Below are 203,399 nucleotides of genomic sequence, written 5' to 3'. Positions count from 1 at the left end.
CCCCGTGAATAAGTCATGAGGCCCAAGGAGAGCCCACAGCAGGTACAAAGGAGGCAGCGGGGGAGAGGGAGCCAGAGATCGGGGCCGGGGGCAGGAAAAGGGCTGGGATAGAGCCCCGAGGGCCTGCTCAGGGGCCGGTGGGGAGAAAGGAGCGGGAGGCCTCTGGACACGCGTGGGCTTCAATCCACCAGAACGTGTGGGCTGGAGTGCAAGGAGAGGCGGGTCCCAGGAGGGGCCTGGGAGTGGGCACGCTGAGCCAGTGAGGGCCAGGAAGGGGCCGCTGGCACAATGATGCCCCAGAAGAAAAAGAGGAGGAAGAAAGACATTGATTTCCTAGCCCTGTATGAGCAGGAGCTGCTGAACTACGCCTCAGGAGACGACGAGGAGGAGCTGGAGCACGAGTACTACAAGGCCAAAGGTCTGCCGGGTCCTGGCTGTGGGGTGGGGGGCCCGGGCAGGGGCAGAGGGGCCCATCCGATCCTACCCCTCGCTTTGAGAGAGTTTAAGGTTCTGACTCGACCCCTTTCCTGCGGACTATCCTGTTGGGTCTGTACTGCACCCTCTGGGTGCACGAGGGCCCCACTGTACTGAGGGCCACAGAGTCGCAGTGGCACAGAACAGATGAACAGAAGTGCCCACCCTCTCCAGCTCCTGTACCTCCAGCCTGCTCTCCGTGGGGCGACCTGCATGAGGCTGTGAAGGGCCTGTGGAAGGAGACCTGGGCGCTCATCACGTGCTCAGCAGGGGCTTGGGGCTGCTGCCCGCTGTGGCCGACAGAGAGGGGTCCCTGGGACTTTGAGAGGCAATGCTGTGGTCCACTCAGGGAGGGCAGTCGGTGCTTTGGACCCACGGCCCTGGTCTTTTAGTCTTCCTGTCCTCTGGGGTACATGGCAGCTGCTTGGAAATACTCTACCTTCATGTCAAGTAAACCAGAGGAAGGCTGAACTAGGGACCCAGGAGCCAGTTTTGGCTCAAAGGGGGCTTTTGCTTGCTTTGGTTGGTTTTTTGTTTTTTTGCTTTGCTTTTATAATTTAAAAAAAACGTTTGACTGTGACGCCTATTAGGCAGTGGATTTATCACTCACGTGTGTGCGTTTGCTCAGGCATTGTCTGACTTTTTGCAACCCCATGGTCTGTAGCTTGCCAGGCTCCTCTGTCCATGGAATGTTCTAGGCAAGAATGTTGGAGTGGGTTCTGTTTCCTTCTCCAGGAGGTATTCCCGACCCGGGGATTGAATCCACATCTCTTGCACCTCCTGCACTGGCAAGCGGGTTTTTTTTTTTTTTTTTTTACCATTGTGCCACCAGGATTTCATGCATCAGTGCTGCCTACCTGATCTCTGAAGACATTGAGTTCTCAGTGCTCCCTCTAAACTGTCTCACTACCCTCTGTAAGCACCAGATTCACCCATTCACTCACCAAAGAAGTACTGAATGCGTGTTTTGTGCCCGCCATTGCCTTCTGCTCCTCCTTAACCCCCGTCCGTGGGGAGTTCCTGGATTATGCCCCATCCGTAGGACTTGTTCCCCGGCCAGGTCTGGCCTCTGTGCGGGTGGGGCCCTCCTTTATTTGTCCTGACCCCACCCCACTCCCAGCGCAGACCCAAGCTCAGAGAAGGAGGTCACCGCCGTGGCACCGTGAAGGCTGTGGCTCTCCTGGGGCCCCTTTCCCGGCTCCATGTGCCAGGCATCTCCTGGGGTGGAGGCGTGGGTTGTGGGGAGGGACAGGGGGCCTAGAATGAGTGAAGTGTTGCCACCTTTTCTCAGGATGTGTGGTCCAGTGGCAGGGAGGGGCATTGAGGCTAGGTGTTAGGGCAGCACTCTTGATAAGTACTCTCAGCTTTGGGGTGATTCACCCTGGCCAGCGCGACTGCTGGTGAGAACATTCGAGAACCTTTCTCAGCTGCCACAATGTCCACTTCTGTTCATGGGCTCTGCCTGCCTCAGTGTGACTCACAGCGTCCCTCTTTATCCTTCTCAAAGCATTTTCACTTCCATTCTCACTTTCAATCCTCAGGATCCCCGAGTACAGTCCAGGCAGGTGTGATTAAGTCTCAGGTTAAGGACAGAGGTTCCAAGAACTGAAGTGACTTCAGCAAGGTCACAGGCAGGAAAGACAAGAGCTTCAACCGTTCCCAAGACAAGTTCCCACTTCCGGTCAGGATACTGTTCAATAGAATCATGGATTTAAAGCATCAGGCACCACGCTGAGCACTTTACTCAGGTGGGTTGGTTTCATCTTCACAACAGCTCAACGATGTGGGTTGGATTCCCCAAAATCTTCTTTCTCAGATGCGTCAAGTGAGGCACCAGGAAGCTAGATAATGAGCTTAAGATCACAAGTCTATTAAGTAGCAGAGTTAGGATTTGAATCTCGCTGGTTTGGCTGGTCCTTGCCCTTGTACTGCCCCATCTGGACTGTGCTAAAAACAGCTGGAGACGAGCAAGCCGAGGTGAGTGTCCCTGTGACGTTCCTAAGAGACAGGACCGACTGACTCTGCAGTCAGCTGCAGGGTGGGATGATAAATGTGGATGGTTCTGACCGCAGTCACATTCTGAGCTTTGCCTTCACTGTCACGGTTACCCTCTCAGCTTTCTAACAATGTGTCACCTACACCCTTTGAGCACTGGGTTCTTCCATTACGTGGAGAATCTTGCTGAGTGTGATGGGGAAGAAGAATAGGGAGGAGGAGAAAGGCCTAGGTTTCCTTCTCTGCTCCTCGGGTTGCCTCCAGGCTACACTGGAGTTCATCAACAACCAGAGGAAGGTGAGCAGCTCTCTTGATGTTCTGAGGGTACACGTTGAGCCTGGTGCATTGGTCTACCCCCTGACCTACATAGGGCCCATGAGGACAAGAGAGTGACTCCTCCAGAATCCGCGTTTCAAAGAGACCTCAGAGGCTGTCTTGCCCAAGCTGCCAGCCCTGGGGCCCTTTTTCTCTCCTGTGTCTCAGACAGGGGCTGCCCAGCATCTGTGGGGATACAGTTTCCCAAGGCAGCCTTCTTGGGGGATGTTGTTAATGAAAATGGTGATAGTCATGTTGAAGACGATATTGACGTTGATGATCACAACGATGGAGATGATGATGGTGGTGATGATGGTAACAGTTTATCACTTATGGAATCCTTATCTTTCATCCAACTGAGGGGAGTATCTGTGAGATAAATTCCCGAAAGTGGAAATAGGCTAGGTCAATGAGTATGAAAGTTGAAGACTGTTTGATTTGGTTTAATCCTTATAATCATCCTACAGAGAAGAAATTATCTCTACTTCAGCGATGAGGAAAGTGAAGCTCAGTAAGAAATTTGCTTGAAATCATAGAGGCAGTGATGGTAGAACTGAGCTTACATACTGGTCAATTTATTTCGTAGTCCACATTCATTTCATTGATTGTTTCGTTCATCCGTCTTTCCATTCATTCATCCGTGTAATTATTTATTGAGCGTCTTCCATTTGCCATGCTCTGTGCTAGGAGAAGCCTTGTTGCTGTTAACGGTTCTTCTTTGTGCTGATCAGGGGATTTTACTGTTTGGGATCCTTCCTCTGGACAAAACAGAATTTTGTTTTCTTCCATGAGATATTTGTCTTCTCTAAGACAGTTCTTCAGCTGTTTGAAAAACTTTTAAATTAAAATTTTTAAATCGAGGAAACATACACACACATTTGGGCTTCCCAGATGGCTCAGTGTCAATGGTAAAGAATCTGTTTGCCAGTGCGGGAGCCTCAGGAGATGCGAGTTCAATCTCTGAGTCAGGAAGATTCCCTGGAGAAGGAAGTAGCAACCCACTCCAGTATTCTTTGCCTGGAAAATCCCATGGACAGAGGAGCCTGGGAAGCTATAATCCCTAGGGTTGCGAAGAGTTGGACGTGGCTGAGCACGCATAGAATATTATATATATATATATATATATATATATATAGCACAAAACTCATAAAGGTACAGCATGTTGAATTATTACAAATGTGCATGCTTGTGTAACCACCATTGAGGAAAGGACATGGAACATTTCTAACCTCCAGAAAGTTCCTTCACTATCTTTCTCAGAGGTAATAGCCCTCCTAATTCTATCACCATACTTTTGTTTTTTGCTCTTAAACTCCATATACATGGAATTATATAGCACATTTTTATGTGTCTAGCTTCTCTTTCACTCAACATTATATCCAAGAGATTTACCTATGTTGTGACTTGTTACATAGTTTGTTCATTTTTATTATTTGTGTATTATTGCATTTTATAAATATATCACCCTTTGTTTAACCATTCTATTGTTGATGGACTTTGGCGTTGTTTCAGTTATTATGGATAAACAGGCTACAGATCTTGTACATCTCTTTAGATGAACACATGCACTCATTTCTCTTGGATTTATAACTGGAAGTAGAATCACTAAGTCATAAGGCGGGCTTATGTTTAGTTACCAGGGCTTGTACCAATTTACACTCTCAGCAGCAATGTATGGGGCTTCCCTGGTGGCCTAGCAGTACAGAATCGCTTGCAATGCAGGAGATCGCCTGCAACGCAGTAGACCCAGTTTCGATTCCTGGGTCAGGAAGATGTGCTGAAACAGCAGCCCACTCCAGTATTCTTGCCTGGAAAATCCCATGGACAGAGGAGCCTGGCGGGCTCCAGTCCATGGGGTTGCAAGAGTTGGACACGACTTAGTGACTAAACCACCACTACCACCAGTAATTTATGAGAGTGCCAATGGCTCCACATTCTTGAAAATACTGAGTATTTGTCCACCCTTTTAATTTTAGGCATTCTGGTGCATATATGATAGTGTCTCATTGTATTTTAATTTGCATTTCCCTTATGAATAATGACGTTGAGTCTTTTTCCATTTGGATATCCTCATTTATGACATGCCTATTTAAGTATTTTGCCCATTTTTCAACTTTATTGAGACATAATTAACAATAAAATGAATCTACTTTACATGTGTTGTTTGATGCATATTGACAAATGTATACATCCCTGAAACCGACTCAATGGACATGAGTTTGAGTGAACTCCGGGAGTTGATGATGGACAGGGAGGCCTGGCGTGCTGTGATTCATGGGGTCGCAAAGAGTCGGACACGACTGAGTGACTGAACTGAACTGAACCTCTTGCAACATTCATACACAGAGTATTTAAATTATCCCGCAAAAGTTCCATGTGACCCTTCCCAGGCAAGTCCCCCTAACTTCAACCCTAGACAACCAAGGTCTGCTTTCTGTTAGAAGAGATTAGAGTTCGCATAACTGGCATTACTTCTTGTGTAGTAATTTTTATCTGATTTCCTTTGCTCAGTGTTATGTGCTTGGGATTCGTTGGCGCTGCATATGTCAGTTGTTCATTTCTTTTTATTTCTAGCACGTAGTAGGAGTCCACTGAGGAGATATACCACCTTTTAAAAGTCCATTCACTTTTTGATGCATTTAGGTTGTTTCTAGTTTAGGGTTATTATGTATATAGTTGCTGTGAACATTTGTGTGCAGGTCTTTGTATGGCTGTGTTCTTATTTCTCTTGGGTAAATATCTAAAAGTTGAATTTCTGGGTCTTCTGGTAAGTGTAGGTTTACGTTTAAAACAAACTGTTGCCCATTAGAACAATCGTGTGGCCTTTCTTTTTCTTATTAATTTGTGTAATTCTTTACATCTTCTGAACATCTGTTCTTTGTTGGCTACAAGTAGACTTCAGAGATATTGTGGATTTGATTTCAGAGCCCAGCAATGAAGCAAATATCACAATAAAACAAGTCACACCAAGTTTTTGGTTTCCCGGTGCCTATAAGTTACGTTTACCACCATATAGTCTGTTAAGTGTACAATAGCGTTATGTCTAAAAAAAGTGCACATACCTTAGTTTAGAAATACATTTTGCTAAAAAAATTGCTAGCCATCATCTGAGTCTTTGGCAAGTCATAATCTTTTTGCAACAGTAACATCAGAGATTACTGATCAGAGATTATCATAACAAATATAATAATAATGAAAAACGTTTGAAATATTTTGAGAATTACAAAAATATGACACAGAGACAAGAGTGAGCAAATGCTGTTGGAAAAATGGTGCCATCAGACTTGCTTGACACAAGGTTGCCACAAACCTTCCATTTGTAAGAAACAAAATATCTGTAAAGCACAATAAAGCAAATTATGATAAAAACAAGGTATTATGGGGGTATGCCTGTGTGTGAATTCCAAATATCTTCTAGACTATGGCTTGCCTTTTCATCTTCATGATGGCTTAATTTTTTGTTTTAAAAATTTTTATTTGTGTATTTATTTATTTTGGGCTGTGCTCCTTTCTCTAAACCAGGCAGCTAGAGACCGTTATGTCTTCTCTCATGTGGTGTGGTTCTAGAATTTCCACTGTGCTCCTCATTTTCCTATTGACTCAGTTTGAAAACATCCTTGCATAAGTGAAAACCATGTGGGCAACACTTCAGGTCCTGGAGTTATCTCGGGGAGGGGTCCAGGAGCCGTTTGCAGATCAGAAATCCCTGTGGTGTAGACTGTGAAGAGTGAAGGCTTTGGTTACCAGAAGAGACAGGGAGTCACACAAATGTACTACTTCCTTTCTCCTCCTCACGGGGACTTTCATCAGAACCAGGGGATCAGAAGAAACCGCATCAGCAGCAAAGAGAACAAGCTTGAAGGGCACAAAGAGAGGAGACATCAGTGCCTCTGCCTAAAGGGACTCATTGGCAATTCTGCATCCCCCATCCCTAGGATGGGTTAGCCTAAGATCGCCATGGCAATGCCCAGGAGGTCACAGGAAGTGAGGCCTGCGAGGCAGCCTTGTGCAGAGGGCAGAGAGGAAGGTGAGAAGCAGGGGCAGGCTCTGAAGAAGATCCTGTCTAGGAGGTCATCCATGTACTGTCCTGGAAAGACCACAGATGGGCGTTGGGAGCCTGGGGCTGGGCTCTGGTGTTGGCATTGTGTAGTGTGTGACCTGGGCTTGTCCCTTTGCCTGCAGGTTCCTCGCCTGTAAAATGAGCATGCAGCATTAAGTGGGAGACTGTGGTCTCATGGCAGGACTTGATGTGGGTCTGATCCTGACTTAGAGTCTTGGGGGTTGCAGCAAGCGTTCCAAGAGTCCTCTGTGCTGGGTATCCCCGGTGGAGTCAGCAGGAGCCAGGTTTCTCTGAGCCCACGTAGGATTCAGAGTTCTCTTCTGAGCCTGCCCCCAACTTCTCCTTTCCTCCTCCAGTGTATGAGGTGGTCACAGCCACGGGGGACGTTCGTGGTGCAGGGACAGACGCCAATGTCTTCATCACCATTTTTGGAGAGAACGGGCTCTCTCCCAAGCTCCATCTCACCAGCAAGTGAGTCCTGACTCAGCCTTGGGGGGTCCCGGGTTGGTACTGGGGGTTCATGCAGTCCTGGAGCCCATGAGGGAAGACACCTGTGTCCACAGGTATATGAAGTGGCCCGGGCCTTGCTAATGACAGGCCACGTGCCAGCCAGGTCTCAACCAGTGAAGCTTCTCTGTTGATTTTTGTGTGTATAGTCATGCTTACTTTGGATCCCAGAATTCCAAGTATTCATATCAGCTGTCCTTTGATGTGGGAGAATAAATACTCAGGATCAAGAAACAAGGTCTAGGCCCAGCTTTACCATTTAATTGCCATATAACATTGGCCAAATATCTTTGCACCCAAAGCCTTGACTTCCTCATATCATCCGGAAGTGATAATCACCTTTTACCAAACTCATAGGACTTTTCGGAAGAGAAGAGAAGGTCATGCATGATCTTAAATGCTCTGCACCTATGTCTCACCCAGGACCAATATTATACCAAACCTACTTGCCCACTAACGCACACTCAAGTCAGTGCGTGTGTTTGTATAAATGCGTGTGTGTGTGTGTGTGAGTGTGCTTGTGTCCTCCATGTCACTGTGGCCCACTGAGAGCAGAGGCTGCTTCCCTCCTCCCCCCACACCACGCAGGGGCACACAGGGTTACTACACACGGAAACACTAAAGTGGAATCATGGAATTCCAGAGATGGCCAGGGCCTTACCTGGGCAACTGGTTTTCACCCTGTGCTAAGTGGAGCAGGGTATTGGTGAGCTGGTTTGGGGCTCCCAATACCCTATCCTCCCTTTCTTTGGAGCAGCTTGGCCTATGCTTGTCTTATCTGCTGAGTTTCTCAGTTAGATTCTATTTGCACCAAGGATGCTATAGCCAAGAAAGATTTGAAAATCACTAAATCTGTTCCAACCTGCTCTTGGGAAATCTGGGGTCTAGAAGAGAGAGGTGAGCAGCTCTGGATCATAAGCTTTTGATGGTAAAGCTGGTCCTCGAACCCCAGGGTCCTGATGCAGACGTTCCCTTGAGTACATGACCCCGTGGCCCTGGAGGGTGTGCGGGAGTCTCCCCCCGCAGTCCTCCAGGCGCTCCAGTGTGTGATCTCTGGGCTTCATGGCTCCACACCTCCAGGTGTGGTGCGGGGAGCGATAGAAGGGTGGGGTCCACAGGCCTGGAGATCCATAGACTCTGTACTTAGCAGACTGACCAGGTCCAGCAGAACGTGTTCGCCCTGAAAGCTGACCTGGGTGTGAATGTGACTGTGTTGAGGCAGGCATAACGTCCTATTTTGTCCATTTCCGCAGAACAGGGTAGCCGCCTCCTTGTACTGCTTGCCCTGCTGAGTGGCTCGCTTGTGGAAGCCCTTTGCTCCAGTGCTGTGGGCACGGTAAAGAGAATACATGAAAATTCCATCCTTTTCGCCATGTGTCCTCCCAGACCGCAGCCCTCTAGGGAGAAGCTGCTGGACCTCGGGGAGTGGGCTAGCTTGGCTTCTAGAGTCCCCAGCCTGTCTTTTTCCAAACAAAGAGAATCAGCCCCCTTTTGCGGTGGTTCCTCACCACCTTTCCTCCTCTCCTGCTTCTGCATCCTTAGACTCTCCCCTCTCACCTTTTTCCTTGTCAAAATGCCCTCTCAGGAAGGTCCCTGGAGTCAGCTTTTATAGCCCTGTGTGAAGGTTCATCACTGAGCCCCCTCTCCCTGGGAACCTGAGTTCCAGCCTTCCTTTTCAGTGGGGAAGACAGACCGCGTCATGGGAGAGGGTCTCAGGCAGCACCAAGCCGGCAGGGTCAGCCGGTCTCCAGGCAGTGCTGAAACTGCAGGAAGGCAGCCAGCTTTTCTGGGATAGCCCTGCACATAGGCGTCAACATCCCCCCATTACTCCGAGGGTCTGCTGATGGGGGGCTCTCCTGTGTCTGTGTCCTGACTCTGGCTGGGCATTGGGGGGCAGAGATTAGACCAGGACCCCAATCCGGCTGGGACAGAGGGTTCTTCAGGAGCTCATGGGAAGTGGGTGGTTTCTGGGATGCAGGCACGTTATGCAGCATAAGCTGTTTGTCCTTGGAGAGACTAGAGAGGTGACGCCTAGAGGGATGCTAGCTGGAACCAGAGGATGATGGGAGATCTGCCTTGTACCTCCAGCATCTACCGCAGTTCTTTGCAAAGAGAGCTCCCTCAATGATTTGGTATCAGTGTGGCTAGATCAGGACTTTACAGGGAAGGACATGCAATCTGGACCTCGAGGGGTGAAAAGGACTCTGATAAGAAAGGATCAGAAAGAGGGTACTTTAGACGCGGGGGGACAGCTTGCAGAAGTACGGAGGCCACAAGAAGCACTGCAGGCCATTGGGGCTGCATGGAGGGGCGGAGAACACGGAGCTAGGAAAGGCGGGGGAGGACCAGACGGGAGAAGGCCTGGCTTGAAAGTCAGTTAGTGGAGATCTGCCGTACTCTGCAGCCAAGGGCGAATCTGACCATAGTGAGCAGGATAAACGGGGAAGTAGGAGACTAGAGCCTGGCTGCTTTGCAAGGCTGCTTTCAGAGTTCGCAAAACCTGAAAACCTGTCTGCACAGAAAATTGCAAAGACACAGTCCTCACCATCCGAAACCCTTCTGATTCAAGATTGAGAGCTCAAGTCCGGGTGGGAGCGTTGCTTTCTGAGGAAGCCCAGGTTGCCATGTGACCCAGATGCAGGTGGCTGCAGAGGTCACAAGACCTGAGAGGTTTAGATGCAGCTAAGTGCTGCCCGGCTCAGCCCTCCCCTTCCACCATCCCTAGGGTCTGGATCAGTATGCCTGCTGGTCTCCAAACGCTCTCCTCTCAGTGTCCAGTGCTATTCTCTCGTCTCCTCGCCGTGTCACCCCAGACCCATATCCACACCCATCTGTCACCTGGAACTGAGCTCTTTCTCCTTGTTTTACACCCACAAGCACACACACATACGTGCACTCCTATGCACGTGCCCACATACAGACAAAGTACAAGGCTTCCCTGATAGCTCAGTTGGTTAAAGATCTGCCTGCAGCGCAGGAGACCCTGGTTCAATTCCTGGGTCAGGAAGACCCCCTGGAGAAAGGAAAGGCTACCCACTCCAGTATTCTGGCCTGGAGAATTCCATGGACTGTATAGTCCATGGGGTCACAAAGAGTCGGACACAACTGAGCCACTTTCACTTCACTTCACTTCATTTCACAAGGCATCTTGGGGTGCATCAGACTTCACTGATAGCTCAGGGCATGAGAGTTCACATGGAGGCAACGTAAACAACTTAAAACAGAGGGTTAGACAGACCGTCCCCCCAGTTTTAAAATTAAGCCACCATCCTTCCTGGAATTTCTCCGCGAACCCTTTCTCTGCAGCCTCTGGCCGCATCTCTCACCCTGCCTGTTTCTCCCTCATGCTCTTTTCTCTCTCCTCAATTCTGCTCTTTCCTGCGGCTTTTCTCTTCTGCCCCAGGCCTTACCTTCTACTCTCTTGTGGCTTATCAGGATTTTTTCATCTCCAGTACAAAGTCATTCCTGAGGCAAGAAGAACCTTGCTGCCTGATGTTAACGTGCTAATTATTCTCATCCTCATGGTCTGGGGTCTAAATTCCTCGGCACACATCAGACCCTCTCTTAGTCAGCCAAGAGTGTGACACGCTCACTTCAATTCCCCTACTAGCTGATCTCTGCCCCGCCCTCCACACCAGTAAAGTGACGGCAGCTCTGGATCCCAGAGGAAGCCCCATTCTCTGTTACTCAGGACCACCCCCCAGCACTGGATCCCATGTTCAGGATATGGCAAAAGGATGGAAATCTCATGTATCTTCTGGAACACGGTTCTCTTGTTGAGAATTCACCACCCAAGAGTGTGGGTGAATCCTGGCATCTTAGCCTGCCTGGCAGTTAGCTAAAATGCCCTGTGCGCGCCTGACAAGGGTGGGTTCCCTGCAGAACAGCAGGCGCAGGTGGGGGGCTGTGTTGGGATTCATTTGAGGATTGACCAGCAGCCGTGGAGAACATGCCATCTCCCGCAAGGAAATGTTTCTGATGTTTCCTTTGACCAGGGGCCCTCTATCCTTTGCTGTTTCCCCTTCACCTTCAGTCAGATTTCTGACTTACTGGAAGCGGGGGATTTGGAGTCTGACCCTGAGTGGGTTGGGGTAGGGGCTCATTTGGAATTGTCCTGGCCCCTCCCTGAGAGGAGGGAGTCCATGTGGCCCAGTCTCTACAGCCCTCTGAACAGAGACCCCGTCAATACAGAAGGCCTTGCTCTTTTTCTTTTCTCCTTGGCTGCACTGTGTGGCTTGAAAAATCTTAGTTCCCTAACTAGGGATTGAATCCAGGCCCCACCTTGCAGTGGAAGTGCAGAGTCCCAACTGCTGAACAGCCAGGGAATTCCCCAGAAGGCCTTGCTCTTGTCTGCCAGGACGCTGGTCTCCGTTCTGTAAACACTGTGGGTGATGTCTCACATCCCACCATGCCCTGGATGCTCCACTATGGTCCGGAGATAGCGAAGAGTGCGCCCTCTGCCCACCCCGGCAGATCTTTCTCTCCTTGTTTCCCTTCTTCTATCTTGGTTTTAAATTTTGTCTTTTGAGCGACTGTAAAACAACATGGAGAAGGACAAACAGGAAAAGTACAAACACGCTGGAAAGTACGGATCCACCTTCCACCTGGTTGTATGCACAGGCCCTTTCTGAAGACGCAGAGCTCTCTGTGCTGGATGCAGCTGTTGGAGCCGGAACACTTGTGAGAAGCACCCCGGAAAGCCAGCCGCTTTCTTTCCAAATCACCTTCCTCTTCCCCTACTAATCCGCACTGGTTGTTCCCCAAATTTTAGCAGATGACACTCGGCGATCTTCAAATTCATTCTAAAGAATTTACCACGGGCAGCTGCAGGCTGGATGGAGTGGGGCTGCTAAAATAGGGACTGTGCTTTTTTCATAATTGTGAAAAAAAAAAAAAAAAAAAGACATGCTCCCTTCAGGAAACCGAAAAAAATACAGACAAGATTAAGTAACCAACACGTCATAACAGTCTTATCATGCAATGTTTTTGGATAAATCCTCCCCCTCTATTGTTTTTAAATTAACTTGGTGTTCCTTATGTATTGATTGTTCTGTTTGTACATTTTATTTTTAACCTGTTCTTCCTTCTATGCCCATTTCATAAACCTGTTTCTGTTTCATTAAATATTTTTCACAATAGAATTTTTGATGGCTGCCTAAATTCCATCATATAGCTTCCCAGGGTGACTGTTTCATGGGATATTTATATGATGTAGAGACTGCTGTCTATTCAAAAAATCAATTTCCTTGTCTCGTATACTGAAACAGAAAATACCTCTTATTTCCTTGTTTTTCATTCACACAGTCCTGATGCCCAGAATCAATGTTCACAGAATGCGGGTGGTGTTGCTATTCACCCTTGGAGGTGAGATTCTAACAGGTTCAAGCTGCCAGCCTGGGGGCGAACCATTTCACTCCAGCACAAGCCAAAAGTTCCCACCTCTCTCTCCTCCTCCAGCCCTGTGCCCAGAGTACACCCCTGGGGCTCTTCCCCCTGACAAAGTGACCTCGGTGTACATTTTCACATGATTCTGTGAGCTTTGCACTGCTTTAGGAGGGCCCTGGGCCCCGTGTCTCACAATGTGCCCACCGTAAGGAAGTTTCTCCCCAGACCAGACTGTTTGCCAACCGGGTCTGTGTACAGAACCAGAGCTTCTGTGTCTCTAGAATCTTAAAAGCCTTTGGTTACTGAGAGAGTCTGAGCCTTGTTGCCTTGGGGAGAAGGCCCTTCACCTCCCTTTTTATTTTGAAACAGGTGATGCCCAATAAAAAGGCACATCTTCTTTATTTTTCTTTTCCTGTGGGCTGTGTGCTGCTGCCGAGAGCCCTGGCTGGGAGCACTGAGGGAGGCCTTCACCATGGGGGCAGGAAGAGCTGCGAGCAGGCCTGGACTCAAACAGAGGGAGTCCTGGCCCACACAGAAGACAGAGCAGATGTCCACGTGAGATTCCAGCTTCGACTCCTGGAGGACTCAGTTCTCTAGCCTTCCTGTATCTAAGCTGATGGATGCTAGGATGCTCCCAAGTCTGGACTTGTTTGGGCACCTCATTGAGAAACATCTCAGGTGTACTTGCTTCTGTTTGCACCATCTGTGGGATGCCAAATATGCATTCCTTCCCTGATTGCTGGTTTGGGTTGAGTGTTTCCTTTCTTGTTGGAATGGCAGGACTGTGGACCACCACCCAAGGTTTGCATCCACTTGGGGCTGCCTTTGCAACTCTTTCAGCAAGAGCAAGGCAGGTGGGGAAGAGAGGCCAGGAGGCCTGCAGATCCAAGAGCACCATGGCATTATCACACCTTCCTTCCTCCTCCACTCTCCCAACCCAGAGCAACCACAGACGATTGGATCATGACTTTGGAGAGCCAGGTTCTGGCCCCAGCTCTACTACCAATCAGCAATTTACTTGTTTGTAAAATGGGGCTAATGTTGCTCACCATACTTGCCTCACTGACACGCAGCAAAGATCCCACGAGAATCAGGGTGTGAAAGCAAGGAATGCATACTAGCCATCCTTGCCTTCCACCTCTCCAAACCATGTCAGAAAGGAATCGACTGCCAGTAGCACTTCCTGGAGTGGGACGGTGGAGGAAGTAGGATTTGCCAGCCCTTGGCTCTCCTCCTGGGCCTCTGAGCCAAGTGTTGATCTGTGTTAACTGTGTACACCATTGCAGGAGTGAATCTGCCTTTGAGAAAGCCAACGTTGATGTGTTCCGAGTAAGAACCAACAATGTGGGCCTCATCTACAAAATCAGGTGAGAGTTTGGCCTCTGACAGGGCGGGGAGAGATGAAGGCAAGTAGAATAGGAACTGCATTCATTATTGACACTTGGGTGTTGACTGCTTTCCTGGTGTCATCTGAGCAGTGACCAAAGGTGACCACATCTTCCCCTCCCACCCTGAGTCATGGTGCTGTAAACCTGCCCACTAGAGATTCACTTCTTTGGGTTATGACAACTTGAGACAATTTTTCACACACTTGGGGGAAATAAGCTCTGAGAAATCCTAGCACAGTGGTTAGCAGACTCTGCATCCAGATTGCCTTGGTTCAAATTTCTGCCCTGCCATTGACCAGCTGTGAAACTTCAGGGAGATTCCCTCTCCAAGCTTCAGTTTCCTCATCTATAATAATGGTGCCCAGCTCCTAGGGCACCATTAGGGTTAGTGAGGACTCAAGAGTCAGTGTTTAGAACAATAACTGGCACACAGTAAGCACGCAGTGAGTGTTAGCAATGCCAGGTCATATTGCAGGGTGCCTTTTGACGGAGATCTCCCCTGACTTTGTTCTCTGGGGGAATTTTTATGAATGTGTGAGGAGGGATAAGTCTGCCAGCCTGGTTGCTGAGCAAGGGCTTCAGTTGTTCCTATTTACCCCCCCTCCACCTCCTACCCATCCCCAATCAAGTTCATGCCCATCTGTCAGCATGTCAAGATCACCTGTGGTCTGACTGTGCCCAGACTAGAGGGCCTGGACAGGAGTGAAATGCTGCCTCCAATCACTCCTTGTTTTTCTTCTTCCCACTGGGAAATATAGGGCCGTGAACTCTTTTTACTGGGAAAATAAGGGATGTATAATAGGCTCTGGCACTGGTTGTGTCAGGAGAAGGGGGTTATGAGCAGGAAAGGGGCTCTTAAGGGGGAAGGCTGGGAAGAGAGTGTCAGTGTGTGGGAAAGACAGCCCCTAAGCTGAAGTCCTACTGTGTGCTGGGCTCCGTGCCAGATAGAGGCATGCATTCTGTGTGTATCGTGTGTGTTAGGGGCTTTCCAGGTGGCACTAGTGGTAAAGAACCCACCTGCCAATGTAGGAGACACGGGAGACACAGGTTTGATCCCTGGGTCAGGTAGATCCCCTGGAGGAGGGCATGGCAACCCAGTCCAATATTCTTGCCTGGAGAGTCCCATGGACAAGGGAACCTGGCAGACTACAGTCCATGGGGTCGCAAAGAGTCAGACACGATTTAGTGCCTGAGCGCGCACACACACACACACACACACACACACACCATCTGTTGGGGGTGTGTGCTGTCTTGAGCTGTGGTTGTCCTGTTAAGATCTGCAAGTGTAAGGCCTCACTATAAAGGAATACTTGGTACAAAGTGAGGTCACCCAGGGATCAAGTTCTGGGAAAGAAACTCGGCCTCAAAGGGGAAAACTAGCCTGCCAAGGATGGAGAGGACTGCAGGAAGCGGAAGATGATCGGGGCGGGATTTTGAACATTCTGGGTCTCTACAGGAGCCCCTGGCCCCACGCAGTACTGATCACTTAAAACACGGCTAGCCCAAACCAGATGTAAAAGCAGGTGCAAATACACTTCAGATCTTTGAAAAACTAGCGCAAGATAAAGAATGTAAGATATCTCATTAATAAATGTTGACATGGTTACCCACTGAAATGATAAATAGATTAAATGAAATATATTATTAAAATTAATTTCACCTCCCCTTTGTTTTCAGTGTGGCTACTAAAAAATCTAAATTACCTATCTGGCTTGCACATGAAGCTCATGTGATGTTTCTATGGGGCAACACCAGTCTATGTGGCCATGCGGGCTCTTCTGGGTGGTAGGACTGAGTAGCTGAGTGAAGGGTATGTTTTGGGAGTCACAGTAAGAGGGAAAGCTCCAGACAGTCCTTCTGCAAGCCTTGGTGATCCTCAGTTTTCCATGGAAGGCAATATTTCCTTATGGGCAATGTAGCAATCCACATTCGTTAATAAGCACATCCACCTTGCAAGGAATCCCCATTTTTCAGATGAGGAAACTGAAGCCTCAGAGATGAAGAAATAACAGAATCAGGACGGTTGAGCCTCTGTTTTGAGAAAACATTGCAGGTATTTCAGTATGGAAGGGGCATTGTCTCTGTCTTACCAGTGATGGTGTGGGTGTCCACCTCTGGCCCAGGGTCGAGCATGACAACACAGGCTTGAACGCCAGCTGGTACCTGGACCGTGTGATTGTGACCGACATGAAGCGGCCTCACCTCCGTTACTACTTCAACTGCAACAACTGGCTGAGCAAAGTGGAGGGCGATCGCCAGTGGTGCCGTGACCTGCTGGCCAGCTTCAACCCCATGGACATGCCTCGAGGTCAGTGTCCAGAGGCTGACTTGCCTGCCATCCCTCCCTGCCTGTGCTGGGCTCGCCCAGGCTTCTGCCTTGCTCTGGGTGGCCCCACCGCTCGTTGCCACCTCTCCAGGGTCTTTTTGTTGACTAGGACACTGGTGAGGCCCCAGCACTTCCTTGTGACCTTTTCAAGAGCAAGTTCTGGGGGCTCACAGAAGCGGAAGATGCAGGAGGCCCTGAAAGCGTGGTGGAGGAACAGGCACAGCCCTGAGCATACCCTGTGTTTTTTTGGTCTTAGTGGTTTGTTTAGTCGCTAAGATGTGTCTGACTTTTGCAACCCTATGGACTGTAGCCTGCTAGGCTCCTCTGTCCATGGGATTTCCCAGGCAAGAATACTGGAGTGGGTTGCCATTTCCTCCTCCAGGGGATCTTCCCGACCCAGGAATCAAACCCAGGTCTCCTGCACTGCAGGCAGGTTCTTTACCGACTCAGCTGTGATCAGCTCCTACCTATGGAAAGTTCCCTCTGAGTTCAAAAGCAACTCTCCCTGGCTTCCTAGTCCATCGTTTTTCTTCTGACACTTGAGGAAGGTGAGTTCCAGCCAGGGCAGGATGGATTGGATCACAGCCTGCCGCTTCCAGAGTTCCCCAACTCCTTCTGGTTTTATGAGGAGTGAAGCAACTTATGTCAAATGCATTTCTGGCCCAAAGAGTTAATTCAGTCATTTTAACTCTGCAGGAACAATGGGAGGCAGGGAAACAAAGCATGTAAAAACACATCTGTATTCTCTATCCTATTTTATCACCCCTTTGTCTCTTAAAATCCTGACCCACCCTCACCCCATCATTGATACATATATGTCCTCATTTCCAAAAATGGAGATCTCACATGTGGGTACCATCATCTAATATCCTGCCTACATAGAGCCAAGGGCCATCAGAGGGAAGAGGAACTTGGTGGCCAAGGAAAAAGAAGTGACTTTCCCACGGTCACTCAGTAGAACAGCAGAAGGCTCACACACTCCTCCCTCCAGCATGTCCCCAGTGGTTTCCAAGTGCCACTGGCTCTTGCAACTCACCTGGGCACATAAACATATTTGTTATTCTAATGATGATCTCCCAGCTCCCAGCCAACCTTGAAAATTTGCCCTATTCCTGTGTAGTTCTCATCATAGTAACTTGCAACTTCTTTGATTCTTTTTTTAAAAAAAAGATAAGTTATCCATCTTTTATTACAAAATAAAAATTTGATCATTGCAGAAAAATTAGAAAATACAGACATACGAAAATAAAAAAAAAAAAGAATACCTTTAATTCCATCACCTGGAGAAATATCTGGTCTTACATTTAGATCTTTAATCCATTTTGAGTTAATTTTTGTGTATGGTGTTAGGGAGTGTTCTAGTTTCATTCTTTTACAAGTGGTTGACCAGTTTTCCCAGCACCACTTGTTAAAGAGATTGTCTTTTCTCCATTGAATATTCTTGCCTGCCTTGTCAAAGATAAGGTGTCCATAGGTGCATGAATTTATCTCTGGGCTTTCTATTTTGTTCCATTGATCTATATTTCTGTCTTTATGCCAGTACCATACTGTCTTGATGACTGTGGGTTTGTAGTAGAGTCTGAAGTCCGGCAGGTTGATTCCCCCAGTTCCATTCTTCTTTCTCAAGATTGCTTTGGCTATGCGAGGTTTTTTGTATTTCCATACAAATTGTGAAATTATTTGTCCTAGCTCTCTGTTTTCATCTGGAGAAATATCACTGGTGACATTTTCGAGCACTTATTTCTGGTCTTTTTCGTGTATATAGTTTGAGAGGATGTGCTGGTACAACATCCCTTGTTTTAGAGCATGTTTATTTCTAAGTCATTAAATGTCACTCAACATCCCTACTTAGAGAAGGCAACGGCAACCCACTCCAGTACTCTTGCCTGGAAAATCCCAAGGACGGAGGAGTCTGGTAGGCTGCAGTCCATGGGATTGCTAAGAGTCGGATACGACTGAGCGACTTCACTTTCACTTTTAACTTTCATGCATTGGAGAAGGAAATGGCAACCCACTCCAGTGTTCTTGCCTGGAGAATCCCAAGGTCTGGGGAGTCTGGTGGGCTGCCGTCTATAGGGTCGCACAGAGTCGGACACGACTGAAGCAACTTAGCAGCAGCAGCAGCAGCAACATCCCTGCTTATAGTGGCTGTGTAGCATTTTGGTGTAGGGAGGAACATACCATCATTTATTCATTGGATACTTTATAGTTGGATATTTATGTTGTCTTCCCCCTCTAGATTTTTTGTTATTATAAAGAGTATATCTAAGTCTTGCCCCAGATAAATTATTCTTTCCCTAAGATCATTTCCTAAGTGGAATTTCTAGGTCAAATAGAGTATACATGGTGAAGACTTCTGATGGGCATTCCTAAAGTGTCCTACAAAGGGCCCGTCAGTGTGCAGTCATACCAGCTGTGAAGAGCACCCACTTCACTTGTCCCTGCCAACAGCGGAAAGTATTGATTAATTTCCCAGTTGAATAGGAAAAAGGGTTTTTCAATGTTCTCTCTTTGGTTAATGGTGGGGTTGAATATTTTCAAATGTTTTATTGGTCATTTGGATTGTGTGTGTTTATGCATGTAAATTGTCTACCTCATGGTCCCTGTGACTTTCTTTTTGATTGAGGTGAATTTCCCCAATTCTCCTATAGACTTAAAGCACTTAAACTCATGATCCAGTGTCATTATCAGGATCAGTTCAATTCAGTTTAGTTCAGTCGCTCAGTCATGTCTGACTCTTTGCGACCCCATGAATTGCAGCACGCCAGGCCTCCCTGTCCATCACCAACTCCCGGAGTTCACTCAAACTCATGTCCATCAAGTCGGTGATGCCATCCAGCCATCGCATCCTCTGATGTCCCCTTCTCCTCCCGCCCCCAATCCCTCCCAGCATCAGAGTCTTTTCCAATGAGTCAACTCTTTGCATGAGGTGGCCAAAGTATTAGAGTTTCAGCTTTAGCATCAGTCCTTCCAATAAACACCCAAAACTGATCTCCTTTAGAATGGACTGGTTGGATTATCAGGACCAGTCCTTAGCAAATTGTCAAGCTTGCCATCTTTCTTTTTTGTTCTCTTAAGTTTCCCCTTTCTTGGCCTTTCCCTTCTTTTAGCTCATGCTCCACCTTCTGCTCTGGTCACATAAAAATATAGTACTCCGCTGTTAGGTGAAGAGCTTCTGAAAATCACCGTTGAGAAAGAATGAATAAACTCAGTGATTCCTCAGCTTTCCATGAGAATGGTCCAGGGTAGCGTTTCCTTAAAGTTTCTGAGTTAGGTTGCTTGACTGGGCCCTCTGTCCTTATATGGGCTGGAGGGCATTGTGTTTTTTAGTATTTCCAGGCTAGATTCTGGGGGAGGGAATGAAAAACATGATCCTCAAATATTCAAGGGACTGCATTGGTAAACAAAAGGTTAAGTTTCTTTTATTTTCACCTGGGATTATATTAATTTGGTGTTTGGAGGTCTTTGATCATCAAAATGGGGAAGATATTTATTTCTTCATTCATGCAGTTTGACAGGTAAAAATCTTTAAAAACATAGGATGTTGGGTATAAAAGAGGGGAGAGAAGAAAGGGGACATTTCCCGTGTATAATCCAAGCCCCTATCCCTGTTCCTCTCTCTCCATCCCCTTCTGTCCATTTTTTAAAAATTATTTTAAAATTTATTTTTAATTGGAGGATAATTGCTTTACAGTGTTGCATTGGTTTCTGCCATACAACAATGTGAATCTGCCATAAGTATACATATATCCCCTCCCTCCTACCCACCAACCCACTCCTCTGGATTGTCACAAAGTCCCTGGCTGAGCTTCCTGTGTTGTACAACAGCTATGCAGCTATCTATTTTACAAATGGTAAAATATATGTTTCAATGCTACTCTCTCAATTTGTCCCACCCTCTCCTTTCCCTGCTGTGTCCACAGGTCTATTCTCTACGTCTGCATCTCTACTCCTGCCCTGCAAATAGGTTCATCAGTACTATTTTTCTAGATTTCATATTTATTCATTAATATATGATACTTGCTTTTCTCTTTCTGATTTACTTCACTCTGTGTTGTAACAGGCTCTAGGTTCACCCACCTCAGTTCAGCGGACTCACATTCATTACTTTTTATGACTGAGTATTATTCCATCGTACGTATGTACCACAAGTTCTTTATCCATTCATCTGTCAGTGGACATCTAGGTTGCTTCCATGTTCTGGCTGTTATAAGTAGTACTGCAATAAACGTTGGGATACATGTGTCTTTTTGTATGATGTTTTCAGGGTCTATGCACAGTAGTGGGATTGCTAAGTCATATGGTAGTTTCAGTCCTAGTTTTTTAGGGAATCACCATACTGTTTCTCTATAGCGGCTTTATCAGTTTACATTCTCACCAATAATGCAAGAGGATTTCCTTTTCTCCACATCCTCTCCAGCACTTATTGTTGGTAGATTTTTTGATGAAAGCCATTCTGAGTGGTGTGAGATGATACCTCATTGTAGTTTTCATTTGCATTTCTCTTATAATGAGTGACATTGAGCATCTTTTCATGTGTTTATTGGCCGTCTGTGTAATTTCTTTGGACAAATGTCAGTTTAGGTCTTCTGCTCATTTTTTTGGTTGGGTTGCTTGTTTTTCTGATATTGAGCTGCATGAGCTGCTTGTATATTTCAGAGATTAATTCTTTGTCAGTTGCTTCATTTGCAATTATTTTCTACCATTCTGAGAGTTGTATTTTCATCTTGTTTGTAGCTTCTTTTTGCTCTGCAAAAAGCTTTAAATTTAATTATGTACCATTTGTGTATATTTCCATTACTCTAGGAGGTGGGTCAAAGAGGATCTTACTGAGATTTTTATCAAAGTATTCTGCTTATTTTTAAAAAATGTTTTTAAAGTTTATTTTTAATTGAAGGATAATATTGTGTTGATTTCTGCCATGCATCAACATGAATCAGCCTTAGGTATATCTATGTCCCCTCCCTCCTACCTCCCACCCCATCCCACCCCTCTAGGCTGTCACAGAGCCAAAGTTTGAGTTCCCCGAGCCATAGAGCAAATTCCCACTGGCTCTCTGTTTACATACGGTAGTGTGTGTTTCCATGCTGCTCTCTCTATTCGTCCCACCCTCTCGTTCCCCCCGCCTTGTGTCCACAGGTCTGTTCTCTATGTGTCTGTCTCCATCGCTGCCCCACAAATATGTTCATCAGCACCATCTTTCTAGATTCCATATATATATGCGTTAATTTGGTTTTCTCTTTCCGACTTACTTCACTCTGTATAAGAGGCTCTAGGTTCATCCACCTCATTAGAACTGACTCAATGCATTTCTGTTTACGGCTGAGTAATATTCCATTGTGTATATGTACCACAGCTTCTTTATCCATTCATCTGTCGATGGACATCTAGGTTGCGTCCATGTCTTAGCTATTTTAAATAGTGCTGCAATGAACATTTGGGTACATGTGTCTTTTTCAAGTATGGTTTTCTCAGGGTATATCCCTGTAGAGGGATTGTTGAATCATTCAGTTTTATTCATGGTTTGTTAAGGAATCTCCATACCTGTCTTCCATAGTGGCTGTATCCATTTACATTCCCAACAACAGTGCAAGAGGATTCCCTTTTCTTCACACTCTCTCCAGCATTTATTGTTTGTAGATTTTTTTTTTGATGATGCCCATTCTGACTGTTGTGAGTTGATATTTCATTGTAGTTTTGATTTGTATTTCTCTAATAAATAGCATGTTGAGCATCTTTTCATATGTTTATTAGCCATCTATATGTCTTTGGAGAAATGTCTGTTTAGGTCTTCTGCCCATGTTTTGATTGGGTTGTTTGTTTTAGTGGTATTGAGTTGTGTGAGCCACTTGTATATTTTGGAAATTAATTCTTTGTTATTTCATTTGCCATTATTTCCTCCCATTCTGAATCTTGTTTTTTCATCTTGTTTATAGTTTCCTTTGCTGTGCAAAAGCTTTTAAGTTTAATTAGGTCCTACTTGTTTATTTTTGTTTTTATTTTCTTTACTCTAGGAGATGGGTCATAAAGGATTTATGTCACTAGAGTATTCTGCCTATGTTTTCCTCTAAGAGTTTTGTAGTTTCTGGATTACACTTAGGTCTTTAATCCATTTTGAGTTTATCTTTTTGTATGGCATTAGGAAATGCTCTAATTTCATTCTTTTACTTGTAGTTGTCCAGTTTTCTAAGCACAGATTATTGAAGAAGCTATCTTTTCTCCATTGTATATTCTTACCTCCTTTGTCAAAGATAAGGTGCCCATAAGATGAGGAATGTGGGTTTATCTCTGGGTTTTCTATCTTGTTCCATTGATCTATATTTCTGTTTTTGTGCCAATGCCATACTGTCTTGATGACTGTAGCTTTGTAGTCTGAAATCAGGATGGTTGATTGCTCTAGCTTCATTTTCTTTCTCAAGATTGCTTTGGCTATTCAGGGTCTTTTGTGTTTCCATACAAATTGTAGAATTTTTTGTTCTAGTTCTATGAAAAATGCCATTGGTAATTTGATAGGGATTGCATTGAATCTGTAGATTACTTTGGGTAGTATAGTCATTTTGACAAGATTGATTCTTCCAGTCTAAGAACTGGAGAAGGAAATGGCAACCCACTCCAGTATTCTTGTCTGGAGAATCCTGTGGACAGAGGAGCCTGGTGGGCTGGCGTCTATGGGGTCGCACAGAGTTGGATACGACTGAAGCGACTTAGCAGCAGCAACCCAAGAACATGTTATATCTCTCCGTTTGTGTCGTTTTTTATTTCTTTGATCATTGTCTTCTACTTTTCTGCATACAGGTCTTTCGTCTCCTTAAGTAAGCTTATTCCTAGGTATTTTTATTCATTTTGTTGCAATGGTGAATGGGATTGTTTCCTTAATTTCTCTTTCTGAGTTTTCATTGTTAGTATATAAGAATGCAAGGGATTTCTGTGTATTAATTTTGCATCCTTCGACTTTACTAAATTCATTGATTAGCTCTAGGAATTTTCTGTTGGTATCTTTAGGATTTTTCTATGTATAGTATGATGTCATTTGCAAACAGTGAGAATTCTACTACTTATTTTCCAACCTGGATTCCTTTTGTTTCTTTTTCTTCTCTGATGTCCATGGACTTCCAAAACTATGTTAAATAACAGTGCTTTGCTTATTTTAAAATCAGGTTGTTTGCTTGTTGTGGAGTTGTAAGAGTTTATCCAGAATATATTTCTAAATATAAACCCTTAATCAGACTTGATTTACAAATATTTTCTCCATTCCATGAGCTGCTTTTTGTGCTGTTTGTGTCTGCTGGTGCACAAACTTTTTCAATTTTATAAAGTCTAGGTCAACTCCAGTGTTCTTGCCCGGAGAATCCCAGGAATGGGGGAGCCTGGTGGGCTGCCGTCTTTGGGGTCACACAGAGTCGGACACGACTGAAGTGACTTATCAGTGACTTAGCAGTTCAATTTTATGAAGTCTAGTTTTCCTTTTGTCATTTATGCTTTTGTGTCACAGCCAGTCATTGCCAAATCCTATGTCATGAAGCTTTTGTTCCATGTTTTCTTCTAAGAATGCTCTATCTTTAGCTTTTACATTTTTGTTGTTGATTCATTTTGAATTAACTTTTGTATATGGGGAAAGGTAAGGGTCCAGTTTCATTCTTTTGCACACGGATATTCAGTTTTTTCAGCACTATTTGTGGAAAAGACTGTGCTTTTCCCCACTGAATGGTCTTAGCACCCTTGTTGAGGATCAGTTGACCATACATACAGAGGTTTGTTTCTGGGCTCTCTGTTCTGTTGGTCTAAATGTCTCTCCTTACGTCAGTATCACATCGTTTTGATTACTGTAATTTTGCAGAAGTTTTGAAATCAGGATGTGTAGACCTCCAACTTTGTTCTTCTTTTTAAAGATTGTTTGGGCTATTCAGGGTCCCTTGATATCCTGCTTTTTTCAATGCAGCTTAAATTCTCATTAACAGTTTTTAACAGTGACACTGTGCCATACTGACTTTGCTGTCAAAGGGCTTTTATTCACTTAGAAAAAAATACAAATAGTTTCTCTCAACCCCAAGTCCTCAGTCCCTGCCCAGGACTCCAAGGCTGCTGGGGAAACCTCACAGATTCTCCTGACTCATCCCCCACGTGAGTCAGCAGGTGTGGGTGTCCCAGTCTTGGCTGGCTCTCCACCACATCTCAACAAAATGATCCAGGCAGACATTGCACCTCCTAATTAAGCATCTCAGTCATACAGACAGCCTGAATAGGGAGTTAGCAGCCATCTCTATGCTCATTTCCTTCCTGGAATGGGTGTCAAGGGTCCTGGCACCTTCTGGGGCCTGGGGAAGGTTGACAGCCACTTTTTCAGTATATATGTGTTGATTATCCCTGGAAACACAGTCTTGACTATCAAATTGCTCTAGAAATTTGGCAAATTTTCCCTCCTGCCATCTGCCTTTTTGCATCCCCGCCTCATTGCCATGGACACCCGACTCACTTCCTGGAGGATTTCTTTCATCCTGTCTATAATGGCTCACCCTCTTGACACCCAGAACCCAGAGGAGACATTGACATTTACAACTGATGAAAGCCCTTGGCCAGGATCTGAGTACAGTCTTCCAGGCTTTGAACCAAAGCATCATCATTAAAAACTAACAACTGCCGTCAGTGATGCCCTCTGAGCTACTGTTAGATTCTCCAGGTCGAGGTAAAGACACGGTCTTTTCCCGCATGGTGCTCACAGTCCTGCGGAGGACAGAGATTGCCATAGTGTAAGTTCCCACAAAGAGGGTGAAGGGCACAGTGGTCCAGAACTCCAGTCTCAAGTCACAGAGTTCTAGGTTCAAATCCCAACAGTGTTACCTACTAGCTATGAACAAAATCCTGCGGCAGCCTGTGTCTTCGTGTGTTCACACTTTACAATCAGAATCTTAAGAGGAGAGTGAAAAGGTTGGCTTGAAGCTCAACATTCAGAAAACAAAGATCATGGCATCTGGTCCCATCACTTCATGGGAAATAGATGGAAAAACAGTGGAAACAGTGTCAGACTTTGTTTTTTTGGGCTCCAAAATCACTGCAGATGCTGATTGCAGCCATGAAATTAAAAGACGCTTGCTCCTTGGAAGGAAAGTTATGACCAACCTTGATAGTATATTAAAAAGCAGAGACATTACTTTGCCAACCAAGGTCCGTCTAGTCAAGGCAATGGTTTTTCCCGTGGTCATGTATGGATGTGAGAGTTGGACTGTGAAGAAGGCTGATCGCCGAAGAATCGATGCTTTTGAACTGTGGTGTTGGAGAAGACTCTTGAGAGTCCCTTATACTGCAAGGAGATCCAACCAGTCCATTCTAAAGGAGATCAATCCTGGATGTTCATTGGAGGGACTGATGCTAAAGCTGAAACTGCAATACTTTGGCCACCTCATGCGACGAGTTGACTCACTGGAAAAGACTCTGATGCTGGGAAAGGTTGGGGGCGGGAGGAGAAGGGGAAGACCGAGAATGAGATGGCTGGATGGCATCACCGACTCTGTGGGCATGAGTTTGAGTGTACTCCGGGAGTTGGTGATGGACAGGGAGGCCTGGCATGCTGTGATTCATGGGGTCGCGGAGAGTCGGACACGACTGAGCGACTGAACTGAACTGAACTGAACTGAGGAGGGAAGTTCTATTATCTGCAAAGAAGGTGGAGCTGAGCATCCATGACCTTGAATAGCCCCCTCCTCTGTTTCTTGGTCTCAGACTAGAAGCTTCCCTTTCTCAACCTGCTTGCTCAGACTGTGTTGGCTCTAGTGTCTGGCAGGCAGTGCTCTGAAAGCTGTTCTCCCCGGTGCTAATAAATCATGAGGAGGTTTCAAGGGACCCACGCGAAATGGGGATGAAGCCTGAGGGACAGGATGAGATATCCTCTCCCCACCTGCTCCACAGTCTGGGGCGGAAGCCAGACAGTGTACAGCAGTTTCTAGGGTTCAGTCTGCACCCATCTACCCCAACAAGGACCCAACAGGACTGCTTTCCCCGGAGCCCCAGTGTCTGCCTGGGATGAAGGTGGGAGGTTCTCCTTGCTTCCAGACTGCTGTCTCAAGTTGGTTAGACAGAAAATTAAACATATACCAGGGTCAGAGAAAATGTTAGAGCCCCCACCTCTACCTGCTCATTGCTCTTCTACCTTCTCTTTCAGTGTTCTCCAGGCCACCTAAGCACCGTTGCATCTAAAGCCCCAGCCTCTCCGGAAAGGATTACCTGCTCCCTTGCCTTGGGTTTTTCTCTCCCTGTCAACTCTGGAGAAATTGAAGTCTGTACCTTTCACTGTAGTGCAATGATTCTCAGTGGGGTCCCGGCACTCCATCAGCAGATAGGGGATGATTGCCTGGAGAATCCCATGGATGGAGCAGCCTGGTAGGCTGCAGTCCGTGGGGTTGGCTAAGGGTTGGACACGACTGAGCGACTTCACTTTCACTTTCACTTTTCACTTTCACACATTGGAGAAGGAAAAGGCAGCCCACTCCAGTGTTCTTGCCTGGAGAGTCCCAGGGAAGGGGGAGCCTGGTGGGCTTCCGTCTATGGGGTCACACAGACTCGGACACGACTGAAGTGACTTAGCAGCAGCAGCAGGGAATCCTATGGGCTTCCCAGGTGGCTCAGTGGTAAAGAATCTGCCTGCCAAGCAGGAGATCTGGGTTTGATCCCTAGGTCTGAAAGATCCCCTGGAGAAGAAATGGCAACCTACTCCACTAGTCTTGCCTGGGAAATCCCATGGACACAGGAGCCTGGTGGGCTACAGTCCAAAGGGCTGCAAAAGAGTTGGACACAACTTAGTGACTAAACAATAACAGCAAACAATCTTATGGGGAGAGAGGAAGGAACTTCTACCTCTTCCCAGAGATTCAGATACGTCCTGGCCAAATAGCAGAATGATCCACCATGGCTACTGGGGCTGGGGTGTAGCCCTTGGATACATGGCTGATACATGCCTCTTTGGACTCCAAGCACTTAATATGTGTCAATCTGGTCTCTCCAGCTCAGCTTGGGTTTCTCTGAGGGTAGCACTTTCACTTGTGCCTGCACACTTGGTCCTGGGACTTCAGGGCCTGAGTGAAGATCAGTAGGACACGGGCTCATGTGTGCAGACACATGCATTCGTGAAGACCAGCAGCAGAGACGGGTGCAAAGAGCTCTACTGGGGGGCAGAGAGCTGGCTGCCAGGCTTGCCCTCAGTAACATGGACCTGGGCAAGTTACTTGCCCTCTGGGCTGCCTGCTCATCAAAGGTCCCCTGTGATTCTGGCTTCTTCTGCTTCCTCTGCTAGCTCTGGCTTTACTCTGCTAGCTAAGCGTCTCTCAGCTCCCTCAAATGGCTCCAGGTGTCTGTCCACCCACCCGCCAACCTTGATGTCATTTTCGGTGTGACACTCATGGGGCACAGTGCCCAAATGCAGTTGATAAACACACTGCAGTTACACAGGCTGAGAACACAAGGCTACCCATGCTTTTCTGGCCCCAGGGAGGCTCAGGGTGCATCCCCGAGGCTGGAGCTGAGATGGGGGCGCACTGAAAGATCGAGGGTGGGGACAGAGGTGGTCAAAGCAGGACATGATGGAGTAGAGTTGGACTGACACAGTGCTGGGTCTTGAAGGAGCGTGGGCTGAGGGCTGTCACCAGTAGGGAAGCGCGGGTATGACCTGTTTAGAGCAGACGTAGCTTTCTCACTGCCAATATGATGTCATTTCCTGCCTTCTGGCCAAGCAATTGTCCTCATCCCGGTGCCAACCCACAAATCCTCCCACCTTGCAAAGCACCGAGTTGATCACATGGCTTAAATCAGTACCAAGCCCACATCACATTAGAAGAGCCTGCCAGCTTGGCAGTGAGACAAGCCTCTGAAGCCAGGATCTGAGTTCCAGCTGGCCTGGGGGCTGCATACACCCTGGGGCTGGTACAGCCCAGGCCCAACAACGTTATCATGGTTTCAGATCCAGGCCTCACTGATAGCTGACAGAACCCCTGCCTTCAGAAGGGCCCACCCTTGCTCCCAGCTGGGACCGGTTCATTAGGGACAAGCCTTCTTCTAAGGACCTTTTAGTCTTTGGTGGAATAATAATAAATATGACTTGCAACCGGTTCTAAGTTGTGCTCCAAAGAGATTGAGAGGCTGGTTGTTAGAGGAAAGGGAGCCCACAAGGAGGAACGACAGCTTGGGCAGGTGGGCTGGAGCAGGCAAGAGACGACAGAGAGGATAGAAGACAGTCTCCAGTTTCCAGTCTGGAGCAAGGACTGGCTTTTTTCCCCCCTATACCAAATGGCAAGGGCAGTGCTGGGAGCCCAAAGCTGCCCAGAGCTGGGGACTCAGTAGAAATGGTGCTGTGTTTGTCTGGCACAATCACTGTTTCCACTCCTGGTTATTTCATCAGGTTAGATCATGCTTGTGCTCAGTCATGTCTGACTCTTTGTGACCCTCTGGTACTACAGCCCTTCAGGCTTTTCTGTCCATGGGATTTTTCAGGCCAAAATACTGGAGTGGGTGGCCATTTCCTCCTCTAGGGGATCTTCCTGACCCAGGGATCAAGCCCATGTCTCTTGTGTCTCCTGCATTGCAGGCAGATTCTTTACCTGCTGAGCCATCGGGAAAGCCCATTTCATCAGGTAATGGGTTGTCATTTCCAGCTCATGCTGGGCTTCACAGTAATTGTCACACAGCTCCAGATGCACACCTGGTCTTGGCAAGACAGCGTGGGGCCCAGTGCCCAGGGCGCCTTTGAGGAAGGGACGGGATGGAAAAGGGATCATGATTAGCATTTAGGGGCATATGGTGGTCATGCTGACCCGCAGTGGATTCCAGACCAGCCGAGAACCACACGGTGCAGGGACAAATGCAAGCAGCCTGGGTGATTGACGCAAAACACACCCATCACGAGAGCTCTGCCAGTAAACCCCAGGCCCCAACCTCCTCCCAGATTCTGGTGGATGGTTTCATACAGTAGTCAAATCATTAATGTTAACATACAGCTCTCTGGATCGGAAAGCATACGGGGCTGTGCACCCTGAGTTCTCACTCTGGCTCTGCCCTCAACAGTCATGGGACTTGGGCCACAGTTCATTTCCTTTCCTTACTGGGGGCACTAGGTGGCCTCTTGGGTTTTTTTAGGACTGTTGCCGTTTAGCTGCTAACTTGTGTCCGACTCTTTTGCGACCCCATGGACTGTGGCCCACCAGGTTTCTCTGTCCATTGCCATTTCCCAGGCAAGAATACTGGAGTGGGTTGAGACCCCATGGACTATAGCCTGCCATTTCCTCCTCCATGGGGTCTTCCAGACCCAGGGATTGAACCTGCATCTCCTGCTTGGCAGGTGGATTCTTTACCACTGAGCCACCTGGGAAGCGCCTTTTCAGAACTAGAGGAGAGTTTCACTTCATAACCCAACAGAGACAGTGGCCCAGGGCTAGCCCTCCTCTACGGCAGCAGAAGGGGATTGACTTTTGGCCCCTCCCTTCTGCGGCGGATACTTCTTCCCCGCTTCATGTCCCTCCCCTGACCTTCTGTTCTGCCATGCTGGTCTCCCCATTACAAACGCTATCTCTGGACTTCCACTCTCTGTGGTCAAACCTGGCTCTGCCTCTCTACCAATTAAGCATGAACAGATGCCTTAAGCTCTGTACCTCTATTTCCTTTCCTGTAAAATGGGGATAATGTGAGTTCCCACTTCAGGAAGTGGTTGAGCTAGTTAATTGGGGGAATGAACATTAAACGACTTAGGGCAGCGAGTGAGTGAGTGCCCAGCTCTTTGTGACCCCATGGACTGTAACTAGCCAGGCTCCTCTGGTCCATGGAATTCTCCAGGCAAGAAGACTGGAGTGGGTTGCATTTCCTTCTCCATGCAGTACAGAACATAGAATAAATGCTCAGTCAACCAGGCAAGCCTGGCTGTTGCTATTGTTACAGAGACGTTTCTCCCCCTGCGTCTTCCTCCATGTCTAGGCTTGTTCTGACTCTGAGATGCACAGACTCAAGATTCTGGCCTCTCAAGCTCAGAAAGGACTTTGGAGCCAAGAAGTGCCTGAATCCCCTCTAGAATCCGACAGGCTCATCTAGACTGCTGTGTATAGGCTCATGACCTCGACCACAGCTGAAACCTGCAGGGAGCTCTGCTCTTCCCAACCCCCTTCCCTCTCCCTGAGCATCCCCCTTAACCCAGCTCAGGTGTTACTCAGGGTCCCCTAGCCCTATTTGCTGGGGCTGCAGCATGGGAGTCATGGTTCCTTGAAACCCTATGGAGGTGATCCTGGGCCCTGAGACTCACAGCTCTGAGGGCTTCCGGGGTGGGGAGGGCAGGGCCAGCCCCGCAGCCCTCTCCTCCTCTGAACTTCACAGCAGCTTCCCACCCACCCCATCTGCTGCCTCCTAGCATTGCAGAAAATCATCTCCGGAAAGAGTGGGAAGAAGAGAACTGCTTTGAATGAGGCCCCAGTGAAGAGTCTCAGATAATTTGGGGGCCAAAAAGGACCTTATCTACCCTCCTCTGTATTATAGAGAGGAAAACGGAAGCCCAGGGAAGCTGAGCCACCTGCTCGTGGTCATACAGATCCCGGGGGGCAGGATGCCAGCTCATCTCCTCCAGCTCAGTGATTCAGTGGGCAGTGGAAATGTATTGGGAAGCTTCTCTGCACCAGATCCTGGACTCAGGGTAAATATGTAAGGGCTTTTCTCTAGGACCTTAGAGTCTAGAGGGTGGAGAGTCAGGCCAATAAATAATCACAGTACAAAGAGATAGAATGTTCTAGGGTGGGGGATGCCCCAGAACCAAGGAAACATCGAGAAAGGGGGAACCAGGAGGGTTCATAGAGGAGGTGATGATATTCAAGCTGTGACTTCATGGGTAAGAAAGAATTCGCCAGACTTTCAAACAGAATGAGGGCACTTTAGGAGCTGATGGGTCCTAATGGCACAGTGTCTCATTCACAAAGCTGAGGGCAGACCCTCAAATTCACAGCTTCACTGTGGCCTCAGTTTCCCGGGGACCACTGCCAGCCACACTCTCTTTCAGCCAAGCAGGCCGAACCTTTGGGGGAATGCATAGAATTGTATATTTGCCCCATGCTTGGTTATTTTGATTCTCAAATAGCTGTTTGTAATAACCTTTGTAATTTGGAAACTATACTTTTTGGAGCCACACCCTGTATATGTGAACTTACGATATTTATTGCCTGGGCCATGATCCTGGTCTGGCTGTCCATTTCAGCCACCATGGTTTCCTGCTGGGTCCCTGCCGAGAGATCCAAGTGCTTTTGGTTCCTTTTCTATTATAGGTTATTACAAAATATTGAATATAGCTTCCTGTGCTATATAGTAGGTTTTTGTTTTCTATCTATTTTATGCATACAGTAGTGTGTTCATCTGCTAATCCCAAATTCCAAATTTATCTCTCCTCCCCTTCCCCTTTGGTAACCATGTGTTTGTTTTCTGTGTCTGTAAATCCATTTCTGTTTTTTAATTAAGTTCATTTGTATCATTTTTTCAGATTCTACATATAAGTGATATCACATGATATTTGTCTTTCTCTGTCTGACTTCACTTAACATGATACCCTCCAGGTTAATCCATGCTGCTGCAAATGGCATTATTTCATTCTTTTTATCGGGCTGAGTAAAATTTCATTTTAGATATATACCACATCTTTATTATCCAGTCATCTGTTGATGGATATTAAGGTTGCTTCTACGTCTTGGCTACTGCCAATAGTGCTGCTATGAACATTGGGGGGCATGTATCTTTTCAAATTAGAGTTTACATATTTTCTGAATATATACCCAGGAGTGAGATTGCTGGATCATATGGTAACACTATTTTTGGCGTTTTTAAGGAAACTCCATACTGTTTTCCATAGTGGCTATTCCAATTTACCTTCCCATCAGTAGTGCAAGAGGCTCCCTTCTCTACACACACTCTCCAGCATTTGTGATTTGTAGACTTTTTTGATGGGACTTCCCAGGTGGCACTAGTGGGAAAGAATCCACCTGCAATGCAGGAGCCAAAGGAGAAGCGGGTTCGATCCCTGGGTCGGGAAGATCCCCTGGAGGAGGACATGGCAGCCCACTTCAGTATTCTTGCCTGGAGGATCCCAGGGACAGAGGAGCCTGGTGGGCTACAAGTCCATGGGACTGCAAGGAGTCAGACATGACTGAAGTGACTTAGCACGCACACTTGGACTTTTTGATGATGACCATTTTGACTGGAATGAGGTGATACCTCATTGTAGCTCTGACTGCACTTCTTCAATAATCAGCAATGTTGAGCATCTTTCATGTGCCTACTGACTTCATGTGCCTGCATGTCTTCTTTGGAGAAATGTCTGTTTAGGTCATCTGCCCACTTTTTGACTGAGTTCTTCGTCTGTATGTATGTATGGGCTTCCACTGTAGCTCAGTCGGTAAAGAATCTGCCTGTAGTGCAGGAGATCCAGGTTCGATTCCTGGGTTGGGAAGACCACCTGGACAAGGAAATGGCAACCCACTCCAGAGTTCTTGCCTGGATAATTGCATGGACAGAGGAGCCTGGCCGGCTACAGTCCATGGAGTCACAAGAGTCAGACACGACTTAACAACTAAATCATCATATATATGTATGTGTGTTTGTGTGTGTGTGTGTGTATGTATATATATTGAGCTATATAAGCTGTTTGTATGTTTTGGAAATATATTCCCATTTTGAGGATGAAGGAAACAGAGGCACAAAGAGGTTAGGCAAGTTGCTTATAAAGTGATGGAGCCAAAAATGAACCCAGATGGCCTTGAACTCAATCACTGCATAGGACAGCCTTAGCAACACCTCTGTTAACATTTTAGTGAATTCTGTTTCTATTCTTTTTTTGTGCATGAATGTATTAAAGACTATATATTGATGAAAATGGTATTGTATTTTGGTCAAATTTATAACCTGTTTTTTTTTTTTTCAGTTAATAGCATTGGCTAATATTCTAAATCATTATTTTTAGTGGCTGTATGGTATTCCAAGAATGGATGAATACTATAATTCACCCCCCAACAATCCGTTGTTTTGGATGTTTTTAGGTTGTTCTCAATTTCTCATTATTACCAACAGTTCTGTGATAGTCATCTTTTTAGGTGGTCTATGAACACAAGGATTTCCTAGCATTAACTAGTTGCTACACACAAGGATGGAGTTGTCGGTCCAGGGGGTTGCAGAACAATAAGTCTTTGACACACAATCCTCATCTCCAGCAGCACCTGAGGAGTGTTGGCTTCCCAGCCCTGTGGGGGATAAACTCTGGCGGTGGAGTGGAACCTGGGTTGGAAAGAGAAGAAATGGAGCAACACTTGCTGAGTGCGCAGGTAGAAGGGAAGGACCTTCTGCAGACAGCCGGAGAGCGGGGCTGAGGCTGTGGAAGTAGCTCTGTGGGGCTTGGCAATGAGGGAGGTGAGCATTCAGAGCAGCAAACCCTTCTCTACACCATACTGTTAAAAACACCCCATAGCATTTAGGCTGACATCACAGTTTCTTAGCAAATATATAGGGTGTATATTTACTTGGGGAGGATGAAAAGAGCAGAGCGTTATTTCTTGATTACCACCCAGGAGTGACTATTGGTGACTGAGTGATAGTTCAGTGTCGGTGTGTAACCAGGCTCAGCTGGGTTCAGCCCACGGCCTGTGTTCCAGCATGTGGGGAGTGCCGACAGTGATACAGACCCCAGAAGGTCTGGAGTGCAGAACTGAGGGCTCGGAGATTGGGGCCCTTGGGAGAGTCTGGGGCTTAAGCTAGGCTGGGCAGGGTGGGTGGAATGACAGCTAAGAGACAGCCTTCTTGTCCAGGTCCCTTGAGTCCACATCTGGGCTTTAGTCCTGTCCGACTGTGAAAGCTTGATTAAGTATCTCAGCCTCCTGCTTCCACTGATCACCTCATCAGTGAATGGTGACAATACCCATTGTGAGGATTACCCGAGATAGTAGGTGTGCTGGCCCATGCTAGGTTCTCAGCAAGCCCTTGAGGCTCTTATTTCTTGATTAGTGGGTGTGTCTGCGAGGGCAGAGAGGTTCAGGGCTCTCTATAGAAAGCAGAGATATTCCAGTCCTGATTGAAGAATAGGGTGAATCTGGGTGAGAAATTTGGTCCTCTGGACCCGAGGGAAGAAAGAGGAAACTGTCTGGGGTCAGGAAGGGGGAAGGAGAACTCGAGTCCATGGGTTTGGGAGGCCATCCACTGGTCAGTGGCCATGACCCAGTGCGGAGCCTTGCTGCCCATCCTCGGGTTCTGTGGACTCCGACCTCCCCACACCATGCAGGCTTGAGTAGTTAGGGGTGTTCCCTGGAGAGGGGAGAATGTTCTTTCTCGGCTCCCACCGCCAGGGCAGCTTCCCCCAACCCCTGCCATCTTTGGCTCCCACACAGCCCCTGTGAGATCTCACTTCTGTGTCTTGGCATCCTGGCTCTGGGTGAGCGGAAGTGCTGGGCGTCAGGGTGTGAGGCTGGCAGATGCGGTTGGGGGTGAATCATCCCCCTTCCAACTCTCCTCCCCAGTCTCACCTGTGGGAACAAATAAAGCCACGTTCTAATTAGACAGAATCTGGGGATGGGCGAAAGCTCCCTTCCCTCAGCTCATCCTCAGCTCATTCATGATTCTCTGCTTCTTGAGAAAGCCTGGACCACGTGAGCTTCTCCGAGCCTCGGGGCACGTGGGCGTGGGATGGTCTCTTCCTTGGCAAACGGGACAGAGGCTTTGTTACGGGGTCTTTTGCTAGGCTTCTGTTGTTGGGCACATGAGGAGCAGCTTCATCCGCTCAGCTGCGCACCCGGCACCCGGATGTGGGGCTTCCGGCCCCCTCAGGGCTGTGCCTCCTCCTCCTGCCGCCCAGGATTGCTCTCGGGAGATGTGTCCTGTCGCTGCTGTGTGCCGACTGTTCCAGACGGCACGCCTGGGAGGCTGCGGGGGCGGCTGGCGCGCCCGGCTGTGCAGGAGGCAGCTGGGGCCTGCCAGTGCCTGTCTTTTCTGGAAGCCCACGCAGGCAGCTACCGGCTGGTCTGCAGGGCACATATTTCCTGTTTGGAAGGAGCAGCCTTGTGCCTCTGCCAGGAGGGGGTGCAGAGGGGAAAAAGGGCAAAGGCCAGGCTGGACTTGTGTGTCCCCTGGGCAGGCAGGGCAGGGCAGGAAGGTCACAGACGATCTTACGATGTGACCTTGAGGCAGCCATCTGTCTTTTAAGCTACAAATAAAATTCTCTGTGCCAGACCCCAGCTCAATGTGGTTGGGCTTTGGAAGGCACCATGGGATCAGCACCTTGATCTGTAGCTATGGTGTATTGTTCAGGTCAATGTTTCAATTAGTCTGTTCTCTTTAAGCTCACGCTGACCTTTGGTGGAAAGAGGCTACTACCTGGTTTCAGGTGTGCAGGCTGTAGATGGCTCCATTGCGACTGTGTAAGGAGATTCCTTTCACAGCACAGGGACTGTAGGTTTATGCATTTATTATGACAGTTATCCAACAGATGGCAGTCAAGTGTCTTGAGGGAGGGCTCCCTTTATCTCATTGGCACTCAGGCACTGTGTGGGCTAATGGTAACCCTGCTGAAAGGTCAGAGAGAAATAGTTCTAGGGAGAATTTTATAACAGATAATATGCCAAACAGGTAACCACAGGCCAACTCCAGGGCTGGGGCGGGCCATCTCTAGTCCCCATCTCTCCCACGCTTGCTCAGGAAGAGTGATGAACTCAGCTTGCCAGCTCCTCCTCCAACTTGACCTTCCCCTTTCTTCCCATCTCTGCTCCTTGTCCATTCACAACCAGGCAATGAGCTGAAAGGCACGAGGCCTAAGTTTGCAGAACTGGACCTGCCATCGTCCCCACCTTCAGGAATCTCCAGATTAGACTAGCCCCTCTTCGCAACTGGACTCAACGGAGTGGCAGCTTCAGCCCAGTCACACAGCACTGTAAGGGGCAGGGAAAACGGAGCACCGTTCATGGTCCTTTCACTCCCCACCCCGACAGAGAAAGGGCAGTCATTCCCCTGTCTTCAAAGCCCTAAGCTGTTTAGCTAGCGGTGGAAGTGAAAGTCAAGTCTCTCAGTCGTGTCTAACTCTTTTCGACCCCATGGACTGTAGCCTTCCAGGCTCCTCCATCCATGGAATTTTCTGGGCAAGAGTACTGGAGTGGGCTACCATTTCCTTCTCCAGGGGATCTTCCCCGCCCAGGGATCGAACCCAGGTCTCCCACATTGCAAGCAGACGCTTTTACCATCTGAGCCACCAGGGAAGCTAGCGGTGAGGATTCACTCTGACCAAACTGTAAGTAACTGACTCTCCTGTACCACGTAGCACTGCTCCCATCCGGGCCCCAGAGAGCAGAGTGGTCTGCAGTCCTCTGTCCAGAAACACACAGGATGTTGCACAAGGCAACGTAGCGCAGGGAATGGCCACACCTGGCCTGTCACCTGTCTTTGTGTGCGCTGAGAGCCTAGAAAGGCATTTACATATTTGGGTGATTGAGAGGAAATCAAAACAAGAAGAGTATTCCATGACACAGGAAAGTTCTGCCAAGTTCAAGTGTCCATGTCCATAAATAAAGTTTCCTTGGAATGCAGCTGGGCCCATTTGCTTATGGAGCATTTACATAGGACTGTGGGCCGCTGCTTGGTGCTACAGCAGCAGAGCTGAGGAATTGCAGCAGAGACCAAGAGGCCTGCAAGGCCGAGGATATTTAATACCAGGCACTCACAGAAAAACGTGGCCAGCCCCTAGTCAAAAGCATGAGAGCCCATGAAGTGTTCTGGAAGCAGTCCTGGATTTGGAGACAAGAGACCTGGTTTGAGCCTTGCTGACAACATGTAGCAGCTGTGTATCCTTGCTCTCTGAGCCTCAATTTCCTCATCGGTCGGGGGGGAATGTCCTCACTACCTGCCCACCTCATGTGGCCCTTGCGTGGATCACAAGGACAGGCAAGTGACTTGTGAATCGCAAGGCCTGTGTGAATGGTTAGCATTATTTGCCCAAGAAGGTGGGTCGTTCTGGCCCCTTCTTTCCACTTTCTTCTCATTGTCTTTCTCCGGCAGTCTTGCTCCCTTGGCATCTGGGACGGGGGTTTTTATTGGCTCTTCCCCTTTCCCTTTGGCTGAAACACCCACCTGTGACCAGAATGGAAAGTCTGTGCTTGTTGAAACTCTGATTGCAGGAAGTTAGGGGGCTCTCATGCGATCACTTAAGAGGAAGCCTTGCTGTACCGCGCTGGCCATTTGCCAACTGTGAGGGGATGAAGCCCTGCTTTTATACTTTTATCACAACTCAGGATGGATGCTGGACCCTGGGCTTTGCTTGGAAAATGGCTAATCAGATACTATGGGGTTCTGCCTGAAGAGGAAATATGGGGAAAATAGAACAGTAATAAAATAAACTTCATTGTCTGTCTATGGGGCCTTTAAAGAATGGATTTAAAAGGCAGTTCTTGGCCCCTCCTCAGTGTGATCAAAGGTCATAGGCTCTCCATTCAGCCAGCTACATGGGGGCCCAGGGCCTGTCCTGCTGCAGAAAGTCCCACAGAGTTTAGGACAGTTTAGCTTTGTTTCGAAATTGACTTCCCCCTGCATCCTGTTCACCTGGCTTCCTGACCCCTGGGCATCGGCCACTGGCCTCCTCACCTGGAAAGGCCTGGAAGCGTTCTCTGGCCTATTGGTCCCTGACCTTTGGGCTATCAGCCCTGTTCCTTCACTTTGGCCTTGGTTCTCTGCTTCCCTGGGCTTTCCCAGGAGTAGGATGTGTGTTTTCTAAGCCCCTGGTGGGCCCCTGCTTCCCCGCCTCAGCTTTGTGGCCCTGGTTACCTTTCCCACCCTCTGCGCTGCCTCCCTGTTCTCCTGGCCTCCCTCCACAGTCGGCAGGGCTGCCACTCCCGGTCAAGCATCACGGACTTGCAGAGCAGAGAGGACGCCGGCGATCTCTCATCCCTCACCGCCGCCATTTTCTCCAGTGTCCCTGACGTACTCAGTGAGACTCTCCTTTGCCCAGCACTGTGCTAGGGGCTGTGAGATGTCTCCCCACCTATGTGCTTGGCACACAGCGAGCGTGTAGGTGTCTCTGCAGATGGGAACTCACTTCCCCCAAGGGTATCCCAGTCCTTGTTGAAGAGCCCTAGATACTAGAAAACGTTTCTTTTGGTGACCTACAATATCCCTCTTTATACTTCATCCCACTAACTCAAATTCTGCCTCTGGAATGACTCAGGTGTCTGTACTCCTTCAACAAACGTCCCCTAGTCCCCTCGTCCTTTCGCCTGCTTCACTGTGCCCAGTTCCCTTTGGGGTCCTGTTGCCCCTCTAATGCTCAGCAGAGGCCTTCAGAGCCTCTCTCTGTCCCCATGCCATCTTGGTACCACCAGCCCGGCAGACGGGTCTTGTCTCTTTGAGAGCCCTGACTGCACCTGAGAAAGGAAGTGAACCGAAGCCAGTGGCTCTCAGAGGCCCAACCAGCCAGAGGAGGAAAGAACCACCCCTGAGGGAGGCCTCTGGCCCTGGAGGATGGCCAAGAGCAGGATCCACTGATGACCCACGTGATGAAGGGTCCCTGGAAGGCAGCCATGTTAACAGGCTCCCCAGGGAGCCCAAATGTGGCCCAAGTTTCAAGTCGCTGAGCCAGGGTTTGCCTGTCTGAACGCTTCTGAAGGCCTGGCTCTGTGTTCCGTCTCAGAAGTATCTTTGTGGTGAAGCAAGAGGGGGTGGGAATCTGAGAACAACTGTCCTCCTGGAGCCTACATCTGGGGATGAAGATTGGAGAGTCTTCTCTCTCTTGGATGAATTTCACTAAGTAGAGACTGAGGACAAAAAGAGAAGACATTGCTCCCTCTGATCTCAAGGTCCTCAGCCGGTCAAAGGTCAGCCTTCAGGACTATGTGGGTGGGGAGTCCTCCACGGATCCCCTGTGGAATTCTGCACTGTGCCATCTTTAGAGGGCAGCCTTTTGCTGCTGGATAGGCCTCAAGATGCGAAGGGAGAAAAGTGGTTTTGTTCTCACCTCCACACCGCAGTCCTCTGCCCTGAGCAACTTCACCAGACTTTGAGATTTAGGAAATTCAATTAGCTTTTCAATATGCTCAGTGAGACTCTCATATGTGCCCAGCACTGTGCTGGGAGCGGTGAGAAAAGCCATATGAGACAAGGAAGTCCTGCTCCCAGTCCTCTTTTAAGCTCTTGAGGAACTCAGAAGTCTCACCGGCAGGAAACAGCAAACAGAACACGGAGGAGATGATGAATCTGGGAAATCGTTGACACGGACTGCATGGCAGTGCCAAGGAGCAAGGGAGAAAGACCTCTGGGGCCTGAGACACTGAGGAAAGGTCTCGGGAGGAGGCAGGCAGAGGGGCTAGGATTTGGGCCTCACTTAAATACCTTTTATTGGCTTCATATACTAGGCGTGTTCATGTGTATGTGCTAAGTTGCTTCAGTAACGTCTGACTCTTTGCAACCCTTTGGACTGTAGCCTGCCAGGCTCCTCTGTCCATGGGAATTTTCCAGGCAAGAATACTGGAGTGGGTTGCTGTGCCCTCCTTCAGGGGATCTTCCCAACCCAGGGATCGAACCCATGTCTCTTATGTATGTCTCCTGCATTGACAGGTGGGTTCTTTATACTAGTGCCAACTGGGAAGCCCATATATTGGGCATAAGACATCTAAAAAAAGATTCTGGAACATAAAAAATAGAAAGCTATGGCAGCAAGGGGAAAGATAAGGAAAAGTTGCTCAGCCCTTAGAATTGTTGGCCCACAAAGAAAATCTAGAGGAATCTCCCTTTTGCAGCACATAGCAACTCCTGGCTTTTGCTCCCCACTCTAAGGCAAGATCTGGTTGGGAAGATTTGGGCCTGGCATGCTGTGATTTCATGGGGTCGCAAAGAGTCGGATACGACTGTGCGAATGAACTGAACTGAACATGTAGTCAAGTTTACATTGAACGCCACCCCCTCTTGAGGCCATGGCCAAAACTGAAGCATTTTGGGGTTACAGAGAATGGATTTCTATTCATAAATGGAACAAAGATACAGGAAGCAGATATAGGTCTTTAAATGAAGTAACATCAGAATGTGTATTTGCTGGCTCTTATTGGTTCTTCTGGTCTTTGCATTGATTATGGCCTTGACAATTTATATATAAATTTGGTTTTTATTTGCATAATCAGTTTTCTCCAATGAATTTTTATAATGTGACGTGGTGTAAAGAACAGATTGGCAAAAATAGCGAAGAGGCAGTGGGCCCAGCTGGAATCATTTCAGTATCCAGGGGAGATACGCTGGTGGGCTGGTTGCATTTGGGTTGATTCATGCATCCCAAGGCAACAAGTCAGTAGATGAAAACAGAAGTCCCCTCTACCTCTGATTTGTGCTCTGCATGCACAAATCAGCAATGTTCAGCAATGACCTCTTGAAACCAAGTCAGGTGACTTGAGTCTTGCTCAGTTATTGACAGTAACGGCGACAATTCATGTGCTGCTGTAAGAAGGGTGGGTGGTGTGGTAGCTACTTTGAGGCCTCTGTTCTTCTCTCTTCAGGACCTGAATGAGCTGACACTTTCTCTATCTTCATTTCCAGGTAACAAGTATGAAGTCAAAGTGTACACTGGTGATGTCATTGGTGCAGGGACTGATGCTGACGTTTTCATCAATATCTTTGGAGAGTATGGAGACACAGGTAATAGATTTAAACTCTTCTCAAGCCATTCCCAGAACTCCTTAAGTGGGCTGTTTCCCACCCTCCTGGCAGAGGAAGGCAGTTCCAGGCTCCTCCGGGCTCTTCTCTTGAGTCTCTCTCTTCTTCTTGTGATGTGCTTTGTCATGGCCTTCCTCGGGAAGCATGGTGCCCATTGGGTCATTTATATGTATGATGTGTTCTCAGAATAAGTTGTGCTTGGCTTTTGAATTGATTTTAAATCATCCTGCATCCTAGAATAGACCCAAGCTCCACGTTTCCAGGGGATTCATTCTCACTTACTCTATCTCCCTAAGCTCCACGCCCATCTTGAATTATATTTTGGGATGTGACTGGGCATGGCCTGACTCACTGCAGCAGTTTGGGGCAGACAAGAATGGGGCAGGGGGATAAATCGCTCTTGGCCTCATAGGTGGACCAGGAACTGAGGGCACAGACCCAGCTGTAGATGTTGGAAGGAGGTTCAGGCCAGTAGAACTACTGAGACAGGTGGTTTGCTCCTGCTTCTGCCAATTTAAAGGGATACTACAGGAGTCAGAGAAGCTTCAGAGACACAAATTTTGGACATAATCTATTAAATAATTTAAAATGCATTGCTGGAATTAAAAGAAAAAAAGAGAAATCTCCCGGTGTCAGAAATGAGAGAATTTAAAACCAAAGTATTAGCTATGCACTGATGCTCTGAATCTTGGAAGAAGGAAACCTTCATGTTCAACAATCTATAGGATGAGTTTCCATACACATTTGGGGTCAGAAAATGATACTTTGGCTCTGTATGAGGCAAAATATGCAAAAAAGGCAGGATCCCTAGAAGTTCACAGGAATACCTTCAGTGAAAAAATAGACTAGGAAAAAAAATTGCTCCTTAGTAGAGTAAACTTATCTCTAAGAACTCTAGATTAAAAAAAAACAGTTACTGGGGAACTGATACTTTAGGCTTATATACGTATGGGCTTGAGGTGTCATTTTACACTGCACATGTGATTTGGGAACCCTGCCCCTCAGGTACAGAAAATTTGTTCCATGCCAGTGGTTTAGTTGCTAAGTCCTGGCCGACTCTTACAATCCCATTGACTGTAGACTGCATCTCTTGCGTTGGCAGGCAGATTCTTTACACTGAGCCACATGGGAAGCCCCCTATGACAAATATAGGAAGCAGAAATACAGGAACTGAAAATACAGTTACTAAATAGAAACATTTAGTGGATGGGTTAAACAACACAATTAGAAATTGTTGAATAGATAATTAGTGAACTGTAGAAAAATATAAACAAAATATACAGATGTGGCAGAGACATAAAGGGTTGAAAAATACCAGTAAGAGGTCGTGAGATGTGGAGAAGGGAATACACCCTGATATGTTGCACAGGAGTTTTGGAAACAGAATACACAGAATAGGCGAGAGGGAATATTTGAGGAGATAGTGGCTGATCACATTTTTTTTCAGAATTAAGCAAAGATATGAATCTTCAGATTAAAGTAACAAAAGACGTTGACCAGAATAAACAAGAACAGATCTTCATTTAGATACATTGTGGTGACACCAAAGGCCACGAGAAAGATCTTAAAAGTAACCAGATTTGGTGGATTATCTTCTATAGAAACAATTAGATTGATAGCAAATTCTTATCAGCAGCCTATAGAGGATATAAGTTCATGGGGTAATATTTTCAATACTCTGGGAATTCCCTGGGTTCCAGTAGTTAGGACTCCATGCCCTTACTGATGAGGGCCTGGGTTCAATCCCTGGTCAGGGAACTAAGATTCCACAATCCCACAAGCTGTATGGTGTTGCCAAACTTAGAATTCTATACTCAACTATTCCAGAATGAGGGCAAAATTAATGGATTTCCAAGCAAACAAAGAGAAGTAAGACTTCCCACTCAAAGACACATGCTTAAACATGAGTTTTTCATTGACTCATGCTTAAACTCCTGAAGAATATACTTTAAGAAAAAGAAAATTGTACCCAGAAGAAATGTGCGCGATCCAAGAAATAAAAGTGAGCCAAAAAATGATAATTATGTAACAAATTTAAGGAAGCATTAACTGTACAAAATGATAATAATAATTATTATCAAGATATGAGAAAGTATGGACCCTAAACACTAAAACAAAATGATATTTGAGAAAGAAAGGAGATAATAAGAATTAAAACATAACTTGGTTGCAGTCCATTAGCTGACCCCAGAGAATAATTAACTTTAGACTTTGATACATCAAGTATGCGATTAAAATTGTAAAAGTAAGCACCCCAAAGAGAAATGCATAAGTTCTAAACCAGGAGAGGAAATGAAAGGGGATAAAGACTCAATCAATCCAATAGAAGTCAGGAAATGAAGAAAGAAAAAGCATGTTAATAGCGAAAAGTAAGATAAATGTGTAAATAATACAGTAAATAGAAGTAAACTAAACTAAATTCATCCACTAAAGAATACATGTTCTCATAGTAAATTAAAAGAAATAAAATCCAGCTTAAATATATGATACGTAAATTTCTGAGAGTATATAAAATGAAATTAAGTATACCAGGAACATATTGTCTATAGGAAAGAAGCTGGTGTAATTATATTACTATCCATCAAATTAAACTTTCAGACAAAACACTCATTAGAAATAAGTATCAAAATGACAAAAAGAGCAATTAACCTGGAAGATAAGATAATTCTGAACTTGTATAGATTTAGCAACATATTTTCAATACATGTGAAGCAAAAAGTAATAAAATTCCTAGAGAAACTTGACAAATACATAATCATAGTGGAAGATTTTAATGCAACATTCTCAGTAATTGATAAGTCAAATAGATAAAAATTTAGTATGGTTGCAGATTTTAACAATGGTTAATAACCTTGGTCTAATGGAAGTATGTAGATTCATAAATCCAGTGGGTAGAGAATACACATTCTTTTCAATCACATAATGACAAATGCAAATGAATCAATAACATAGAGACAACATTCTTTGATCATAAATCAATAAAATTAGAAGAAACTCCAACCTTTTACCCCATTTAGAAACAAAATTTAATTTTCAAAAAAATGATCATTGTATAAAATCCAGGAGAATTTTAAAAAATCATTAGAACCATGAGAAAGTTGAATAAAGGTGCTAGATATGATTACTACAAAAATATTAATAAAACAGTAAGCAAACATATTATTTAAAAATATATGATTTATACTAGCAATTTGGTATCTAAGAAAAACTCTGGAAAAAATTAAAGTTTCTACTTAAGAACATGCAAAAATACCTAAAAAATGGAAAAATATATTATGCTCATGAAAAGGCTTAAACTCAGTAAGAAGTCCAAATTTCTCAAGTTATCCTATAAATGCAACGCAGTTTCAGTCAACTTCCCAAAAGGCAATATTCCACAGCTTAAGTTGCTATTAAATTCATGTCCACACAGGGCTAAGTATCGCCAGGACAATTTTGAATAATGAAAATAATATTGACAATATTAATAATATGAGGATATTTACCCTCCAAATACTAAAATATTCAAATCTCCAAGAACTACAATAGTGTGATATGTATAGAAGGATAAACAAATAAACCGATAGAATAAAGAGTCTGGAAACACACAGAGAGTGGCATCATGAATCTGAGCAGAAAGAATGAAATATTCAATTACTGGTGTTAAAACAGTTGTCTAACCATATGAGAAAAGATGAAAGTCAATCTTTTTACCTTTCACCACACACAAAAATAAGTTCCAGATAGGCTAGAGAGTTAAATGTGAAAAAGCAAACTACGACTTTTCAGAAGATACTTTAAGAGTGTGTCTTTTAAAAATCTCAGTTTAGGATAGAGTTTCTTGAGCAATTCACTAAAAGCACAAACAACAAAGGGAAATGTTGATGAAGTCCATTAAAACAAGAAAAAGTCTGTATGAAAAAAGGGAAGGCAAAGACAATAGACAAAAGGAAAGACCATAGAGAAAGGAAAGACAGTAGAAAAATACAATAAAGTATATGAACAGAAAAATTATGGACAAGCAAAGCCTGAACGACCAATGCATATATGAACCAGTCTCAAAATATATGTATATATATGAACAACTCTCAGTCTTTTCAAATAGTCAAAGGAATGCAAATTAAAGTCATAATAAGACACCATTGTACACACATGAAACAAAAGTTTAAATACATGTGTTAACAATAATTATGGGGAATGGGAACCCTCAAGGGCTGCTGGTGACAGTTGATGTAGTACAACCATCTCTGAAGGTGATTTCGCAATTGCTAATACACGGAAGATGAGCACATCTCAATATCCAGAAACTCTGTAGGTGTCCTGTCAGATCAGTTCTTACAAATGTACGGCAGAAAGTACTAGAGAGCCCATTTCAGTGCTGTTTACAACAGCACTCAAATAGAAGCAACCCAAATGTGAAAGAATGAGCACATAATCGTGTTTTCTTCACCCAATGACTGTTATACAGCAGTTGGATGAATTCAGTTACTAGCATCAACAGAATAATCTCAAAGGAGTGATATTAACTTAAGAAAAGTCAGTTGCACAAGGGTGTGTTGCTCAGTAAGAATCCCAGCCCCTAACATGACACCTACCTGCCACACTCTGGGCACTGCCCTAAGGGCTTTGCACACATTCCTTCCGTTAATCCTCAAAACAGCTCCTATGAGGTAGAGTCCTTATCATTCCCACAGTACAGACAAGGAACTTAAGACAGAACGATGTTCACCATTATGTTATTTACGTAAAATTCTAAAACATGCAAAAATAGTACGTGTTCTTTATGGATATATACATGCACAAACAAAAATTCATGAAAATAATGGATGCCAGTTGATGATACTGTTTGCTTGTGGCAGGGTGTGGTAGGTGAAGGGAAGGACTATGAGGCTTTAGACCTACCTGTTATGTTTAATTTCCTTTAAAAAAAGAGAAAGGCCTAAGTTAATTACAGAAAATGTTAATATCTGTTGCACCTCTTATTTCTGAGTAGGGGGTACGTGGATGTCTAATATTTTCTATATGTGTGAGTTGTGGCAATCTAAAATTTAGAAATATTTAAGGAATTGACTTTTAGAAAAGAAAGAAAACAGGATGGATAAGCAAAAATCTGGTGCTTATATGGGCTTGTAAGGGTTAACATGACTGGTAGACTTGGGAAGGTGATCATGGAAAACTAAAAACTAGAAGGAACAGGTTAGCTCAAGCCCTAACTATGTGCTTAATACCTGTGTGAATTTTGTCAAGTTGTTTCACTTCTCCAAGTCTCAGTTTCATCATCTGCAAGACAAAGTTAATAATACTTCCCTCTTAGATTGTGACAAGGGAGCAAGTGAGGGGGAAAAAATGTTAAACATGCAGCAGAGTCTGGTGATAGTTATCATAGCCCTTTTCCAGGGGAGGCAAGCCTAAGGCAGCCTGCTGGCTGATGTCAGGGTCCCAGCCACAGCCTATAGACCAATGACCACGGTCGTGCTCCTTGTTCAGGAAAAGCAGCTTTTCCTTCTTCAGGTAAAGCAAGGCAGGGCCTCAGGTCCAGGGACTGGGGTGCAGATGGGTTTGCTAGGGTGGGGACCCTGGGCTAAGGCAGAACTCAGAAACCCAGTTATGGGTCCTGGGCACAGGTCGCACACAAAGTGAGCCTCGGCCTTAACTGGCAGCTGGAGGGATTTAAGAAGCCTATAGGTCTTGGGGTGAAGCTACCCTTTTAAAAAAATTAATAAACTGTATTCTTTAGAGTAGTTTTAGGTTCACAGCCAAACCGAGTGGAAGTACAGAGTGTGTCCACATACCGCCTGTCCCCACCCACAGCCTCCCACATGGTGACTTTTGAGACCATTCTGCAGTGGGCGGCCCATTAAAGTTTGGAGCCGATTCTCTCTCCTCCTCTGGTCTCCTTTGTATGAATAAATTTCTTGTGTGTCTGTGCATACAGGTGAGCGTAGGCTGGAGAATGAAAAGGACAACTTTGAAAAGGGGGCTGAAGACAAGTTCATGTTGGATGCCCCCGACCTGGGGCAGCTCATGAAGATCAATGTTGGCCACAACAACAAGGGGGCGTCTGCGGGCTGGTTCCTGTCCAAGGTGGGTTCAACTGCCTGTCTGTGGTCCCTCGGCCTAGGAAGGGGGAGTTCTGGCTCCTCAGAGGCTGTATTTCAGACCTAGATTCCCTCTTTAGGTCCATCAGCCTCCACCCTTCTACCTAAGCCCCTGGTCAGCCATGCTGCTCTCCCCACAGCCTCCCAGGCTTTGCCTGTGTTATCTATCGCCTTCCCAGAAGGACCGCTTCTCTCATCTGCACCCATCCAGGGTCTTCCCTCCTGCAGGGCTCTGTCACTAAGCCTTCCCTGACTCTGGCCACCAGAACCTCTCCCTCCCATGAGTGTCTGTAACCCTGCTGGCTTGTAGCGTTCAGTTCAGTTCAGTTCTGTTCAGTTCAGTTCAGTCCAGTCGCTCAGTCGTGTCCGACTCTCCGCGACCCCATGAATCACAGCACGCCAGGCCTCCCTGTCCATCACCAACTCCCGGAGTTCACTCAAACTCATGTCCACAGAGTCGGTGATGCCATCCAGCCATCTCATTCTCGGTCGTCCCCTTCTCCTCCCACCCCCAACCTTTCCCAGCATCAGAGTCTTTTCCAGTGAGTCAACTCGTCGCATGAGGTGGCCAAAGTATTGCAGTTTCAGCTTTAGCATCAGTCCCTCCAATGAACATCCAGGATTGATCTCCTTTAGAATGGACTGGTTGGATCTCCTTGCAGTATAAGGGACTCTCAAGAGTCTTCTCCAACACCACAGTTCAAAAGCATCGATTCTTCGGCGATCAGCTTTCTTCACAGTCCAACTCTCACATCCATACATGACCACGGGAAAAACCATTGCCTTGACTAGATGGACCTTTGTTGGCAAAGTAATGTCTCTGCTTTTTAATATACTATCAAGGTTGGTCATAACTTTCCTTCCAAGGAGCAAGCGTCTTTTAATTTCATGGCTGCAATCAGCATCTGCAGTGATTTCACCTTAATCATAAGCTACCTTGTGACTTATCTTGGGTCATTGCTTTGTACCTCAAACTTCTGGATCTCAGGTCCTCAAAATTTCACCTATCCAGGACAAAGTTAAGAGTTAAGAAGAAAGCAAAAAGGCTTCTGAGAAGCTGAGATATATCTGGCTCAAAAAGTTCATGAGAAGAGCTTATGCCCCAGGTACAACATTGCCCTGCCCTGATTTTGAAGGCAAGACCCCTCAGATTCTCACTCAGTCTAATGCTTGCTTACAATCCCTTCTAGCAAACTGCTACCCATAATTTTAAACCTATATAGCAGAAAATTAGAGGTAAAAAGAGACACTGAAATTGGTGGGGTTATTGAGAACTGTAATGGAGAGTCAGAGAAGACAGAAAAATCAAAAGAATATTGAACGATCGTGGAAGTCTGAGGCCATTTAGAAAATGGGCTACCAGCCTTTGTGTGTGTTTTCCTTAGTCATGAGGCTACCCACATCTTTTAGCTCATCACAGAATGAAAGGAAAAAATGGATGTGTAACATATTTTGAAAAGGTCTTACTGCTTAAAAACATAACACCCTTGGATTTATAATAATCTGACTACTGAGAATGAGGCTGTCTGATGGTTGGGGTTTTGTTACTCCTTAATTTCGTATACCATGCTGTGTCAGTTAGGAACGTGCTTGACTTCTAAGATCAGAAATTGAGGTGCAATCAAGGGCTTATTTTTCTCATCTCACATGAAATCCAGATGTGGCCAGCTCAGGGCTGGTGCAGCAGCTTTCTGAGACCTGCTCTCTCGCTGAGTCACCATCCTCAGCAGTGGCTTTCATCCTCCAACTTGTCTCATGATCACATGTTGGCTGTTGAACCTCTAGGCAGGAAAAAGAGAAGACCAAAGGGGAAGGACCTTCTTTTGTGGCATGCCTTGCCTTGTTTTGAGAGAAACATAACCCTCTTAGGAACCTCCGCCTGTGTCATGGGGCCACCCTAGCTGTACTGGAAATTAGGACTTCAAGTAGGTTTTCCAGCCTTTATGGTAGAAGTAGGCTAAGAAGGTGATTGGAAAGGGTGTTGAGTAAGAATCCTTGAGTGTCTGCTACATGTCTCTCCATAACTAGCCTGAAAGTTCCTTGAAGGTACCTCCCCAGCTCTTGGCATGGGACAAGGTGCTGAATCAGCAAAGCAAGGAATGGCCGAGTTTCTTTTGGAAAGAGGGGGCTTCCTGGCTGTAAGAGCAGCCAGCCTGATGCTGAATAGGGTTCCCGGAGGTTGAGTGGAGCTGCTGCTTGGATTGGAGAAGAAACGCGGCAGGAGTCCAGAATCTAGAGAGCCACTGTCCAGGCAGAAGTGTGTCTTCAGCACAGAGTGCTTTATGACCTCAGCCATAATGGGGCACAGAGATACCTTGAAGTCCAGTCCCTTCATCCTGGGAAAGAAGATTGTCAAAGTGAAAACGCAGGAGTAGCTGCGGGAGCCGCAAAGTGCACCCAAGGGCCTGAGGGTGACCTTGACATAGCCGTTGCAGCTGTACCTCGTGAGGTCAGGATCCTTCTTGGTCACCTGGACCCTCACCCCTTGTGCTTTCTGAAGCTTTGTGAAGGAGGTGGTTCACACACTGAAACATGTCCTTTTGTCATCTTCATGCTCAAAGGAAAGGGCAACTTGGCAAGGTGTGAGATATAGGGTAAGAACACTTTTCCTTTCAAACGCTGAAAAATCTTGTTCCTTTACCTTTTGAAATCTGATATGAAAGTCACACAGACTTTTGTTTCTTTCTGGACAGCCTCTTTTGTGGGGTTTTTGTTTCAGCTAGGGTGTTTGTCGGATTTTTACTTTTTATTTATAATTTAAAAGTCTTGCCAGATAATGTCTAAGAGTAAGATCTTTGTTAGTTCTTTCCTTTCCCTTCACCCCCTCTCCCTTCCCAGTTCTTCCTTCCCTCCTTCCTTTGTTTTTAAAAGAAAAGTCACTCAGTTGTATCTGACTCTTTGGGACCCCATGGACTGTAGCCTGCCAGGCTTCTCTGTCCATGGCATTTCCCAGGCAAGAATACTGGAGTGTGTTGTTATTTCCTTCTCCAGGGGATCTTCCTGACCCAGGGATCGAACTTGGGTCTCCCGCATTGCAGGCAGACTCTTTATTGTCTGAGGCACCAGGGAATCTTTTTTTTTAACTTCTCTGTAACATGATGAGTCTTTTCTATGATGCCTAGGATATTTTTTGTTTGTTTTGTTTATAGCTCAGAAAAGAGATCTAGTAAATATTAGTATATTTACTAGAGATCAGAAAATATACTAGATTCTTGCTTGGATAGCTTTATTCTGATCTTTTCTTCAGGAAACAATTATCCATTTACTGGATCTCCACTCTCTGTTTTCAAAAGCTCTTAGCTTCCCTTTTGTTCTTTTCATCTCTATTTTCTTTGCACTCCAAAGAACTTGTCAAATTCCCTCCCACCTTATTGACTTGCTTTTTCATACCACCAGTTCCATTTCTTTCTCCTATTAATATGCATTTTAATTCTGAATGTTTATTCAAATTATTTTTTCTTCTCACAAAAGTAATATGTATATTCATTGTAAAAAGTTTAGGAAATACAAATAAGCAAAAATAAAATAGTCTGAACCACCATAATTTCACCACCCAAAGGTAACCAATGTTCATGTTTTCATACATATCCTCCAGGCATTTTTCTGTGAATTAATACACATATGTCATTTAAAATAATGGGGTCATAATAAGCACAATGTCTTACAAACTGCTTTGTCTTCATTTTCAAGTGTAATATACATATTTCCTCATGCTATCTAAATAGAATAATATTGATATTTCACAATGCAGTTTTTAATGACTATAATACTTCACTGCCCAGATATTCCATGAAGTATTAAACCAATTCCTCTTTGTTGAACATTTCAATCTTCTTCCTCAAACTTATTGAGGAAATAAACTGTGCTATGACAGACATTCTCATAGCTTATCTGCATACACATTTATGATTACCTCCTACAATTAATTCCTAGGAGATACTTCAAGGTCATGCAGAATTGTAAGAACACTGATGAATTTGCTGCTGCAGTTTTGCTTCCCTTGATATGTTTCCTCATGTGATCTGGTTCTCTTTTCATATCGTCTTACTGTCTTTTTGCTGCAGCCCCTCCTATCCTTGAAGATGTCCACTCCTGTTTCATAAAGACTGCATTTTGTTGCATTCTATTAAGCAAATCAGTTTCTTGTAGGGCTTCCCTGGTGGCTCAGATGGTAATGAATCTGCCTGCAATGCGGGAGAGCTGAGTTTGATCCCTGGCTTGGGAAGATCCCCTGGAGGAGGGCATGGCAACTCACTCCAGTACTCTTGCCCAGAGAATCCCATGGACAGAGGAGCCTGGTAGGCTGCAGTCCACGGGGTCGCGAACAGGCACAACTGCGCGATTAAGCACAGTTTCTTGTCCTTTTCTGATCCTTTACCCTTTATTCAGCCCTTTTCAGATTTCTGCTCCTCTTCATCCTTCAGAATGATTTTCCCTCTTCCCTCTCTCCTTCCTTCCTTCGCTTCGTTTTTTCTTCTTTCTGTTTGCTACTCAGACACTGTTTTAAACCAGAAGCCAAGCAGGCTACTTTCAGTGTGAGATAGGTTTTTCTCTTTGGGGCCAGTATTATGTGTAGGGGTGAGTTCAGGGCCTGGCAGGCAGGTGCCCACGGGGAGTGTGCCTCCAAACGTTCACTGGCTTCTGAAGAACTCCCAACAGTCTGTTCCTTTACCTTAAGCCAAACCGAAATACTCCTTGGGATAAGACATAAAAATAATTCTAGTATTTTGTAGGTCAGAGCACCTGGATTTACTCGGTATTTTCTTGAAGGAGGAATCCTGGTGAGGAAGGAAAAAGAGGATTTTAGGTCCCAGGCAGAGTGAGTGCAACCTGAAAACCAGAGGCTACCTCTCGTCACTGTGAGTACACAGTGCGTAGCCAGCCCTAGCCTCCTGCCTCCCCCACCTGGGTCTCCGTGCTGCCCTTCCTCATCTCACCTCCACAGAGACACCAATTAAAGTGCCATTAGATTGTCTGCATTTCCACATTCGACAATTGTACCGCAAGTGCTATCATCCTAGAAGTGGCCTGGTTGGTTGCCTTGGACACCACATGACAAGCACTCCTTTGGTATTTCTGCGTGGGGGCTTGGAGGGGTAAATCTGACAGCCTTCCTAGGTCGCCTCCCTCCTCTTCTTCGTTAGTCAGTTGTCCATGTGTGTTCCTCAGCCCCCTGTTCTTCATTCCTTCCCTGAGGCTGGCATCTCCCTCCCACAGGCTTTGCACATGGCTTGGGTCCCCACGTCTGCTTAGTCCAACAGTTGTGACTAACTCAGATGATCAGTTCAGCTCAACCACCGGCTCCAAAGAACAAGAGTCACCAGATGGAACAACACACTGCCAGTGGGCCTTGCCTGTGGCCCATCTGCTTCAGGAGAGGATCTGCCCGAGGTCCTATAGCTCTTTGGGGCAGGGATGGGACCTGTCCCCAGTCCTCTGGACTCTAAGTCTGGATTCTCTCCACTGTGCCATGCATTATAAAATCCAGAATTGGGTAGGTCCCCTGCCAGATGCCTTAGGGAGCTTAAGTTCAACCAGTACCCCTGGCTCTGACAGGAAGTGGGGACAGAGACTCATGGAGCAGATTTCAGGGACCTCAAGAAACTCAACGTGGCTTCATGTCACCATTTTATAGTCAACATTCAACAAACATTTACTGGGTAACTATTACATCCTAGGCCCCATGTTATGAACGACTGTTACGATGGACATGGTTCTGCCTCTAAAAGAGAGAAGACAGGTTCGTGAATACTTACAGTAAGGTAGGTTATTTACTGTAAGGCAGGTTACTTACTGTAACTTTATATACCAAAACTTTAGGGAAGTCCAGCTTTCAGTGAACGAACATCCTGTCCTAAGGGTCCTACAACTGTTGATCAATCCAAATGTCCTGGTTTATAAATCAGAAAACAGAATCACCCCAACTTTAATACAAAGCTGGATGAGACAAGTATCTTTCATGAGATACAAACAAATGTTGGGGTGAGCAGTGCCTGACTGGGCATCAGAGGAGGCTCCAGGGAGGGTCTGTTGGAGCTGGGCCATGAACACGGGCAGGGCTTTGCCAGGGAGGGCAGGGAGGAGGAGGACAGATGAGGGGCAGCTGGAAGGTGGCACCGGAATACCGAATGACTCAGGGCCAGGGCACAGGGCTCAGAGAACTGAGGAGGCCCATCAGGGGGTCACTGAGGGCAGGACCACTGCGGGCCTGCTCACAAGAAGCCACTGAAGGTCTTTACTGAACGAGGCAGCCTGGGGCAGTAACGAAGGTGTGGGTACGCGGACGGGCTCAGAAGAGAGGGATGAACTGTAGAGGGCGGGGTGAGAGCACCGGGGGTGACTCCATCCAAGTGCTGTCACCTGCAGTGCCTCCTATTTGTGGCATGTTGCCTAGCAGCTGGCACAGTATTTCAGTGTGATGAGAGGGGCACAGAGCACGGGGGCAGCAGGAGGCCACCAACCCCTCTTCCTTTGCTGAGCTTCAGTCTCCCTCGTAGACTGGTTCCCGCTCTCTTCCATGAGCCCAGGTCTCCCCCACTAACCCCTGGAAGCTGAGATTTATTTCCAAGTGGGTTTGTAAGCTCCAAAGTCTTCATCTTTTTTTTTTTTTTTTCCTGTGTCAAAACTTACCTGTCCCTTGCCCTATGATCTAAGAACTAGAGATGTAAACCACAGTTCAGTAGTGGTTCTTGGGGAGTTCTCTGGTGGCCCAGTGGTTAAGAATCTGCCTTGAAATGGACAGGATGCAGGTTTGATCCCTGTTTGGGGAACGAAGATCCCATATACCTTGGGGAAACTGAGCCTATGTGCTCCAGAGGCTCCACGCCACGACTAGAGAGTCCATGTGTGGAAATGAAGATCTCAAGTGCTGCAGCTAAGACGCAGTGCAACCAAAAAGAAAACATAGTGGTTCTTGGAATGTGGCAAGGCTGCTTATGAGTCAAGAAAGGGCCACTTTGACTGGATAACAGACACGCATTTTCAAAGGGAAGATTGGAAACATGGGTAGGTCTTGCATCATTTTCTGCTTCTTGACTGGTGCAGAGAAGGAACGCTGTGGATCACCCAGCCTGTCTGTATCTCAGGCACCTTGGCATGTGGGTGGGAAGGAGAAGACCCTTCAGTCTCCCTGGCTTGCCTTGCGTGTGGAGATTTTGTCTCTTCTGCCCGAAACGGGCCTCTTCTCCCTCCAGACTATGTCAGGTTGGTGGAAGTTATTCCTTATTCCCATGTCAAGGAGGGAGGGCTACTGTAGGTCATGGCTGACTCTCTACATCCATCTACAATGTACTGACTCTAAGACCAGCTCCAGGCGCTCGCACTGACATGTCTGACCCATGCAGGAGGAAATCAGGCCCCCAGGCTCTGGGTCACGTAGGGGTGTCTGTGAACTGTCTGGAAAGACCCAGAAAGAAAGAAACCCTGCTTGTCAGCTTCATCTTTGGCTCCCCATTTTTGTGGGTGGTTTATCCTCTTTGCTTCCTTTGTGGTTCAGATGGTAAAGAATCTGTCTGCAATGCAGGTTTGATCCCGGGGTTGGGAAGATGCCCTGGAGAAGGGAATGGCAATCCACTCCAGTATTCTTGCCTAGAGAATTCCATGGACAGAGGAGCCTGATGGGCTACAGTCCATGGGGTCACAAAGAGTCAGACACAACTGAGTGACTACGCTTTCATGCCTTCATGCTTTTATCCTGTTTGGGGCTTACCAGGTGACGTTAGTGGTAGAGAACCTGCCTGCTAATGCAGGAGACATAAGAGACGTGGGTTCGAACCCTGAGTTGGGAAGATCCCCTGGAGGAGGGCATGGCGACCCACCCCAGTATTCTTGCTTGGAGAATCCTATGGACAGAGGAGCCTGGCAGGCTACAGTCCACAGGGTCACAGAGAGTCAGACACGACTGAAGGGACTTAGCACTATGCTCTTTGACTTTTTGTAATGGGTGGTCTCATTGTAACTGCTGTGTCCCTGTTCTTGCAAGACAGAGTGGGCCCCACCTTGGACAGGCCCCTTTCTCTGGCTGCCATCTTGCCTCCCAAGGCTTGTGACCCCTGGTTTCCCACTTGTTTCTTGGAAGGTCAGCCCCGCCTGTAGACTTGCCTGCAGGTGGAGAGTATTCCTCCAGGAGATAATGGTTCTTGTTTGCTGTTAGGTTATTGCTTCTGCCTCTCACACACACTCCACGTGTGTGCTTCTATATCATTCATGGTAAGGTCGCTTCTATCTTTTCAGTCTTATTTTACGGTTGTCTCTGCTAGAACAACAGTGGTCTGGAGTGAGCACCACTGTTTCTTTCTGTTAGCAAAAACCACTCCTGAGCTGTCTGGAATTCTTAAAAGGAATGTTATGTTATGTTTTTTTTTTTTCTTCATTTATTTATTTATTTATTTATTTTACAATATTATATTGGTTGGTTTTGCCATACATTGACATGAATTCGCCCCTATGAAACCCAGGCATGTCTGGGCAACTCATGAACTGAAGGGGGAAAGGTGTTTGTTCTTCCCCAGAGAGGCCCTCAGTAATGTCCCTTGAGCAACCAGGATCATGGGTCCCAGACCACAGGACCCTCATCAGCAGAGACCAGAATGCCTTTGGGAGAACCGTCAGCCCCGCCGAGGGGCAGTCTTCCTGCGGGAGTGCTGGCGTCAGCTCCCTCTGTATCTCGCTTCTCTACTCCTTCCCACCACACTCACCACTTGCTACCAGATATGTTCCAGAATGTTCTACCCTCCGGGAGCCAGCTTCCTCTAGCCTCATCCTGCAGACTAAGTAGTTGTCTACATTTTTCAATATATTGTGTTAGCCAAAAAGTTCATGATGGAAAAACCTGAACAAACTTTTTGGTCAACTCAATATAGCTGGAAGTTTTCTAGAACTATCCTTGGACTTTTATCCTTTCTACACCAGTGTTTAAGTCTTGGCCTTTCTTTGTGATTTCGTATTTCACAAAGTCTAATTTTTAGAGTCTTGGCAGTTACTCAAATACTCATTCATATATTGTCTCTTTTGTTTGTGGTTCAGCTGTGCAGCTGGTTTTACCCTATACAGGTGCTCAATGGCAAAACATTCTGCTTTTCAGATTCAGTTCAGTTCAGTTCAGTTCAGTCGCTCAGTCGTGTCTGACTCTTTGTGACCCTGTGGACTGTAGCCAGCAGGCTTCTCCATCCATGGGATTCTCCAGGCAAGAATACTGGAGTGGGTTACCGTTTCCTTCTCCAGGGGATCTTCCCGACCCAGGGATCGAACCCAGGTCTCCCGCATGGGAGGCAGAGGCTTTAACCTCTGAGCCACCAGGGAAGCCCCAAGAAGTGAGTTTTTCACTGAAAATCAGCCCTATTCTGTCAGGCAGCCCTGGGAACACTCACCCTGTCACCAGGTATGTCTGCCTTCCCATTATGATGGAAGACTTGACCTGGTTATTGACAATCACAATTGACAATCACACTTACCTTAGAGTGAGTTTTTTCTGGGACATTTTGGGAGGGCCTCTTAGCATCTTGGTGAGCTTGAGAAGATACATTTATCTCAGCCTTGCTAACCTAGCTCACGTGTGAGTCTCCCCAGGGGCTTCATGGATGCCCAGTTTCCCTACCGTCACTGTCTGTGGCTGACATTTTCTGACCAGCTCATTAGATCCCAGGATTCATTGTGCCAGAATCAGGGCTTCTAGCTCCCTTTGCGTGGACTCTCCTTCTCAACAAGAAGGCCAGAATCCCAAGCTTCAACAGGTGAGGAAGATGATGATCTTGGTGCTGTCTGCAAATCCAGGCTTCCAGTTCTGGCCCCTCAGTTTCACTGGGCACATCCTGTCAAGTTTCTTGGATTGCACTTTTAAACAGTCATCACTAGAGGCGGGAACAAAAGCTCAGTAATTCAAGAAGGAGGTAACCCTCAGTCACACCTGTGTGACTCTCAATGCTTTGCAAGGTTTTCCTGACAACAGGTGTGTCCTTGTGATAAGCTCTCCTTGAGCCACTAAGAAGATGAGAACGTTTTCTTAGAGTTCATTCAAGTGATGGAGGAATGGATCGGTCACCATGTGTGACCTCCATGACACTTAACCTTCCTTCTCACTGTGTCTTTCCCAGATTGTCATTGAAGATATTGGGAACAAAAGAAAATATGATTTTCCTCTTAACCGCTGGCTGGCCTTGGATGAAGATGATGGCAAAATCCAGAGGGATATCTTAGTGGGTGGAGCTGAGACCACAGGTAGGACCGAAGAAAGGGGAGGTGCAAACTGGCTAATATTTCACTTTCTGTCTGAGGGTCAGTGTTCTCATCTGTGGACCTAGAGGCTTTCAGTCAAGTGGGAAGCAGCCGTGTCTTCAGACAACATTCCTCCTGCCCCTGAAAGTGCTCTCCGCTCCTCTGGGCTGGAGTCTGGGCTCTGCTGACGCCAGAGGAGGTGGGGAAGTACCCCTGAGTAGATGCTGACTTCCCAGGGAGAAGAAGTTATCCACAGGACAGAGCCAGGATGTGAACCTATGTCCATTCACGAGGATCTTGACTCACCTTCCCTCCTGCTACTATGAGCGCTTCCTACAAGCCAGGCTCTCTCTAGGCACCTGACCCGTGCCATCTCCTGTAATCCTCACGGCACCCCACAGTACGGAACAGTTACTGTTCCCATTTCACAAGAGCGGAAACTGAGTCACAAGTGGGGAGCCCTGTTCACGGTCACACACCTGGCAGCAGACAGACCCAGGATTTGTTCTGCCTCCTAGATCTCTGCCCTGTATGAGTTCCATGGACAACGTGAAACTCCCCGCACAGAAGTTCACAGGTGTTCCCGAAGATCGATGTTGGTGAACAAGCACAGCTGAGAACGTGCTCTGGGGCAGACCCTCCCATGGCTCCCACTGTGCCGAGGGTGGGTCCAAGTTCTGGGTATCAGACAGAAACTGCTCCACGGCTGGGCTCCAGTTGACTGTTTCAGCAGCCTCTTTCAACACCTTCTCCCACCGCTCCTACACACGCTCCCTCTCCCCGCCCCATCTGCCCACCGTCCACTCTGTCCTGCATCTACAACCCCCACCCCCGCCCCATCTCATCCGCGCGCCTTCCCTCTCCCTCCCCTGAGCTGCCGGCCTTCCTCTTTCTCTGCCTTTCTCTTGGGAACATGCTTTCTCCTCAGGCTCTGAGGCCATTTCTCTTCCTTCTCCAATTCCTGCTTTCATCACTTCCCCACCCGCGCCCCCCCGAGGTGGAGCCATTTCTCCCTTCTGCTCCAGACATTTTGAGTGGAACTTGGCTATTGTTTAGGAAGCCACATGCTCCTCGGCTCTAGTGCTTTTCTATTTTTCTCCTTTTTATAAAAATATTTTTATTTATTTATTGGTTGTGCCTGGTCTTCATTGCTGCTCGGGGGCTATTCTCCAGTTGTGGTACGAGGGCCTCTCACTGTGGTGGCTTCTCTTGCTGCAGAGCATGGGTTCTACAGCATGTGGGCCTCAGGGGTCCCCTGGCTCGAGCACAGGCTCAGTAGTTGTGGCACTCGGGTTTAATTGTTCCGTGGCATGTGGGATCTTCTTGGACCAGGGATCCAACCCCTGTCTCCTACGTTGGCAGGCAGATTCTTTACCACTGAACCACCAGGGAAACCCTCCAGTGTTTTTCAACCTTGACATTGCAGTGCCTTGGCCTTACCTGACCATTGTTGGGTGTGTCGTAAGTTTGTTACTAGAGTTTGCCAATCATTTACTTAAAAACATACACTAGGGCTTCCCAGGCGGGTCAGTGGTAATGAATCCGCCTGCCAATGCAGGAGACATGGGTTCAATCCCTGATCTGGGAAGATCCCACATGCCACGGAGCAACTAAGCCAGAGTACCACAATTATTGAGTCTGTGCTCTAGAGCCCGGAAATCACAACTACTGAAGCCCACGTGCCATAGAGCCTGTGCTCTGCAACAAGAGAAGACATCACAATGAGCAGCCCATGACCACAACTAGAGAGTAGTCCCCTGCTCAAGGCAACTAGAGAGAAGGACAGGCAGCAAGGAAGACCCAGCACAACCAAGAATGAAAACAAATAAATTAAAAATCACTGCGTTTTATGCTTGAAGTGGGCATGTGTAAAATATACCTCAATAAAGTTGTTTAAAAAAACATACATGAGAGCAGATTTAATATGCCCCCTTTAACCGTGTTATTATTATTTGCTTGCAATGGTAGAGAAGGCGGAGACATGAGTCAGAAACTGGGATTGCTCACAGCCTAGGCCGTGGCAGTTTGTCTAGAGTGAGAACCTCTCTGGCCACATGTTATAAAGCTGGAGACCCACTCTTTGAGGGCAGTAGCTATTCCTTTTTATTGTCACATTCTCCCAAGGCCTGTTATATAGTAGGCATTCAGTAAATGTTTGTTGAGCAAGGGAAGGTGCAAATATATGAATGAATAATGTGCTATCTCCCAGAGATGGTTTATTTCTCTGAGATGAGGGGATGAAGTTAGGATGAAAGGGAGGTGGAGGATTAGCAAGGTTCTAAGTACCACTTAAGACTCCTCGACAGAGTGAAAAAAACGCAGACCCGACCTTAACAGAATTTCCTGTAGTTTCCTGTTTAAATGTTTGTCTTTGGTGTTTTCCTTTACCCTGTCTCATCTCAGAGTTTAATCCCCCTTGCTGACTCTTCTCCAGAACTCTGTGTCCTCACATTGCCTCTGACTGACCAAACCCAGATGGCCCAGCTCCCTCTCTCAGTCTTCTGACATCTCACCATGTCAGGTGGTCAAGAAGGCCATTGGTGCCCTCTATTAGAGTTATACTTTTAAGTTATGAGCAAAAGAGCAAGCTCCATGAGTCAGAGAGCCCCGAATATAAATCGCTATTAATCTAGTTGACTATTATAATTAAATGAGACATAATAGAATTCATCCGGCAGCTATTAATAATATGCACATGGTAATTAGCATTCATAATAAGTACTATTCTGAGCCAACCCAAGCTCTTCCTTCTCTTTGTTAGTTTCCTGTAATCATGCCTGACAGCTCCCTGTAACCTGCAGTTTGTTCCTAAAGTCAGATGCCCTGGCACCCCAACTCTGAAAAAAATAAAGTGAAGTGGAGAGGGCACTGGATGTCATCCAGGGGCAGAGAATTTGGGGGCGGGTATGGGTGTATGGCAGAGGTATGGCTAGGTGCCAGAGAAGATGGGTAGGACATCGTTACCAGCCTGCACTGAACCCTCTCCTTCCCCTTGTTTTCATACCAGCTATCTCATACGTTGTCACCGTCTTCACTGGGGATGTCCGGGGGGCCGGGACCAAATCCAAAATCTACTTGGTCATGTATGGGGCCAGAGGCAATAAGAACAGCGGGAAGATCTTCCTGGAGGGCGGTGTGTTTGACCGTGGCCGCACAGATATCTTCAACATTGAGTTGGCTGTCCTCCTCAGCCCCCTGAGCCGGGTTTCCATCGGACACGGCAATGTGGGCGTCAACAGAGGCTGGTACTGTGAGAAGGTAAGGGAGACCCTGGCCTGGTTCAGACACTCATCACTTTGCAGGCTGTTGTTGTTCTGTTGTTTTAGTCACCAAGTCACGTCCGACTTTTGTGACCCCATGGAATGTAGCCCACCAGGCTTCTCTGTCCATGGGATTTCCCAGGCAAGAATACTGGAGTGGGTGGCCATTTCTTTCTCCAAGGGATCTTCCCAACCCAGGGATTGAACCGGAGTCTCCTGAATTGGCAGGCAGCTTCTTTACTGCTGACCCTTAACACAGTAAGATGCACTTTACCACTGAGCCACCAGGGAAACCCCTCACTTGCAGCTACAAACTCTAATCTGAATCCTATTTCCTACTTCCTATGGACAAGTTACAAAGCACATGGGAAATCCCTTTCACGGGGACGCTGGGATGGTAACATGCCCATCTGTCTTGTCTAGCTGATGGTCAGGAAGGGGGGTTGCTCTGTACACGCACCCGGGGATCAGACACAGGATAGGTGATTATCCAGACTATATAATGGTTATAGTCTGTCCTGATTCCTGATGCAGTGTTCCTCTTTAGTTTTTAAATGGCTCCATCAACAAGTATTTTTAAATACATGATCTTAATTGTGGAATACTTATGCTTTAAAGAGTATACATAAAAGTAAGATATAGAGAATGATTTAAAAGCTCAAATGTTAATTTTGCCTACCACTTCACTTAAAAGAATATTTCCAATGCTTCTGAAACTCCTCTGTGTCTTTCCCCAATCATATAATCCTCTCTCTCCCAAAGAACATATACTATTAAGAATTTTGTCTGTGTGTATATTGTTGGTTACTGGCAGTTTTCACTCAACATTATGCTTTAGAGATTATCTGAATTGATAGCAGAAGCTGTAGACCATCCATTTCCCATCTACTCCATTGCATGAATCGATTTCAATTTATTTGTCTGTTCATCTATTGATGGACATTTTGGGGGTTTTTCTTGATTTTTGCTACTATAAACAATACTTCTATGAAACTGTTATATGTACATCTTTGTAAAAATATGCAGGAGCTTCTCAGGATGGAAGTTCTAGGCTGTAAGGTAAGTGAATCTTCAGTTCTGAAGCTTAATTGTTTCCAAAGAATTCTAGTTTGTTTTCCAAAGTAGTTGCACCATTTTCTTCTATCAGCCATTTATATGATACATTTTGTTCCAGACATCCTTGTCAACACTAGATATTGCCTGAATTTTAAATTTGCACCATTTTGGGTGTATAAACTGATCTTCTTGTGGTTTTAATTTTTATTTTCATGATTACTACTGAAGTTGAACATCTCTTCATTTCTTTACTGTCCATTCATATTTCCCTTTATGGAAAATGCCTGTTCATGTCTTTTGCTGATTTTTCTGTTGAATAATCTATTGCTGGATTTATTTTTAGGAGTATTTTATTAAATCCAGATAGTAAATCTTTATTGATAGTATTGTTGTTGTTCAGTCACCAAGTCATGTACAGCTCTCCGTGACCCCATGAACTGCAGCACACCAGGCTTCCCTGTCCTTCACTATCTCCCTGAGCTTACTCAAACTCATGTCCATTGAGTCAGTGGTACCATCCAACCATCTTATCCTCTGTGGCCTCCTTCTTCCCTCAGTCTTTCCCAGCATCAGTGTCTTTTCCAATGAATCAACTCTTCGCATCAGGTGGCCAAAGTACTGGAGCTTCAGCTTCAGCATCAATCCTTCCAATGAATATTCAGGGTTGATTTCCTTTAGGATTGGCTGGTTTGATCTCCTTGCTGTCCAGTGGATTCTCAAGAGTCTTCTCCACAGCACCGCATTTTGAAATAATCAATTCTTTGGTGCTCAGCTTTCTTTATGGTTCAAGTCTCACATCTGTACATAACTACTGGGAAAACCACAGCTTTCACTATATGGACTTTTGTTGGTAAATTGATGTCTCTGTTTTTTACCACACTGTCTAGGTTTGTCATAGCTTTTCTTCCAAGGAGCAAATGTCTTTTAATTTCATGCCTGCAGTTGCCATCTGCAGTGATTTGGGAGCCCAAGCAAATAAAAATCTGTCACTGTTTCCACTTTCTCTCCTATTTACCATGAAGTGATGGGACTGGATGCCAAGATCTTTGTTTTTTTAATGTGGGATTAAGCCAGCTTTTTCACTCTTCTCTTTCACCCTCATCAAGAGGCTCTTTAGTTCCTCTTCGCTTTCTGCCTTTAGGGTGGTGTTGTCTGCATATCTGAGGTTATTGACATTTCTCCCGGCAATCTTGATTCCAGCTTGTACTTCATCCAGTCTGACATTTCACATGATGTACTCTGCATATAAGTTAAATAAGCAGGGTGACAATATACAGCCTTGACATACTCCTTTCCCAGTTTGGAACCAGTCCGTTGTTCCATGTCCAATACTAACTGTTGCTTCTTGTCCTGAATACAGGTTTCTCAGGACGCAGGTAAGGTGGTCTAGTATTGATAGTATTGTTAATAGTGTATGTTCAAATATCTTTTTGTAGTTTGCCATGTTTTTTGAAGGAGAGGAGATTTAAATTAAAAGTAATCTGTCTTACCTTTTCCTTTATGGTTAATGCATTTTGAAAGAAATTTTACTGCTCATAAAGTTCTAAAAACATTTTCCTATATCCTCTTCTAAAATTTGTTGAGTTTGGTTTTCTTGTTTATATGTTTACATCTTTAATATATCAGGCATTGATATTTGTATGAGGTGGGGATCCAACTTTCTCTTTTTCTATATAGATATTTAAATGTCCCACCAATATTTACTGAAGGACTTTAAAAATCTGGGTAAAGTTAAGGATCACCTGCAATTATTTTTAAAAATAGAATCCTGGACTCAAACCCAAACCTACCGAGTCAGAATTTCCAGGTAATCTGGGTATTTGTACATGCTTTAGGTAATTCTTATCATTAAAGAAGTCTAGGAAGCCCTGGATAACTAAATAGTAATCCTTTCCCCACTATTCTGAAAGAGCAACTGTCACATGTCAAATTCCCCAAATGTATGATTTGTCTCTGAGCCTTCTAGGCTGTTCCATTTATTGATTTAGTTTATTCCTGCACTAATGCATTACTCACTATCTTCACTTTACACCTTTACACTAAGTCTTGGTATCTGCTGGGAAAATTTGCCCACTTTATTCTTCTTCCTCAGGTATATACTGACCTATGAGGCTTTATCTTCCATAGAAATTTTAGAATTTTTTTGCCAAGTTCCATGAAGAACTGTTGAAAAGAATGCAACTGGGTCTATAGATCTATTTGGAAGAACTGACATTGTTACTCTAATAACTTTTCCAATATTCTATTATAAATGATATCTCTTTAAAAACTGTTTATTTATTTATTTTTGCTGGTGTAGACAGACATAGAAGTACTTTTGTATATTAAGTTTACATATAGTTATCTTGCTAAACTCTTAAGACTGATCATTTGTCTATAGTTTTACTGTTAAGAATTTTTATTCTGAGTTGGTGTTAAACTTAATCTACTGCTTTTTACGTACTTAATTAGTCAAATGGTTTTTCTCTTTTATTTATTATGGTGAATCACCAGTTCTTATGGTAGACCGACTCTGAATTTCTATAAGCCAAACTTGGTCATAATGAATTTTATGTTTCTGGAATTGATTATCCAACATTTCATATAGAATGTATTATGTATTAATCCATGGGGTCGCAAAGAGTCAGACACGACTGAGCGATTGAACTGAACTGAACTGATTATGTGTTAATGTCCATGAGTGAATATAGAATGTATTTTGTATTAATGTCCATGAGGGACATTGGCCCTTGATTTTCCTTTCTCATACAGTCCTTGTGAGGTTTGATCTTAGAATAAAATGAGAAGCATTTTTTTCTCTTGAAAGAAGGTATAAGAAAATCCAGTGATCTGGTCAAGATAGTATGGGATTGTGTGTGCACACCTGTGAGAGAGAGAGAATAATTACTGATTTAAAAAAAGAAAGTTGTGTTTTTGTCTTCTTAGTTATAAAATTGGGGCTTCCCCAGTGGCTTAGTGGTAAAAGAATCTGTCTGCAATGCAGGAGATATATGAGTTGCAAGTTCAATCCTGGGTTGGGAAGATCCCCTCGAGGAGGAAATGGCAACCCGACCCAGGGAGCAAACCTGGGTCTCCTGCACTGAGGGCAGGTTCATTATTATCTGAGCCACCAGGGAAGCCCATGATATATATTATATATAAACAATCTCCCAGTATGTGGGTTGCCTTCTCATTTTCTTTTTTTTTAATTTATTTTTTAATTGAAGCCAAATTGCTCTGTAATGTGTTGGTTTCTGCCATACAACAAGACTGATCAGTCATAATTATATATGTGTGTGCTCAGTTGCTCAGTTGTGTCCAACTCTTTGAAACCCTATGGACTATAACCTGCCAGGTTCCTCTGTCCATGAGATTCTCCAGGCAAGAATCCTGGAGAGGGTTGCCATGCTCTCCTCCAGGGGATCTTCCCAACCCATGGATCAAACCCACATCTCCTGCACCGTAGGCATATTCTTTACCACTGAGCCACTGGGGAAGACCCAATTTGGTGTATATACACACCCCCTCTCTTTGGAGCCTCTTTCCCTTCCTCCACTCCCACCCCTCTAGGTCAGGCTGGGCTCCCTGTATTTTACAGCAACTTCCCACTAGTTAGCTACTATTTCACACATGGTAGTATATACATGTTGAAGCTACTTTCTCAACTCAATGCACCCGCCCCTTCCCCTGCTGCATCCACAAGTTCATTCTCTACATCTGTGTCTTCATTCCTTCTCTGCAAATAGCTTCATCAGTCCCATTTTTCCTAGATTCCATATATATGAGTTAATATGCGATACTTGTTTTTCTCTTTCTGACTTACTTTACTCTGTATAAGAGGCTCAAGGTTCATCCAACTCACCACAACTGACTCAAATTCATTCCTTTTTATGGCTGAGTAACATTTCATTGTATATAAGTACCACAACTTCTTTATCCATTCAGCCGGTTGATGGAAATCTAGGTTGCTTCCATGCCCTGGTTATTGTAAACAGTACTGTACTGAACATTGGGGTACATGTATTTTTTTATTATGATTTTCTCATGGTATATGCCCAGTAGTGGGGTTGCTGGGTCATATGGTAGATTTAGTCCTAGTTTTTTAAGGACTCTCCATACTGTTCTCCATAATTTGCATTTTCATTTTCTTAATGTTTTTGAAGAGCAGAAGCTTTTAATATATCAATTTTTTCTTCTATGATTTGTGCTTTTTTGGTCCTTATTTGTCATTCCATTAGAAATTCTTTCATTACCCATTATTTATTTTGAAATGTAATTTTTAGGTTCCAAATACATTTTGCTTTTTATGTTTTTATTATTTATTTCAATATTGTTTTAATCAGGAAACATTAATGATGCTATTTAAATTTTTTTGAGATTTACTTTACAATGCACTTCAACCTATGCACATATTTCCAAGAGCTGAATTTAAGATTTTATTTATAAATTCAGTTTGCTACTTTTGTTACTTGAATCTTCTGTCTCCTTAATAGCATTTTGTCTGTTTGATTTATTAACTACTAAGACAGATGTGTTGAAATTTCCAGTGTCAATGGTAGATATTTAAATTTCTTACTATAGAACTAACAGTTTTCGCTGTATATGATTTGAAACTAATTTATGAAATATAGAGTTCTTTTAACCTTCTGGTGAATTGAATCTATGCCACAGTCCAATCTGATACTATCTTTTTCATAAATTTAGTCCACTTGTACTTATTATAATAACTGACATGAGTGTTTGTCCTGCTTTTACTTTTTTCCCTTTTTTTGATAAATTGGTTTCCTTGATAGTGATTTGGAAATTATACACTATTTCTGGTTTTTTAGTGGTTACTATTGAAATTTTAGCATACATACTTACTGTGAAAAGACCTAAATTTAATCACCATCTCTATTTCTCTCTTAAACAATTCAAGAATCTTAGAAATTTCTAATGATAATAATCCTGCATCTAGGTTGCATGCTATTTTTACCTAGTATTTTAGTTCTATTTTAAATTATTTTAAATCCACACGTTATATGTTGTTTTGTAGAGTCATTATTTGTTCAGATTCGCCGGTGTGTTTGCCAGCTCTTCTTGCATTGAAGACCTCTTTTCTGGTGTCAGTTTTCTTCTTCCTGTTAAACTTCCTTTAGAAGTTCCTTTGCTTAAATAAGGTATATTGGTTTATTAACTAAACTCTGGTTTAGTTAATTTGAAAATTATTTTATTTCATTTTCATTCCTGAAAGAAGTTTTGGGATACAGAACTCTAGACTGAACTCTAATTCCCTATCCCCCAATATCGTCTGGCTTCTGTTAGTCCAGTTGCCATCTGTCTTTTTTTCTCTTGATGTTCCTAAGATCCCTGTCTTTGGCATTCTAATGCTTCTCTTCAAAGCATCGAGGTGTGTCTGGGTTAGATAGACTGCCGTGTTCTACACCTATGAGTTCAGAGTGTGAGTAGAGATGGACAAGGTGTAGGTTGAATAAGGATCAAGCCCTGAAGAGGGTAGTTTTCATATTAAATTATAGATATTAATTATCTTTTCTGTGAGTGACCTTTTTCCACAAGTCAAATGTAGGGTATTAATTCAGTATTCTAGTTGTTTGGTTCAGATTGAGATTTTGGGATGCACATAAAGAAATATGGTGTTGAAAAAGAGTGTGTGTATAGAGAAAAATGGTTGATAGTAAATTGGAACATGGATGATACCTACTTGGGAAGATTTCTTAGAGGAGGTATTTCTATGAGATAGGCTATACGACCCTAAAAGTGAAGCTAAGGAGGCTGTTGAACTTTCCAAGGAAGTCCCGATCAGTGGACTCGCTGCAGAAGATGTCATCTGCTCCCCAGGTGGTGATTCTGTGCCCCTTCACTGGCATCCAGCAGACCTTCCCTTGCAGCAACTGGTTGGATGAGAAGAAGGCGGATGGATTGATCGAGAGGCAGCTGTATGAGATGGTGTCTCTCAGGAAGAAGAGACTGAAAAGTAGGTGGAGGGGCCTGGAGCCAACAAAGGTCAGGATGTCAAACCACTGGGTCCTCTTGCTTCTCAATTTTCCTCTGGAAAGGAAAGGGTCCCCCAAGGAGCTCAGTTATCCAAGGTACAGGCCACACAGAGTTCTATTCATGGCACCAAGGTTGATACTCCAGCAGCCCCAAATTGATACGCTGCTGTGATGGGCTGGTTGTTGAACTGAATGGTCGAACAGAGTACACTCTGAATGTACTGGCCACAGTCGGGGTGGAGTCTATTCTTGCCCCTACTTAAAACTTACTAACAGACTCTCACCAGGAGACACAGATGCAAGGAACAGACTTTTGGACTCAGTGGGAGAAGGCGAGGGTGGGATGATTTGAGAGAATAACATTAAAACATATACATTATCATATATAGATGACCAGTGTGAGTTCAATACACAAAGCAGGGCACCCAAAGCCAGTGCTCTGGAACAAGCTAGAGGGATAGGGTGGGGAGGGACATGGAAAGGGGGTTCAGGATGAGGGGACACATGTATACCTATGGCTGATTCATGTTGATGTATGGCAAAAGCCATCACAATATTGTAAAGTTTTAATCTTCCAATTAAAATATTAATTAACTTTAAAGAGAGGAACATTAAGGCACACACTTTCAAATAGCAAGGAATCCTTCATTTCCCAAATTTGGTACTTGCTATTATATAATGGGAGAGTGGGACACAACGGCATACAACCTGCATTTCTGTCTTAATCACCTTTGATGTGCTCATTTTCCCCACTGGAAGCATGAATATCTTTTCACTTTTTGAAGTTTATGGTGCAACTGGACCTGTCTCTGCAGAATTCCCATGGTCCCTGTGGGTCTGGACGACCGACTTGAAGAAAGCCGGTTCCAACTCTCCGATCTTCATCCAGATTTACGGGCAGAAGGGGCGGACCGATGAGATCCTTCTGAATCCCAACAACAAGTGGTTCAAACCCGGCATAATTGAGAAATTTAGGGTAGGGAGGAAGTGTGATGGGGTGGGATGGCGGAAGGAGGAAGGGGTGTAAGATGCATTTGTCACAGGATTGTGGTTTTTGAAGCTAGGTTTGGATCAAGTTTGAAGACAAAAAGGTAAAATAGAGTCCCCAGACCCCTGCAGGAGTGCCACATTTAATCTACAGGCAATGTATTGGGTGCAGTTTAGATCTGGCCCTTTATCTGAATCAAACAGTTCCAAACAAAGCACGGGAGAAGAAGCAAGTATGGAATGGCTTTGGGGATCCAGGAGTCTGGCGACTTGGGGAATCATTGTAGAACAGAGACCCTGAGCACAGTTCGTGTCAAACAGCCCAATCTGGACTGAATTAGAGCGAGGAGCCAATTTAAGGGAAAATATACATTTTAGAATATTTAAAAATAAGCTCAGCTTTAAATTTTCAATATGTATATAAGTAGAGCAAGGCTTGTTTTGCCAGCGGAAGTGCTGCCCTGACCTTTAGGTAAGAATAATTTTGTAATTTCGGCTCTCTTTTCAGAGTACCCTGTTGGAACTTCTATTATACCTTTAGTCCATTGCTCGTTATGTATTTGTCTTCTCAGCTAGACTTTGAGCCCCTGGGAGAGGGCATGACCACTGTATTGATCTTTTTGTCTGTTTCAGTGCCCAGCAGAGTCCTGGGGCTGTGGGCCTGTGTTAATTTGCAGGGCTGCCATATAGATTTTGTAACTGAAAGCTTATCATTTGGAAGATTTCCTTTAGTCAGGATCCTACTGTGGGTCAGTTATTTTTGTTCAGCTTCACCAGCCCAGGCTGAACCCTAGATCTATAGCTGTCTCGCCCTCATGTGCCACTGGCTAAAGGAGCATAAGAAGATAGAGTCTATGAGGGTGGTTTGAAGTAAACCCTACCTTGATGCTGAAAAAACAACTCAAAGCAGGTGCCCTCCTGGCAGGGGCTCAGCTATGAGGATGAATACATTTCACTTGATTCTGTCCATTCAAACCTTGTTATTTCTCACCATAGATTGAGCTCCCAGACCTTGGCAGGTTTTATAAGATTCGGGCATGGCATGATAAAAGGAATCCTGGTTCTGGATGGCATTTAGAAAAGGTGAGATGACCATCTTGGGGTTGGAAGGTGATTGGGAGAGGAACCAACATGGTTTCTTTCTAATGACCTTGTCTTATTAGTTTGCCTTTATCTGTTGGGAGTGTGGATGGGGAAGGGTTACAGTGAGACCTAAAATTGGACACATGACGCATGGAATTCCTGATGAGGACAGGACTTCCAAAGTAGGCTAGAAAGATGTTTAGGTTTCAAGAGACTTGCCTTGTGTCCCAGTCACCTGGCTGCTGGGCAACTGTGGGTCTCCGGGGGACCAGAGGGATGGACATTAATCCGGCACTCCATATTCCACGAGTCCTCTCTGGGGGGACAGCCTCGTCCTCCTTGAGATGAACTAGCAGAACAGGAACCTCAAGGCATGGATGGATATCTCTAGTACACCCACTTGCTCACCCCAGGTCTTCCTTCCAGATGACCCTGATGAACACTCTGACCAAGGACAAGTATAACTTCAACTGCAATCGCTGGCTGGATGCCAATGAGGATGACAATGAGATCGTTAGGGAAATGACTGCTGAAGGCCCAACAGTACGGAGGATAATGGGCAGTGAGTACGACGGGCTCTTATCCCGGGGGAAGTAGTGGAATGGGGGTTGTGTGTGTCAATAGGAGTCTGACTCATGAGCTGTAGTCTTGTCCACTGCGCATCATCAGGCTCCCTCTGAATGAGGAATGAGTTTATAAGATCCTATACTCAAGATACGCGTGTAGGAACCATCTCCAAGGCATGCTGCTAAAGCTCTGTGATGATGGGTATGGGTGAGAAGGGGGAGATTTCTGGGTCTTCGGGTTGGCTATGAGACAATGAGAAGAATCCACACTGAACAATATTTCTACAGACACTCCCTGAAACTAAAGGAAGCATCCTCTTCAAATTAGTCATGAGATGCTCTTCAAAAAAGGAAGGCTGGATCTGGGTTCTTACAGCCATACTCGACTGCTCCCTTGTGAATCCTCTATTTCTATTTGAGGCTAGTAGGAGAGAGCTGAGCTTTTAATCTGAAGTCATCCACTGTCAAAGAAGTAAGCGAGACCATTTTGCCTCTAGGTTGTACCACCAGAGTGCTGGCAAATACATGGCATATGTCCTATCCTTTTCCCTTGGCCGACATTACTGAGCAATCAAATCATTCTTTCCCATTGAGTCTGAAGTGAGCTTTATGGCCCTCACTATGGCACTGCAAGCAAATATTAGCAATTGATCAGAATTAGCACTTGAGATAATTAAGTGCAAAAGTAATTTGAAAAATTGTAGAAAGTTAAGACTATATAGAAAACAGCATCACCCGTCGTTCCTGAAGTCCTTCTAAGTATTTGGATAATGTCACTTCTCAGGCATTTGCACATCCAGTAGAAGCTCTGTCTCTCTCTATATGTATATGTAAAGAGGGATCACCCTGTTAGTTCAATTAGGCAATGCTTGCAATTAGTACTATTTTATGATTCTTCTTCAATTTTAATTAAAATATATGACTATGGAATATTTGTGTTCAAAGGTCCTTAGAATAGCTTGATGTAGATAAGGAAACTGGGGAAGTTCTTACCCTGATTATACAGTTAGAGGCAGAGTGGGACCTGGGACAAGATCTCTTACCTTGTCAGTGACCATACTCGGCCTTTTCACATTCAGTAGTGTTTTCTTTGGCAGCAAGGCAGTCATCTCCCTGAAAATATGATAAATAACATGATCCCTGCTCAGCCCCCAATTAGGACCTTATATAAAATGTAGCCCAAGACAGAAATACACCTACTGTTACCTGGTCTGCCCTCTTTATGTGCCAGAATTGAGCCTGTAGATATGAACAGTTGAGGAGAGGGTCTTGAAATGTGTTTCCTAAATCCTTCCAGCCAGTCCTCATGAGATTAGCTCCTTACTCCCTATTTCTGAAGTTACCTGGTGCTGTCATTCCTGAGACTTTTTGCAAGGTTGCTTCATGAATTTCACAACTGACTGCTCTAATCAATTCTCTCCGTCTGTTAAGTCATGGGACCTCAAACATCAGCATTATCACCTGGAGGGCTTCTTGAAACACAGATTGCTGGGCCCCACCCATGGATTTTCTAATTCAGTAGGTCTGGGGTGGGGAGCTCGGAAACTTGTTTATCCAACAAATTGCTAGGGGTCCTGGTGAGGACCCACTGTGCTAAGGCATTAGTCACTTTTCTAGCTGTGCTCCAGCTTCTGAAATTTGGTTGCTGTTGTCTATATTCAACCCTCTCCTCGGGCTTTATTGGTGAATATTTTGTGTTTGGTTAAATCTTTAAAATACCAGTATGCTGTCATTCTAGTGAGATTTTTTTTTCAGAGAGAAAGCTGCCACTTTTACTTAAATGCCCAGGCTGTTCTTTTACCTCCATCTCTTCCTTGCCTTAACTAAAGCATGACTCCCCTTCTCCCAAAACCCAGTTTTCTGTCCTCACAGCCATGGGACTAGCGAGAGGGGGTGTTCTCCTGACTCTCTCTGCACTTCCAGCCTCAAAGCTCACACTGTTCACAGGGTGGTCTCTGCCCCGGCTCATGTGCATCTTTGGTTGGCTCTGTTCACGTTATTCTTTTGCACTGTGTCCCCTGGTCATTCTCTAGATCCCCCACTTCTACCATTGTTCTAGAATAGTGAATTAGTCTGCTTGGGCTGCTGTAACAAAATACCATAGACTGGGGGGCTGAAACAATGGAAATTTATTTTCTCACAGTTCTGGAAACTGAAGTTCAAGATCAAGGCGTGGGCAGGTTGGTTTTCTCCTGAGACCTCTCTCCTCACCTTGTAAATGACCATCTTCTCACACGGTCTTTTCTCTGTGTGTGCTCCTCTCTGTGTCCTAGTCTCTTCTTGAAAGGACACCCGCCATGCTGGATGAGGGTTCACACATATGCCCTCATTTTATCTCCTTTACCTCTTTAAAGGTCCAGCCTCCAAAAACAGTCACATTCTGAGGTCCTGGGGGTTGTGACTTTGTCTTGTTGATTCTGTTCACGATGCCAGTTGTCTCACTGTATCTCCCTGTGCACGCTGTTCACTGAATCCAGGGTAGGCCAGGCTCGAGCTAAAAGATTGGAAGACCTGAGGAGCCGCAGGAACTGGAGACGTGTTTGTTCTCTCCTGGCTGGCATGGCAGCTGTCCGTTCCGTTCAGTCGCTCAGTCATGTCCGACTCTTTGTGACCCCGTGGACTGTAGCCTACCAGGCTTCTCCGTCCATGGGATTCTCCAGGCAAGAATACTGGAGTGGGTTACCATTTCCTTCTCCAGGGGATCTTCCCGACCCAGGGATCGAACCCGGGTCTCCCGCATTGGAGGCAGACGCTTTAACCTCTGAGCCACCAGGGAAGCCCGCAGCAGATATAACATAACCCAGTATAACCACACACAACCCGTCAGGGCCTTTCCAGGTGGAGCTCATATATGCCTAACGCACAAAGTAGCCTGTGACCAAGTTGAGTACCTCACGCCGCGCATGCGCAGTGCTATAAGTGGGCTCGGCTGTTATATAACCGTGCAAAGTCATTGTTTACAGAACATGGGGCCAGAGGGCATGAGAGCCTGGTGGGGGGAGGGGGGAATGAGAGAGCCTGACTGGCGCCATCTTATTAATTTCCCCACAGACTTCAACATGTGGATATGAGGCGGACACAACTCAGCCTGCATCAGCTATATCTCTCAAAGTGTGGTCAAGGGCCCGTTTATATCAAAATTGCCCAGAGTGTTTGTTAAAGATGCCTAGACCCAACCTCAGATAATACTAATGAGACTCTCTGAGGACTGTGCCTGGTAATCTGTATTTTTATCAAGCACACCAAGTAATATTTGCACATATCAAGACTTGAGAGACTTTGTTCCACTTCATCAATGTCCAAGTGGAAAATCCGTTCATCCCCAGGCTAGCCCTCGTCCGCTTTGCTGCCCTTCACACTCCACCCATGCAACCAGCCACTCCTCAGTACCTTACTTGGTCTGATCGCACAAAGCTGCTCCTCTGAGCTCTGACTCAGTCTCCGCTTCCAACTCGGGCTCCTGCGCTCCTAGGCTTCTCATGACCTTGATGACACCTATACCACCCTTGAACTTGAACTCCATCCAGCTCCTTCTTCCCTACGTTTCTCCTGGTCTGTCAAGGACTTGGGGTGTGTGGAGGATGTGTTTTAGGGACAGGCCTTTAAGAAATCATCCAGTGGGGAGAAGAAGCGATCTTGAAATTGGACAAGGACCAAGTCGACTACAGAGGAGAACATAAATTCAAGAAATATTTCATAGGTGGAGCCGGCAGGACTTGAGTGAATGCTGTGGACACAGTGGGGAGAAGAGCTTCCTGCTGAAGAAGCTGGGAGTTGGAAGTAGGGATCTGAAAGATTAGAAGAGATCATGGTGCGAGGGGTGGGGAGGAAGAGCATTTCCATAGGTTACATACAAAAACGTGCTTGTTTGTTTTTGCCTTCTGTGATACTATTACAAGACAATGGCAATTAAAAAATTCTCTAATGACTAGTATTGGATTGAAGTGAGCTAAGTCGAGACCTGGCACCCTTTATTGGAGTGCTTGCACCTCTAGCAACATAATACAAGGAAGCTCAGTTCAGTTCAGTTCAGTCGCTTAGTCGTGTCCGACTCTTTGCGACCCCATGAATCGCAGCACGCCAGGCCTCCCTGTCCATCACCAGCTCCCGGAGTTCACTCAGACTCATGTCAATCGAGTCGGTGATGCCATCCAGCCATCTCATTCTCTGTCGTCCCCATCTCCTCCTGCCCCCAATTCCTCCCAGCATCAGAGTCTTTTCCAATGAGTCAACGAAGAAAGCTGATCACCGAAGAATTGATGCTTTTGAACTGTGGTGTTGGAGAAGACTCTTGAGAGTTCCTTGGACTGCAAGGAGATCCAACCAGTCCATTCTAAAGGAGATCGATCCTGGGTGTTCATTGGAAGGACTGATGCTGAAACTCCAATACTTTGGCCACCTCATGCGATGAGCTGACTCACTGGAAAAGACTCTGATGCTGGGAAAGGTTGGGGGCGGGAGGAGAAGGGGACGACTGAGCATGAGATGGCTGGATGGCATCACCGACTCTGTGGACATAAGTTTGAGTGAACTCCGGGAGTTGGTGATGGACAGGGAGGCCTGGCGTGCTGTAATTCATGGGGTCGCGGAGAGTCGGACACGACTGAGCGACTGAACTGAACTGAACTGAGCAAAGCTATAAGGGACTAAAAATAACTGAACACATACAGCAGTTGGGGCAATTATGAACCATAGATACAAAGAGGCCACAAACCAACTGCCATTTCTGACTTGCAGGGAGAAAAAGCAGGATACTGTGCATGACCCCTGCACACAGCACCACCAAGGGGGTGGGCAGAGCACCTAAGCCACTCCTCCAATCAGAGCCACCACTGTGCCACTACCCTCATCCCATTTAAGGAACCAGCTTGCCCCCCTTGGAGAGCGAGCAAGGGCACTTGTAAAGCCTTGCCTGAATTTCTTTTCTGGCCTCTTACCAATTTCTATTGATTAAAGAGTCCCAGGACCTGGGTTCGTAACAGAAGAGCTGTTTGTTCTGGCTATAAAGGCATTTTAATGTCTTCTGGGAGTCCTGGACAGTACTTTGGAGCTCATACCAACTTGAATTTCTTTCCCTCAACTGTTCTTTTTGGCCCACATAAATTTCTCTTGTTCTTGGAACATACCCATGTCCTCACTCACCTCTACAGGAATTCAGATCTCCTTTTCTGGTCTGGATGCTTCTTTGTAACAATAAATAGATGTGGTGGCAATGTCTCACTTCCCCAGCTGGTATCCTGATCTAGTGAATAATATGCAGGACTTCCTGGAAATCCCTTGGGGAAAAACTTGGGCTCATGTAAGATGAGTAAATACCAATTTTAAAACCAATTCTCTAGGTTTGAAACTGTGTACTCCTAGTTTACTTAAAAAACAAGGGCCACTCAAACAAGCAATTAACACCATGTCTGAGAGCCAGGATGCCACTGGGGGTGATCACACTGATTAATGCAGACCAGGAAACACGGACAAAACACTCACCAGCCCACAATTTATTTCCACCTTGCCTTTCCCTTAGGAGCTATGTGAGATAGTAAAACCAATGAGATTAGCATTCTCCAGTGTGTGCCCAGCAGAAGTGATTTCGTACCACTGATGAGCGGGCAAGAGACCACTGGACTCAAGTGCTTAAAATTGTAGCTTCTTGCTAATCAGGCTGAGCTGTAATATTAAAATTAAAGTACAATAGGCTCCAGTACTTACTGTCTGTTTGAAGTCTTTCTCTGCTGATAACTAACAGTTAGAATCATCTTTAATTGCTCACAGGCTTCTCGCCAGGAAGAAGCTTGAAACCTTAGTGGCAGGTGGGCTGGGAGGGCCCCCTCCCCTCGAGAGGATTGGCACCCCTGACAATGTCCAGGCAAACAGAGCTTTGAGTTCCTGAATAAAGGGGACTGGAATTCCAAGGCACAGGGAATTCTGAATTCCCTTATCAGCTTGCCTCTGGGAAGGGCCTAATAGTTACAACCCGAAAAGGCAAAATGACCTTCATCAAAATTCAGAATGAAGTGAGACAGGCATGCCCCCTTCCCTTTTGTGCTTCCACGTTTCATTACTCAGTCCAGTTCCGCTATTTGTTCTGATTACTATTAACAACACCTATCATTGGGAGCTTAACACAAAAGCATCAGCTTCGTTTATGTGAAGGCTGAAAGTCTGAAACACGTAGCTTCTGTATTTTAGCAGAGTTGATCGGAGAGACAGCAATGGCTGATTGCCAGGAGCTGTCCCCCAAAGAGGCAGTGTTGGAGGCAAGACCTTTCCCCCTTGTTGGCTTCAGTGTCTGCCTCTGCCAGCCCCAGTTAGGCAGGTCTTCGGATAAGCTGCTGGCCTTGACCTTTTCTTCTAACAAGTGCTTTTGCTCAGACACTGTATCTTCAGACTCATATATTTAAAGGTCAAAGTTAATTTTCAAATGTCTTCATATCACCAAATAAAATGGGTATATGACCGAAAAAAAAATTGTGAGTTGAAATCAACTTACTGGTACATCATTCCTGATGTACTTTATCTTCATTTTAGATGAACCATGGATGAGTGTTCATTTTTAAAAAACAACAGCTTTATTGAGGTATGATACATGTTCATACAAATCATCTATTTAAAGTATTCAGTGGCTTTTAGTATATTGATAGAATCATGCTTCATGACCACTATCAACTTTCAGAACATTTTCATTGCCCCCAAAAGAAACCACATGCCCGATAGAAGTCACACGCATTCCCCCACCTCACTCCTTAGCTCTGTACTTACCCATATGTTTGAACCAATAATCTATTTTTTGTCCCTAGATCTGCCTATTCTGGACATTTCATATAAGTGGAATCATTTAATATAAGGCTTTTTTGTGTCTGTTTCTTTCACCTTGTTGTTTAGTCACTAAGTCGTGTCCAACTCTTTGAGACCCCAATAGACTGCAGCATTCCAGACTTCCTTCTCTTTCACTATCCCCCGGAGTTTGCTCAAATTCATGTACATTGAGTTGGTGATGCTGTCTAACCATCTCATCCTCTACTGCTCTCTTCTCCTTTTACTTTCAGTCTTTGCCATCATCAGGGTCTTTTCCAATGATTTGTCTCTTCACATCGGGTGGCCAAAGTATTGGAGCTTCAGCGTCAGTCCTTCCAATGAATATTCAGACTTGATTTTCTTTAGGATTGACTGGTTTGATCTCCTTGCAGTCCAAGGGACTCTTAAGATTCTTCTCCAGCACCACAATGCAAAAGCATCAGATATTCGATGCTCAGTTTTTCACTTAGCATGATGCTTTTTAACAACCATTCGCCTTGTAGCATGTATCAGCATTTCATTTATTTTAATTACTGAACAGTATTTCATTGTGTAGATAGACTACATTCAATTGTTGATGGACATTTAGGTTGTTTCCACTTTTGGGCTATTATGAATAATGTGACTATGAACATTCATGTGCAAGTTTTTGTGTGGACATATGTTTTCAGTCCTCTTGGATATATATCCATGAGTCAAACTGCTGCTATGTGGCAATTCTGTTTTGAGTTTTGAGAAACTATCATACTGTTTTTCAAAACAGCTGCACGTTTTGCATTCCATCAGCAATGTATGAGAGTTTTAATCTCTCTACATCCTTGCCAACACTTGTTTTTCTTCTTTAATTTTCTTTTTCAGTATTGTTTTGGCTATTTTGGATCCCTTGAAATTCTACATGCATTTTAGAGATGGTTTGTCAATTTCTACAAAGAAGTCAACTAAGACTGATAGAGATTCTTTTTTATCTGTAGGTCAGTTTGAGAAATATTGCCTTAATGATGAGACCCCAGTGAACTGCAGCGATGTTAAGTCTTCACGATGTTAAGTCTTCCAATTCGAGAACATGGGATGCTTTTCCACTTATTTAAATCATCTTTAATTTCTTTCAACAGTTTTTTAGTTTTCAGAGTGTAAGTTTTACACATTTCTTTCTTTTTTATTGAGGCATAATTGACTCACAAAGTTATATTTAGTTTCAGGTATACAACATAATGATTCAATATTTGTATATATTGTGAAGTGATCACCACAGTAAGTCTAGTTAACATCCATCACCATCTGTTGCTACATAATTTTTTTCTTGTGATGAGAACTTTTAAGATACACTGTCTTCTTGTTTAGTTTCTAAGCCGTGTCTGACTCTTTGTGACAGCGTGCTCTGCAGCACGCCAGGCTTCCCTGTCCTCCACCATCTCCCAGAGTTTGCTCAAGTTCATGTCCATTAAGACAGTGATGCTATCTGACCATCTCATCCTCTGCTGCTCTCTTTCCCTTTTGCCTTCTACTCTCTTCACAATTTTCAAGTATGCAGTACAGTATTATTAGCATTAGTTGCTATACTATACATCTCCATGACTTACTAATTTGTTTTTACTTGTTTTCTTAAATTATCTGTTAAGGGACTTCCCTGGTGGTCCAGTGGTTAAGACTCCACGCTCCTAATACAGGGGCCCTGGGTTTGATCCCTAGTCAGGGAATTAGATTCCACATGCCACAGCTAAGACCCAGCACAGTCAAATAAATATTTAAAAAATAATTATCTGTTAAGTATTTAATCTTTTGGGGCTTCCCTGGTGGTTCAACTGGTAAAGAATCCACCTGCAATGCAGGAAACCTGGGTTCAATCCCTGGGTTGGTAAGATACCTTGGAGAAGAGAACAGCTACTCACTCCAATATTCTGGCCTGGAGAATTCCATAGACTGTAGAGTCCATGGGGCTGCAAAGAGTTGGACATGACTGAGCAACTTTCACTTTAATTTATTCTTTTTAATGCTATTTTGAGTGGAAATGTTTTATTAATTTTATTTTCAGATTATTCATTGCAAGGTAATAGACACACAGTTGATTTTGCCATCTTGATCTCGTATGCCATGACTTTGCTGAACTCATTTATTAGTTCTGATCATTTTTAGTAGATTCCTTGTGCTTTTCATTATACAACGTCATGTTGTCCATGAACAGAGATTGCTTTACTTCTTCCCAACCTGGATACGTGTTCAAAAAGACACATGTACCCCAGTGTTCATTGCAGCACTATTTACAATAGTCAGGACATGAAAGCAACCTAAATGTCCATAGACAGATAAATGGATAAGTAGACGTGGTTCATGTATACTATGGAATATTATTCAGCCATAAAAAGGGATAAAATTGGGTCACTTGTAGTGATGTGCATGAACCTAGAGTCTGTCATACAGAGTGTCTATCTCTTCCTGAGCCATCCTTTTACTCTCAGCCTATTTGTGTCTTTGAATCTAAGACACAAATATGTGTGCCTCTTCCACATATCGGACAGTGAGATCCATTATTCATTCTGTCAATCTCTGTGTAATAAGGAGCATGAATTGTTTTTGATGTTTGACTTCTGACAGCTTTCCAGCTACACCAGTCTTTCTCATTTTCTGCCTGGTATCTGGGCAATTTGGTAATAAAGCCTGGATGTTCCCTTCCTTCACTCTGGTGGAAAATTCAAGCCATACAAGGACCCACGTGAAGAAATTCTCACCCCCTAACCATCATACCCCAAGCCAGTCATCCCTCCCTGCTATCTCAAGCCATTTTTGGACCTGCTTGAGGTTTATCATGCTCTCCCCAGAACTCCTCATTATATGAAAAATCATCTTATGCTCACTCTTGGTACATATGTGGCATCATTAACCTTGATTTCTGAACAAATGTGGAGTAGAGGGATCTACCCTATCTCTGCAGGATTATCATCACATTTTGCCTTTGGATTAAAATATTTAGTCCACTTATACTTAAGGTAATTACTAATAAGGCAGGATTTAAGTTTGCCATTTTGCTATTTGCTTTTTATGTCATAGGTTTTTTTTGCTTTCCCTTTATTATTCTTTGTCTTGTATTAAACAGTTTCTGAAATATCATTTTAGTTCCCTTGTTTCTTTTTATTTATATAAATTATTTTCTTATTGGGAAGAATTACATTTGGAGAATTATACCAGGGAATTACAATTAATATCTTAACTTACAACGTTCTAGTTCGGATTAATACCAACTTATTTTCAATAATATACAAAAACTCCGCTCTGGTGTAGGTTTGTTTCTTTCTCCTCCTTCATGCTATATTGCCATACAGATTACATTTTCATACATTATAAACCCACCAATGCAATTTTATATATATTGCTTTATGCAGTTGTCTTTTATATAAAATATGAGAAGAAAAGGGTACAAACAAAAATTAAAATATACTGTCTATAAATATACCTCTATCGTTGCTTTTCCTCATTCTCTTTATGCATGAGTGTGTTCAATTTCTGTCTAGCGTTAAATATGAAGGACTCCTTTTAATATTTCTTTTAGAGCAGGTCTGCTAGTGATGAATTCTGTTAGTTTTTGTTTGTCTAGGAATGCCTTAATAGCCCTCTACTTCATTAAAAAAAGAAACAGACTTTTTAGAGCAGCCTTAGATTCAGAGCAAAACCCCTCTGCTTCACTGGCCGCTGCTTCTCACCTGAGTTTCTGGCTTCTGGGCTTGGCCTCTAACGCTGGCACCCTCTACAGTCCTCGTCTGCATCCTCTCCACAGAGGACCTCATCTGGCACTGTGACTTTCAGTGCAACCTACATGTCTGTGATGACGAAAGTCATGTCAACAGTCCTGACCCTCCACACATATTCAACTGCCATCTTGCCCTCTCTTTAGGATCGCCAGATGCAGCAGTCCCCATTCATTTTGGGAGCAGGCACTGATTTCAAGGAAGACAATTTTCCTTGGATTGGGGTGGAGATGGTTTTGGGATTATTTAAGCACAGTACATTTGTTGTGCATTTTATTTCTACTATTATCGCATTGTGATATATAATGAGATAATTATACAACTTGCTACAATGAAGGGTCAGTGAGCCTTAAACTTGTTTTTCTGCAGCTAGCTGGTTCCATCTGGGGGTAATGGGAGAAAGTGATGTCCAGTTGCCCATGTCCAGTCTACTCTGTAATTTCATTTTGATTGCTGTCACTGCAGAAAACCCTGCTTCACAAAGATAGGATGTTGGAAGTGAAAGCAGGCTTTTCAGTGCTTTTTTGGCAATCTCATGATGTTCTACCTTGACTTTAATCCAGAAAGTATGGAGATTTGAAGTTGTCCCAAGCACCCTTTTAAGGCCACTGTCATTTGTGATCTCAATCTATTGATCTTCTAGCACAGACAAAGTCAACTCACCTGGCTTATTCACAAATGGTTCATGGGTCAGTTCCTTCCCAGTTTGTGAGTCTTTTGTGGTTGGAAAGTAATGCTCCAAGTCTTTTGAAAGCTGAGATAGGTGATCATGCACAAGCTGTGAGAAAGAAGGTGCTGGCTCAGTCTCTTTCAAAATCTCTGCTGATGTTTGAAACATGTCAAAAGTCCCAATGTTCACTCATCAGCCGCATAATTCCAGCTTGGCTTTGAATGCAGCCACTTTATCTGCTGACTTGGAAACAGTGTCATTTTCCCCTGTGACAGACTGAGTTTGTTGAGCAGCTTGAATATGTCACGCAGTAAGCAAGTTTTGCAACCAATTCTGTGTCACTAAAATGTGCTGCCTGACAGTGACTGTTTTCCTAGAAGAAATCTCTGGAATGGCCCTTGTAACTAAAGCACTCTGGTCAGTGATCTTCCTTTAGAAAGCCATCTCATTTCTGTGTATAAGAGAAGGCCTGTGAGCTCTGTGTCCATTTCCTCACAGAGCTGTGTAAACAAATATGAGTTAAGGTCACGTGCTTTAATGGGGTTGATAATTTTAATCACAACCTGCAAAACATTGTTAAGTTCAGGTGACATTTTTTCAGCTAACCAGCATTTTTCTATGGATGACACAGTGTGTAGGTTTACAGTCAGAAGCAACCTCTTTTACCTGAGTAGTGAAACCAGAAAGTTGTCTAGTCATGGCAGCTGCTCTGTCCATGCATATACTGACACAGAATGACCAGTTCAGTTTTCCTGATATGTAGTCATTCAAAGACTTGAGCTCTGGTGTTGGTTGGCAACAAAAGTGGACATGGCATACCCTCATGCACATCCTCCTGAAAATATATCACACAAAAACAAGCATTCTTGGCTTATTGTCATCAATGGTCGACTCATCAACCTGGATTCCATATCATAGTGACTCTTTAATCCTGACACTTGTGCCTCAATATCCCCTGCTATTTCATCCATTCATCTAGTTAAGGTGCTGGCCAAAAGAGGAGCATGTGCCACCTTTTGAACTGTCATCTCTCCTTAAAGCTCACAACAATTGTCCTTAGTAACAGGCAGGATCAGCTCTTCACCAATATTAAAGGACTTTAATGGCAACCCACTCCAGTGTTCTTGCCTGGAGAATCCCAGGGACGGGGGAGCCTGGTGGGCTTCCGTCTGTGGGGTCACACAGAGTCGGACACAACTGAAGTGACTTAGCAGCAGCAGCAGCAGCTCTAGCAATGTGATTAGGTGCTAAGAATGATGCTCTCAGTGCAGACACGTTTGATAAAGTGGTGGCCTTCAATAATTGCTTCTGTTCTTTGTGCTCACATTTTTTTTTTCTTCTGAAAAACTCCAAGGGCTTATCTTTTAAGCAGGGTGCTTGGTATCCATGAGGTGAAGAAGTTTAGAAGGTTTCATGGCTTTGTTGGATAGCTGGTCGCCACTTATTTTACCAAATGGGTTTGGAGAATGTGAATCACCTGTTGAAATGAATGTGTAGTTTAAGTAGGACTCTTGGTATTTTCTTTGAAGTGCAGCCTACTTTTTGTGAAATGAAGTGAAACTCTCTCAGTTGTGTCTGACTCTTTGCAACCCCATGGACTATAGCCTACCAGGCTCCTTTCTCCTTGGGGATTCTCCAGCAGCAATGCTGGAGTGGATAGCTGTTTCTTCCTCCAGGGGATCTTTCCAACCCAAGGATCGAACCCAGGTCTCCTGCATTGCAGGCAGATTCTTTACCAGTTGAACCACCAGGCGGCCTTATAGTCTTCTGCTGTCTCATCATTGGGTCTTCACCCATTTCCAAAGAAACTCCCCAGTGATGTTTATTTTTTACTCACGTTGGCTAGGGTTAGCTTGTGGGCTTGCTGAAACTGTGACTGAGAAAAGTGTGCAGAGTGAGGAAAAGGCATGGATGGAAGTGTTAAATAAAATAATGGGTGGGCCATGTGTGGACTAAAGTAAGTGCTGGATCCTGACTTAAAGCCTGCCACCAGATGCAGCTTGTTGCTTTCCACTCACTGTTAGGGTTTACATACGAGTCTGCAAGCAATTGGTTTATTACGGTCTCTGTTCAGTCAACCTCTCTGCTAATGCTCATCTGATTTGCAACCTCTCCCAAGCACTAGCTTCGCTGCCTCGGTTCCACCTCAGATCATCAGGCATTAGATTTTCATAAGGAGTACACAACCTAGATCCCTCGCATGCTCAGTTCACAGTAGGGTTTACACGCCTACGAGAATCTAATGCCACCTCCTGTCTAACAAGAGACAGAATTCAGGTGCCAATGCAAAGCAAGGGTGAGTGACTAAATACAGATGAAGTTTTGCTTGCTCACCTACCACTCACCTCCTGCTGTGTGGCCCAGTTCCTAACAGGCTACAGACAGGTACTGGTCTTTGGCCTGGGGGTTGAGGACCCCTGATCTAATAGGCATCTCAGATTTATAATAACAAACAGAACTATTGAATTTTACCTCCAAACTTATCCTTCCCAGACGTCCCTACTTCTTGGCAATGCTATTCACCTAGTTGCCCAAGGCAAAAACCCAGGAATCATCCCTGGTTCCTCTCTTTCCCTTAATTACCTATCTAATCTATCACTGAGTCTGTTATTTCTACCTCAAAAATTTATCTCTAATCTACAGACTTCTCTCCGTCTCCACTACACTGCCAGTCCTAGGTACCCTCTCTCTTTCCTAGACTACCGTAATTATTCCCCTAACTGTCCTCTCTGAGTCTCTCCTTCATCCCCTACAATCGGCTCTCCACATAGCAACCAGATGCTCTTTAAAACATAGATCAGGCCGTTACTTTCTTGCTTAAACCCTATACTGGCCTCCTGTACTACTAAAAACAAAAAGCAAAGGAAGCCACATGTCTCACCCAGACCTGTCTCACATCAGGGCCCATTTCTGGCCCCTGCTCACTTCTGGACCTCACATCATCCCCTCCTGCTTCCTCCACTCCAGTCACACTGGCTTTGTTCTCTCTGCTCCTGGAACATAGCTGCTCATCCCCACTTGATAGTCTCCATACCCACTCTGGGGCTTCACAGTTAGCAGCACCCTCTTTCACAGCCCCTGTGGCTGGCTCCTATCACAGCAAGCTTTTCTGCATCTCTAAATCATTTTCACCCCCTCACCGCCCTTCTCTTCACTTCTAGCACACTCTGGGGCATCATCTTTGTCACAGATATAACTCAGAGATTTCCCTGCTTTTAATTTGTGATTTTATTATCCCTCTCTCCTCTCCAGTCTTCCATTCTCAAGTCTAATGCAAGTGCCACAGAGCAAGAGTTTGTCTGTCTTGCTCATTACACCTGTCATAATGCCTTCCACCTGCTAGTCTTAGGTAAACAGACAGGGGGCAAATGAATTAATGAATTTCAGTTTGAAGCTTATTTTAAGTGGAAGCAAAGCTGTGATGTGCAGGATGTGGGCTGCCCCCGACAGTATATTTTCAACGTGGGAAGACGCTTCTGCCCTTTCCGGAGCAGCTGCACTTTGTGGCTTTCTCTCTGCTTCTCTTCCTGGCGTGTCCTTAGCACTGGGGAGTTCTGAAGAGAAGAGGAGGCTCAGTTCTTGTTCAAAGGAAAAGCTATCTTACTTTTCTTAGGAAGACGGGGCACATATGAATTGTAGAACAACCCAAGGCAAAATAAAGTCTACTGGGCTGGAATGAAATCGAGTGCCAAAATGTTTGAATTAGACCTGTGGTCCCCAAACACTGCCAGCTTCACCAGAGTCCCATGGGGAAGTTTGTGAACAATGCAGTTTTACGGGTCCAGCTCAAGAGCTAAGATTTGACAAGTCTGAGGCGGGGCCCAGGAATCGGAATTCTTATAAACATTTCCCATGGAGTTCTGATGATTAGCCAGGAGCAGGAAGCTCTGAACTGCCTGGGACAGAGATTTGCAGCTGAGCTGGCCCTTCATTGCCCTGAGGCAGCCGAGGGAAGGAGCACGGTCAGCCCTGAATGAGAGCTGGATGGAGGAGGGGAAAGCAGTGCTTAAAAGTGGGGAGCATCAGGGCCAGCGCTGGGAGCAGGGGCTGGCAGTCAGTGGTCTCCCCTCTACCTTCCAGTGGCCCGGTACCGCGTGACTGTGTGCACTGGGGAACTCGAAGGGGCGGGGACGGATGCCAACGTCTACCTCTGCCTTTACGGTGATGCGGGGGACACAGGGGAGCGGCTGCTCTACAACTGCAGGAATAACACCGACCTGTTTGAGAAGGGCAATGTAAGTTGCAGTGACGTGACGCCCCCTCCCCGGCCCCACCCGTTCTTCCTTGGTCTTCCCTGCTCCAAGTAGAGCTGCCCACTGGTACTGGGCCTCGGCCATCAGAGGGGCTGGCTCTGGGGGAGGGAACAGGGAACTGCATGCCTGCCACCCACCAGGATCCTAGGACTGGGAGCTGGAGAGCTACCTAAAGGGATCACAATCCTCTTCCCACCCCTGAGCTTTGAGAAGAGGGCAGAGCAGGAGGACTTCGGGGCGGGCAAGCAGGGAAGGAAGCTGGGTACCTTACGGTGACCTGGAGATCCCAGGCTTGCAGGAAGCTAGGGCATCTGAGGAGAAGGCAATGGCACCCCACTCCAGTACTCTTGCCTGGAAAATCCCATAGATGGAGGAGCCTGGTAGGCTGCAGTCCATGGGGTCGCTAAGAGTCGGACACGACTGAAGCGACTTAGCAGCAGCAGCAGCAGGGCATCTGAAGGCCCGCTTGAGAACACTGCCTTCTCCACTAGGCATGACCCCTGGAGGCACCTTGTTCATTTCCTTTTTAAGAGATGACCATGTGCTGGGCGTTTCCTCTGGTTTCCCCAGCCATCGGCTGGGTTTACTGGGGAGGCTGTGTGAAATAGCGGGGAAAGAGTCAGGCAGACTGGGGCCAGTCACTCCATTCCCTGAGCCTCTAAAGAGGGTGAAGGGTGCCTACCTGTGGCTGGCTGTTGTGAGGATGTCGGATGCACTGCCCTAGCAGATCTGGCCCACAGCACAGTGTGTGTGTGTGTGTTAAGTCGCTTCAGTCATGTCTGACTCATTGTGATGCTACAGACTATAGTCCGCCAGGCTCCTCTGTCCATGGGATTCTCCAGGCAAGAATACTGGAGTGGGTTGCCATGCCCTCCTCTGTAAAGAGCTGTGTAGCTGCAAAACTGTGAGGCCAAGGTTGGTCATCAGATGAAGACTTGATAAGCCTTGGTCCTCTCCTTCCTCTGCCATCCCTTCCTTGGTGCAGGCAGGGCAAGCCCCGGAATGTGAGTGGAGGTCTCCGTCCATCCTTTCTCATTGTTGTTTTGCTACATCTTCTGACTCCTGCCATGAATCCCACCCTCGAGTTCCTGTCCCCAGGGTATGCTCCTATAGACTTGGCTATTTCGTAGCCCCTGCTGTGTTGGTGAGAAAAAACTGAAATTAACAAGACCACTGGTTCTCCCCAATCATTCCCTTTCTCAAAAGGGCCCAGTGTCTTTCTGCAGCAAAGAGCTAGAGATTAGCCAAGGAATGAATTCACAATGAATGGTTAGTCCCTGATGACAGCTTGATGTGTTAATCCTCCTGGGGGATTTGCCTTTTAAAAGGAGATCACAGGGAATGGCCATTGTTCAGCCAAGAAATGCAGATCTCAGTTGTTGAGAACTTGACATCAAATGATGTTCCAGTGGGAGAAATTGGGGTGGAGTGCAACCTGTTCTTTGTGAGTAGCTCCTAGCCCACCTGGGAAAGATCAATAGCCCAACCCATCAGCTATGGCTTGTAGGATTTCTGGGGCTGGCTCTTCCCTTGGTGTCTGGGTCCCAGGGGAGCCACCGTCCATCTGGACCTGCTGTCTCCTCTGTAGGCCGATGAGTTCACCATCGAGTCTGTCACCATGCGGAAGGTGAGGCGGGTGAGGATCAGACATGACGGCAAAGGCAGTGGCAGCGGCTGGTTCCTGGAGCGGGTGCTGGTGAGAGAGGAGGGGCAGCCTGAGAGTGACAACGTGGAGTTCCCGTGTCTCAGGTACACAGGCCCGCCAGCTTTGATCTTCCCCAGCTCAGGTTACAGGCCTTGGATTCTTCTGTCTTGCTGAGGTGTGTGGTTATGGCATTTGCTGTCAGAACTTCTCTGCCAGGATCAGGGAGTGGTGAACATCTTAGCTATGGTAGATGTGTGTGTTTGTGTGTGAGTGTGTATGTGTGTACATGTATGTGCATACTTCCACACTTTTGTGAGCCCAGGGAAAGAATAATAAAAGCTCCAGCAGACTGGCTTATCTATTTCCCAAAGTCTCACGCTGAAACTGGGCTGAAGTGTCTGAAGCTGAAAGAAAGCGGCTATATTTGGAAATATGTAAATATGTATTAATATCCTGCAAGTATTCAGGTGGAAACTGAAGTGACAAGTCATGGTTTCCTTTGCTGCTGGGGAGGGCCTGGGGATGGAGAAGTGGTGGAGGGCAAGAAGGGAGAGATGGGGCTTTGTGATGGCTGGGGATGGATGACCTATGAGCGCTCGGCCAGGGCTGCGCCACAGCAGTCTCCAGGTCTGCGGGAGATGCTGCAGTGACCTCAGCAGGACAATCAGAGGTTGACTGAGGGGCTCCAACCAGCACTGTTCACTCCCCGAAGTCTCTCCCTTCCTGTCATCAAAGCCAAGGGTTTGTATCTTCATGTCTTAGATTTACAGCGTGAAAGCTCATGGGAAGCGTGACAACTTAGTGGTCAGCTAATTTTTTCTCAATTGAAGTATAGTTGATTTAAAATACTGTGTTAATTTCATGTGGAGAGCAGTGATTCAGTTATATTCTTTCAGATTATTTTCCATCATAGGTTATCGAATTTAGTTCCTAGTGTTACACAGTAGATTCTTGTTGCTTATCTATTTTACATGTTGTAGTTGATGCAACTCTCCTTGTGGGAGAGACCACAAGGTCACCCACATTGACGCAGGGGGAGAGGAGGCAGTGTATTGGTAGAGTGGACCATGGTTTAGGGAAGCCTGAGCTCCATGTCAGGAGAGCTGGGGAGGAGGCAGTGCCTTGGCTTCCTTTGATATGTCTGTGGCCAGGAGTTGCCTCCCTCTTGGGTTTATAATAGGAGTGACTGCAAAAATAAGCACCAAGACACAGACAAATAGGGTGACACCCTGGACCAGAAGCAAGTATCTTGTTTTCCCTGTTGCCCTGGAGAACACTGAGAGTGTCTCTTCTGTTGCCATCAGCCCAATATCACAGACCGTCTTGAGTACGGTGGCCTGGATAACTCCTACTTGCACAGCTGTCTGATTTCTCAGGCTGGGTCCCTGTGCTCAGTGGAAACAGTGCTTTTCAGGCAAATTGGTCCAATGTCTTTCCTCTGGCGTCTACCATGGCTGACGAGTCATAGCCATCAAACCCCCCCACTTCAGGGTGCAGACCCAACTTCTTCTTGTTGGCAAATCTCATTCATCCTTGAGCAGTCAGATCAGAGCCTCTTCACGTGAGCCTTTCTCATTTCTCTGAACTTCTGATGCACTTGATTTGGTCCAACATCCATTGGTGTCTTGGTCTCCATCTAGTACCTTGGCCAGTCTGTCCTGCCTTCTTCTTTTCTTTTAAATTAATTTGTATTGGAGTGTAGTTGCTTTACAATATTCTGTTAGTTTCTACTGTACAGCAAAGTGAAATATATATATATATATATCCCCCCCTTTTTTGTATTTCCTTCTCATTAAGATCACTATAGAGCACTGAGTAGAGTTCCCTGAGCTAGACAGTAGGTTCTCACTAGTTATCAATTTAATACATAGTATTAATAGTGTGAGCTTCCCTGATAGCTCAGTTGGTAAAGAATCCACTTGCAATGCAGGAGACCCCGGTTCAATTCCTGGGTCAGGAAGATCCACTGGAGAAGGCATAGGCTACCCACTCCAGTGTTCTTGGGCTTCCCTTGTGGCTCAGCTGGTAAAGAATCCACCTGCAATGTGCGAGATCTGCGTTCGATCCCTGGGTTGAGAAGATCCCCTGGAGAAGGGAAAGGCTACCCACTCCAGTATTCTGGCCTGGAGAAATCACAGTCCATGGGATCACAAAGAGTCGGACACAACTTAGGACTGAACAACAAGTGGGTAACACCAACTTACAGATAGATGACTACAAAAATAAGCTAGTTAAGTGATGCCTAAGAAAGAGTTATTTATCTGATAAAATTAGCATTTATTCTCTGTCCTGTCTCCTTAACTAGACTGCAGGTTCTCTAGGAGCTGGACTGTCTCTTATTCGTCATAGTGTATCTTCTCTGCATTCTCCCCACCCCAGAGCCCTTAGCACAGTACCGTGCACATGATGAACTTTTAGAAAAAGAGGTGGGTTGTTTTTTTTTATGATAATGACACAGGTGTTCATGGCTTTTAGGACAGACTCTTTACCATGATAACTGAGGTTCCACATCAAATGACCCTGCCCCTTCTCCAGCCTCATCTGCCAACCCTGCAACACTTGCTCGCTCCGTTCCATTCCACACTTGCCTTCTGTCTGCTCCTGCAGGCTCTGCTCTGTCCCAGCACATTGTTCGCTCCAAATGCACCTCCCTCCTCTCCTGGTTAACTCCTCATCACCCTCCCAGTTTTATCCAGTTATCACCTCTGCAGGGCAGCCCTCCCGCCCATTCTGGGTTGAGATCCTTTCTTCTGAGCTCTGGTAGAACCATTTTCCTTTGCTGAGTTCAGAGCTCTGGCCTCCCATGACTCTGCATGAATTGTGTGATGGTTGGTTGTCGGGCTGCCCCACTCAGAGAGTTAATGGCCCTCGTTTGCCCACAGGTGGCTGGACAAGGATAAGGATGATGGGCAGCTGGTCCGAGAGTTGCTGCCCAGCGATAGCAACGCGACACTGAAGAGTAAGTGGTCCAGAGGACAGGTGGTGGGTGTGGCCTGGGCGGGACTCCCCTGGCTACCTAGAAACCAGCCCTTGGAGAAAGCACACACCCTTCCCTTCACTCCCTGAAGGCAGCACTGCAGAGGGTAGGGAGGAAGAGGCTCTGAGAGAGGATCTGGAACCCTCTGCCTGTCTGAGCTTTGAACAGCCTCTTTATAGCCCTGGGTGTGGGGTCCTGGACGCTTGTGGGCTTCTGTCGAGAGTAACAAGGGCAGTAACACTGGCTAATGCTGCCCGGCCCCGGGGTGGGTACCTGTCATTCAGGACCTGGAGAGGATAAACACATTTGGAAGGGGCTGTACAAGGAGGACCTTGTTTTTCAGTGCTGAGAATTATCCTAGAGGTCTTATAGTTTTCCTTACTGGTGTTATTTCTTCAAGAACCTTGATTTGTTCATGAGTATTAGACAACATTTAAAAGAAATATATCCAGAATCCTCAATAATACCAACACCTGGTTTCTTTTCCAGTGCTTCATAAAGCTGTTAATTGCTCAGTCGTGTCTGACTCTTTGAGACCCCATGGGCTGTAGCCCACCACGCCAGTCTGTTCATAGAATTCTCCAGGCAAGAGTACTGGAATGGTTTGCCATTTCCTTCCCTAAGGGATCTTCCCAACCCAGGGATCGAAACTGAATCTCCCTCATTGCAGGCAGATTCTTTACTGTCTGAGACACCAGGGAAGCCCCTAAGACCTTATATTTATCACTTATTATCTGCAATTTGCTATTTGACCTCAGGAAGATACTTAGCTCCACCAGATCTGCATCCTCACCTGAAAAATGGGCATAATGATATCAGCTCTGCCAACCTTCCCAAGTTATTTCTGGGCTCACGTGAATAATAAGACCTCATATTTATCACTTTTTATCTCATGTGAGTCCAGCAAGAACCCTGGAAGTCGGCAGAGCTAATGTTGTTATGCCAGTTTGTCAGGGGGGACCCAGATCTGGTGGAGCTAAATATCTTCCTGAGGTCAGATAGCAAATTGCAAAGTTGGAATTCTGCATTCTGAGAACACTGAATTACAGGATTTAAGAGCTGGAACAGTTCTTAAGAGATGAAAAGTGCCTCCATTGGACACAAGTCTCATGCTTGTGCCAAGGGTAACTCCTAGGGTAGCCAGGTCTGCAGTCCGCAGTGGAGCTGGGCCCAGCGCCCAGGCATCTCTGTTTTCCTGTCTGTCCTTCCCACTCCAGCAAGCCCTGCTATTCCGCAGGGACGGGGTCCTTCAGGCTCCCTCTTCCCCAAGTCAGAGCTTTTGAAAGGATTTAGATGAAAATGGTAGAAGGAAGCGGTCTTTTTCTCAGGTCTTGCTTTATCTTTACAGCAAGGACAGAAGCCACCTCCTCAGGGCCCTCAGGTGTTCCCGGGGGAGCTGACCTGGACTAGACCCACAGGTCTGGCCTCCTCCAGGGCCTGACTGGTCTGTGGGGCTGTCACCTGAGAGCTGTGCTTAGCTGTCTCTCTCCGAGTCTTTCTTGCCAGCGCCAGAAGGCCCTGAGACGGCTGTGAACCGCAGGCCTTGGAACTAGCATCACTTGCCTTTCCAGTGCTTCCCTTCTCATTCCCAAGACCCACGCCCTGGAACAAGGCTGTCGGACTTGGGCTCATGGCTCAGACTATCCTAGGCCTTGCCTTTTATCCTCCCTTGTGGACAGATGACACAGGCCTTTCTGGGTCATAAGATAGAGTAACATCAGCATGGCATTTCGGGTGAGAACAAGACCTTCAGGTCCACATTAGGGATTTACTCATAGCTGACTCTTTTTTTTTTTTAATATCTCCAACTATTTTACTTTAATATATAAACCTTAATACATAATAGTTCAAAGAAAGCAATTGTGATTATTTCAATATTGTGCCAGAAATATTATTTGATAAAACTCAGCTTCCACTTCTCAATTTTTAAAAAAATGAATACAAGCTTACTTTTTAAAATGATTGTGTGGAAACACCACTCTCAAATTTAAGGACTAGTATTATGCTTAAGGATGACTACCTAGTGTTTAGTGCTAGGCCGGCTCCTTCTGAACTGTTGCCAGCATGAGCCGAGAACATCTTCTTCTGAGGCTCAAACTCCTCACCTGTAAAACCGAGGTCAGACCCCCAGCACTAACACCATGGAGGTGACGTGCTGTGTTTTCTGCCGGGAGGTAGAGGCTTCCTTTGCCTTGGTTTCTTCATCCATCAGACGAGAAATTGAATGCGCATTTGCTTTAAATCCTCGTCTCTTACATTTTAGTATTCTTTGCATGCCTTCCTGTTCTCAGCACATTCACACCCTATGGGGCAGACGAAGCAGGAATCAGAATTCTGATTTTGAGATGAGGGGACTCCAAAAGATGGTAGAAGCACCACCACCCGTCCCAGTCTCGGGGCTGTGTGAGGAGAGCCAGAGCCTGGGCCCCAACCCCCAGCTGAGCACCTGGCCCTGGCCAAGGACCTCCTGCCCCAAGCGCCCTGCGGCTCACCCACGCGAACCCCTCCCTTCCCGCCTCCCGCCCTGCGCTGTCCAGACTTCCGCTATCACATCAGCTTGAAGACGGGGGACGTCCCTGGGGCCAGCACAGATTCCAGAGTCTACATCAAGCTCTATGGGGACAAATCTGACACCATTAAGCAAGTTCTTCTCGTCTCTGACAACAACCTGAAAGACTATTTTGAACGTAGCCGCGTGGATGAGTTCACCCTGGAGACCCTCAACATTGGAACCGTAAGTCTCTTTCCCAAGACCCTGTGAAGGTGTCTTACCTATTTCCCTGTGTATCTGCACATGGGTGCACACACACACATACACTTGTGTATACAAACTCACACACACACACACACATGCACACACACAGACACAGACACACACTCATGTACACACTCACATACACGCACACACACATACACAGACACACACTCATGTACACACTCACATACACGCACACACACATACACAGACACACACTCATGTACACACACTCACATACACGCACACACACATACACAGACACACACTCATGTACACACACTCACATACATGCACACACACATACACAGACACACACTCATGTACACACTCACATACACGCACACACACGTACACAGACACACACTCATGTACACACACTCACATACATGCACACACACATACACAGACACACACTCATGTACACACTCACATACACGCACACACACAAACACAGACACACACTCATGTACACACTCACATACATGCACACACACGTACACAGACACACACTCATGTACACACATTCACATACATGCACAGACACACACTCATGTACACACACATATACATATACACACACTCACATACACACATACAAGCGCACACACACATACATGCACACACACATACACACACTCTCATGAACACACAGGTGAACCCATTTGAAGCGGAAAAGTGCCCACTTGGTTAGTGCAGTACTTTGTTTTCCAGCTATGACTCAGAGCAGCAGGAGGCTCGTGAACAGTGGTCAAGCTTCCAGACTCTCTCCGGGGCTGGAACTCATGTTCTTAGTCTGGCATTTCCTTTACCTCCGAAGCCAGGACCAGAGGGACCTGGGTCCTAGACACCAGTGTGCAGCGAAGGAGGAAGGAGGGAGAGCTCTAAAGAGGGGCTGGAAATGCTTCCCAATTCCAAACTGGCACGTGTGTCACAATGACACCAGAAAGCCTGTTTCAGGTGAACTCCCAGGCCACGCCTGAGAGATTCTGCCTCAGATAAAGGATGGTCCCCACCATCACCTCTCTGGCTGACTGTGCTGCCAGGCGTCTGAGTATTCACCTGCAGAAGTGTGGGTCTGACTGCCTGCGCTCAAGTGCCGGAAACTCTTCTAGAAGTGTCTGAGCAGGGCTTCGTGTTACCACTTGCCCCTCTCAGGTGGCTTGTGGAAACTGAGAGGATTACAAACTCCCCTTTGCCGATCCCTCCCCTCTCGGTGAGCCTCACCTGAGTTTAGATGCTCTGGGGAATGAGTTCATGTCAGTCATTTACATCTTGAAGGTAAGGAGCTTAAATCAAGATATTCCTTGATCAAGCTGATTACATTGTAAGCTGAATTAATCATTGTAGACTGAAATGCTGTTTCCTTAACTAAGGATTTCTGGCAGCAGCCAGCAGATAAATGAGACATCCGAGTGGTGGGGAAGGGCGTTTGGGCCCTTCTTGTGTTTCTGAAACCTGCTCAACAAGCAGTGTGGCCAAAAGTTTGGGAGTGTGGGCTTGGGCTCCTGACTGCCTGGGTCAGAGTACCTGCTGTGTGCAAGTTACGTCATCTCTGTTTGCTTTGGTTTTCTCACTGCTGTCGAAAGGGATTCCAGCGGGCTTGTAGTCAGCATTAACTCTGTCAGTAACACCCACACGCACATAGTCCGTACTCAGTAAACACTACCCTCAGTGGCTGAACGATTGCCACGTCAGGTGCTGGCCATCATGGCACTGACAGATGACCCCTGCCTTCGTGGCACGTTCTGTCACATCAGGCAGAAAACACCTGTTGCTGTCTTTCCTCTGTCACAGGACCATCACCGCAGAAAGACAACGGAGCTCTCCTGTGCCCCTTGGCCTACACCCTAAAGGCTCTCAGACTGTGTCTGTAAACGTAGCTGGATTCCAGGGGACTGGGCTCCAGGCACTCAGCTGTGATAGCGTTTCCATTAGCAGCTGCAAACAGGTGCTCAGGATGCAGAAGAGCAAGAGCAAGGCTTACCGGGACAATTTTCTAAATCTGGCCTTTGGGTAACAGACTCACAACTAGCACCACCCCTCCGAACCACGAGAGAAAGAATCTAGGGGGCTGGAAAGGATCTCAAAGGCCATCCAAGAATTCCATCTGATGTTAGAATTGGCCTGACTATAGCATTTCAAAAAAAACAACAACCATAAACGTCATTCGAACCCTGAAAAGCGAGGTACATTTAAGGATGGTAATGTGCACATTCATGTACTAATCTGTGACATCTGTAGGCAAAGATTAACATAAAATAAAATACACCTTGGTTCTAAGAGTGAGAGGAGGCACTGGACACAGTGACAGAGCCCCCAAAATTGTCTGCATATTGTCACCTATAGGACGGGTGTGCCAGAGGAGACATGCAAAACCACGTACAACCGTGTATGGTGTAAGACAAAACAAAGCCAAATCACCAACATGGCCATCAGAAGCCAATGGTTAAAATTTTGAACGTTTGCTTTCTTGTGCAGCCACCACATTCTTAGGACATCCACCGTCTAGCATTCAGTACATATTGGAGCTTTCAAAGCTCCGCTCACACCTGTCCCCCCACTCGCTTCTCACCACGTCCCTGGGAGGTGAACTGAACTAAAGACAAACAGACAGAGGCTCCAGGCTGGACAGGGGGTGCCCTGGTCTCCTGGGTGGTTGAGGGCAGGCTGGCCTGGGACCCAGCCCTTCCTGCTGAGCCTGCATCTCCTGAGGAGCTGGAGACTGGGCTGACGGGAGCCGCTTGCTCTCGTGTTTGGGGGGCGCAGGGATGGAGGGATGGAGGCTTCTACATCGGCTTCTTGCTCACAGGTATCGCATGTTTCCTTCCAGATCAACCGGCTGGTGATCGGGCACGACAGCACGGGCATGCATGCCAGTTGGTTCCTGGGCAGTGTCCAGATTCGCGTGCCCCGCCAAGGCAAGCGGTACACCTTCCCTGCCAACCGCTGGCTGGACAAGGACCAGGCTGACGGGCGCCTGGAGGTGGAGCTCTACCCCAGCGAGGTGGTGGACATCCAGAAATGTATGGAGGCAGCTGTGACGGGACTGTCAACACTGTTCCCCGGGGGGTGGGGCAGCAGAGAAGGAGGAGGGATTGTGGGCGACTTGGATCTTGTCTCAAAGTGGGAAGCTTCCAGTTGCCCCTGGTAGAGTTCTGGGAGGGAAAAGGGGGCTCCTTCTACAGATGGGGAACCTGAGGATTCGGTGGATGAACCATTGTTTTCTGGGAGAGAGGCCGCAGATGACTTTATTGAGAAATATACCTTCCTGACCTTGCATACAAGAGGAGTTTGAGAAATAGTTTTCCCCCTGGGAAGACTGAAGAAGAGATAAGCAGTTCGTTCATTCATTTATTCAATATGTGTACGTTGACTGTTTCTCTGTGCTGACACTGCCCTAGGCTTCGTAGAGACAATCACAAGCAAAACAGACCAAAGCCTTGTCCTCATGGACTTCACACTCCGTGATGGGAAACAAACAATAAATACATAGTGTAATGCCAAGCAAGAGCTAGAAAGGAAAGGAAGCAAGATAAGGGGTTAGCAACAGCGTGGGGAAGAGGGAACTATGTGGAGAGGGTGGTGTCCTCTCTGAGTGGAGGTGAAATTCAAGGTGATCTGGCCACCTATTGCACATGATGTGAGAGCCATCGATTAAGTAGGGGTTAAAGAAACAAGAGGTTATCTAGAGGGTCATCGGTCCAAACCTGGTACAGACAATGTCCCTTCCCTCACCTCTGCATTTCTGTGTCTATCCTGAAAGCAGCTGTCTGAGACTCACTGCCACAGGAAGTTGCTCCAAGAAAGAACCCACTATGAACTCACTGCTTCCTGTTCTAGAAAGCCTTGTGTCTTCTCATTGTGTCCATCCTCTCTCCCCATGTAACCTGTAAATTCTCTGAGGACTGTGTCACATACACAGGCTCTGTAATGGTACCTGCTAGAGTGCAGAATCGAATCCTTCCCTCTTTTTATGAGTTAAAACTTGATTTCCATCAGAGTAATACAGGTACTGGGCTTCTCTGTTGGCTCAGATGGTAAAGAATCTGCCTGCAATGCAGGAGACCCAGTTTCGATCTCTGGGTTGGGAAGATCCCCTGGAGAAGGGAATGGCAATCCACTCCAGTATTCTTGCCTGGAGAATCTCCATGGACAGAGGAGCCTGGTGGGCTACAGCCTGTGGGGTTGCAAAGAGTCAGACACGACTGAGGAGACTAAGCACAGCACAATACAGGTACTACAAGATAAAGATTAAAAAAGCAGCAGTTCCCTCACCTACCTCTTTCCCCAATCCATCCCCTTTCTTCAGAGGTAACACATTTTTAATAACTTTAGCTTTTTCTTCAGAAATCTATCTCCATATTTTCAGTAATATACTTATCAATTGCTTGATTTTTTTTCAGTCATTTAATTGTTCAGCCGCTCAGTCCTGTCCAGTTCTTTGCGACTCCATGGACTGCAGCACGCCAGGCCTCCCCGTCCTTCACCATCTCCTGGAGGTTGTTCAAACTCAGGTCCATTGAGTTGGTGATGCATCTCATCCTCTGTCGTCCCCTTCTCCTCCTGCCTTCAGTCTTTCCCAGCATCAGGGTCTTTTCTAACGAGTCAGCTCTTCATACCTGGTGGCCAAAGTATTAGAGCTTCAACTTCAGCATCAGTCCTTCCAATGAATATTCAGGACTGATCTCCTTTAGAATGGACTGGTTGGATCTCCTTGCAGTCCAAGGGACTCTCAAGAGTCTTCTCCAACACCACAGTTCAAAAGATTCACTTCTTTGGCGCTCAGCTTTCTTTATGGTCCAACTCTAACATCCATGCATGACTACTAGAAAAACCATAGCTTTGACTAGATGGACCTTTGTTGGCAAAGTTATGTCTCTGTTTTTTAATATGCTGTCTAGGTTGGTCATTGCTTTTCTTCCAGGGAGCAAATGTCTTTTAATTTCATGGCTGCAATCACCATCTGCAGTGATTTTGCAGCCCAGTCTATCACTGTTTCCATTGTTTCCCATCTATTTGCCATGAAGTGATGGGACCAGATGCCATGATCTTCGTTTTTTTGAATGTTGAGATTTAAGCCAGTTTGTTCACTGTCCTCTTTCACTTTCATCAAGAGACTCTCTAGTTCCTCTGCACTTTCTGCTATACGGGTGATGTCATCTGCATATCTGAGGTTATTGACATTTCTCCCAGCAATCTTGATTCGGTTTGCGTTTCATCCACCCCAGCTTTTCCTATGAAATACTCTGCATATAAGTTAAATAAGCAGGGTGACAATATATAGCCTTGACATACTCCTTTCCCAATTTTGAACCAGTTCACTGTTCTATGTATGGTTCTAACTGTTGCTTCTTGACCTGCATACAGGTTTCTCAGGAAGCACATAAGGAGTTCTGGTATTCCCATCCCTTAGGGAATTTTCCACAGTTTGTTGTGATCCACATAGTCAAAGGTTTTGGCATAGTCAGTGAAGCAGAAGTAGATATTTTTCTGGAACTCTCTGGCTTTTTCGATGATCCAGCAGATGTTGATCTCTTGTTCCTCTGCCTTTTCTAAATCCAGCTTGAACATCTGGAAGTTCTCAGTTCATGTACTATTGAAGCCTTGCTTGGAGAATTTTGAGCATTATTTGGCTAGCATGTGAAATGAGTGCAATTTTGGGGTAGTTTGAACATTCTCTGGTATTGCCCTTCTTTGGCATTGGAATGAAAACTGACTTTTTTCAGTCTGTGGCAACTGCTGAGTTTTCCAAATTTGCTGGTCATGGACATTAACTATTTTCCGTCATAGACATTAACTATTAACTTCCTACTATGGAATAGGAGGATGTAGCTTTTTTAACACATGCACATGTACATTTATACACATACACATATATCCCCTCCCCCCAACCTTCAATAATCAGTATTTTATTTTTACATTATTATAACCATGTAAATATTATTCACTGCTGAGATACCTACTCATAATAATTATGCTTCATTTTTTATACAACATGTTTTTTTCTGGATTAATAATAATCTCATTTATGCATTAGTAGAGTTTTCAATATACACATATATATTCCTATATACCCATCTGTATACCCACCTATCTGTATTAGTCTGCTAGGGCTACCATAACAAATTACCACAGACTAAGTGCCCTAAGCAACAAAACTTTGTTTTCTTCCAGTTCTGGAGGCTGGAAATCTAAGCTGAAGAGTCAGCAAGTTGGGTTCTTCTGTGATCTATCTCCTGGGCTTGCAGAAGGCCACTGTCTCACTGTCCCTCACAAAGTCTGCCTGTGAGCATGGGCATGTCTCTGTCCCAGACTCTCCTATAAGGACACCAGTCATATTGGATTGGGACCCACCTTAATGGCCTCATTTTAACTTAATCATCTCTATGAAGGCCCTGTCTCCAAATCCTGTCACATTCTGAGATACTAGGGGTTAGGGCTTCAACATATACATTTTGGGGGAACACAGCTATTCTGTAACACCATCTTATCTCCATCTCTCCAACAGAACTAAAGTTCTTTTCATATGTTCAAATCCAACAGGAACTCTACTTCCTTCTCTCCAACTCCCGTCACAAGGGAAACTCTTGTCTTGTTCTCTGGGCTGCAATGAAGCTTTCCTTTTGAGACTTCCTTTCTACCATCTTTCGGACATTCCAGTCTTTCTCTTCTAGGTTCAGTTCAGTTCAGTTCAGTTGCCCAGTCGTGTCCGACTCTCCGCGACCCCATGAATCACAGCATGCCAGGCCTCCCTGTCCATCACCAACTCCCGGAGTTCACTCAAACTCATGTCCACAGAGTCGGTGATGCCATCCAGACATCTCATTCTCTGTTGTCCCCTTCTCCTCCCGCCCCCAGCCTTTCCCAGCATCAGACTCTTTTCCAGTGAGTCAACTCGTCGCATGAGGTGGCCAAAGTATTGCAGTTTCAGCTTTAGCATCAGTCCTTCCAATGAACACCCAGGATTGATCTCCTTTAGAATGGACTGGTTGGATCTCCTTGCAGTCCAAGGGACTCTCAAGAGTCTTCTCCAACACCACAGTTCAAAAGCATCCATTCTTTGGTGCTCAGCTTTCTTCACAGTCCAACTCTCACATCCATACATGACCATGGGAAAAACCATATCCTTGACTAGACGGACCTTTGTTAGATCTCCTGTTTTCTGAATTTCATGTCTTCCTCTTTTTTGGTTCATTGTCCACTGCAATGGAAAATTTGAATATGTGCAAATGTCTCTAGTCTGCTCTGACCATTGATCCACAATTTGGCTTCTTAGAGATTTCTGACCTAGAACTCATTTTCTCTTAGAGTTTATCAGGGATTTTCCTACCACCTTCTGGCTCCCAGGGTTGATGATGCCATTCTGCTACCCAAACCTTTGGGTTTGTTTTCTCTCTAAAACCTGCAGGATCCTATTTTTATCCCTGGCATTCTGAAATTTCATGATGTCTTCAGTGTCTCTTGTGATTTTTGTTTCAGCCAATCTTCCAGGAACTCAAGAGCTCCTTGAATTTAGAAGTGTTTTTAGCTCTGGGACCTGTTTTTGTATTTATTTCTTTGACAATTTCCAACTCTGTGTCTGCTGTTTTCTTCAGAACTGAAATTTGTTAAGCTTCCTCTGATTTTCTTATCTTTCTAGCATTTTGTTCTTGGGAATTTTCCTTTTTGTTCTTCAGTGCTGTCCTTGACTTTACCCTTTCTTTGGAATATTTTATTTCAGCTACCACATGTTCATTTCCAATACCTGGCTCTTGTTCTCTGCATGCTAATTTTTATCTCCTAATTTTGCTTAATCCTGGTTGCTATTGAGACCAGAGAGAGGGAGCAGAGACTGGGGTTCTCCCCATTAAGAATGCTGGCTTTTACTGGGTCTCCTTCCTGTCCATCAACTTGCCCAACCTCACCCCCAGCTAAAGCCGTATCTCTAGTTCAACTTCTTCCGGCTCTCAGCCAGTCCCCTCGGTTTCAGCCGCCAATTTCTCACGTTGCTGTGATAATGAGAGACCCCTTATCTTATTGAAAATAAGTCTTAACTTGAAAAAATTACGATTTCGCCCTACAGCATTGCTGAGAGGACAAGTCTTGTCACTTAGAAAAAAAAAATATGGTCCCATAGTTCTTGGAGACATTTTGCTCTCCTCTAAGAAGCGCCTGATTGCAGCCATGAAATTAAAAGACGCTTGCTCCTTGGAAGGAAAGTTATGACCAACCTTGATAGTATATTAAAAAGCAGAGACATTACTTTGCCAACCAAGGTCCGTCTAGTCAAGGCAATGGTTTTTCCCGTGGTCATGTATGGATGTGAGAGTTGGACTGTGAAGAAAGCTGAGAGCCGAAGAATTGATGCTTTTGAACTGTGGTGTTGGAGAAGACTCTTGAGAGTCCCCTATACTGCAAGGAGATCCAACCAGTCCATTCTAAAGGAGATCAATCCTGGATGTTCATTGGAGGGACTGATGCTAAAGCTGAAACTGCAATACTTTGGCCACCTCATGCGACGAGTTGACTCACTGGAAAAGACTCTGATGCTGGGAAAGGTTGGGGGCGGGAGGAGAAGGGGACGACAGAGAATGAGATGTCTGGATGGCATCACCGACTCTGTGGACATGAGTTTGAGTGTACTCCGGGAGTTGGTGATGGACAGGGAGGCCTGGCGTGCTGTGATTCATGGGGTCGTGGAGAGTCGGACACGACTGAGCGACTGAACTGAACTGAACTGAACAACTTGACAGTATTTCTTCAACATAGAGACAAATTCTTTCTGTGTAGTTCTGTTGGTATCATCTGAAAGATGCCAATATTTAAATGAAGATTATTATTTAAACCATCCTCCTTTACTGAAAATAAGGGGAAAAGACAAACACATAGCCTTTTGCTTCTTTCTGCCCCACAGTGTCTACCCAGGGGTAGGCACACAGCAGAGGGTGCCAGCCCGTGTACTGACCTCATTCCTGGTTCCAGAGGACACATGCAACACAGAGAAGAACTGAGCTTTGGAGTCTGACTGCTTAGGTTTGCCATTTCCACAACCGACTCAAGTCCTCGAAGCCTCAGTTTGTCAATCCGTAAAATGGCAATAATACTGCTTATGATACTGATGGGGGGACTGGATGAGACAATGCCTAAGAAACAGCAGACACATGGCATAGGTTTGGGAAACGTTTGCTTTGTAACTATTATCACTGTTGTTGCTATCACTAAATGTCCTGCTTCTCCTCCATGTACCCACCCAGTGATCCACTACGAGGTTGAGGTTTGCACCGGGGATGTAGGCGGAGCAAGCACCACTGCCCGAGTATTCATGCAGATTTACGGTGAGGAAGGCAAGACAGAAGTGCTCTTCCTCTCCAGCCGCTCGAAGGTGTTTGAACGGGCGTCCAAGGACACATTCCAGGTGTGTGGGGTTAAAGCCATGGTGGCTGAGGGGTGCCAAGAGAGGGCTCAGCATACATCTGAAAACATAGGGATTGGTTCTCAGCCCTGGCTTCTTGTTAGAACCATCTGAGGAGCTTTAAGAAACTAGTGCCACCAGTCTACACCTGGATCAATTAAATGAGAACCTCTATGGTTGGATATGTTTTCTGTGTGTGTGTATGTGTGTGCTCGGTCATGTCCGACTCTTTGTGGCCCCATAGACTGTAGCTCACCAGGCTCTTCTATCCAGGAAACTTTCCAGGCAAGAGAACTGGGGTACGTTTCTAAAATCTCTACCAGTGATACTAACATGCTGCCAATTCTGAGAACGGCTGGAGGGTTGATTCTAATTTAGCAAAATATGGCACTAGGGCCTTGGTCACTGTATTCATGTCCAGCCTTGGCCTCTGATTCGACAGCTCACTCAGTCTAAGAGTAGGGCCATGCCTCCCAACCAGGATACTGGGAGGCTCGGGGTCTCATGACTCTGTTCTGAGTGCCCCAGGCCACCTCACGTCCCTTTGAGTAGCGGAGAAAAAGAGATGAGAACGTGAGCATGTTGTTGGCAGGAGAGGAGGACCCAGGGTGGCGCCTTTTAAAGGGCATGTGAGTGTCTTATATGGGACGCAAGTGCGTGTGTGCATATGTGTACGTCTGCAGAGCTGTTCTGCAGTAATATCTTCATGCTGGCTGCTCTGCTTGTGTGCCGTAAGTAGCCTGGCCTTCAGCAAAGAGTCCTAACCCAGTGCCCAGCAGAGAGGGTCCTGGCTGAGCTGGGCCAGAGTCACAGGTGTCTGGAATGTCAGTGGTGGAAGAGGCTTCCTGGAATCCAACCCTCTCCTGACACTGCTGAGAGTGCAGAGGCCTGATTGGTTCACCTCCCTGAGCCCCAGCTTCTTTATCAGCTCAAATCTAGGTTTACAATAACTACCTGGCCTGCTTCACAGCCCCTGGAAGAATTAAAATGGTCAGTGTCAGGGAAAGTACTTAGGAAACTGTGACCAGTCACGGAGGTGTTAGGAGCAGAGTGTCTTCTGGATGTGAATGGACTGCGTGGCTGGCTGTGGTGGTGGCTGCATTCATAGCTGGGCAGGTTGATGGGGAAGCAGAGATGGCAAGTGAGCCAGACTGTGAGGGTGCTGTGACCAGGAACCAATGGAATGTGCTGAAGAAGGAACTTACCACATCTGGAGCCCATCCCTACGAAGCTGAGGAGAACACACTCCTCTTTCAGGGGGTCCTGGCCTCCATTTCGGCTACTCATTTTCTCACAGAGGTGCTTCTGGCTACACTGTGGCTTCATGAACAGTGAGTCAGGAGGCCTGAACTCTCCTGCAGGTCTGAGGTCCAGCTGGGGGGACACCAAACAGCTCATGGGACAGCCCTGGGCCTCAGTCTCCTCAGCACGGGAGCCGTCGCCTGAGCCGGGGCCAGACCTCCCCTGGATGTCAGGCTCAGACCAGAGTGGCAGATGGCAGATCGAGGACCCAGTCCTCTGAAGCAGAGCTAAATCCCCGCCCTCTGAGCCGGCCGTGTGCTAGGCCCAGTGCAGGAGAGAGCTGAGTGCACAGACAGTAGCGCCCGCGGGCAGAGAGGGCATCCAGGCTAGGCCGAGACCTTGCCAACCTCCGGGACCCCCTGAGCGCTCAGGGAGGGGAAAGGCTGGTGTGGGGGGGGGAGGGGGCCTCTTGGGGGGCGTGGGTGAGACTTCTGTCCTTGACAAACACCACATTTATTTTAGCTTCTTGGAAAGGTTCTATATGATTAATGCTGGGGGGGAAAACGCTTGGAAAGAGAGCACAGAAAGGCACAACACTGAAGAAAAAAAAAGATAATAATAAAGCTCATGAACTGGAACGAATAGGTTTAGTTAGAGGCAGAGGAGGGAATAAAGGCATTCTGCACGAGGGAACAAAGATACAGAAGTAAGAAAAATAGGGGTGAGCGTGACATGCCGAGTGTGTGTGTGTGTGTGTGTGTGTAAAGTGGAGAATGAGAAAGGAGGAAGGAGATCATCGGGGTTCAGAAGACATCCCTTTGGGTGGGGGGGGGTCCGGCAGGGAAACCAGGCTTGGGTGGGGGGACGGGAGAGGAGGCGCGGGGGCAGCTTTGACTCAGAGGCCCAGCCTCTGGCTCCGGCGGCTCCGTGGGGCCCGGGGGAGGATGCCGAGGGCCCCCCCAAGCCCCTGCCCCGCGCTTCGTGCAGCTGGAGGCGGCAGACGTGGGCCAGGTCTTCAAGATCCGGCTGGGCCACACGGGCGAGGGCTTCAGCCCCGGCTGGTACGTGGACACCGTGTGGCTGCGGCACCTGGCGGTGCGGGAGGAGGCCCTGACCCCTGAGGAGGAGGCGCGCAGGAAGAAGGAGAGGGACAGGCTGCGGCAGCTGCTCAGGAAGGAACGTCTGAAGGCCAAGCTGCAGAGGAAGAAGAAAAAGAAGAAGAAGGAGGAGGGCAGCGACGAGGAGGACGAGGAGGAGGAGTCCTCGTCCGAGGAGGAGTCCTCGTCCGAGGAAGAGGAGGAGGAGACCGAGGAGGAAGAAGAGGAGGAGGAGCTGGAGCCCGGGATGCAGGAGGTGATCCAGGAGTACAAGTTCGATGCCCACCGCTGGCTGGCCCGGGGCAAGGAGGACAACGAGCTGGTGGTGGAGCTGGTGCCCGCAGGCCAAGAGGGTCCTGAGCGTAAGCCTGAGGAGGGGTCACATAGCCCCCCAGGGTGGGAGGGTACAGAGAGGGAAGGATGCCCAGCTCTTCTTGCAGGTGGGGCCCCCCATGGCTCTCCTGACCTGGGCTGTGCTGAAATGCCCCCGTTCTTTGCTGGCGTTGCCCTTGCCCTGAGACTCTTGGGAGGAGCCCTGGTATAGCTCACGGTGACTCATCGTGGGGCCATCGGTAGGAGGGTTGCTGAGGACCAGCGCCTTGCCAGAACTCTCAGCCTCTTGGGCTCCATGGTGAAGGGAAGTCTTGGGTAGGGAGAAGGAGCCAGTTTGCTTCCACCGTCAGTGTAGACGTGGGTGTACCCCGAGGTCTTTCCGGCTCCCACCATATGGCTGGATGCCACAGGCTGAGCCTCAGGTCCACCCCGAGGCCCGGGCGTCCTCAACACTGTGCCTTTCTGTGTCCCCCAGCCAATACCTACGAGATTCAGGTGATCACGGGGAATGTGCCCAAGGCCGGCACTGATGCCAACGTCTTCCTGACCATCTACGGGGAGGAATATGGGGATACGGGCGAGCGGCCCCTGAAGAAGTCAGACAAGTCCAACAAGTTTGAGCAGGGACAGGTAGGGTGTGGGCTTCCCGGGGGGGCAGATGGGTCCCAGATGGCGGGAGCCCTCTGGTGATTCCCAAGGCAGGCCCAGCCTGCGCAGCGACTGCTGTGTCCAGCGCTGTGCCCTGTTCAGTCCAGCCGAGTAGAATGGAAGCGCCTGGTCTGTAAGCACCAGGGCTTTGTGGTGGGGACATAAAGAAAGGTCCAGGTGGGGTCCAGGAAGTGCCCAGGAACTAACCAGAGTCGGCATGGGCACCAGACCCTCAGGTGCTGAGGGAGGGACAGGGGCTCAGGGAGGAAGTGCTGAGAAGATGGAGCTTTGGGGGAAACTTGGAGGGAAGGGGGCATGTGAGCTGGGCCACGGTAGAGGAGTATGGTGTTGGTCTCAGATGACAGTGAGAGGTGTTCCCTGAAGATGGGACCACACGAGGGAGCTGTGGGGTGGAAGTGCGGAAGGCCAGTTGCAGGACACTGGACGGTGGGTCTTCTCACTCTGCTGTGGCTACTGCCAAGCCACGGTGGGTGCTGCCTCTGAGAAGTTTGATGTGACCAACTGAAGGGGTGGGGGTGTGAGAGCTTGAGTGACAGCTGAGAAATTTGATCTACATCCTGAGGCAGTGAGGCCACAATGGCATTTGAGCATTTAGAGAAATGCAGGCCCCTCTCCTTCCAGGTATAGGAGGAAAAGCACGGGAAAATGCAACTGTCATTCTTGTCCCTTGAGATTTTACAGGGTCCTCTAGCTAGAAGACTGTCTCTCATGTCACCTTTCCCATTTCTGCCAGCATCCCAAAGCCAGGTTCCCTCATCAGCAGAGAGGAGAACCAGAAATGTACAAATCCATTCAGAGTACTTCTGGGCTCATTGCTGGATCTCTTTCGGATGCCCCCTGCTTTTTTCTTCACCGCCACCTTCCCATGACTTGAGGATCAGGATTTATTTCTGTCTTTCCTTTAAAACTTGCAGCCACTATGATGACTAGAATTGGAAGAAAATTGCTGCAGAGGATGTAATTGGTACAACTGATGAAATTTGAACATAGACTATATGTTAAATAATATTGTGTTGACTTTGTTTCCTGAATTTGATAATTGTACTGTCATTATATGGGCCTCCTCGGTGGCTCAGCAGTAAAGAATCCACCTACAATGCAGGAGCTGCAGGAAGACGCAGGTTCAGTCCCTGGATTGGGAAGACCCCCTGGCGGAGAGCACGGCAACCCACTCCAGTATTCTTGCCTGGAGAATCCCATGGACAGAGGAGCCTTTCTGGCTGTAGTCCATAGGATCGCAGAGTCAGACACGACTTGTTACTGAGCACGCAAGCACTGAGATTATATGAGAATGTTATTCTTAGAAAATCCATGCTGAAGAATTCAAAAGTAGAGGATCATGATATCTGCCAAATACTTTCAAATAATTCAGTCAAAAAAATAGAGAAAGGGCAAGAGAGAGTGAGACAGAAAGCAAGATCCAAGGATATACAAAATTTCATTGCACAGTCTCTGCAAATTTTCTGTAAATTTGGAATGCTTTTCAATAAGTAGTTTAAAAGTTATAGTCAAGAAGATCTCATTCAGTTATCGGGTTCACCCTCTGGTCCTGGCGTCATCTGTTTCTTCCTGTGCATATACGTACACTGGTATCATATAAGGCTTCCCTAGTGGTCTTTCTTCCCACCTGAATGGTGAGCAATCTAGGTCTTACTTTACATTCTGTCAATCACTTTGGATTTGCACTTTGACTCGTAGTAGGTACTTAATCAGAATTTGTGGTTGAGGGAGTTTATGCACATATGTACACACACAGCATGTAGTATCTGCACATATGCAAGCGACGGGCCCTACACACACATACCCTGCAACACAGATGTGGGCATTCAGCCAGCCCATTTTCCCTGTCCCTCTCTCACAGTCACTTCTATCACCCTCCTACCTCCCTCCACCTTCCAGGACACAGAGAAAGTGAGAAGACCCTCCTGGCAGGGGCAGGTGAAAAGACAGTAATGCAGTAGCTGAAGGAAATGAAGAGGTGGAGACTTCCAGCTATGAAATAAATAAGTCTCAGGGATGTAATGTACACATAGGGAATATAGTCAATCATGTAACGACTCTGTATGGTGATGGATGATAATGGGTCTTTAAGTGGTCATCATTTCATAATGTATAAAAATATTGGACCACTATGTTGTACACCTGACACTAATTTAATGTTGTATATTAATGATAATTCAATAAACAAAAGCCAGACCTAACCCCAGATGGCTGGCTACATTTTCCATGCCCCCTCCTTCTTGGTGCTTTGGATCTGACAACTGTCCTCAGGCTGCCCCAGGTCCTGGGAGGCTGAAACTGACGGTGAGGTGGGGAGGGCTGCCCCCTTCCATGAGTGCTACTCTGCTCTTTCCCAGACAGATACCTTCACCATCTATGCCATTGACCTGGGGCCCCTGACCAAGATTCGGATTCGCCATGACAACTCAGGCAACAGACCGGGCTGGTTCCTGGACAGAATAGACATCACTGACATGAACAATGAGATCACGTGAGTGGGACTGGAGGGGAGGGAGGGGAGGTCATGCCTGCCGCTAAGATAGTCATGGAAAGAAGGGTAGTGGTGGGGTGGCCGTGATGGGTGAGGAGAAGGGGTGGCTAGGATGTGGGTTTGGCCCATGGAGCTGGCTAGGTGGGCATTGCCTCCCTTCCCTCTCCTTGGGCTGCCCCTCAGCTGTTTTCCCTGTCAGGTGGGCAGTCTAGTAGAACATCTAATCTAGTTCTTTATGTCCATCACTTCAGAAAGTCAGGTTTTCTATTCCTGCCATGGCCCAATCTCCATGCCCAGACTTACTATTCATAAGTCTCTCCATGTATAAAGTGACTTCCAGGACATGACTTTAACATTCTAGAACAGGAATAAGGAAACTTATTCTATAAAGGCCAGATAGCAAATATTTTAGGCCATTTGGTTTCTGTTTCAATTGTTCAGCTTTGCCTTTGCTGCAGAAGAATAGCCATAGATGATACCTAAGTGAATGGAATTTATTTAAGCTGGTTGGGTTGTTGTTGTTTTTTAAGTTAGAGTAGTCAGGAACTGGACTTCCCTGGTGGCCAGCAGTAAAGAATTTGCCTGCCAATGCAGGAGATGTGAGTTCGATCCCTTGGTTGGGAAGATCCCCTAGAGGAGGAAATGGCAACCCTCTCCAGTATTCTTGCCTGGGAAATCGCATCGGAGGAGACTGATGATCTGCAATCCATAGAGTTGCAAAGAGTTGGACATGACTTAACAACTCAAGAGCAACAACAACAAAGTAAATGGATGTGTCTGTGTTCCATGAAAACTTCATTCATGGGCACTGCAACTTGAATTCCATGTAACTTTCACATGTCACAAAAACTATTTTTCTTTATATTGTTTTCAACCATGTAAAGATGTAAAACCTTTGCTTAGGTACATAAGTGGGTGGTGGCCTAAATTTGGCTCACAGGCCATCGCTTGCTGGCCCCTGCTCCAAATTCACAGCTCCCTCTGGGAGCTAGGGTGGGAAGGGGGTCTTGTTCTCCTGACAGGTGAAGGAACCACACCCCAGGGAGGTGAGGCTGTAGCCCCAGCGTCAGTTTGTGCCAGAGCCAGGATCAGAACTCCAGACCATCAGAGATGAATCTGGTGTGTTTCTACCATTAGGCCACATTGCCTTTTGGACGAGAGGAGTCAAGGGGTAATAGACATGAAAGAAGACCTGGAGCTGTTGGGGGTGGGGGCACAGAGGTGGGCAGAGAGGGAAGCGGGCAAGATCTTGAGAGGTTTATGGAGCTGCTGAGGGCCTGCCAGTGCCCAGAATGTTGAGGGCACTTAAGAAACAAATGTTTGGATTAAAAAACATCTTGGCCTGCAGCCTGGTGTCTCTTGAAACATTCCCCCCTCTGTGCAAGGTAGGGGTTGATGGAGGTCACCCCATCTTCCACCTCAACCCTGCCCCACCAGCCCAAGAGATTCCTCCAGATGGGGACACTGAGGGACAGCTCACATACAGCCCAGTGTCATGGATTTCTATGAGGTCACATGAGGTCCCCGTGATGGCAGAGAAGGGCTGTGGGACATGCCCACGCTGGGAACCAGGGTCCTCACCTGGGGTAGGTGCCCTGCCAGAAACTCACCAGGTCACCCTGGACAAGTTACTACACTATCTTTATAAAAACTTTTTATTTTATATTGCAGTATAGTTGATTAACAATGATGTATTCATTACAGGTGTATAGCAAAGTGATTCAGTTATACCCATACAACTATCCATTCTTTTTCAAATTCTTTTCCCATTCAGGTTAGATGACTGAGCTTCCTGTGCTATATAGTAGCTCTTTATTGGTTATCTATTTTAAATATAGTAGTGTGTACATGTCAATCCCAAACTCCATCTTTATGAGTTTTCATTTGCTCTTCTGATAAATGGGTTTAAAGATAATAGCCCAACTTGCATCTCAAGATGGTCTCAAAACCTAAAGAAAGCATTTAATCTTGACAAGGATAAAGTGCTCTAAAAAAATGGAAGGACAGGGACAAATTGTAAACATCCCGTGCAGCCTGGTTCAGTTCAGTTCAGTCGCTCAGTCATGACCGACTCTTTGCGACCCCATGAATCACAGCACACCAGGCCTCCCTGTCCATCACCAACTCCCGGAGTTCACTCAAACTCATGTCCATCGAGTCAGTGATGCCATCCAGCCATCTCATTCTCTGTCATCCCCTCCTCCTCCTGCCCCCAATCCCTCCCAGCATCAGTCTTTTCCAGTGAGTCAACTAATAAATAAAATTATGCTTGATGTGTTGATTCACTCATTAATTCAACAAACACAAGCCATGCTAAGTGCTGCCAGCTAAACAATTGGCTCAGACATCACCTTTGAAGAGCAGAAACCGATGATGGGAGGTAGTTCAGATTCGATTCCTTTCTCTTCCACTCTTGGCCTGTGTGGCCTGGACAGTCACCTCATCTCTCGAGTCTCAGTTCTTCCATCCATACAATGGGCATAAGGAAACTCTTTCACAAAATCATTGCGAGGACTAAGTGAGGTGCTGTGTGTCAGGGGGCCCAACACCCAGTAAAAGGCAGCATTGGTTCTTTCCCCAGGCAGGAAGGCTCCAGTGAGTCAGCATCTAAAAGTAGCCAGACAGCTAGGAAATGGGGCAGGAGAGTGTGCGGGGTTGTTGAGGAGCTGACAGCCGGGCAGGGAGAGCACAGGAATTGCAGGGTGAGCCGGTGCTGGTGGTCTCTGCGTGGTAACCTAGAACATTGAGGGGACCGGGGAGGAGGGTGTGATGGTGGGTGATCAGGCTGCTCTTCTGTCCAAGGTGGCATCGAGATGTGCCTTTATGAACAGGTAGCCCTTGGATGTCTGAGTGCCTGAAACAGAGAGTGTTAGAAGCAGTTGGAAAATGTGATTCGGTGGCACAGAGGTGGGGAGCTGGGGGCACATACAGGATGCACTGGGTCACTGTGTTTTTCTTGGGCATGAGGATGATGGAGGATAGGAAACAGGAAAACAACACTGGAGAGGGCGGCAAGACAGGGTGAAGGGGCTCAAAGCCATGCTGAGAACACATCCAGGCTCCTGGCTGGCTGCATTTCATGGGCACCCTTCCAGCTGAGCATGGAAGATGGGGAGAAGGAGCAGGGAGATGTCAGCTGCTGTCAGGTCCCCTCGGGAGACACTGTCTGAGCAGAAAGGCTCAAGAGAGGGTGTGATGCCGAGAGCGCCTGCCACCACCGTGAGGTCACCCAGACAGAGCCACAGTGGCCCCAGAGGTCTGATGTCCAGAGCTGGACAGATTCAGCGGAGCCTCAGCAGGACCCCTTGGAGCCCTTCTGGCCTCTGAGACAGTTGCTCTGGAGGGCAGCTGAGTCTGAGCTCGAAACCCCAGGAGGAGGGGACTGGGGGAAGTGGGGGCTGAAGATTTATTGATCTGCAGCTCAACTGCAGGAAGAAAAAGGAATAATTGTTTTCCAAATAGAGAGTGCTTGAGGTCTTTTAGAGGAGTCTCAAGCTGTCAGGGTCCATGATCGAATGATGTGGAAAGTCTTTTTAATGGTGGTTTGCAGCTGTGAATGGCTCTGAGTGCGTTGTCCTGGGGTCTGAGGTCTCCCATGGGTTGACCGGGGCTCTACCCACAGACTCACATCCTCTCATATAAGGAGGCCGCTAATCCCTTGGGCAGGGAGAAAACTGTGAAGTTGAGACAGTTTGTCTGGGGACTCTAGCCTGGGAGGCTCCATCACTGGCCTCTCTGGAAAAAAACATTTAAAAAGTGTCAGGTTGTTGTTCACGTTGAAGCCCCATCACACTTGGAATGAGGAGAGCTGGTCCTCTCCTCTCACCAGCTCCGCTCAGACAGTTGCTGGAGCCTTGGGGTGACATCAGGCACCACATTCTAAGGAGGCTGATGGAAAAGAGAAAATGCATCTTCAAGAAAAGAACAGTGGCTGATTAAGAAACCTAGGAGTTGTGGCAGGAATTCTGAAGGAGGAATTAAGAACGTTTCACCTGAAAAGGGCACTGATTCCTGTGGTGCCCATGTATGCCAGGGACTGTGGGCAGCAGGGGGCGAGGAGATTGAGCTCGTGGGGCGTTCAATTTGCCTGACTTCTGGCAGAGACACTTTAAATACATGCTCCTGGGCAATCTCTTCCTTTCTCATCACTTCAGTGACCATTTATTTGACAATCATGTCCATGTGGTATCCCAAGTCGTATCAGTCAGAATAGGCTAAGTTCTGCTAAATAACAAGTAGCCAGTGGCCTCACACAATGGAAGCTTCGTTCTTGCTCATAACACATGTCACGGGGGGGAAGGGATCAGGGGCGTATATGTTGAGAATCACTGTGATCTCTCAGACATCCAGGCTGATGGAGGCTTTTCCTCAGTGTATGTTTCCATGCTCTTTCTTACAGTGGAAGGAGATGTGACAAATTGTGCACTGGCTCTTAAAGACCCCTTACAGCCCAGAGATTCCAAGTACATTAGCAAGGACTTATTAAATTCAAAGTCCTCCTCACCTCTAAAGCTATGAATCTCTGATGTTTTAGTTTCTGAATACACAACAGAAATGGGCGGACATTTGGGAGTGTGTTGTCTTGAATTAGTGTGTCTTTGTTAAATCCTTCTCTCTGCTGCTTCCATGCCCCCTTCCTTGTTGACTAAATGAAGTTTGCCACATCTTCCTTCCTCCTTTAATACTTTAGCTATCTTTTTATATAGATCTGCAATAAAATCGAATCACTCAACTTCAGAGAGGAAGAAGCAAATGCCACACAAGTTAGGAATGTATTTAGTGTTCTGAGCGCTGTCCACACTCGATCAGATAGCCTTTCTCCACCTCTGTTTTCGGCCCTAAGACATAGATTCCTGTTTTGATTGATGGGTGTCTCATAAGACCCTGAATCGTGAAAGACAGATGTTATTCTTGAATTCCAGTACAGGTGGCAAATGTGTTGGGTGTGCTTTCCAGCGAGGGTTGAACAAAAAGTATGTTGAATTATTTTTCCCTGTAAGTTTCACTGAACAGGAAGATATTCTCTGAAACCCCTCACTCCTCCTGGATTTGGGGTGGGGGATGCGGTGTCACAGAATGTTGAGACAGAAAAGACCCGACAGATGATTTCATCCAGCCTTAATGTGATGAAACTTGGGGTGCAGGGGCCATCCTGAGTGTTAGAGGAAGAGCAGAGGCACAAACCCAGAGTCCCTAAGCCCCAGGCCCACTCTGTTGTCACGCCGCTCTTCCTGTACCACCAGTGGGCATATCTGATGAGCTTCAGCCTTTACGCACAAAATGGGAAAAACCATGCATTAAATACATCTTACAGCTTTCAGTGTGCAATCTGCTCATTCCAGTTTTACTATCAAGTGAAACTCAACCTTTTAGCTGCCCGAGCTTTGCTTCCATGCTCAGTTTAAACCTCCTGCTGACCCCAGCCCTACCTCTTCCTTCCATTGCCCTGGCTGGAGTGGTGGGTACCCAGTCAGAACACCTGCACGCCTCTCTTCTCCTTCGCTCCTTAGAAACAGCCACCTAGTGCCCTCCCCAGGCCTCCTGGAACAGGATTTATTCCTGTGGGAGGAAGGGGAGGGTACTGGCCCAGAGGCCCAGTCCTCCGCTAGACCTCCTGTGGGTGCTTGTTGGCACCGTTAGGGGTGGAGGCTAAATGCCCGGCGTTCAGGCCCGTCCAGCCTCTGGCTCCGGTTCTCCCCACCAGGGAGTGGGATCCGGAGGCTCGGGGCCCGCGATGCTGCCGCAGTGGGCGTGCTGAGGACCTCTAACTTCCCGGAGCAGGTATCTCAAGGACCGCAGGGGTGATGCGCCCAGAAGACAGGCGTTTAAACCTTGCGCATGCGCTCTTCGCGGGTGTGGGCGTGCTTGCGCCCGCCCCTTTCTGTCTAGCTGACTGTTCTCTCTCCCAGTATAATCTCTCCAGCGGCTTATGCCTCTGTCTCCTGTTTCTGTCCTCCTCCAGCCTCCCACACTCTCATTACTCCTCCGCGGCCTCAACCCCACTCTTTTCTTTATTTCTGTCTCTCTCCCTTAATTGGCCATAATTTAGAACTAAAGCCTATTATTCATAAATTATTTGGTTGAAGAAAAATTTAACTTTTCCATTCATACATTTAAAAGGCTGAAAAGTGGAACAATATGCATATTTCACTTAAACACTAATTTCAAAGCGATCTAGTTTGTCTCTCTCAAGGCTGAGCTCCTCCCACCTTTAAATCCATGTCCCTCGATGCACAGTTACGGGGGTGCTTCCCTGATAGCTCAGTTGGTAAAAAATCCACCTGCAATGTAGGAGACCCCTGTTTGATTCCTGCGTGGGGAAGATCCGCTGGAGAAGGGATAGGCTATCCACTCCAGTATTCTTGGGCTTCCCTGGCGGCTCAGCTGGTAAAGAATCTGCCTGCAATGGGGGCGATCTGGATTCGATCCCTGGGTTGGGAAGATTCCCTGGAGAAGCAAATGGCTACCTACTCCAGTATTCTGGCCTGGAGAATTCCATGGACTGTTCAGTCCATGGGGTCGCAAAGAGTTGGACACTGAGTGACTTTCACTTTCACTTTCGATGAACAGTTGCACCTCCACGCCCCTGGCCCTGCTCCTCTCACATGCTGATGGGAGGCAGTAAGGACTGTAGGAGGCTGTGGGGCTCAGAAAGGGACGAGACCCTCGGTCTACACTGTTCCCAGACTCTCCAGTCTTTGACCCGTCTCTGAATGCATCTTATGCACCTGGATGGTGGTAGGGATGGGGTGCAGCAGCCCCAACTTAGAGATGGTCTGTCCCCAAACCCTCTGAGTTGTTCTGGGAGCCCAGGGGCCCAATGGTGAACTGTCCAGCCCACAGCCTCCAGAAATCCCAGGCTTGGGCTGAAGACAAAGAAAGGAAGTCTCACCATCACCATCGTCATCATCATCACTACCAAAATATTAGTGAATTTTTAACCGAGAATGTACCGAGAGCCAGGCAGTTTAAGCACTTAAAAATGTTTACTTCATGTAATTCTCACCGCCTCCTTTGAAATAGGCAACATTATCCTCATTCTATAGCGGGTTGCCAGATAAAATGTAGAATGGCTGCTTAAATTTGAAAGTCAGAGAAGCAAAGAATAACATTTTAGTGTAAGTGTGTCCCAAATATTATTCCTTGCTCATCTAAAATTCCAATTTAACTGGGAGTCCTGTGATTCCGCAGGCTAAATCTGGCAACTCTCACAGAAAGAGTTGTAAAGAAACTTGTTCAGTCTCACAGGACTGTAGGTGGCAGAGCCAGGATTCAAACCCAATCTGCCTCTAGAGGCGAGTCCTTAGTCCCCACTCTCTGCTGCTTCTCCCAGCCCTTGTCCTGCCTTCCCTTCCATCCCGACTCCTCCCTTGCACTGGGTTCAGCCTCTCTGCTGAGGAGTCTAAATTGGACCTCTCTTTCCTGGAAGGTGTCCGCTGTCTGCTGTGCCAGCTCCTTAAAGGTCATATTCTTTGTCCCTTTCAGAAGCTTAAGCGGGTCATTCCATTACAATCCTTTAGGTATGAAGCACCTCCTATGTACAATGTTCTCTGCCAAAGTAGCTCTGGCTAATAGACTAATTCTAGAAAAGGCCAGAACAATACCCAGAAACCCCTCTTTCTCTAGATTGCTCCTACGTGACCTGATTCCAGGCACTGTTAACACAAACTTTTTCCATGGGGTGTATGGAAACCACATCCCATGTTTGTCGTCTACTCCAGGCAAATGTAGACTTCTAGGGAAACTGGATTCCCTTGTAGCTCAGTTGGTAAAGAATCGGCCTGCAAAGCAGGAGAGCTGAGTTCGATCACTGGGTCGGGAAGATCCACTGGAGAAGGAAATGGCAACCCACTCCAGCATTCTTGCCTGGGAAATCCCATAGACAGAGGAGTCAGGCAGGCTATAGTCCATGGGGTCACAAGAGTCGGACATGACTTAGCGGCTAAACCACCACCAGGCAAGCCACTAGTGGGGTGATTCCAAGCCTAGGTAGGATGGGAGGGCAGTGCTGCGGGGTGGGGGCAGACAGGGGAGCATTTGGGTCCCATGAGGGCCTCTCGTGTCTCAGCCACGACTGCTCTTTCATGAGACCTTCTCAAAGCGACATTCCCAAACTTTCCCCGTTCCCCTCCCGCACAGGTACTACTTTCCGTGCCAACGCTGGCTGGCCGTGGAGGAGGACGATGGCCAGCTGTCCAGGGAGCTGTTGCCAGTGGACGAGTCCTATGTGCTGCCAGCAAGCGCGGAGGAGGGCGGAGGCGGTGGTGACAACAACCCCCTCGACAACCTGGCCCTGGAGCAGAAAGGTTTCCTAAACTAGAGCTGATTTCTTCCCTCCAGCGCCCCTCTCCTCTGTCTTTCCCCAGCTAGGTCTCCATCTTCCTTTCCGCTCTGGACTCCGAGCACTGCCTTCTCTGGGAATCTATCTGTGCTGCCCTCTCAGTCTTCCATGGCAGGAATGGGGAGGTGACAGGGGCGTGTTCTCACATGTCTAGCATATGGCTGGCTGTAAAGTACATGGCTTAGCATGGAGTTATTGTCAGGAATGGAATGGAATAGAACAGAATAGTTACAGCCGGCTTTAACTTAGTCTTGTGCCCTCTCCTCTGGGCTTGTTATAGACTCCCATGACGAATATTTTTGTCAAGGGGAAGAATGAACTTTCAAAAGTCCTGTGATGCTTATGCTCCCTTCCTTGAAACTCACATCCTTAAGACTTCCCAACCCGGAGGAGTCAGACCAGGTTTCCCGGCTGATGAGCCTGTGAACCTCACAGGCACCCCAAGTCTTCCTTAAGCATCCTACAACTTTACTGATTGAGGGTTTCCTGTGTGAGCTGGAAGTAGGGGTGGGGAGCCTCATCTCTGCCTTCTGGAAGTTTCCAGACTAAAGTTTCCAGACTAAAGGCAACTACAGAACAACACGTACTGCAAGGAAAGTGGTTCATAGAAACAGTCAACCTAAGCAGAGAAACGTGCTCAGCATGTCGTTTCCTTCCTCCTTTCAGGGGAGGTGCAGTCTACTGTTCACTTCTCCACGCTCTTCTCCTGGCAGATAAATCCACCACATTTTCAGTGACCATAAAGACGGGGGACAAGAAGAACGCTGGCACCGATGCCAATGTTTTCATCACACTCTTTGGCACTCAGGATGACACTGGTAAGAGAGCAATGCAAGGCCACGTTCACCCACGTTCCTCTCCAGGGAGACTGGAAGAGACAGTGGAACTTTCCAGAGATATCCTGGTCATGTCTCTCACTTTCTTTTTTAAGAAATCATATTTAAAGTTTTCTTTACTGTTTTATTGTATTGTGGGAAGAATACTTAACATGCAATCTGTTTTCCTACCAAGTTTTAAATGCACAATACATTATTGTTGACTGTTGGTTCATGGTGTACAACAGATCTCTAGAGGGTGTTCATCTTACTAAACTGAAACTGTATGCCTGATGATTGATAACTCCCTATTTCCTCCTATGCCTTGCTCCTGGTAACCCCCAATCCAGTCTTTGATTTCATGAATTGGACCTTGATATCTCATTTCAATGGAGTCATGCTGTGTTAGTCTTTCTGTGCCTGGCTTGTTTCACTTAGCATGATATCCTCAAGAACCATCCATGTTGTTGCATATCGAAGAATCTCCATTTACAAGGCTGAGTAATATTCCCTCGTACGTATATACCATATCTTCTTTGTCCATTCCTCTGCCAATGGACATTTAGGATTTTCATCCCATGTCTCAGCTATTGTGAATAGTGCTGCAGGAAACATAGGCGTGCCAGTATCTTTTCAAGAACCTGATTTCACTCCTTTGAATAAATAACCAGAAGTGAGATGGCAGGTTCTTATGGCAGTTCTATTTTCAACTTTTTGAGGAACTTTCATACTGATTTCCAGAGCAACTGCATCATTTTGGACTTCCACCCACTGTGTGCAAGGATTCCAATTTCTCTACGTCCTCACCAACACTTGTTGTCTTTTGTTTTTCTGATAGTAACCTCCTGACAGGTATGAGGTGGTATCTCACTGTAATTTTGGGTTGCATTTCCCTCATAATTAGTGACAATGAATACTTTTTTTCATATATTATTGGCCATTTTTATGTCTTCTCTGGAGAAAGGTCTATTTAAATCTTTAGCCCATTGTTAACTGGGTTATTAGATTTTCTTTGTTATTGAGTCATATACTTCTTTATATATCTTGGTGATTGACCCCTTACAGATATACAGTTTACAGATATGTTTTCCCATTCTACAGAATTCTTTTTCTTTTGCTGTGCTTTTAGTTTAACGTAATCCCACTTGTTAATTTTAGTTTTTGTTGCCCGTGTTTTTGGCATCATATTCATGAACTCATTACCAAGACCAATGTCATCAAGTGTTTTCTTTATTTTTTTTTTCTAGGCGTTTTACAGTTTCAGGTCTTACATTTAAATTTGTAATTCATTTTGAGCTGATTTTTTTGTATGATGTGAGAGAAGGGTCCAAATGAATTATTTTACCTGTTCAGTTCAGTTCAGTTCAGTCGCTCAGTCGTGTCCGACTCTTAGCGACCCCATGAACCACAGCATGCCAGGCCTCCCTGTCCATCACCAACTCCCGGAGTTCACTCAAACTCATGTCCATCGAGTCGGTGATGCCATCCAGCCATCTCATTCTCTGTCATCCCCGTCTCCTCCTACCCTCAATCGCTCCCAGCATCAGAGTCTTTTCCAGTGAGTCAACTCGTCACATGAGGTGGCCAAAATATTGGAGTTTCAGCTTCAGCATAAGTCCTTCCAATGAACACCCAGTATTGATCTCGTTTAGAATGGACTGGTTGAATCTCCTAGCAGTCCAAGGGACTCTCAAGAGTCTTCTCCAGCACCACAGTTCAAAAACATCAATTCTTTGGCCATCAGCTTTCTTCACAGTCCAACTCTCACATCCATACATGACCACGGGAAAAAACCATAGCTTTGACTAGATGGACCTTGGTTGGCAAAGTAATGTCTCTGCTTTTTAATATGCTATCTAAGCTAGTCATAACTTTCCTTCCAAGGAGTAAGCGTCTTTTAATTTCCTGGCTGCAGTCAGCATCTGCAGTGATTTTGGGGCCCAAAAAAATAAAGTCTGACATGGTTTCCACTGTTTCCCCATCTATTTCCCAAGAAGTGATGGGACCAGATGCCATGATCTTCGTTTTCTGAATGTTGAGTTTCAAGCCAACCTTTTCACTCTCCTCTTTCACTTTCATCAAGAGGCCTTTGAGTTCCTCTTCACTTTCTGCCATAAGGGTGGTGTCATCTGCATATCTGAGGTTATTGATATTTCTCCCGGCAATCTTGATTCCAGCCTGTGCTTCTTCCAGCCCAGCGTTCCTCATGATGTACTCTTCATATAAGTTAAATAAGCAGGGTGACAATATACCTGTAGACATCCATTTTCCCAGCACCATTTATTGAAGAGGTTTTCCTGTCTCTATTTTGAACACTTGCGTGTCTCTGACTCTTGAAAGTTTGCATGTGACTGACCCCAACAGAGAAAGGCAATTCCTTGTTCTTTTAAAGTTTCTTTTAAAATTCGTTTAACATCCTTCTAAGTCCCCTCTCAGCCCTCACTGCTGCCTCTGCACCCTAAAAGTGTTTGGAAACTGTGAGAATCATCTTCCCTTCAGTATCCTCTCCCCAGGTAATTGCGCCCAAGTTTTTGTCCAGCCTCTCTGAAAGGTGGTTTTCCTTTAACCATTTTTTGGTTTTGTAACCATTTCCCGCGCCCTTCTCTGAGGCGTCACTGTGGTGGCCTTTCAAAACTATAGTGAAGGAGTGCCTCAGTCCACACAGTGAGAAGTCTCTGCTCTGTGTCTTTTGCCAGCTTTTCCCTTCTATTCTGAATGCAGAGGTAGCTCTAACTGTCTCAATAACATCCTGGGAAATGGTGGCTCTTCCGAACCTCCAAGAAGACTCAGCCAGTGGGTTCCATGGTACTCTTGATATGAGATGCTCAGGGAATCTTGGAGTCATTCTGGAGCCTCTGTCAAGGCCATCACGGAAGGTGGCATATGCACTGGAGTCAGCTGTCCACTTGGGCCACCTGTCCAGCCATTCTGAGTTCAGAGAGGAACCAGTTCCTCAAATACGTAGTCATCACATATTTTCTCATTACCCCTAAAGCTCTATTTTAAACATTGCTGAAGAATGAAGGGGTGATCCCTGACTTTGTAATCACTGACTTTGAGCTGCTCATATTCTAATTCAGTCTTGTGTACTCGAGCTTGACTAATTGGTTTAAATTTCTCCTATGCCACTTACTAGCTGTGTGACCTTGGGAAAGGGGCTTAACTTCTCTTTGCTTTAGCTTCCCCCATTTGTAGCATATTCTGATTACACAGTGGGTAAACAATCTGCCTGTCAGTGCAGGATGCTCAAGAGACAAGGGTTTGATCCCTGGGTTGGGAAGATTTCCTGGAGTAGGAAACGGCAACCCAACACAGAACTCTTGCCTAGAAAATTTCATGGACAAAGGAGCCTGGTGGGGTACAGTCCATGAGGTCACAAAGGGCTGGATATGACTGAGCACACACACTCACTTTTGTAAAATGGAGATTAAACTAGTAGATACCTCATAGAGTTGTGGATTTAATGAAATTGAATGTGTAAAAGATTTGAGACAAAATGACAATAAAGCATTTATTAGTATTATTATTATTATTTAATAGGTTAAGTAATGCAAATATAATGAGTGAATCAGGTTGAAACTTACAAATGTATGTCATTGCAATAGTTACTGAACCATAGTCAATGAAATTGAGGGGGCCTAACAGAGTGCTTTTATTTGCCAAGGGATTTCTGTGTGTTTGGCACATTCTTCCACATTCAACAGTCATCATCTTATTAAATAGTCACAACTCCTCTATGGGGAAGCACCAAAGCCACCCCTTTTGACATTTGAGGAAACCAGATCTCAGAGAATTAAGTAATTTGCCCAAGGCCACCCAGACAGTAACCAAGGTCTGTCTGACTCTTTGTACACTTAAATCATCTGCAGTAAGTCTATGATTATCAAAAGACTTCCTACATGAGGTAGGACTTACAGGGATAAGGAGACTTGAAGAATGAGGCAGGAGGGGATGGTGATGACCCTGGGACCACCTTAAATTTCAGATTGACACTGCAGTCAGAGCCCTAGGACACAGCATGTGTGTGAGGTGGCTGGTGAGGGGCGCTGGAATCCAACCCTCCTTCTGTCATCCAGAGAAGAGTCTCCAGAGAATTGCCACATGCCCCGTCTTGCAGGGGAGCCCCTGTTTCCCCACTCCAGAGAACATGGAAGGGTGGCTCCCTCCCCACGTGGAGAAACCTGAGGGATGTGTCTTAGGGCCCCACCACTTTCTCCCGGATGATCTTGGATAAGGCCCTTAATTTGTGGGTGTGTCTCCTTCTCTTTAGCAAAGCAGGAAATAAAAATACAGAGGTCAAAGAGTTATTGCAAAGCTCCATACAAGGACATACACACACACACATACAAAATACCAAAAATGCCCCATGGATAGTAACCATATAGGCTAAATTTGATAGAAGTTTAGAAATTTGCTCATTAGGACTAAGAGGGGTAGTCAGACTAGGTTTGAAGGCCTCAGGCCTCGTCAGTCATGTTGGGGTCATTTGGTTGCAGGAATGACCCTCCTGAAATCCTCCAAGACCAACAGTGACAAGTTTGAGAGGGATAGCATCGAAATCTTCACAGTGGAGACCCTGGACCTGGGAGATCTGTGGAAAGTCAGGATCGGTCATGACAACACAGGTCTGGCCTCCCTCTCTTCTGTTCCTGGCTGAGAACGTGAGGACCATGGGCAGGTCCCCCAGGGTGACTAGGAAAGAATCTAGGGTAGGCTGGATGTCATCTGCTTTCCATAATGAAGCTTCCTCACTCCCTTCATGGCTGCACACAGAGATTCTGGTCTAATTCATCAGGGTAGGGCCCGGACACCGGTGATTTTTAAAGCTTTCTCCCCAAACCCTACAGTCAGAAATTTCAGTGTGCAGCCAGTCTTTGATTCAGTAGGTCTGGGATGGGGCCCAAGAGATTTTATATCTCACAGGTGATGCTGAGGCTGTTGGCCTGGGGGCTCCACTTAGAACCACGGATGGAGCCAGTTCTTCCCAGAACCCCTTAATACTGTGCCCAAGTTTGTTCTCTGTCAGTAAAGCAGGACTCATTTTTTTTGGTCTTCAAACCATATCCTGTGAGCCTGAGGAAGGAGGCCTTTCTCCTTGCCTCTGGGACTGAGGGACAAAGTCTCTGCCTGGCTTCCATTTCCTTCTTTAAACCTGAGCACTCATTTTCCCAGGGAGGAGCATAGATCCTTCACTGGTTTCCATTCCCTTCATGAATTATAAACTGAGGCCAGGGAGCCCAGCATGTCGCCCTGCCACTGAATGAAAGTATGGAGCCCTTGTTAACACAGGCTCTCTCTGGCATCTGGGTTCCCTTTTGGGAATACCTTCCACCCTGGATGGTTCTTTGCTTCCCTCCCCTCAGACTCTGCCTCCTGTCATCTCTTCTTCATATCCCTTCCCTCCTGCTCATTTCACTGACAGCAGCCCAGAGTAGGATTTGGTAGGGTACATAGGAATCAGTCCACACTGCTGTAAGCAAAAGGGATGACGAGTCCACGGTGGAGCCATAGGCACCATCCATCAAGTAGGGAAGGATACTTGGAGTCCTTGATGTTGTGCACGGGAAGCCATCTGTGTAGAGGTCCTTGAGGGGTTCTGTGTCTCCTTCCCTCCAGGCAAGGCTCCAGGCTGGTTTGTAGACTGGGTAGAGGTGGACGCCCCTTCCCTTGGAAAGTGCATGACGTTCCCTTGTGGCCGCTGGTTGGCCAAGAATGAAGATGACGGCACCATCGTCAGGGACCTTTTCCACGCGGAGCTTCAGACGAGGCGGTACACTCCATGTAGGAGTCCTGCAGGGGAAGCCTGGGCCTCCTCCTTGACCTCCTCGTCCGCCACCAACTCCCAGTCCCTCGTCCGGGCTTGACCCTTGGCCAGGCCCACCTTTGGAATTCCGCGGGCCCTGTGCTGGCTGTGGATAGAGCTCTAGACCCAGGGAAAGAAAATATGGGACGTATTTCTACTCCAAACTAGCTGATGACAACAGGCAGAGAACCTGACTTCTCTGGAGTTGTTTTCTTGTCTGCAAAATAGAGATAATAGTGTAGGGTGGTTGCAAGACCCAAAAAGGAGAAAAGATAAGGTCTAACATTTGTTGTTGTTGCTTAATTGTGTCCAACTCTTTGCAACCCCGTGGACTGTAGCCTGCCAGTCTCCTCTGTCCATGGGATTTCCCAGGCAAAAGTACTGGACTGGGTTGCCGTTTCCTTCTCCGAAGTCTAACAATGAAGGGTCATTATCAACCCCTTAACCAGTCCTCACTCCAGTCATTAACACACCAAAGAAATCACTGTTATAAGATTTTATCTTGATTGGGGGGGAGGGAAAGAACTTGAAAAGAAGCTAAAGATAATTCCTTTACCAGCTAAAGAAAAGGAGAGAGTGGGACAATTAGGTGAATTTTTGACACATCACTTCCTCGGTCATCATCTGAAAGTCTGTGTTTCCAGGGAGGGGCAGGCCAGTATGGAACCAGTGGCTGAGCAGTAGAAGGGGTGAGAAGAGAAGAGAAAGGACTCTCACCCCTGTAGACTGGCCGATCTGATTGGTGGTTGTCCCCTGAAACAATGCTCCTGTGTGTAGGATGTCTGCAGCCAAGGACTGCATTGAGGATGCTGTAACATGTGGAAACCAAGGCTCCTAGGCGACTTGCACAGGTCACACAGTCAGGCTAGATAGAGCCTGTGCTTTCACCCAATCTGTTGTACTAGCTCTGTGATGGGAGAGGCATGGAGACCCTAGTCTGAGGTGACAGGGGTTTTCGATGGGCACTAGGCATGTTGGGATACCTCCCTCCTCCCTGGGTTGCTAGGCAACCACATGAAGGTTCAGGCCCCTGGGTGGCAGCTCCCAGTGAAGGGACAGATCCAGGGTGGTGGTGCTGATGAGGAACTTGACCTGCTTGCATTTGTTTCCTGTTTTCACCTCCCCTCTGGCTTTGCCCTCTGTCCCCTCCCCAGTTGTCCCTTATGAGATCACCCTCTACACCAGTGATGTCTTTGCCGCTGGGACAGACGCCAACATCTTCATTGTCATCTATGGCTGCGATGCCGTGTGCACCCAGCAGAAGTACCTGTGCACCAATAAGAGGGAGCAGAAGCTGTTCTTTGAGAGGAAGTCCGCCTCCCGCTTCATAATGGAGGTACCGGTGTCTGGCAGGCTGCCAGGGGAGCCAGGACGGGGGTGCGGGCTGGACCAGAAGGCTAGGAGAAGGAGCCCTCGACCGGAGTCTGACATGTGCCTTTCATCTGATGGGCTGTTGTGAGTGAAGGAGATGGCAGTTCATCCAATCTCTCTTGAGCCTCAGTGCATCTGAGGAGCCCGGAGGATAGTGACCCTCCCTCTCCAGGACCAGTGTCTGAGACAAAGGTGATGATGAGTGGACACGGTTTAAGGAAACTAGAGGCACAATTCCACTGGGGCCATCTCCAGTGCTACCAACAGCAGAGCCGCGTAGCAAGCTGGCTTCCAGACTTCTTCATCACATTACTGTCTCCTGCTTATCTGTCAAGCTATGGCCGATACAAAAGAGCATCCCATGTATTCCTTGGTTCCCCCTCAGATCTGGCCTGAGAGTTTTGCTTATTGTGGATGTATGTCACTGCATCTACATCTGGGTATTCTACAATCCCATCACGTGCCTCCTTGTGCTCTCCACTCTGTGCCAGGTGGGGTGGGAGAGACAAGGGAAGGAGAGGACGCAGACCGTACCTGCAAGGGGCTTGCAGTCCAGCTGGGGAACCCCAGATCTCACACGAGGCTAAGGAGAGAGTCTGCTGATCATCATCAGAGCTGCTCTTGGGGGTGAGAAGGCACTGTCATAGGGTCACTTAGCCCTCAGAGCAACTCTGCGCTGTGATTATCCATGCCTAAGTATGGGGAAACCAAGGCTCAGAGAGTTTAGTAGCTTCCATGAAATCACACAGCCAAGGCATAGTGGAAATAGGATTCAAAGCCTGGAGGACTGGCTCAGAATACGTGCCCTTAGCCCCTGCCATCCACTAGCCCATGAGGGCAAACGGTGGGACTGGCTGAGTGTGCTGTAGATGTTCAGAGACCAGAGAGGGCTCCCTGGAAGTGGTGGCTTTGAGCTGGATCTGAAAGTGGGCATATGAGGGACCAAGGAGGGAAGGCCTTCCTAGCAAGGGGAGCATCATGGCCGAGGGCCAGAGGTAGAAGGGAATACAGCGTATGGCTTGAGGTTGACAAGAGGGGATAGGAGAGTGATGTAACTTGGCTATAGGATCCATGGAACATGATTTAAAGGGGGTGACTCTGAAGGACAAGGGGTGTAGGCTTGGGCTCTCCAGGTAGTAGGGACCTTGGGAGATATGCCCTTATTTTCTGGTGGGAGACAAAGCACAGAGCCCCATCTTGCTTCCTCGGGTTGTGTCTGCCCCAGGGAGCTCCCTTTCCCCTCCCCACCTTCTCTGGGAGCAGTCAGCACTTGTGGGAAGGTTACCACCTTGGTGGAGATTTTTAACAAGGAGAATTCAAGGGTGATTCATCTATCCACACCAAGCAGCACCTCACCCACAGAGATGTCCTGGCGCATGCGTCATCCCAGCCGGATACTGTCAGAGGCCTGAGTGTGATCACACCTTGGCTTCCGGGAAGTTTCATCAATGAAGTCTGCCTAATAGGCAGCTGTAATTTGCCAGTAATTTGTTGCAATGTTTTTTCTTTCCAAATCTACCTGGGTGTTGGGGGAAGTATGAGAGCTTAGACACAGATGAGCTTGCTTTGTGTCCCTGTCTCTCTGTTTCTCTTTTCCCACTGATCTTTGGTTAAGAGGAGGAGTGCTGGACTGTGAGTGAGCCCATAACCCTGGATTCTGGCTCTGCTCAGCCTCTGACTCACGAGCAAGCCCTCCCTGTCTGTGGCCTCGTCCTCAGACACACAGATCTGCTGGGAAAATGACAATAGCTAATATTTACTGGGCGCTCCCCATGTGCCAGCCTTGTTCTTGGCACTTGGGGTGTATCACCTCATTTAATCCTCATCACCATTCCAAAAGTCAGATGGTGTCATTGTCCCGCTTTGCCAGCTGCCTGGCAGCTCAGTGTCCTTGAGTGCAGATCCTGTAAGTCATGATCTTGCCCGGAGCTTCTTGTTTCTCCTGTTGTGAAAGGGTGAGGCCCCGTGCATTCATTGTCTCTGTTTAATGATTCAGAAAGTCCAGGAGCTCATGAGGGACATCACATCTCTGATGAAGTGTGAGTGAGCTGACTGGTGGGCAGTTTGTTAACTCAAGGCGTCTATAGCAAAGTGGCGCCATATTGGTCACTTGGAAGGAGAGAATTGTTGACAAAAAGAAGCACATCCTGATTTTAGATCCAGACGTGACCTTGAAGGGTTGAACTGCCCATGCCCCTGCCTTCAGCTGAGCAATCTCCCCATTTGACAGATGAGGCAGTTAAGGCCTAGAAGGTCAAGAGACTTGTCTAGATCATTCAGCTTGTAGGGCTACAGCTGGGAAGGATGGAGGTGGGTGGGAGCGGGGGTATTCCTCAGGTGGGGCTGATGGGCTTGCCTGTGGCTGTCAACAGTGGCTGTGTGTGTGTGGAGGGTGTGCAGTGCTGGAGCTCTTCCAGTTCATTCCCAGGTCACATCTGCCTAGGCTGATAGAGGCTCCATGTTTGGTGAATGGCTCAATCACTCATTCAGATGTCATTCACTCACCAGGAGTCTTCATCCACCCTGGGGCTGACTGTGTCGTCTCCTTGTAGCACTGAGTCCTTGATGGAGCAGGCCAGGAGGAAAGCTCCGCCGAGGGGCTGCCAGGAAGCTCAAGTCTGCACACCCTCCTTAACCTCAGCCTGTCAATGCCAAAGACATGAGTTCCGTGGCCAACCATGAGCCAGGGCGTCTGCGTATTACTGTGTTTCCCTGCCCTCTTTCCCCTTTACCTCGACTTCCTTGTCTGTTTCCACCTGTGATTGCCCAGATCCCCATAGGGATGAGAGGGAGTGAACTGACACAGCACCATTTCGGGGAAGAACATGACACATGAGAACTGGGAGAGGCCCACGAGGCTCCCAGAGGCCCTAGAGTGGGGCCTGGTGGAGGGCAGCCTGACAGAGAGAGCCAAGGCGGCAGGTGCCAACTGTGTGGATGCCTTGCCTTGTGTCCAGCCACCTTGCTGCTGCTTTCGAAGGCTCCGAGGAAAGGATCTGGGAGTCAGTCACTCCTGGCTGAGTCCCTCTCGGGCACCGTGTGTCCATAGGCTCCAGGCAGGAGAGCTGAGAGATGGCACCTCCTGAGTTTCAGGGTCTCTCCATGCCTGCGCATATCGCTATTTCATTCAAGGGGACTGTCGTGCACACCTTGGTGGCTGAGGTGTGAGGGGGCCCAGCTGACTCTGTACACTCATTTCGCAGATGAGGAAGCAGTCTTTCATTCTTTCTGCCACTAGGTATTGAGTACTGAGGTCAAGGGCTCTGTTCTAGGTTTTGGGGATGCCATGATGAGCAAAACAGACATGGTGCCTGCCTTTATGACTTTCGTGATGGAAGAGAAGGTTTCACACAAGTAAATGCAAACTTCTGACTGTGAGAAGTGCTGGGGTGTGTGTGTGTGTGCGTGCGTGTGTGTGTGTGTGTGTGTGTGTGTGTGTGTATGATAGGATGAAGACCCTATCATGAAGAGATTTGAACTTTTTAAGGTGGTCAGGTCTTTATAGCTCAGTTGGTAAAGAATCTACCTGCAGTGCAGGAGACCCGGGTTCAATTCATGGGCCTGGAAGATCTCCTGGAGAAAGAAATGGCAACCCACCCCAGTATTCTTGCCTGGAGAATCCCATAGACAGAGGAGCCTGGCAGGCTACAGTCCATGGGGTCACAAGAGTCGGACATGACTTAGTGATTAAACCACCAAGGTGATCAGGGGCTTTCCCTGAATAAATGATCCTTGAGCTGAGACCTGAATGATGACGTTGGGCACACACTTTTTTAGGTAAAGAAGAAGAAAGGGAAGGGGCAGGGAGGGCTGATGCAAAGGCCCTGTGGCAGGAAAATGTCAGGCTCGAGGGACTGGAATTTGAATGACACAGAAGAGGAGTGGCTGGCGATGGAAGCAGCCCTTCAGGGCCAAGGAGAAGGTCAGAATAGCAAGACAGCACTTGGGCAGAACCAGAACTCATCTTCAGGTCTCAAGCCTCTGCTAGTAACAGAAGACTGAGGGCTGGGCTCCACCATGAAAAGGGGGAACAGCCTCCCAGAGCTTGACTGAACTGAGTTCTGGAGTCTAGGCTGATGTTAAGTTGGGGAGAGGAAGGGAGGTGTGAGCACAGCATGTGTAAGTAAGGGAAAGCAGGGGCTGGTTTGACCAAACAGGAGGGACTGACTGGGAGAAAGTGACCCCTGCAAGTTCAAAGGGTTTCTGAGGTCGATGCCCTCGGGAAGCAGGGTTTTGCTGGGGTTGTACTTTCCTGGACCGTTCAGCCAACATCTGGTGTATTTTCTCCTTCCCCAAGTTAGAAGACGTGGGAGAAATCATTGAAAAAATTCGGATTGGCCATGATAATACTGGCATGAATCCTGGTTGGCACTGCTCCCACGTGGACATCCGCAGGCTCCTCCCAGATAAAGATGTGAGTTTCTGACTGGTCCGTCCTGCTGTTTCTTTTGTCCCTTTTCAGAAGAGATTCAAGTCAGTTTCTTATAAGAAACTGCAGCCTTTTTAAGTTGAGATAAAATCATCTAAGGAAGATTCAGCCAGTTCACGCCAAGTGCAGGAGCTAAAGCAGGCCCAAGGCATAATCTTTTAAAACCTTCAAGAAGAAGGGTCTGGACAGCCGTGTGTCTGCTCCTCACCCCCAAAGCCATACTACTAGTGAGTGACCAAGTGTGTCCTTCCTGCAACTCAAGGTCAACTCAGAGAAAGAAAGCCACCCGTACAACTTGGAAAACATTCCTGAAACCACAGAATTCTAAACCTAGGAGGCAGCTGTCAGTCATGGCTGGGGTATGAGTGAGCTGGGAGAGGTTTAAAATACAGGCTCTCCTCCAACGGCCAGCTGAGTCTTAGTCTCTGGGATTGGGTTTGGGTATCCATTTTCAAGTGACTTGGGGAGTTCCACCTTCCAGAGCCTCCCCCTGACATGGTTTGGAAGTGTTTAAGTAAGACTGGATCTGCTGAAATTGGGGTAGGGCTGGGGGCCTCCCCTGGGGCTTTTGCATTACCAGCGGGGCTCCATCACCCTCGGCCTTGGTCCCCGTGAGTGTTGACACGGGTGATGAATGACTGAAGTTGGTAGTTTCCACACGAAGGGCTCAGTTTCCTCCTTTCTCCTCACCCCAGGGTACAGAGACCTTGACTTTCCCTTGTGATCGATGGCTTGCCACTTCGGAGGATGACAAGAAGACCATTCGAGAACTGGTCCCTTATGACATCTTCACCGAGAAATACATGAGAGATGGGTCTTTAAGGCAAGTCTACAAGGAAGTGGAGGAGCCTCTGGACAGTAAGTGTGGGGCGATCGCCCTCATCACCATCAGCAGAATGAAGTGTCCCTCATTGGACACTTGCCCTGTGTGGGGTGGAGCCTTTGCACCTCGGAGGCAGAGTCTGTAATTACCTTCACTCCACAGAGAGGGCAACTGAGGCTCACAGAGGTTACACAACCTGCCAGAGTTCACTCAGCTAATAAATGGCATAGCTGTTCTTCCAAGTCACAGCGCCCTCACCCTAAGTCTTGTGTTCAAATCCTCCCCTGGTCTGACAGTGTGATCAGACATCCACGTATGTGGCTGGACTCCACTGGTCCTTGTTCTCTCCCTTTGCTTAGTTAATTTGGCTACTAATCCATGGGACTTGGTCCTCTCAGCTCTTGCTGGATCCAGCTGTCCCTACCGAGTGTGAATCAGATAGCTTCCTCGCTTTGTACAGAACTGTAACTCTGGTGTTTGTTCTCAGGGGGCTGGGTGCAGCTTCCGTGTCCAAGGCCGTGGGTTTCTTTCCTGTGTGTGCCAGTCACCTTTTCCTCATTGATGAGGCTCTTTTCTGCAGAATTTGCACCAGCCTGAGCAAACACTTCTTGCCCTCATTCCTTTGCTTTGGAACCACCACTTTCTTTCCTTTATTTTTTTGATTGAAGGATAATTGTTCTACAGAATTTTGTTGTTCTCTGCCAAATAGCAACATGAACCAGCCATAGGCATCCACACGTCCCCTCCCTCCTGAACCTCCCTCCCACCTCCCTCCCCATCCCACCCTCTAGGCTGTTACAGAGCCCCTGTTTGAGTTCCTTGAGTCACACAGCAAATTCCCATTGGCTATCTATTTTACATATGCTAATGTAAGTTTCCATGTTACTCTCTCCATACCTCTTACCTCTCTGGCTGGTCTCTGAATGCCCTTCTCCCTTCCCTTACTGGGTGGCATTGCTCCAGGCTCAGACCTCAACCTAAACTGAGCTTCTGCTGTAGCTGTGACATTTCTTTGCATCTGAGTTGCCACTTGCTTAGAGATAAAAACAAGTGTTACCTCAATGACATGCCTTTCCCTACCCACATCCCTTTCTCTGAATGTGTTTTACTTTGAATCTGGGGGATCATTTCCTTTTCTACTTGGATCCCAGAGGACATGCTGGAAAGCTGTCCTCATGGCACCCTTGGCTGTTCTGCGTTAACAGCATGCCACGAGCCCCTCTGTGCTGGGTGGTGTTTCTAGGGAAACAGAGCAGGGTGGCTTTGGTGGGATGGGGAGGGAGGAGGATCCGGAAATAGCCGGAGTTGACTGCACGACCGCGCTGCTCAGCACCCAGAAGCTGAGTCGGTTTTGCTAGTTCTGAAAAGGACTGGAGAGATCAGTGAGGGGCAGGAAGGCCATTTAAATCACAGCCCTGGGGACCCCACACCCCACTCTGGGACAAGGGCCGCCTTTGAAAAGGTCCCTCCCAGGTGTGGAGCAGGTCTGAATGAACAGTCAGGAAATGGACGGGGAGGACAAGTGAGAGTGGGGACAGTTGACAGCTGTGTCCAAACTCCGGCAAGATTCCTAGTGTCACCTCTTGTCATATCAGCCAGCCAGGTGTGGGTCGCGTTGACTCCTTCAGACAAAAGAAGATGTTATTAATGTGTATGTGAAATGCTGGCTGGATTCTTCGCCGAATTGAGCAAGGTGGGGGCCGGGGGGCCAGGGTTCAAGTGGGCCCAGTGCTGGATCCTACTCTCAAAGGGGACAAGCCTCTGGGGGCAGGTCTCCTGGTTCCCCAAGGAGGTATGGCCAGCAGACTGCTGGGTGGGGTGATGGAGATGGGAAGATGGGAAAGGGGGCGGAGTTCAGGACTGGATGTGAGCTTGTGGCCTGTGGTCCAGTCCAGGTGGACACAGGGATGTGGGTTCAGAGCGCAGAAGGGACCTGGGCTGGAGATACAGCCTGGGGAACTCACAGAAGTCCAAACCCAGAGCGTGCAGGGTGAGAGCTGCAGGAAGCGGACAGAACTGGAAGACACGGGCATCTGGGGTGAGGCAGATGTTTAGGAACCTATAAAGCTGCTCAAGGAGCAGAGAGAGGCAGAAGGGGAGCAGGGAAGAATAATGCTATGGATCCAAGGGAAAATGAGGATAATGATAGGAGCTATGCTGTAGGCGTGAGCGTGTTCCCTCCCACTGGCGGAGCAGCTCGCATCACCTGGCTGTCCTGCATTTAGTTCCATGTGGTCTGAGCCCACATGCATGGGCTGTAAGAGTGTCCATCTCAGTCACTGCAGGGAGGGGGTGTCTCCTTTTCTAGGGTCTTATAAAAATCCTGAGGCTCCCAGCAGGGACCTGGCCTTCAGTCCAGGGTGGGGACAACCTTTACTTGTGGCCTTCTGCTGCCTGGTGAGACTGTAGCTGCTGGTTGTCAGCCAGCACACAGGTTTCATTTCTCTGGGTGGCCAGAAAGGCTTCTCCAAGGAGCCTGGCTTTGTCAAAAGACCCTTTCTTCACCCTGGAGACCTCCTTGCTTCAAGGCTTCAGACAGGCTTGGCAGCTGTCTCCTTCCTGGGTCCCTGTGGGCAGATGGGGAGTTCCTCCCACCATAGGCACTCTTGAGCTCCCAGGCTGGGGAAGCTGAACTTCTTCCCAGTTGGGTCGTTTTCATCTTCACCTCAAAGCCACAACTTCCATCCTTCCCCTTATCCAGCTAAGTCCCCTCTTCCTTGGCCTGAAATTCCAAAGCTCCTGGCACAAAGGACTGTGGAGAGGGGACAGAGAATGCTTAGCCATCACAGAAACAGATGCGTCTTCCCTCCCGCCCCCCCGGGGTGGGGATTGGGTGAGTGACTGCTTTATTCTTCCCTGATGAATGCTTAGCAGTCAAACAAAAGCAAGACAGTGTTTGGTTTTATTTTCCTTAATGATCTGTAATAATTGTCACACCACGTATTTTTTGAGCCCTTTCCAAAGGCCGTGGGAGACAAAAGAGTAGGTGACAGTGATTGTGGCTTTGGTGAGGGGTGGTTCCCTGGAGCACTGGGGCAGGTTGGTTCAAGAGTAAATGCAAATTAGAGAAGAGACACTGAGGGGAACCTATCCTTTTAGAAATACTTAGCTTTTCCCTAAATACTTAGTTTTTCCTTCTAAACTGTTTAGAAGGATTTGGCATTGATGCTGGTCACCCTCCAGTGTGTCATGGCAGGTGCACTGAGTGATCAGGATGTGCATGCGTGGCAGGCAGTTTCCCGGGGTGGGGGTGGGGTATATGTTTTGAGGGATGCTGGAAAAGTCTCCATCCCTTGGGTCTCTTAGAGGCAAACTTCCCACTGCTGAATCTGGCCGGACTTGTGGCAGAGCATGCACAATGGAGCACACAAAAAGGACACTGAGTCCTCCTGGAGGCCTGGGCCACGAGCTGAACTCCGCCTGCAAATCCAGTTCCCCCAAACTAAACAGTGCCATCCCTTTCTTCCCTTGGTCTGTGTGTCTGTCCGACTGCCCACCCAGTTGTGCTGTACTCGGTGCAGATCTTCACAGGAAACATTCCCGGGGCTGGGACGGACGCCAAGGTCTACATCACCATCTATGGGGACCTAGGGGACACCGGGGAGCGGTACCTGGGCAAGTCAGAGAACCGCACCAACAAGTTCGAGAGAGGAACGGTAGGTGGGGCCCCCGAGTTACCCCACCCCTCTCCTCTGGTCCTCTGTTCCGGGGGCCAGCTCCTCTTGGTCCCTGAGGCCATCTGGGACCTTTGTGGGATGTCATTGACCCTTGGGGTGGCATCTGCCCCATGCATCCCCCAAGGGCATCTGGTCCCCCTCTCTCAGCCTACGCCCAAACCCTGGGTCCTGTATGTGGAGTGGAGGTGGGACTTGAGCAGGCAAGAGGCTGTGTGAGCCCCAGGTTGCTGGGTCTTCTTCAGAGAATGCAGCTCACTGCACATGGGCCATGAGTGTGAACACCACAGAGTCACGGGGCTGCCTCAACAGAGGCTTGAACGAGATAGAGGTCTGGAGGGCTGGGTCTGCCATCCACTCTGTCCATGGCTGAGCATCTCTGGACTCAGTTTCCTCATCTGTGAAAGAAGGAGCCTGGTGTGAATCAGCTCAGCTGTGTTGTGCAAAACTCTCGAGCATGGAAGCTCGAGGGAGCCATGGAAGAGTGGGGGTAGCAGATGGGCACCCCCCTCCTCCCGCATGGGACCACTCTGAGCTGGCCTATCTGTTGGGGTGGCAACCAAGCCTTCTATTAATCAAGGGGATCTGTGGTTACAAAAAAAATGCGTGAAGACCATCCAATTGGATAGTGGGATCCGAGGCCCTACCAGCTCCAACCTAACAGTGGTTTTACCAAAGGAAGATTTCCGTCCACACTTGCTTCTCACCAGCCTGGCCCCTCTCCCTGCCGGAGCACCCCTCTCTCTGCCACCTTCACCCTTCTTCACTTTTCAGGCTCCCTTCCTCCTCTCCATTCACCTAACTCTGCCAGAGGCCCCACAGGCCAGGCTACAGCCCGGGGAGGAGAGCCAGGCGGCTGGCTCCTAACCCTGTCTGCGGTTCTCCTCGTAGCCACGTGTCTGGGGAGATAGATTCCCACATCAACCAGCTTGTGTTCACTGGGGTCTCCTTAAGCCCAAGCCTCAGCCAGGCATGACCTTTAGTGCTGAAACGTTCGCTACTTGGTAAACAGGAAAATAACTCCAGGCCAAGGATAGCAGGTGTCATCTAAGTGGGTCTGCAGCTGGCTGGTGACTCCAGCAGCCAGACCACCTGGAAGGAGCCCTAGCCAGGGCTCAAGATCCCAGGGGAGTCGGGGCCCAGGGCTCCCTGAGAAGGTGGGGAGGGGAAAGGGACTCCCCCGGGGCAGGTACCACCTGAGGAAGAAGGAAGGGGCTCTGGACTTCATTTCCCACCAGAAAATATCTATTGAATGAACAGATGAGTGAAAGTGTAAATGAAGGTGATGCCATCCATTCTCCTCGGTGTTTAGGTTCAGACTTTTTCTCTCTTAGCAATTATGACATCGCAAGAGAAGCCTCTGGCTCAGTCACTGATGATTTCGGACTTTGTTCACTGCTCAGTGTGTGAAAGCTTCCGCTTCTCTAATCAATTGCTTGAGATCTAGGAGTCACCTTGACACCCCTCTCTCTGTCAGCACTCCCTCCCACTCACAGCCAGTCAGTCACCTGGTCTTGGAGAATCTCTCTCTAAATGACCCTCAGATCAGCCCGGTCAGCTTTGTCACACCTTCCTTATCACACCTTGCTTAGTGAACCCTGCGCCAGACCTCTGAAATACAATCTACCCTCCAGGCTTCCCCAGTTAATCCATCCAAAGGTGGCAGAGTCACTCTCTCACTTGGACTCATCAAGGCTCCCCACCGATCCCAGATCTGGCCTGAGCCTTTCATGGGATTCCCAGATCTTCTCTGCCTGCCTTGCCAGCCTGCATAGAAGTTCCCCTGGGCCCCAGTTGCCAGAATGGTCCACACACTCTCCTGTGTCCAGGTCTTTCCAAGGCTTTTTTCTGCATCTGTGCACATATGCCCATAGGAAATACATAACACTGCTCTGCGGCTTTAACTTTTTACAGAAAAGGTATCATCCTATATGGGTGCTTTTTGCAGGCAATGGGGTACCTTTGAAATCTTTCTGTCAAGATAGTCAGACATGGATGTTGTTGGCTTGTTCTTTGTAACCACTGCACACATAACATTCCATGTACGACACTGCCATGGTTATTTACTGTTGCCCCAACACTGGAAACCTAGGTGGGTCCTAACTTTCCACTGTAAACACTTATCCTGCATCCTTGTGTACATATGAAGGTGTCCCACCAGGACAGATGCAAAGTGGAACTGCCATGTCGTACGGTGTGGGCTCAGCCACTTGCCAGCACTCTTAAGGCCTGCACAGGTCCACACCTGCCATGAGGATCACACCATTTACCTGAACTTACCTCAGCCTGCGGTCTGACCTGCCCTGGCTTCTTGGAAGGCCCAGCTTCAGCTTAATGCCACCACCAGGCTTGTCTTGCCAGCCCTGGCCCTAGTCCTCACACAGGTGGCTGCTACCACCACCTGGACTGTCCTGAGGAGGGGCACCGGGCATCCTATTATCCCTGGGTTCCCAGCTCTCAGTACAGTGACTTAGCATATCTTTTGGAATGAAAGTTTGTGTCACTCAAGGTCACCTCTCCCGCCTCTCCTTCCCCAAGCTCCTGCCAACTCCCCAAACCTAGAACTCCACATCTCACTGAGCATTCCTAAAGGAATGTAAGCACTCAAGAATACCATGTCACATCACAAAAGGTATAATCAGGGACACAGAGGAGGGCCTATGTCACACCCCCCACAAAATCCCTCATGAACTCACAGTCCAGGTGTCATGCCTTATGCTCCCCAGCCTGGCCTGAACCGTAGCCTCTCCCCTCTCTGCTCTACTGCAGCGCGGACTGGCTCCTCCAACTGCTAGCTTCCCCCCGGGAATTTCAAGCGCTCTCTCGTTATTCAGAAAGATTTCACCTCTTCCATAGCTCTTACCATCCAGCCTCCTAGCTGACCTCAAGCCAATACTCCGTATAACTCAGCATGTGCAAGATGTACTCTTATCCCAAGAGGAGCTAGACTGTAAAACAGGGCAATTGTGGAAGCAAGGCCTTGGAATATCAAACTCTCTGTGTTGGGGATTTGGGCCTGGAGGGCTCCGGCCTGGAAGGTCTGTTCTGCCCAGCAATTAAGGGGGATGAAAGGTACCAGATGGATGGGGTCGGAGCAGGTGGAGGCAGGGAGGCGCCCCCACCCAAATCGACGAATCTGGACTCCCAGGCCGACACCTTCATCATCGAGGCTGCGGACCTGGGCGTCATCTACAAGATCAAGCTCCGCCACGACAACACCAAGTGGTGCGCAGACTGGTACGTGGAGAAGGTGGAGATCTGGAACGACACCAATGAGGATGAGTTCCTGTTCCTGTGTGGACGCTGGCTGTCCCTGAAGAAGGAGGACGGGCGGCTGGAGAGGCTCTTCTATGAGAAGGTGCGTGGAAGGCAGGTGGGGCACCTGGGGCGAGTCCGCGGAGGGCAAGGTGCCAGCGGCGCGACGGGCGGGCTGCGGTCCTCCCGGCAGGAGTACACCGGGGACCGGAGCAGCAACTGCAGCAGCCCCGCCGACTTCTGGGAGATCACCCTGAGCTCCAAGATGGCCGACGTCGACATCGCCACGGTGACGGGGCCCATGGCCGACTACGTTCAGGAGGGCCCAGGTAAGCCCGGCAGAGAGCTCATCAAAGGGTGGCAGGCACACGGAAATGTGTTTAAACGATTCCTGGACAGGCTGCGTAGTAACCTCACCGTCATTTCACTTACATGTAACATTTTGTACTTTGCACACAGGTTCCTCACAAGCTATTTCCATCCCCACAACAGCTCTGTGAACTGAGACATTGACCAAAAAAAAAAAAAAAGACTGCAGGTTATTTCTGTAGTGAAAATGAGCTTATTTGGGATCAGCAGACAGTTACAACTTGCAGTATGCAAAGTCCCCACAGAGCAAGCGAAGGAGAACTCTTTTATAGAGGAGAAAAGGAAGTTGGGAAGGCTGGAGTAAATCAAGAGGCCACAGCTTTTCATTGGCTGAGTTGTTGCCAGGATAGAAGAGGAGTCTTTCTTGGGCTCTGTCTGTTGTCACAGGGCCTGAGAGCTCCCCCTTCTGGTTTCCTGACTATTTAATTAAAAAGTGTCTAGTTTTTTGTTTGTTTTTATTTTCTTCTCTTGACGGAGTTCTTTTTATGAAAGCATCACTGATGAGTCAGGTTTTCACTTCTCAGCAGCTTTTTGTCCCTCGGTGTCAGGAAGGACGTTTCCTGAGTACAGTGTCCCATGTTGGAGAGAAAGTGTACAGATTGAAAACCTAATAAGATCACATTTGAGTAACAAGGAAGGAGGGAGAAATCTCAGGCATTTTTTTAAATCCAAAGTCCATGTTACCAAGATAATAGACTCTGGAGTGTACCTGAAGCTTTATATCTCCATCGGAGGTTTGGAAACACACTTCTGACAGACCTGATCTGGATATCTTGGGAAAGCTGTTTCATCAGATGTTGTATGCTTCAGTCCCAGGAAATATTTACTTTCATGTGACTGGATGATGTCCATGTCCAATCAGGATTTAATTGCCTTCTTTGTCATATGAATCCAAGAATCTATTCCTTGGAGTTTGATAGCACAAGTGTTGGTTAGCAGTACTTCCCAGGAGCTTTTCCAGCAAGATTGAAGATAGTCTTTTCCAATAAACAAAATATCCAGATCGCAAGGCATAATGCTTAAGATCTTTGTCTCCAAAGAGCGTACCATGAAAAGACTGTTCTACAAATAACATGATTATTTTCAATAGAAATTGTATTAGAGTATCTCTCCTTTTATCAGTTGTGGATCAGAAAAAGCAGAAGCCAAGTACATTGGGTGTCCTGTGACTATCTTAAAGGGTGTCTGTTGATGAGTTCCAAAAGGAGTGGGTCTAAGATTTAGAAAGATCAATGGCAGTGCTTTTTGCTAAGGTATTTGGAGGGTTTCTACAGAAATTACCACTGAAATAATGCTGTTAGTGCATTTGACTAAACCAGAGGTTTGAGGGTGGTTAGCACAATGAAAGTGAATTAAAACCAGCCAAATAGTGCAGACTTGTCAAAGTACCTGGACTTCCCTGGTGGCTCAAATGGTAAAGGAAGCTGCCTGCAATGCAGGAGACCTGGGTTCGATTCCTAGGTTGGGAATATCCCTGGAGAAGGGAATGACTACCCACTCCAGTGTTCTTGTCTGGAGAATTCCATGGACAGAGGAACCTGGTGGGCCACAGTCCATGGGGTTGCAAAGAGTCAGAACAGCTGAGCAACTTAGCATGCACGCACATCAAAGTAACTGACTAGCGAAATTAGTTCTTCAATCACTATGAAGTTTAAGAGGAGTTTCTCAAGTAGGTATAATCTTTTCCAAAAGGGCTTTGTCCACAGAAGAGGCAGTAGTCTGTCTACAAGGGAAGGCTTCCATTCAGTGTGAAAACATACGGACCATGCCTGAAAGATATGTATCTCCATGAGACGTAAGAAGTTGTATTAAATCCATTTACCAGACCTCAAATGGTCCATTAGTAAGTTTACAAGGTCCAGAAGCAATGCAAGCAGATTTTCCTGAGTTGTGTTTCAGAGAAGTGGAATAGTGAGGTAAGCGCTTTTGTGGCTTTGTTAATGTTTCCTCACTAATATTGATTCATGGATGCTATCATTTTTCCAGTAGACCAATGGTTTGATGCAGGGACAGTGGTGAGGAGTGGGGATTTTACTCTCTGGTAAGACTGGGTTGTTATTTGGTCCAAACCAAATAACTTTCTCTTTTTTATCAAACCAAAAACTGTTGAATTTCCTATCTTGTTTTTCTTTTTTCTGAGGCCAATTGTTGGGCTTTTCTAGCTAGTTTCGCTAAGTTATCATTTGGGGGAAATATTCCTTTGAACCGTTACAGAAGTTTGACTGCTATTAGTTCCTTTAAGGTCAGCGTTCCTTGCAGAAATGTCAGCAAGGTGATTTCCCTTAGCTTCCAGCGAGTCAAGTTTAGAATGCCTCAGAATCTTATTAATAGCTAAAACTGCAAGTGAAAACATTGCATCCAATAATTCCTGAACATAGGGGCCATTTAAAATTTTATTTCCACTGGAAGTAAAGAAGCCATGCTGTTTCCACAACATTCCAGAATCATGAGCTATTCCAAAAGCATATCTACCATCAGTATAAATATTGGCAGTTTATCTTTGGCTGAAGTATGAGTCTGTCAGGACTGGCAACCTCTTGAGATCACTCGGGAGTAACCATTTGTACCATAGGGCTAGAGTAACAACATCAAAGGAGTTGCAGTAGCACACCCAGCAAAATATTTCTCATTGTCACCTTTTGCATAGGAACCATCAGTGAACCATGAGACGTCAACATTACCCAAAAGAGTTTCCTGACGAGCATCAGGAGAGTCAAGAGGTGACCCGTCAGCGTTAATCAGTAGGGAGGGACTTCATCATGGAGAGGAGAAGAGTAGCCTGGTTAAGGATATTACAATGTAAAAGAGTTTTGTAAGGAGCAGTTAACAAAAGGACTTCCTGGGAAGTGAGACAGCTGACTGAGAAATGTTGAATGTGATGAGAATTCAGGAGGGCTTCTACTGCGTGAGGCCCAAAAATGGTTCAAGATCTCATAAGGAATTTTTTGGTAGCCCTTCCCCAAAAGGTAAGGGCTTCAATGGCAAAGGGGGTATACCACTGGCACAGGTTCCAGTTACTGGCTGTTATACCCTGTGGGCCAATGGTTCTCCCTGTGTTTTAGGGCATGTACCCCAAGATATACACATACTTCTTCCTTTTCGTATGCCAAAAGGGAAAAGGAAATTTGATCATTGAGATGCCCAAGGGCAGGTGGATTCATCAAACTCTCCTTTAAGGCCTTAAAAGCTATGTCATCTGCTTCTTCCCATAATATTAGGTCAGTGTTATTATTGTTTAGTAAAACAAACACAGGTTTGACCATAAGAGAGAAATTTGGAATTCATTTTTCGCAATAACAAAGTAACTCTAGAAAACCTAGCCGTCAACACTTAATTTGGGGTTTGGGGAAATTTAGGACACCGTGAAGTGTGTCTGGAACTAGTTATAACTCTTGTTCTGATATCAGATGCCTTACATGTGGAAACTAGGGATTGAGGCAAACTGCGACTTTTCTTTGGCATTCTTATGTCCCTTCAAGGTTAAAAACTTTAGCGAGTGGATACTGTCTTCTTAAAAGAAAGCTTGAGAAGGAGAGCAAAGAAACAAATCCTCCACATAGTGCACCAAAGTAGATCCCTAGGGAAATTTTTATCATCCAGATCAGGCTTCAGGATTTGTGAGAAGTAGGAAGAACTCCTAATAAAACCCTGAAGCGTTACTGTCCAGGTGAATTTTTTTCTTCCAGAGTGAATGCATAAAGGTACTGACTAGCTTCTTCTACTGAAATACTAATTGAATGCACTGCGTAAATAAGCTCCAGTAAAGAATTTGCTCCAGTGGGGGTGGACAGAAGTACCATTTGAGGGTTAGGAACAATAGGGTGTTGAGGGATAGCGTTGTTTTTATTGCTTGAGGTTCAGGAGAAACCTCTCTACCTTTGGCTCTTTCATTGTCTCATGGCAAAATGGGAGAGTTACAGGAGCCAGTACAAGAGATAATGAAGCCTTGAGCCTTGTAATCTTCTATTATTGACTTTGTGCCTGGAAGGGTTCTTCATTTGTAGGACATTGATTAATTCTGAGAAGAGATTTTGAGAATCTATTTGAATCTTGGTTGGAGGTGCACTGTGAATTTTGCCAGTATCGGTTAAGGATTTTGCCCTTAAGGAGGGTGGTAGCTGATTCAATTGGGACAAAGAATCAGTGTTTCCAGAACCATCTCTAGTACTGTCAGACACAGAGCAAATAAAAGATGTCATTTAACTCATCTGGTAGGCTGCTTTGATGACTACTGTCAAGTCCTAGAATTATTTCTCCTTTGGGGGAGAAAGAAATTCCAACATGATACTTCTGTAAGAAATCTTGGTCTAATCAATGGATAGGGACAAAGGAACTAAGAAGAAAAAGACATGTATCTCTCAAAGGGCCTAAACAAAAGGAAATAGATTCAGAGACGGGAACCTCTCGAGGTTCATTAGCAATCTCCACTATTTGAACTGATTAGTACTGTGGGGCAGGGGCTGTTTTAGTAGTGGGGTTGAGCCTTGGGAGTATGGCTCTGGTGACATTTAGGACTGGGAGAGATTCATTCCCAACCTGGGGTAATGTTTCTCCAAGCCCATTAAGAGGGAGGATTGGGAAGAGCCCCTGTATTTCCTGTGAGCCCTGCCCTAGAGAATTGGGAGGACACTGGAGAGGCTATTTGGGCTTCCCTGGTGGCTCAGATGGTAAAGACTCTGCCTGCAATGCAGGAGACCTGGGTTCAATCCTGGGTTGAGAAGATCCCTTGGAGAATGAAATGGCAACCCACGCAAGTATTCTTGCCTGGAGAATTCCATGGACAAAGGAGTCTGGAGGGCTACAGTCCATAGGGTTGAAAAGAGTCAGACATGGTTGAGTGACTGTCACTTGGAGAGGTTATTTGGAGGGCTGACAGTGTCTAAAGTGCTTAAAATTTGTAGCAATTTCTTTTCCAGTGTCTTGGCTCTGCACTAACAGCAGAAACTAAAGGGTTTAGGTTTTGTTTAGGGGCCTTCATTTACTAGAGATGAAGAATAAGAATTTTGGCCATCTTTCTTTTAGGTGACTCATCTTCAGTACAAGAGAGGTTGTGTGCCAGGTTAAATAACCTGGAGCAGACCTAGTTTCCCATTCCATCCTGGCCTTTTTTTTTTCTGCTGGAAGGGAACGGTCCCTGTTAACAATTAATAAACATAGAATTAAAAGTTACCCAGGGGGATTCAGTCATCTGAAATCAATTGTAATAGTTATGAGCAGGTTTATTAGATTTTTGTGTGCAAGCCTCAATTTTGTTTCAATCAACAGGCTTTGGAAAAGCCTTAGGAATTGCCTGATGAAGTCACCTAGTGATTGCCTGAGGCTGATCGTATACAAGCATACCTCATTTTGATTTTTTTTTTTTCTTTGCACTTCACTTTATTGTGCTTCTGGGCTTCCCTGGTGGCTTAGATGGTTAAAAAAATCTATCTGCCTGTTCAAACCCTGAGTTGGGAAGATCCCTTGAAGAATGGTAACCCACTCCAGTATTCTCGTCTGGAAAATTCCATGGACAGAGGAACCTGGTGAGCTACAATCCATGGGGTCGCAAAGAGTCAGCCACATCCGAGTGACTAATACACTTATAGTGCTTCACAGATTTTTTTTCTTTTTAACGGATTGAAGGATTGTGGTAACCCTGCGTGGGGCAGGTCTATCAGTGCCATTTTTCCAATAGTATTTGCTCACTTCCTGTCTTTTTGTCACATTTTGGTCATTATTGCAATATTTCAAGCTTCCCCTTTTTTGCTATATGATATATTTTACTTATAAAACTTGACTCATATACATGACTTGATATCATGGCTTTCTAAAAATTTTATTGCAGTATAGTTGCCTTACAATGTTGTGTTAACTTCGACTGCATAGCAAAACGCATACATACATCCCCTCTCTTTTGGACTGCCTCCCATTTAGGACACTGCAGTGCTTTAAGTAGAGCTCCCTGTGCTCTGCAGTGTGTTCCCATCAGCTTTCTACTTTATACATAGTATCCATAGTGGACATGTGTCAATCCTAATCTCCCAGTTCATCCCATCCCACCCTTTCCCCCTTGGGAAAGATTCCTTTCAAAATATTACTACTAATTGACAAGGCACCTGGTCACCCAAGAGATCTGATAGAGATGTACAGTGAGGTTAATGTTTTCACACCTTCTAACACAATATTCATCCTGTGTCCTGTGGATCAGGGAGTAATTTTGACTGTCAAGTCTTATTCTTTAACAAATACAGTTCATAAGGTTATAGCTTCTATAGATAGTGATTCCTCTAATGAACCTGGGAAATGTTAAATGGAAACCTCTAGAATGCACCAGTCTAGATACCACTAAAAGTATTTGTGGTTCATGGGAAGAGGTTCAAAGTATGAGCATTAAGAGGAGTCTGAAAGAAGTTGACTCCAGCCCTCATGGATGACTTTGAGGGGTTCAAGACTTCAGTAGTGGAAGTTACTGCAGATAAGCTGGAAATAGCAAGAGAACTAGACTTAGAAGAGGAGCCTGAAGATGGGACTGAATTGCTGCCATCTCACGATAAAACTTTAACAGAGGAAAAGTTGCTTATGGATAAGCAAAGAAAGTGGTTTCTTGAAAAAGAATCTTCTCCTGGTGAAGATACTGTGAAGATTGCTGCAGTGACAACAAAAGATTTAGAATATTACTTAAACTTGGTGGATAAAGCAGTGAAAGGGTCTGAGAAGATTGACTCCAATTTTGAAAGAAGTTCTACTGTGGGTAAAATGCTATCAAAGAGCATTGTACGCTACAGAGAAATTGTTCATGAAAGGAAGTCAGTCAATACAGCAAACTTCATTGTTGTCTTATTTTAAGAAATTACCACAGCCACCCCAACCCGGAGCAACAACCACCTTGGTTAGTCAGCAGTCATCAACATAGAAGCAAGATCATCCACTGGGGGAACAAATATGACTCACTGAAGGCTCAGATGATGGTTAGTATTTTTTAGCAATAAAGTATTTTTAAATTAAAGCATGTACATTTTTTAGATATAATGCTATTGCACACTTTATAGATTACAGTCTGTTGTTGTTCAGTCACCAAGTCGTGTCCAACTCTTTGCGACTCAGTAGACTGCAGCACGCCAGGCTTCCCTGTCCCTCACCATCTCCTGGGGTTTGCCCAAGTTCATATCCATTGAATTGGTAATGCCATCCAACTGTCTCATCCTTCGTCGCCCTCTTTCCCTTCTGCCTTCAATCTTTCCCAGCATCGGAGTCTTTTCCAATGAGTCGGCTGTTTGCATCAGGTGGCATATCCACTGGGCAGCCAAAAATTAATGTGACTCACTTTATCAGAATATTTGTCTTATTGCCATGGTCCAAAACTGAACCTGCAATATCTTCAAGGTATTTCTATAGTGAGAAAGCAGGATGGACTCCCAGTTGTGATTCTAGACATCTTTTAGGATTTTCCCAATTAATAGTTTGCATTCAGTGCTGGGCCTGGCCTTTATCACCAAGCACATGAACTAGCTGACATGTTAGAGAAGCCAGGTTGATGAGTTTGAATGACTATATTAAATCCCTCCTCAGATCTGTAAGAATCTTTGGTTGCTTTGGGAAAATCTTTGACTTTGGCTCACAGTTCAGCTTTAGTCCAGGGAATATAAGAAATTAAGGATTTAAGAGGGAGGAGATCAAGATGATAGAATAGAAGACCAAGCTCCCCTCCCGCTATGAACAGATCTAAAATACATCTACATGTGGAACCGCTCTCACTGAAAACAAACTGGAGAGTGGAAGAGAGAAAGATCCACATGGAGTCAGGTAGGAAGGAAAGAGAAGTGATTGGGTTGGGACTGGTGCTCCTAGGACGGAACAGAGAAGAGTCGGGGATTACACAGGCTAGGAAATCCTCCCTGGGGAGTGAGCAGTTTGGACCACATATTGGGCACCCCTTCCCTGGGGTCTGATACTGAGGAGATGACTCCCCATAACTGATTTGAAAATCTGTGGAACTTACAGAAGGGCTGTAAGAAACCTAGATTCCACACACAGGCATGCTTACTCCTGGGATCAAGTAGGAAGAAGCAGACTGTAACTGCCCAGGACCCCTGACCCACTTCCCATATTGACTGCCCACTCCACCACTCTAGCTCCAGCACAGCTCCACTAGGGTGAAGTCTGTCATAGCCGAGGAGAGTGTGCGATCGTGGGGAACAGAGACCTCTGGGGCCTGGGATTCATCTGAATGGGGTGAGCATGGCCATTGCTGGCACTCGCAGAGATGATGCTCTGATATACCAGGACCGCCCCAGTGCATGCCTCTGGCCACACCAGGGGCCCACTCTGACCTCTCTCACTGCAACACTACTCCCTTCTAGGATGAAAGTGATGGGGAAGTACACACACTTAGAGGAAATAGAACCAATCTGAACTTGACCCTCAGAACTTCTGCCTTAGCACGCTGGACCTCTGGGATAGCAAACTCCAGGAGACGGTGAAGGACAGGGAAGCCTGGCATGCTGCAGTCCATGGGGTGAGCAATGAATAGCAACAACAACCCTGCACCTGACCCCAACCCCAGCAGGGCAGTGCTGGCCACTGAGCACAGCAGAGGCCCTGGCTGACGCCTGGCTCTGGCTCTGGCCTCTCCATCCCACTTCCCACCCTGGTGAGAGTTGCCAGCACACCCGAGGGGAAGACGCGACCTGTGCTGACTCCAGACCCAGCTGTCTCGCCAAAGCCTCTGGGCACACACAGACTGATAGGATTGTTCCCACACAAGGAAACCCCTTCAAGACTGGGACAGGTAACTGTATTTTACCTAATTTGATAGAGACAGCAGAAGTTAAGCAAAACGAGAAGGCAGAGGAATTTGTTTCAAATGAAAGAACAAGACAAAAATGTCTGAAAAGTGACTAATAAAACAGAGATAAATAATTTACCAGATGAAGAGTTCAAAGCATTAGTTATAAAAATGCTAACTGAACTAGGGAAGAGCAAAGACAAACACAGTGAGAATTTTAACAAAGAACTAGAAAATATAAAAAAGAACCAATCAGAGCTGAAGAATATAATAACTGAAATGAAAAACACACAAGAAGGAATTAACAGCAGGTGAAGTGGAACCAAAAAAGATGTCATTTTCATCATAGGCAACTGCAGTGCAAAAGTAGGAATTCAAGAGATACCTGGAGTAACAGGCAGGCTTGGCCTTGAAGTACAAAATAAAGCGGGGCAAAGGCTAACAGTTTAGCCAAGAGAACCTCCTCTTCCCACAACACAAGAGAAGACTCTACACATGGACATCACCAGATGGTCAATACCGAAATCAGTTGTTGATATTCTTTGCAGCCGAAGATGGAGAAGTTCTATACAGTCAGCAGAAACAAGACCAGGCGGTGACTGTGGTTCAGATCATGAACTCCTTATTGCAAAATTCAGATTGAAATTGAAGAAAGTAGGGAAAACCACCAGACCATTCAGGTATGATCTAAATCAAATCCCCTACGATTATACAGTGAAAGTGACAGATTCAAGGGATTACCTCTGATAGAGTGCCTGAAGAACTATGGATGGAGGTTCATCTCATTGTACAGGAGGCAGTGATCATGACCATCCCCAAGAAAAAGAAATGCAAAAGGCAAAACGGTTGTCTGAAGAAGCCTTACAAATAGCTGAGAAAAGAAGGGAAGCTAAAGGCAAAGGAGGAAAGGAAAGATATACCCATTTGAATACAGAGTTCCAAAGAATAGCAAGGAGAGATAAGAAAGCCTTCCTCAGTGATCAGTGCAAAGAAATAGAGGCAAATAATAGAATGGGAAAGATTACAGATCTCTTCTAGAAAACTAGAGATATCAAGGGAACATTTCATGTAAAGATGGACACAATAAAGGACAGAAATGGTATCAACCTAACAGAAGCAGAAGATATTAAGAAAAGGTGGCAAGAATACAGAGAAAAGCTGTACAAAAAAGATCTTAAAGACCCAGATAACCATGACGGTGTGATCACTCACCTAGAGCCAGACATCCTGGAATGCGAAGTCAAGTGGGCCTTAGGAAGCATCACTACAAACAAAGCTAGTGGAGGTGATGGAATTTCAATTGAGCTATTTCAAGTCCTAAAAGATGATGCTGTTAAAGGGCTGCACTCAATATGCCAGCAAATTTGGAAAACTCAGCAGTGGCCACAGGACTGGAAGAGGTGAGTTTTCATTCCAATCCCAAAGAAAGGCAATGCCAAAGAATGCTCAAAGTACCGCACAATTGCGTTCATCTCACACGCTAGCAAAGTAATGCTCAAAATTCCCCAAGCAAGGCTTCAATAGTAAGTGAACCAAGAACTTCCAGATGTTCAAGTTGGATTTAGAAAAGGCCGAGGAACCAGAGATCAAATTGCCAAAATCCTTTGGATCACTGAAAAAGCAAGATAGTTCCAGTAAAACATCTACTTCTGCTTTATTAAATATGCCAAAGCCTTCGACTGTGTGGATCACAACAAATTGTGGAAAATTCTTCAAGAGATGGGAATATCAGACCCTTACCTGCATCCTGAGAAATCTGTATGCAAGTCAAGAAGCAACAGTTAGAACTGGACGTGGAACAATGGACTGGTTCCAAACTGGGAAAGGAGTATGTCAAGGCTGTATATTGTCACCCTGCTTAGTTAACTTATATGCAGAGTACATCAGACACAACTGAGCGACTGAACTGAACTAAACTGAACTAAGCACTAGGATCAACTGTGGACAGGCCAATGGGGTTCTTTTTGTAAAGATGAAATATAGCCATGGGCAGAAAACAATGAGGGTAATTCCAGCCAGGAAGCTCTAGTCTGGAAAATTTTCAAAGGGCTACAGGTTGCATAACCTAACATCGGCTTCATCAGGGCAATGTCTCCCAAGTTATTTAGGAAGGTCAGCTAGGAGAAGGTTTTTTTTTTTTAGTTGGAGACTAATTACTTTACAATACTGTAGTGGTTTTCACCATACATCGACATGAATCAGCCATGGGTGTACAGATGTCCCCCCATCCTGAATCCTCCACCCACCTCCCTCCCCACCTCATCCCTCTGCATTGTCCCATGAAGCTTTGAGTGCCCTGCTTCATGCATCGAACTTGCACTGGTCATCTATTTTACATATGGTAATTAGGAGGTTTTCCAACCTGTTTTAGTTAGTAACTACAAGTAACAAACATGAAGTGTTTCTTTTCTTACTCATAAAAGTTCAAAGAGAAACATAGGACTGATAAAGCAGCTCCAGCGAATTCAGGGTCCTAGGCTCTTTCAACCTGACCAAACTAGCAGTCCTCCAAGTGGCTTCCATCGTAAAAGTTGCCCATGGTTCCAAGATGACTGCTGGAGCTCCAGATATCACATCCACATTCCAAACACAATGATTGGAAGGGTAAGGAACAAAAAGGTGTTCCTCCCAGTTGAGTCAGACCCTTTAAAAGAAAATTTCCCAACATCTTATATATCGTGACCACCCCTAGCTGTAAGGAGAATGGACACTGGTGGGGCAACTAGAACTCTCTCTATGCATATTTCCTGAGCAGGTTTTTATGCTGTTTAAAACCTGCTTTGGAAATGAATGCCTTCTAGAACTTTCATTTATCATGTTACACATATAAATACCATTATTTTTCTTCTCTAAATTCCTACTTTTCATGAGAAATTACTTTTGCCAGCCTCATTTTTATGTCCATAGTGTGCTTGTCAGGCATCTACCCTGTACTTGGGTAGCAGTTATTGCTCTCGCCCCACTTCGCATGGGAGTGCTGGGTGCAGCTAAGCTAATTGATCAACAGGGTTTTAGTTGTCACAGTGATCTCTCTTTGATCTTCATTTGGGAGTTAGCAACTCCCTCACTCCATGGAGGGTGCATGCTAAGTTGTTTTAGCCATGTCTAACTCCTTGTGACGCTGTGGACCATAGCCCACCAGGCTCCTCTGTCCATGGAATTCTGCAGGCAAGAATACTGGAGTGGACAGCCATGCCCTCCTCTGGGGGGTCTTCCTGACCCAGGGATCAAACCCACATCTCTTACGTCTCCTGCATTGACAGGTGTGTTCTTTACCATTCACGCCACGTGGGAAGCCCCCTTGGAGGGTAGACACTCCCCATAGATAGCTCACCAGTCTGAAAAGCTCTGTTATACTTTGTCTCAGAGACAGGGAGCTGAGATCAGTGCCTCCAGAGGTCATTTCCAAGTCTCCAAGCCCGCCCTGGTCCCCCGGCCAGTGATGAGGCTGGGCTCCCATGATCTCTTGCAGTTATTCCCTACTACGTGTCAGTCACCACGGGGAAGCACAAGGACGCGGCCACCGACAGCCGGGCCTACGTCATCCTCATTGGGCAGGAGGACGAGCGCAGTAACCGCATCTGGCTGGACTACCCCCGGGGGAAGAAGGGCTTCAGCTGCGGCTCCGTAGAGGAGTTCTATGTTGCTGGCTTGGATGTGGGCGTCATCAAGAAAATAGAGGTGCTGGGCTCTAGGGCCTCAGGGTGGGGACCCCCAGGGAAGGAAGGAGCTGACCTGTCCAAGGGTGGGAGGCTGATTGGGCCTGACCTGAGCCCCGCTCAGAACAGGCAGCACAGGAAGAGCTCCTGGCCTCTGCCTTCAACTGGCTGGGTGACCTTGGATGCCTCGCCTGCCCCTCCAGGTCCATTCTCCACCCACCCAGAAGGCATGTCTGTGTGTTAGCTTTTTTTTTTTAATTGCTCTGTAACAAGTCACTACAAGCTTAGTAACCTAAGGCCACACAGATGTGAGGCCAAGAGTCCAGGCCTGGGTTAGCTGTGTCTTCTTCTCAAGGTCTCACTGGGCTGAGGTCAGAGTTGCTGCCAGGGCTCTGGTCTCGTCTGAAACTTGGGATCCTGTCCTGAGCTCAGTGGTTGTGGGAGAAAATCAGTTCCCTTGTGGTGGTAGGACCAAGGCCAGGGGCTGCCTGCATACTCTGCCACGTGGCCCTCTCCAAAGCCAGGCAGCGTGTTTCCTCAAAGCCATTCAGAGAGGATCTCTTCTGTTTCAAATCTCTGTGATGTCTTCCCTCTCTGATGTCTACACCCGCTTTTGAAGGGCTCGCCTAATTAGGTCAGGCCCACCTAGAATAATCTTTTGATGAACTCAGGGTCATCTGATTAGAGACCTTCATTGCATCTGCAAAATCTCTCCATCTTCACAGGTGGGACTTGGATCAGTGAGTGTAGAGAACGCTGGAAGGCAGCGCTGAAGACAGGGGTGGGTGGGGGGTGGGATAACAAATGGGGGAGGGGATGCTGAGCAGGGAGGGCTTCTTGCCCAGCTGTGCCCCATCCTCACAGCCCTGGTGTGTCCCCACCTAGCTGGGCCATGACGGGGCCTCCCCCGAGAGCTGCTGGCTGGTGGAGGAGCTGTGCTTGGCCGTGCCCACCCAGGGGACCAAATACATATTGCGCTGCAATTGCTGGCTCGCCAAGGACCGAGGAGATGGTGTCACCTCCCGTGTCTTCGACCTCCTGGATGCCATGGTGGTGAACATCGGGGTGAAGGTATAGAGGGCATCTGTGTGTGTGGATGGCACGGCATTGCAAAGGGAGTGCCAGGTGAAGGGGGCGAGCACAGGGGAGATGGACATGAGAGAAGGAGCAGACTCATCCCTGGGGCAGTGGCTAGGGCTGCAGCCCTTTGTACCAGCCAGACCCACATTGCTAGGAGCCATGAGACTCAAGTGTCTTCTTGTCTGCAGCTGTGTGACCTTGGGCAGGTCATCTGGCCTCTCTGGGCCTTGGTCTTCTCACATAGCACGTGGAAATAATGCTTCCTATCCTCTCCCATGTGAGGTATTGATGAGAACTAATGAGACCATGAACAGTCCATGAGAAGCGTGCTCTGTGTAGATGTACAGAGTCATTCTTCTCCAGAGGATGTTCCATTGACACCGGTAGGCTGGTGATGGGGACAGATGGCATTTGGGATGCTGTGAGCCCCTGGGTCTCAGTGCAGTGAGTGCTATCTGCCCAAGATCCCCCTTAAGTGGAAAAGGCTGGAAGGCAGGTGCTCTGAGTGCCTGTCCCAGCTCCACCTCTAGCTGGCCAAATGACTTGGGCTGAGTTGTATGAAGTCACAGGTCGGTGCCAGGCAGGAAGCAGACTGCCTGGGTGGTGGACCCAAGGACACGTGGTCAACTGATGACCCAGAGGCTTCTGTGTCACGTGGCCCTGCAGACTTCTCTTTCTCTGAAAAGCTGTGGGGTCAACAGAAGGTCCCAGCCCTCATCTCTGTTCCTGAATCCAAATCAATGGGCTAGTAGATTTAGGTCGGAAGCTGTCCCACAAAGGTAAGAAGACATTGCCCTGGACCGGTACGTGCCATGCCTGTATTGTATGTGGAAACAAGGAAGGGCTGAGTTGTGGGCTCTAAACTCTATTCAGGCAGGAGTGTGGATGCCTGCCCATCTCCTTCCTGCTGGAGAGCCGAACTTCCTACAGCACAGACACCCCCTCCCTTGCTCAGCCATCTGCATCTGCGGCCAGACGGTCAGTGGGAGAGAGCACACAGTTCTTCCAGGGACCCCTGTCCTGACCCAGTTCCCAGCATGCATGTGGGCGTGTGTGTGTGTGCGCCCCCCCCCAATGCCCATGCACACCCCCCCTCAGTACGGCTCAGCTCCCTCTGAGGTCTTTAATCTGTGGAAATCCAAACCCTCACACCCCAGTTATCCATGTTACAAAAGAACACAGGTTTGTCACTTCACAAAGAACCCTAGGGCTCTTTGGACTGGCCACCTCCCCGGGACATCTGATATCAGACTGGAATCACAAAAGCCTGTTTCTGTGTCTCTTTCTGGAAACACATCTATGGCATAAAAAGAGATGGGTCTGTGTAAAGAAGAGAAAAAAGATGGACCTGGAGAAGACAGGAGTCTGGCAAGCCCAGTCTTAAGGGGCCAGTCTCCACGGGGCCTCAAGTGCTTGCTTTGATTGTTCTGAGTCTGCTGGGTAAGAGCCCGAGCAGTCAGGCTTCTGCTTTTGTTCCCGTAGCTCTGTGCCCACCACACACGCCCTTGTTAGGTGGCCTAAGAGGATTTTCCTGGGAAAGCAAAGTGTAGTTCAGTTATTCCCCCGGCAAACGTGTCATCCTGGCCAGGCCTGAAATACTGCTTCTGACCTTGCAATGTGGTGGTGAAGGTTCTCGGTGCTGCCTGAAAAGGACAGTGTCAGGGATGTGATCACTGACATGAATAACACGGGTTCTGAATCTGAAGGTGACTGGTGGTGGGAATCCGGCATCTGCGACAGTGATATTGCAGTGTGGGAGCCCCTGGGGAGAGAAGGGGCTGGATATGGGTACACACAAGGAGATGGTCAGCATGGCGTGCCCTTGGCTGTGTGTGCAGGCCTCTCCTGAACCTTTGAGACCTAACTGGGCACCTGGCAAGAGGCTGTGGCATGAGAGGTCAGGTGCCAGAGGACACTGCAGGTCAGGGGTGAAGATGGCCCCTCCTGCCCTGAGGCCACCCCTCAAAGGAAGAACCAAGGCAGGAGCCTCGGGGAAAGCACCATGCTGCGGGGAGGGGGCTGTTCTCGCCTCCTCCGGCAGAGACAAAGAGAACACACCCTCTTTGGAGCAAACCTCAGGCCAAAGGGCAAAACTCCAGTCTAAAGTGAAAAGCACCTACAGTAGGTGGCTGGCCCACCTCACAAGCGGAAAGATGCAGAAGTCCCTCAACCATCAGCCCCGACACACACACACGCAGGGTGTGAGCTGGCTTTGACACTCCCCCAGAACTGCTGCGGCCCCTTGATGCCAGGCCCAGAGCGGGCACCAAGGCGAGGTGTCTGTGGCTCTCACAGCTCTGCATAGTGCGTATCTCTATTTACTGAGGGGAGGCAGAGTCTGCAGAGGGTGGGACATCTGCCCAGGTTCTACAGCTAGCAGCGGGGATGGCCCTGGGGTTCCAGTGGTGCCCTGAATGGCTCCAAAAGCCATGTCCGGCCAACACATGCTGCTGGCATGAACGGACTTAGGTCGGGCTTCCCAACCTAACAAGGAGCTCAGTTAATGCGGGGCGATCGGTCATGTTCCTACTCCACACATGTTCTCGCTCAGAAACTGAACACCTCTCCAGCAGTGAGCTGGGCAGTGACAAGGCCTGGCTCTTGCTCTCCAGACTCACGGTTGTTTAGTGGGAGGGCTCTTTTCAGAGCCGTGGAGCTTGGAGGACGTGTTCTTTTGCCCCAGCGAGAGCAAAGTATAATAGCTCGCCGGGGGTGGTGGTTACGACCAAAGCCCAGGACTCACATCCCTCTCGTGACAGGCGCTCTACGAGATGACGGTGTGGACCGGGGACGTGGTGGGCGGTGGCACCGACTCCAGCATCTTTATGACCCTCTATGGCCTCAACGGCAGCACAGAGGAAGTGCAGCTGGACAAGAAGAAGGCCAGGTGTCTGGACGTGGCCTGCGCCCCTTGCCCCTGCACACACCCAATCCTCCACCCTCCAGCCCCATCCCGCCTTCAACCAGACTACCCTCTGACTCTCCCCTCATCCGCTGGAGCCTTCCAGCCTCCACGCTTCTGTCTGTGTGATCCCTTCCTCCTAGAATGCCTCTTATCCACTCTCTCTGTTGCAAGACCTTTCTGTTTCAAAGGCTAGCACAAATCTACCTTCTCCAGGAAGCCCTCCTTGATCACTTCAGCCCATCGTCCCCGTTCCTTCCTTCCCCCTTTCCTTCCTTCCTTCTGTCACTGTACAGGGTTTATTGTAAGGTCTGGAGGTTAGTGAATAGAATTGTGTCATCGTGAATCTCCTGCTCTCATTCTTTTTACTGTAGTAATGTAACCTGTTCACATTAGGGGCAGCTTGCTGAAGGGAACACAGAAACCAACTCTATTTTTGTAACTTGCCTACAAGTTCAAAATGATTGTATAAAAGTGAAAAAAAAACATTCAAATATTAAAAAACAATTGAACACCCAAAGCAGGCACTGTCTCAGACACTGGAGAGACAGTCCAACTGGGAAGAACAGATGCTCAGACTCATGAAGTTCAACACCTGAGGGGATCGCAACAACAACACGGACACTGGTGTGGGCTTATTTTGTGTTGGACGTTTTTCTAAGCCCGTTGAATGTATTGACACATTTATTTCTACCTACAACTCTGTGAGGACTGTTATTATCATCCCCATTTTACAGATGAGAAAACTGAGACACTGAGGGTCAAGTCATGCTGCTAAAGTTCCCATAGCCAGTAAGCTTTGGCCCTGGGCAGTGCGCCCAGGTGGCCCAGTCTTAAGCCTTAGGTTCCACTTCCTCCTAAGATAGTTATTAGTAATGACAGTACTGGTGGACCTCTTTAGTCCTTCTAGAAAGGACCTGTCTGCGTCTTTCATTAAATCCCCAACTTAGTCGTAGGTTTTGTTTGGTTTTCTGTGTTCGGCCATTGTCCCCCAAACCATCCCTGACCCCTGATATTTTAAGGATCGGGGGCAGAGACCCAGAACCCAAGCCTAAGGCTTGTACAACCCACCCACAGCCAATCTCCTCTGAACGCATACTGCTGCCTCCCACAGACCTTGCCCAGCTTCTTGCTGCTGCTAAGTCGCTTCAGTTGTGTCCGACTCTGTGCGACCCCACAATGAAACCCTTCCATCAAAGCTGGAGGGCAGAATCCTTTCTGAGCTCTCACAGCTCCTGCCTCTGGCCTTGCGTGTGTTGGGCACTCAATAAGTACGTCTGGAGGGTGGAGGAGGTAAGGATGGGAGGGACGGTGCTTGGGGGGGATGAAGTTGCTGAAGCTCTTGGCGGCCATGTAGAGGCTTCTTCTCTTGGACAGAGCAGTCCATGAGAGTGGGAACTCTGCTCGTCTTATGCAGCTTGTGTCTGGGGAGATCCAATGAGAAGAGTTTTGGCCTCTCTTCTCCTAGCACTCCTATGCTCTTATTATGCAACTCCTGTTTCCTCCTGGAATTCTCTCCTGAGCTGTTCTCCCCTGATAGTGATTGTAATAATGGTAACATTCAGTGAGCACCTACTCCCTGCCAGGCACCATTGTAAGTGCTCTATATATATAGAGAGAATTAATATATACATATAATAATATTTATATTAACTATAACAATAATACAATTACATATATTAACTCACAACAAATAAAGTGCCTGAGACATAGAAAGGTGAAGTAACGCCCCGAGGTCACTCAGGTAATCAGCAGGGAAGCTGGGATTTGAACTCACGTAATTGTGGAAATATACCAGAGGTCAAATGAGAACAGAGGCTGTATCTTTCCGGCTTGCTACAGCCAGAGTGTGAGCACCATCACTCGGTTTGGCAGAGGCTGAAAGCTCTCAGGATCCTGGAAGAGCTTCAGAGTGCAGCATTATTCAAGGCATGGGAGAACTGGAGGAGAGCTAACTAGAATCAAGGCAGCTCATGTGATTGGATTCAGTTCAGTCGCTGAGTTGTGTCCAAGTCTTTGTGACCCCATGGACTGCAGCACGCCAGGCTTCCCTGTCCATCACCAACTCCCGGAGTTTACTCAAACTCATGTCCATCGAGTCACTAATGCCATCCAACCATCTCATCCTCTGTCATCTCCTTCTCCTCCTGCCCCCAGTCTTTCCCAATGAGTTTTCCAATGAGTCAGTTCTTTGCATCAGGTGGCCAAAGTGTTGGAGTTTCAGCTTCAACATCAGTCCTTTCAATGAATATTCAGGACTGATTTCCTTGAGGATTGACTGGTTGGATCTCCTTGCTGTCCAAGGGACTCTCAAGAGTCTTCTTCAACACCACAGTTCAAAATCATCAATTCTTTTGTGCTCAGCTCCCTTTATAGTCCAACTCTCACATCCATACGTGACTACTGGACAAACTGTAGCTTTGACCAGACGGACCTTTGTCAGCAAAGTGATGTCTATGCATTTTAGTATGGTTGGTCATAGCTTTTCTCCCAAGGAACAAGTGTCTTTTAATTTCATGGCTGCAGTCACCATCTGCAGTGATTTTGGAGCCCAAGAAGATAAAAGTCTCTTACTGTTTCCATTGTTTCCCCATCTATTTGCTATGAAGTGATGGGACCGGATGCCATCTCTTAGTTTTCTGAAGGTTGAGTGATTGGATAGAGGAGTATCTTTGTATTTATCTAGTTGGTCTTGAGTCAGGAGTCGGGGAAAATCAGGAAGGCAGGTTTGACTGAGTCCTGAGCGTCGTGGGCCCACTGCTGGCAAGGCTGCGGTCTGGCGGCCTGGGGTGGCTGCTGCAGAACCAATGGGCAGAGCTCTGCTATCCTCTTCAGTTTGTGGTCGGCCTCCCCACTCTCTCGCAGTCTTCACCTCCATGCTTTGACCTTCATCTCCAGTTCAGCCCCAAATCCTTGGAATTTCTCAGATTAATTATCCCACGGCGACATTCCACCTTACTTTAGAGATGTACATAATTGCTGGTGGGAGAGATAGACACTTCTTTTCTGGTAGTATCTAAACTCCAAAAATGTTTCTGAAAGTCACACCATTCTATAAATGCTTTGAGGCACCTTGTTAAAGAATTTTGTTTTTCTGAATTAAGATTTATGCTATGAGAAGAGCCATCATTTCTTAAATACACTGGTTTGAAAACTCAGGTCTCTTACCCAAAATATAGTCTGCTTTATTTCATTTGCAAGTGGCCCAGTGTTTGGTCTGTGTCTTGGAATCCTTGTTATAGATGTCAACACCTCATCTTGGGGACTCGGACAGTGAGACCCACTGGGTTTGTGTCGTTCTCATAGCTTAGTGCTGTGCAAAGAGATCCTCCCAAGAAATGGCACGTGACCAGAATGTAGGCGGGAACAGGCCTGTGTCTAACAGAAGGCATTGTGTGGGTTTGCCTGCTGCAACACCCCTGTTGTAAAATACTGTACCCAGAGGTCAAACTTGATAGCCATTCCCTCAACCCCTCTCCCCAGTTGAAGCCCCTAACTTGTCATCTTGCCACTCTGGGGGAAACTGTTCATAACTAATTCACTTTGAGATGGTGGTGAATTGATGTGGTATTCAGAAAAAAAGATACCCTCAAAAGGAAATGCTTCAACCTAAGGAATATGCCTCTAACAGTGGAATTTGAGGCAATTAGTGTCTCTAATGGAGATAGGGGTTACTTTTAGGCAAAGAGATGTTTTTCTCTAGAGGAAATTAAGTGCCTGTAAGGAATCATCCCGAGGCCCAGTGGAAACCCCATGAACTAGGAAATTTTTTGGTCTGGAAGCAAACCAGATTCTCAGAGCTCTGTTGGGTTTGCCCTTCAGAATGGCCCCTGGCTTCCACTACCTACAAATCTTCCCAGCTTCTTGGCAATGTCTAAAACTCTTCCATTAAAAACTTGCCCTTGCAGCCTAAGGCTTTGGGCCTGGTTAGCCTCAGGCTGTCTTCTGTCACGGAGACCACTGAGTGAGTGGCTGCTGGGCCCTTTCCCAAGGACTTTCTTTGATGGGTGGAGAACAGAAGGAAAGCAGAACAGGAAGGGGGAGAGGCGGTGAAAGCTGCTGAGCTGCTGGGGGTGGATGAGCAGGACACAGCCTGGGCCTTCAGCAGCCCGTCCTTCTGAGCCAGAGGCACGGGCACGTGAGGGGTGGACCACTTCTCCAGCAGTGGCCCCTCAACGTGGGAGCCCTTCCACATGTCAATGGCGTTGTCTTGAGAGGGTGTGGGGAAGCAGGAAAGAGGTGGCTGGGGAGTCGTAGAGGGATGAAGTTCCCTTGAGGGGGTTCCCTTTAGAATGTGGGCCTTTTACTCTGAGGAGACAGGGTCTACCAGGTGTAATCGGGATTTAGCCTGCAGTGAAGGACTAGGGGGAAAGTATAATCCAGGCTTCAGTTTTCCAAAAGAAAAAGCTTATTTCTCTCCCCCTTTTCCTTACACCTGCCTAACCATAAAATCTCCATAAAGGGGAGATTGTTGGTTAAATTCAGATAGTGACAATTAAAGAAAAAGATGAAGTGAAGAATTCTAACATTCCTTTGATCTGCAACATTATACACCCAGCAAGAGTAAGGAATGAATGAGATGAAAGATTATTTGAGAGAGTCTCCACTTTGTGAGATGAGCTTGAGGGGAGTTTCTGAAAACTGCCTTCTAGTGTCCACATGACCGGGAGACAGACAATTGAAATTAGAGCAGGAGGAATTTAGGGCAGACTTCTGGGAGAGTGTTATTACTCCTAATAATCGCAAAGTGCACGAAGCAAGTTATCAGAAGGGATTAGGCCTCTGTTCCACTGCCTTGAAGACAAGGAGTAGTTAGTTTTTGGTTTGTAGCATTTGCAGTTCTAGCTCCCACTGGCTATGGCCTCTGTTTTTAAAAAATATGTCTTGCTCAAGGAAGCATAAAATTGCCATGCAGCGTCATATCTTCAGTGATACCTGTGTTACCCCCAGGGGCTTAGCAGCAGCAGCATCTGGAGTCAGTGAGCAGTCAAGCAATGTCAGCACTGAAGATCGCATTATGCATGCAGCACTGTGAGAAGCGCAGTAGAAATAATGGCAGAGCATCTCTAAGATGACACGGTCATTTCGGGAGAAAAGCAGTAATAGCAGCAAAGCACTGTCACCTGCTGTTTCACAGTTATTAGTAGTGTTATCCAACCAAGGGCCACTGCATTCAGTTGTGCATATTACTTCAGTTCAGTTCAGTCGCTCAGTCGCATCCAACTCTTTGCAACCCCGTGGCCTGCAGCACGCCAGGCTTCCCTGTCCATCACCAACTTCCAGAGCTTGCTCAAACTCATGTCCATCAAGTCGGTGATGCCATGCAACCATCTCATCCTCTGTCGTCCCCTTCTCCCGCCTTCAATCTTTCCCAGCATCAGGATCTTTTCCAATGAGTCAGTTCTTTGCATCGGGTGGCCAAAGTATTGGAGTTTCAGCTCCAGCATCAGTTCTTCCAATGAATATTCAGGACTCATTTCCTTTAGGATGGACTGGTTGTATCTCCTTGCAGTCCAAGGGACTCTCAAGAGTCTTCTTCAACACAGTTCAAAAGTGTCAACTCTTTGGTGCTCAGCTTTCTTTATTGTCCAACTCTCACATCCATACATGACTACTGGAAAAACCATAGCTTTGACCAGACAGACGTTTGTTGGCAAAGTAATGTCTCTGTTTTTTAGTATGCTGTCTAGGTTGGTCATGGCTTTTCTTCCAAGGAAGAAGCATCTTATAATTTCATGGCTGCAGTCACCATCTGCAGTGATTTTGGAGTCCAAAAATTCTCTTACTATTTCCATTGTTTCCCCATCTATTTGCCATGAAGTAATGGGACTGGATGCCATGATCTTCATTTTTTGAATGTTGAGTTTTAAGCTAACTTTTTCACTCTCCTTTTCATTTTCGTCAAAAAGCTCTTTAGTTCTTCTTCACTTTCTGAAGGGTGGTGTCATCTGTGTATCTGAGGTTATTGATATTTCTCCTGGCAATCTTGATTCCAGCCTGTGCTTCATCCAGCATTGTGCATATTGTATACAAAGAGAAACATGTGAATGGTACTGTCTAGAGTTGTACAGTGCACAACCTGCCCTACCATTCATAGCAGCCATGTCACTCATAGAGTCTCATTGCAAGCTTTGCAGGTATGAAATTCTTTCACATTTTAAATTGATTTCACGTCCATTTGGTCCTCGTAACAGTTTTATGAGATTGCAGGGACAGTGTCATTTTCCCCAGACTACAGATGAGGAGACCTAGTCCCAGAGATGAACCGGGACTGTTCTACTTGGTTAACACAATAAGGTTAGGACCCAGAACTGGTAGCTCTTGATTCAGGGCCATTTCTACCAGCAATTCACTTAACCCAGCCTTTCGAGAACACCTCTGGGTGCAAGAGACAGGCTACTGGGGAATCACTGGGAGCTGAGAGGCTTCTTCTTCTCTCCTTACCCCGAATCTGTTTTTACCATGGCCTCCCTCCCTCACCATGGCCAGCCTCCCTCCTTCATGTCCCTCCTCTCCACCCCCAGATTTGAGCGGGAGCAGAATGACACCTTCATCATGGAGATCCTAGACATTGCCCCATTCACCAAGATGAGGATCCGAATTGACGGCCTGGGCAGCCGGCCCGAGTGGTTCCTGGAGAGGGTAACACGGCTGGACCTTCACCCTCCCTTCCTCCCACTGGCCACCCCTACTTCCTGCTTCTTTGGGTTGTCAGTGGGGTTTGTTAAGGTGCAGATGTCACCTTAGAAGGTTGTTACAGGAGCCTGCCCCAGATAATATGCCCCTAGGTGTGAATTAATCAGGGAACGTAGTTTTATTTATTTGTATCCAGTCAAAACTGAATGAGCTGCCAGGGAATACAGCCTGCCTGATCAGTGTAACGTGGACAGAGACCCGTGTGAGCTTCCTGGAGGGAGCGAGTTGGGAGGAGTGAGAGGGGAGCAGCAGGAACCGGGCGGTGAGGTTCCCATGGTGGGAACCCGAGGCAGACGGTAGGGAGGCTCCCGGTTCCCCCACGGTCTCAGTGAGCGGGCTGCCTCTTCTTCTCTGAGCCATCCTCTCATCCCTTGTCCATCAAAGGCCATCTGTCCCAAGTCCCCTGAGGCTCTGCTCCCCTTGTCCAGCCTTTAGCAGACTTTTCTTGAGCCAGTAATACAGTGTTCCCTCCAAGGACAATCTGGCGAAATTGGGTCTGCAGTCCTGGGGCACCTGTGGCTGAAAGTGGTTTGGTTGGTCTATTTTTATGTCATTAATTCAGCAGACATTCCTGGCGCACAGTTATAGGCCCTCCTTGGAAACATATTTACATGAATTGCCCACTTCCAGCTCACCAAGTAAAGTTAGTCACGGCGGGGGTTTCAGACTCCGTGCCAGGCCTTTGGGGTAGGGTCTTGTCCTGGAGAGGACCCTTTCCTCGTGCCTCGAGTCTAAGTCAGAAGAAGTTGTCTCAGGCCTGGGATAGTGGGTTCCAGGGTCCAGACGAGGGGGCCGCCTCAGTGGGTGGGCAGTCGGTGGGGGGTGAGGGAGGTGTTCACACCCTGGCCGGTCCCCCCGCCCAGATCCTCCTGAAGAACATGAGCACAGGAGACCTGACCGTGTTCTACTACGGAGACTGGCTGTCCCAGCGGAAGGGCAAGAAGACGCTGGTGTGCGAGATGTGTGCCGTCATCGACGGGGAGGAGATGATGGAGTGGACGTCCTACACCGTCTCAGTGAAGACCAGTGACGTCCTGGGTGAGCCGGGGGCGGGCGCTCCCTTCTGTGTCCACTGCCCACTCACCCTGCCCTTCTCAAATTCTGGCTGAGGTCTGGAGCTCTGGTCAAGGCATTTTTCTTTGGTTGGCCTTTCAAAAGTAAGGCCAACTCATTTCCTCAGAGTTCCATCTTCTACAAAGTATTCCTCCCCATGACTGATGTGGCTCTGTCCTTTCTGCATCAGGAAAATGGGAGGAAACAGGGCAGGAGTTTGGCTCAGAGGCCCTCAGTCCTCTGCTGCCTCCTGAAACCCCTCACCCAGGTGCTGCTCAGCATGGCTGCCCTTGGCCCCTTCCTACATCCCTGTGCTTGGCCACCGGCTTTGGCCTGGGATCTTAAGATAGGGTAAGTCCTTGAGCCCACGTGTGAGTGACATTCAGGTGCAGCAGTGACAGTGAGGCTGTGACAGAGGCTGGCACAGGTGTACCAGGTGCTGGGAGCCTACAGGAGGGCACCTTCCCTAGCTGGAAATCAGGGACAAAAATCAGGGAGGGCTTCCCAGAGGTGGTGCCAAAGTGCAACCAGAAAGACAAACAGAAGCCAGTGAGGCAGATGGGACACCAGAGGAAGGGCCTTCCAAGCAAAAGCACCAATGCATACAGAGGGCTGCAGCTGAAAGGGAAGCAGTGTGTGCTGCCTCCCTCCCCTCAACCAGTTCTGTCCCCTGGGAGCTGGTGCAAGGACCCTGCAAACTCACTCACACTACCTATAAATGGTAGTGAGGGATCCCTGGTTGGCCCTACTAGCTCACACTTTCAGCAGGGAAGCTCTCCAGGCACAGTGATAGGCACCTCTTGCAAATGAAGCCAAAGAAATGAAGCTTTCTTAAATTGGCAGCTCGGGCATACATGTTGGGTCAGGGCAGCTGGCAAGGCACCAGATTTGTGGCACTTCCTTTCTTCCTAAGAAAGAAGATTTCACTCTCTTTGCTCAAAGTTCCAAGTGTTCACTCATTTTCAAGTCCCTCATCCCTTCATGATGTGCTTTCAGAAAGTAATAAGTTCATTGATAATCACAGGGTACGTATCAGAAAAGTTTCAAGGGGTGACCTCTCCCAGAAGCCTTTTCTTTCCAGCTGGGTCACTACATCTCTTTGGCTTAAGTGGACAGTGTGCAGCTGTAGCATTGAATGTCAACCAGAGGCAGATGTGGGAACAAAGAACTTTCACATTGTATAGGAAGGTGTTTATTTCTAAACTGTAAAGCCAGTCTACATGGCGTGCCTTTAAGGATGGGTATATTTCCGCAGAATACATGAGTTCTTGTACCAAACCATCCATGCCTGCTAACCAGGACCCCAGTTAACCCAACAGCATTTACAAGGCTCAAACGTAAGATGAAGGATAGAGTTGTAGACCTGGGAGCCCCAGGACACTGACCAGCCCTTCCTGACCTCATCCCTGGCTTTGACGACTCTGAACTTGCCCTCGTGCACCCCTGGCTCCTCCCTGGATCCCAAGAGCGGGGCCAGAGCAAGAGAACTGTGATTCAGTGAGGCCAGAGCCCTTGTCTTGCGCACCTTAGGAGCGGGCACCGATGCCAACGTGTTCATCATTATCTTCGGGGAGAATGGGGACAGCGGGACCCTGGCCCTGAAGCAGTCTGCCAACTGGAACAAGTTCGAGCGGAATAGCACCGACACGTTCAACTTCTCCGACATGCTGAGCTTGGGTCACCTTTGCAAGCTGAGAGTTTGGCACGACAATAAAGGTAGCTCAAGGTCAGGGTGGGGAGGGCAGGCCACAGCTCTTCACCTAAGCCCCCGCCCATCTCTCTGGCAGTGTGTGGACCCTTCCGCCCCGGGGGTGGCAGGAAACCAGAAACAGTGGATTGCTACCATTTTGATGTTTACATCAGTTAGAAGAGCCAGTGTTTTGGGACAAATTTCAGTTCCTCCTGCTCCACACCCCCCATCCCAGGGTGATGTGATATCAGGGCATTAATTCTACTTAGTTCAGACATTAAAATTAAGAGCGGGGGAAGGGCTATGTCACCAAATTCCCTTCGCATGAATTTTCCATAAAGGATTATGCTTGTTTAGTTATAATAGCAAATCTAAAATTAGTCAAATTCAGTTATAAATATGAATGATGGGATAGGATATAAGCCAAACAAGAAATTTATCTTCAAAATGCCAAAGGAATACTTTGTTACATCTGTAATTGTGATGAAGCTCATGTTCAATATTTCTTTCATTACCGCTTTGTCGTCTTCAGGCCACTATGAACATTTTTTTTTCTGGCTTTGGGCCATTACGTTATACATTATATAATTGGAACAGAGTTGTTAAATACTGAATGTCACCTCCTTAAGACACATTATTTTCTTGATTCTTGCCATTCTAACACCCTCTTGTCTTCCATTGAAACTGGCTTTGACAAGGCAATTCACTCAAATCCTTCTCCAATCTTCTCTGAGTCTCCCCCACGAGTGGCCCAGAGGTGTCCTGAGTGTTATATTGTCCTTACTTCTTTAGATCCTGGCAGAGAACCAATATATCTGTCATGGTGACTGATGAAGCCTAATTTGGCTTGGTTGTAGAAAAGAGAGATGATAAAGTTTAACATGCGTTAAACAATTAAAAATGTTTTCCATAACATGGGATAAGCGCTGATTAAAAACAGAGAAAGTTCTCAGTCTTCAGAGCAATAAAATAATGAAGATTTGCACAGCCCTCAACTTTCAAATCTCAGTGTACCCACTCATTCATTCACTGAGGGAACATTTACAGCATTCGCTATGTGCCTAGTGCTCTGTTCAGTATAAAAGATACAAACATTTGACCTTTGTGACAGTCTTATGAATTCTTGCCACAAAAGAACTTTATCATCTCTCTTTTCTACAACCAAGGAATATTGAGGCCCTGTGAGGTTTGAACAACTTACTCAGAAACACACAGTAAGAAATAGACATGACCGAAACTCAAATCCAGGTCTTCTGAGGCGTATTCTAGTAAACTCTGCTGTGGGCCAGCCCATCCTGCCAGTTCCATTCTGCCCAGCCAGTGGGCCGATGGGTCAGAAAAGAAAAGATGAGATGAGGGCAGCTTCTTCTACCTCTGTTCTCTACGTCCCCCATAAATGTTGTCTGGGCATCGGGGGAGAGGGTCTTCTCCAGAAAAGTGAGAGGAGATGCTTATTCCTCAGCTGGCCATTCATTGTCCTCGTAAGTCTGTGGAAAGAAACATACTTACAAAGTATTTTCAGAATATCCTTAATGAATCTCTACTCTTTCCTAACGAAGAAACAAAACAAGATCCCTGAATTCCTTCTCACCCTCTCATTATCCATTATGATTGTCTTAGAATTAGTAGGAGATTGGCTGGTAGCTGAAAGTCTGACAATTATGAGTCAGATTTATTAAGATTATCTTTTGCCCCAGAGAATTCAAACGATCAGGATAAGCCGCTGCCCATGCCACTCAACAAATGAGTGTCAGGACAATCACTTCAGTGTTTGATCAGGCTGCCATTGGCTCAGTAAAAGCACTGAGCCCCATTGTGTGTCTAATTACAGTGATTTGACAGACCAGACTGATGAGGGTGGGTGGATGAGGTCTGTCTACCCTAACATCCAGGCACACAGATTCCTGTTGCAGTGTCCACACCAGAGGCAAACCACTGTTTAGGAAGTATGTTCCCAGGAAGTGTGCCCCTTCCCTAATCAGAAAGAAGCACATTTTACTTCTGCACTAATATACACACTGGCAAGGCATTACTCTTGAGGGCAGGGGCCTTGCCTCATTCATATTCATCTTCATAAACGTGCCCATGGCAGAGTGGAAACTCATTTAAATCTTAACTTAGTTGAAACTCCACGCCCCTCCACCCCCAGGAGAGAGCTGTGAAATTCCAAGACCACAGCCCCTACCTCAGAAGCAACAGAGAAGCAAAGAGGCTAGAACCTTGAGAAGGAAGAAATATTATTCCCAGTGAGTCTGAACAGTCGCCTTAAGGTTCAACCACAAGGTGGGATCAGAGGTCAGGCAGCTCCCTGATCACCTCCTGGTCAGGTCAGAGAACTGGGTAGGGGAGAATTTCATGTAGACCTTGATGACCTCCCTCACTTTTCTAAGAAGGGAAGACAATGTTAGGGCCATTTTTTGTTTAGGGCCACTTTTAATATGAAGATTTCACTCTTCATATTAAAGTGAGGGTGAAGGGATGACCAGAAAGACTGAGGATGCCCTCATTAAAGATCACAGTTCTAGCTACACACTCCGCAGTCTTTGGAGTCATGTATCTGTCCAGGGTACTGACTTCTCTCCAGCTTCTCCCAACTCTGGACTCTATCACTTGTTTCTGGGGTCTCCATCTTGGAGGCTGACTGTTTTCAACCTGGACTGTTATAGATTTCTCTCAAGCTTGGCAAAATGGTTCAAACTGCCATACATTTCATCCTCAAGTCACAGCACTAAAAAGCAGATAATTGTTGATCCAAGATAAGAGTTCATCTCTGTCTCCTGCCTTCAAAAGCTGCTATCTCCAACTCCATATTATCTGACTCCACCTGACGAAACACCTGAAGGCCTACTGGTTCTTTGTTGCTTGGATGACTTCCTGTTGCTGCTCACACCTTCAAAATCTGCCTTATTCCTTCTCGATCTGTTTCTCATAACAGATTTTCCAGAGTTCTCTTGGGCACTTGTGTTCTATGTTGTATCCGTCCTTCCAAACTATCTAGGAAAGCAAAGACTGACATATTTGAGGAAAAATGTTCCAGAAAGTCAAGGAGTAACATTTCAGGAGTCAGGGATAATGTTTGCCTTTAGTGTTGTCTGTGTATCCCTCCTTTGGGGCTTCCCAGGTAGCTCAGTAGTAAAGAATCCACCTGCCAATGCAGAAAACACAGATGACGTGGGTTTGATCCCTGGATTGGGAAGATCTCCTAGAGTAGAAAATGAAAACCTGTTCCAGTATTCTTGCCTGGAAAATTCCATGGACAGAAGAGCTTGGTGCGCTACAGTCCATGGGGTCACAAAGAGCCAGACATGACTGAGCACTCACACCATCCACTGTCCATTCATCATAGCTTTGCTCTATAAAGTTGCTGTAAACACTGAACCACTGCTGCTAAGAAAAACACAAAGTTAGGTTCCTGCAATCCTCTGGTCACACATTTTCATCAACCAGTCAATACATAACCTTGTTTTGTGTTGGGGAAGGGGCTTTCCTGGTGGTTCGGAGAGTAAAGTACCTGCCTGCAATACAAGAAACCCAGGTTCAATCCCTGGGTTGGGAAGATCCCCTGAAGAAGGGAATGGCAACTCACTCCACTATTCTGGCCTGGAGAATCCCATGGACAGAAGATCCTGGCAGGTTACAGTTCATGGGGTCACAGAGTCAGAGAAACAAACAGACACTGTTTAAATACATTTCATATGGTGTACATTGTTGATTTATTAACAGTGAACTCATGGCCATCAACACTACTGATGAGGATAAAGGAAAGTCATGTGGCAAATCTATTTTTTCTGTAAGGCACATCACAGCCTTCTTGCACTTAGAAACACTAGGCAGTTCTTTAGCACTATAACATAAAAATGTAAAAACAAAACAAAACCCCACAGCACTAAATAGATGACAAAAACACTTGTTCATAGTCTGAGAGCTGAGACAGGAGTCCGAGCACCATCTTGTTTAACATCAACTGGCAACACATGAATTAGACAGTGCAAATTTTTTGCTGCTCTGCACATGTCCGTGAATAACTGTGAAAGGACTGTGAGTATTGATTTTAGAGCTACACATAAATTTTATCAAGTAGGTGAATTTGCAAATATGGATACGGAAATAATAAGGTTCAATTTGATCTGTCCTTGAAAAGACAATGTTTGAGCTAAGACCTAAAGAATTTATAGGAGTAGACATTTGGTGCGGTGTGGTGTTTATCAAAAATGAAGTGTGTTTGAGGCAGAATGAATAGAAAACATAAAAGCCCTAAAATATAAGAAAGACTGATATGTTTCAGAAATGAAAGCACAGTTCAGAATGACAACAAAATAGGGAATGGGGTGGGACCTAGAAAGTAGACAAGAATCAGGCCATGCAAGGTATTATAAGTCTTGTCAAGGATTGGGTCCTTATCCGAATTGTCCTGAGAAGCCATCAAAGGATCTCAGAACAGTAGTCATGTAGGGAAGATGATCATAGTGTCTGTGGGGAATAGGTTAGATGGAAAAGAAAACAAACTTCAAAAGACTGGCTGAGAGATGATGGGAGCTAACGGTGCCCTGCACAATGATGATAGCAGTGGGGAACGGAGAAAATGGAGAAACAGTTGAGAAATGCTTAAGCAGAAGGCTTACTAAAGGATTGGCTGAGAAGGAAAGTTGAGCAAGAATGGTAAGGCTGCTGGAGGAGCTTCTTCATCCTGACATGTTTAATTTAAAGGTCTGTGAGACATCTAAGAGGGATAGCTAGTACCAGTTGGGTCTGGAGCTCAGGAGTCAACCTAGTTGGGAGATACTGATCTGAGATGTTGATCTAAGATGTTAGTGCAGAGGCATCACTGAAGCCATGGGAGTGGGGCAATGAAGCTTCCGAAAGCCAAGAGTGACCAGGAGCAGACTCCTGAGAGCCCGGTGTTTGAGGTTAGAGGTAGAAGGGCAGGCAGAGGAGGAGGAGGAAGCAGGAGGGGACTGGGTGGCCTCGACATTGTTTTACTTCCTAAAGGAACGTGTTCAGGGAGATGAGCCCTACTATGGAACTACTGAGGACTGTTCACTGACCACGGAACCCCAAAATGTGCTGTGTTGGTTCATGATGCCATAGTTTCCTGGCATAAATTTAATAAAGAAGCTATGAAACCACATTTGTTTTCAAATAGCAGAGCAGTTTAAACTGTTTTAAATGTTTATTTCTTCCTAGCAAATTCCCTGAATCCCTTGTTGAGAAATATTTTACGTAGCCAAACACTTAAGTCATTGTCACAGGGAGAAAGGAGGGGGAGATAAGCAGTCTTCCGTCACTTGTGGACTCATGTTTATAAGACACAAGTGTCCATCACTGCCTCCTGAGCACTGCTCCTCCTCCCCTCCCACACACAGAATGTCAGGGAAACGTTCTCACCGGTCTCACTCGCTTTGTTTGCTGGTCCTTTTTGAGATGTGTAATTGCCTTTTTATTCCTGATTGTTCCAGTCAATCCAGTGAGTGATATGATACATATGACTTTGCAGCCATGAGACATCTCCAAGATGAACATCCATTTAAAAAGTTTTCTTTGCACTCTCTTCTCTTTCCTAGCTCTGCCATGATTACATCTCCCTGTTTATGATGAACAAACTCTCTGATGTACTAACCTCCTCACTGAAAGTTCTTCCTATTGCCTTACCTTCCTTAAGCCCTCTCCCAGAATAGTCATCATATTTGTAACTACATGCTCAGTCTGGCTCCCTTACTTAATTAGCAGCTCCATGAGTACCATTGTCATATTGATTACTCTTCCCTAATACCCCCACACTGCCTGTAATGCAGTGGGGGCTTAATATAGAATTTCTTTAATACCTCTGTTTCAAGCCCTCATATACCAACCCTGTTTTCTTATGCCTCTACCACAGGGAACCCACATTTCTTCTGGATCAAAGTTTTTCCTTGTGTCTTAATACTTTCAAAAAGTGGGTCCTGATCATGAATTTCAGGGTCATCATTAGGTCCTCTAATAAAGTCTTCTCCAACTCCTTGGACACTATGCATATATCTAGACTTTCTCAGCTTTCTTTTCATTTTCCTTCTCTGCAAAAACTCTACACTCAAATTTATCTCATCCTGAAAGGAAAGGGGACAGTTCAGCACCTTGGACAGCTCTAAACCTATCCACCCATTGTTTCTTGCTGTTACTTTGGTTTAGTTTGGCCTTGAAGTACAAAACGAAGCAGAGCAAAGACTAACAGAGTTCTGTCAACAGAACACACTGGTCATAGCAAACACCCTCTCCCAACAACACAAGAGATGACTACACATGGACATCACCAGATCGTCAATACTGAAATCAAATTGATTATATTCTTTGCAGCTGAAGACGGAGAAGCTCTATATAGTCAGCAAAAACAAGACCTGGACCTGACTGTGACTCAAATCATGAGCTCTTTATTGCAAAATTCAGACTTAAATTGAAGAAAGTATGAAAAAACACTAGACCATTCATGTATGACTTAAATCAAATCCCTATGGTTATACAGTGGAGGTAACAAATAGATTTAAGGGATTAGATCTGGTATACAGCGTGCCCGAAGAACTATGGACAGAGATTCACAACATTGTAAAGGGGGTGGAGACCAAAACCATCCCCTAGAAAAAGAAATACAAGAAGGCAAAGTGGTTGTCTGAAGAGGCTTTACAAATAGCTGAGAAAAGAAGGGAAGTGAAAGGCAAGGGAGGAAGGGAAAGATACACCCAACTGAATAATTGGAGATATCAGGGGAACATTTCAGGCAAGGATGGGCACGATAAAGGACAGAAACGGTAAGGATCTAACAGAAAGAAAAGAGATTAAGAAGAACTGGTAAGAATGCACAGAAGAATGATGCAAAAAATTCTTAATGACCCGGATAACTATGATGGTGTGGTCACTAATCTAGAGTCAGACAGGCTGGAGTGTGAAGTCAAGTGGGCCTTCGGAAGCATTACTACAAACAAAGCTAATGGAGTTGATGAAATTCCAGCAGATCTATTTCAAATCCTAAAAGATGATGCTGTTAAAGTGCTGTGCTTGATATGTCAGCAAATTTGGAAAACTCAGCAGTAGCCACAGGACTGGAAAAGGTCAGTTTCATTCCAATCCCAAAGAAGGGCAATTCCAAAGAATGTTCAAACTACTGTACAATTACGCTCATTTCACATGCTAGCAAGGTTATATTCAAAATCCTTCAAGCTAGCCTTCAGCCGTACATGAACTGAGAACATCCAGATGTACAAACTGAGTTTAGAAAAGGCAGAGGAACCAGAGATCGAATTGCCAACATTCGCTGGATCATAGAGAAAGCAAAGAAATTCCAGAAAAACATTTACATCTGATTCATTGATTATGCTAAAGCCTTTGACTATGTAGATCACAACAAACTGTGGAAAATTCTGATGGGAATACTCTAACACCTTACTTGTCTCCTGCAGGTCAAGAAGCAACAGTTAGAACCAGACATGGAACAATGGACTGGTTCAAAATTCTGGAAGGATTTTGACAAGGCTGTATATTCTCACACTGCTTATTTAATTTGTGTGAAGACTGTATGCAGACTAAGTTACTTCAGCCATGTCTGACTCTTTGTAACCCTGGACTGTAGCCTGCCAGGCTCCTCTGTCCATGGGATTCTTTAGGCAAGAATACTGGAGTGGGCTGCCATGCCCTCCTCAGGGGGATCTTCCCAACCCAGGGATCAAACCCATGTCTCCTGTGGCTCCTGAATTGCAGGTGGATTCTTTCCCTGCTGAGCCACTGTGGAAGCCCTATATGCAGATTACATCATGTGATGCCGGGCTGGATTTATCACAAGCTAGAATCAAGATTGCTGGGAGAAACATCAGCAACCTCATATATGCAGATGATACCACTCCAGTGGCAGAAAGTTGAGAGGAACTAAAGAGCCTCTTGAGTGAAAGAGGAGAGTGAAAAAGCTGGCTTAAAGCTCAACATTCAAAAAACTAAGATCATGACATACAGTCCCATCACTTCATGGCAAATAGAAGGGGGAAAAGTGGAAACAGGGACAGATTTTATTTTCTTGGGCTCCAGAATCACTGCTGACAGTGACTGCAGCATGAAATTAAAAGACATTTGCTTCTTGGAAGGAAAGCTATGACAAACCTAGACAGCGTATTGAAAGGCAGAGACCACTTTTCCAACAAAGATCTGTATGGTCAAAGCTATGGTTTTCCAGTAGTCACGTGTGGATGTGAGAGTTGGACCATAAAGAAGCCTGAGTGCCAAAGAATTGATGCTTTTGAACTGTGGTATTGGAGAAGACTCTTGAGAGTCCCTTGGACAGCAAGGAGATCCAACCAGTCAATCCTCAAGGAAATCAATCCTGAATATTCATTGGAAGGACTGATGCTGAAGCTAAAGCTCCAATGCTTTGGCCACCTGATACGAAGAACTAACTCATTGGAAAAGACCCTGATGCTGGCAAAGATTGAAGGCACAAGGAGAAAAGCACAGCAGAGGATGAGATAGTTAGATAGCATCACCGACTCAATGGACTTGAACTTGAGCAAACTCCAGGAGATACTGAAGGACAGGGAAGCCTGGCATGCTGCAGTCCATGGGGTCACAAAGAGTGGGACACGACTTAGCAACTGAACAACAACAACTTTGGTGTAGACGCCAGGCTCTACAAAGAGCTTGATTCCTCCCTTATTCCTCTGATTACCTTTGGTCTCCTCATCGCTCTTGGACTTAAAGAAATTCCAAGTCACTGATGTTATCTTCTTCCCTTTGTAAGCAGAGAAATGACCTCCTCCTCGACAACTAGACTTTGGATCTGAAAGCAGGATCCTGTCATTGACAAGAACAGAAAGATTTTTGTGTCTTCAATGAGCCCAAGTAGTTTGGATACTAGGGTCAGAAGAGGCCCAAGATTCTGTGCCTAATTTCCTCTTTATAGTAACTTTCTCCTCCAGAGATGAAAGTTTAAATGTTTAATACAGAGCCATACCTAATCCCTTTATTTTTTCATGCCATTGACTTTTGAAGGAGCAGGGCCCAATGATCTATAAAATTTGCACACTCTGGACCTGTCTGCTTTCTTCTTTATGGTGTCATTGCTTCCCTGTTCCCCATATTTCTTACAATCTGGAAGTCAGCTGTAAAGACTTGATTAGATCCAGGTTCGATATTATTTGGCAAGAATATTTTATATGTGGTATCAGGGCTACTTTAAAATGGGACTTGTGTACTTCATATTACATCACAGCCATCTCACACTTACTGACGCTCACGTCTAACGGTGAATCCAGGGCAGACTGCTTGATTCCTCCACTGTAAACTCCCATCACTCTTCATCTAATGGCTTCTCTGTGATGATCAATTAGAGTTACAAATGATTTTCTAATTGTTATTTCTTATCCACTTATTAGCCCGAATTCTTCTGTAAAAAAAAGTTGTCCCTCAGGCTATTTGATTACCATGAAATATAGTTCATAGGTGAAAATCAAGATAAATGATTAATTCTTTCCCTTAATTTCAATTACCCAGATAGCTTTTATAATACTGAACAAATTATAACAAGAGTGTTTATTTTCTAATTCTTTTTTTTCCCTCTGGCTTTCTTCCTCTGAAATGAAAACTCTAATGAATATATTTTCTTTTGAATAATATAAATTCATAGAAGTGTATGGGATCTCAGAAATCATGTATTTTAACCCGGTTACTTTGCTCAAGTAAGGAATCTGAGGCATAGAGATGCTGTAATATATTCAGTTTGGTGGGTGTGCTGAGAATGGAGTCTAGAGATCTCCCAGATGCGGGTGTGTCACTCCGGGCATCCTATCTTGGATGATGTACATGAGAAAGTATTTGTGGAGGGATACTAGCTAGATTCTGTATTCTTTAATAGCTAGGACTCTGTGATGGCTCCATATCTCATTTCAAACAACCTATTTATCTTTTTAAAGAAATTTTGTTTACCTGCATGGACTTTAGCTTGCCAAAGGTTATTTTTTAAAGAAATTACTTGAAGAAATAAATTATATATTCAAGCAATATTTTAAGGGTTTGCACTGAAATTTAAAAAGCTGAGGTATCACTATAGAAAGTAAATGTAATTTATCAATTCTGTATTTATTGAGCACTAAGTCAATACACCTGTGATGTAACCAAGAAGTTTAAGACAAATTCCATACCTTAAAATCAAACTAGAGAAATCTGACACACACACAATCACTATAAAAGAGTTCATGTTCATAACCTCACTAGAAATCGTTTATTTCCCAAGCCATCTTGGGCAACTGTTCATGGGCAAGTGAATAAACAGATGATGAATGCCATGGGACTGGGGAGTTTGGAGGGTCTCATGGAGAAAGTGAGGCCTAAGTTGTCCAGAGGGTATGTGGGAATTTAGGGCAGGAAAATCGCTTGAAGCCTTAATGAAGATGAAAGATACAGCCAAGTGATGCTGAATAAATCCATCTCACTGGGATGGAGGAGTTGCCTTAGGAGTCTTCCTTCCTGAGGCAGGAAAGGAAGTGGATGGAGTCAGGATGAAGAAGGCCCTATATATGGAAACAGAATTGGACCCTTTTCCCCCATCAGATGTGGAAGGCCACGGAGGAATCACAAGTAGCAGATAGCATGATGAAATCCGGGAAGTACCTGGCAGTCAGTTTCCCTCCTGTCTGGAGTCTGCCTTCTCTTGGCTGGAAAGATTGGGGCCCTATGCTCTTTCAGTTTGGTTTTCTTTTTTTTTTTGATTGGTAGAAAATCGCTTTACAATTTTGTGTTGGTTTCTGCCATACAACAATGTGAGTCAGTCATAATTATACATATATCCCTTCCCTCCTGGGCCTCCCTCCCCAGCCCCATCCCACCCTTTCCAAACCAGCCCCCTCAAGGTCATCACGGAGCGTCAGGCTGGGCTCCCTGTGTGTTTAGCAACTTCTTAACTATCTATTTTACACCTCATTCAGTTTTTAAGCTTTTTTTCTTATAGTAAACCTTAGAACATTGGAGGTCAAATGATTTCACTAAGACAGGCCATTGCTCCCTGGTGGGGCTTTGAATTATTTTTCCCCTCCACTCATAGAATGTTACCACCAGTGTCCTCCCTTGTTCTTCCCAAGAACAACAGTGCACTCATCCATTCAACAAGTGTTTATGGAATAATGTGCTAAGCATTGCTCTAGGCATTAGAATATAGTGGTGGATATCAGGCAAGACTCCTGCTCTCATGGGGCTTACAATCTAGAGAAGACAGAAAGTACAGACAATGTGCAAGCAAATAAAACCGAAATTATTTCAGACTGTGAAATGGGTGCACGTTAACGTGATAGCAAGTAATTGGGGACGGGGAAGCCTCCGCAAATTGGAAAGGTCTTCCCAAAGACAGGACATTTGATCTGACACTTCAGTGATGAAACACTCTGGATATTCAGAGCCTAGGGTATATTGTCGCAGGCAGACAGAAAAGTATGTGCGACATTTCCAAGGCAAGACTGGATTTCATATGTTAGGGCGCTAAAAGGCGTAAGTGAAATAGAGTGAGTAAAAATGCACGTAGCACGAGATGAAGTCAAAATGGAAAGGGGCCACGTCATGTCAGTTCTTAAGGTTGTTGGTGAGCTGTTTGCAGTTATTCTGAGGGTAATGGGAAGCCATTAGACAGTTTTCCATGAGAAGTGACAAAATCAAACCTGATTTATGATTTCAAAAGATCGCTATGATGCCTGTTGCTGCTGCTAAGTCACTTCAGTCGTGTCCGACTCTGTGTGACCCCATAGACGGAAGCCCACCAGGCTCCCCCGTCCCTGGGATTCTCCAGGCAAGAACACTGGAGTGGGTTGCCATTTCCTTCTCCAATGTGTGAAAGTGGAAAGTGAAAAGTGAAAGTGAAGTTGCTCAGTCGTGTCCGACCCTTAGCGACCCCACGGACTGCAGCCTACCAGGCTCCTCCATCCATGGGATTTTCTAGGCAATAGTACTGGAGTGGCTTGCCATTGCCTTCTCCGTATGATGCCTGTAGAGGGTAGTAATTATAGCACTGCATGTAGAAGTGAAAGTTTGGATAACAACTAATTATCCATCAATTAGGACAAGGCAGAAATTTTCTTGTGTGTGCATACAATGGGATACCATGCAACTATGAAAAGGGATGGGCAGATACCTATGTACTGATATAGACTGTGAGTGAAAGGGTAAGATGTCAGACAGTGTGCGGTGTCTGCTATCTTTGTGTAAAAAGGTAAAGTAGGACTCTGAAAGAGGAGATTCTGTAAAGAAATGGATTCTCTAGTGGTGGGATTAAGATGGCTCCCTATTGATCTACGATGGTAGTGCTGCCACACAACTAGCCATTCTGTAACTGTGGGTCTGTCTATTTCTCTGGTGTTTTCACCAGCAGAACCCAGTCATATGACATCAGCCTTCCCAGAGCTGCCTCTTCTCATGTTTGATAGGTTCTTAGTGTAGAAAGTCGTGGTAGGATCCCTGTTAATCACATCCAACATTTCCAAAAAAGGCAATTAAATCATCAGTGAGCATGAAGCTATGAGTGAAGCTTATTTATCTTACAGTGGTTGGGGTTAGTCTGCAATTTACCTTGGAAGGAGTTCCTTTGCAGAATCAAACTTGTAAAGAGAGCTGAAGATGGGGTGAGACAGTGCCATCCCTTCAGAGGAGAGAGGAAGCAGGGGTGCAGGGGAAGAGAACAACCTGCCAGCAGGCACCAGGGCAACCTGGGCTGGGCTGCCTCCTTCTCCGGTTGTCTTCACCCACACGCTGGGGCCCAGAATTGCCTGTGGATAAAGTTAAAGGCAGCCCAGAATCCACCCTTCCCATCATCCCACTGCTTTTCTCTGTCACTGCCGTGCCTGGAGTTCTGGAAGTGAATTTGGGAGTGAAACCTGCCCAGAATATAGAGCAGAGTAAGTCTGTTATTTCCACTTAGTACTGTGCTGGGCTGTGCTTAGTTTCTTAGTCATGTCCAACTCTCTGTGATCCCACAGACTGCAACCCATCAGGCTCCTCTGTCCATGGGGATTGTCCAGGGAAGAATACTGGAGCGGGTTACCATGCCCTTCTCGAGGGATCTTCCCAGCCCAGGGATCGAACCCAGGTCTCCTGCACTGCAGGCAGATTCTTTACCAGCTGAGCTACCAGGGAAGCCCCCGCTTATTACTAACCATTTGTTATTTACATTTTGAATTTAAATAAAACTTAAAATATGCATGCAAAAAAATTCTTTGTTGATAAAATAACACCACTTTTTAACTCAACAGAACCACTGTAAAATTTAACTTGCTCTAGGACTCACTGATCTCCACTTTCAGTAAAGACCTATGTTTTAAAACATATGCAGTACCTTTTACACCAGAAATGAAGCTGTCCTAGGACTGCCAGTGTGTATGCTCTGCCCGCGAGCCTTAACATCTGCTCCCTGTGGGCTGGGTGTGTCCATCTTTGTGTGTCTCCGTGCTTATAACCCTTGAGACCAACAGCAAGATCTATAGATGTCGCTCCGGGCAGTGTCGGATCCTCCCTCACCATTATTGAAATGTTTTTTTGTTGGAGACGCTAGGACTGCCCTTCCAACCCCAAGTGGCATGAGAAGGCAAGATGTGAAAGTAAAACATATACATGCCCTCCTTGTAGCCTTCTGCACATACTATGGACACACAGAGATCCTCTAAGAGTTCCTGAACCCAAGTTAAGTATTTTGCAAAGAGAATTGTGGAAAAACCTAAACAAACTTTTGGGCCAACCCACTCTATTCTCTGGGCTAGAGGTATCTCAGCGATCATCTAACCCAACCCCTCATTTCATCAACATGGAGACAAAGGCCCAGAGAGGACAGCGAACTTGTTCAGGGTCACACAGCCAGCAGATGTAGGGAGCAGAAGTCTGAAAGGGGAGGAAGAGCCCATTCAGCCTCCAGCCCCGTGTCTCTGTTCTCAGGGATATTTCCTGGCTGGCACCTGAGCCATGTCGACGTGAAGGACAATTCCCGCGACGAGACCTTCCGCTTCCAGTGTGACTGCTGGCTCTCCAAGAGCGAGGGCGACAGGCAGACAGTCCGCGACTTTGCCTGCGCCAACAATGAGATCCATGACGAGCTGGAGGAGACCAGTACGTGGGGACACCGGCGGGCCCTGCTTAGATGCAGCCTGGGCAGAGGGAGGGCAGAACAATGTTAGAAAATCTAAAGGAAGAGCTCTCATAGCTGGAGGGGAATCAGATGCCCAATGAAAGAAATGACACTGGAGCAGTGCATAAGTAAACACCCTAAGAGTTGCTTCGTGAGCCTGAGACAGCCAAGATACTGGTGCCAGCTCATGACCCCAGATCACAGGGACTTATCAGGTAGCAGGAAAACCCACAGGGGACAAGCCTGCCCTGGGCAGTTTGATGTGATACTCTCTCTGGTTTATTTTATGTCGTGGACTCTCTCCAACTGATGTCTATAGCAACAGCCACCAACTCAGGCCTTCCTGAAAACAGAATGTGTAGGGGAGCCAGCATCTCCACCAACAGCTTTCTCTTTGGTTCCTTCCTCAGTGCATGTGTAAAGGGAAAGAGTAATTGGTCCCTAAGCTGAGTGGCCATCAAGGACCAGGGAGGGGTCCCTTTAATACAAATGCCAGTATCTGGGTTCAACAGATTTGATGAAGGCGTATCACTAGCAGAGCCTGATGTAAAGAAAGGATTTTCCAACCTTTTCTTATTTCAGCTAGCTAGTTACTGTAACACTAGCTGCAGTAAAACTTAAACCCACAAATCTCAATAGCTAAATGCAACAAAATCTGTTTCTCACTGATGTAATAAGTCCAGTGTGGGTGTTTGGCAAGAGGCCTTCCACGCTGTGATTCAGGGGCCCAAGCTCTTCTCACCTGTCTGCCATTTTCAACATGTGGCTCCCACAGTTCTTGAAGAGGGAAAAGAGAGCTGGGAGAAGGCACATTCCATACTTTCTTAACACATTAACTCATATTTTATGAGTCATGTGGCTCCACCTAGATGCAAGGGCACCTGGGATTGTAGTACCTGTCTGGACAGTTGCCCCGGGCAAGCTCTGTACATCATAAAAGGGAAGCATGGATCCTTGGTGGAAAGCCACTGAGCCTTCTGCACCATGCCATCCAACTGCCCAGTGATGGACTCAGCTGCTTGGAGAGGGGTGATCACTAATGGTCCTGGGAGCATTCAGACAAGGGCCAACCACTCATCTGTCAGCCTTAATGTATGAGGATGCCTGCCCTAATTCAGTGGGTGAACTCCCAGTTTCCCTAACTGTACTTACTGGGGGCCCACCTTTATTTTAGATGCTATGAACCATGCACACTGCTTTGTGATTGTTAGTTTCCTTGTACTGAACTGTGTCCATCTGTTGTTGTCCCTACTCAACTATAAGCTCCCAGAGGTCAAGGACAGAGCACTCTGCAGGCTTTGGGACTTAGTAGGTGCACAAATCATTAGAGCTCAGCAAATGAACGTTGTTTTTCCTTGGGGCCTCACAATCTCATTAGTGTGGAGGCTAATGCATAATTGCTAACATGAGCAATAAAAGCTCCTGGGGCCCTTGGCGTTCAGGGGAGGAGAGATTTGTGAGGCTGGGAGCATAACCACGGAGTTTCCTTCGCAGATTTCCTGCCAAACAGCTTGCTAAGACCTATGGAATTGGGTTAGTAGGGAGCTTGTTAGAAGGGAAGCAGTTCAGTTCAGTTCAGTTCAGTTCAGTCGCTCAGTCGTGTCCGACTCTTTGCGACCCCATGAATCACAGCACGCCAGGCCTCCCTGTCCATCACCAACTCCCGGAGTTCACTCAAACTCATGTTCATCGAGTCGGTGATGCCATCCAGCCATCTCATTCTCTGTCGTCCCCTTCTCCTCCTGCCCCCAATCCCTCCCAGCATCAGACTCTTTTCCAGTGAGTCAGCTCGTCGCATGAGGTGGCCAAAGTATTGGAGTTTCAGCTTTAGCATCAGTCCTTCCAATGAACACCCAGGATTGATCCCCTTTCGAATGGACTGGTTGGATCTCCTTGCAGTCCAAGGGACTCTCAAGAGTCTCCTCCAGCACCACAGCTCAAAAGCAACAATTCTTCGGCTCTCAGCTTTCTTCACAGTCCAACTCTCACATCCATACATAGCCTTGACTAGACGGACCTTTGTTGGCAAAGTAATGTCTGTGCTTTTTAATATGCTATCTAGGTTAGTCACTTGCATTAATTCCAGAAGGATATGTGTGGGGCAGAGATGGAAGGGCAGGAACACCAAGCCCAGGAATGGTCTGGATCAGTCTGTCATTACGAGGAGCCTGCAGAGGGCAGGGTGCCCAAAGGCCAGTGACACCCATGTCCGCAGATGGAGGCTCATCCTAGGGAGAGCCAGGGATACAGTTCAAGCCAATCATTCCAGCCTCAGCTGACTTTAACCAAGTGACGCAGCCTGGTGTGGGTTCCGGGACACACTAATGCACAGGGCAGACATCCTGCCCCCGTGGCACTTACTTTCCATGTCTGTGCCCCCAGGGGCATCTCCGGGCACGCGACTCGTAAGAATAAACACCCTCTGGTGTCTGAACGGAGCTTCGTGTGGTGAAGGTGCTGCACACATCCCCTGTCCTCACTGGACCCTCACTACCCTCCGCCCACCCTCTGAGCTGGACAGGGGCGCACTCACCTCTCTATATCCTAGGCATGGAAAACCAAAAACCGGAGAAGTGAGGCAATACATCACAGACAGCCCTAGCCAGTGGGACTCACATGACCTGACTCCTAGATCAGGGCTTGGCATACCATGGCCGCTGTGGCTTCGTTGGGCCTGGCTGGCACTCCGGATTGATCAACCACCCCACTTTGTTTGGCATCCTGTCTGCTGCCTTCACCTCCAATTCTTGTTAGCAATTTCAGAAGCAGCTCCCCATCCTCTGTAAGCATCAGCCTCTGTAGGTGATTCCAATGTGCAGGCAAAGTAGACAACCATTGGCAACTTTTAAATGATACTGATATTTGGGTCTCACCCCAGAGATTCTGCGTTAAGTCCTGGACAGTAAGATCGTGTGCTTATGTGTGCATATGCATGCACGCAGCACACACACACACACGACGCCTAGGAGGACCAAAAAATCTCTCTCTGGGGCATGCTGTGTGCGTGCTAAGTCACTTCAGTCGTGTCCGCCTTTTTGCCACCCCATGGACTGTAGCCCACCAGGCTCCTCTGTCCATGGACTTCTCCAGGCAAGAATACTGGAGTGGGTTGTCATGCCCTCCTCCAGGGGATCTTCCCGAGCCAGGGATTGAACCCGCATCTCCTGCATTGGCAGGCGGGTCCTGAGCCTCCTGGGAAACCCCCTCTCTTGGACATCCTCCAGGAAGACCAATGCCTCCCCTCAACAGCCCCCTTCCTTCTTATCCACCCCTACTTGAAGCCTTTTCAGGCTGCAGTCAGACTTATCTGCGACATTTCCAGTTCCAATACAATCAAGCTTGATGACCAATTCCCCAGGTTGGAGGACTCAGTGCTCCACCAGACAGCTCTGTTTAAAAATTCATCTTTATGATTATGTTCTTAAAGCTGCTACCCATTGGCAGTCCCAATGGAGGCAATCAGAAAAGTTCAGGGGTGGTCAGGACTTGGTTGTACATGCCCGAACCCCAGCCCTAAGATGGCCCCAGGAGAAAGGGAGTGTGTTGGTGCCCAGAACTTGCAAGTTTCAGGTGGAGCTGGCTGGGGCTTGGCTGTCTCCAGAGGCTCCAGTGGTTTCAGTGCGTCCTTGTCCCCTTTCCCTCTCAACTGTTTCTTTCTTGACATCACGGGAAGATGCTGGCTGGTACCCCCAACCCCATAGCCGTCTAATTGAACAGCTTTGGTGGAAGGGAAGAGAGCATCTCTTAAGGAATAATTCTGATTGACCAAGTCTGGGACTCTTATGCAAAACCACATGGGAGGAACTTCCAGAGCCAAAAAGGGTCCTGGCAACATAAGATGGGGGAGGTGATGTGGAGCAATAAGCTGCAGGTGCCCACTGGATGCCCAGGTGTCCCCTGGTGGTGCTCCTAGGTGCCTTGTGCCCCTGCTGTCCTGGCCTCAAGGCAAACACCTCTCTGTTCAGGGACTGCTCACATGAGGTGTGTTGGATCAGCTTGGTGCATCCTGGGCTTCTGGTTTGTCTCTGGCTGCAGATACCACGCCCAGAGCACAGGCAAGATGTCAAGGGCAGACAGCTCTGCTTGCTCCTGTCGGGCCACATTCACGCCCACTGAGCCCGCAGTATCTTTGTTAGTGGCCCCTTCATGCGAATGACTAGCATGGTGGCTACGGAGCCACTTTCTCCAGCCGGACTCCTCCCATGGGGGTGCTGGCCCCAGGGTGAGCCTCACATGGATCCCTGCTAGGCTGGGCTCCTACCTGCCCCACTCTGTCAGGTCCCATGTCCTCTGTCCTTTCCTCCCAGCAACCTATAAGCAAAGCTGAGAGTCATGCCTTCCACATTTTTATCAAGTCATTGATGAAATGACTTTTCCAAGGTGGAAATAGGCTGATTGAAAGACCGTTGATGCAACTGGCCACATTTGCTTTTAATCCATCTGAATGCCCTCACTTACATGCCTTCCTGCTCTGCCTTGTCTTTGGGGCCATGAGGAGAGGGCTGGTTACGATCCACATGCGTGTCCTCCTTGAGCAGATTGTAGGAAGCAAATAGGTTCCTAGTGCTCCCTGCTTTCTTCCCTGGGCGCTGACAGTCCTTTTCCTCTACAATGAAGGATCCACTTGGAATTCACAGGTGTCTGGTTTGCAGAAATACCTTACCCTCCCTGTGTTGGCTTTGAGTCCCCAGCCATGACTCATTCATTTCATGTCCTGGTGCTGTGAACGGTTGGGCCTGCAAAGACAGGTTCTTCTTCCAGGGCTGTGCTCACTGTGGCTTTCCTCCCCTATCCTGGGTTCTTTGCCCGGATGCCCTCTGTCTATGACTTGAGAGAAGCCACAAAGGCTGGGTCGCTGAGAGGCTGGGGTTGACATTACATTGGGCTGTAGACACAGCCATCCCTTCTAATTGTCTTTATCATATTTCCGAGATAAAAGCACAGAAATCAAACTGTAACCCCAAATCCTCAGTGACTCACTAACTGCCGGAAGACAAATATTGTTTCCTCCTGTGCGCCAGCTCCATCCCAGCTGGTCCGCGGGGAGTGGGGCTGGAGCTCGTGGATCTCGTGGATCTCAAGCCCCGCCCCTGCCCTCCAGTATCTTTGCTTACGCTCCTTCCCCTTCCTCCCTCCTAGAGCATCCCTCGGTTCTCTGTTGATCACAATCATGAATCTTCTTCAAGGCCAGGCTCACACACTGCCTTCTTCATGGAGCTTTCTGCAATGAGCCCAATCATTCATTATTCACTCAACAACTATTTATTGAGTGCCTGTGTCCCAGGCACCGTTCTGGGCACTTGGGGTCTATAATGAGCAAAACAAAGACCCTTGCCCTCATGGAGCTTACATTCAGGAGGGAGGGGGTCGTACAATAAACAACAAAATGATAAGTAACTGCTTAGCATATTAGAAGGGACTAGGTAAGAGAAGATGATAGAGCTCAGTTGAGCAGGCTGGAGTCCTGGGGAAACTGGGTTGGAATTTGGTTAGGGTGGTCCCTGAGGAGGGGACGTCTGAGTCAGACAGGAAGGAGTGAGCCAGGCCAGCATGGAAGGAGTGGGAGAGAAAGGGGATGAGCGCAGACAGGGCTCTAAGGCAGGAGCAGGCCTTGTGCTCCTGGAGGAGCACGGAGGCCAAGCGGAGCGAGCAAGGCGGGGAAGTGCTGGAAGGTGAGGCTGAAGATGTGACAGGAGCCAGACCCACCCTCTCCCCCGTGGGACTTGTGCCCTTTGCTGCAGGTTATTCTGTTGTGTTGTACAGTCGGTGTGTTTCCATCTGGGGCCAGAGATGAGTGCTAGGGTCACCCAGAGTTTAGCCCAGTCCTGGCACTCAGTTCACTTCAGTTCAGTCGCTCAGTCGTGTCCGACTCTCCGTGACCCCATGAATCACAGCACGCCAGGCCTCCCTGTCCATCACCAACTCCCGGAGTTCACGCAAACTCATGTCCACAGAGTCGGTGATGCCATCCAGCCATCTCATTCTCCGTCGTCCCCTTCTCCTCCCGCCCCCAACCTTTCCCAGCATCAGAGTCTTCTCCAGTGAGTGAACTCGTCGCATGAGGTGGCCAAAGTATTGCAGTTTCAGCTTTAGCATCAGTCCCTCCAATGAACACCCAGGATTGATCTCCCTTAGAATGGACTGGTTGGATCTCCTTGCAGTATAAGGGACTCTCAAGAGTCTTCTCCTGGCACTAGGCACCCACTTAACAAATGAAACAATGCTGACCTGCTTGTGGAAACGTCAGGGGAGGGAGGTTGTGACGCTGAGCTTGACACCAAAGTGAGAGCTGAGACAAGACAGAGGCTGTTTGCTGGAGAAAGTTCCAGGCTCTTCTGGAGTCTCTCCTGCCTGGATCTTCCTCTCCCCTTTCTGTAGCTGGGCCCTGCCTCTCCTCCCTTCGCTTTACTCCTGATCTTCACTTTGCATCTCAGAGACTCCTCCATCCCTGAGAGCCAGGCCCCAGCATCCCTTGGGAAACTCATCCCCACCTTGTGGTTTGCCCCCAAATCGAGGCAGGCTCTGTTGACGGTGCCTCGATCATAAAGGTTTTAACCTGTGCCCCAGCCCCCGCACTTAAGGCTGTGGTCTCAGACCAGATATAGGACCTGAAGGGCGAGGAGGTTTGCTTCTGCCCCAATGGTGGGTGCCGCTTCCCCTCTGCTGACCGTCTTCCACCTTCTCCACCACAGCCTACGAGATCGTCATAGAAACCGGCAACGGAGGCGAAACCAGGGAGAACGTCTGGCTCATCCTGGAGGGCAGGAAGAATCGATCCAAAGAGTTTCTCGTGGAGAATTCTTCTAGACAGCGGGCCTTCAGGAAGTAGGAAGAGGGGGTGCCCCCAGGGGAATGGGGATAAGTGGGGTGGGTGAGAGGGGGACCCCAAGAGCCAACCCTTTTAGTTGGAGCTGTAAATATACAAATGGGCCTAACCAGCAAGAACATACTGAATACCTACTGTGTGCCAACGCCATTCCAGCTCTAGGGATGCAAAAGGAGCTTTAGAAAAGGGAAGGGAGAGGACTGTCATTTAAAGAGAGCCCCCTCTGAGAGACTAGAATCTAATTGTTCCAACGACTAGAAAAAAAGGATAATTATGTCATATGAGAGAAGTGCTAATTATGGCCATAATGGCAATCATAGTACAATACAAAAATGTTTCAGATTCATATGTTGTACACCTTAAATTTACACAATGGTATATGTCAAATGTCAGAGAAGGCAATGGCAACCCACTCCAGTACTCTTGCCTGGAAAATCCCATGGACGGAGGAGCCTGGTAGGCTGCAGTTCATGGGGTCGCTGAGTCGGACACGACTGAGCGACTTCACTTTCATTTTTCACTTTCATGCATTGGAGAAGGAAATGGCAACCCACTCCAGTGTTTTTGCCTGGAGAATCCCAGGGACGGGGGAGCCTGGTGGGCTGCCGTCTATGGAGTCACACAGAGTCAGACACGACTGAAGCGACTTAGCAGCAGGAGCAGCAGCATATGTCAAATGTATTTCAATTTTTTAAAACTTAATGCCAAACTACAACAAAAATCACTTAATGACAGCAAGCCCACTGTGTGGCAGGACTGGGAGTCACACAGATGTTATTCCACATCTGTGCAAATGAGGAGCTCACAGTCTGCCTGAAAAGGGAGACAGTCACCATAAAAATGCAAATAAGACAGCACGGAATTCGGTTCTAGTGAGAAGTAGGGAGGGAGGGGAGAGCCTCTAAGATGCTTCCTAGGAAAAATCAAAATTAGGTCTCGTGTAACAGCACCCCCGCTCAGCACGCCCAGCTGCCCGCCACGCCCTGGAGAATCTCACGTCTTCCTGTACATCAGAGCTGCCTCTGAACTGCCCAGATGCCCACTTCATCTCCCTGCTGCCTCCAGAATATCTTAAATAGAGCCTCCTCCTCCCATAACCTCACTTCACCCTCTATTCAACACCCCCTCTTCCTGAAGATGGGTTGAGCTGCCCCACCCCCAAAAGGCAGCCCACCCCACTTCTTTTCCATTGCCCCTTCCCTCCCTGAACCCGAACTCCAGCCAAGCCAGCCCTCCTTCCAGAAATGACCACACCTCCAACCCCATGACTTTGCCAAATCAAGTCCTCATCAGAAGATGCTTCCCTTCCTCATCCCTCTGCTCCCTGAATCTCACCTCCTTCCCCAGCCCAGTGCTGAGGGCCCAGGGCCTCACCCTCCTCCAACACCATCGGCTATTACCAATCACTGATTCTGGGAACAGGCAGCCTGAAGGGCTTTTTAAAGGTTCCAATTGTCTTGTTCCAAAACTAGACTGAACCCCTCAAGCAATGGAGGCCTGACATCAGGTCTCGCTTGCCAGTCTATCCCTGTTCCTCAGACCAGCACTTAGGATACAGGTGGCACTGGATAAATGCTTACTTGCTTCAGTGGGCATGAGCAGTGCTCACTGACCGTACGTTTGTGTCCTGCAGGGGGACCACAGACACCTTTGAGTTCGACAGCGTCTACTTGGGGGACATTGCCTCCCTCTGCGTGGGCCACCTCGCCAGGGAGGACCGGTTCATCCCCAAAAGAGAGCTGGTCTGGCACGTCAAAACCATCACCATCACAGAGATGGAGTATGGCAACGTGTAGGTGCTGGGCCTCCACCCTCTTCCCCCGGGGAGGCCTGAAGCCAGACCACGGACAAGACAGCAGGGGGCGGGGAGGTGTCCCCTCAAGGCATCTGAGTCAGAAAGGAAAGAGGCAGTTGTACTGGTTCTGGAGTTTTCTGAAGCAGAGCATTACCCCAGAGGCAGGGGACTAGACTCTGTGACCTTGGGTGCGCCAGCCTTTTTATCCAGTGATGCTTCTCTGGAAGGAAAGAAGATCCAGTCAGGCAGTGCCAGACAGCTGAGTCTTTCCTTCCCTGCCCCCATGATCACTGTGTAATGACAAAGAGATACAGCTTTGAAGCCTGCTGCTCCACAGTCAGAGTGAATGCCCGTCATCCCTGTGGGCAGAGCAGGGACCAGCAGAGAAATCCCATGCCCACCGCCCGGAGGACCCCAGATAAGGAGCTTTACATTTCCCCCTCCAGGGCCTTCTGAGGACATTTCTAGAGGATTAAGGGTCTTAGTTACCTGGGTAACAGTTCACAGCCATCAGTTTTTCTAATTAAAACCGCTTGGTAAATGTGTTGGAAGCCAGAAAGAGCCCTGAGGCTCTAGAAGGCAGAAAAGACACTAAAAAGGAACCAGGAGAGGATGATGGGGAAGCAGGGGGCAGCGTGTGCCTCAGGGAGGGTAAGCCCAAGGAGAGGTTAAGACAGCCAGGCCACCCCCAGAACCACTGTCCGCCCCTCTGGGCCCTCTCATGCCCCTCCCGGGCTGGCCCTGGTCTTGACAGCCTCTTTCACAAGAATCTCAGCAGACAGAAGCAGCAGCCCTGCCTGACCAGGCGGGTCCCAGCTTCAGGCTGCAGCCTTCAGGGCTTGAGCCTCTCCAGCAATGTCTGTCCACACTCTACCTGCACCCGCCGGCTCCCTGGAACTGGCCATCTCCGAGCAAGATTACCCTTTGGGAATGGAGCAGGAAAGGGTTCTGACAGGTGAACTTGTGTCTTAGCTATCCCAGGCTGCCGTGACCAAATCCATGGACTGGGTGGCTCAGACAGCGGGCATTCTTTTCTCACACCTTGGAGCCTGGAAGTCAGAGGTCAGGGTGCCAGCGGGGTTGAGTTCCCATGAGGCCTCCCTTGCTAGCTCATTGTGTGTTTCACATGGCAGAGAGAGAGGGAGATCTGGTATCTCTTCTTTCTTCACTAGATGGCCCTAGTGAACACACTTGACAATGCAGGAGACATAAGAGACATGGGTTCGATCCCTGGGTTGAGAGGATCCCCTGGAGGAGGGCCTTGCAACCCACTCCAGTATTCTTGCCTAGAGAATCCCATAAACAGAGGAGCCCAGCAGGCTATGGTCTATGGGTGGCAAAGAGTCAGGCACGACTGAAGCGACTTCACACACACACACACACACACTTCTTCCCATAAGGGCACTAATCCCTTCATGGGTCCCCATCCTCATGACCTCATTTAAACCTAATGACCTCCCAAAGCCCCATGCACAAATGCCGTCACATTGGGTTAAGAAATTAGGGAAAGAGAATTCAGTTCATAGCAGTTCCCTCTTGGGCTGCAATGTTATATTGTTGTTCTTTGGGGAAAACTAGCTGGGTACAGTAAACCCTGTAGGGTCCCTGGACATGGATGTGAGAAGCAATCCTGTTGAGGACTCAGGAGCTGGGATACAGGATTGGGGAGAGTTTCAGCCCACCAGCAAGCCAGCCTGTACTGCCTCCCAACTGCAAGGAACGTGGCTGCTCATACTTCTCTACAAATGCCCAAAATAAACAAGACAATACAATACAATAATAAAAGAGTCACCACTTAGGTTAGCTTTAAACACACAGTGTCAGCTGTGAGAGAGTCAAAGGTCTCAACGCCACCCAGCACCTTCCAGTCTCAGGAGGGAGGGGAGTGAAGAACTTCCCGACCCACAGTCCTCAGCTGAGTTGGACGATTCCTTGTCCAGTAGAAAGAATCTACCACTCCCAGTGAAGCATCTCTTCCTACACTCTCAGAAGTGTGGCCTTTCATCAGCTGAGCTGGGAGGGGAGGAAGGGATGTCTACGGGCTGGGGATCTTCTCAAAGCGGGTATAGGGAGTCCAGACCCCAGATGCTCCAGCCATCATCTGGTCAGCCACATGGCTTCAGGCTATCACCCAGCTCCTCTCTGGGAGGAGAGACGGATGCTCTTTAGAGTCTGGCGGGATGGGAAAGATGGCAGGAGTACAGCCTAAGAGGCTCTCAGAAGTCATACTCCAGCCTACCTACTGTGCTGGTCTCAAGTCTGTGATTTCTGCCAAATATCACCTCTATCCAGAGTGAGGATGGGGCAGGGGTGTGTATCATTGTGGCTATTTACATGTCACCATTCTCTGTGTGTGTTTGTCGCTCAATCGTGTCCAACTCTTCATAACCTCATGGACTGTAACCCACCAGGCTCCTCTGTCCATGGAATTCTCCAGGCAGGAATACTAGAGCGGGTTGCCATTCTCTTCTCCAGGGGATCTTCCCAACCCGGGGATTGAACCCAGGTCTCCTGCACTGCAGGCAGATTCTCTACTATCTGAGCCTATTTACATGTCACCGTTCTCAGTTCAGTTCAGTTCAGTTCAGTCTCTCAGTCATGTCCAACTCTTTGAGACCCCATGGACTGCAGCATGCCAGGCTTCCCTGTCCATCACCAACTCCCAGAGCTTGCTCAAACTCATGTCCATCAAGTCAGTGATGCCATCCAACCATCTCATCCTCTGTTGTCCCCTTTTCCTCCTGCCCTCAATCTTTCCCAGCATCAGGGTCTTTTCCAATGAGTCAGCTCTTCACATCAGGTGGCCAAAGTCACTGTTCTAGAACACATTTAAATCCTACCATGTAAAGACCACTTACATAACACTGTATATGAACCCACAGTTCCTTTCTAACCAGCATGTTGGGCCATAATATCTGGATTTCCATGAAATACAAAATAACTTTATCTCAATCTTTTATAAAAATCTCCAATTTTTGCCTTCCAACTGATTCCAGTCCTGACGCTTGCAGCATTTCTGACCAGCTCTTTGTTATTAATATCCTCAGAACTTCAGTGGAAAGACACACAGAGAGGCTTTTGTTTCTTTTTTAAAAAAATCCAAAACGAAATCGTTGTTTTATCTCATTATCACATATAATACATAATCATTTTAAAATTCAAATAAGGCAAAAAAGTGTGTATGGAAGAAAGAAAAAAAAAAATCCCTTTCATAAAAGAAAGTAAAATGCCCTAAAGTCCTATCCATCAGAGAAGGCCACCATGAACATTTGGTGACCCCATTCTCGCTGGCCATTTTCTGATATCTCATACACACACTGTTCAGACAAGTATGGTCATATTCAAAATATTTCTAACATATTCACTTTTGCTCATTATTCTCTACTTTGCCTTTATTCTTGCTCACGAGCCTATTGCAAGTAAGAACAGCCTGGCATGTTCTTCCACAGCTGGAGTCTTGACCCCACAGAGCCCTGAGGTCCCACATGTTGGTGATCTTATAATTATGTCTATTAGGAAACATTTCCGTATAACTACACCAGGGATTATTTTTCAGCCATTAAAAACAACGAATTAAATACATACCAGAAGACTTGGAGCCATTCCCAGGAAGCACTGTTGAGTGAGAGAAGCAAGGTATGGGGAAGCATGTATTATATGATGCCATGTTGTGAAGGGAACACTGACGTCCCACGTTGTGCAAGGTTGGGAGAAACAGGGAAATTTGGCAAGATATATCCACAACTGTTACATGAGTTATCTGAGGTGAAGGCAGGATGCAGGAGGGGAAAGGAGGGGGAAAGGGAGACAGAGCCAAGCATAAAAGAAAAGAGTGCATTTAGAAAACCACATATGATCACAGGATTTGTGCATTTATATAGAATTATGTATATTAGTGGACATTTGCATAAAGAAATACATTTTAAGTGAATGTTTAAGCAAAGAAGGCAAATATATCTCCCTCTAAGAAAGTGCGGTATGTAACAACAACCCAGATTTATCAAGTGACAAGTTGGAGGACGAGAGCTCCCCAGACAGAATTCGGATTTCCTGCCGAGTGTCTTTAAACGGCTGGCTCCTGTAGTGGCCGGGCAGGCTGGCTCTGGGCCCCGGCTCTGGGTCACCTTGTGCAATGACTTCTCTTCTCCAGGCCCTTGTTTCCCTTCTGTGAAATTGGAGGAGATGAACTCTATGACCTGGGGAGTTGATGAAATGCAAGAATGCAAAACCCAGGCATTTAGTGAACATGTAGAAAACCAGGTTCTTTTTACCGGTATAGATTTTCATCTAAAAATTAAGCTTTCATCGTTGGGCACACCCTTTCAGGGCTACGTTTCTGAAATCATTAGCCAGTGCCAGAATTGCTTATTTCCAAAACTGTTGAAATGTTAGGAATTTGGATGGGTGAGAAAAACAAGGACATTTGTTCAGTCCAAACCTCTAGCATTGCCAGTGGGAAAATCAAGGTCACATAGGTGGGAGGTGGCAGGACTGGTGCAGACCCCAGCCTCCTTACCCCCATGCAGTGTTTTCCCACAGTGCCTCTGACTTCTTCCTATAATTATTGGACTCACTGTCATTACCCAGAGGCTAACACTGGGGGTGGGGGGAAAGAGGGACTTTTTAATCCAAGACCGTTTCTCTTGGCCCTGGACTTGCTTCTGCATGTGGTAGCTGCTTCAGTACTTTGCACCCCTTTGTACTGTGTCATCCGTGAGCACAAGCATACATGTGTGCACACACAGCACACATACACACCCATGGTTCAACTCAGCCAAGTGCAAGGGATTTGGGAGCCTACCTCTATCTCATAGTTACTTTTCCACTTGACTTGGCCTAGGATTGTCGTTCTGGTCCCATGGCTCCTCTGAAGGTGACGACAGTGGATTAAAGCATTCATCAGTCCCTTGGAAGGAGCAGCCTGGTTGGTGTGCAGTGAGCTTAGAGAAGGGGAGGAACAGGTCAGAGAGGTAAACCCTGGGCGGAGGATCAGATCGTGTAAGGTCTTGCAGGCCTTTGTAAGGTGGTGACTTTTATTAATACTTATTCTGGGAATAAGTATTAATCCATCACTGGTTCACTGGACATGAGTTTGAGCAAGCTTCAGGAGATAGTGAAGGAATCCTGGCGTGCTGTATTCCATAGGGTCGCAAAGAGTCAGACACAACTGAGCAACTGAAAAACAAAAATTCTGAGAATAAGGATGAAAAAGAAAAGGAGACTCAAAGGGCAGTTTAAATTCTGAGCAGAAGGATGAGATTCTCAGGCTTACATCTCCACAGGATCACTTGGATGCTGTGCAGAGAATTCACCGTAGGTAGGTATCAAGAATTGGAGAAGGAAATGGCAACCCACTCCAATGTTCTTGCCTGGAGAATCCCAGGGATGGCGGAGCGTGGTCGGCTGCCGTCTATGGGGTCGCATAGAGTGACCTAGCAGCAGCAGCAGCAGCAGGTATCAAGAAGCAGGTAGACCAGTTAGGAGGCTGACACATTCCAGACAGAAGATGGTGGTGACTTGGACGAGAGGAGTGGCAAGGCAGTTAGTGAGATTGTGCTGATTCTGGACTTATTAGATTGTATTTTAAAGATAGGGTCAATGGGAATTGCTGGTGAATCAGATGTGGACTTGCTCAGCAGGTAAAGAATTCGTCTGCAATGCAGGAGACACAGGAGATGCAGATTTGATTCCTGGGTCAGGAAGATCCCCTGCAGGAGGAAATGGCAACCCACTCCAGTACTATTCCCTGAAAAATCCCAAGGACAGAGAAGCCTGGTGGGCTACAGTCCGTGAGGTCTCAAAGAGTCTGCCACGACTGAGCGACTAAGCACAGATGCGGAGCGTGAGGAGAAAAGAAAAGGAGAATCAAGGGGCAGTTTAAAAGATGGTGATGTCAGTCACTGTCAATTATCATATGAACGAAAATTCATCTGCAAATTCTATCCTCACATTTTGACGCAGACAATTTCTGCCCATAAGATCTTGTTGTCTGGGACGGAATCTCTGGTGGATGCCCAGGATCCTAAAGGGGAGGGCGTGAGCCTTGGCTGGTACTCGCTGACCTCCCTGTTCCCACCGGCAGGTATTTCTTCAACTGCGACAGCCTCATCCCCCTCAAAAGGAAGAGGAAGTACTTCAAGGTCTTCGAGGTCACCAAGACCACGGAGAGCTTTGCCAGCAAGGTCCAGAGCCTGGTGCCGGTCAAGTACGAGGTCATCGTGACGACCGGCTACGAGCCGGGGGCGGGCACCGACGCCAATGTCTTTGTGACCATCTTTGGGTCCAACGGCGACACGGGCAAGCGGGAGCTGAAGCAGAAGATGCGCAACCTGTTTGAGCGGGGCAGCACCGACCGCTTCTTCCTGGAGACGCTGGAGCTGGGCGAGCTGCGCAAGGTACGCCTGGAGCACGACGGCAGCGGCTACTGCGCGGGCTGGCTGGTGGACAAGGTGGAGGTCACCAACACGAGCACTGGGGTGGCAACCATCTTCACCTGCGGCCGGTGGCTGGACAGGAAGCGGGGCGACGGGCTCACCTGGAGGGACCTCTTCCCTTCCGTCTGAGGGCTGCAGGCCCTGCCTCTCCCTTCGCACCAACTCGCCCCGACCGCACCTGCCACCCTCCACCAGGGCTTTCAGGAGTCCTTTCCTGAAAGCCTCCTGGAGCTGGGACTGGGGGGCCAGAGCTCCATGATCCTTCGGAGGTCACTGTGGGGACGGCTGGTGGGATCCCGCCCTTTCCCGGGTCTCCTGAATCTATAGGAATTCATCAACATGTGTCATAATCTGTGGCTGCCCAAAAATAAGTTTTGTCATTTTCTTTTTCAATAACAGTAGTGACCAGGCTGAGATGGGCTGGGCTTGGATGGGAAATTGGGGCTTCACCCAGGGGATAGAAGTGGAGAAGAAGAGGTCCTCAAAGTGGTGTATTTTAAGCAATAACTAATTAACACTTTTTTCCCAAAAAAAAAAAAAAAAACTGGGCTAATTAAATTATTACCAACCACACCCCGCAATGAATTCATCTGGGCATCTGCTCACTTAGAAACACATCCTTTTCCCCAGTTTCAATAAATCCAGCAGCCAATGGAGAAAAACATCAGGAGGAAGAATTTAGCTGAAAGGATTTATAAGCCTGTGAACAGATACCTAATTCTTTCCATCACTTTTCAAAGAACGCATTGCCAAGTGCCCGCGACTGCCCCAGCCAGAGATAACACAGTTGAGACACAGAGACAGGAGCAGGTGATGAGGTGTGGGCAGCCCTGCTGCACGGGGGCTAGGAGGGCAGGGGCACATCTGTGGTGGTCAGCACCTGTCACCTGTGGCTCGCTGTGGGCAATGTGGACTGACAGCTGAGAAGGGACTGGAAGAAAATAAAGGTGTGGTCTCTGCCCTCGAGGGGGATGACCCTGATGGAGAGGCAGTCGGAGAGCCGCATATCTGTGTGTGTGCACACATGTACATGCACGCACATACATGTGCACACACACATGCACACACGTGCTTGCACGCACACACACACCCTCCCTGATCAACCATCACAAGAGTGCTGCAGAACTCAGCCCCTGACTTCTCATTTTCCTGCAGACGGTAGGGTAGGACTGAGCAGAAAGGTACATCAGGCCAGGAAGTCTTCCTATAGGAGGCACCCGGTATCAACATTTCTGCCAAGTCACCACAGGGCCTCTAACCCAGGCAGGTAAAAACTTGTGAGATTTCCTGGCTCTGCGCTCTCAGAGACCCTTGGAGAGAGGCCGCCGCAGTAAGCACAGGCCAAGAGGCAGCAAGAAGCAGGCTTGAGTCCCAGCTCTTCCTTTGCCCTGTTGGGAGAGATCGGGCACATTACGTCATGTTAAATAGGAAGATTGACACCAACTTCATAGGTTATTATGAAGACTTCGTGAGTTAAAATGCAGACCAGTTAATTCAGCGCCTACAATGAAGGGTTTGTCCATCGTATTGAATAAGCAGGACTCTAGGGCCTGGGGTAGGGTGGGGGACCAGTAATCCTTAAACAGCTTTCTCTGTATCTTTTTCTGGAGCTGGTTCTTCCCCTGTCCCTGGATGAAAATTAAGGCAAGCCTCATAACTCTTCTGGACTCTTGTAGGTGATAAAACGTCCAACAGCCACTTTAAAGCCACAAAGTCCATCTCAGTTCTGTAATTTAAATGTTTGGCTCCAGTACAAAGACCAAAGCATTCCACTTAGAGTTGAGTCTCCTCCAATCCCCCAGCTCGGTCCAGTCCCAAGCGGGAACCGAAGTGAAAAAACAGGAGTGTGTGTGTGTGTGTGTGTGCACACGTGTGTGTATGAGTATGGGGTCAGTCTCACCTCCTGTCCGCACTTTGCACTTTTACTCCTGACCCTGATACCACACCCCTGGGGGAGGGAGGAGAGGCGAAGAGGGCAGCTTCCTGTTGGGGGCACGACTGTGGACAGCGGCCTGCTTCCTGGACCGGCAGCATCTGGAGCCTTTCTCCCACGAACACTTGTGTGGGCTCTGTCTCAGGCCCCTCATCTCCCTCTCCCACTGTGTCGTGCTTAGAATCTAAGACACCCAAAAGGAGGTTCTCTGGCATCCTTTGCTCTAACAAACCCTGGGCACTCAGGCCACTCTGCCATCAGCAGTCAGTCTGCCCATCCCTCACTCCCACAGTCTCTCTGGATGTGGCAGGCTGCTATGTCCTCAGCTGAGATGGACACATCCCCCTCTCGAAATAGCTCCATTGAAACCCCAGTCATAGCCTTGGGCAAAAGGGCAGCCAAAAGGAGGGAAGGGGTACTCCCTGCCCACCTCAGCTCTTTGTGAGAGTCCTGCCCTCGTATTCATGCCCACCCCCTTCTCAGGCTCTGGCCTGTCTGTCGGTCCTCTGTTATACCTGGAGGGTGATGCTCAACTCAAAGTTAAAAGCGCTTTCTGCTATGTCCTCTGGCAAGCCTACTCCATCTGAGTGTGAAATGTAGCATCTATTGTTGATCCAGCCAAGACTGGGAGGGGAAAGGCCTTGTGTTCTTTTCAAATGCTGATGTGCTCAGTAAATGTGGGCTTACTCTTACTGCAAAGGGCTGGACTGGTTTGGGAATATACCCCATGATCTGTGTCAACTTTCTTTCTGTCTCTTCTTGGCCCTGGCTCCTCTCCCTCCTCACCAGGGACTTGTGAAGATGGGATGAAACTACTGCTGTGAAAGCTATCAAAACTGTTATCCCTTCTGCTCATCGGGGTACACTTCATCTCCCGCAGGGCACCTCCTACCTGCCTGGTTTCCCCAAGTCCCTGGGGACCTGGGCCGGTTACCCCAGCTGTGTGTCCAGCCTGTTTGTCTCCAGTGATGCCATGCACTGTCCGTCTGCTGAGCCTCTGATTGGAGCTGTTCCTCTGGCTTCAAGTCTCCTCCCCACCATCCAGCCTTCCCTCCCACACTGTTCTGAGGCCCCAGGCCAGTCCGGCCTCCCTGCTTCAGAGGGGCAGGAACTGAGGACTGAAACGGGCCTCTGACTCACCAAAGCTCCCAGACGGACAAGGCTGCGCTTGCAGAGAACACCCTTCACGCTCCCAGAGGAGGTGGGGGGGGGGCGGGGGGGAGATGCGCAGCATGGTGGAGAGGGGAGTCTTTCGGAATCCTCCTGCATCAGGTCCCCTCCCCGCAGACCTGCTTCTTCGGGCTGTGCACTGCCCTTCCCTCAGGGCCCTGAAGTCCTCCGTCCCCCTCCCAGGCTGCAGGTGACCCCGCTTAGCAGGGTATTGGGGAGAAGGGCAGCGAAAGGAGAAGCCCCTGCTGACCCTGCTCACACCTGCTGTGCCCTCTCTGGCCTGAGGAGGGAATGCAGGACCCCCCCCCCAGAAGCCTCCAGAAGGGGGAACACTCCAGATCTTCACCCCCCGCCGGCCCCTGGGCTGGGCTCGACCCCTCAATTCCTGTCTCTTCCAGGCCGGCACAGGAAGGGCAGCAAGGAAAGCTGGGATTGGGAAAAGCAAGCAGGCAGCCCAGGGCACAAACGTTAAGGAGGTGCTCAACCTCAGCCTTGATCAAAGGCAGGACTGGCACCCAAGAGTGGGGCTTCCTTAAACATCGCACCCAGGGCACCTCGCTTGCCTCGTCATCCCTAGTCCTAGCCCTGGAAGAAAGACACTCTTCTACCCAAAGGCCCCACAAAGCTCTGTATCCCAATAGTCCTAATCGCAAGGCTGAGACTCAACAGCCAGCCACGGGGAAGGTGAACAGTCCTTCTCTATGGAAGGTGTCTCCTGAACCCTTCTCACCTCCAGGTCCCTGCTGCTGACATGGCCCCTGGTCATCGCTGGGGGCATCAGGCATGGCCGGTGGCCCTGGCTAGTCCCTTTCCTCCAACCAAGACAAAACCCCTTAAAAGTGAAAGTCGCTCCGTTGTGTCTGACTCTGCGACCCCAGGGACTGTAGCCTGCCAGTCTCCTCTGTCCATGGAATTCTCCAGGCCAGAATACTGGAGTCGGTAGCCATTCCCTTCTCCAGGAGATCTTCCCCAACTTAGGAATCGAACCCAGGTCTCCCGCATTCCAGGCAGCTGCTTTACCGTCTGAGTCACCAGGGAAGCCCCCAAACCCCTTAAGAAGAAGAAAACAAGACAAGGAATAGTCTCTTCCTCCCCTGCTCCTCTGTTCCATTTCCTACCATCTTCTCCAGACCCGCTCATTCCTTCCCCAGCCCCACTGCACTCCCGCATTGACAGCCCACATTGCTAGAAAGTTCTTTTCTATAAGGATGGCTTCTTGAGTGCCAAGGTTTATATCCGCATCATCTTTCCTCATTTGATTCTGAGGCAAGTCTGCATTAAAGAATATTTGGAGAGAATCTCAAATGTAAAGCTACGACTACAAAGTCCTTCCAAATAAAAACCTGCATGCGTGCTAAGTCACTTCAGTCGAATCTGAGTTTGTGCAACCCTACAGACTACCAGGATCCTCTACCCATGGGGCAAGAATAGCGGAGTGGATTGCCATGCCCTCCTCCAGAGGATCTTCCGAACCCAGGGATCAAACATGCATCGGCAGGCAGGTTCTTTACCACAAGCACCACCTGGGAAGCCCAAATACCCCAGGGTCCACATTAAAGAAAAAGATTCATTTGCAATTAGCACAAGTTATTTACACAGGAACAAGTCTAAGAAACACTTTTTCTCTGAAGCAGGTTAAACAAAAGCCTTCAATCATATTTTCTCAGCTCTTTGACTGAACAACATTCTCCTTCCATGATTTTGATAAGTAAACTCAGCTCACTTCAGATATACCCCTTCTGAATTCTGATTATGTGGGCTTCAAATGGAATAAGGTCAGAAGTACTATAGATGCCCACTTCTGGAGGACCCTTGGTTCTGTGTTTTTGTCCTGAACAGGGACCCCCATTGCTCTCAGCCCCTTGGCAGAGGTTGACCCCAGGCATCACCCATCTGCAAACCGCCAAATGTTCTGAGTGAGGGCAAGATAAGTCTTCCAGGGACCTCAGCCTTGGACAAAGCGAGTATGGGCAAGGACATTTGACATTTCTAGTCCTAAATTCAAAAGGAGAAGGTTGGGTAGTGTCACTGGAATGGGGGGAGGGGGCAGTGATGCTAATGGGCTGGAGGGAGGGTGGGTTCTGTGATTACAGCCTCAAGGCCTCTTCGTGGCTTTTCTCTAGACTCTCCAGCTGAATGTGGGAAAGACTTTTAATCAAGCAGTCGTTCCTGGTGTCTTGATTTTAAGGCCTCAGTCACCAGCCTTTCTGCTGGACAGACATTAGTGGTGGCTGACCATAGCCTGGAATGGCAGAGAGGAAGAGTGGATATTGATGGGGCCTCAGAAACTCTCCAGAGAAAGGAGAGGAAGAGAGGAGAAAGACTATGGAAGGCAGGGATTAGAAAAAAAGCACGCGCTCACCATCCCCACTGTCATCTTTGTCATGGCTATTATTTATAGAGCGCTGACTATGTTCCAGACAGTGCTTTACCGGCGTGAGCTCATAGAAGCCTCGGAAAGATCTCTGAGACAGGCGCTCTTGTTACTCCTATTTCACAGATGAAGAAACAGAAGCACAGAAAGTCGCCCAAAGTCACACAGCTAACAGGTGCCACAGAAGGGCAGGGGTTTTCCTCAAACAAAATGTTAGCTGGAAGCTCAAAGGTGGAAGACTTCAACTGTGGCTGGTTGCGGGCAGGGAGGGTTCTGAGACGGAAAGTGCTCAGGAAGGGCAGGTCCTGTGGGCAGGAGCCTTGCTTGCAGGTGAGGCTGTACCCAGAGCAAAGGTAAGTGTGGAAAGACAGTGCCTGGTGGGGAAGTCTCTGGTTCGTACCCCTTCTGGGGAATGGGGAGTGTGGGGAGAATCAGGGCCAGAGGCCAGGCGTCATCTTGGGGCCGCGAGGTGTGTGCTGAGTGCAGCGACTGGGGAGGGAGGCCTGAGAGGGAGGTGGGGCCGGGGTGCGGGTTAACCTTCCGTGTCATCCTGACTGGCCCCGGGGCACCCGTGATGGAACATGATTCCCAGGTGTGTCTGGGGGCGGGCGGGTGTTCAGATGAGATGAGCATTTGAGTCAGTGGACTCAGTAGAGTCACCGGCCCTCCCCTGTGTGTGTGGGCCTCATCCAATACCTGGAGTGTCTCAAGAGAACCAAAAGCAGGGGAAGGGAGGATGCATCCCCTTCCTTCCTGCCAGGGGGCCTGGGAATTTCCGCATCAGCTCCCTGTTCTTGGGCCTCCTGGACTCAGACTGAATCACCCTGTCGTCTTTCCTGGGTCTCCAGTTTACAGAGGGCAGATGTAGGACAACTCAGCCTCCAGAATCCCGTGAGCTGATTCTTCCTCAAAATAAATCTCCATATCTATAAATAACATATCGTATCCTATAGTGTATCATATTAACCCTACTGATTCCGTTTCCTGAAAGAGCCCTGACAATCACAGCCAGACTCCATCCTCCTTAACCTCCGGAGGGTTATGGAGACTGGGAGTCACGGGCAGAGCCTGGGAATTTTCTGAGAAGTCTGTCCTCCTGGGCACTGTGATAGGAGGTGGGAGGGTGCTGGAGATTCAGAAGGGTACCCACCAGCCCACGAGTTGGGTGGGCACAAAATCCAAGGAAATAGAGCCACTCCCCCATCCCCATAAGGCCATGCCCCAACAGAGATTAAGTAGCCAAAGATGACAGAGACGGACTGTGGGATGCTGGGGGAAGGAGCTTGGCCTCCTATCCGCGTGCTTACAGCTGACAAACAGGGATAGCGGGGTATGTGCCCACAGCTGACTAGTGGCTGAGCGAAGGCTAAGGAGCCCAGGTTCCCAGAGCAAGAGATACAGGTGGAACTGTGGGGAAAACGACAGATAGCATTTTGGATCACCTGACTCGAATGAGAGCTAGAGATTTAAAAGTTCATTTTGTTTGTGTGTGTGTAAGTCGCTCAGTCGTGTCCAACTCTTTGCAACCCGATGCACTGTAGCCTGCCAGGCTCCTCTGTACATGGAATTCTCCAGGCAAGAATACTGGAGGGGGTTGCCATTCCCTTCTCCAGAGGATCTTCCCAACCCAGGAATCAAACCCCCAGGCTCTTGCATTGCAGGCAGATGCTTTACCATCTGAGCCACCAGGGAAGCCCATTTAGCATTCATTTAAAGTATGAAATTACAACAAAATGAGTGAAAGTGATGGACTTTAGTTAATAATAAGGTAACAATTTTGGCTCCTCCACTACAGCAAATGCATCTACCAAGGTGAGATGCTAATGAGGGAACATATGGGAGCTCTCCACTCTCTTTTCAATTTTCTGTACACCTAAAACTATTCTGAAAAAATAAAGTCTGTGACTGAGGGGAAGAAACGTTCATTCAGATGGACTTTCTGAGAGAAAGTCATCTTCCAGTTCTGTGACCCGCACTTTTCTGAGAACAGACTCTAGACACCGCAAAGAGTGTCTGAATGTGGGCTCTTACGAAGGAATAAAAAATCCAAAGTCCAACTTTCAGAAATCAAATCTTTCTCTCCTATGGAGAAACTGAAGAGCCTCCAGATCAAAACATAAGAGGTTACATTTGAAAATGATTAAAAAAAAAAGGGGGGAACTTTCTGCCTTAAGATCCATAAACTAAAGTTTAGGAAAACAGGTTAATCAGGTGGTTGGTTCAGAGAATAGAACAGATTCTTTGAGAGATAAAGAGGAAAGAGAAAATAATAGATAAGAGAGGAGGAGGAGGGAGGGAGTTGGAAGCAGAAGTGGGGAAGCTGAGGGAGGAGGAGGAGAAGGGAAACAAGTGGAGGACACACAGAGGAAGGGGAGGGGTGAAGTGAGGAGGAGGCAGCGACACTGCCCGGTGTCCCGGGTGAACTCGGGTCTGTCCGGGAGCACTTTTCTCTGGGCATTTCCTAGGTGTGCACAGAAAGAAACACCCTGCACGAGTGAGGTGTAGTTAGCAATGCAGTTCATTTTTATTAGTTATAAATAAAGTACAAAAAATCCACCAAAAGTGAATCTAAGCATTTACACAATTCCTAATGTCTCCGCCTTTTCATTGATGCACTATTGCTTTAATATTCATAATAAATATTCTTCTAGCTTTCTGCTATAAAATAGTCTATGTAGCAAAATGTTGCACAGCACAACAGAACAGAACAGCAGGAGGGTTACAAAAAAAGGACAATCAACACTGAGGATAAGCCTTTCACTTACCAGGGGCAACCAAACTACCCCCTCGCGGGCCTGGGGTCGCTGGCTCCAGAGCTGAGAAACGAGCCACGGCCAAGGCCAGGGGTGGGACTGGGGAAGGGGAAGGCTGGGGTGAGGAGGGGTGGGGGACAGGCCAGCCAGGGCAAAGGGCACTTCCCACCCTGACCTCCCCCACCCAGAGCAGCATAAGGCGTGTCCGTCCAGTAGCCCAGCCAAGGGGCAGTATCTGCCAGGCCCTGCCATGTGCAGTCCTGCTCCAGTGGGCAACTCCACAGGCTGCCTCCACAGGAGTCAGGTCCGCATGGCTCCAGGGTGGAAGCAGAGGGAAGCTGAGCAGGCAGCAGGCAGGAAGCCCAGGGAAGGGAACCCATAGTCCAGCCAGAGCCAAGTGGGGCCAAAAGGACCCAGCCATTCTCACAAGTCAGCCAGGCAGTGTGGCAACTTTGGGCCTCTGCTCCCTCCCCAGTCAGCACCATCCCACGGCGCCTCATGTGGAGGGTGGATCTCTCCACCAGGCAAAGGCAGTGATGTCAAGAGGCAAGAAGGAAGGATGAGCTGGAAAGAAAGGGGAGGAAGCAGACATGCAGAGAGCCAGAGCCGCTCAGAGGGGACAGGGACCTCTTCTCTGTCTCTGGCTCAAAAGCATCTGGGCTCACCGCTGGGCCAGGCTTTGAAGCTACTGATCCTCCAACTCTCCCCTCCTGCCCCTCCTGGGGGTAGTGAGATCGGAGGCCCCCAGCTGTCCTCCACAGCAGCCCCTCCGGCCCAACAGCCCCCTTGGAGCAATGGCAGAGGGCGAAGGAGATGCTGGGAGGAGAGACCGTGGGTCTCAAACCTGTGTCCCGATCTGCTGTCAAGGGCAAGGCCTCAAAAGCAAAGGCTTCGGGAGATGACAGGGTGGCCAGGTCAATCCCAAACACCAGAGTCTGGCACCTATATCCTGCTGACCTCGTCCCCATATCTAAGAAGACATGGATGGCAGCTCACTCTGCAAAGGCCCACAAAACCTTGTGAAAGCCCGTGTCCAAGGACGCATCTGCCTGTTTTGCCCTCTGTCCCCCGCAGGATGCTGCGTGTCAAGGACAGACATCCTTCCACCGGAGTTCTCAGTGCACTCTCTTCCTCTCCTTCCCCCCACACTCCCTTCTTCTCTCCTCAGAGGATGGGAGAGCACAGCGTGGTGGGCTCCCGCCGGCTCTGTGGCATACTCTATTTGAGCCTGACGGATGCTAGAGAAACCCTCTGTTCAACTTCCTCACCCCAGCCCAGAAAACTGAGACTTGGGAGGCCAAGTGACTTGCTCAAGGTCACAGGGAAATCTGCCGGAGAGCTGGGCTGAAAAACCAAGCCTCCTGACCCCAGGTCCCGAGCTCATTCTAATAAATCATCACGCTTTGGCTCTCAGACGCTCCTGCTGGTCATGTCCAAGGGGCTTAGTTCTCGAACTAAGAGGGCTCCCCATCCCCCCACCCCCAACCTTCCCCAGAGGATGGGGGCAGGGTGGGCAGAGGTTGTGGAAAAGGGGAAAAGGAAGAAAAATGGGGAGGTTAATGATGGGGGATGGGGGGAGCAAGGATAGCAAGTGAAAGGCTTACCCCAGTCTGCTGACGAGTGCAAATTATATTTATATATGTGCTAAATACAGTCACTATATTGGAGTTTTTCACTAGGATCACAGCATACAGAATTAAAGGTTTGCATTTCGTATGGAATGTATCCAAAGAGGCCAGCACCACAGTAGGACAGCTTGCAATCACACACCCTGATAGTTTGGACGAAATAAAGTTCGCGGAAATTTTATTTGATTTTTTTGTGGTTTTTTTTTTTTTTGTATTTGTAGTTGTTTGTCATCGTACCAATGCATGCAAAGCATTCCACTCCCAGAAACAACGCCAAAATGAGGTAATAGGAGTAATAAAAAAAATTAGTATCCTTTCTAAATAAATAAATTATAATTAAAAATGCAAAACAACTATAAAAATAATTAAATAAGAACCCACGATATCTACAAGTTAGTCATAAATTATGATTGTTAAATATAAGGCATTTAAACTCACAAAACCCTGTAAACTAGCAACGTGCCATGTTTTTTGTTTTTTGTGGTTTTTTTTTTCATGTTTGTTTTTCTATCAGCTGAAGTCGCTCTAGCATTTGCTCTACGCGCGCGCGGGAGATGAAACACGAGGGGAGGACCTGACAGACGGTGCTACAGCCCCACGCGGGGAGTGTCTGTCCCGCCGGCAGGCGGGGGGCTGGGGGGGGGATTCTTCAGGAAGAAGAAAAAAAAATCTGGTGCTTTTTCTTCACCATTGAAAAAACTGTGCTTGTTCATTAGGCGTAAAGAGTTAAGAATACTTGCACGGAGGCTGGAAAGATCTGCAGAAGAGGAGCTCGGCGTCCCGCCACGGGGGCGGGGCGAGGCCTGGGCGGGGCCGCGGGAGGAGCCGCCTGGGCCCCGCCCCGCCGGGTGGCCGGGCTTCGCGGGGTTGGTTCGTGGGTGGGCGTCCCGGCGGCCAGGGCTGCGCTGTGGCTGGAGGCCCAACTGGAATCCTGGGGCCGCTGTCGCCCCAGAAGGCACTCATGCGTCTCGGTCAAGGAAGGGTCTGAGTCCCTTGAGTTGAGCAGAAGGAGGACGACCCGGGGTCTCCCCTCCCGGAGGTGGTGGGCGTGAGATGCTGAGGCCCGAACCTGCCTCTTCTCCAGTCTTCCCGGGCTCCTGGACGGTGGGGAGAGCGGCGGGAGGGGCCTTCGAGGGAGAAGACACACAGACCCCCTCTCCTCACTTCTCACACTTCTCGCCCCCCCCCGGTGGGTCTGGGAGGTGCCCGTCTGCAGGGTAGGAGAGCCCCAGAGGGATGGGCTTGGGGGTGGGCTCTAGGATCTACCCCCAAAA

At 47.2% G+C, this 203,399-nt stretch overlaps 1 protein-coding gene across 2 annotated transcripts; it reads left to right on the top strand.

Moving 5' to 3' along the window:
- The first annotated feature begins 288 nt into the window (after positions 1-288).
- LOXHD1 (lipoxygenase homology PLAT domains 1) lies at positions 289-192,396 on the top strand. 2 transcript variants are annotated; one of them, XM_055416819.2, is made up of 41 exons: positions 289-418; positions 7,201-7,315; positions 14,023-14,103; positions 16,248-16,432; positions 40,997-41,095; positions 47,028-47,176; positions 57,282-57,405; positions 60,410-60,660; positions 67,536-67,671; positions 68,506-68,666; positions 69,674-69,760; positions 70,187-70,322; positions 85,606-85,760; positions 87,367-87,527; positions 90,306-90,382; positions 92,938-93,134; positions 95,989-96,181; positions 102,392-102,552; positions 104,779-105,250; positions 105,697-105,851; positions 108,248-108,381; positions 116,521-116,687; positions 117,436-117,540; positions 122,034-122,162; positions 123,154-123,318; positions 124,495-124,676; positions 129,009-129,125; positions 129,836-129,998; positions 133,465-133,619; positions 136,786-136,995; positions 137,086-137,221; positions 149,498-149,706; positions 150,570-150,755; positions 153,524-153,651; positions 160,191-160,308; positions 161,226-161,400; positions 162,946-163,131; positions 177,023-177,193; positions 183,905-184,037; positions 185,672-185,830; positions 191,916-192,396. In XM_055416819.2, exons 1-41 carry the CDS (start codon positions 289-291, stop codon positions 192,394-192,396), a joined length of 6,834 nt encoding a protein of 2,277 aa, XP_055272794.1. The 2 variants fall into 2 exon arrangements, with proteins under 2 accessions (XP_055272794.1, XP_088689535.1); XM_088833409.1 differs by lacking the exon at positions 150,570-150,755.
- Positions 192,397-203,399: the final 11,003 nt, after the last annotated feature.

The sequence above is a fragment of the Moschus berezovskii genome, chromosome 28, assembly GCF_049115385.1.
Source record: "Moschus berezovskii isolate FMDL1 chromosome 28, NW_MosBer_1.0, whole genome shotgun sequence".
Taxonomy (NCBI): Eukaryota; Metazoa; Chordata; class Mammalia; order Artiodactyla; family Moschidae; genus Moschus; species Moschus berezovskii.
This window is presented reverse-complemented; position numbering and strand designations above follow the sequence as displayed.

Bases quoted from the DNA above. Each gene is read 5' to 3' on its own strand.
- LOXHD1 (XM_055416819.2), top strand. From the start codon at position 289: ATGATGCCCCAGAAGAAAAAGAGGAGGAAGAAAGACATTGATTTCCTA. The intron at 93,135-95,988 runs GTAAGTCTCTTT...GTTTCCTTCCAG, and splicing joins AGACCCTCAACATTGGAACC to ATCAACCGGCTGGTGATCGG. The intron at 177,194-183,904 runs GTACGTGGGGAC...TCTCCACCACAG, and splicing joins TGACGAGCTGGAGGAGACCA to CCTACGAGATCGTCATAGAA.